Below are 288,358 nucleotides of genomic sequence, written 5' to 3'. Positions count from 1 at the left end.
TCTTAGAAGAAAGATATGCTTATTTCTTTGTGCTAAGATTCAAGGTCAAGATTCAGGTTGAAGGCATATAAATTCTGTTTAGTGTTCAAAGTCTAATCTTTTCACTGATGAGTCTGAATATGGAGTTGGACACAATAAAGAGGAAAAGTGAAGTCAAAGGCTATTGAATCATAATAACAGCCACCAATACCAAGTCCTTACTATGTGTCAGGCATGGTATTAAAAACTCTCTGCATATTTTCACAGGATCTTTACAATATATCCTTATTATTCCCATTTTCTTCACCCAGGGACTCTAGAAGGGTTTGAAATGCTGTTCTGTTTTAAAAGCATGTAGTCATTGTTGGTGGAGAAGGAAAGGGCACTCCATTCCAGTATTCTTGCCTGGAGAATCCCAGGGATGGAGGAGCCTGGTGGGCTGCCGTCTACGGGGTCACGCAGGGTTGGACACAACTGAAGCGACTTAGCAGCAGCAGCAGTCTTTGTTGGGAATCCTGGCCCAGAGATCAAGAGAAAGATATTCAGGAAGAAAGTGCAAGTTGGAGATACATTCATGTACTAGATTGTTCAGTAGCAAGTTACTTTCTCTAGTATTTCCATTTAGTTAAGTCTTAGGCAAATATTTCAGGTCAGGTGAGCCTCACTAATTTACATGTTGTCTTTGTGCAATTTAGGACTTCCCTGATGGCTCAGCAGTAAAGAATCTGTCTACAATGCAGGAGACACAGAAGACGTGGGTTTGATCACTGGAAAAGAAATGGCAACCCGCTCCAGTACCTGAAAAATCCCATAGACAGAGGAGCCTGACCATAGCCCAGAAGGCTACCATCCATGGGGTCACAAAGAGTTGGACATGACTGCCAGAGCACAAGTCATTATTCGTGTAAATTAGAAAAAAGGACTCCTCTCTGGGTAGGCAAAGCTGGCCAGGAGAATGTGAACTGTATTTTCACCAACACTAGCCCAGTTTGTCAGAAGCCCTTGCACAGAACACAGCCTACAGGACAATTTCCTGTGTCTCTGGCTGAAAAAAATCCCACAAAGCTGAAGCAGTGGCCCCTGAGGTCATAACAGTAGGGGAAATGATGATGTGTCCTGACATTCAAGAGGACACTGAATCTCAGGGTCAGTCGATAGCTCGGTAACTCCTGTTCACGCAGAGGTTGTTTTCTTTCGAGAGACCTAGCAAGCCTGAACTTACTTGTTATCAAGGAAGTTAAAGCAGTCCTTTAGTTAGGCAGACTGCCATTTAGAAGATAAGGACCTCAAACAGATTTGGAGAAAAAAACTACCTTTAAAAAGCAATACTCAGGTGGCACTAGTGGTAAAGAACCTGCAAATGCAAGAGATGCAAGAGACATGGGTTCAATCCCTGGCTGGGATCCCTGAAGGGGGGCAAGGCAACTCAATCCAGTATTCTTGCCTGGAGAATTCAGAGCCTGGTGGCCTACAGTCCATAAGGTTGCAAAGGGTTGGCATGACTAAAGCACCTTAGCATGCATATATAAACTACATTAATATGGAAAAGCAAAGGCATTGTTAGCTTGTTAACTACAAGTAGTGGAAGATTACTCTGTGATCCACCTGGGATGCTTCCTAGAGAACAGGTGATTGGAAGAGTCAAAGAAGCAAAAATAGTAGATCAGTGTGAGGAAATTTTGAACTGGAACACTGAAGATATCTGGAAGTGGAAAACTGGGCAAGGATATTGAAACAAAAGAGATTAAGTAATATGGGATAAAGTGAAGAAGAACTAAAGAGCCTCTTGATGAAAATGAAAGAGGAGAGTGAAAAAGTTGGCTTAAAGCTTAACATTCAGAAAACTAAGATCATGGCATCTGGTCCCATCACTTCATGGCAAATAGATGGGAAAACAGTGGAAATAGTGGCTGATTTTGTTTTTCTGGGCTCCAAAATCACTGCAGATGGTGATTACAGTCATGAAATTAAAAGACGCTTACTCCTTGGAAGGAAAGTGATGACCAACCTAGACAGCATATTAAAAAGCAGAGACATTACTTTGCCAACAAATGTCTGTCTAGTCAAGGCTATGGTTTTCCCAGTGGTCATGTATGGATGTGAGAGTTGGACTGTAAAGAAAGATGAGCACCGAAGACTTGATGCATTTGAACTGTGGTGTTGGAGAAGACTCTTGAGAGTCCCTTGGACTGCAGGGAGATCCAACCAGTCCATCCTAAAGGAGATCAGTCCTGGTGTTCATTGGAAGGACTGACGTTGAAGCTGAAACTCCAATACTTTGGCCACCTGATGCAAAGAGCTGACTCATTGAAAAAGACCTTGATGCTGGAAAAGATTGAGGGCAGGAAGAGAAGGGGACAACAAAGGATGAGATGGTTGGATGGCATCATCGACTTGATGACATGGGTTTGAGTGAACTCTGGGAGATGGTGATGGACAGAGAGGCCTGGCGTGCTGTGGCTCATGGGGTCACAAAGAGTCGGACACGACTGAGTGACTGAACTGAACTGAATATGAGAGCCTTGATCACAACTTGAAAAAAATTATGCTTAATGCCATCTATCTAGCAAGCTCCATCTTGATTACTTACTATTTGATCTTTACCAAAGCATTTGGTCTCTCTCTCTGCATGTCTGTTTAGTGACCTATAGAAGAAAGTTAAGGATTAAGGGAAGTGCAATAACAATATCTACCTTAAGTAGCTCTTTGATGTTTAAGTCAAATGATGTAGGTTGAAATGCTTTGTAACCCTTGATTCACTATGTCAAGTGGTGTATCTATTTATAACTTCTCATTCATTTAAGCAGACCCTGCCCATAAGGTAGAATGTCAGATCCTAAAGGATGTCAACTGCCAACTCTCTCAAAAGACCTAGATACCACCAGAATAACTGGCTGATCAAACAAATCTGGACAATTACCTACTTTTCTTAAAATATTTTTCCCTACTGTTAGAATATCACATTGCATGCATGCATGCTCAGTCATGTCTGACTCTTTGTAACCCCATGGACTATAGCCCGCTAGGCTTCTCTGTCTCTGGCATTTTCCAGGCAAGAATACTGGAGTGCATTGCCATTTCCTTCTCCAGGGGATCTTCCCCTCCCAGGGATCGCATCCACATCTCCTGGCATTGCAGGCAGATTCCTTACCACTGAGCCATGGGTGAAGCCCTAAAGTTTTAATAAAGTCTCTGAAAGAAGAGGTCAGAGGTAGGTATTTACAGGGGCTTAAGGTCTGGGCTCCTGTGGTTTAATCTTAGTCTTTCAAGGCAGGGATCTGTTTGGGATTAGAAAAAGTTCATGATGTAAATCTAATGGTTTAAGACAGGTAGTCACAGACAGGTGAGGATCTTAAAGTGATTCTTGAGGAGTAAACAATTACTTCATTAGCAAGCAGATTGAGCAGCTATTGTCCTAAGAAGGTGACTGGTCGAATAGCTTATTTTGCTGAGTGAATTTTCTTGACGCTCCTGAAGTAAGCTGAGAAGTAGCAGAATGTGCCACCTCAAAATAATCTTTGGCATAAAGATTATTTTGAGCTGATTATTTTTAAGAAACTGCAGGCCCTGGAGGAGCTCTGAAAACACAGAAGCTACCCTTTCATAATAAAAATCTATATTTATAAAGAGAATTTACATTAGAACAGGGGTCTGTACCAGGAAGAGACAGATTATTGGAGACACTTTTTACCTGAGAGTTACCTGCTTGGCAGGATAACCTTTGTCCACTAAATATTTGGCCCTCTCACCTTCCCAGGAGTGGCTTCCCCTCTTTAAAGCCTGAGCCCCCTCTTTCCTTCATTCAGGATGACGTATAAGCCTCAATCGCCTAGCTGCCTTTACAGTCTCATATCTTTGTGAAGCTCCCCTATGTGCATACGCAATTAAAAAGATTTTTTTCCTGTTAATCTGTCTTTTATTACACGGGTTCTCAGCCAAGAACTCAGAAGGGTAGAAGGAAAATTAATTTTCCTCCTCCACAAAGCACTGAAGTAATTTACTGGTTTATAGCCTTATCTTCCTGGTAAAAGGTAGTAACGTCATACTGATGGAGGGAACCTTAGTTCTGTTGCAATCCAGGGCCAGAATGGAGCCGCTCCTTCCAGAGTGCCATGTCAGCAAGCTAAAATTTGGATAACGTTTGTGTCCTTATAAATACTCCGCTTGACGAGGAACACACTATAGCCAGCCAACCTGAAACCGAGTCCCCCTAAAACTGAGTTCCCCTGCTGAATATATGACTAATCTCTCTAGAGAAAACTTTATTTCCTTTCTTGTCCTGTCCCTGCACCCCTCAGGACTGAGGAGTAGCAAAGAAAAGGGGGTACTGGGACCAAGCAGGACTCTGTGGGGCCTTCCCAGGTACAAAAGCACCTGTGTCCCCCATTTCTTGTTTTTTTCCCCCAAAGCTTCAGTCTCCGAGGCCCTCATTGAATTCCAAAGAGCAGATTCAAGCAGTTAGTGATTAGAATAATAATAGTCATAGGACTCCTGGTTCCTCCTGAAAGGATATAGATAGAAATCTGATGCATATCTTTACATTGTTCATCAGAAGTTAAGACTGCCCCCGTCCCCTGATCCCCACCCCCACTAGGAAGAGGATGATGACTATATGCTGGCCATGAGCATACAGATTTCAGACTGGTTGGAATCAGAAGGCTGGTGATAGAGATTCCTGAAACATCACCCTGTTAACTCTCACCATCAGGCAGTCCGAAAGCCACTCAGAAGCCGATCACATATCCTATGACCCTCTCCCCTAACGCTGTTCTTAAAAACCCTAGCCTGAAAGCTACCAGGGATTTGGGGTCTTTTGAACATGAGCTGCCCCTTCTCCTCGCTTGGTGCTCTGTGTGAACTAAAAATGCCACCTGCTACATCAGTAAACAAAGAATGTTGCAGCCATGAAGCCATCACATTACAGCCACCCTGAGTGAGCCCTGAGGGACTCAGCATGAGAAGCACAGAAATATGCCACAGAGAGCTGACGTGCACATCACAGGAATGACTTCAGGGAGCCTAGGCTCTTATCCTCCCATACATAGAAAAGCATTGCATTTCTTAACTGGAGATATCTGGTCTTCTTTGATTAACAGTAATCTTCTGGTGTTCCAACTACCTGGTCTTCATTGTAAAAACTCCTATACATACTGGCTCCCTCCCTTGCCCCTTCAGAGCAGTCTCTGAGAGTTACCTGAGGTGCTGAGTCCCAGGCTTAAGTCCTCAGTTTTGTTCACAAAGTCAAACATAGCTCTTAACTTTAAGACTGTGCATTTTTTTGTCGACAACTGTAGTATACGCTTTCCTTCAGAACAACCTGGCATCAGTAGACTGGCTTTGATGCGCCCATGCAAGCAGAGTTTGGCTCAATAATGAGCCAATCCTCAATTATCAAGCCAATTCTGGGCTTTTTACTTATTTCCTTGTTCCTTATTCATTTTAAAAATTTTCTCTTCCTTGTTCCTTATTTTTTCCTCTTTAAAAGCTTGCCACATAGTCCCCTTCTTCAATGTTCTCCACATGGAGACTATTCACTTCATGAAGTATTAAAATTTGTTCGTATCACCTAGATTGTCTTCTTTGATCATTTTTAATAGCTCTTAGTCTCGGTGGTGATGCGGCTACATGTAGTCTTATTTTCAGTTCAGTTCAGTCGCTCAGTTGAGTCCAACTCATTGGGACCCCATGAATCGCAGCACACCAGGACTCCCTGTCCATCACCAACTCCTGGAGTCCACCCAAACCCATGTCCATCGAGTCAGTGATGCCATCCAACCATCTCATCCTCTGTCATCCCCTTCTCCTCCTGCCCTTAATCTTTCCCAGAATCAGGGTCTTTTCCAATGAGTCAGCTCTTCGCATCAGGTGGCCAAAGTATTGGAGTTTCAGCTTCAGCATCAGTCCTTCCAATGAACACCCAGGACTGATCTCCTTTAGGATGGACTGGTTGGATCTCCTTGCAGTCCAAGGGACTCTCAAGAGTCTTCTCCAACACCACAGTTCAAATGCATCAATTCTTTGGTGCTCAGCTTTCTTCATAGTCCAACTCTCACATCCATACATGACCACTGGGAAAACCATAACCTTGACTAGACAGACATTTGTTGGCAAAGTAATGTCTCTGCTTTTTAATATGCTGTCTAGGTTGGTCATCACTTTCCTTCCAAGAAGTAAGCATCTTTTAATTTCATGGCTGAAATCACCATCTGCAGTGATTTTGGAGCCCAGAAAAACAAAATCAGCCAAACTGTTTCCACTGTTTCCCCATCTATCTGCCATGAAGTGATGGGACCAGATGCCATGATTTTAGTTTTCTGAATGTTGAGCTTTAAGCCAACTTTTCCACTCTCCTCTTTCACTTTCATCAAGAAGCTCTTCAGTTCTTCTTCATTTTCTGCCATAAGTGTGGTGTCATCTGCCTATCTGAGGTTATTGATATTTCTCCTGGCAATCTTGATTCTGGCTTGTGCTTCCTCCAGCCCAGAATTTCTCATGATATATTTTGCATATAAGTTAAATAAGCAGGGAGACAATATACAGCCTTATCATACTCCTTTTCCTATTTGGAGCCAGTCTGTTGTTCCATGTCTTATTTTCAGGGATATATAAATATATCTGGAAGGAGCATCTTATGCTGTCAAATAAACTGGGACTTTGGACTTATTGAGTTCTAGGTGTAATTCTTGAAAATTATTAAATTTCCTCATTTTTGAAACTTAAGATTAACTCTATCAACATGATTTAAATATTAATTTCAGGTAATTCATGTCTAGAAAGATAAGAATGCAAACTAATGCATTATTTCACTTTTTGCTTTAAGAAACTTTTGCAAATTAATTTTCCTGGGCAAAGAGTTTTCTCATTCTGGAAAACAGTTCTTCTGTCAGACAACACATTACTCATCTGAGCTAACAACTCACTTATTAGAAAATTTCACTATCAAGACTCCTTTAAAACCTTCATCTGGTTGCGTCCTCTAATTTTGAACTATTATATCATGAATTTTGCCCAATTCCAATAAATTTCTTGCAAGGAAAGGCCATGCTTAACCACTTAATCACAGACTCCAAACCTTGCAAATACTGTTTCCCACCCTTTTAAGGAGAAGAGAGTGACAGAAGATAAGATGGTTGGAAGGCATCATCGACTCAATGGACATGATCTTGAGCAAACTCTGGGAAATAGTGAAGGACAGGGAAGCCCAGCGTGCTGCAGTCCATGGAGTCACAGAGTTGGACAGGACTAAGCAGCTGAACCACAACAACTCTTTTAAGATGGTATGAAGACTATGCCAAGGGCTTCCCTGGTGGCTCAGATGGTAAAGAATCTGCCTGCAATGCACGAGACACAGATTCAGTCCCTGGGTTGGGAAGATCCCCTGGAGAAGGGAATGGCCACCAGCTCCAGTATTCTTACCTGAAGAATTCTATGGACAGAGGAGCCTGGCAGGCTACAATCCATGAGATCTCAAAGAGTTGGACACGACTGAGCAACTATCACCTTCAATTTCAAAACTATGCCAAAGTGGTGTTCTCCCTTACTGCAGTAAGTATATTAAAATTAAACTTAACTTTGCTTGACTGACAAGTTTTTATAAAGGTCTCGGGTTCAATAATTGACATCTTTAAAAAGAAAATAATAAATAACTTCCAGGTTGGTTACATACATATAAAATACCGAGCATGATGTCTGGCATATGACAAGGACTCCTTAAATGGTGTTAATTATTAATATAAGTAAGTTTCTGAAAGATTCTATTCTGCTCAGCAGCCTAAGATCAGTAAAGATATTTCTTTCCAAATATAAGGGTTATATTTCCAAAAATCCCTTCTGTAGAATTGACAGATATAAGAATGTAAGATATTAACAAAAGGAGGATAAGGGCTTGAGAGATTAATATGAACATCTGAAGGTCCTTAAAAATACTATTTTTTACATTAGCCAAAATAAAGCAATGATAATATTTAATACAGACTCTTAACTGCAAGAGTAGTTCTTGTATTTGCATATTTTAAATGTAATTAATTTCCATTAATAATTAATTTCCTAGAAGAAAAACCAGGTTTTCTTTCTTAGCTTCAAGGAGGTAATATTAATTTTTCTTGATTGAAAACAATATGTTATTCAGAATTACCCAAACTTGAGGTTAAGGACATAGTCTTCCAGACTGCCAAGTCAGTCCAAGACTTGACACCAATTACAAGAGTGAGCATTTCTCAAAACTATCATCAGTTTCAACAATTCACTAGAATGACATAGAATTCAGGAAAATTCTACACCTGTGATTATAGTTTTATTATAGCTAAAGGATACAACTCAAAACCAGCCAAAAGAAGAGATGCACAGAGTTGAAGCTGGGATTAGGCAGGCTTCAAATTCGAAGCTTCTGTTTTCTCAGAGACACCTTGGCCTTATCAGCATTGAGTTGTGGTAATTAATCCTTGCATGAAGTACTGTCAACCCATAAAGCTCATCTGTGCCTCAGTTTCCAGTTTTTACTGACATTTTATTACCTAAGTGTGATAAAGTACTTGCTCATGTGGTTGTACCCAAAGTCTACTCCTTTCCCCTCCCCAGAGTTCAGGCTGATAACCCTGGCGAAAGCCTCAATCCTCTCTTATCACGTGGTGTTCGAATGTGTCCAACCCCCATCTCGAGTCATCTTGGCAACATAAAGCATCCAGGGGCCCATGGAGTCACCTCATTACTATAAAATATCAGGTGTGGTCTGGGGAACCCACCATGAATAACAAAACTGCTCCTATTACATGGGAAATTCCATGGGTTTAGAGTTTAACTCCTAGAAGCAGGGACAAAGGCCAGACTGCTCTTCAGGTAAAGTTAATTCTTCACTATGTATATGCTTAATACTAATATTTATAAATTATTGAGCACCTGCAGTGTGGCAAACACTTTATATATTATCTCTAACTCTCACTAGGATTACTATGATAAAGTTTTATAAGTCACATTTTGACAGTTAAGAAACTAAATGTTTTACCTTACCCAAGACTGTAGTCTAGTATGTAGCTAACCTATAATTAGAATACTGATATGTCTGGTTTCTATCTACTATCTCTAGCTTCATTTTACCATCAACAAATATAAATAGAAACTACATTTTCCACCACGGTTTCTCATTCATCTAAATATTTAATATCTTTCTGCCTTTTTTTAAGGTAAAAATATCTAAGTCATACTCCTTAGATAAGAACTTGGAGTGACAGCGATACACTGTAAATTTTTGCAGGGAAGGAAAAGTGCATAGGTAGTAAAATTTAAGGGATACATGTCCCAATGTTCTCTAACTATAAGGAATAAAAAACACTTCTGGATAACTTGCAAGAGGAAATTTCTTGGAAAGCTATGACATAATTCATAAAATTAAAGGAGATGCCAAGGCACCAAGTATTAAAATTCCCTGGGCAGAGGGGCCATTGGCCTAAGTTGAGTTATGTTCCTATATCTTGACAGCCATGAAAGGCCTTCACAAAATGGAAGAGGGGGTATTCCCCATAGAAATAAAAAAATGCTGCTATTATAGGAGGAGGAATATATGCTTAAGGGAAGGAAAAAAAAAAAAAAAAAGAAGAAAGAGAGATTTTAGCACCAAGGGGAATTAGTAATAGCAGAAGTACACACACACAAGTACGTATAAGAGAGATATTAATCACACTCTCCCTGGAAATGTTAAAGAAAAAAAAAGTCCAAACTTTTACGTACAAAAAAAAATCAAAGACTCATAAGGTTTGTGGATATTGGAAAAAATTTGCTTGGATAAATGAAGTTCTGAATTACTAAAATATACCAAAACCTTGAACTGGTTTGTCTGATATTTCCACAGGGTTTTAAAATATAAAATACTGCCCATAGTGACAGCCACAGAGTAGATAGCATCACACCTCCCTTAAGACAGAATCTACATAAAAGTAGGGTGCTTGCTTAGAAAATACAGCCTTGAGTTACACCCTCCCTCCCCAATTTCCATTTCTACCAGGGTTGTCCTATGTAGAGGATTCACTGCAAAAATGTCTCAGTTTCTACCCCTCTCTCTGCCCACCCTGTTGGAGATAGGACTTTCCAGTTCCTTCCACGAAGACCTAGAGTCTGTCTCCTGGCCTTGGCTTTGCTTTGATCATAACAGTGTTCTGTGATTTCAGTTCTGAGCTTCGGCCTCTAGAGGCCCTGTGCACATCCACCCGCTCTCTTGGGTTCCTGCCACCATGGTGAGAACAAGTCCCAGCCGCCTACTAAAGGGAAGTGAGAAAACCTTGGAGGTGAGCAGAGTGGCTCCTGCAGAGGCCAGCCTGGAACAGCCAGCACTTAGCTGGCCTTCCAGTTGCTGCAGAAGCAGAAGCAAGAGCAATTCAGATTGACTAGGCCTAGCTGCATTTTTTCATTTGTAAAATGCAAAAGTGGAGAGTCAAGAGACACCTGGAGTCACAGGCAATTTGGCCTTGGGGTACAAAACAAAGCAGGTCAAAGACTAACAGAGTTCTGCCAAGAGAACGCACTGGTCATAGCAAACACCCTCTTCCAACAACACAGGAGAAGACTCTACACATGGACATCACCAGATGGTCAGCGCCAAAATCAGACTGATTATATTCTTTGCAGCCAAAGATGGAGAAACTCTATACAGTCAGAAAAAACAAGACGGGGCACTGACTGTGGCTCAGATCATGAACTCCTTATTGCCAAATTCAGACTTAAATTGGAGAAAGTAGGTGAGAGGGTAACAGGCAGGAAGGCCAGGGATCACCATATGAAGGAAATAGGCTGCAAGTGTCAGACATTTTTTCTCTCTCTTAAGCAGCAGGAGGAAACAAACTACAAGTGTCAGATTTTTTTCCCCCTTCTCTGTACACAATTAAAAGGAGATTTCTCTTAAAATTCTGTGTTGTCACGAGGACACCTGGCTCCACCTGAACTTAACTTTTCCCAAACCAGGACCTAAAAGATGTGTTTTTTTTCTTATGGAACTGCTTTTCTTAAGCTATTTTAATGAACTATGTATTTACCTCAGACTCTGTCTTTCTTCAAGTCTCAGCAAACCTGCATATTTTACTGATACATTGTTCTCCTCCTCTATGTTAAAGAAGCTATATATTTACTTGGAAATCTGCCTTTCTTCAAGATTCATGTCAATCATTTTATGGCCCAGGATGACTCACCTGGTGCCAATGTTATCTCAAAATGCATGTTGTAGGTGATGGGCCTGGTGCCCCTCTGAGTTTTGAGACATCTTCTTTCTTGAGTTAACAGCTTGCTGACAGGTATATAACATACTGCTAAAGGCTAGCACTTCTGTCCCTTTCTGATGCCTAGGTCAGAAGTTTTCTCTATCTCTTTTATATTTAATAAAACTTTATTACACAAAAACTCTGAGTGATCAAGCCTTGGTCACTGGCACCGGATTGAATTCTTCTCCTCTGGAAGTCAGCATCTTTCACACCTCAGCAGCAACCTTTCAGTAAAGAAAACCACTAGGCCATTCAGAAATGACCTAAATCAATCCCTTATGATTATACAGGAGAAGTGAGAAATAGATTCAAGGGATTAGATCTGATAGACAGAGTGCCTGAAGAACTATGGACAGAGGTTGGTGCCATTGTACAGGAGACAGGGATCAAGACCATCCCCAAGAAAAAGAAATGCAAAAAGCAAAATGGTTCTCTGAGGAGGCCTTACAAATAGCTGAGAAAAGAAGAGAAGATAAAGGCAAAGGAGAAAAGCAATGATATACCCATTTGAATGCAGAGTTCCAAAGAATAGCAATGAGGGACAAGAAAGCCTTCATCAGTAATGAATGCAAAGAAATAGAGAAAAACAATAGAATGGGAAAGACTTCAGAGATCTCTTAAAGAAAATGAGAGATACCAAGAGAATATTTCATGCAAAGATGGGCACAATAAAGGACAGAAATGGTATGGACCTAACAGAAGCAGAAGATATTAAGAAAAGGCAGCAATAATACACAAAAGAACTACATAAAAAAGATCTTCATGACCCAGATAAAGATGATGGTGTGATCACTCCCCTAGAGCCAGACATCTTGGAATGTGAAGTCAAGTGGGCCTTAGGAAGCATCACTATGAACAAAGCTAGTGGAGGTGATGGAATTCCAGTTGAGCTATTTCAAATACTAAAAGATGATGCTTTAAAGTGCTGCACTCAATATGCCAGCAAATTTGGAAAATTCAGCAGTGGCCACAGGACTGGAAAAGGTCAGTTTTCATTCCAATCCCAAAGAAAGGAAATGCCAAAGAATGTTCAAACTATCTCACAATTGCACTCATCTCACATGCTAGCAAAGGAATGCTCAAAATTCTCCACACCAGGTTTCAACAGTATGTGAACAGTGAACTTCCAGATGTTCAAGTTGGTTTTAGAAAAGGCAGAGGAACCAAAGATCAAACTGCGAACATCCGCTGGATCATCAAAAAAGCAAGAGAGCTCCAGAAAAACATCTATTTCTGCTTTATTGACTATGCCAAAGCCTTTGCCTGTGTGGATCACAACAAACTGTGGAAAATTCTTCAAGCGATGGGAATGCCAGACCACCTCACCTGCATCCTGAGAAATCTGTATGCAGGTTAAGAAGCAACACCTAGAACTGGACATGGAACAACCGACTGGTTCCAAATGGGAAAGTAGTACATCAAGGCTGTATATTATCACCCTGCTTATTTAACTTATATGCAGAGTACATGCAAAAAGCTGGGCTGGATGAAGCAAAAACTGGAATCAAGATTGCTGGGAGAAATATCAATAACCTCAGATATGCAGATGACACCACCCTTATGGCAGAAAGTGAAGAAGAACTTCAAAGAGCCTCTTGATGAAAGTGAAAGAGGAGAGTGAAAAAGTTGTCCTAAAACTCAACATTCAGAAAACTAAGATCTGGTCCCATCTGGTCCCATCACATCACTTCATGGCAAATAGATGGGGAAACAATGGAAGCAGCAACAGACTTTATTTTCTTTGGCTTCAAAATCACTGTGGATGGTGATTGCAGCCATGAAATTAAAAGACACTTGTTCTTTGGAGGAAAAGCTATGACCAATCCAGACAGCATATTAAAAAGGAGAAAGATTACTCTGCCAACAAAGGTCTGAATAGTCAAAGCTATGGTTTTTCCGGTAGTCATGTATGGATGTGAGAGTTGGACCCTAAAGAAAGCTGAACACTGAAGAATTGATGCTTTTGAACTGTGGTGTTGGAGAAGACTCTTGAGAGTCCCTTGAACTGCCAGGAGATCAAATCAGTCCATCCTAAAGGAAATCAGTCCTGAATATTCATTGGAAGGACTGATGCTGAAGTGGAAGCTCCAATGCTTTGGCCACCTGATGTGAAGAGTTGACCCATTAGAAGAGACCCTGATGCTGGGAAAGACTGAAGCCATGAGGAGAGGGGGACAACAGAAGATGAGATAGTTGGATGGCATCACCGACTCAATGGACATGCGTTTGAGCAAGCTCCAGAAGTTGGTGATGGACAGGGAAGTCTGGCATGCTGCAGTCCATGGGGTTGCAAAGAGTCAGACATGACTGAGCGACTGAACTGAATTGAACTAGGTCTAGCTGAGACCCACACTACACCAGTCAAACCCTGTATTCACCAGAAAAAAAATCAGTATTTATTGTTGTATGCATCTCCGAAGTGTCCTGTTTGGTGTTTACACAGCAGTGTTGTGGCCAAAAAGTCCCTGATTTGGTCTCTGCTGCCTAGCAGCCACTTCGAGTGAAGAATCAGAGCCCTTGGTCTGGATGTTCCATGTTTCCTCTTGCCAAGACTCACAAATAAAAAAATGAGAAATTATACTATTTGACCATCATGTTTCCATGAAGCATTAAGAGGAATACAGGCAAACTAACTAAATTTTACAGAACCAACTTTCATGTACAAACACATAACCACAGCCTAAATTTACTTGATTACAGTCAACTTTTCTCTACACTTTGAGGCTTCCTAGACCCACATACAGTGTCTATTTAAAATAAAATTCTCAAAAAAATAAAATAAAGTTCTCATTAGTAGGTATTTTAAAAATAAATAGCTGTAAGTACATTTTTAAACATGTTTTCATTAAAAATAATTTGTTTACGTGATAAGTATAAAAACTGTTCCTTTCTAACTCAAACAAGCCAAAAGCATCTCCTCAAGCTTGGAAATTACTTTTCCTGGAATTAAAAAAAAAAAAAAAAAGAGGCATATAACTTGAAATCAGAGCTGAGAATTAAAATGTTAAATTTGCCATTTCCTTCTCCAGGGGATCTTTCTCACCCAGGGATCGAACCCAGGTCTCCCACATTGCAGGCTTTACCCTCTGAGCCACCAGGGAAGCCCCTTTCAATATATATGTTAACATATATTGCATGCTAATGGGACAGTCAGAACTACATATATCCATATACGTCCACCTTATTTTTATAGATCTTGGGCTCAGCTTCTTTTTTTGATTCCTCCTGGAAGTTGCTCAGGACCTATATCTATGCCAGAATCAAATTGCATCCTCACTTCTAAATCTTTTCTGTTTTTAGTTACCCCAACTATAATCTCAACAGAGGTTTTTAAGTTTCTTCCATTCCCAAATTTCTCCCTACCTTCATCTGTTTCTTAAATAAGCCAAGATAATTTGAAAAGAAAATGAATAACCAGTCCTAAAGGAGATGATAAGAGCTGACAATGTCCAACAGCTTTTTACCCCAGTGCTCTCTGGGACTGGGTTTTTTCCTCTTTGATCCACACTGCAGCATCTTCTTAACTGGTTAATACATAACTATTTGAAACCAGATTATATTCTGGATAAACTGGAATGAAAGGAGCCAATTTCTTGAACACAAATAGCTGACACTTTTCTCTTTGAATAGTATGATACCGAGCTTTTTAATTATGGACTTTTCATTGTAGTTTATCACCCTTATCAAATAATTGTTTTCTACCCGTTTCATAGAGCAGCATTCTCAAAGGATTGAATTTGTTAATCCATGTCTGATAGGCAGCTTATTTTGTTTTGCTCACTTATATATTTCAAACAAGGGACTGGGATGCAAAATATACCCCGTGCCCCAAAGCAATGATAAAAAAGAGGGGCTACTATGTAGGGAGTGAGGGGGAAAGGGTAGTGTGCTGAAACAGTACATACAGGTGTCTCAAAGAGAGAGCAATGGGGAAGTCCAAGGACAAATAGATAATTTGTCTTTTAAGGTGAAAATATGCCTTTTGAATACCTCGTTGAGAATTTGGATGGGTGATGGAAATGAAACAGATATATGCAGATTTTGTGTTGAAAAGGCACTGTTGCCTGGAGGAGACCCTGCCTTGAGACAGTTGGTACCCAGGGGTCTAGAATTGTGGAATGGCAAAGGACATTTCCTAAGGCCTAAAAGAGGAAAAGGAGAAGAAGAAGATAATATCTAGGGTGATCAAAGAGATCACCATTTTGGGAACAGCTGGAGAGTTGGAAATAAAAATAACAGATTGAAGAGAAGAGACAAAAAAAATGTCACTTGGGTGTGGCCTAGGGAAAAATGGCAAATATGGTCAAGTGTGTGGGTGAATTATAGAGGCAGAGAAGAGAAGTCCTACCTGTGGCCTTATTTGGGTAGGATCAAGCTCCTATAGAAACCCAAAGGAAGGCTAATAAGTCATAATAAATAATCATTACCTGGACCCAGAATAGGAATTAGAAGTGGAAAGGGCTATTTGAAATTCCATGACTTCACTTGCTGAGCAGTGGTGAGCACATATACCGTATATGAACTTATTTATGTCAAAAGACGTGGTGTTAACCAGGCTTGTGGCCTTGCATTATAACCCTTGGGTGTAGTTACTTCCCTTATAAAATGAAAAGGTTGCATAAACTCATGCCTTAGATGTCAGCTCTCATGTTCAAGGAATCTGATGCTCTTGTAAAATCCTAACTGTATTTAATCTGTAGACTCATGTTTCTCAATGAGGGAGGAGGCTATTTGGCAATATCTGGAGACATTTTTGATCATCATAACTTCGGGAATGCTACTGGCAGATACTAGATACAGGGCAGGGACTCTGCTAAATATCCTACACTGAACAGGGTAACTGCTCTCTCTCCCCCAACAGGAAACTGTCTAACTCGCAACACCCATAGTGCTGAGGCTGAAAAACTCTGCTGTAGGCCAAAATCTCTTTGCATCCAATTCTTGTTTACTGATCAGTTAGTTCTTCAGCTCCCCTAAACGATACAGAAAATATTGGTGTTAGCACCCCATTAGAGAGAATAGGCTTAAGCTGAGATCATAACTTTTTGAAGGAACAAAGCTGTCCCTTGAACATATCCACTGATGAGGTGAGACTATCACAAACATATGCATATTAGAATAGCAATGGAAAAATTATTTTGTCCTTAATTCTCTACGGAGGCCTATTCAGCAGTGGGAGCAGATTTTAAGAGCCAGGAGATATGGATTCCAGTGTGTTTTAGTCTTGTTCTCTCACTATCCAATTGTCACTGAAGCAAGTCACTGAGTCATGGAGATCGGATAGGAATATAGAATAAATACCTCTTTTTACCTGACATCTGGAGGAGGAAATGGCAACCCACTCCAGTATTCTTGCCTGGAGAATCCCATGGACAGAGAAGCTTGGCAGGCTACCCATAGGGTTGCAAAAAGTTGGACACGACTGAGCAACTGAGCATACACCTGGCATCAGGATTGCTTGAAAATCAAATGAAAGGAGATCTGAAAGTTATTTGAAAAGTCAAAGTGAAAGAACTATATAAAAAGTGATTTACACTTATGTTTGACATCATTTCAAGCATATTCTCTAGCTAAATCTTGTGATATATGAAACTGAGCTCAACAAAAATTTGAATTCCAATTAGGAAAGGCCTAGTAATAGCTATTATCCACACTACAGACAGGAAAACAAGTTTCTATTCACCAAGTGCTGAAAGTCTAGGTGGGAAAGGCATCAGTTATCTATTACCACAATATGGCTGCACATAAACTATTACCTAACCCTAAGTGTCACTCAGCATTAAACCTTTATTGCTCATGTGTCTAGGATCAGCTGAGATTTAGCTGGGTGGATCTGTCTTGACTTAGCGTACTTATATTTCTAAAGCTCAGCTTGCTGTCAACTGACCTAGGACATCTTGACTGGGCCAACTGGCTCTGCCTCATTCATGTGTCTCTCTCATCTCTCTGTAAGTCAGCCTTGAGCATATTCTCATGTTAGTAGCAGAGGGCAAACTTCTGCTTACAACTTGTCTTCTACCAACCCACTGGTCAAAGCAAATCATGTGGCTGAGCTCAGAGTCAAAGGGTGGGTGCAAATTTCCATCCACCATGAGTCAGGCGCTGTAAAGTGTCCAAGGATACAGATGCAAGGAGTGGTTAAGATTTGAGCCAATGTTGCAATCTATTTTAGGAAACAAACATAGACATTGGATGATGAAGAGTTACATCCATACCTGATGTAACTGATGGAGGGGACTCAGAAATTTTTCTGAACTTTCAGTTGGATGAAGAAGTTACTGAATGTAAGGTTGAGTACTTTTTTGTTTCATGGGTAAGAAGGGTATTCACAAATATTTAGTGGTCAGAGGATTGGATGGTGGAAAAGACAGCTAACTGTGCATCAAAGTTTGTGCCTCTCTTTCTCCCTAAATTTATGTAGAATTGTATGCAGAAGTCCCTGTGTCATTTCCAGGATAAGATAGTTAAGAAGTAGGTGTACATTCCCTGTTCTCTCTCTCTCCTTCCCATGGTTGGAAGCGGAGTACTTCAACACCCAGGGAGATGATGAGCCATAAGACCTACAGAAGCTGTCTCTGAATCTCCATATAAAGGAAAATCAACTTCTAACCATCAATAAACAACATTGGACCAGTGCCTGAGTTTAAAAGAAGTGGTCATATCAAGCCACTAACTGTTTTAGACTCATCTGTCACATCACTCGGGATTTTCCTACTATCTCACAATTTTAATATAACACTATCACCAATTAAAATTTTTTTAAAGAATTAAAACTGTTCTTAGAACTTTAGCGTCTCATCCAAATTTAAGAAGTTAAATCTCTAACACATTCTCATCAAGTGAATATCTAATCCAATTGAATAGTTTCAGTGATGGTAAACTTATTAACTTCTGAAGTAATCACTTCTGTGTGAGAAAATTTTGTTTATAGGAAAAAATTTCCCTAGTTTGAGTTGCATATATCTCTATATCTACCCATTTATCCATTCTGGAATTACCAAGCTTAATCCTATTCTCTCTTCTAAAGGGTTGTTTTTTTTTTTGTTTTTTTTTGTTTTGTTTTTGCGGGAGGAGGGGGCTGTGTTGCAAGTCTTGCAGGATCTCCATTTCCCCACCAGGAATCGAACCTGGGCCCTGACAATGAAAGTGCTGAATCCTAACCATTGGACTGCCAGGGAATTCCTAAGGGCTGATTTTTTATTATTTCAAGATATCTATAGATTCTACCTCCCAACTATAATGTCTTTTCTTCACAAGTCAATCATGCCTTAAAAGAAAATAAACTATCTTTGGAAAACTCAGCAGCAATAATCACTTATCAGGCTTCAATATTCTATGTAAACTGTGATAGGCACTAGTTACAGTAACTCTATGACACGGTAACTTGTGTTGTTAGTTGAGAAAACATACATTAACAAATCTAATATACAGAATGAAAGTCACAGGATATTTTGGGGCAAAAAAAAAAAAAAGTATTTGAGACTTTTAAGAGTTCCAAACAGAGTGACAGAAAGAGACCACAGCCATTTTACAAATATACAGATTTTACCATGTTGAGATTTGATAACTTTTTGAGGTTTTTGTCCCCATATTTTAACATAAAGAAGAATCTGTATTAGCTAAATCAACTAGAAGAATTTTTAATGTAATTTCTAAGAAATTATATTTTTTTGAAGTTTTATAACACCAACATCTTGTATCTATTATTTTTATTTATACTTTTTTCTCTGACTTGAATATTGAGTCAATTATGCAAAGCTTCCAAGAGGAAAGCCTCATATTGAAAACTTCTCACCCTGTTGTGCATTTTTAACTAACGAAACTGATTTTTTTCCTCTCCGTAAAGTGCTAGAATGTGGTTGATGGCGACCTCTACTGGTTCTCAGATAATGTAGCCAAACTTCAACAACTTCAGCAAATGGCAGCTGCTCTTTGGGAGTTACTAGCATGAATTGAAAAATAACTGTTTAGAAAAAATAACAGATCTCTTCTGACTTTGATGCAGTTCCAAATTCTATATTCAATCATTCTTTAGTTCAAGAAATGTGTTCTAGGTTTTTACCTCCACCTCCCACCTGTTTTACTTATTCCTGAGAATAAAAGAATAGTTCTTATAAGAAAAACATAGATTTCAAAAACAATTCTTGATAGATTTTTACTCATTACAAAAGGAAGACAAGCTTATTGTAAAATAAAAATTCAAACACTCATGAACTGATGACCAGTAAAAAAGTGAGAGTCTCTTCATTAGCATTCCCCTTACTTTCAAGGATTCAGATTAATTTACTATGGGATTTTTTTGGGGGTGGGAGGTGTGGATTACCTGGTTTGGGATTTTAGACTTAGTTTGTGTGAATGGATGATTCACACAAATTTAAGTGTACATTGTCTTTAGAGTAACAGGGTAGGGAGGGAATACTATACTCTCCTTCCTTGGCCTTTAAGAATTTAATACTCAAGAAGACTGCTCAAGGGCCTTGCTAGAGGGAAAATTTAACCAGTTCCTTCTTAAAGTGTCAAGGTGCTAATATTAATTTTCAAACAGGTAGGAAAAAGAACTACGTGTTCTTGAATATAAGGATCTCAAATCAAGTTTTTCAAAAGTAGGTACAGAATAAGACTTGATTTTTAGAGTTTTCATTTTCAGTGGAAAGCTACTCCACTAGAATTAAAAAAATTGAATTCTTTTAAAATAATTCCAAATCCCATTTAGAAATATCGCAACATCAAAAATCACTAAATAATACAATTTCTTAAAATTCTCTGCTTATAGGAGAATTTAATATTAAACATCCAACACAAATATAAGACAATGCCAATAAGCAAGCAATCTAAGATTCTTGGAGTTCATGGTTTGGCTTGACCTGTTAAAAAAAGAGTATTAAAACAAAAGTTCTATTCAGAATAAGAATACGTATTCTGTGCATGTAAGTTAGAAGTTTACTAGCATTCAAGTTAAAATAATAGTCTTATATATTTAAAGATGGTTAAAATTCTAGCTATATCAGCTCATTGAAAACGGAAATTTAAAAAATAAATAGTATTCCAAGAAATTTATTGCATGGGTACAGAATAAAATATCAATCACCAATAAATGTAAACATTTACTAGAAGATTTAATCACTTTGTGCTAAATTACAGGAGTTTGCTGGATGTTGAAAGCTTTTGAATTAGATTTTAATGGTTGCTTAGGGTAGAGAACCAGCTCATTCTAATGAAGTAAATCAAGCTAGTGGTTTTCAACTGTGGGTTCGCAGACCAGCTCTGGTCTGCCACAATATTTTCCCTGGTCCACAATGAAATCAGAACATGAAGATAAACCAGGATGATTTTTCGTGAAGCTAAGTGCATTAATTTAAAGAACTGCACTTTAAATTCTGCATCTGAGCTATCACTTATATCTACTATCTTTTTCATAAAAAATAAAATTAAAACTGATCTTATTTGGCAAAAGAAAAAGTTTCCAATACTCTGGTTCCCTCCTGCCCGAACTTTTAAAATTTATCTTTAAAACACCAAAGACTGTAGTCACTGCCTTGTCAGTCCTTTTTTAAAGTTTTTCAAAACAGTCATTTTACCCTAACATCTCAGCATGAAATTTCTGAACCAAGTTTCCTCAGGTCAGAATTGGCACAGCACTTTCAAAATTCTCTATTTAACAGTCAGAGCCAACATAACATGTGACTTATCATAATTTCAAAATATCATAGAGCTTCTGCATTTTGTGGAAAGATTCTTTTGCCTTGTGTTTTTTGAGAAACATGTGTGAAATCCACATATATATCAGTGGGATTTATCTTTCAGAATTGGGAAGATATGTTTTGCCAGTCATAAATGAACTGTAATCCCTGTAGACTCAAGTTTAATTCAGAAACACTCTCTCCAGAGCTGCTGAATTTGGCAATCCACAGTTTCTCCTCCATATGCTATCCTTGGGGGATTTTACATACATTGTCCATAATGGTTTCTACTCAGGATGTCTGGAAAAGTAGATATTATGGTCACAGAAGGGCCATTAAAGGGAATTTGAAAACAGATCCATTAAGTTGAAGTATTCAATTGTAAGAGTCTTCAAGTTGGATGGACTACGTTAATTAATATTCAAGGAATAACTCCATCCACCCGCTGCTTATATCATAGCATCTAACTTCTTGTGCTTGTATCGCTAACCAACCTAGTTTGGTAGTCTCCCTGGAGAGGGGAATATTAGCAGAACCCAGTGTGCATTAAAAGAACAGCAGATAAATAACGAATTGTCCTTAAATGTGGGCCTCATTTCCATTCCATTCTGTTGTTCAGTGCCTTCACTGTTTTAAATAGCCATCTTTTTTTCATTAATTACATCAGCTCTGCTTTTGTTGTGTCTTGTTGGAAAAGAGAAAAGAAAGTTTCCATTATTCCCCTTCTAGACTGTGGAATGCAGCAGCTGTTGTGTTTGCAAACATCCAGCCATAGCTTAGAATCTCTGGTCAGTTTTTGAGAGGATTTAAAAATACTTTTCTGTATTTCTATGCTCACTTTCCCCAAATTTGTGAGTTTCTGCTTTTCTCTTCCTGCTCATCTTTTGTGAACTTACTCCCTTTTCCTCCACCTGGCTGATTTTCAAGCCTTAGAATCATTCTCAAGAGCAAAGAAAGTATCCCAAAGTTCTCTCAGCTTGGCTCTGTCTCAGCCCTACAACACCATTTCTGAAGGTTTTGTTTTAACTATGTCTCCTTACCTTCTATTTAAATGATTTTCAGGACACAGTCTCTCTTCTGCCACGCCTGTTGGACAGCATCACTGTGGTCCCTGTCATGGGACACTTGGCAGAGGATGGACTTGCAGTTTTACCTACAGCAGCTGCCTTTTCGGGATGGGAATAACACAGTCATAATGATTCCCTGAATGTGGACAGTACTTTGTGAGTTTTAAAAGTTCTTTCCCATCCAGTGACTCATCTGACCCCACAAGGATCCCATGAAGCAAATAGTAGTAGTGTTCGTCGCTCAGTTGTGTCCGACTCTTTGCGATCCCACGGGCTATAGCCTGCGGGCTCCTCTGTCCATGGGATTCTCCAAGCAAGAATACTGGAGTGGACTGCCATTCCCTTCTCCAGAGGATCTTCCTGACCCAGGGATCGAACCTGGGTCTCCTGCATTGCAGGCAGATTCTTTACCTTTTGAGCTACAGGGGATACCCTACAAAGGATTTATGTTATTCCTCCCATTTGATAGATGAGAAGAAATATGGCCCTAAGGACTTGTGGAATTGGACCAGCTAACTCTGAGCACTAGAAAAAGCTCCAACGGGAACAAGAAGGTTGGCTTCTGTCTTTTCCTTGTGCTTTTCCTCAAGTCTTTTCTCATATGTAAAATGAAAGACATACTATATGTTATGAGGAAAGAATGAAAGAATACAGGTAAGTGCCCTTAGTAAGTCCTCAATGAATGTTTATTGTGGTCCTTTGTCTTTAACTTGGAGAAGGAAATGGCAACCCACTCCCGTATTCTTGCTTGGAAAATACCATGGACGGAGGAGCCTGGTAGGCTATACAGTCCATGGGGTCGCAAAGAGTCAGACATGACGGAGTGACTTCACTTCACTTTGACTGAAAAAGGATGATTGGAAATTGATGTTTGGTTCTAACTGCACAGCAGCAAACAATCCTCCTCCTCCTGCTCCCAGAAGGAAAACAAGACACATAGGCTGACTCTTATCTATGGTGAAACAGACCACCAGCCCAGGTGGGATGCATGAGTCAAGTGCTCGGGCCTGGTGGGCTGGGAAGACCCAGAGGAATCGGGTGGAGAGGGAGGTGGGAGGGGGGATTGGGATGGGGAATACGTGTAACTCTATGGCTGATTCATATCAATGTATGACAAAACCCACTGGGAAAAAAACAAAAAGAACAAATGATATTAAAAAAAAAAAAAAGACACGTAGGCTGACTCTTCTGCACAACACAGCCTGCTTACAAATCACAGTATGATGCAGATGTGGGTAACAGATTCTGGATGTATTAGCCATCTCACAATTGGTGGCACCAGGGGTAAAGAATCTGCCTGCCAATACACGAGACATGTAACCCTGGATCAGGAAGATCCCCTGGAGAAGGAAATGGCAACCCACTCCAATATTCTTGCCTGGAGAATCCCACGGACAGAGGAGCCTGGCGGGCTATGGTCCATAGGGTCACAGAGTCAGACAGGACTGAAATGACTTAGCATGCATGCACAATTTACAAGTTGTATTACCATGGACTGGACAAAATTATTTTATCTCTCTGTGCCTCAGTTTTTTCTATTGATAAAACAGGGATATTGAGGCTTATCAAATAGGCACGTGAGGGGAATAAATGAGTATAACAGGGATATTTCATTGAACGTTTTGACCAGGGCACCAAGGTATACTAGCTACAGATCTTCAAAATGCAAAATTATAACAAAAATGATCGACTCCTTTGAAGTTATGAGCTCTTTACCTGGGTCCTTGTCTCAGAGCAGTGACATAAAAAAACAAAAAAGATTGGGATTTGGCGGTCTGTTAGGAGACTTTCTGAGGTGAGAACAGCATTCTCACCTCCCCGCCGCCCCCAACTCCCCGTGCAGAGGAGCGTGCTGGCAGAGCCAGCCTGGTAAGAGGGGCTTCCCCGGAACCACTCAGACTAATAGGTGTTCCTCAGCCCCAGGGACTGTGGTCCATCTCAAGCCTGAGGAAGTGAGAGCAGCTGATGACAACAGAGGCGAGAGCCGCCTCTGGGCAGTAACAGCACTCGCCTGTATCAAGTTAAATTACATGACCCCTGGGGATTAGCTGTGGAAACTATGGCTGCGATTGTCTTTAAAGGGATCCCACCGGAGGGCATGGTCTGCATGGTAGGCACACGTGACTATCCTGGCTGGGGCAGGGACTCGGGCTCGGGTGGAGAGGCTCAGCCAGAGATGGGGCCCAGGCCATGATAAAGGAGTTCAGTGGAGGGGTCTGTCAGGGAGTCCCCAGAGATGGAAGGGCTCCCGTGAGAGAAAGTGTCAGCATCAACCCCATCTCACCACCAGCCCCCCAACAGCCTCCTGAAGACAGGCGTGCGTGCTGCATGCTAAGTCGATTCAGTCGTGTCCGACTCTGTGCAACCCCATGGACTGTAGCCCGCCAGGCTCCTCTACTCATGGGATTCTCCAGGCAAGAATACTGGAGTGGGTTGCCATTTTCTCCACAGGCAGAGGTCTTATAAAAGTGTCTGTCAGTTCTCCAAAGAAGACATACAGATGGCTAACAAACACATGAAAAGATGCTCAACATCACTCATTATCAGAGAAATGCAAATCAAAACCACAATGAGGTACCATTACACGCCAGTCAGGATGGCTGCTATCCAAAAGTCTACAAGCAATAAATGCTGGAGAGGGTGTGGAGAAAAGGGAACCCTCTTACACTGTTGGTGGGAATGCAAACTAGTACAGCCGCTATGGAGAACAGTGTGGAGATTCCTTAAAGACCTGGAAATAGAACTACCATATGACCCAGCAATATCACTCCTGGGCATACACACCAAGGAAACCAGATCTGAAAGAGACACATGCACCCCAATGTTCATCGCAGCACTGTTTATAATAGCCAGGACATGGAAGCAACCTAGATGCCCATCAGCAGACGAATGGATAAGAAAGCTGTGGTACATATATACAATGAAATATTACTCAGCCATTAAAGAGAATACATTTGAATCAGTTCTAATGAGGTGGATGAAACTGGAGCCTATTATACAGAGTGAAGTAAGCCAGAAAGAAAAACACCAATACAGTATAGTAACGTATATATGTGGAATTTAGAAAGATGGTAATGATGACCCTATATGCGAGACAGCAAAAGAGACACAGATGTATAGAACAGTCTTTTGGACTCTGTGGGAGAAGGTGATGGTGGGATGATCTGAGATAATAGCATTGAAACATGTATATTATCATATATGAAACAGATCGCGAGTCCAGGTTGGATGCATGAGACAGGATGCTCAGGGCTGGTGCACTGGGATGACCCAAAGGGATGGGATGGGGAGGGAGGTGGGAGGGGGGTTCAGGATGGGGAACACATGTACACTCATGGCTGATTCATGTCAAGGTATGGCAAAACCCACTACAATATTGTAAAGTAATTAGCCTCCAACTAAAATAAATAAATTTAAAAATAAATAACATAAATAAAAGTGTCTGTTAGGGCCTCTTCTGCCCCCTGTTCCTCCTTCCATGAGCCTTCTTGTGTTTCAGGTACCAACCAAAGGCAGGCAGGCCAGGCAGACGTGGAGACTGGAGAGTTTTCACTTTAAATCAAGTTTAAACTCTGAGGAGAGATAAGAAAGCCTTCCTCAGAGATCAGTGCAAAGAAACAGAGGAAAACAATAGAATGGGAAAGACTAGAGATCTCGTCAAGAAAATTAGAGATACCTAATGCAAAGAGAGATCTATTAGAGATAGCCCATGCAAAGATGGGCTCAATAAAAGACAGAAACGGTAGGGACCTAACAGAAGCAGAAGATATTAAGAAGAGGTAGCAAGAATACACAGAAGAACTGTACAAAAAAGATCTTCACGACCCAGATAATCACGATGGTGTGATCACTCATCTAGAGCCAGACATCCTGGAATGTGAAGTCAAGTGGGCCTTAGAAAGCATCACTACGAACAAAGCTAGTGGAGGTGATGGAATTCCAGTTGAGCTATTTCAAATCCTGAAAGATGATGCTGTGAAAGTGCTGCACTCAATATGACAGCAAATTTGGAAAACTCAGCAGTGGTCACAGGACTGGAAAAGGTCAGTTTTCATTCCAGTCCCAAAGAAAGGAAATGCCAAAGAATGCTCAAACTACCACACAATTGCACTCATCTCACATGCTAGTAAGGTAATTCTCAAAATTCCCCATGCCAGGCTTCAACAGTACATGAACTGTGAACTTTCAGATGTTCAAGCTGGTTTTAGAAAAGGCAGAGGAACCAGAGATCAAATTGCCAACATCCGCTGGATCATCAAAAAAGCAAGAGAGTTCCAGAAAAACATCTATTTCTGCTTTATTGACTATGCCAAAGCCTTTGACTGTGTGGATCACAAGAAACTGTGGAAAATTCTGAAAGAAATGGGAATACCAGATCATCTGACCTGCCTCTTGAGAAAGCTGTATGCAGGTCAGGAAGTAACAGTTAGAACCGGACATGGAAGAGCAGACTGGTTCCAGATAGGAAAAGGAGTACGTCAAGGCTGTATATTGTCACCCTGCTTATTTAACTTATATGCAGAGTACATCATGAGAAACGCTGGGCTGGAGGAAGCACAAGCTGGAATCACGATTGCCAGGAGAAATATCAATAACCTCAGATATGCAGATGACACCACACTTATGGCAGAAACTGAAGAAGAACAAAAGAGCCTCTTGATGAAAGTGAAAGAGGAGACTGAAAAAGTTGGCTTAAAGCTCAACATTCAGAAAACTAAGATCATGGCATCTGGTCCCATCACTTCATGGCAAATAGATGGGGAAACAGTGGAAACAATGGCTGACTTTATTTTTCTGGGCTCCAAAATCACTGCAGATGGTGATTGCAGACATGAAATTAAAAGATGTTTACTCTTAAAAGGAAAGTTATTACCAACCTAGACAGCATATATAAAAGCAGAGACATTACTTTGTCAACAAAGGTCCATCTAGTCAAGGCTATGGTTTTTCCAGTGGTCATGTATAGATGTGAGAGCTGGACTATAAAAAGAGCTGAGGGCCGAATAATTGATGCTTTTGAACTGTGGTGTTGGAGAAGACTCTTGAGAGTCCCCTGGACTGTAAGGAGATCCAACCAGTCCATCCTAAAGATCAGTGCTGGGTGTTCATTGGAAGGACTGATGTTAAAGCTGAAACTCCAATACTTTGGCCACTTGATGTGAAGAGCTGACTCATTTGAAAAGACTCTGATGCTGGAAAAGATTGAGGGCAGGAGAAGAAGGGGATGACAGAGGATGGGATGGTTAGATGGCATCACCGACTCGATGGACATGGGTTTGGGTGGACTCCGGGAGTTGGGATGGACAGGGAGGCCTGGCGTGCTGCAGTTCATGGGATCCCAAAGAGTTGGACACGACTGAGTGACTGAACTGGAACTGGACTGGAAACTCTGAGGATAACACAATAATGGATGTCTTAAGTCACAAATTTGGCTGTGCTTATGATTTGAAGTCAATGTACTACTATTAATGACATTTAACCTGTAAAGTCACAGGCTGGCCCAAGATGCTCTCCAAACAGGGAAAGGAACAGCCCTGCTGAGCAGGACTAAATGGAGAGAGAGACAAAAACTACGTTATTTTGTAATTAAGCCCAAAGGCATCTGATTAAGGTCAGTTAAGTATAAAACATAGTACTTTCACCAAGCTATTAGCATTCTTTTTTCTTTGCTCTGAAAGTGTGTTTTCTTATCTGAAAAGTAAACAATTTGAATGCAAAAGAATATTAAGTAGAAAAGTTTAAACATTTAAAATCTTTCACCCAACAGAATTCAAAGAGAGCCATCACTACTTCCAGTGGTGAGCAGCTCACTAACTTAGTAAACTACTAGAAACCTACAGATGTTAGTAAGTTTGTTCTTATATAAAACAAAATCCATATTCATGTAATTTCTATACACTTGCTTACATTTTATGCCTTAGAGGAATACAGATCATGTTTAGCTGAAATTCTGTGGTTTTAAGGGTTTTTTCTGCCTTCCACATAATATTAGGAGAGAGTTACAGCTTCCCTTTTTATTTTCAGCCTAAATATTAATGTTTCCCTCAATTCTTTTTCATATAATGTAGCTCACTTCTCATCTTCATCTCACTTCTTTGAGGGGTTCCCGGGTTGGTCAATTTCCCTTCTGAATGGAACAGGAGGCTGGGTGTAACCTAAGGGCAGCTACTTTATAGCTGTCATATAACATGCACTTAGGTTTGTGGTCAGCTCAAACTTCTCAAGTTATTTTCTCAGGAAATATCTCCACAAGTCAAGCCCTCTTTATTCTGTATTCAATGTAGCTGGTTATTAAAAAGTGAAGCCAAAAAAAAAAAAAAAAAGTACCTTTGTTATACTCCATTTTGTGGGGTTTATCTTAGTGTTCCAGGCTTCTGAAAATATTTAGAATCCCTTCTGATTCAGACTGGTTTTTCAGAAATTATTTTTTCTCTATCCCAGCTTTGGCCATCTGGTAGTTTCTAAGCATTTTTTAAAATCCGCACTTATGGCATCAATTAAAAAAAAATTGAGGATGACTATTTCCCAAAGAGCATTCTTGGGTGTGGAGATCCTTGTGTATACTCAGTGCATTTTGCCAGAACACATGCTCCAAAGTGGAATTACTGGGTGTTAAAATGCAAGCATTTACATTTGTATTAGATGTTGGTAAATTGTACACTTTTAAGATAAATTAAATACAGTTTGGTTGCAATTAACTTTCTTTATAAGTGGGAGCTGCTGTTCATGAGGTCACTGTTTACCCTGACTATGTGTAACACTGGCCTGTGGCAATGACGCTGAGTTTGCAGGGCTGGGCGAGCCAAAGGCACGGTGCAGATTCCCATGAAGGCAGCAGCAATGATCTCATCTCACTGGCTTGTAGCACGACTTTGGTCTGGTCCGACCTTGTTTCTGTCCACATTCTAAGCTTGGCTGTCTGGTTTTATGGTGCTTCTATGAGTTAACTTTGTTCATTTAACCAAACTCCATTTCTGCTTAAAAGTAGGCCAGAATTATTTTCTGCTGCTAAGAGGGTTTTGCAACTCTCTTCCTAATGTAACTTGAATGCTCACTTCCATTTCTTTCCCCAGCAGCTTCAGAGTAAAATCTCACTCCTCTGCTAATATACATATTCATATATATACGGGCACTTCCACAAACTGAATAACCGCTATCCCCAATGAGATGCATTCTGTTTTTTCTTTGACTATCCAGGCTGCTTCTTCAGCTAGGAAATTCAGTAGAATGAGGTTTTCCAGTCTTCCCAAGCTCTGTATTTTTTCTTCTCTGCTTTTTCACTCTGCTGTTTGTTTCATTTAGATTTTGTTCCATGTTTATTTCTCACAGTCAACAAAATAAAATCCAGAAACAAAGAAATGATATCTATCAGTAACAGTTAAAATTAGCAAATTGAACAGTGATCAATATTTGGAGGAGAAAGGTGCACGCAGATGAAAAACACAGTGTAGTTTTTTTCCTGTTGGAAGTGAGTATTTTCAGCACCACGTATAAATGACAAGTTACAAAAGTCAAATACGTTTTACAAAAGTCAAATAAGAGTATGCGTTGCATGTCTGTTGTCCTGCCTGCCTCAAGCTCCATTCTGCTCCTTTAGTTTGCTCTGCAAATTTATACTGTAATCCATTGATTGTGTATCTTACAATTTGCTTCTCACAGGACAATTTTATTTCCTTTACTTGCTAATTTATAGGAAAAGGAATATCATTTTTGGCACACACTGACATTTTAGTAGGAGTATTTTACACAAACATTAAAAAGTGGTTGAATTGGAAGTCTCTCCAAAAATTCTGGTCACCAATTCTAATGTGCATGTGTGTGGTGGGGGGGCAGTTCTAACAAGGAATTCTCTGACATCAGCTTTGGGGCCTACAATTCCACTCAATTCTGACCTTCCCTGGAGAACAGCCTGAGCTCCTACAGATTAGGGGCTCAGTCCCACAAAACCACCTTCTCCCACATCAGATGCTCGTCACAAGCCCAGGTGTTAACTGTGCTTCTGGCCAACAAGCTAGAGATTGGAGATTCTAACTAGCATCTCACAGAACTAAGAAAAACAGTTCACCCACTAGACTGTGCGTGTGTGTTTAGTCACCCAGTCATGTCCGACTCTTTGTGACCCCATTGACTGTAGCCCTCCAGGCTTGCCTGTCCATGGGATTCTCCAGGCAGGAATACTAGAATGGGCTGCCATTCCCTTCTCCAGGGGATCTTCCCAACCCAGGGATCAAACCTGTGTCTCCTATAATGCAGGCAGATTCTTTACTGCCTGAGGCACCAGGGAAGCCCTTCACTAGATTATTGGTTTATAATAAAAAGGTATAGCTAAGGATCAGCCAGGTAGATGACAGCATTGGGAAAGGTGCGGGGAGATGGTGCGGGGCTTCCATGCCCTCTCTCAGTACCTCACTCTCTCCAAACCTCCAAGTGTTCCCCAACCCAGAAGCTCTCCAAACCGTGTCTTCACTGTTTTTAAGAAGGCTTCAGATTGATCAAATCATTGGCCATTGGTGATTGATTGACCCTCCAGTCCCTCTCCTCTCCTCTCCCGAGAGGTGGGGTGGGATTGAAATCTCCAACCCTCTAATCACTTCGTTGGTTCCCCAGGCAGCCAACAGCATCCTTAAGTGCTTACAGAAGGGACTTGGGACCGTATTAACATAAACTCATGTGTGGTTGAAACGGGGTTATCAGGGATATTAAGACACCTGGAGAAGACCCTGGTGGTCCGGTGGTTGAGATTTTGCTTTACAATTCAGGGGACTTAGGTTCCACCCCTGGTCAGGGAGGGAACTGGGATCGCATATGCCACAGAGCAACTAGGCCTGCGAAGAGCAACTACTGAGCCTCTGAGTCTGGAGCTGCATGCCGCAACTACCGAAGACTGCATGCAGCAGCAAAAGATTCCGCAGGGCCCAATGAACATCTCACATGCCTCAGCTAAGACTTGATGCAGCCAAACAAATAAAAAGTAAATAAATATGCATCTAAAAAGTATAGCTTCTCCCAAAAAAAGGGGGGGGGGGAATATTAAGACACCTTTATCACTCTTATCACTTAAGACAGTCAAGGGTTTTTGGAGCTCTGTGCCAGAAATAGGGATGAAGATCAAACATGTATTTAATCACAATACCACATTCTTGTTAGGTTCCAATCACTTGTATCTAAAAACACTGAATCTCAGCATTAAGCTACAAAATGAAAAAAGAACGGTGTCTCAGACTAGAGCCCTGGTGTCTGCACTCTCCAAAGGCTTCTGAACAAAGCCGTCTAGTCAGAATGGCTGAGGGTGAGCCTCTGGCATCTAGCTTTTTACAAACCCTCAAGTCATTTCAATGCGTCGCCTCTGAGTGACCAAGGAGGTTAATAACAAACCCGGTGGTGGACTTCTGGCATTGCTGGTCTGCGTTCCTCCTCCCACCGGCTGCAGCCTTCTTGATTTTCTCCTGGGTCCTCAGGCTCCTCCAGGTATAGCCGGGCAGAGTTCAAAGGGGGCGGACCCCAGGCTGCACGACCGGGGGAAGATAGGTAACTCAGGTTTAGCCAGTTCATAGTGACGGTGGCGGGGGCAGTATCTGACCCCAGAAAGCCCAGCATGACTTGATTGCAACCCTTTCGTTACAGCTGTGCGTGAAGAGAGACACATTCTTCTCATTGGGATTTCATTGGGGTCGTGCGCCCAAATCACTAGGGCTGGCTAGTGCCCGAGAGCTGCTAGGTCGGCCTGAGGTCTGGGAGCACACAGAGGGTGCTGAGTTGAGAATAAAGTCCATTCAGGGGAAAGCCGGACAAGAGTGGGCAGGAAGGGACAGCGGGAGTGCGAGAGAGTGAGAGCAAGAGCCACAGCATTGTGTTAGTATGTGAGCCCCCGAGTCCATGGGTCTGAACTAGGTTAGTCCTAGGAGCTTTCATAGCCATAATACGTCTTAGTCTGCTGAGGCTGCCATAACAAAATACATACCATATACTAGGTGACCTAAACAATAAAAGCTTATTTCTTACAGTTATGGAGGCTGGGAAATAGGTGCGGTGCCAGCAAAGGTGTCACTCAAAGGCTTTTTCTCTTGTTTTACAGGCAGCCTCTATGCTGGGGTGTGAGGTGTGTGTGTGTCTGTGTAGAAGGAGGAGAAGTGGGGAAGGAGAGAGAGAGAAAAAGAAAGGTCTCTGTTGTCTCTTATTATAAGGACACTAATTGTATCATACCAGAAACCCACTTATGATCTTATTTAACCTTAATCATCTCTTTAAGGACCCCATCTCCAAATATAGTCACACTGGGCTTCCACATATGAGCTTTGTGGATATAAAATTCAGTCCAAAGCATGATATAATAAATTCCCTCTCCTTTTTTCTGAAGGCATTGGGTTGGATTTTCAGTCAATATGACAGAGTTCCAAATGCTACATAGCCACTGCTGTTGACGTCAGCACTTAACTCATTCCATTTCTGTTCTTATGAGTCTGTCTGCCTTCCTAAGCAGCCCAGTGCTGGGGGTAACAAAACCTTTAGGACAGAAGGGACATCTAGTGTGGTGGTTCAAAGCATGGACTTGGAGTCTGATGGCCTGGGTTTGAATTCCAGCTCCATTATTCATTTAATTTCCCTCTGAGTGAGTGAACTCACCTGTAAATGGTTCAGACGATCTGGAATGATTGAGGATTTGATGTGTTACTCTTCATGAAGCCCCTAGAACAGTGCCTGGCACTGTGCTGCAATGACGTTTGCTAAATACATACGTAGACTCCGAGTTCAGGGCTGGGCAGCCCCTCCATGCTCTCCCAAGCCATGGCCGAGACTGACCAGGGCCAGTGCCCCTGGGCGGTGGGATCAGACTGACATGGCCCAGACGCAGCTGCGGCCGGTGGGCAGCCCGCTGAGGCGGTGAGCCACTGTGGCCAGAGAGGAGTCTGGCGGTGGGGGCATCGCATGCCTTTCTCACTGCCCCCTTGCTTGCCGACCCCACCCAAAAGACTGAGAGGAAACACAGCCACCCCGCTGTGCCGATGTTCCTGACCCTTGCAGCAACAGCGGCTGCTGCCTAACCCGGGAAACGGCAGAGTAGAAGGATGTGCGCTCATCCTCTCCTGTGAGAACTCCAAAACGACAATGCGCTGCTGAACAACCATCGACCGGAGGATGTTGGATCCCACCAAAAAGAGACACCCCAAGTCCAAGGGCAAAGGAGAAGCCCCAGGAAGATGGTATGAGGGGCAAAGTCACGTTTAGAATCAAACCCCTTACCCGCCAGAGATGCTCAGAGGGTTCAAACAAACCTTGTGCGCGCCAGGACCCAGAGACCCCACAGAGACTGAGCCAGAACTGTGTCTGGGTGTCTCCTGCGGAGGTGTGGGTCAGCAGTGGACTGCCGCAGGGGCAGGGGCTCTGGGTGCAGCAGATCTGGGCATGGCATAAGCCCTCTTGGAGGAGGTCGCCATTAACCCCATCATAGCGCCACCAGAGCTTACACAGGACTGGGAAACAGACTCTTGGAGGGCACAAACAGAACCTTGTGCACCAGGACCCAGGAGAAAGGAGCAGTGACCCCCACAATAGACTGACCCAGGCCTGCCCAGGAGTGACCAGGAGTCTCTGGTGGAGGCATGGGTCAACAATGGCCTGCTGCAGGGTCAGGGGCACTGAGTGTAGCAGTACATGCATGGGACCTTTTGAAGGAGGTCACCATTATCTTCATTACCTCCACCATGGTTTGGTAATGCTGTTCCCTCCCTGTTTTTTGCTGCACCCATCACCAGAAAATTGGATTAAAGATGTACTGAGCATGGCCCCGCCCATCAGAACAAGACCCAGTTTCCCCCTCAGTCAGTCTCTCCCATCAGGAAGCTTCCATAAGCCTCTTATTCTCCATCAGAGGGCAGACAGAATGAAAACCACAGTCACAGAAAACTAAACAATCTGATCACATGGACCACAGCCTTGTCTAACTCAATGAAACTATGAGCCATACTGTGTAAGGCCAACCAAGAAGGATGGGTCATGGTGGAGAGTTCTGATAAAACATGGCTCACTGGAGAAGGGAATGGCAAACTACTGCAGTTTTCTTGCCTTGAGAACCCCCTGAACAGCATGAAAAGGCAAAAAGATAGGATACTGAAAGAGGAACTCCCCAGGTTGGAAGGTGCCCAATATGCTACTGGAGATCAGTGGAGAAATAACTCCAGAAAGAATGAACAGATGGAGCCAAAGCAAAAACAACTCCCAGTTGTGGATGTGACTGGTGATAGAAGCAAGGTCTGATGCTGTAAAGAGCAATATTGCATAGGAACCTGGGATGTTAGGTCCATGAATCAAGGCAAATTGGAAGTATTCAAACAGGAGATGGCAAGAGTGAACATCGACATTTTAGGAATCAGTGAACTAAAATGGACAGGAATGGGTGGATTTAACTCAGATGACCATTATATCTACTACTGTGGGCAGGAATCCCTTAGAAGAAATGGAGTAGCCATCATAGTCAACAAGAGAGTCCAAAATGCAGTACTTGGATGCAATCTCAAAAATGACAGAATGAACTCTATTCGTTTCCAAGGCAAAGCATTCAATATCACAGTAATCCAAGTCTCTGCCCTGATCAGTAATGCTGAAGAAGCTGAAGTTGACAGTTCTATGAAGACCTACAAGACCTTCTAGAACTAACACCCAAAAAAGATTTCCTTTTCATTACAGGGAACTGGGATGCAAAAGTAGGAAGTCAAGAGTTACCTGGAGTAACAGTCAAACTTGGCCTTGGAGTACAAAATGAAGCAGGTCAACGGCTAACAGAATTTTGCCAAGTGAATGCACTGGTCATAGCAAACACCCTCTTCCAACAACACAAGAGAAAACTCTACATATGGACATCACCAGACGATCAATACCGAAATCAGATTGATTATACTCTTTGCAGCCAAAGATAGAGAAGCTCTATACAGTCAGCAAAAGCAAGATGGGGAGCTAACTGTGGCTCAGATCAGTTCAGTTCAGTTCAGTTGCTCAGTCCTGTCCGACTCTTTGTGACCCCAAGAACCGCAGCATGCCAGGCCTCCCTATCCATCACCAACTCCTGGAGTTCACCCAAACTCATGTCCATTGAGTCAGTGATGCCATCCAACCATCTCATCCTCTGTCATTCCCTTCTCCTTCAGCCCTCAGTCTTTCCCAGGGTCTTTTCAAATGAGTCACCTCTTCACATCACGTGACTAAAGGACTGGAGTTTCAGCTTAAACATCAGTCCTTCCAATAAACACCCTGGACTGATCTCCTTTAGGATGGACTGGTTGGATCGCCTTACAGTCCAAGGGACCCTCAAGAGTCTTCTCCAACACCACAGTTCATCAATTCTTCGGTGTTCAGCTTTCTTTTTAGTCCAACTCTCACATCCATACATGACTACTGGAAAAACCATAGCATTGACTAGACAGACCTTTGTTGACAATGTAATGTCTTTTCTTTTTAATATGCTGTCTAGGTTGGTCATAACTTTCCTTCCAAGGAGTAAGCATCTTTTAATTTAATGGCTGCAATCACCATCTGCAGTGATTTTGGAGCCCAAGAAAATGAAGTCAGCCACTGTCTCCCCATCTATTTGACATGAAGTGATGGGACCCGATGCCATGTGTTTTCTGAATGTTGAGCTTTAAGCCAACTTTTTCACTCTCCTCTTTCACTTTCATTAAGAGGCTTTTTAGTTCCTCTTCACTTTCTGCCACAAGGGTGGTGTCATCTGCATATCTGAGGTTATTGATGTTTCTCCCAGCAATCCTGATTCCAGCTTGTGCTTCTTCCAGCACAATGTTTCTCATGATGTTTCTGCATATAAGTTCATGTTGTTGCCAAATTCAGACTTAAATTGAAGAAAGTAGGGAAAACCACTAGATCATTCAGGTATGAACTAAATCAAATCCCTTATGGTAATACTGTGGAAGTGACAAACAGATTCAAGGGATTAGATCTGATAGACAAGTGCCTGAAGAACTATGGACAGAGGTTTGTAACACTGTACAGGAGGTAGTGATCAAGACCATCCCCAAGAAAAAGAAATGCAAAAAAGCAAAATGTTTGTCTGAGGATGCCTTACAAATAGTCATGAATAGAAGAGAAGTGAAAGGCAAAGAAGAAAAGGAAAGATATTCTGATTTGAATGCAGAGTTGCAAAGAATAGCAAGGAGAGATAAGAAAGACTTCCTCACTGTTCAGTGGAAAGAAATAGAGGAAAACAATAGAATGGGAAAGATTAGAGATCTCGTCAAGAAAATTAAGAGATATTAAGGGAACATTTCATGCAAAGATGGGCACAATAAAGGACAGAAATGGTACGGACCTAACAGAAGCAGAAGATATTAAGAAGACGTGGCAAGAATACACAGAAAAGTTATACAAAAAAGATCTTCATGACCCACATAACCACGATGGTGTGATCACTCACCTAAAGCCAGACATCCTGGAATGCAAAGTCAAGTGGGCCTTAGGAAGCATCACTTACAAATGAAGCTAGTGGAGGTGATTGAATTTAAGTTGCACTATTTCAAATCCTAAAAGATGATGCTTTAAAGTGCTGCACTCAAAGTGCCAGCAAATTTGGAAACTCTGCAGTGGCCACAGGACTGGAAAAGATCAATTTTCATTCCAATCCCAAAGAAAGGCAACACCAAAGAATGTTCAAACTACCGCACAACTGCACTCATCGCACACGCTATTAAAGTGATGCTCAAAATTCCCCATGCCAGGCTTTAAAAGTATGTGATCTGTGAACTTCCAGATGTTCAAGCTGGGTTTAGAAAAGGCAGAGGAACCAGAGACCAAATTGCCAACATCTGTCGGGTCATTGAAAAAGCAAGAGAGTTCCAGAAAAACACCTACTTCTGCTTTATTGACTACGCCAAAGCCTTTGACTGTGTGGATCACAATAAATGGTGGAAATTCTGAAAGAGATGGGAATAACAGACCACCTGTCCTGTCTCCTGAGAAATCTGTATGCAGGTCAAGAACCAGCAGTTAGAACTGGACATGGAAGGACAGATTGATTCCAAACAGTGAAAGGAGTATGTCAAGGCTGCATATTGTCACCCTGCTTATTTAACTTCTATGCAGAGTACATCATGAGAAATGCTGGGCTGAAGGAAGCACAAGCTAGAATCAAGATTGCTGGGAGAAATATCAATAACCTCAGATATGCAGATGATACCACCCTTATGGCAGAAATCAAAGAACTAAAGAGCCTCTTGATGAAAATGAAAGAGTAGAGTGAAAAAGTTGGCTTAAAACTCAACATTCAGAAAACTAAGATCCTGGCATCCAGTCCCACTTTATGGCAAATAGATGGGGAAACAATGGAAACAGTGGCTGACTTTATTTTCTTGGGCTCCAAAATCACTGCGGTTGATGACTTCAGCTATGAAATTAAAAGATGCTTGCTCCTTGGAAGAAAAACCAACCGAGACAGCATATTAAAAAGCAGAGAAATTACTTTGCCAACAATGGTCCATCTAGTCAAAGGTATGGTTTTTCCAGTAGTCATGTATGTATGTGAGAGTTGGACTATAAGGAAAGCTGAGTGCTGAAGAATTGATACTTTTCAATTGTGGTGTTGGAAGACTCTTGAGAATCCCTTGGACTGCAAGGAGATCCAACCAGTCCATCGTAAAAGAAATCAGTCCTGAAGATTCATTGGAAGAACAGATGCTAAAGCTGAAACTCCAAATCTTTGGCCACCTATGTGAAGAATTAAGTCATTGGAAAAGACCCTGATGCTGGGAAAGATTGAAGGCAGGAGGAGAAAGGGACAACAGAAGATGAGATGATTGGATGGTATCACTGACCTGATGGACATGAGTTTGAGCAAGCTCCGCGAGTTGATGATCAGGCAAGCCTGGTGTGCTGTGGTTCATGGGGTCACAAAGAGCTGGACACGACTGAGCGACTATCTGAAGACCTGAATTAAATCTCTGTGCATTTATTTTTGTGTGACTACATGTCTTCTCACTTTTCTGAGCTGATCCCTTTGTGTGATAACACATATACATTTTCTAGTACAGGTTCGGACATAGTAAACATTCAATAAGTGGTATGAGAACAAATAGATAAATTGCAATTAGAGAAAGAAGTTCACCTTTCTATGTTGAAATTTTCACTCTGAGCTGAGTATATTTAATTTGGAACTTCTCCATATATTAGATTCATCTAGTTTTCTCTCTTAACTTCAGAAAGCATGATATCTAATGCTCCATGTAATTATATGAAAATGACATTTGTGTCCAAATGAGACAGGATAATTTAGGCGAGCATTTGGTAGTGGTGTTTTCCACAGTTCTTAAGAAATCTGTTGTTGAAAAAATAACAGGGCAAAGTGGAAGTCTAATAGGAGCTGTGTAATCAGCAGTTATTAAGATGGATTACTTTTTGAAGAAACTTACTGTAATGGAACAAACAGCTGCCTATTAAAAATAAAGACCACAGAAACAGAATGGTTTGCCTCTTCTGACTTATTTAGCCAAAGCAGGAGTTTGTTCAAAGTCAGGGTTCTACTTGACTGTAGATGAGATTTATATCATGGAATTCCACATCAAATGTTCTCCTGAACTGTTGACTTCAGTTGGCAAAGGAAGATGATAATTGTGCAATTTTGCAGCCAGATTCACATTATTAAATTTTTCCACTTTCTCCAAGTTGGTGAGTCTCAGAAGCAGATGTCTCTTTCTTATCAGGGAAACTGGATTCCTATCCTAAACAAATAGGCTATGAAGGTTTATTCAAGTTTTTTGTTTCCATTTTTTCACTTAATTTTTTTTCTATTTTAAAAATCACTCCTACAAAAAGTCAAACAAAGATATGTTTAAAGGAGAAGTTAAATGTCTTTCATCCTACACTTCCCTCTCTAGTATTATTTGCCTGAGATTAACCAGCGTCCTCAGTGTATTTCCCTTTTTTAATGAAAGTGGAATCATGTTGTATACACTACTGTTTCGCTATTTTTTTTTGCTTGTTAGTACGTGCTTAACATTCCTTCTCCAGGGCAGTACATGTAGCTGTAACACATTCTTTACATAGTGGCATAAAATTTCAAGTAACCATCACCAGATTTAAATTTTTTTCAGATTTTTTTTTTTGTCATCACAAGAATGTGTCAGTAAGTATGCACATGTTCTGATGTTGACAAAAAACACCAAGTGAGATTTCTCTAATGTGCAGTGATATTAGGGTAATTTCAAGATGATACCATATCCCTCCAACACACTAAAAGGAAATAATGACCTTTGTGGACGGGGTACTTTGAAAAAAAAAAAAAAAAGAGTGCAATTTAAATAATCGAGGTTCACAAGTGACCCCATTTTCTTCTGCAATATGGTGCCTGTTGCATTCAGTCTCTGTAAATCATTTCTAGCTCTATGAAGAGGGTTGTGAGTTCCCCATACTCATTGGAAGGCCTTGGGTAGTTTCCCAAAGCATGATTCCTAGAGGCACACTGGTGGGGATCACACACATGTTCAATGTAAAGATTCCAGAGCCCACGACTCGGAGTTTTACTTACTGGGTTTGGAAAGGGGCCCCAGAAGCATCACATTTCAACCAAAAATTCCCAGATGGAATTTCCGGCTGAAAGTACTGGAGTTTGTGAGCTTCGGACTAGATCAGCGGTCAGCCAAACCTGACCTTCCACCTGTTTTTATGGTCCATAAGCTAAGATTGGGTTTTACATTATAAATGGTTGAAAAACAACAGAAGAAGAATATTTCATGATATGTGAAAATTAAATGCTATTCAAATTTCAGTGTCCATAAATAAAGATATTGGGACGCAGCCACACCCATTCATCTGGATCTATGGCAGCTTTCGTGCTACAACAGCAGAGTTAAGTAGTTGCCACAGAAACCGTATGGCCACAGAGCCAAAATATTTACAATCTGGTCCTCCGCAGAAAAAGTCTGCCAGCCAGATGATCTCTAAGGCTCCTATCTTTTCTGAATGCATGCTATTCGTTGTCTTATTTACCTTCTTCAATACACAACTACATGGCCAAACCCTAAAGCTGATATGGACCCCAGGAGGTACAGAGTACGCAGCATGAAGACCAGACTCCAGGATGAGTTATAAATTAGGAGACAACGTGAGTCATATATGATAAATTATACAGCAGTACAATGGGAAAGTGAGTAAAAACTATACCAGCTAATCCTTCCGGGCCACATTATTTGTTCTGGACTCTGTTTCCAGTGATTCCCACACACTGGTTCATAGAGTCCTTGCAACAACTCTGTGATGTAAGAGCTCTTTTTATCTTCTTTTTACAATGGAAGAAACTGAGGCCTAGAGAGGTTAGGTAACTGGCCTAAGCAGACATTATTATAAGTAACAGAGTGGGAGTTTGCACTGAGGCAGTCGAGCTGTAGTATTTAGGCATAAACCTACAAAGCTATCTTGTTGTTGTTTAGTTGCTCAGTCATGTTCAATTCTTTGCAACCCCATGGACTGTAGCCCACCAGGTTTCTCTGTCCATGGGATTTTCCAGGCAAGAATACCGGAGCAGATTGCCATTCCCTCCTCCACGGTGTCTTCTCGACCCAGGAATTGAACCCGTGTCTCCTGCTTTGCAGGCAGACTCTACCACCGAACCGCCTGGGAAGCCCACCGAGCCATTACTGCAAGTGATAAGGTAGAAGTCATCACTGTTTGGACTTGTATCTCAATTCCAATTTGAGAGTTGGGATAGTGGGTGGCTACGCTCTGGTGAACATGACCTCACCTTTTTACCCAAGGTCACAAGCTCAAATATCCTCAGGGCCAGTTGCGAGGAACTGTTCCTCACTGAGTTCCTCACTGAGCAAGGAACACTGCCTTCTCAAGCACAGCTCCTTTTGCTACTTTGAAGAGCACGATGGAAAGAGAGTCTTTTCATCATGGGAAAACAGCTGAGTAAGGAGTGATGGTAGCTGGTAGTTGCAGGGCAGGGAAACAGTCGTGTGGGGTGGGCCCTGTGTGTGGCTGGAGACGATATGCCCCATTGAAAAAGCGCCCTCTAGCTTTTCACTGACTTGTAGAAATGAGGGCAATTCAGAATTCAGGAGTGTGATCTCCCAAAATTTAAGTTAAGCAGTTAATTCCAATATTAAAAACCAACAAACAAAACATTCTCTCTGGGCCAAACAAAATAAGACTTCAAGCCACCAGTGTGGGACCCATGCTTTAATAATTTTCTCTTTGGGCTAAATCATCTCAATGCCAAACTTTACAAATGGATCTGCAGGCTTGGACCTTTAATCAGAGCATGGCCGCCCACTTGAACAGTGCCAAGTTTTGCAGTCATCTGTAGTTGATGAGAGCTACAAAGTTACCTCCAGAAGTCAGAGTCCTACCTGGCAGATAGTTATGGTGTGATCAAGCCTAATGCCCTCCTTCATGTACAAGAAATGTCTGCTTTATATTAAAGTAGAGAATCTTTACTGGGACTGGCAGCATTGATAAGTGCTTTTCCTTAATGGAAAAGCATATTTTCATAGCTTTTCCAGGAATATCTTGCTGCTTTTAATAGAACCATGATCCATTCCCTTAGTTAATCTTCAATCACACAATACTTATTTCATTGAACATAATGGCTCATGCCCATTCACTAATGGGCCCCAAACAAAAGACCTTTTTTGAAATTTGAAAGTGCTCCAGAGTAGAGTACACAACAAGGAAAAGAACAAAACAGAAAAATGCTATTCAGCTGAAGCAAAAAAATAATGCTCAGAGTACTGTAAACTTGGGTGAAAAATCACTATAATAAAATAATTTAAAAACATTCATCATTCTGACAATATGAAATAGTATTTAAATTGTTCAGACATTTTACTAAAAATCTACCTAAAGAACTTCCAGATCCCATAAGAAATCATTTTTTATAAAACAACATTTTAAAAGATTTTCCATGAGATTCTATACAGAAAAAAATAGTGCCTTAAATGGAATGCAAAAATCAATCAAAATTTATTGCTCAAATTTGACGTTTATGTGTTTTATGTGTTCCGGTTGGAGTTCATGGACTCTGCACAAAGTAAGCATTATTTTTAATATTTTCATTTATTTTAACATTGATATATACTGTCATAAATAAAGGACAAGTTGTCTTCAGAGGCCTGCCTAGGAGTTTGGAGTATGAAAAATACGGCACTTCGACACTCAAAAACAATCGTCAAATAAAAGCTAAAGGATTACACAGAAGCACAAGCAGGACCCTGAATTAAGAAATGTGAAACTTAACATCAATTAAAAAAAATAACAAAACACTTAATACAAAGTGGTATCCTGGATGAGATCATGAAACAAAAAGGCATTAGTGGAAAACTACTGATATGTGAATCAAGTCTGGAGTTAATATAATGTGTCAACGTTGGCTTCCTAGTTTTGACAAATGCATGGTTTGAATGTACGATATTAACATTCAAAGAAACTGGGTGAGAGGCAAATGGGGACTTCATTTCTGTAAACCTAGAACTAGTCCAAAATAAAAAGCTTATTTGAAAAAGCACACACACAAAACAATCGGTAAGAGTGTTAATCTGTGCCGTTAAAGCACACAGCAGAGGAGGGTCGGCCGATAAAACCGACACGGCGGCGGTGCCATCTGTCACGTGTGGTCGCGTGGCTGCTGTGTGTGTACCAGGGCAAAGGTGGGGATGCGCGAACACAGGTGACATACTTCCATCTCTCCCTCGGCTGACGGCCTGCTACTCAATGTGTGAAAGGACAGAAGCGAAAGTGAGAAGTGAGTTCCTAAACATTCTATTAACAAAAATATTAATTATATTTACATAAACATTAGGAATTCCTATGTTAAAAAGATAGGTCGTGGGAACTAGATAATTTTCAACTTTGGCTCTTTTAGTATTTTTTATATTTTTAAACTTTTATGTCTCTTGGTTGTCTCTTTAAATATATACCAATGAACAGGGTTACAGTTTGTTTCCAGACCCTATAAAACACACTGTTATATTCATTTCTATCCCTTCACCAAAAAAGCGACATTGTCACAGGTTTCCCTTTAGCTGTACTGAACAGAGGCATTAATGAGGTGGAGCAGACATGTATCAGAATAGGTCTGCTTTTGGGCAGGATGTAGTAGGTCATGGCAAGCCAACACTTTTATTGCAACCACCAAAGAAAAAAAGGGCAAGTAAACTACCGGAAAAGCACATATTTAAAATATATTAGAAAGTAAGAGAATGGAATAAACAAAAATTCCAGAAAAAGGAAAATCACTTTCTGAACTAAGCAGGCTGTTATTGGCCATCATTTTCTTTAACGTTTGAGGACTAGTCTTGGGTGAGGCAGAGAGCCTCTACTGGGGAAAAGAGATCCCAGCAAATCTTTTAGCTTCTGCTGGGGCAAGAGGAGTCAAAGGGAAACATGAAGTGTTTCAGATGATAGCAGTGGAACATTTGAAAGGCAAGTAGAGAAACTGGATTGTGCCAAAACACGTTTTGATGTGGCTGAGACCTCAAGAGTGAGGATTAAGACACAGGGATCCAATGGACAGACTATAAACAGAAATGAAGGGTGGGGCAGATCCGAGATGGTTGCAGATCCGAGATCTACTCTGACTCCAGCAGCCGACTGTGACCTCCGTCCAACTCTGCACCAGCAGCAGTTCCTGTGTCAAAGGTTCTAGCAAACGGAAACCAACAGAAGGGCACTGGGTCCGGCGCTGATGCTGTTGTGTGGGTGAAGCAGAGCGAAGCTCCTTCCTGGAGACTGAAGGAACGTCATATGGAAGACAGGGTGGTCTATCTACAGCTATACCACTGGTGCTGAGAGGTTCCATGGTCCACGAGGACAATGTGTGCCAGTGTCAATATGCTCCGTCCCTGACGACATTAAGACAGGGTTACTGTGCTAGGCCTTCAAGCCTCTGTGTTAAATAGGCATGACTTTTTTCCTCTCTCAGTGAAGATGAGTTGAGGACATTGACACTGAGGGAGCCAGAGTCCTTCATTTTTACATAAAGTGAATTACAGAATAACAGAGCATCTCTGGCTGAAATGGTACAAAGGTTGAGAGGAACAGTGCTGCAGCTAGTGAGTCATATATGGAATCTCCATACATGCAGTCGTTTCTTGATAGATTCAGCCACAGTTTTTAAATTTGTTTTTAAACCCCCACTATTCTTGGCATTATGCAAACGTGCATTGTTCTAAGATGTGCTGGGATGTCAGATTTTAGTTTCTTGGCACACATCATTTGTCACCATAAAAGAACAGCTTAAACCTGAGTCGTGACATTGTACAGGAGGCAGTGATCAAGACCATCCCCAAGAAAAGGAAATGCAAAAAGGCAAAATGGTTGTCTGAGTAGGCCTAATAAATAGCTGAGAAAAAAAAAAAGGATGCAAAAGGCAAAGGAGAAAAAGAAAGATATACCCATTTGAATGCAGAATGCCAAAGAATAGCAAGGAGAGCTAAGAAAGCCTTACGGAGTGATCAATGCAAAGAAATAGAGGAACATAATAGAATGGGAAAGACTAGAGATTTCTTCAGAAAATTAGAGATATTAAGGGAATATTTCATGCAAAGATGGGCACAATAAAGGACAGAAATGGTATGGACCTAACAGAAGCAGAAGATATTTAGAGGTGGAAAGAATACATAGAAGAACCATACAAAAAAGATCTTCATGACCCACATAACCATGAGATGGTGTGATCACTCACCTAGAGCCAAACATCTTGGAATGCAGTCAAGTGGGCCTTGGGAAGCATCACTATGAACAAAACTAGTGCAGGTGATGGAATTTCAGTTACTCTATTTCAAATCCTAAAAGATGATGGTTTAAAGTGCTGCACTCAATATGCCAGCAAATTTGGAAAACTCTACAGTGGCCACAGGACTGGAAAAGGTCAGTTTTCATTCCAATCCCAAAGAAAGGCAACACCAAAGAATGTTCAAACTACCACACAATTGCACTCATCTCACATGCTAGCAAAGGAATGCTCAAAATTCTCCATGCAAGGCTTCAATAGTACATGAACCATGAAATCCAGATGTTCAAGCTGGGTTTAGAAAAGGCAGAGGAACCAGAGATCAAGTTGCCAACATCCATCGGATCACTGAAAAAGCAGGAGAGTTCCAGAACATCTACTTCTGCTTTATTGACTACTCCAAAGCCTTTGACTGTGTGAATCACAACAAACTGTGGAAAATTCTTCAAGAGATGAGAATACCAGACCACCTGTCCTGTCTCCTGAGAAATCTGTATGCAGGTCAAGAAGCAACAGTTAGAAATGGACATGGAACAGATTGGTTCCAAGCAGGTAAAGGAGTATGTCAAGGCTGCATATTGTCACCCCGCTTATTTAACTTCTATGCAGAGTACATCATGTGAAATGCCAGGCTGGATGAAGTACCAGCTGGAATCAAGATTGCTGGGAGAAATATCAATAACCTGAGATATGCAGATGACACCCTTATGGCAGAAAATAAAGAAGAACTAAAGAGCCTCTTGATGAAAGTGGAAGAGCAGAATGAAACAGCATCCGGTCCCATCACTTCATGACAAACGGATGGAGAAACAGTGGAAACAGTGACAGACTTTATTTTTGGGGCTCCAAAATGACTGCAGATGCTGACTGCAGCCGTGAAACTAAGACACTTGCTCCCTGCAGAAAAGTTATGACCAACCTAGACATCATATTAAATAGCAGAGATATTACTTTTCCAACAAAGGTCCATCTAGTCAAAGCTATGGTTTTTCCAGTAGTCATGTATGGATGTGAGAGTTGTACTATAAAGAAAGCTGAGCACTGAAGAATTGATGCTTTTGAACTGTGGTGTTGGAGAAGACTCTTGAGAGTCCCTTGGACTGCAAGGAGATCCAACCAATCCATCCTATAGGAAATCAGTCCTGGGTGTTCATTGATGCTGAAGCTGAAACTCCAATACTTTGGCCACCTGATGCAAAGAGTTAACTCATTGGAAAAGACCCTGACGCTGGGAAAGATTGAAGGCAGGAGGAGAAGGGGATGACAGAGGATGAGATGATTGGATCACCCACTTGATGGACATGAGCTTGAGTAAGCTCCAGGAGTTGGTGATGGACAGGGAAGCCTGGAGTGCTGTAGTCCATGGGGTCGCAAAGTCGGACACGACTAAGCTGAACTGAACTGAAACCTGAGTCAGCAGGATTTGTTCCTGGGCCTGTTAATTTTAGTGAAACTGAAGAATTAAAACTCCATGTCATGACCTTAGGAAATATTTCATCCCCTTTATTTCATCCTTATCTAGTGTATAATCAGCTGCATTTAACAGTTTGGGGTTTATTTATTGAGACAAAGCAGATATATAGCACATGATTTAATCTCAAAATAATTTCAGTTTGGCCTATTTGTCATTCAAGGTGTGTATTCAATTTAGAATGGTTTCTGCTCACTCAATTCCCTCTCACACATGCTCAGTGATTAAATATTTAGATTCACAGCAAGTTCTTGACACCACCATAAAAAAGCCCACATTTAAAAGAACTGCAAAGTGCAATAAGGGGCTCCGAAAATCAAATATAATCGACAGACACTGCCAACACATAGGAAGACAATATAGTACATATTTTAATTTTGTTGTTGTTGTGCGGGTTATGTATACTGAGCTCTCATAAATGAAAAGAAGACATACGTTCTAAAAAAGATACCTGTCAAAGTACCCTAGGTTTATACGCATCACATTATTTCATTTAATAATGGCCTCAATTTGAATTTTGATAAAAAGAATTAATAGAAAACGTGGGCCATTTGAGGAGTTTATCTGTGGCAAGTTTTTCTGGGTTACAAGGAAACATTTAATTTATACACTTTAATTCTTATAAAAGATGCTACGCAAGGAAGACAAAAGACCAAACATCAATAAGTATTACATTTATAACAAATGTAATTATATTTATACAGATATAATTCTGTCATTGGGTGTACAATTTCACATACATAAAACAGATGGTATGTAAGAATATATTTGAACATCAGCCTATTTAGAAATATTATGTCGATTTATTAATTTTTACAATGCCTTTTTCAAATGGGTCAGCTGGAAAGCCTAAATAGTTTCTGTATCTAAAAAAAATATTAGTTACAGATAATTTTTAGAATCAACTCAATGTTTTATCCAGTTTAGGTTCCCCTATTTGTTTAGCTTCATTTCAGTTGTTAAAATAATAAATTGTGCAATTTTTGTTAGGGTGCCTTTCTTGTTAAGTTCTGGACTACATGAGAGCTGAGACTACGTTTCTTGTTTACTATGCTATACTTAATACTTAGTCCAGTGCTAAAAACATAGACCTGTTCAAAAAAGATGCTCTTACTGAATAAAGGATTGAATGACCGGCACCAGCAGTGGGCAAACTATGGCTGAGCTCCAGTCTCCTGCCTGCTCCTCACTGCCTGCAGGAATGTCTTTTCCATTTTTAAATAGACGTACTTTTCAAATGCCTAAGTAGTGTCTATGTAGTAACCTCAGTTTTACCTGTTGGCCATAAATGCTACAGGATTTACTACAAAAAGACAGTTTTCTGACGCTGATCTAGATCCGCGCTGCTCCATCATGTGATGACGGGAAAGTCATGTCTTAGAGGGTAGCCACAGACCACAGATGGCCGCTGAGCACTTGAAATCTGTCTGGTATGAGTGAGGAACTGAATTTTTTTATTTCATTTTAACTAATTTAAATACTTCCATATAGCCAGCAGCTAGTGTGTTAGATGGCAGCAGACCTAGAGATACAAAAGAATAGACTTCATGTAAATACAGCAAATCAGCAAATAATTACTTGAAGATCAAGTATATCCATGGAAAAACATAAAAATATGCACTGATTTAGCAGTTTAGTTGGGCTTTCTGGCAAAAAAAAATGTAAAAGTAAACTAAATTATCTACCACCAGTTCATTAAAACAACCAATGTTATGACAATACAAAAGCACAAAGGTAAAAATTAATTCATTTGATAGTTACACAGAAACTCATTTAAAATAAGTGGTGGTTCTTTCATTCTACGAACTGTGGACTGGGGGAAAAAAAAAAAAACTCTTATAGATAAGGTAGGTAACATTAATGTTCTATTAACAAATAAATGAAGAACATTGCTTTTATGAAGATTTTAAAGCTTTTCTTTGCTTTATTTGCAAAGACATTCTTGAAATACATAGAATTCTATTAAAGCAAACCGTTCTACAGGACACTGGAAAGACATTACACAAGTGAAAACCATGATATAGTCAGATGGCATCCTCACATAGTCAGCATTAAAGCAGGCATCGAGAAGTAAAGATTCAAACTGCAATGTGAAGTCTACAATGCCCACATTAACCAATGATTTCAAGTCTTTAGGTTGAGAAACTCTTAAAAGAAAATCTGAATTATGTGCTACTTAGGATTGAAATTGTTTGTTGCTGTTGAAATAAGCTAAAACATGTTAAAAATTGGAGTAATCTTCTTTTCTTGCTTATGCTGTTTCTGATGTGTCTATGTATGAAATAATATCTCCCTGAGTAAAATTACTTTGGCTGCCCTGTTGTATTTCAAATGATTTTATCATTAGGGAAAAATCTGAAAACACAGTGGACAAATAATCCCTTAATGCTTTTCCTGGCTAGCAAGTAATCTGTCAAAACAATCCAATTTCCAAATAGCATACAAACCCAATAAGATACTGAGCCAATACATCTGTTCTTCTCTGTATTTAGAGTACAGACAAATGCCTATTTTCATTTTGGGTGGAAAATCCTGATTTTGAATTCTCTAACATGACACTTTAGCTCTGGTAACAAAATATTTACAAGTTCTCTTTGATAAAACTTAAAAATTTTTGTAAGTCAGGCTTTGAGGTACATATCATATATACAATAACATTTGCCTTTTTAAAGGGCAGTTTTAAAATCAGACACACATGCAATTGTGTGTTCACACCCAAACTAACATATGGAACATTTGCATCACCCTAGGAAGTTCCCTTATGACCCTGTAGGCAATTCCTCCCATCACCCACAGCCCAATGGCAACCAATCCAATCTGCTTTGTTTCCACAGCTTTGCCTATTCTAGAATGTTGTGTTAATGTCACAGATACAGGATGTACAGCATGTGTCCAGCCTATTTTGCTTGTCCACTTACAGCAATGCTTTTGAAATTCACATATATTGTTGCTGGTATCAGTAGTTCATTGCTAGCTGTTGCTGAGAAGCATTCTATTGTATATTGTAATACCACAATATTTTTATTTATTCTGCTGCTGACAGGCTTTTGGCTACTAGGAATAAGGCTACAATTAACATTTGCTGTATGGACCTCTGTTTTCATTTCTCTTAGGTAAACATCTATGGAATTGTTGCTAAGTATGGTAAGTATGTTCCATTTTATAAAAATCTGCTAATTGTTCTCCAAGATAATCATGTCATTTGCATTTCCACCAGGAATCTTTAGAGCTCAGTTGGTTGTCTCCAAGTGAGTAGTATTAATCCATTTAATTTTAGCCATTTGAATGGGCATGTAGTGGTTATCTCCTTTAGTTCATCTTTTCCTGATGATTAGTGACATTGAATAGTTTTACATGTGTTCACTGCTGTTTGTATGTATTTTCTGGTGAAATATTGTGCAAATCTTTTGCCTCTCTTTTTTGCTGAGTTTTTATTTCACTATTTATGTAATCGGTCTACAAACTCTTCATTAGAAATGTGCTTTGCAAATATTTCTTACCAATCTGGGTCCTGCTTTTCATTTTCTTCTGAAGAGCAGTCATTTTAAATTTTATGAAGACTAATTGTCAAATTTTTCACTTATGGCTTACGGTTTTTGTTTTTCTAAGAAACCTTTCCTTAACCAAAGTTAACAAGTATTTCCTCCCACATTTTATCCTAGAAGGCTTCCAGTTTCCCAGTACATTTAGCTCTAGAATTCATTTCAAATAAAGTTTTGTATGTGATATGTGGTAAGGGTTGAGATTTTCTTTTTTCATTTTGATACCTAATTGTTGGTTAGCACTTCTTGTTGAAAAGAGTATTTTTTTTTAATCCCTTGAAAAGCTTTGACACCTTTATCAGAAATCCACTGACTATATACGTGTAGATCTATTTCTGAATTCATCAGTTGGTTCCATTCACCTATATAACTGCTTTTAAACAAACATCACATTCTTGATTACTATAATTTTATAGTAAGTCTTGTAAAATTTAACATTTTAAATAAATAAAGGAACAGTTATATCCTTCAAAAACCTAAGTACTCCTGAAATCGTTGTTTATCACACAGTGTAGGCAGAAGTTTGTGCTGATTTGGGAAGATATCATTCCTCCAAATATGGAAGAATTGCTATTCATAATCATTATTTTAGGTGGTCTGTTTCCCTGTGTTCCACAGATTGAAGGGTTACCCAATGTAGGGGATCCACAGAGAGAATTTAGGTCATCCGTAATCTTGGATCTTGAACAAAACTTACTTCTTTATTTTCACTAACCTCTGACGGAAGTTCAGTGTCTCCTTCAATTATAAATGTGGACAACAAACTTCAGCAGGACTGGCAGTACTTGAAACTACAAGAGAAGGTGCAGATGTTTTCATGTCCTACTGCAGTTGTGGCTGATGTCTCCAGGTATTTCTTATACTGGCTGTTACTTCAAAATCACAGTGGTTTTTAGAACTGCTACTTAATATTATTTAATGAGTAATTAAAAAACACACATATTACTGAATTATAATTTTAAAAAACTTTGTTGTTAACTATCTCAATATGATTAGTTTCCCTTGTCACATTGTGTATTCTGTTGTTCAGTTGCTAAGTCGTGTCCAAGTCTTTGCAACCCCAGGAACTGCAGCATGCCAGGCTCCTCTGTCCTCCACTATCCGAGTTTTCTCAGATTCATGTCCATTAAGTTGGTGATGCTATTTAACTAGTTCATCCTTGATGTCCCCTTCTCCTTCTGCCTTCAAGCTTTCCCAGCATCAGGGTCTTTTCCAGTGAGTTGGTTCTTTGCACCAAATGGCCAAAGCATTGTATTTCACTATATATTTGTAAAAATTGCTTGAGAAGGGGCCCAAGGGGTCTTTGGCACAGAAGTGGTTTAGTTCTGCCCTCTGTATTCCCATTCACAAACCTACTGCTTAGGCTGTCCTCCAGCCTGCGAGGTCCATTCAGAGTGTCTTTAATGTTTCAGTTTAGAATACTGCAGTATTGCCAGCTTTGGGTTATTTCATCTTATATCATACATAATTACGATGTATAACATATTATATATTGATAATTAAAGTTCAAAGCCTTTATTAAACATGTGAGACTGGACAATGCTCTAAGTCAGAATCTGAGAGTCGATGGTTTTCTTGTGGTTCTTGCCTTTGAGTCGATTCGGCCAGGAACTGAGGGCAGATAAGGAAGGAGGCCTGGCAACACTGCTCACGTGCTCTCACGACCACGTGGCCGGGACCTGGACGGTGTTCTGCCCCGTTTCTGGGGTGGCGGTGGAAATGTGGGCAGAATGTGAGCGCGCAGTAACTGGCACAGGAGGACACCTGGGGAGTAAGAAAGTGTTAGCCAGAAGGGAAGAGACACACCTGGGAAGCCTGTGCAAGCCTGGGCCTTCCATCCGCCTGCAGCGCTGGGGCAGCAGGAAGGCTAAGGCAGAAACGCGCGTGTTGCCGGCCTTCCAACTCCCCTGGCATGAGTCCAGCACAACGATCGTCCTCACAATGCAGAGATCAGGTGGCTTCCCACTCTTGAGGAGAATGTATTCATTCAGCTTGCATTCACCATTTTATTCCGGCAGGCGAATACTCCTTCTCTCAGGCCCTTCCCTCCCCCAGGAGCTATTAGTGCAAAGCCCGTGGCTGACGCAGCCCTTCTGGAAGGGCCCCTGCCCATTCCCTGTGCCTTCTTCGGCTCTGCCCTCCACCCAAGAGCTCTCTCAGCATGCCTCCTGCACTAGGACATGACGCATGAGCGGGAGCTTAGACACCACAGCGCACACGGGAGGGATGCCGGGGACAGACGCACAGGCCCAGTCTCTCCTTCGCACTTCAGCCCAGGGATCCAGGCTGGAGGGGCGGCAGTCTTCTCCCACCTGGGTTAAATGAACCATTTATTACATCCTGAGCAGAAATTATTGAACTGTTCTCCAGCGTTTCTTCAAGCTGGCCAGCAGCAGGGGCCGCTCAGCTACTTAGGGCCTACTGGACGCTCGGGCAGTGTTAGCAGCGGGGACAGAGCCTTGCCAGTCCTTTGGGAGGGGCTGTATTTTCACCTTGCTTACCAGGACCTCAATGGATCAAATCCCACCCAGGCATCTCAATAAGACGGATGCAGATGAAAAAAATCTTTGTGTTTTTGCCGGTCTCTATGTAGTTCAGGAAATTGTTTCATCTTGCTCAGTTGTCATTATGAGAAGCAGGCTGCCTATCTTTGAGGGGTTTCCACTTCCAGCTGCCGAAGAGATACTATACTTTCTGAGGAAAAGGATGGTGCCCTTTTCTGCCCTCTGTAGGAGAGATTTTTTTTTTTTTCTTTTTGGAGGACATTTTAAATTATGACCATAAAATTTCATGACCTCACTTACTGGGTATTATTCTTTTTTTTTTAGAGGGTAAGCTGGTCCCCACCACCCCACCACCACCCCCAGAGGTTCAGGGTATTCATTTCCTTCCCTTCCTCTACGGCATGTTCTGGATGCCTTCACTGCTAGGCACAGGACAAACAGTAAAAATGATAGATTTCCTGCCCTTCTAGGTCGAACGGAGGAATACAAACATTTTAAAATTAAGTGCTATGATATTGATGCTGTCAGAGTCATCTGTGCAGAGTATAGCTGGGGCGTAATAAAAGGCTAGGGATTTAAATGTGGGGGCAGGCTCGTAAATACTGAAGAACAACACGGGAAAGTGTTGACAGGAAGAGAAAGGGATGTTAGCCTTCCTGGAAGAAGGATCAGGGAGAGCAAAGTCCAGATGGAGGCAACACTTGATATGCCATGGGAGTTGCAGAAAGTCTGAATCATTTGCAACTGGGGTTAGAGGGAGTGCAAAGAAGGACTGTGCAGATGAAGTAGGCAGGGAAGCATCATGGAAGAACTGGACACCACAGCTTAAGAGTTTGGATTTTCCTGTAAGAAAATGGGAAAGCCACAGAAGAGTTATAAGCCAGGGTAGAAGATTGATGCCAAGGAAACCAATAGGGCAGTTATGAGGCTCTGAGCTTAAGACAGCAGCAGCGGGACTGGAGAAGAGGAGCAGCGACTAGAAATGTTGGAGGCTGAATGACTGTGACTTAATGTTCATTTTCCTGGGCTCCAAAATCACTGCAGATGGTGACTGCAGCCATGAAATTAAAAGACGCTTACTGCTTGGAAGGAAAGTTATGACCGACCTAGACAGCCTATTAAAAAGCAGAGACATCACTTTGTCAACAAAGGTCTGTCTAGTCAAGGCTATGGTTTTTCCAGTGGTCATGTATGGATGTGAGAGTCCCTTGGACTGCAAGGAGATCCAACCAGTCCATCCTAAAGGAGATCATTCCTGGGTGTTCATTGGAAGGATTCATGTTGAAGCTAAAACTCCATTACTTTAGCCACCTGATGCGAAGAGTTAACTCATTGGAAAAGACCCTGATGCTGGGAAAGATTGAGGGCAGGAGGAGAAGGGGATGACAGAGGATGAGATGGTTGGATGGCATCACTGACTCAATGGACATGGGTTTGGGTGGACTCTGGGAGTTGGTGATGGACAGGGAGGCCTGGCGTGCTGCAGTTTAAGGTGTCGCAGAGTCAGACACGACTGAGTGACTGAACTGAATATTCCAATGGATCCAAGGAGGCAGAAGTCCAAGGTTATTTTAGTTTTCCACTGAAAGTTTCTTTCACTGAAAAGGAGTTTTAGAGGAAGAGTAGGTTTGACCGGAAGTTTGACTTTAGACATGTGGATTTTGAAGTGCTGGTGGAATGCTCATGGGGAATGGCAGTGTCCATCAGGCAGATGAATAAACAGGTCTAGAGCTCAGTGGAGAGATTACAGAGAGAGAGCACTAGCATAGAGATTCAGACCTGAGCACCATCAGATATAGGCTTTTGGAAGCCAAGACCATGTCCCATGGAAAGTGTGTGTGTATGTGCTAAGTCACTTCAGTTGTGTCTGACTCTCTGTGACCCAAAGGACTGCAGACCGCCAGGCTCCTCTGTCCAATGGACTACAGCCTGCCAGGCTCCTCTGCCCAGATTCTCCAAGCAAGAATTCTGCAGTGGGTTGCCATTTCCTACTTCAGGGGATCTTCCCAATCCAGGGGTTGAACTCGAGTTGCTTATGTCTCCTGCACTAGCAGGCAGAGTCTTTACCACTAGTGCCACCTGCATGGCCTGAAAAAGGCCGAAGGACAGAGCCTTCAATGGAAAAGGCTAATAGTTAAAGGGGGCTTCCCTGGTGGTTCAGCAGTAAAGAATCTGCCTGCCAATTCAGGAGATGTGGAGTCAATCCCTGGAGGAGGAAATGGCAACCCATTCCAGTATTCTTGCCTGGGAACTCCCAAGGACAGGGGAGCCTGGCAGGATACAGTCCATAGGGTTGCAAAGAGTCGGACGCAACTTAGCAACTACACAAAACAACAACAGTTAAAGGACAAATAGGGAAGAGTTCGCAGAGGGCAGAGAGAGAAGACAGTGGGAGGTGCAAGTGTCTCTTTTGGCTTCTGGGAAGCAACTCTTGGAGGTCATACGTTCTCTCCATCTCCCTGAATCTTTTGGCTTTTTGGTTCTCTCTTTGTATTGGCTTTATCTGTTTCTCTCTAAGGACACCTTTCTCTGCTCATTCATAATTTCTGACCCTCAAAACTTTGGGCTCACATGATCAAACAACTGCCTCTAGAATCTCTTCATATACCATGACCTTTCAACTCTTATTCCATACTGTTGTCTATTTCAAATTCCTGAGAAAGGAGAATCTGATAGGTTTAACTCTTCTTGTAGAGCCAGGTCACATCAAGGATCCAGGCTACAATGACCAGGTGTGTGCCCACATTCCAATCACCTACGGTCCCAAGAGTCTCGGGCATAAAACATGGCTGTCTGTGTTCATCCCTCTGAGAGGAGATACGGGCGAGGAGAGAAGAATGTGGTTAGTTGGGCTGAATGACATCTGTAGTTTACGAAAGTTTATGGAAGGGATTCTTCAACAATGGCAGACCCTGTATCACAGTCAAGAAAGTATCCTAGTGATGTGGATGCCAGCTGCTGGGATGGTGGGAAGGGATCTGGTTGCTGTGAGTGGGCAGTGAAGGAGGGATGGAATTGGAGAGGTAGAACTGTGGTTTCCCCTTCATCAGGATCTTTACCTCAAACTTTATAATATAAAGGAAAAGAAGGAAGCTGATGTTGATCCAGGACACAGAGTCTAGCGATCATTGCCCTTTTCCTCACTTCTAAACATATACTTTATTATTTTAGGTATTTACCCCTGTTCAGTACTAGAGCAGTGGGTTTGGACCTATGAGCACAGATAACAGAACTATCCTTAGAATATGGAGAAGGGATCCCTTTGAATGATACTGTGGGAGGGAAATAAGAAGTGATGTGGGTAAATATCAGGAAAGGGAAGAGGCTGACAAAGGATATTAAGTCCACTCTGCAAGGTTCTTCCCCCTTCACTCCCTTCACTTCTTTACTTCTCCTCACCTCCCTAAGAGTTAACAGGTAATCAAACGATCTTGCAGATTCTGAGATATTCTAAATGGATCCCCCAGAAAGTCCAAGGTAAGGGAACCATCCTGGTCCTGTAAGACCAAACAGGTTCTGCTGTTGAGGGCACTCACTAGGGAAAGCTAGGCTGCCTGTAGGCTTGTTTTATGATTTTTTTGGGATGCTCCGTGATGCAGATTCATTGGCAGGGGTTTCTGCCAGTCCTGACAGCATGCTAGGGCAGCCCACCCAGGTGTCACAGGCTACTCATAAAGTATCACAGAGCTCATTGGCTTTTATTATATGAATTCTCTCATTATTCTCATAACAGAATGTCTCTCACTGACTCTCATTATATAAACTCTCTCATCGTATGAATAAGAGAACTGAGGCCTGAAGAGGTGAAGTCACTTGCCCAGGGTCACATAGTTGGTGGCAAAATCAGGAACAGAACACAGGCTCCCCAGTACAGTCATTTTCCACTACTTTAAAAATAGCCTTCCACTATCTGGTATATGCTCCGCCAGAGTCCTGAATTTTCCTGAAAAGATGACATTTCAGGTGGGTTGTGAAATGTGAGCAGGGCTCACCAGGCAAAAAGGTAAGGCAAAGGGTGTGACTGGGGCTAAGTGTGCAGTATCTACTGCCTGGGATGAGGTGATGATCATGCCTGGACACAGAGGCCTCTCATGGCCTCTGTTTGAGTTACCAAAACCTTGGAACTACCTGCCTTCACCTTGTCATCCTCCCCAAGTAGACACAGTAGCTGCAGTGCCCACCATCTTGCCTGTCCGTGCTCTGACATCTAACCTACTGGCTTCTTCCCTCTTCTCACTCATTCTCCCATTGCTGCTGTCCTTTCCACCAAGAGCACCTGGAAATCCTTCTTCAGAGAAAACCAACGACCCTATGCCATCACGTTTTTCATTTAACATATACCTCCTGAAGCCTGGCTACCTTTCAGGGAACCACTTGTCAACCTCTCCCCTGCAGGATGCTTATTTTCTGACATCACGTGGACCACAAGGAGACCCTGGGAGGCTGAATGGAGGAGAGAGGGGTTAGCCTCCTCCCTGGTCCCCACTCTTCGTCTCATCGTTGCTTCTCTGCGGTTGAACTAAAGCAGCCCACTTGAGGATGTTAACTGGCTCTGGCAGCTGCCATCACTGGTCTTCCACCAAATTTTCAAGATTGAACACTTGCCTGTTGTCAACTAATATTTTCCTAGATAAATCTCTGCATAACATTTTTTTCAACACTCCTCTCTCGAGATATTCCTCCTCAGTAACTACTTGAACACTCATGACTTAAACAACCACTTCTGGATCTTGAGCTGAAACTTTCCTAAGGGTTCTAGCTTGCATATGGGATATCTCCAATATCTGGGTATTCTTCAGGCCCAGCAAATCCAACTGGACAATAAGCAACCCCTAATTTCCAAGCAGCCCTTAGACCTCTGTTTCCTCCTAGGCTCCTCCTCCTCAGTAAATTACTGTACTACTCAGCTAGTCACCTACATCAGGAACGTGCTGGGAGGTGAAGGGTGAGTATCCCAGACTTCATTCTGTCTCTCACTTACAATATATAACCAGAATCAAGTCATAATAATTTTACCTCAAGTCTTTTTTTCATTTCTAATTCCTCTGCCTTAATCAAGGCATTACCTCTTTTCATTTAGGTTTTTGAAATGGACTCCTAACTGCTGCCCTGGCCTTCAATGAATTCTACTCTAATCTATCCTGTAGGCTATATAGTCATAGTGATTTTTCTAAAATAGACCTATAGTCACATCTCTCTCCCTAAATTCCCTCAATAAACCTTTATGTCTTGAGAGGAAATGTATAGCACTCAAGGCTTTCATGTTTGGGACCCCTTCAACCTGGCTATTCTTATCTCCACACTCACTATTTGCATTCATCGAATGTCAAGTCCCTAAGGAAGTCATGCTCTCTCACGTTTTTGCAATACTTGTTGCTAGTCCTTATTGAGACATTACTATATTAAAGCATCTCTGTTACTTGATCTCTTCCTGCTCACAACTGCATGTGGTCAGTTACCGTTTTCCCCCAGTTGACAGATGGAGAAAGTGAAGCAGAAAGAAGTAACCTCACTAAGCTCACACAGCTAGCGATGGAAACAATTTCAACTCCATCAATCTCTCTCTAGCACCAATTCTTTTCATCACTATTTACAGCGCTGTGATACTGAAAGATCCTTCTTTCTTCATGTAGCTTACCTTGTACTCCGCATTCTGACTGCAACCATCAAAGTTCTGAGAAACCTCTCACAAAAGTATCAACGATGGACTCCAAGAGAAAATTTTCCATTCTCTTGTTACTTGATCTTTCAAATGCTTTCAACCATTGGTTACTCCATAGGCCTTGAAATAGCGTCTTCCTTGACTCATGTGATGATCTGCCCCTGGTTTTCTGCTTTATCTTTGGATGAGCTTTCTCAGCCACCTTTGTTGTTCAGCCTTCTCTACAGAAGCTTAACACTGGAGTTTCAGTTTCTTCATCCTCTTCTCCTTATGCTTTTTGTACTCAGTGATCTTATCCACGTTCCAGCTTTAATGTCCATCTATCTATTGATAACTTCAAAATTTGCATCCAGGCTCCCCCTTTGTTCTACAAACCCTTTTGAACCAGGGCTTCTTTCATATTACTTGAATTTCTCAGAACCATCCTACACTCAACCTATCTGGAACAGAATTTGTTTTCTCCCTGATACTGCTCTTCCGTGTACCTTAGCATCACCTTCCACCAAGACAATCTAGAAACTTTTATAGCCCATCAACCAAGAGGACTAAGAACAAAACTGCCATCCAAGTTAGATTTATTTCACTTACTAAATCCTGCAGAGAAGCACTCCAGGAGAATCGTGGGTTGTCTCAGTAAGAGAAGAGTTTTTAGGAGCTTCTTACAGGATTTGGCTTATAGTGCAAGGTTGTAGTGAGCATTTAAAAACACAAGGTATAAAATCTAGAAGTCAGGAGAGTTTAAGTAGGCTGAAAGTAGTCTCTGCTACAAAGTAGCAATTACATGTTAGTCAGAAGAGAGATGTTGAGAATGTTCTTGTCTGTCTTGTTCCAGACATGTCATGGAGTAGCTTTCTCGAAATATTGTCCGTAATTGTCATTTGAGTTTTAGCACTTCCCAGTTTTAGTTATTTTTGGAAAAAGTGACTTGAACTTTCAGCTTTAATTTTCCAATATAAAAAAATAAAGAAAATATCTATTATTATTTTGGGCATAAAGTTCAAGATCACTTTACTTATGATTTTGAAAGTGTTAGTTGCTCAGTCATGTCTGACTCTTTGCAACCCTATGGACTGAAACTCATCCAAACTCATTTCTCTGTCCAGGCAAGAATACTAGAGTGGGTTGCTATTCCCTTCTCCAGGGGATCTTCCTGACCCAGGGATTGAACCTGGTTCTCCTACACCACAGGCAGATTCTTTACCATATGAGCCATTTCCTTTTAATAATGAAACTTTTTTAGGTGTCTAAGACAAAAAACAAAACAAATATTTTTCTGGCCATTTGCAAAAACAGTTCTGTCTGACTGGTAGATGATGAGACCTACCCTTTAGAGGTAGGACAACTAAGAAAGAATCAATTACTTGAGGTTTTTAGGGTTATGCACCCACCAATATCCTGATTTTCTCAAGAGGAAGCTGAAAAAATTAAGAAGACCAACACAGAAGACCCTTAAACAATGAAGAGGTGAGACATTACCTGTAGTGGTTAAATAGTTAAGACCCTGAAGCCAGATGCCTGGATCTGAACCTTGACTTTACCATTCTCATACTTCCTCTTACTTGGAGCAAGCTGCTTGACCTCTCTCTATTTCAATTTTGCCTTCAGTAAAGTAACAGAAATAATATAGCCCCTTCCTCTTAGGATTGTTATAAGGATTAACTAAGTTAATAAATATAAAATGCTTAGAACAGCACCAAGCAGAGAGTAGGCACTCAATAAATATTTAGTTGGCATTATTATTATAATCCATCATGTCATTTGGAGTTTAAAAAACCTTTTAAAATTTGAGTGGTTGCCAAGGACACTCTGGTTAATGGTATGTATGTGTATAAGAGAAACTTAAAGTTGGAGTCACCTCTACAATTTTTAAAACAGATCTGGCCATTCAAGAAGACTCCTTCAGAGAGAGCTCTCAGATGCCAGCACATTTGAGAATCGTGAATCTGGAATTATGTTAACATATTGGAAGCTTCCATGGAGACTGCGATGGTGAAAGAGCAATTTGAATAGTAGACTTTCAGAACTGTCAAAGAAATTGATGATGTATCCCTGCTTGCCAGGAAGGGGCTTATGCAACACCTTTGGACTGCATATAAGAGGAACTATTGTGGGGGGGGCATATTTCATGAAATCTGTAACTGAAGTGGCTCCTTCTTCTCTTCCTGTCAAATTGGCCATTTTGACATCTATTAACTAATACATGTAAGTGGGGTAAATTTTTTTTTTATTATGACATCTGTTTAAATTGGCCTTCTCTGTCTGTTCATAATTCCAGTTAAACTATATGCTTCTAGCATTTACTAGACAAGGTGGATACTTTGGGTGGAGAAAAACAGGATTTGCAGGAAAGAATAAATTGTAGGTTATTTTTTAAAAATAATCAAATACGGGACACAGAAAAGCTCTTTGTATTTGGTGACTGGTCATTTGTGCATTTTTGGAGGGTATATTTGAGTTTAATTTATTGTCCTACTTATGCAGACTTCAGTTATCTGAATTGGTTTCTGTCGAGTCACTAGTATATTGCTTGCCTATGCTTCCTTGTGTTTTATGTATAAATATCGAGGCAGGATCCTATTCAGGGTTTGCAGTTCATTGTTATGAAACTGTCTGTGGATTCTATGTTTAACCATCAATGATTTCCCAAGCTGGCAACTTTTATGAAAAGAACTAAATCCAAATGTCCTGTATATTTGTTTAAAAAAGGGAAATTCGTCCTTGGCTCAAGAAAAAGCAGAGTTCTTAAATAGTTAATGTATACAATGCATTTAATAGTATTATTAATAGTATTATTAACCTTAAATTAGCAATTTTCCTTCTGAGAAGATATTCATAGAAAGTAAATGACTGAAGAAAAGAATAATGTCATGTATTCAAAGGCATCTGCAGTCGTCTTAGGCACCATAGCAAGAGGTTGGCTGGAAGTCTAATAATAAAATAAAGAGTAAACAGAGTAAGTTTCATTAGGATGGGCTGAGGTCATTTAAAATAATCATGATGAAGGCCGTGTACAATCAGGGCATTTCTTACATAATGTTAAGTAAAAGAGGCAGAATATAAATGGCATGTTGACTGTTAAGGCAAATGTAAACAATAAATACATTTGAACTGAATAAAAATACCTACTTGGTGGTGGGAATATAAGTAATTTAACTATATTTTCATTTTTTTAAACAAAAAGAAAGTAAAAAGTTCTAAATGGCATGACTATATTATTTGAGAGCCAAATTCTTCATTCATTTCTCATGGATTTGTACAAATGATAGCTTGTATGTTAGAGCAATTTGAGGTTTAGCCCAGGAACCTGATTTGTTTGCCTCAAAAGACTCACTGTATCTTGACTTTTTTTACATAAATTCTGTGCAAATTCCAATGTCTTGACTTGCTAATTTTATTTCTATGAAAATATCACATGGCTGAAAGATACCATAGTCAGAGATAAACAGGAAAAGCACAGTATACAATGTGGAGAGTCTATCAAAAGACATGAAGGCCTTCTGAAGAGTTGTTCCTAACCTATATGTATATAAGTTAGAGTTTTATGGTAGATATACAGATAACACAGAATATTTTCACATTCTTAAATTTTACTTTCAAATTAAATCTTTGACATTATATTAAAAAGACAGCCATAGTCAGTAGAAAAATGTGGCTGCAAAAAACTCCACAATTCAGTCCCCAAATTTATTAACAAGTCTTGTTGGGGTAATGTCTGCTAAAAGTAAGCTGCACTCAGGAGGGATCTGTGAAATTCTGGTCTCCTTTGTATTTATTGTTTGGGAGGGAGCTCTGATCTTCTTAGATACAGAACTCTTGTGCATGAGTCAAGATGTGGTCCACTTAGGGCAGACCTGTGAGTGAGCCTCCTGGGGCTCTGCATGCTCCCTAAGCTTGAAATGCAGCAGACACTACGGGGCCTGGCAATGTCTGTGTGTTCTTGGACATAAAAGTATCTCAGAGGAGCCTTAAAGTGTCTTCTCAAATGTTAAGCACTTCAGGATCTCCTTAAAAATACCAATTCTGATTGAGTAGGTTTGGGGTACGGACTCAGATTCTGCATTTTTAACAAGTTCCCAAGTGACGCTGATGCTGGTGGTCTGCAGAGTCCATTTCTGAGTAATACGACTCTTAAGCTCAGCTTACTTGAAGGTAAAAAAAAAGTGTGATGCAGGGAATTTCCGGCTTAGTCTTTGCTTCCCATATTATTTCTATGGCTGGAAGCTAATCTTTGGACATGTAAGCATGCCATTCATGTGGACTTCAATGTAAGAAGAAGTGTTATATATTGGAATATCTTCTTACAATTTTAACATCACTCTGGTGTCCATAAAGATCAGTATTGGTAACCAAAAAATACACTCTTTGACACACATGTTGAAGTTTTAAGCATTGCTATATGCCCACAAGCTGTTTGGAATGTTACTGCTCTAACATTATGCTGTGCAGTCAGTCATCTATTTGGTTAGCTGTTTTTGAAATTTTCTTTGGAATTTTCAAATTTCACGTACAGGCCTCTTTATAAAACCCCCACTCTGATTCTTTTGGGGTGGCCCTTGTATACACAATATGTAAAATGCCAAAGTAGTTGGTATTAAATAATTAGCAATACTTTAGGTCTATTTTTAGTAAATATCTTGAGATTTATTTTTAAATTAAAAATAATACCATGGGCAGGAAGTTTCTCGGTATTCATTGATCTTCCTAGGCAAGTTAAAACTAAGCACTATCATTGGTGTTTAGTTCTTTCAAAAGTGGCCTTTGCTATAAGTTTTAACTTTAAATTGCAAAGTTCTGATTTTAATTTCATATACTTATGAGATAATAAAAGTTAAGTATGACTCCATTATACACAGTAAAAATAAAATACATTATTTGGAATGTCAATGGGATTGTTATCATTGAATCTTTTTTTCTTAAACCAACTAACAGCTGAAAGATCTCTTAAATGTGTTAAGAATATATTTCTTAGGAAATTTACACGGTGATTTCTTTACTTTTGAATATATAGTAGTATATATCTTAATTCTTTGGCTCACCAAATTCTGGAAATCAGAGCTAGACAAAAGGAAAGAACAAAAAGGAAGTTTGTAAATAGATATAAAGCACTGAAATCATTATGCTTTTAAGATAACAATTAAGTCCCTAGAGTGAAAGAAGAATGGCTGAACTATCCTAAAGTATTACTGCTTGCACCTTGGGTGTAGACTACTGTTTTGATTCTAACAATCTATATCATCCCCAATGCACGCTGAATTAGCTTATTGATCTGAGAATTGAGGTTAAGTGTCAAAACATCCAGTTATAAATGTTCAGTAAAGTTTTGCTTCCCAGATGGCTCAGTGGTAAAGAATCTGTCTGTAAATGTAGGAGATGCAGCTTTGATCCCTGGGTCAGAAAGATCCCCTGAAGAAGGAATTGGCAACCTGCTCCAGTATTCTTGACTGGAAAATCTCATGGCCAAAGGAGCCTGGTGGGCGACAGTCCATGGGGTCACAAGAGAGTTATTATTTTTTTTTACGACTTATTGACTAAACAACAACAAAGTTTTGTTGAACTTATATATTTATCTTACTTGATCAGAGACAAACATACACTGATTTTGGGTAAATTAGATTTGATTGTCTGTTTATTTTTCCAAGATGGCATTTCTATTTTATCCCCCACAAACTGCTATTCTTTCCTTCTCATGCATTTGCATCGTGTAGACAGTTTAGAATCTAAAAATCAGGACATAAATGTATACTTGCTCTAACTCCACTAGGCTACTATGACCTTCAGAAGCTCTGTAACATTGCTTTATTTCCTTAACTAAACAAAACTCCAAGAGATATAAAGTTTTAATTTTCATAATAGACCAGTAAGGAGATTCTGGTTGAATTTACTATTGTTTCATTAATCTTAAAGGGAGGAGGTATGCTATTAACAGCTGCAATTTTAATGAAATCCTTTCTTCTCTGAGCATCTGCAACCAATTTATCAGAATGAAAACACATTACCAGTAATATCATTAACAAAACTGGATATTAAAACAGTGCTAGAGATCTAAAATATGAAGCATATTTAAAAAATTCAAATTTGTTTATTTTCAAGAGCAATAACTATTTGCTATTAATAAGAGAAAAGTTATCCAAGAAAACCATTTACCTTGCAAAAGTTTTCAGTTCTTACACTGTAAATGTCGACCCTCAAAACTACTAAATATCATTCCTCAGTACAGGACAACCTGCTGTGAAGGAATGACTCCCCAAATGTTGTATAAGCTGGTAACACGAATGTAAATGTGGAGCCTTGAAAGACATTGTTTATACACTAGAAAGATGGCCAACATCCTCTGCATTAAAAATGAACCCTCTTTGGCCTTCAATTTTAGTTTCTGTCTTTTTGAATTAAAGTGGAAATACAGCACTAACATTTTTTTTCTTTATGATTTAAAAATCTGTCCCTTATGCATTTATTCACAGAGGTTTACCTGCACAGTTATACTGTCTACTAAAATTGGAAATGGTCTGAAGTCACCAGAGCACCAGAGATGTCTGTTGTTATAATCAAATGGATCTGGAACTGTTTTATCTTTCCCTTGAAACACATTATTGGAGTATATTTTGTTCAATGCAAAACCACCATCAACTCTTTTTCTTGAAAGAGTTGTAGCAGGATTAGAAGACTGGATTCTTTCCTGAGAAGGCAGCTCACTCAGAATATGTGTGCTTTTAGTTCAACCTGATTACCTGATGCACACCAAATCCCATGCTGACTGAATGGAAAGCAATGTGTTGAATTTTAGGTTGGAGTTTGCACACTTTCTCTATTTTTCTAAAATCCAACATGTTCAATCATAACTGTCTGAGTACAAGTTAAAAGCTTTTCCTCCCATAAAGTTTCAATACACACTACTTTCTTCTGTGCTGAAATGTGTTAACTCTCTTATTCTGGATTGTGCATTGGAAAATTCTAATAAAAACAGTACAATTAAAAAAAAAAGTCTTTCATTGACAGAACACCTGCAAACTTAATGAGGCAATCCACCGAGATAAATACATCAACTAATAAATTCCCATACATGTAGCCAGTAGTATCACTGGCCAAGCACAAATCATCAGGGAGGGTTGAGATTTTCAGTTCCTTTGGTCACAGGGTGACCAGAGCACATATTTCACACAACAGATTATTTCTTAAACAGTCCTTTCCTCCACAAAAACAAACCATTCTACTGACCACATTTAGAAACAACCTGAAGGAAACTATAGCTAAGGGGAAGAATGGGACAGAAGTCAAAGTCTAGGACACAGTTCATGGTAAAGCACTGTGTGTTTATGTGGACACTTTCTTTGTCTCCTCCGGTATGTCATTATCTAACTCTTCACTCTTCCATATGTCTCACATATGTGTTTCAATGACTACATTATGAAATCCTGAATTTAGGAACTATTAATAGCTTTGAAACCTTCCTCCTCAACCTCTACTTGTAAACCAACAAGACAGTGGGTAACAATTATATTTAATATTCACAAAGTACTTTTGTTGAGATGTAGGGAATTAATAAGAGGATTAACTGCAGATTCAATATAACAGTTATATGATTATTTGTGTTTTATTTTTCTTCTTGAGGCAATTTTGGCATACTGCATTTCTTTGAGAAAAATTTCCATTTTATATAAATGTTCAAAGGTATTGCCATAAAGCAGTTCATGCTATTCTTACTACCTTTCTAATTTCTGTAGGATCTATAGTGATGTCCCCTTTTCTATTTCTATGTTTTATTTTTTCAGTGATTACTCTTGCCAGAGTTGTGTCAGTTTTTTTAATCTTAAAACCAACTTTGGAGGTATTAATTATCTGTGTATTTTCCTTCCACTAATTACTAATCTTTTGAGTTTTGGTCTTTTATTTTCTAATATGTATTCACAACTAATGTTTCCTTATATCATGGTTTAACTTATCCCATAAATTTTGATGTGCAATTTGCAATAACAATTACAATTATGTGTAATCAAAAATTGAAATTCTTCATTATAATTCAATTATTTTTATTATTATTCAAGATATTTTCTCATTTCCACTTTCGTCTTTGACTCCAAAGTTATTTAAATGTATACTTTTTAAATTTAAAGCATATGGGAGGACTTCCCTTGTAGCACAGCATTTAAGAATCTGCCTGCCAATGGAGGGGACATGGGTTTGATCCCTCTTCCTGGCAGATTTCACATGCTGTGGAGCAACTAAGCCCGTGAGCCACAGCTACTGAAGCCAGTGAGCTCCAGGGCCCACGAGCTGCAACTACTGAGCCTGCTTGCTACAACCACTGAAGCCTGCGCATCTAAAGCCTTTGCTTCACAACAGGAGAAGCCCCCGCAATGAGAGCCCCATGCCCTGCAACTGGAGAGCAGCTCCCACATGCCACAACTAGAGAAAGCCCACACAAAGCAATGAAGACCAGATGCAGCCAAAAAGGAAAATGAATGAATCAATTAAAAAATAAAGCACATGGAACCTTACCAAAATATCAGTGGCATTTTTCACAGAACTAGAAAATATAATTGTAAAATTTGTATGAAAAAATCAAAATCCCTGAGTAGCCAAAAGAGTCCTGAGATAGAACAACAAAGTTGGAGGCAGCATCCTTCCTAATTCCAAATATTACAAAGGTACGGTAATCAAAACAGTATGGTACTGGCACAAAAACAGACACATAGCTCAAGGGAATAGAATAGAATCCAGAAATGAACCCACACTTAAATGGATAATTAATCTCCAACAAAGGAGGCAAGAATATACACTGAGGAAAAGACAGACTTCAATAAATGGTGTTGCGAAAATTGAACAGTTACGTGCAAAAGAATTCAAGTGGACTACTCTCTCAAATCATGTACAAAAATTAATTCAAAATAGATCAAAAACTTAAATGTAAGACCTGTAGCCATAAAAATTCTAGAAGAAACAAAGGAAGAAGGCTCTTTAACACTGACCTTAGTAGCAGTTCTTAGATATGTTTCCTTAGGTAAAGGAAACAAAAATAAATGAATGGCACTACATCAAATGGAAAGGCTTTTTCAGAGCAAAGGAAACTATCAACAAAATGAAATGGTCACCTACTGAATGGGAGAAGATATCTGCACTGATGTATCCAGTAAGGGGTTAATATTGAAAAATACACAAAGAACTCATATAACAACATCAAAACCCTTCCCAAACAACCCAATCAAAAGTGGGCAGAGCATCTGAATAGACATTTTTCCAGAGAAGATATATAGATAGTCAAAAGGGACATGAAAAGATGATGATCAATATCACCAACCATCAGAGAAATGCAAAGAAAACCACAATGAGGTATTACCTCACACCTGTCAGAAATGACTATCATCAAAAAGAACACAAATAACAAATGTTGGTGAGGATGTGGTGGAAGGGGAACTCCTGTGCACTTTGGTGGGATATAAACTGGTGCAGCCACTATGGAAAACAGATGAATGTTCCTTAAAAAATTAAAAATGTAACTTCCATATGATACAGCAATTCCACTCTTGGGTATTTATCTGAAGAAAACAAAAACACTAACTTGAAAAGATATAAACACCCCTGCATTCACTGCAGCATTATTGACAATAGCCAAGATATGAAAGCAACCTAAGTGTTTGTCAACAGATGAATGGAAACAGAAGATGTCTCACACACACACACACAGGAATATTACTTAGCTAAAAAAAGAATGAAATTTTGCCATTTGCAACAACATAGATTGCAAGGTATTATACTAGGTGAAATAAGTCAGACAGAGTAAGACAAATGCTGAATGATTCACTTATATTTGGAGTCTAAACATCAAAACAAATGAGCAAACAGAACTATATAGAAATAGACTCATAGCTACAGACAACAAACAGGTTGTCGCCAGAGGGCAGTGGGTTAGGGAAGGGGAGGTAGGTGAGGGAGATTAAGAAGTAGAAAATTCCAATTGCAAAACAAATGAGTCATGGTTACGAAATGTACAGTGTGGAGTGGGGAGGTGGGATGAACTGGGAATTTGGGGTTAGTAGATGAAAACGATTGTATGTAGAATGGATAAACCATAAGGCCCTAGTGTATAGCACAGGGAACTATATTCAATATCCTGTGATAAACCACAATGGAAAAGAATATAAAAAAGAATATATGTCTGTATGGGCTTCCCAGATGGTGCTAGTGGTAAAGAACCCACCTGCCAATCCAGGAGATGTGGGTTTGATCCCTGGGTTGTGAAGATCCTCTGGAGCAGGAAATGGCAACCTGCTCCAGTATTCTGCCTGGAAAATAACATGGACAGAAGAGCCTGGTGGGCTCCGGTCCATGCAGCTGCAAAGACTGGGACATGACCGAGCACATACACCACCATCATCCATATTATATATACATATATACACACACATACATATAATATATATACGAAGTGAAGTGAAGTGAAAGTTGCTCAGTTGTGTTCAACTCTTTGCAACGCCATGGACTATACAGTCCATGGAATTCTCTAGGCCAGAATACTGGAGTGGGTAGCCTTTCCCTTCTCCAAGGGATCCTCCTAACCCAGGGATCGAACCCAGGTCTCCTGCATTGCAGGCAGATTCTTTACCAGCTGAGCCACAAGGGAAGCCCATATATGTGTGTGTATGTATATACATATACATATATGATATATAACATATATATGACAATCACTTTGCTGTACAGTAGAAATACAACATTGTAAATCAACTATACTTCAAATTAAATTAAAAAAATAACTATGTAATATCTGAATGGTGACAGATCGTAACTGGAGTTATTGTGGTGATCATCTTGACCGGTATAGAAATATCAAATCACTATGTTGTGTAATGGGTACTAACATAGTGTTAACTGCAGATAAATTACACTTTAAAAGCAAACAACTCATAGAAAAAAGAGAGCAGCTTTGTGATTACAAGGGAAGGCAGGGGGGACTAGATGAAGGCAGTCAAAAGGTACAAATTCTCAGGTATAAGATAAGTAAGTATTGTACTAGGGAATATAGTATACAACTTAAATACAATTAACATTGCTGCATGTTATATATTAAATCTTTTAAGAGAGTAAATCCAGAAAGATTTTATCACAAGGAAAACATTTTTTTCTATTTCCTTAATTTTGTGTCTATGTGAAATGATAGATGTTCACTAAATAATGTGATAAACATTTCATGAATTTAAGGAAAATCATTATGCTGTATACCTTAAACAGTACTGGGTATCAACTATATCTCAATAAAACTGGAAGGAAAAAATGAGGCATATAGAAATATATATAAACCTAAGTATGTACATATATACACACACCACACATGTATGTTGGTGATGCTATCTAACCGTCTCCTCCTCTCCTGTCACCTTCTTCTTTTGCCTTCAATCTTTCCCAGCATCAGGGTCTTTTCCAATGAGTTGGCTCTGTGCGTCAGGTGGCCAAAGTATTGGAGCTGCAGCTTCAGCACCAGTCCAAGGGACTCTCAAGTCTTCTCCAGCACCACAATGCAAAAGCATCAATTCTTCAGTGCTCAGCTTTCTTTTTGGTCCAACTCTCACATCCAGACTGGAAAACAATAGCTTGGACCTTTGTTGGCAAAGTGATGTCACTACTTTTTAATATGCTGTCTAGGTTTGTCATAGCTTTCCTACCAACCAGCAAGCATCATTTAATTTGTGGCTGCAGTTGTCTGCAGAGATTTTGGAGCCCAAGAAAATAAAATGTGTCACTGATACCACTTTTTCCTCTTCTATTTGCCATGAAGTGATGAGATTGGATTGGCACAGCACAAAAATAGACAATACTTTATAAAAACTAGAAATGGAGTATAACATCTAAAAATTATTAACTGCTATGTTGCATACCTGTAGCATATAATATATAAATCAACTATACCTCAATTAAAAAAAATAAAAACATGCATTTAAAAATACATTCAATTTAGCTCTTAGCCACCTTGGGAAAAATGAAACCACATGACTCATGCAAAGACTTTGGAATAACTATGCATGCTAAAGAGGGCAATAATAATAATAATAATAATGTACAGTAGCTAGAAACACAAATTAAAGAACAATCAGATTTATGTGGTATAGAAAGCCTTTTGTATAACTCTAGGCATTTATACCTATAGATACAATCACTGTTTTTACCCTACAAAACACTTTTTTCCCCCTACAAAATCACTGTTATAAAGATGGTTAAGCTTCCATTTGTCTCCCTCTAGGACATTTAAAAACCACAACTATTGCTTTTATATTATGCATTATGTGCCAGGAATTAAGTACTTTACAAGGAGAACTGCAACCATCTGCACTAATCTGACAGAGCTATGGAAGCTAAGAACTGAGACCACCTGTGTCAACAGGATTTAATTGTGACAAGAAAACTTTGCCCAAGGAAGATAAGACCTTAAACCAATAAAAAACTTCATTGTTTGTTTAAGGAAATTCCCATATGTTAATTTATCTCAGATAAACAATCTGTTCACCTTGGCAAAGAGTTAACTTATCAAGCAACAGTTTACTTATCATCAAGACATGCTTTGAGAACCTCACCCTGCTATAGATACTAACCATAAAACTTCTATCAGGTCAGGAACTTTCCCAAATCCCTGTCTGTTCTCCACCTTAAAAAAGCTACCTTAAACTCCTTGAGCCCAGACTTTCAAATTCTACAAATATCCTTCCCCCGACTTCCCCTTCAGAGACTGTCCAGGAGGAGCTTCCTCTTACTGCAGAGAATTCTAATAAACTTAGTTTTGCTTGATAAACAGGGTGCCTGGAGATGTTTTGGGGGAGTTCAGTGACACATGCTTATTCCTTTAACCCTCATAACATACTTGGAGCAAATTCTATTCCTACATTATTTCTGCAGATGAGAGAATTGAAGTACACCAAATAGTTAAGTGACTTAAGCAAGGACACAACTTAATTTACATGAATCCAAACTATGGTACTGATATTACAGATTCCCTCTTGCCCCCATATGTATTGATCTAAAGATGCACTAAAGAATCCTATGCCCTGATCCTCTCAGCTGTGTCCAGTAATTACAGTATTAATTACTGTAATCAGTAATTTTATTGTCTTCCTCACTGAACTCTTTGAGGACAGAGACATTTCTTGTTTATCTCCATACTGCCAGTGCCTATATATATCTGACACATGGTAGGCATTCAATTATGCACGCATGCACGCTCAGTCATGCCCAACTCTTTGTGATACCATGGACTGTAGCCCGCCAGACTCCTCTGTCCATGGGATTTCCCAGGCAAGAATGCGGGAGTGGGGTCATCGTTTCCTCCTTCAGGGAATCTTCCTGACCCAGGGATTGAACCCATGTCTCCTGCATTGGCACGTGGATTCTTTACCACTGAGACATCTGGGAAGACAGGCATTCAATAAATGCTAATAAAGTGAATGTTAAATAAAGCCCTACTTTACAAATGAGGCTCTGAGATATTAAAAGTCTTGCTTTAACTCTCCCAGAAAGTGACTGTCAGAACTGGTGCTCTTGCCAATGCACCATTCTTTAGTTCAACTTGTAAATGAGCTCTCAAGTGGCAGCTTTTGAGATGAGGGTCTACATACAGTTCAGTGGGGATTCATGTGTATAAAGTCCTACTGAAATATTATATTTCTTTTCTTTTTGCTGACATCTTATCTCAGTGTGATCGTACAATTATCTCATGCTGATTTGATGCTGATATCTCTCTGATTACTAAAAAACGGGAGGTATTCATTGGTTAATGCAATTTATGACAATGTTTTAAAACACTGGGAAGTGAATACAGCTTCTTTAGTATTAAAATATTTGTAATACTAAACAGAGATTTACCCATATAAGGTTCTTTTTTCTTTATTATAGGAGGAATGAATGTTATATAAATATTTGGACTTTAGAAAAAAGTTTAACATTTTACATAGAAGTAAAATTATGAAAGGAAAGAAAATAGCCTGGAAAGGTTATCTGCTCCTGAGAAAGCTACTCATACAAGAAGCAACATGGGGAAAGAGAATAAAAAAGCAGCCTACAGACACACATCAGTCAGATGCAAATGTGCGAACCCTATTTAGATTCTGAATGAACCAACTCATGTATTAATATATAAAGACATTGTGAGCCAATCACAGAAATATGAGTGAGGACAAGTAATAGATTACTATGGAAAAAAAGTCCTTAACTTAGAAATATACACTAAAGTATTTCGGTAAAATAACAAGTTGCCTGAGATCTGCTTTAAAATTCTCCATGGAAGGTGGGTACGCGTGACAAGTGTGTATGTGTGCATGCTTATGTGTGTCCTGATGAAACAAGATTAGTAAATGCTTGCGATTATTGAAGTTCGTGATGAGTACATGGGGATTTATTAGAATCTATTCTCCACTTTTGTACACGTTCAAAACTCTCACCATAAAGAGCTTAAAAAATGGCTAATTTTTCCCAGTATCTTACTTAGTATACAAATCACCTAATCATTCACATATATTGTTGTTGCTGTTCAGTCACTCAGTCTTGTCTGACCCTTTGCGATCCCATGGGCTGCAGCGCACCAGGCTTTCCTGTCCTTCACCATCTCCCAGAGCTTGCTCAAACTCATGTCCATCAAGTCGGTGATGCCATCCAATCATCTTGTCCTCTGTCATCTCCTTTTCCTCCTGCCTTCAATCTTTCTCAGCATCAGGGTCTTTTCTAATATATACTGGTTACATCTGGGTCTTTTCACATATATACATATATATGTATATGTAATATGTATATGCATATATGTATATATACATATACACAAGTACATATGTATACACATATATACATATATAGATAGATAGATAGTATATATACACACATATATACTACACCAGGGTCTTTTCACATTTATTTCCCAGCATCAGGATCTTTTCACATATATACTAGCTACAAACTCAGTATCACAACCCAAAGCAAAAAATTATTCTCACCTGTGGATAGACTCTAAAATTTAAGAAAGCAGTTACTCCTTCTCCTGGAAAAATTTTATGCAGTCTCTCGCTGAGAATCATGGAAACTTTTTTCTCCCCCTACCTGTCCACCTCTTCTGTGCAAATCAGAAACCTCAAGTTTTCTGCTAATGAAAGCACTCTGCACCACTCTGGGCAGAGTACTGGTCTTCTCTTATTCACTCCTGCTTTTCCTAGTCTGACTTTTTACACATCACCAGATGATTCATTAAGTGCCAACTCATCCTTTATTTTGGTAAGATGCAAAGCCCCAAGAATCCTTAAAGTGAGTAAAGAACAGACTGTTGTACTCTGTGGGAGAAGGCAAGGGTGGGATGATTTGACAGAATAGCATAGAAACATTTATATTACCATTTGTAAAACAGATAACCAGTGCAAGTTCGATGCATGAAGCAGGGCATCCAAAGCCGATGCTCTAGGACAGCCCAGAAGGATGGGGTGGGGAGGAAGGGGGGAGGTGGGGTTCAGGATGGGGGGAAACATATATACATGTGGCTGATTTCATGTCAGTGTATGGCAAGAGTCATCACAATGATGTTCAGTAATTAGCCTCCAATTAAAGTAAATTAATTAGTTAAAAAAAAGAATCCGTAAGGTGAATATATCAATTATAAGACACATATTCCTTTAAGGACACAGAGTATTTCCTCATGTAATTTAGATTAAAACAGTAATAAAATATTCTTTATATTAAGGACTTTTTATATCTGGCCTGTTTCCTAGGTAATTATTTAAGCATGACTTTTTCCATCCTGATAGCATGAAAAATCCTTCCAAAATGTGAAAGAAAATGCTAATAATCTTCAGGACCAACTAGTTTTACTGTAAGTATAACTATACCTTTCATATGTTAAGTCAGTAAAACATCAAAATGTGATATGCAGCAAATAGCAAAAGTTTAATATTGAACAGGAAACAAGGCCCAGATTACAATGTCCTAGGGATGTACTAATTCAGAAATGCAGGTCAATCCTTTTCTAATATTTTCATGAGTTTTAATTTTTTTAAATTAATGTATGCTTGGCAATGGAAAATGGATTAAGGCATTCTCCTGTTAGCTATTATTTTATTGCCTATTTAAGATATATAACAATGTTTTTCAAATATTTACATAACATTGTACTAATGTTTAGAAAAACAAAATTAGCAAAAAATGCCACAAACAAATATAGCTAATACCTTGCTTCAATTGAAATCATTACTGCTTCTTCAGGGCAATAATGGCATAACATCTGGGAGATTTCACAGGATCAAACAACCTCACAAGCGCAGACCACATGATATCATCCTGTAAATTGATAAGTGATTTAAATAGACAACTGTTTGTTGAAGATACAAACGAGAGATGTTAGACTATATACCAGAAGATGAGAGCTACATAAAAAACAAACTATAGAAAAGAAAATTATTCTTTGTTGAAGAAAATTAACACTTAGAATTTCACCTCAGGAATTTACACTGAGGAAATAATTAAAGATGTACGTAGAGAGTAAAACACCAGCCTACTCCTTGTTACAACTGTGAAAAACTGAAAGAGGCTAGAAACAATTGGGTATTACTCAAATAAATCATATGATGAAACATCATTCAGTTTCTGTAGTGCATTTAATGAGAGAAAAAAATCTAAATAAAACAAATGAAACAAATCAGATGAGAAGCTGTATTTATGATTTGATTCAATTTTTAACTACGGTAGAAATAATGTGCTCATACATACACATGCAACATACATATATCAAAAGCTCTAGAAAACATAATAATTTAAGAGCTAATGCTGAAAGGTGAGATTACAGTTACTTTCAACTTTCTTTTAACATTTTCTAACATTAAGTGTGTATTACTTTTATAACAGTAATATTACTGAAAATATTATCAAATGAACAACTGTAGGATTTCTATCACTTCATTACCAGTTAAACTTGGTACATACTGTTATGCCTACCTATTTTATTTAGGTCACTGGAAATTGTTTTGAAAAGGAAAATGATGAGTACCTAGTAAAATAAGCCTGATTCTGTGAACTACCAAGGTGAAAAGCAAAAGTTTTCAGTGATTTTTGAATTAGTAGCTTAGCAAAGTCTCTAATTATCCAAATATTTAAAAACTGCCTTTCTCCATAAAAATATCATTTATTAAAACCCACTTGTTCCAAGTAGCTTGCTGGAAAGAAGTAAAGCTCTTCATATGATAAAAGAAATATTAAATTAAAGAGCTTATAGTGAAAACATAAGGCTGAATCTACAATTGGGATTAAACAGCTCAAAAACATAATTTGATTACAGCTTAGACTAGAAGCTGAAAAACACACTTTCCCCAAAGATAAACCAAAAAATCATTTTTCTAGTCATTCAACATGGATAAAACAAGTAAGACTGAGAAAACAGAAGCAATGATTAGAAAGAAATTTCTGTACTGTGGAGTACATATGTCCCCAGATTCAAAAATGAATTAAAAGCTGATTCTTAAAAGTGAAACATATAAATGATATCCTTTAGGCTGTATTCCTAGCTATATATACAGTATGTCACATATGGTCTGTGTGCATTATCTACTGTATAGTAACTGCCATACAATTAAAAGAATGTACACTTTATTACAGCACCTTTTTGGGAAACATCTGTTATACATCTACCTGCTTTTGTTTCAAAAGAGATGGAAAGAATATTTAAATTTGGAAAATAAAACGAGAAAAATTATCTTACCAGTTATGTGAAAGAAAGTTATTGTACTTATAAGCAGATCAATATGACTGGATTTAATAAAGATATTTGTATGCATTGAAAATTAACATAATTTACCTGCTCTTTCAGGTAGCAAAGTCGATCCAGAAGAATCAAGGTCTCTATGCAAGGAGCTAGAACAACTTTCAACTAAAAGAAAGAATAAGATAGCACAGTGGTTCTTTAAAACAAACAAAAACACTAACTTCACACTTACATTTAAGAAAATATATCTACAGAAACTTGCATAAGGCCAAATCTCCAATATCCATTGTACATCTTCAGAAAATAAATACTTCAGAGATCAAAAGTTTTTCTTTTAACAGTTAAAGGAAAATAATATCCTTTGAGTGACTTTGGGATGGAATCCAAAAGCAATCATACACATGTGATAGAAAGCTTTTAAAGGGGTACTAAGAATGAAATTCATTAAAAGGAATGCTTGTGAAATAATTGCATTGAGACCAATATGTGTTCAAAGAACTCTAAAACTTCTTTCCATGCATTTCTAATACACTTTAAGAGAAATCTGCCATGTGTTCTCTTTATTACAGTCCTGACACCTAATATAGTTCTAAAATAGGAAATGATCCAAAACAGTTTTTCTACATTAAGAGAAAAACAACGTAGATTGGTTGGCCCCATAAAAAAAATTTAATAGGATCCCACTCAAGTCTAGCAACATATTCAATTTAATATGTTTAATTCTGAAACTTACCATATTAAAAGCCTCCAGTTCATTCATTCTAGGTTTATACTTCTCATAGTAGTCCATTATAATTTTTTCTGGCAGCTTCAAGATAAAACAACAACAATAGTAAATTTAGTAACAGTTAAAAAATTTTTTTTTCCTAATTAGATGTACCCTAAAGTAAAACAAACATACTAATTCAAAGCAATCTTGGGTGTCTGAAGAGCTCTAAGGATGTTCATGAAGCAAGTCAATTTAACTAAATTCTTTCATTTAAATCTTCTGCATCAATATAGGTTATCAAGTATATCATAAGTAAAATCAACAATAAGATCCTATTAACTTTGATTTCAACAAGTAGTAATGAAATATTTACCTTCACTTGTTTCTATGTTTGGGGTACACAGTAGGTAGGAGCTCAATAAACAGTTTTCAAATAAAATTAAATTTAAACAACATATCTAAAAATATATATATCATAGAGAATAACGAAAAGGCAAAAGGAATACAGTAAAGACATATTCAGATTAAACCATAATTTCTTCTAACAACACTTAACCAATCCACCAACAAGCTCTGCTTTCTGTTTTTTCTCTAAAACACGACACCCACAGTACACTGAATCCTTGTGGTTAGTAGGCCACTTTGTAGATAATTAATACATGCTCTGTTCTCACCAGTTGAGCTTTATGCCTACTGCATTAAGTGTATTTGGTCCTAAACTTTTTTATTAGTTATTTTATAATGACAAGATATAAATATTAAAAATCAAGAAAATATAGATGCAAAAGGAAAAATTTCTTTATATGTTGAAAGCCTTTGTGAAAGGCTTGATAAAGGAAAGTCACCAGAAGAAACTGCTGTCAAATTATATATGATCAAGGGTGTCACTAGTGGTAAAGAACCTGCCTGCCAATGCAGGGGTCATAAGACAAGCAGGTTTGATCCCTGGGTTGGGAACATCACCGGGAGGAGGGCATCACAACCCACTCCAGTATTCTTGCTTGGAGAATACCATGGGCAGAGGAGCCTGGTGGGTTAGGTCCGTACAGTTGCAAAGAGTCAGACATGACTGAAGAGGCTTAGCATGTATGCATGCATATGTGGTCAAGACAAATGACAGACTGAATAAAAAGAGTCTAAAATCTGAAAGGATTTGTATTCAGATCTCCTTGCAAATGTATAAATATTTTTTCAAAGACCCTATTCTTTCTCTATTACATGAAATTTCTTTTGAAAAAAAAAAAGGGGGGGGGTAACTAACAGTGAAAAGTAAGGCTTTGTTTTATCTCATCCAATTTCCAGTGTAGCCTTCCAGAAAATATTAATATCTCCCCTTTGGTACAGAACCCAAGAAGATTATGGTTTTCTCTCCAGGCCCTTTTTTGCTGATCTTTCAATTGAATGAGTATCTCCTGAATCAAATTTTTACAGTAGAGTGTATTGGACTAAGTCTAGGCCTGAACTTCAAGCCAGCAAAACTCACCTCAAAAAATTGTGAATGTGTCTGAATTATAGCCTTTAGTCTTTACTTCTGTCCTGCCCTGTGAGATTAGCAGTTACAGAACAACTCAGAACTCACAACCTTTTTTTCAGTCCTGCCTCAGCAGCATACTGCTTCCTATAAACACGTGTTTATACACAAATACACTTAATGCAGTAGGCATAAAACTCAACTGGTGAGAACAGAACATGTATTAATAAATTATCTACAAAGTGGCCTACTAACCACAAGGATTCAGTGTTTTCAATGTGACTCCTTGAGCTCTACAATATTCTCTGTGTCTCCTTCATGTCAAATTGAGAAGTATCACCCTGGTCATAAACTGGTTTTGTTTCAAACTAGGAATTGTTGATTTTGCCCCTCAGGATATGCTGCTTTAAAGTACTGTATTGTTGGTTGTGCTGGTGATTTGCACGCCTAGACAATTCCTCTTGACATCACTCTGTATCCCTCTTTACTTTCACTGAACTTCATAATAGACATGGCTGGAGATTTAACAGGCTTTTGGATTTTGTCAAAAAGAACTCTGTATTTCTGTTTCTCTTTCCATTTGCTGCTTTTGTGTGATTTTGAAGAGAAAAGATGAGACTATTATCTTTACTTTCCTATTAAAAAAAAAAATGGATGTCTTTTGCCTTACTTTGAATAATCCAAAGCTGGATACTATAAACTATGCATTATAGATATCTGATGGACAGAACTTAAGGTAGAAATCCAACTAGAGAAAACTATATGCAAAGCTGTGTGCAAAAAACAACATAAATGGCCTTATTCTTATACCAAATGTTTGGTGGATACAATTATATTATTGTTTCTATGTGAAAAATTCAGTGTTTAAGATTTGATTTCATGCTTTAATCAACTTTTCCAACTATAAGTCTCAAAAGATTAGATCAGAGAATCTACAGAAATTTTATGAAGACACTATTTAGTTCTAGGATGAATCTGTAACATACACATAGGCATGGTCTCATTTTACTGATGACATTACTGTAGTTAAACCCAGTAAGAGCCAAGATAGGGCAAACATCCTAGAGATAAAGAAGGCATCATAATTGAGGAGGTGCTTGGTGTAGGCAAGAACATCCATGGAAACTTACAAGTTGAAGTGTGCATTGAATGCAAGCTGGGGGCTTTGGTCATAAATTCCGTTGCTCCTTGCGGCCCGTCTCTAGGACTCCAGAAGAGGGATTAATATTAGCTAAGGTGTATAATGGGGCCCAAGCTCAGTGGTCTGTGGTTTAGTTTTAGGAAGATACCCAGTCCTAAAGAGAAACTAGGTGAGAGACAGCAAATGAGAGGTCACATCGAGGGGCTTTACGTTTTTTCCCTTACTTTTCTTACAATGTTTTTTTTTTGTTTGTTTGTTTTTGATTTGGCATTTTAAACTGCAATAGTCCTGTTGGTTTTGACAGACTTGCCTAGTTTTTGATGATGTTGACATTACTCAGGAGCCCTAGTCAAGCATTGTGTATGATGCTCCATCACTGGGAACAGTTTTCCTCATAATTAGACTGGGGCTATAGATTTTGAGAGGGAGACTACAGATGTAAAGTATCATATTCCTCATATCATATCCAGGGTATTTACTATCAGTATGATCTGTCACTGTTGATATGGATCTTGAGTACTTGGCTGATGTTGTTGTTATTCAGTTGCTATGTCACGTCTGACTCTTTGTGACCCCATGACCTGCAGCCCGCCAGGCTTCCCTGTCCTTCACCATCTCCCAGAGTTTGCTCGAACTCGTGTCCACTGAGTCGGTGATGCCATCCAACCATCTCATCCTCTGTCGTCCCCTTCTCCCCTTGCCTTGGCTGATTTGTCTCTTTTCCTACATTATTTATTAAAATTGTCTTTTTATAGATCTATATATATGAGGGCCCAGATAAGCAAAGGTGGTCCATATTTCAACTCCATGGGGAATGGGCCAGATGAATGGATAAGACGTACACAATTGTTCAGAGATCCTCCCCACACACTACCTGATCAGAAGACAGGTTAGCAACTGACCTTTTCATCAGTAGATGGTAGGACTGAGGCTGCTGATACACCCTTGGCTAGAAATCAAGGTGGGTGGATGTGGTACCACGTTGAGAATGCAAAGGAAAACTTCAGTTAAAAGTGCTACTCCATGGAACACATGAATGATATGAAAATGAAAGTCTTACTGACTTTCTGACTTACTTACTGACTGAGAAAGTTGTGATCTGGATAGAAGATAAAACCAACCACAATATTCCCTTAAGCCAAAGTCTAATCCAGAGCAAGACCATAACTTTCTTCAATTCTATGAAGGTTGAGGAAGCTGCAGAAGAAAGTCTGAAGCTAGCAGAGGCAGATTCATGAGGTTTAAGGAGAGAAGCCATCTCTATAACGTAAAAGAGCAACATGAAGCAACAAGTACTGATGTAGAAACTACAGTAAGTTATCCAGAAGATCTAATTAAGATAATTACACCAAACAACATATTTTCAGTGTAAATCAAACATCCTTCTACTAGAAGAAGATGCCATCTAGCAAGTTTGTAGCTGAAGAGGAGAATTCAATGCCTGGCTTTAAAGCTTCAAAGGGTAGGCTGAAATCTCTTGTCAGACAGGGGCTAATATAGCTGGGGACTTTGAAGCCAACTTCATTTACCATTTCCAAAATTCTAGGGTCCTCAAGAGTTATGCTAAGTCTACTCCGCTTGTGCTCTCTAAGTGGAACAACAGAGTCTAGATGTTAGCACATCTGTTGACAATATGGTTCACTGAATATTTTAACACTATTGTTGAGATCTACTGCTCAGGAAAAAAAAAGACTCTTTTCAAAATATTACTACTCACTGGCAAAGCACCTGGTCATTCAAGAGCTCTCATGGAGATGCACAACAAGACTAAAATGTTACTTTCATGGCTGCTAATACAACATCCAGTCTGTACCCCAAAGATCAAGCAGTAATTTTGACTTTCAAGGTTTATTATTCAAGAAATACATTTTGTAAGGGTATAGCTGCCATAAATAATGATTCATCTGATGGATCTGGGCAAAGTAAATTGAAAACATTCTGGAAAGTATTCACTATTCTAGATGTAAGAACATTGATGACTCATGGAAGCATGCCAAAATAACAACAGTAACAAGAGCCTGGAGGAAGCTGATTCCAACTCTCATAGATGGTTTTGAGGCGTTCAAACTTGAGCGGAGGAAGTAATTGCAGATGTGGTAGAAACAGCAAGAGAACAAGAATTAGAAGTGGAGTCTAAAGATGTGACTGAATCGCTGTACCCTTATGATAAAGCTTTCACAAATGAGGAGTTGTTTCTTATGCATGAGCAAAGAAGTGCTTTCCTGAGATGGGATTTACTCCTGGTGAAGATGCTGTGATGATTGTTGAAATGACCACAAAGGATTTATAATATTACACAAATTTAGTTGATAAAGCAAAATTTGAGACATTTGACTCCAATTTTGAAAGCTGTTCTGTGGGTAAAATGCTAGCAAAAAGCACTGCATGCTTAGAGAAATCGTTCATGAAAGGAAGAGTCAGCCAACTTTACTGTTGTCTCATTTTAAGAAACTGCCACAGCCACCCCAACCTTCAGCAACCATCACCGCCATCAGTCAGCAGCCATCAACTCTGAGACAAGACTCCACCAGGAGAAAGATTATGACTGGCTGAAGCCTCAGATGATGATTAGTAGTTTTCAGCAATAAAATATTTTTGAGTAAGGCATGTACGTTGCTTTTTAAACACAATGCTATTGCATACATAACAGCCTACAGTATGGTGTAAACGTAAATTCTCTATGCACTTGGAAACCAAACGCTTCATGTGACGTGGTTTACTGAAATACTCACTCTATTGCAGTGCTCTGGAACACAGCCCACAATCTGAGGTATCCCTGTGTTGTTATGTGTGCGTGCTCAGACGCTCACTGTGTCTGACTCTTTTTGACCCCAAGGACTGTAGCCTGCCAGGCTCCTCTGCCGATGGAATCCTCCAGGAAAGAATACTAGAGTGGGTCGTCATTCCCTTCTCCAGGGGATCTTCCAGACCCAGGGACAGAACCCAGGCCTCCTGCATTGTAGGCAGATTCTTTACTGTCTGAGCCAGCAGAGAAGCCCTGTGTTATTATAGTGGTTGCAAAAAGCAGCAGGAAATATTTATGGGAATAATGAACATGTCATCACCAAAGATGACAGGCTACCTATATATTTAAATTGTATCAGAAATTCACTGTTTCTTTAGGGTCAGAGGACTTCATTTACTGTAGATCATTTATAAGTAGTCAGTCCTCAGTATCCATAGATGTAGAACCCACAGATACCCCACCATTTTATATAAGGGACTTGAGCACCCTTGGTATTTTGTTATCTGTGGGGGGTTCTGGAACCAATTCCCCAAGGATACCGAGGGACCACTGAATATCGCTACATGAAAGTTTATGAGCATCTTGTACCTGTGGTTGTCTTCCCACTTGTAGTTAAACTACTTAGTCATTATGATTACTACTGATTCATCTCTGATCTAATGTCCACAGCTAAGTTTATTTGGTCTCTCCACATCACCTGGTCCTTTGGCCTCATCTCTCACCACTGCCTCCTCCACTTGCTTAATGCTTCAACTGTGCTGAGTCCAGAATCATGTTTCTTATATCTCTGTGGTTTTGCACAAGCTATGCTCCCCACCACACACATCTGAAATGAGTTCCTTGCTCACTACCTGCCCATCTTGTTTGCTTAATGCATTCTTACACATCCTTCAAGACAAAGCTAATGCATCAATGTCCTCAGTAAAATCTCCACAGACAGTATGAGTCACCCCAGGCATACATACTTTATATATCTATCTATTACTGTAAGTTCATGCTATAATTACTTGTTTTCTTTTCTCATAGGTCAGGTCTTAATTATCTTTGTAGCTCTACAGTTTCCATGGTTCTTGGCACATTGGAGATTCTTCAAAGTAAATATTTGCTGATGAATAACTAAATGATTGTAGTCTCAAAAGTTTTGCTTTTGCCCTCCTGTTCTGGAGAAATATTTAAGGACAATTTTCTGAATTATCCTCTGCCAACTTCCACTAAGGTTCTAAACGTTTAGTGATTTTCAACTTAGTCCATTCAAGAGCACCCATCGACTCCATTAAATCACCACTTTTATTGTCTATTTCATTCTCAATATCTGAGAGTAACATTATTTGAATATTCATTATATGTATATGGGCTTCCTTGGTGGCTCAGACAGTAAAGAGTCTGCCTGCAATGCAGGAGACCTGGGTTCGATCCCCAGGTTGGGAAGAACCCTTGGAGAAGGAAATGGCAACCCACTTCAGTGTTCTTGCCTGGAGAATTCAATAGACAGAGGACCCTGGTGGGCTACAGTCCATGGGACTGCAAAGAGGTGGACAGGACTCAGTGACTTTGACTTTTGCCTTTCTACTTGTACACAGAAAGTGAAAGTGAAAGAAAGTGCAGTCGCTCAGTCGTGTCTGACTCTTGTGACCCCATGGGATTGTAGCCCGCCAGGCTCCTCTGTCCATGGGATTTCCCAGGCGAGAATACTGGAGTGGGTTGCCATTTTCTTAACACATACACAAAAGCTCTAGAACATAAGTTCCTTTTATTTTCTTTTCTTATGGACAAATGATCCAGCTCATTCTTTCCCTAGCAAACAGCAGTTTCGTTGCTTTTAAAATCGGATACTTTAAAAATTTACGGATGTGTGTGTGCTCTCATGCACGTGTGTGTGTGCATTACATGTATGTGGAAGCAGAAAGAGAGAAAAGCAATACAAAACAAGAAAAAAAAAATGCTGTGGACCATGAAGATAATATGAAACCTTAAAGACAGTTTTGGAGGTTTGCTAAAATGTGGAGAGATACTAAAGTTTGGGACAGAACACAAAATTTGAAAATACCAAACTTTTTTTAAGGTCAAGGTAAAGTTAATCACTAGGATTTTGTTATTTTAGGCTTTTATAAAGTTCTATAAAAATAATTTACAAAGAAATAATTGTGCTTTACTAAATTATAAAGAATTTTACTATAAATTTCATTCTAAGAAGCCCATCTATTATAAACAGGATTCTTGCTGATGTGAAGTAGCTCATGCTCCACACCATTTATTGTAGGCTTGGCTTTACGGTGAAATCAAAATATTCTTCTTAAACAGAACTACATCTTATACAGGATTGAAACAATATCACCATTAAGCGGTTAAAGCTATATAAAATTAAAGATCAAGGAGGAGATCATTTTGATAAAAAGTCTTCGAAAGATAAAAACAGAATCATTGCTTTTCCCCTCTTCCACACTCTATGTTTCTTTGTATAAAGTGGCATTTTAAGATAATAGGGGGTTTACAATGAGAATGTTAATGGAATCATTAAAATGACAAATGCTTGAAGACAGCAGATCTCAACCAAGGGTGATTCTGCCCCTCAAGATATTTGTGCTGATGTCTGGAGATTTTTTTTTAAAAATTATTTTTGATTGCTACCATTAGGGTGCTATTGCTGACACCTAGTGGGTAGAGGCCAAGGATGTAAAACATCCTACAACATACAAGCTAGCTCTCACAACAGAGAGTTACCCGAATGTGGCGAGTCTGAGAAATCCTGCTTTCAGAGAAGACGTCCAGCGCTGAGTGTCACAACTGACTACAGGACTCACGGATTAATATCTACTGCAATATATGGGCCACTTACATATCCCACACATGCTGTTCTCGTCTCCTTTGGAACCATGTTTTTGTCTGGGAATATTCTTTGTCTTTCCACAGGTTTACATGGTTTCTTGTGACTAAGAAAGTATCAGAGCATGCTAGGAAATTTTCTAGGCACTTTATCTAATTATACAATTTTGACTATGAAGACATGTGCTTTGAGAGATCAGAGACACATCAACAGCAATCACCACATTTGCAATTATATGTAAAATTTGTTAATAAATGATTAAAAATTTGGTTAAAGATCTTCTAAATAATTTGATATATCTAACATTTAAAATTTAAGTGACTTTGATAATTTTTAGAATTAGAATCTCACATGAAAATTAATGTCATTTTAAAAATAAAACAATTCATCAATCTCTCTTTATCACGCATGTGGTCAAGACTTTCATTTTAGCACTGATACTTTATGATGTGAGAGAAAAACAATAGGATTTTGTATAGATCACAAATGTAAGTTCAGCTTTAATAAGTTACCCTATTTCCAACTACTCTGGCCTGATAGACACAATTCTCTTAATTTCGCTCCCTTCACAATTAAAACAAAAAAATCCTCAAAACACATACTCATTTATTTGCTTCCTATCACCCCACTACCTTTTAAATACCTTATTATATTCTATATGTTCTTCCCCTTCCAGCCTGGGTTTCTTATCCCTTTTCTTTTCCTCACATATTTTATTCAACACATTTGTCTGTAAATGAGTTTAAACAGTTTTAAGAGAAAAATCAGCAAGTCCTATTATTACCTTTTACTAACTAAGAAAGACAGTCATTTAAGACTGATCTTTTTATGGTGATACTTATCTACATTAGTCTTTTTTCTTTTGTTTTTAATTGCACTTCTTAGCACAGCGGTCAGAGAAGGCAATGGCACCCCACTCCAGTACTCTTGCCTGGAAAATCCCATGGACGGAGGAGCCTGGTAGGCTGCAGTCCATGGGGACACGACTGAGTGACTTGACTTTCGCTTTTCACTTTCATGCATTGGAGAAGGAAATGGCAACCCGCTCCAGTGTCCTTGCCTGGAGAATCCCAGGGATGGGGGAGCCTGGTGGGCTTCCGCCTATGGGGTCGCACAGAGTCAGACACGACTGAAGTGACTTAGCAGCAGCAGCAGCAGCAGAGTGGTGGCTGACAGTGGAGATTCTGATGGAAGCTGAATCTGTGTCCAAGTTCCAGCTCTGCCCCTTCGACCAAAAGAAAATGACTTGCCTTTCTTTGAGGCTCTCTTTCTAGATCATTACATTGGGAATAAGAAGTATCTTTCATAAGAGTTTTAGTGAAGAGTAAATGAGATGATGTTTATGGCATAATAACTAACACATAGTAAGTCCTCAGTAAATGTGTGTTAGTCACTCAGTCGTGTCTGACTCTTTGTGACTCCATGGACTCAAGCCTGCTAGGCTCCTCTGTCCATGGAATTCTCCAGGCAAGAATACTGGAGTGGGTGGCCATTGCCTTCTCCAGAGGATCTTCCCGACCCGGGGATCAAACCCAGGTCTCCTGCATTGCAGGCAGATTCTTTACTGCTTGAACCACAAGGGAAGCTTAGTAAATATTATCTAGTAATAATATTTTAATCAGTAATATAATAAGCATACTAAGAGACATTTACTATGGTTATTATTAAAGACAAACCTGGGGAGAGAAAGCCATCAGAAAAAATAAGTGACATTCTATCTGGATTTCTGGCAAAGGATAAAGCATTTTTAAGTAAAATAATATTTGTAAAAATTATGCTTAAGTTTATGTTTTTAATATTACTGTAAGAAGTGGAATTGAAGTATGAAATAAATATATGCACTAATTAAGACTAGTGGAAGAAAGACTAGTTTGGTTAAAAATATATTTAAAAAAACAGAAATAAAAACAGAAATAAAATAACTAGGATAACAGTGTTTATTCATATTTATGCAAAACTAGAAGGGTCTTCATTTTGGTGACAATAAAAATACTTATAGAAGTCACACCAATTGCATTATTATAAGCAGTACATACACAAAAAGTAGAATAAAAACTAGTATTATTTAGTTAAGTACTTGCTACGTAGAAACACTGTATTCAGTGTTTTACGTATATTAATTCATTTAATTTTTCTTGAATCCTAGAAATAAATGCTTTTTAATAGCTATTTTATAGATGACAAAAGGGACTAGTACCAGTCTAATCATTTTAAGTAATAAACAACTGCAGAGTAAATGTATAATCGGTGCCAAAAATAATAATATCCTTTAGCTTTGATATAACTTATATCTGTACAATTTTTTTCCTTTAAGAAATCCATTTCATTCCTTAACCACCTATTTCATTCTTGATTTCAATTTATAATCAACTCAAAATACCAAAGTGATCCAGGTTCAACTTAATAATTTATTTAATAACTCATCTGAACCATGTTACTTTCTTCTCAGTGTTAGAGTATTTATTATCACCAGTCCATCAGCTTACCTTTTTGTCTTCAACAATATGTTCTTAATTATTACCTTGGGCCTCCTATGATGTTACAACTTTCCAGGATTCTCTCATTCAAAGACTTTTTGAATTTAAGATTTTTAATTTCAATGAGTTATACACCCTTTAAATGGTACAATCCTTGGGTTGGAAGGATGCCTGGAGGAGGACATGGCAACCCACTCTAGTGTTCTTGCCTGGAGAATCCTCATGGACAGAGAAACCTGGCAGGCTACTGTCCATGGGGTCACAAAGAGCTGGACATGACTGAGTGACGAAGCATAGCACAGCCTTTAAAGGCATGCAGTTTAAAATTAAAATCATCATCTTCTGCTTTACTTACAATTCTCATTTGTTCTGTTTTCTTGCTTTATATATCTATTTTGATTTGAGAACTGGCAGATTTTGCCTGAATAAATCTAAAAGGGGAATTACTCTATAGAGGTGTACAACAGCAACTACCCACACTGAGGGGAAAGGTGATTTGGAACTAAGATAACTGAAGTTTGGTTTCAATAATTTAGATGTTTTCCACAAATGAGAGAAAAGTAGAAGGCAAACAATTTTGTATTATCTCAATCCATAACCCCATAGAAGTTCCTGTGTTTCTTATGAAACAGTGGGCAATAATATACTGACCTTGGACTCATCTAACCCAAGCTTCTTTAGAGACTTTCTAACATAATCCGGAAAGGAAGAGGATTTGGAATAAATTTTACCAACATGCCGGTCACTGCAAAACAAAATCAAATCACTCTTTAGTTTTTCTGATTTAAATTACAGATGATTTTAAATTCAATCATGAAATATTTTTAAATACCTTCTGTACTTATGGCATAAGTGATAAAAATGTAACAATATTTTTTTTATTGCAATTAATAAAATGAACTCTTTATTCATTTGACTTTATGCATATGTCCAACCCATCCTCTCATATGTGCCTTTTTTTTTTTTTTAATTTTATTTTATTAGTTGGAGGCCAATTACTTCACAACATTTCAGTGGGTTTTGTCATACATTGACACGAATCAGCCATTGAGTTACACGTATTCCCCATCCCGATCCCCCCTCCCACCTCCCTCTCCACCCGACGACTCTGGGTCCTCCCAGTGCACCAGGCCCGAGCACTCGTCTCAAGTTTACATATTATAAAAAATATTCAGGATCTGCTTTTGAGAATTCCTCCAACATACAACAGTAGAAGATAATATTATGAGAAAAAAGTTGCAAACCTAGTACAGATATTTTATAAAGCCTCACTTTTAAAGGGTACCATAGGTCTTTCCAAAGGCTCCACTGTGGTACAAGGCACATTTTCACTTTACTGGCTCAACATCACAGTGCACATTTCATGGCAACACCTGCTAATCGTGGTGATATCCACAGCCATGCAAGGAGGACTTCCTAAATGCCAGCCATTGAGCAAGCATCATATACTGCTGAGATGGGTCTGACTTCATTCTTGTGCCCTGAAGATTTTCATTATAGTTTAAACGCAAAATACAAGATGGTTGGAAATTCAAATAATGCAACGGTGGACTATCACATCTCACAATTTTGGTTGCAATTTAGGTATAATGTAAAAATCAAGAGAAGACAAAACTTACCACCTATAAGTTTCAAAAACAACGAATAAAAGCTCTTTTACTCATTTGTGTGTGCTAAGTCGCATTCAACTCCTTGTGACCCTATGGACTATAGCTTGCCAGGTTCCTCTGTCCATGGGATTTTTCAGGCCAGAATACTGGAGTGGGTTGCCATTTCCTCCTCCAGGGAATCTTCCCAACCCAGGGATTGAACCCGTCTCTCCTGTATTGCAGGCAGATTCTTTATAGAGTCACTGACTCTTGGCAGTATAAATATTAATCACTATGTTCTAGTTGGACATGGAGCTCCATCATTTCTTTCAGTGAAATATATCTCAAATATATAACTTCAGCTCTATTTCTAGATGGCCACTTCAATTACACTTATTATTACCTTGGGCTCTAGTTATTACAGCTACTTCCTAAATAAAGCTGATGTTGGTCCCTTCATTCCTGTCTACATTGTTACGCTATTTTCTTAGAAGAGCATTTCTACTTACCACTTCCCTGCTCAAAAACTGCTTTGAAATACTAGTTATTTGAATAGGTATAGGTTCCAGGAAGCAGAAATTATATTTGTTACTTTTTGTGTAATACTCAGATCTTATACATATTAACATATAACAGACATCAGATAATAGATATGAGTATGTATTATAGTATATTGAATTGATTAACTGCGTAGCCAGAAAAATAAGTCAATATTAACTTCCTGCTTCTCATCTTAAACAGGTTTTCAAACTTTGGTTATTTTTAATTCAAAAGGGCAAACAATTCTTTCCCATGAGATAGTGATTTTGGTTCTTATTTTACAGGACCCATTACTGCCTAATAGAGGCGCTTAAAAGAGAAAGCAGAGCATAGTACCAAGATTATGGCTTAGTCTGACTAAGCCATATAAACACTTCCATGTTTATAAAAATGTGGTATTAACAGTACCTGTTTTGTAAAATCACTGTGAACATTAAATTATGGAATACAAGTAAGATCCTCAGAACTGTGCCACAATGTGAGCTGTTTTTGTTGCTGTCATGAATGTTGTTTTTGTCATAACTGGAAGCATTGCTTGGGCTCTTGATTTCAAATGATAAAGAGCAAGGGTAAGATGCTCATAGGTAAGTGTTAACCATTGTAAGCTGAAGAGAGAATGTATTATAGTGTAAGTGTAGGTACTGATTTGTTGCCTGGGTTTTATGTTCCAGATTGCTTTCAAAATAAGAGAAACATTTAAAATTTTAATTTGTCCTCATCAAGTGTAGGTATTGATTTGTTTCCTGGGTTTTATATTTCAGATTGCTTTCAAAATAAGAGAAATACTGAAAATTTTAATTTGCTCTCATCTTACTTTCTTCTTCCAGAATACACTACCCTTTTACTGTTACAAAATCTCACAACATGATTACAAGACTACTTTTAGTGTATTAAGCAATAATTTGCTGCGTAAGACTTTCCCCTTAATTCCTTGTTGATCTGTACTATTTCAGACCTGTTTTTAGCAGTAACCAGTAAGGGAGGGGGCTTCCTGGGTGGCTCAGTTGGTACATAATCTGCCTACAACGCAGGAGACCCGGGTTCAATCCCTGGACTGGGAAAATCCCCTGAAGAAGGCAGTGGCAACTCACTCCAGTATTCTTGCCTGGGAAATCGCATGGATTTCTGTATCCTGGTGGGCTAAGGTCCATGGGGTCACAAGAGTCAGACATGACTTAACGACTAAGTCACCACTACCACCACCATACCTCCACAGTAAGGAAGAAAAATATCAACCAAACAGAACCAGGAAGGTGATTATTTCATCATGTTACTTCTCTTTAAATTCCTCCAGAGTTCCCCATGACCGTTAGAATTAAGATCTAAATGCTTATAGTGAAAGCAAAAGTCACTCAGTTGTGTCCGACCCTTTGCGACCCCATGGACTATACAATCCATGGAATTTTCCAGGCCAGAATACTGGAGTGGGTAGCCTTTCCCTTCTCCAGGGGATTTTCCCGATGGAACCCAGGTGTCCCGTATTGCAGGCCGTTTCTTCACCAGCTGAGTCACAGTATATAGTAAGCCTTGTACCATCTGTTCCTCTCTGACAACCTTTCCACCACTTAGGACACTGCCTCTCCATCCACAATGAGAGCCTTTCTAGTTTCTTGAACACATCATGCTTTTGGCTAAAAACACTATTTGTGTTACACTTCGCCCTTTATTTTTTTGCCTAGGGAATCCCAAACTCATCCTTTTCAGATTCTATTTTAAATGTTGCTTTCTTAGGAAAATCTTCTCTGACCTTCCAGATGAAGTCAGGCTCCTGACACAGAACTTTTCCATCACATGATTACTCTTTTAGAGTTAGTGGACTCCAAAGAGTTCACTCCAAAGAGGGGTGAACATATCCCAGGGAAAAGAGAATATTAGAACTGTAATTTCTACTAAATTTTTATTGTTTTAATTTCAACTTTCCAGTTTATTTTAAAAATCTATACAACAGACCAGCAGAAAGACACAAGAATCACTTATTAAACAATTAAGTATTCATTTTAGGGGTGTCTACTCAGAAATGTTTATTGATAGAGGCATGACATTTAAAAATATATTTGAGTTCACTGCTCTGAGCAGCTGGAGAGCAGAGTAACCACCTGTTTTGCTCATGACTATCTCCTCTGTGCTTTTAGTAGTATCGCACATCTAGCAGGATCTCACTACATGGATTAAATAAGTATCTCTTGCAGCTTGCAGAAACAAAAACATCTAGTTAGACTACAACATGAGATGTGTTAATACAGTAAATAGATCTATTTGCTAGTCAGGTAAACAACATATAGGAAGGCAGGCTTATCCATACAAATAAGCAAGTGTGATTTAAAATATATATTTATATATAGAGAACTACTGAGAAAAATATATAAGGAAAATGCAGTGTAAACAAAACAAATAATAACAGCTAATATTTATTTCATTTTATGATGTGCCAGAGACTCTTTATTTATTTATTTTGCTGTGCTGGGTCTTCACTACCATGCACAAGCTTTCTCCAGTTGTGGCAAGTGGGAGCTCCTCTCTTATTGGGGTGCAGGCTTAGCTGCCTTGCAACATGTGGAATCTTACCAGACCAGAGATTGAACCCATGTTTCCTGCACTGGCAGGCGGATTCTTCACCACTGGACCATCAGGGAGTCCATGCCAGAGACTCTTAAGCCCTTTGCTGCATTTACTTATTTAATCAGAACTATTCCGTGTGGTAGGTCCCATTATTATCCTCATGTTAAAGATGGAGAAACTAATGAATGGAGAGGTTAAGTAAACTGCTCACAGTTTGAATTCAGGAAGTCTGGCTTCAGAATCTAGGATATTAGCTACTATTAAACATTAGCTCTGGCAGAGCACTTCAAGGGCTTCCCCGGTGGCTCAGCAGTAAGCAATCTGCCGGCAATGCAGGAGCCACGGGAGACGCCAGTTCAATCCCCGGGTTAGGAAGAGTCCCTGGAGGAGGGCACAGCAAGCCACTGCAGTATTCTCGCCTGGAGAATCCCATGGACAGAGGAGCCTGGCGGGCTACGGCCCACAGGGTCACAAAGGTCAGACATGACTGAAGCAACTTGGCATGCACCCACATGCACTGCAATAAGATTTACATTTGATATCGCTAAATTCCAGATGAATAATGTCTACCTCTGTATTATAGGCAAACAGAAGTAGGCAGATTCCATGTGAACTCGAGACTGAAATGAGTCTGAATCCTTGCTCTACCACTTATTTACTACTTAAAAGCCTCTCTTGTCCGTCCTTGTTCAGCAGTAGAAGGCTGAAGATTCAACAACAGAATCTATATAGCGTGCCTGGCTCAGTATCTGACAAATACTCAATGAATAATGGTCATTTTCCTGTTACTGTGCTGCATTCTAGGGGTAGAATCATCCACAATTTATGAGGGAAGACAGGTGAAGAAATGTTAGAATTCAATGTGATAAGCGCAAGATGGTGAGCAGAATACAGCACAGTGTAGGGAGTGCTTCAGCCACTGCATTTGACAAGGGGAACTTTCCTAAAGGAAGAATTGAGTTTCAAAAGGTCTCAATTTCCAATTGTGAAGAGCAAAATTGATAAAAGAGATGAATATATAGTAAATTAAAATTAGGCCAGCACTTAAAATTTAGAAATAGGTTAAACAATTTTTAAAAACTGTTTTCCTTAAGGACTTCAAAGGGGTACTCTAAGGATTACAATTTTCCATGAAATATGAAAGGATAACTGTGTAAGAAAAAAGTTCTTTTCTAAAATTTATTAAATTTATTTAGTTCTATGTAAGATTGTACTTGAAAATAGAGTGCTGTTGTTAAAAACATTCTGAAAAATGGTTTTATTACTTTTATGGGTATGGGAAGAGAGGAAAGTACCAATAATTCCATTTTGGTTTAAGAAATAAGAATATATTATAGAAAACAGAACATCAATTTAAATATTATTACCAAAGCAACATAAGATTAGGTAGAATGAATCAAGCTTTTAGAACTTTTGGAGGTAAAAAAAGTTACTTCTGCCAGACATGGTACTAATATCTAAAGTCTGGGTACCTTACAAAACAATGTTCTTAAAAATAATAGCTGCAAAGAGAGTTTATAATGAAGAGTGCAACCTGCTCCTTTGCAGCTACAAGAAAAAGACTACTTCCCTCATCAGCCTTTAGAAGAGTCTATAGTTTTAAAGATAAATATTGCAATTCTAATAATTAAGAAACAAGAGTAAAAAAGGGCAGGTACAAGAAAAATCTCAATACTACTCAGAAAGTAAAAGGGCAGAATAGGATTGTAAGTAAATGGAATATGGGGCAATCGCACTTTTAATTTTAATTTTTAGTAAGTACCAATTGTATTTTTCTCATTATTTAACACTAAAGTTTGGAGTCTGCCTTTTATAATTACATATTATGACATCACAGAATCACTGTAATCTTAATTTTTGCTGACACTTGTGAAAATAAATCCTTCTCTCTGTTAATTACTTAATATAATTACTATGTGGAGGTTTAGTCACTAAGTCGTGTCCAACTCTTTGTGACCCCATGGACTGTAGTCCACGAGGTTCCTCTGTCCGTGGGATTCTCTAGGCAAGAATACAGGAGTGGATTGCTATGCCCTTCTCCAGGGGACTTACCCCACCAGGGATTAAATCTGGGTCTGCTGCATTGCAGGTGCATTCTTTAGCAACAGAGCCACCAGAGAAGCCCACATATATAATTATATATAATTAATCTAGTTAATATAATTGTTTTCTGTAAGAAAATGCCTAAGATCAAGGATCTGGAGGCCATCTCTTTCTGTCTCCTCTGACGTATTAAGTATCTTTGACTTCTCTTTACTGAGTCTTAACCCTTATCACAGGAAAACGTTCAAGTTTTTCTGTCTGAAAAAAGCAAGCAAGCACACCAAAATCCCCCACCTCACACAAAACCTCTCTCTGATCCTGTATCTTAAAACTACCTACCAAGGGTGGTTGTCATATGATCAAATGACGAGTTGAGTCCCAGAAGCATTTAACGTATGTGAATTCAAGTATGTACACTTGGCATGTCATGAAAAATACTGTGAAACATTTTATGTATGTATTTTATATGTATACAGGCAAACAATATACACTTAAACATTTTACACATTTAATTACGATACTGGGTTATAACACTCAATCTATGTACTTTCCTACAGTACTTTGTCGGAAATGCAAGGAATTTTCAGGTAGATTTTACTGTACATGACTCCTATGTTTCCACTGTATAGAATGGCTTTCCTATATACATTTTCTTATTAGACCACGTGCCCTTGGTTACTTGGTCCAGAAAGCATGGGAACCATGTCACATAATGGGTGGCAGTTGCTGTGATAAGGCTGCTGGACTAGTCTGCGGTACTGCTTACCATCCTCCTGAGAAAGAGTACCGCTAGAGTCCTTCGGATAATGCAGGGAAGCACAGCTGCCTGTTTAGCATACCTGTCTCTGTTACTCTGCTGTGAACGAGCTCCCTGAGGGCCGGGTCCACAGAGAACTCCTCAGGTTACCTTCAAGGCCTCAGACGGAGCCTCAGATCAGAGGGGAGTGTTTAACACAAGGCAGACCGTCTGATTAACAGGTCAAAGACGGCAGAGGAAGAGAAAAACTGAGGCCACGATCCAAATTTTGGCCTCTCTGGCAATAGCATTCTTTCTCATACAGACTTCAAGAAGACTCTAATTCTCATCAAGAATACTCTCTAAAATTGCATTGTACTAGGAACAAAACACTTGGACAAGGAAACAACAGATCTAAATTCCAGCAGCAGTAAACAAATCAGCTCTCAGAACTTCAACTTTCTCACTGAGAAAACTGAGATGAAACGGAGGTAACATCTACTTAACAGCTCAACAGAAAGATGTAAATGAGATGGTGCACAATAGCAGTAAGGTGTTACAGAAATGTTCGGTAAGGTAGTAGTTATATTACTTTATAAAACTATAATTTTGATAATATAACTGTATTGGCATTTTATTTTTTAAATAAGTACCTTGACTTGTTATTAATAAAAGTTTTGGTTTTCTTATTGCTTACATAAGTGGCTTGACCACTTACCATGGAATGCAGTAAGGTTAAATACAGTGATTTGCAACAGTAGTCTTCACTGGCTGTGAGGAATCTGCAAAGACTTTGAAAGGGGTACACCGTTGGGGCTGATTTAAAAAAAATAAGTTTCCAAATCCTCTACTTCCTTATACCCACTTTCCTTAAACTCATCTGTCTGGGAAAATGCCTGTTTTCTACATCTCCTTTCACAGATGGCCCTTCTGCTCTAACTTGGCAAAGAAAAGGCATACCTCTAACCCATATTACTATGCTGCATTGCTATGAGGTGTAAAATCCTCTGGAGAATCGTTGACAAATAATTTCCTTACTAAAGGCATTATAAAGGCCACACCTATGTCTAAATAGGAGATGCATTCCAATAAAGTTTAACTGTTCATATTGAATAATTAAAAATAAAAACTTTAAATTTATGCTGTCTACATGTATAAGTATTCATGTAACAATAACTTGATCCTAAATATCTTTTTTGTAACATTTAGAGCTTTGACAGGTAGAGGAAATTTTGTCATCAGGTGGACATGACATAAAAGTGTCAGGAGAGCAAGGACTAGTGACCGAAAGGAAAGGATGTTGCACTATGCTCCTATTTTGGATTTAAACAGGACTAGACTTACTGTATATAACAGAAAATACTCCACAGGATTCTATAGTGAACTATCAACAATATATGTGATATTAAACAAAATAATCAAAACAATCTTACTTTGCTACTGTCATTTCCTTTGGAATTGAAAGACAAATAATCAAATAATCATATTAATCACACATGAGATTCTAGGATGAGTTATAATAATTATTTTCAAGATTTTTCTGTGCTTCTTAAAGTATGCCCTGTAAAACACTTAATGTTACAAATTTTAATTACATGTGTGTACAGTTTTGAGAGAAAAAAATATGTGAACAGTAAACACGTTTCAACAAAGTTCAATAGATTAATTTGAATAATAATAGCAATCACTCACTATGTTCCCAGTGCTATTTTAAGCACTTTACATATACTAGCTACTTTCCACAACATCTCTCTGAGGTAGGTACCATTTTCATTCCAATTCAGAGATGGGAAAACTGAAGCAGAAAGACATTAGGTAATGTGCCCAAGATCACAGTGTTGTTACCCAGTGATTGTTGTGACCCATCACACCCTGCTGTCTCTCACCAAACTACTGAGAGTCTTCAAGATAAAAATGTGCATTCGAATCTTAAACAGGATGATAGTACATGAAGCATTTACTTGATGAAGAAATTCTTTTCTCTCAAAGCATTTTTATAGAATCACTGCTCTACAGACAACAACCTGAGGAATACTGTCATAGACTAATCAGGATCCGATTTATCTTTCTTCAAAGGCATTTGAAGAAATGAAACTTGTGAATGAAAGTAGCCAAACAAAAATCATTTGAATAGGGAAATGATCAGAGACAAGTAAGTAAAACATGCCATATATTATGTGTAGCATAAGAGCTAACGAGAAGCTGATGATAGAGGAGAGAAAGTGGATATAAAATGTTAGGAAGGAGAGATGATGGGTGTCACAGAGGGAATAATTTTGAGTGAAGAACTGAAGGAGAGTGAGCTAGCCATGAGGCTATCTGGTGATGATATTCCAAGCAGAGAATGTGTTGTATGGAAAGGCCTTAGAGTAGAGAGTGTTCCTGTTATTTTTAAGTAATAGCAAGGAAGGCAGTGCAGACACAAATAAATGGGAAACTAGTAGAAATGAGATCAGAGAGATAATGATAGCACCATCATATAAGGCTTTGTAGGTCACAGTGAAAATAATCAGCTTTACTTCCACATGAATAAGAAGCCATGGGAAGATTGTGAGGAAGGCCTCACTTAAAAGTACTAACAGGATCACTCTGGTTATTGTGTAGAGAACAGACTCATAGGGCAAAATCAGAAGCGGGACGGGCACTAGGAGGTTATTATAACCATCTAAATGAGAGGTGATGGTGGCCCAGGCCAGGGAGCTGGCCCTGAGGATGGTAACAAGTGGTAGGATTCTAGATATATTTAATTAGAGAGATTACGAAATTGCTGGACTAGATCGAGGCAGTGTGAGAGAGAGGGGTCAAAACTGTCTCTGGAATTCCTGACCAGAACAACTAGAAGAACTGGAATATGGTGAGCTACAGTCCACAGAGTCGCAGAGTCAGACACAGCTTGAAGGAACATTAACGATTAGACTGCAGATTTGAGATTCATCAGCATAAGACGGTATTGAAAGCCATGTGACGTTATGAGATCACTGGGCTAGTGGGGATAGAAAAAAGCACTTTAACAATGAGAGGTCTCAAAGAGGAAGAGGAGTCAGCAAAATAAACTGGGTGGGGGGGGGAGAAAAGGAATGAAACGAAAGAATGAAATGAAAAAAGTGACTATCTTAACAGGGACTTTCTCTAGCATGTAAGAGAAAAAGTGCTTCCATAGAAAGTAGTAAACTGTGTGAAGTACTGAGGGCAGGCTAAGTAAGATGAGGACTGAGAACTGACCACAGGATTTAGCCATAGGGGGTCACTGTTGTTGTTGTTCGGTCACTAAGTCAGGTCCGACTCTTGCTGTCCCATGAACTGCAGCATGCCAGGCTTCCCTGTCCTTCTCTGTCTCCCGGAGTCTGCCTAAATTCATGCCCACTGAGTCAACGATGCCATCCAACCATCTCATCTTCTGTCAACCCATTCTCCTCCTGCCTTCAATTTTTCCCAGCATGAGATTCTTTTCCAATGAGTCAGCTCTTCACATCAGGTGGCCAAAGCACTGGAGTTTCAGCTTCAGCATCAGTCCTTCCAAAGAGTATTAAGGGTTGACTGCCTTTAGGATTGACTGGTTTGGTCTCCTTGCAGTCCAAAGGACTCTCGAGAGTCTTCTCCAGAACCACAGTTTGAAAGTGTCAGTTCTTAGGCGCTCAGCCTTCTTCCTGGTCTGATTCTAACATCTGTACATGACTACTGTGGGGTCACAAGTGACCCTAAAAAGGGGAGTTTGATGGAGTGATGGAAGTAAAGTCTGATTGGTGTTCAAGCAAAAATGGGAAAGAAATTGGCAGCTCTCTCAAGGGTTTTCCCAGGAAAGGAAAGAAGAGATATGAGATAGTAGTTGGAGGGGAAAATGGGTCCAAAGAGGATTTTCAGACTCTGTGTTCTTAACCATTATGATATACGACTTCATTAAATAAAGCTAAAAACGGGCCACCAGGGCTCACTGGTGGCAGAGGAGCAGACACAATAACTAATTGTACATTTAGATTGGACAAGAGCAATGAATCAAACAGATTAAGTACTATGGCAGAAGAGAGTGAGAGGGAGAAGAGAAAGATACTAGAGATGCTTTCTAAACTGGGTTTTAAGGAAACCCTAGGATTTTACCTGCCAGAGGTCAGGGGAGGAAAGGATGACAGGAATGGGGAGGTGAAGATTTCAAGTAGGCAGAGGAGCGCCAAGAACACACATCAGGTGCAAAATTAATTCATGGGAAATGAATAATCTAGTGTACAAACAGTGTGCATGAGCAGCTGCTTGGGGTGCAGAGAAGGAAGAAAGGGGTGACTTAGGCTGGAAAGGACATCAGTGACACCTGAGAAATGGCCCTGAATGCCATAATAAGGATATTTTAGTTTCTGAGTATGAAGAAGAGGAATTATCAAACATATTGAAGAAAAGTGACATGACTGTTTCTGAAAGATAAATGATGGGATTTGAAGAACAGACTGACAGGGGGCCCTCTGTCAGAATAAGGCATGGTTAGCATGTTAAAAAGGAGTGAGCATTCTTTCTTTTAATAAAAGTGAATGCAGTAGATCTAATTAAAATTCTACTCAAGTGAACCCAACACCATCCACATGCTGTCCACAAAATGAAGAACATGGCTTACTTGTAGCAATTTCCAAAGAAGCAACATCACTGTAGGAAATTTTAGGAAAAGGTAAAGTAGAGATACACTAAATAAAAATAAGCAGAAAGTATCAAAATTCAGTTTCTCTATCATCACAAAACATTTATGAAATTATTTATCTTGTGCCTTTTATATGCTAATATACACTGAAAGACAAGGAACCTTTAAGTATTTCTTAAGACTTATAAAATTTTGCTGAAAATGGAAATCCCTTAAGGAAGTACCAAAAATCTTCAAACTACTCTTCAATTTAAAAGATACTAACTTGCTAATTTGGCCACACATTAGGGACTAAATAATTACCTTTAATTTTGTGAGCCAGTGTTGATGATCTGGCTTTTCAAATATTTACCTGATTATTGCAAAATCATAATGAAAATTAAACTGACTCATAATTACAGGCATCAGAAATGATGTATGTCTTATACAGCTGTTTACGGTACTCAGTATGAAAGAGAATTGTAAAGTATATACATCTATTTCTCTGTCCTCTTTTGAAGTGTTCTGAAGGATTTTTAATTCCATGAAATGCTTTCTTTGGCATTTTATTCCCTTAGAAAGTTTCCAGATAAGGACTAATTATAACATCTTAAAAATTATACAAATTATTGAGTTTTAACATAAATGTTAAATGCTAAGTCACAATTACAATCAACAGAGTAAAGATACACTGTTAATTTAAGTTCATGAAAAAAGTTTACTTCTAAGATTATATAAACAATTATACTTGACTTTCAAACAATGTTTCAAGTATTCTGAAGTGGGATATCACTTGAAGACAATATATTTTCGTTAGCAAGGAAAATTAAACAAAGTGCAAAAGAAATTATTAAGTGATCTTATTTCTATCTTTAGTACTCTTGCTGGCTAGAGATTCCAATCAGGGTAACCTTGTTACATTGCTAATACAAGGAGACCTATAACTCAACTCATATTAAAAATATCCCAAAGAATTTACAAGGAGACCTGTAACTCAACTCATATTAAACATATTCCAAAGAGAAGCATGGGATAGTGAAAATATTTGTGGACTACAAATTTGGTCCTAGTCCTGGTTATTTTAAGCTGTATGACTTAAGACAAACTTTTAACCACTTTTTCTTAATTTTCCTTATTACTATAAAGAGGTGATTGCAATAGATACTAGCGATATAATATGTAGCTCAACTAACCCTGAGGTGTGGTCTGAAACGAGATTATAATTTTATTGCTACTGAATAAAAACAAGGATTTTTAAAAAATAGAGTGTATATGTCAATAAAATGCACTCCTGTAAGCAATACCAAACCGGAGAAACAGAAATTACCAGTGTTTAGAAACTCCTACATACCCCTTGCCTTCCCCACCTCATCACTCTGCGTCCTCAACTGCCCTCCCTCCCACAGGAGGCTACACCACTGAATAATGCTTGTGCTTATCATTGCTATGTTAGTCTTGATTGCTCACCACATATTTATACTCCTGTGTAATTATACAGCTGTGCTTGATTCCAAATTATAAGAATGGATCCATCCTACAGGAATTTTTCTATAACGTTTACATTTACAACATTCATTCACATTGAAGCATGTAGTTGTAATTCATACATTTTCACCAAGGCATAGTATTCTACTACAGCTTATCCATTCTCCTATTAATGACATTTTTGTTCATTTTATTCATTCTGTTTAGACAACTGCTCTTATAAACACTGCTGCTATTGATCATTCTTCTGTTGTTGCTGTTATTGTTGTTTTATTCTATTTATTTTCTTAAATTTGGTCACACTGGACAGCTTGTGAGATCTTAAATCCCTGACTGAATCAAGGATTGAACCCAGGCCCCGGCAATGAAAGCACAAAGTCCTAACTGCTGGACTGCCAGGGAGCTTGCCTTTTGTGTATCTAAGAAGTGGCATCTGGGGAAAAATGAAAACCTAAAGCTGAGCTCATTTCTCTTGGTTTCCATCTTCTCCTAAATATCTGATAATTTTTAATTACCTTGCTAGTATCTGATGTTCACCAGCCAATTAAAAATTTAAATACACACAAACACACATATTTGTATACACTCACCACACACATGTATATGTACACATCTCAGCATTTTCAGCTTTTCTCAGACGGAGAGTTAGCTCTAATTACTTAGTCTGCTGTTCTTGAATGTGGGTTTCTCTTATTTTCTTTGTTTTTTGCATATGCCATCCTGACTAGATTATGAAGGACTCCTGTGTGGATACTAGATCCATAGTATGCATTCAGAACTTGATAGACTGCCTGCCACACAATAAACAATCCCTATGTTAAAAAATGTAATAAGTACAAGTCTTGGCAACTTATTGGAAAGTGTGGCTTCATACTGGGAAAAGAAAATAAGCAAATATCATTTTAAGATTCCTAAAGATTGATAATGGCCATGCCATTCCCCAGAAAGGACAAAAGAAGTCAAAGGACAGAAGAAATAGCAATAGAATTGGGGTGAAGCTGACTTTGTTTTTTGGCTATGGCTGAATCTGATGTATTTTTAAGGTACTTAAGTGAAGCTATTCAGATTAAATTGAGAAATGTAGATTTGAACTTCAGAAAAGAGGTATGAGCCGAATACATGACGTAAGTTATCTCTTGTTACAGTAACTGCTAAGAGGAAGAAGAAATATAAAGAGACAGCAGCTGAGTATAAAACACTAGAGAATTTCTAGAAACACCAAGGGGCTACGAAAGAAGAACACTTAAAGAAGACAGATGAGTGTTGAGAGTAGGAAGAGGAAATTTAGAGGAATGTAGCTTAAAGGAAGATAATGAGGAAGGCAGTCTGGCAAAAGCAATTATTGCATGATCAAATGTGGCTGAAAGGTTACTAAAGGTCTGGAATGAAAAAAAGTCTTATAATAAATAACATCTATTGAGTAATCAAGGCAGGCAAGAATGTGGAGGGTTGGAGAGATTTGAATTTTTAAGTCAGAAGAAAGGTTTAGGAAAGAGTTTAGATGATTTTAAGCAGGCATTAAGAGAACAACAGAACAACAAACACACTAATGAATAGATTTGAGGGCTTAAAGGAAGGCAGGCAGTCAATACGTGAGTGAACATGAATTTGCACAATTTTGTGACTTTTGCCAACAAGGTTAACATCTTGGGGTGAGAAAGAAATCAGTTTTCTAGAAAGAGAAAGGAATTAGTTTACAGGAAACCATGAGAAATTCATCTCTAGACATTTTGAAGATTAGTATTTGGAAAAGAGATGGACAGTGGGATACAGATTTGGGAGTTAACTTAATGGCATATGTAGATACTTACATGTCATAATTTTTTTAGTTAAAAAAAAGACTATTTTTCTTAGAGAAATTATACCTAATCTGAAAATATTAATAGCTTCTATTCCTATTAATGAGTTTGGATTTGTTTTTGTTTTTGAGAACTTGAAAGCTATCCTATTTTAATTTTAAGAATAATTCCGTTATAACCAAATGGCAATAAGAATCATAAAATTATAACTAGTAGGAAGAAACTCATGAAAACCGAAGGGACTGCAGATATATGCCTGAGTATAGCAGTTGTTAAACCACTATTTTGAAAAACTCTGCTAACCCTTGCCTTTGTGTATAGGCAGTTATTATCTGGGGAAAACAGAAGCAAAACAAAACATATGCAGGGCTACTATTTCACCAGTAGAGACATGAATGGCCACAATGGCTGTTTAAAATTGATATCTTTCTAATTACTTAAGCTTCAGTGGTTGTGAAACATTTATGATATAACCTCTGCTCATATTTGGGCTTCCCAGGTGGCGCAGTGCTAAAGAATCCGCCTGCCAATGCAGTAGACACAAGAGACGCAGATTCAATCCCGGGGTGCGGAAGATCCCCTGGAATAGGAAATGGCAACCCAATCGAGTGTTCTTGCCTGGAAAAATCACATGCGGGAGCCTGGTGGCCTATTAGTCCATGGGGTCACAGAGAGTCGCACATGACTGAGCACTTACACACATATACACACACACCTGCTCATGCTATATTCACCGAATTACTAATACATAACATTCAATACTTCTCACACTCTAAAGCGCATTTTACATATACAACCATATACAACTTTATCATCATAACAACCTTTCAGTACAAAAGGCAATCAGTAGAACTCTTATTTCATGCTCAAATTCAAAGCTGCTTCTACTAATAACAGTGATCCTGAATAAATTCACCTGAAAATGAACAGTCACTTCACTTACAACACAGGATAGGCACTATTATTGAAACGAAATCATCATACCATTTGGTGATGCCATAATACTCTTTAATAATATCCTGAAGTATGGCACGATAGAAGAGGGACTCAGTAGGCAGCTGAAAAAAAAGCAGATAAACATGAGCACAAGAAACAAGTAAAAAACTGAAATCAAATCAGTACTTGAGAGTCAGGACCATAAGTGAATGTTAGAAACCTGAGTTTGTTGTTAACATAGAAGATAATATTATAACTTTTCTATTCTAAATAAAATGTACCTGGAGGCTAATTCTCACTGAGAAAATAGAAGAAACTATAAAAGAAGTAGTAGTGAATGAAGTAGAAAAGGAATAATCAAAGAAAAATGAGCTAATGTCCCAAATGGAGTGCTTATCATTTAAAAACGTAGGAATAAACTTTCATAACCAACTGCGTCAGCACTGTATAAGAGAGAAGTAGGATGTGTGCAAAAGAGCAGAGAGGTGGGTCTTTCCTCACAGTGGTGGATTAGAGATTTAACCTAGGATGCAGAGACAGAGAGAAAAGGCACTACACTACATAAGGACATCCCCAAAATATGTTCATTTCCTAGGGAAAGAGAAGTGGGAAGTGTCCATGAAGGTCCAAAGGTCTGGAAGAAGGCCTTAGTGATGCATAATAGTTTCAAAGAGGTAGAAGGTAATAAAGTACTATACACAAAAGAAAAATGCTTCACTGTGGCAATGTAACAGGTCCTCTTACACTAAGAAACCACAAACAGTGGCCCAAACTCCATCCATATCCTGAGACCTTTTAATACTGATAGTACAGGAAAATCCAACACAAATATCAGGAACAATAACCCTGCTTCCATGTCAAGGTACTGTTGGGGAAAAAAAAATGAGCAAGCATGGTAGGAGGTCAACAATAATTGAATACCTCTGAGTAGTCAAATAAGATAAGAACTAAAAACTGTTTTAAAGAAAGAGTTCAATAAAATGTGCACATCTAATGAGTTATCCTTTTGTTATCCTTTTTCAATTCTCCTCCTAAGCTGTACATTGTTACTATCATTTGTTTTCAACTAGAACACACTTGGATTCCAGTGGAGTTTAGCAGAAAATAAACATTTGGCCTCTGTGCTCAGGCAGGAAACCTATTCTACGGCTCCACTTCCCCATTTAACATCAAGTTCCCACACTGTGTGCCCCAGGAGCTGAGACTAAAAAAAAAATCACAAGGTGGCAGTTGAGGGTCAACCATTATTTCTTGGGTCTTTACCGGATGGCATTGCCTTCTTAAGTCACGGGAGAACATCTGACTTGTAGGATCTTGAGAGAGTACTTGGAACACAAGTTATATCTTCACTGGATGGTGGAACCAGTGAGAAGGGTGATTCCAGTAGGAAATGGTATTAGTAATACCGCAGTTTCCAATCCAGCTCCTAAATGACTGACTGAAAAGCAGACATATGTATACTGAGTGCCCACACTAAAATTTATAACCTTCAAAAGGCACACTCCTTATACAAAATTTCTTTCCAAATACAACTCCTTGACTTAAGACAAAATCTCTGATTTATAAACTTTCCTTTTCTGAAGAGTTTTCCAAAAATTTTATTAAGAATTTCCCATCCCTGGATATATTTTCTATTTGATATTTTTTGATCTTGAGTAATTCTTTTTCGTAGTACCTACAATCTCTATTATCTATCCCCCATTTCCTCCAAATCCTTTCAGTTCTCTCACAGAAATGTTGAAATCCCTTTTCATATATTAATACCTACTCATATTGTTCTACTGCAATTCAAGGCATTCTGGGAAGTATTTAATGAAGTGAAATATTAGAATTATAAATGGCTTACAAAATTAATTTTTATTTGATTAGTTATAATAGATAGGAACTTCAATTTTATGTAAATTTTATATAAAACTCCTAAAAATATTGAAGCTGTTGTTTGAGCCGAGGAAGCCTGGCTCTGATGTCCCACTACCAAGCCACGATGCTATTGTGCTTCTTCCACATTTTGGCAAAGATGGGTTGTCATCAATTTTTTTATTATACACTTTCATGTAGGAAAGCTGAGAAGAAGCTCTTAAAAAATAAAGCTCTCCTTTATCATGCCTTTTAGAAAAATTATATAAAATGATATTCAGATAATTTAGAAATACATGTACATTTATTTGTTATTAAAAACTGATTATAGAAAGGCCACAAAAAAGACCAAGAAACATCCTTTAAGCAAGAGAACATAAAAAAATGGAATGCACAGAGGAATACAAACAGGACAGAATAAATCATCATTCCCAAGTAACCCTGAGTAAATAAGAACTTTACAGCTGTTTCCTAAGAGAAAGGAAAGAGAGTTATGAAGTGCCTTCGAAAGCGCACTCCTGGAATAACCAGGACTATCCATCCTGGTAAATACAGATGGGGGTAAGTGGGAAGGAAGTCAACCTCTTCCGAGCAGCCTGTGCCTGACCACTCCAGGAATAAGCTGGATGTGCCTCAGAGTTTACTTTTTTTCCTTCCAAATGATAAGTCAACGTAACACGTTAATGAATTTTAAAATGCGAGGGAGCAGACAGAGTTCACCCTTAAAGGATGTATATGTCTATGAAGACATGCATTCTATAGGTCTAGTGGAGAGGGCACTAAGCTGGAAAACTCTACAGTTAACTGAGCTGGAATGTACTATTACCCTTGTGCTGTGTGTCATGTTCCCACGTAAGCCTGGGGAATACTTAACTCACGAGACTGACTGTACACGAGCAAGCACGGGGGCAGCTGAGAGCAGCGCACAGACGCAGGGCGCAGTGTTATGATTGACGCTCTGTCCTCTTCCAGGCCCCTAAGGAGCCACTGCTTTGATCTGTACTATAGTCAAGAGCTTGGGCTCCAGAGTCAGAGATTCAAAGCTCACTGTTCACCACTTAACAGTGATCTTGTGTGTACTGTGAGGTAACAGTCGCCACCTCAGAGGCCATGTATGTGGCACTTTAACTGATAAAGCAAACTTTGAACTGAACTTTGGTAAGCACTGTATGAAACCCAGCTTTCATTTTCATGATCATAATTAATCACCTAAAACAGTAACAAGAGTTGACATGTATCGAACACTTACTATGTGACATTGTTTTAAGCATTTTACATCTTTCACTCATTTAATCCTCACAAAAACTCTGTGAGAAAGGTATTATTATTACTCTTAGTTTTATGATTGTTATTATTTGTATTTTACAGAGAAAGAAATTAAGCTGTGGAGAAATCATGAGGTGTCCCCAGCTCACTAAGCCAGTAACTGATGTAAGACAGGACGCAAACCAGCCGTCAGAGACTACAGCCTGCATGCTTATAGTATGCTCGAGGGTCTTAAAAAGTCAGTTTTGTCAGTTTTTAGGGAGCTACAATCAATATTTTTTAAACTGTGCTCAGTCACATCCAACTCTTTGCAGCCCCATGGACTATAGCCCGCCAGGTTCCTCTGTCCAGAGAATTTTCCAGTCAAGAACACTGGATTGGGTTGTCAATTCCTCCTCCAGGGGATCTTCCCAACTCAGGGATCGAACCTACATCTCTTGTGCCTCCTGCGTTGGCAGGCGGATTCTTTACTACTAGTGCCACCTGGGAAGACCCTAACTTTTTAAAGAAAAATCCACACAAAGTTCTTAGCATTGTGTCTGACCCAAAGGAAGCACTCAGTAAACGATACTTGTTACTACCATTATATTTAAAAATTAAAATTGACATATTAATACTCTCTGAAAAGAAGCTAAAAAGAAATCTCTAAAATTTAGGTCCAGTAAGAAAATTTTGTGATAAATTAAAAGGAACTCTTTAAAAAAACATTAAAAATATTCAAATATTTCATAAATCATAAGGTAGAGGATAAAGCAATTACATAGAATACATTAACATCTGTTTATATATAAAAACTCATTTGGTTGTTGCAACTAATGACTAATGAAGTCAATAAAAAAAAAAGTTAAAAAACAACCAAATACAATGTGTGCTTTGAACTATAGTTAAAGAGTAAATTGAATGCTATACTTTGTTTATCTTTGCTTGAACTAAGCCCATTAAAAACTTGAAAGTCAGCAACAACATTCTTCAGAAATATTTATAGACTGTTTAATATAATATGAAGAAATGAGACCCTAGTATAAGAATATAATGTAGAAGTTTCCCTAAAAGCTTAATTTTCTTTTCCTGAGAGTTCAATTCTGTTTTATAATAAAGTAAACTTACAGAAAATGTGTAAGTTTGAATATGAAGAGGAGACAAGAAGAGGGGTATTTATTAAAATCCATCAGGTTTTAGGTTCACCAGCAGGTCAAGTATGAAGAGCACTTTGAGAAAATGTATCACTTTCAACAGCTGGATTAAACACTCTCACTTACCCCTTGGCCAACTGCAACCCGCTCCAGAGCCTTTAAGGAGAAAAAAATAAGACAAAGATAGTTGATATGTTTAGTCTTATCTTATAAGACTTATAAACACATTATATGAGGGCTTGTAAAAGTGACATTTAAAGAGATTAATTAACCAATAACATAACAGTTTATACACTTAGAAGTGTTAATATCATGAAGGAATGTTAACTGGTACACTTGTATAATTTAGGGCTGTATATGCATCTGTGTCATGTACACAAACACATACACACTGCCACTGTATACACCCTTTGAATTTAGAAGGAATTAGAAAACAGGAAAGATATAAAAAGACATATTCTTGGCTCTCTTTTATTGTAGCTAAAACAAATAAATCCAAAGCTATTATAATACATATATAATAAGCAATTTATATGTTACTTTTTAATTTGTTGTCTTCTAAATCTTAAAAAACATATAATTTTATCTTTTATTAAATAAAAGCATATTGATAAGTTATGGTTGAAATCTTAGCTTACAAAAGTACATGTTTTTGGTCTGCATGGTCTGCAAATTCAAATCAAATTCACATATGATCAAGTCACTTTAAGAGAAAGTAATACACATTTTTACAATTTTCTATGTAGTTGGTTTTACACTTATATTTAAATATAAAATGTTTTTATAAAACATATCCTAATACTTCCAATAAATACTCATAATACAATATACATGAAAGATTTGTGATAATTTAAATATGGAATAGAGCCTTCTGAAACTTTCAGTTTTTTTAGAAACATACATTTCCACACTTACATTGTTTTATAACTGAATCGCATAATATTTTAACTAAAATTTTATTTTTAAAGCTTTAATTAGAAAATATTTCAAACATAAAGTAGTAAAATGTAACAGATTTGCATACACTTCCTAATTAAAAATACTCATATTTGCTTCAGATGCCTAAGTCTTCTTAAATATTACTTTTTAGATATAGCTGAATCATGTCCTTTTAAAGTTGAAAGAAAATTTACAGATTATCCAAAGTGCAATTTTTGCAGATGCACATGGTCACTGACAGTGAAAGGAACTTGCCACAAGTTGCACAGTTAGTTAGCAGGTGAGTAGGAACTAAAAACTTGTTTTCCAAATCCCAATTTACTTTTCATGATCTCATGTCATGAAGATTTAGTGGGAAAATGAGCTCATGTTATGAAAGTTTGCTTCACAGAAATTGTTTGAAGAAAAAATTGGAACTTTTCCATTGACTTCAAGGATACCTTCCCTGAACATCAAGAGCAAGAGTGTTATGAATACAGAAGATAATTATTAAATAATAAACTTTTTATTTTATATTGAAGTATAGACAATTCCCTGGTAGCTAAGATGGTAAAGAATCTGCCTGCATTGCAGGAGACCTGGGTTTGATCCCTGGATCAGGAACATTCCCTGGAGAAGGGAATGGCAACCCATTCCAGTATTCTTCCCTGGAGAATTTCACGGACAGTGTGAGCCTGTTGGGCTACAGTCCTTGGGATCGAAAAGAGTCAGTCAGACATGACTGAGCGACTAATATTATAAACCATTAACAATGTTGTGATAGACAAGTTTTTAATAATATATTATTTGGTGTCAATACAAATATCATATAACACAGGGCTACTTTTGGTATGTGTTGTCGATGAGTTTACTTTAGAAAACCAAATGTTAACTTTTGATTACATGATAAAGGATGAGCAGGTAGGTGATAAATAGTTTCTTACAAATATTAATAATTTTTCTTGGCCAATAAATAGAGATGGTGAAGAGAATATACTAAGTGTTCATTTCATACTAATAAAATATTTTGAAATTTTATCAGGTTAAAAGTATGCTGATAAGATTGCACTAATATAATTCATTTTCCCCCCCAGTTAGTACCCTTAACAGTCTATCTGAAAGTGTTACCAGAAAGATATCTCTCTCTTTGTCTCACTCTCTCAATCCCTTAAGCTCTGAATATTTGTAAAAAAGGTCAGTTATGAAGAAAAATGCAATGAAACAAGAACACCAAAAAAATGTTCCTTACACTTTCTAAGATTAGTCAATAAAAGAAATCCATGTGAGCAAAGACAAGGATAGAGCTAGAAGGAGAGGGGCATTCTATAAGAAGCTGATATTAGTCAGGCAAAGTGGTTGATAAATTCTTTAGTTTGGAATTTACTTTTCAAAAACCCTTCTTTATGGTTTCTTGAATATTTATTTTATAGCAAACAGTTTTTGTTTTGTGAATATACTATATTCTTTTATCTTTCTAAGGGATATTAATTGCTATTATATATTATTTTGGATAGTATCTCTTTTTATTTTGAATCGTTTTCTCCCAGTTGCTTCTTTCCTATTTGTTTATCTGATCTCTATTCTTTCCTGTTAGACTTTTTTAGACAGCTAATGATTCTTGGCTGTCTGCTGATAATTAAAATGTGGGTATCATAAACTTGAGGGCTATTAATTGCAGACCTCACCACAAAGGTCCTATTTTATTGTGAATTTTCTTTTTTTTTTTAATTGTGAAATTTCTAATGCCAGTATCTTCAGACTTTTCTCTTAGGCTCGTCAGATTCCCTACAAAAAGACTATTTCAATTTCTTCTTGCTTAGAGGAATCAGCAAACTAAAATGGACAGGAATCAACAAACTAAAATTGACAGGAATCAGCAAATTTAATTCAGATGACCATTATATCTACTACTGTGGGCAAGAATCCCATAGAAGAAATGGAGTAGCCATCATTATCAACAAAAGAGTCTGAAATACAGTACTTGGTTACAACCTCAAAAATGACAGAATGATCTTGGTTCGTCTCCAAGGCAAGCCATTCAATACCACAGTAATCTAAGTCTATGTCCCGACCACAGATTCCAAAAAAGCTGATCCATTCTATGAAGACCTAGAAGACCTCCTAAAACTAACACCTAAAAAAGATGTTCTAATTCATCATCGGGGATTAGAATGCAAAAGTAGGAAGCCAAGCTATACCTTGAATAATAGGCAAGTTTGGCCTTGGAGAACAAAATGAATTAGGGCAAAGGTTAACTGAATTCTGCCAAGAGAATGCACTAGTCATAGCAAATACCTTCAACAACACAAGAGATTACACAAGGACATCACCAAATGGTCAATACTGAAATCAAACCGATCACATTCTTCATAGCTGAAGATGGAGAAGCTGTATACAGTCAGCAAAAACAAGACCTGCAGCTGACTGTGGCTCAGATCATCAACTTCTCATAGCAAAATTCAGGCTTAAATGAAATAAAACCAGGAAAAACACTAGGCCAGCCAGGTATGACTAAAATCAAATACCATGTGAATTTGCAGTAGAGGTAATGAATAGATTCAAGAGACCAGATCTAGTTAACACTGTGCTTGAAGAACTATGGACAGAGGTCCGTAATATTGTACAGGAGGCAGCAGACAAAATCATTCCAAAGCAAAAGAAAAGCAAGAAGGCAAAGTGGCTATCTGAGGAGGCTTTACAAATAGCTGAAGAACGAAGAGAAGCGGAAAGCAAGGGAGAGAGGGAAAGGCACATCCAATTAAACAGAGAGTTCCAAAAAATAGCCAGAAGAAACAAGAAGGTCTTTTCCAATAAACGATGCTTAATAATAGAAGAACACAACAAACGGGGAAAGACTAGAGATCTCTTCAGGAAAACTGGAAACATCATGGGAGTATTCAACCCAAAGATGGACACAATAAGGGATAAAAATGGTAGAGACCTAGTAGATGGTGAGAAGATCAAGAAGAGACGTAAAGAATATATGGAAGAACTGTATAAAAAAGATCTTAATGAACCGGATTACTACAATGGTGTGATTAATCATCCAGAGTCAGACATTCTGGAGAGTGAAGTCAAGTGGGCCTTAAGAAGCACTGCTTTAATAAAGCTAGTGAATGCAATGAAATTCCAGCAGAACTATTTAAATCCCAAAAGGATGATTCCATCAAGGTTTTGCATTTATTATGTCAGCAACTCTGGAAGACCCAGCAGTGGCCACAGGATTGGAAAACAGTCAATCCTAATTCCAATCACTGCAGATGGTGACTGCAGCCATGAAGTTACAAGACACTTGTTCCTTGGAAGAAAAACTATGACAAACCTAGACAGCATATTAAAAAGCAGAGACATTATTTTGCTAACAAAGGTCGGATACTGAAAGCTATGGTTTTTCCAGTAGCCACATATGGATGTGAGAGCTGGACTATAAAGAAAACTGAGTGCCAAAGAATTGATGTTTTTGAACTGTGGTGTTGGAGAAGACTCTTGAAAGTCTCTTGGACTGTAAGGACATCAAACCAGTCAATCCTAAAAGAAATCAGTCCTGAATATTCATTGGAAGGACTGATGTTGAAGCTGAAGCTCCAATACTTTGGTCACCTGATGTGAAGAATTGACTCACTGGAAAAGACCCTGATGCTGAGAAAGACTGAAGACAGGGGAAGAGGGGGATGACAGAGGATGAGATGGTTGGATGGCATCAACAACTTGATGGACATGAGTTTGAGCAAGTTCCGGGAATTGGTGATGGACAGGGAAGTCTGGCATGCTGCAATCCACAGGGTTCCAGAATCAGACACAACTGAGTGACTGAACTGAACTGAACTGAATCCTAATCCCCAAGAAGGGTAGTACTAAAGAATGTGCTAACCACTGGACAATTGCACTCATCTCCCATGCTAGTAAGGTCATGCTTAAAATCTTGCATGCTAGGCTTCAGAATTATGCGAACCAAGAACTTCCAGATGTTCAAGCTGGGTTTAGAAAAGGAAGAGAAACTAGAAATCAAATTGCCAACATTTGCTGGATTATAGAAAAAGCAAGGGAATTTCAGAAAAACGCCTATTTTTGTTTCATGGACTACACTATAGCCTTTGACTGTATAGATCATGACAAACTGTGGAAAGCTCTTAGAGAGATGGGAATACCAGAGCACTTTACCTGAATCCTGAGAAACCTGCATGCAGGTCAAGAGGCAAGAGTTAGAATCCTGTATGGAAAAACTGACGGATTCAAGATAGAGAAAGGAGTATGATGGGGCTGTCTGCTGTCACCCTGTTTGTTTAACCAATGTGCTGAGCAATCATGAGCAATGCCGAGCTGGATGAGTTACAAGCCAGATGTCAAGATAGGAGAGAGAAACATCAACAACCTCAGATATGTGGATGATACCACTTTAATGGCAGAAAATGAAGAGGAACTAACAAGCCTCCTGATGAGGGTGAAGGATGAGAGTGAAAGAGCTGGCTTAAGACTAAATATTAAAAAAACTAAGATCATGGCATCTGGCCTCATTACTACATGGCAAATAGAAGGGGAAAAGGTGGAAGTAATGACAGATTTCCTCTTCTTGGGCTCCAAAATCACTGCAGATGGAGACTGCAGTTATGAAATCAGAAGACAATTGCTTCTTGACAGGAAAGCAATGACAAATCTAGACAGTGTGTTGAAAAGCAGAGACGTTACTCTGCTGGCAAAGGTCCATATAGTCAAGGCTATGATCTTCCCAGTGGTCACATACGGTTGTGAGAGCTGGACTGTAAAGAAGGCAGAATGCCAAAGAATTGAAGCCTTCAAACTGTGATGCTGGAGAAGACTCTTAAGAGTCCCTTGGATAGCAAAGAGATCAAACTAGTCAATCTTAAGGGAGATCAACCCTGAATATATCCTGGAAGGATTGATGCTGAAGCTCCAGTATTTCGGTCATCTGATGTGAACAGACAACCCATTGGAAAAGTCCCTGATGCTGGGAAAGATTGAGAGCAGGAGAAGAGGGTGTCAGAGGATGAGATGGCTGGATGGCATCACCGATGTAATGAACATGAATTTGGGCAAACTCCGGGAGATGGTGAGGGATGGGAAGACTGGGCGTGCTGCAGTCCATGGTGTCACAAAGAGTTGGACACGACTGCACAACTGAAAAACAACAAGAAGTCAGATTCCCTACAAAGGGCTATTTCAATTTCTTCTTGCTTAGAAGGTATAAGCTGCCAACCTTCTGGGAATCAAGTCATTCCAAAAATGAGCTGCCATTCTGACAAGACCCTAAATGAGTATTATTTACAAATATAATGAAAGAACAAGACAAATTCCCAGAAAAATGTTTTAAGAGGACTTATCAAAGGAAATCACTATTTTAGCAAAAATAGATTTCTAAGTGAACTCTCAGATACATGACCTAGAACACTGCAGCACTATTTCTTTACATTGCTGTGTTACTGGCAATATAAAATTATCAAAATAATGACCGCATAATAGTTCATTTACCTTGGGGTTGCACATTAGAAACGTTATTGTAGAAACTATATTTTACATTTGTGATGGCAAAATCCATTTACACCATTTAACTGGCATTTGGTCCTTTTTAGATCAATGTAACACCAACAAACAGAGAAGACTATGGGCCAAAGTGCTCTAGATCTAAGGATAAGAGCCAACTCAGACATTTTAAACAAACATTTCACTTAACTAGATAGGTACTTCCTATCCCAGATAGTTTAATAATATTTTTCCCATTTTATGAAATCTTAGGAGTCCAAATGATCTGCTACAAACACACACACACACACACACACACACACACACACACACCCCCCAGAGCTGTGGATAAAGCACTAAAGTAATTCTGTGTTTAAGAACTGGTTGCAGGTACATTTTATATGATAATTAAAGTAATTACATGTAAGAAATTAAGTACCATAATGCAAAATTAAAGTATAACTATAAATTGTGACCACACTGCATGCAGAGTGAATAATGTTGTAAGGGCAAGCCATTTCTTCCCCCTCATAATTTGTAGCGCATACAAGTTTTAATAAAGATGCTCTGCAAAATTTGGCATTTAACAGAGCCAAAGAAATAAATTCAGCAACATCTGGATAAAGCTCTTAGTTGAGAAAGAAAAAATCCTACCAAACAGGCTGACATTCTGGCATTACGGCCACAGCACCATCTCTCTTCCTTCAAATAGTGGCACATTGGAAATCCCCACCTTTCTTGGGTATATTCTGCAGATGGGAGAAAAATATGAATTATTTAAATAAAATTCTTCCTCTTTTAGTTAAAGTAAATAATCTGTTGAGTGCACAAATCAGTCATTTGAAAGTCAAACAGTAGTTAAACATGGAAGTGGTAATGTTTAACAGCTCATTCCAGTATGTTAATTGAAAACATATTAATGTTATGAAAATGGCATTTTCTCAACAACAGCTGTTCTGTAGTCAAGCTCCAGGTCTGATACCAACCAATTTACCAAAATGATTTCTCAAAGATTTAGCAAAAGCAATTTAAAATGGAAGCACTCCTCATGTTCAGTGTAACTACAGAAGATAAGCAATGAAATACTGGGCATTTCCTGCTGACCCAACTTTCTAATAAAATGATGTATTAAATGTGACATTTGGCAACTTATCCTGGAACAATATTAATTTATTCCCAACAATGTTGAAGCATCAATATTTTTTCCCCAGCCACAATGTTCACTTTCCAGAACAGCTGTATGCACTCTTCTTTTTTCCATTATATTAATAGGATGTTACATTTTCAACTATGATTCAGTTTGGCTCAACTGCATTTATGGTTTAAGTAACAACAACAAAAAAGTCAACATTCACTACTTAATCACACATATCGGCTGTTGACTCACTTATAGAGTTATATATGTAACTTGCTGATGTTAAAACCCCTTAGAACAACTATTAATTACACAGCATTTCTGACAAGGAAAAAAAAAATCTATTTTAAATTAAAGCCTGGAAAATAAGAACTCAAGTTTATCAAAACAGTGGTAATGAAAAGAAAATTGAGATACATATGAATTTTCTCTTAGGTTAAAAAGTAAAATAAAACTAGAAAATAAGAAAATGGTTTAAAACGAAGTATTACTGAGGCTGTTGCTGCTGTTTACTCACTAAGTGTGTCTGACTCTTCTGCAAGCCTGGTGACTCCGCAGGCTCCTCTGTCCCTGGGATTTCCCAGGCAAGAAGACTGGAGTGGGCTGTCATTTCCTCCTCAGGGGATCTTCCCAAACCAGGGACTGAACCCATGTCTCCTGCATTGGCAAATGGACTCTTTACCTCTGAGCTACCAGTGAAGCAATACTGTTGATGTAGATTCCACCAAATAAACTTCTGTGTTATGAAATATCAGATGGTTTTCGATTAAAATAGAGAAAATTTAAGTTTCATATAGACATGAGCCTGTGACAGTGATTTCCTTCTTTCTTTTCATTAAGATTTACAATTGACCTTATTTGATAATCAGATGGAAGATGGAAGATATATTCCTTGTCCCAGGAATATAAATAAAAACAATGCTAGTATTTATACAACACAATATCATTAAGCACTGCTATAAGTACTTTAAATGTATTCATTACCTTTAAACGCTAGGAGCTTTCAGGGTATTAACCAGTCCCCACAGCAATTCTACGAAACAGGTATACCATGATTCTCATGTTTTAGATAGAGAAACGAGGCACAGGGACTTTAAGAGAATTGCCTAAGTGCAAATCTAGCACAGGACAGACCTGGAATTTAAACCAGCAGTCTGACTCCAGAGGCCATACTCTTAACCATCAGGCTATATAAACAACTTCACATACAACTGTCCAGGACTCAGGGAGCCCTTGACGCCTATCCAAGTCCAAGGGACCCTACTTTACTTCTTCTGTCAATTGCCAAGATGGCTTGAAAGAGAGGTTTGAGTTTTACTGAAGGCTTTACGATTTAATCAAAACATGATTATTGCTAAACGAAATGGTTACTGTAAGTAGTTTAATTTTGTTTCTGACAGCTGAAGAAAGAAATAGCTAAACTTTAAAGAGTAAGGGGCTGAAGAAATGGGGTTTTGCTCTTTTATTGAGAGTGTTTAGGAAAGTCCTAACCAATAAAACTGTTTTTTCCCTTCCCGCATCTGCTCTCTCCTTCTTCCTTATAAAGTAACCAAGCATTCAATCTTTAGCTGGCTATTCAGCTGTTCAGAGTAAAGACTATAATTCCCAGACTCCCATACAGCCACTAGGATAGCTAGAGATTAAGTTTTGGCCAACAGGATGTGGGCAGAAGAGATGTGTGCAAATGCTCAAAAAGGGGAGGGGTACGCTCTCCCCTCCCCTCCCCTCCCCACTTTATGCTCATGTTGGCAAGCAGATGATGGAGCAACAAGACAAGGATTCTGGGTTCTTGGAAGGCTTTTTGGTACACAGCTCCTTTGTGTGTGTCCGTGTGTTAGTCCGACTCTGCAACCCCACAGACTGTGGCCTGACAGTCTCCTCTGTCCACGGAGTTCTCCAGGCAGGAATACTGCAGCGGGTAGCCATTCTCTTCTCCAGGGGATCTTTTCAAACCAGGGATCAAACCCGAGTCTCCTGCATCACAGACAGATTCTTTACCATCTGAGGGCATCTGTGTGAATGCCCACAGAGCTCCTTAATTGTCCACCTTGGGACTGAAATAGAAACATCCATCTGTTTTGTTGAAGTGACTGCTACTTTGGGTTTGAACTTATCTAGCATCTAAATCCCACGGACGGAGGAGCCTGGTAGGCTGCAGTTCATGGGGTCGCACAGAGTCGGACAAGACTGAGCGACTTCACTTTCACTTTTCACTTTCATGCATTGGAGAAGGAAATGGCAACCCACTCCAGTGTTCTTGCCTGGAGAATCCCAGGGATGGGGGAGCCTGGTAGGCTGCTGTCTACGGGGTCACACAGAGTCAGACACGACTGAAGCGATTTAGCAGCAGCAGCAGCATCTAAATCTTTATCTTAATTCAGTGTTTCCCAAACTTTTTTTTGTAGCTCAGCACTCAGAGAACATGGTGGATTTTGTAAGTCACAGTGGAATAAACAGATGATGACAACTGTGTTGAGCCAAAACCCATGGGATGAAGGAAGCAATATCACAGGAACTCCCATGTAGCATCCATGACACATTAGTTGAATCCGTCTGTTCTAATTAATACAGGAATCTTCTTTGAGAATGTGTATTTGAGCAGAGATTTACATGAGGAGACAAGTCATGAAAATATTTGTTGGGAAGACTTAATGAAAAGCAAACAAACAGAGCTCCAACAAGACATAGTTAATTTCCAAAAATGTAATACCAGAATATTATACAATTTAAAAATTATTAGCTAGTAATTTTTCAATTTCTAACACTCCAACCAAATACCTACAAAACAAACTTGTAAGAATGGAAAAGAGGAGATGAAAGTCAGCTTGCTACAAAACAGGAGAAGAATTCCACTTAAGAAACAAGCAATGGATTTGTAAAGAAAAGTAATAATTAGTGTACCATCTCTGCCCTGCAATTTGCCTTATGCTGCCAGGAAAAAAGCATGTCTACTTGCCTGAAAATAGGTAGAAATTTTCTCCACCAATAATAAGCTAAAATTACTACTTAACATCAGACTGAAATGAGAAGAGTATTTCTAGAAAATGTATTACAATGGAAGGGATATATTATTTTCAGGAAAAAAACTCTAATATAAGAAATTCATGCCCAAGTTAGTCTCCAAGTCTTAACCCACAGAAACTGTAATAAGATATAATAAAATTTATTCTGTCTCTGAGTCATTCAGTTTTGTGGTGATCTCTCAAATAGCATTAGATGATGAATACAGTCTTGAAGTAGCAACAAAGCAGCCCATTACCTCATACCAGGGAACTGAGAGAGAAAATGCACTGCTTGATGAGTACGGCAAGGGTGCTTCCTCAGGGAAGAGCTCCGTTCTGATTAGACAGTGAAGGGATCTTCAGAGAAAAGGCTGCGCATAAAGGCAATTTTGGCAATGAATGACCTAATTCAAGAACATTTTGGAATTGAGGAGAGGTAGAAGGCAAGGCAGAACAAAGGACATATATACATTTGATGAGAATCCTGGAAATCAGGAATGAATAGTGAGGCCGGGTTTCTGGTGAGGACTGACACGAATGGGGATCAAAGGCACTATGGGGTTAGTTAGGCCTGACCATCCCGAGAGATAGTGGTGAGGCTGGGAGTGTGGTGGGGGCGCAGGGAAGGGAATTCTCCAGGGAAACACAGAGCTCTGGGCTTGCCAAGGTGCACGGTGGTGAGGGGGAGACGCAGAGAGGGTTACAGAGGATTGGGGCTCCTCTGGATTTCAGATGATGCGGTGTGGCAGCCAGCAGGGGAGCAGTCACACTCGGAGCATGCGGGGCAGTCACTGGAGAAACAGGGGCTGAAAGATGGCAAGCATGTTCCTCACTCGTGCCTGGTGAATGTGATGAGGGCGGAAGAGGGTCCCTGTCTTCTTTAGGGCTCATGAAACTTTTCTTTGCTCCCACGATGGAGGCCTACAGAAGGTCGCCCTTACCGTACGCTTAAGTAAGTTCCCCCTCCAAACCTATCTGACAGTGTGAAGGACAGCAGACGGGCAGTCTCATTCCAAGCACGTGGCTCCCCAAACCTCCAGCCAAAACACCTCTGAACTTTTCATGCAGTTTACAGGAATGGCCAGCCTTGGTTCAGGGTTATATGACATCACAGAAGAGACTCACTCCTCTGGACACCCAGCGGTTGTGTAATCACCTTGAGGTTTTCTGAATCTGTATCACAGTTTGTTCTGTGATTAAGGTCAGAGTAGCCTCACAGCTTTGTTCATTTCCTAACAGAGCAAGAGCAAAAAGCTGACATGGAGGAGGGATACCCTCAAAGTCAAACAAAGCCTTCCATATACAGATTCACTATTATCTTTGGAATCTGTTTCATCAGCTTCATCCTGACCGCAGTGAAGAATGAGGCTCCCTTCTATGTCTTGAATCAAAGTCACAGTGTTCACCATTTCTATTGTTATGTCGTGGTTTCCTATTTAACTGTGTTCATATACTTATAATCCAATCTAGTCAAACTCGGCATTAAACTTCCTTATCAGTGAACAGCCGACTCATTGGAAAAGTCCCTGATGCTGGGAAAGATTGAGGGCAGAAAGAGAAGAGAGTGTCAGAGAATGAGATGGCTGGATGGCATCACTGATGCAATGAACATGAGCTTGGGTAAACTTACAGGACAGAGGCCTGTATGCTGCAGTTCACGGGGTGGCAAGGAGTTGGACATGACTGGGCAACAGAACAAACAAACAAATCAGTGAAATCAAGCTGCTTTCCTTGAGGATCACTTTCATGCTATCTTTAATTTTGGAGGGGATGAAGTTTCTTGTTTTTTCCTTCTATTCCATTTCTTAGTCTTTTCTAGCTTTAGAAATGCATTAATCTTATCATCTAGATATTCTACTAGTTCTTCCTTTTTGTGTTAATAATATTATCATCCAGATAGTGACACAAGTTTGAATTATAGAATCATTTTTTTATTATTATTCTCTCTTTTAATCCCCAAGTTCTTATATACTTATTCTCTTAATTATATCTCCTTTTCATTTTCAATCTTCATTAGCTCTTAACTGGATAACTGCAACACCTACTAGCAAATTCTCTTTCCCTTTCTTTCTGTCCTTCCCCTACATTAAGAGTAATAGTATCTTTCTGAAATCTATACATCAACACATGCCACTCAAACGGCCCTTGTTTCCACCACCACCAGCATCTATGAAACCAAACCCAATGCGTATTTTTCTTACTGCAGATTTTCCGATTTTCCTGATGTTCCTTCCTTAAAACATTCTCTTCACTTGGCTTCTATGATCTCTTTCTCTCTTATCTGTGGCCTCATACTCTTCATAGCCCCTTTGCAGCTTATTATTTTCTATTAAATGTTCCTAATGGTTAATCCTCCTACTCTCCATGCCCCTTTTATGCTTTCTTTGACTAAAGGCTCAAAAACTCACATGCCTTCAGCTGGTAAACAAATGAATGAAATGGCTAGGTATAATACAACAGGTACTAAAATTTTTGTATGGTATGATAAAAAGTATCACATTTACCTGGTCTTAACTGCTTTTTAAAGTAAAATTTGGTCTGTCAAAATTGTCTAAAATTAGTCTGAATCTATCTATACTCTTTCCCGAGACAATTTTGTCCATATCTCTCTCAATACATGCTGATCATTCCTGTTATTACTTTCCCAGGGCTGCCGTAACAAATGACAACACACTGGGTGGCTGACAAAAGAAATGTGTTCTCTCACAGTTCTGGAAATTAGAGGTCTGAAATCAAGGTATCACTTGGGGCATGCTCACTGTGAATGCTCTTGCAAAGAATCTCTCCTTGCCTCTTCCTAGCTTCTGGTGGTTGCTGGCAACCCTTGCCTCACTCATTTCTGGGCAATTACATGTACTCCTTTAAATTTAATTCCCACGTTATTTCCAGGAGATAAGACATTTTAAAGTTATCTGCTGAATATTTCTAAGACAAAAAATATGCAAAAATAAACTCACTTCCTAAGCCTACAAATCTGTTCTTCCCCAATAATAATATGTCATTATGTAATCATGCTATCATCAACTCAACGGACATGAGTTTGAGCAAACTCTGGGAGATAGTGAAAGACAAGGAAGCCTGGCGTGCCATAGTCCATGGGGCGTAAAGAGTCAGACATGATTGAGCGACTGAACAACCATCACGATATAACCTAAAACCTTGCCATCATCTTTAGCCTTCACAGCCACCCTCACCACCACCCCACCCTGTTTCCCTACCATTGGTAACCATGTCAGTTGGTTTTATCTCTGAAAAGTCCTAGTGACTTGTTGTTACCTCCTATTTTTCAGAAATGTAAATGAATGAATGCAATTATTTGGCAACAAACACTCAAAAATAGTTTTATGGAACTAAGTATACTTTGCCTTCCACTGAATAACATTCTGAGGCTTCAGTGTATCGTTCATGGCTCTCATAATCTGGCTCGGATTTGTTTTTTCGTTTTTCTAAATGAAAACTGAATGTCACCTTTTTTAGAAAGCTTTCCTTTATCCCGGGGTTATGAAAAATTACTCTCTCTTCTAGTCTTAATAGCATTTGGTTTATACATCCATCACTCATTACTTCTTTTATTCATTTTATCAATAATTCATATCTGTAGTTGATTAAGATATATAGGTCATGAATACATCACTCTCAGATATGCATGAAAGTTTTATGTAATTGTTTCTGAATTCCCCACTGTATCATGAGCTCCCAAAGGGGAAAGACAGACTTTCACTTATCTTATACCCTCTAGTGCCTATTACAGAACTTTGTTGCACTAAATCAACAGAATTACATAGATGAATCAAGATTATCTGCATGCCTTCACTGAAAATACATGCTCTTAAGATTTCTTTAGACTTAAATGAAATTTGACATATAATTTTATCCAGAAAAAAATAAACAGGCATTATGCTATTAGAGACATAAATTTTTGTCCCCTAAATTAATAATCTCAACCTACATTAGAAACTGATTTTTGAAAGATTTTGCTTTGCTCTTCACATATCTTGTTCTCTTCTCCCTGTTTAGTTGTTCTCCTGTTTATAACCTGACATTATGTATCCACTTACTTATTTTTCTATTGCCTGATACCTTATTTCAAAAAACTAATTTATTTTTGCTGTGCTGGGTCTTTATTGTCTTTGGGTGGGATTCCTCCAGTTGCGGGGGGGGGGGGGTGCTCCTCTTCCTTGGGGTGCACAGGCTTCTCACTGCAGCAGCCCCTCGTTGCATAGCACAGGCTCCTGGGCGCGTGGGCTTCAGTAGCTGAGACACACGCTCAGCGTGGCGGTCTGTGTGCCCTGGACATGCGGGCTTCAGTGGTTGTGGTGCACAGCTTTTCCTGCCCCATGCACGTGGAATCTTCCTGGACCAAGGAAGGAACCCATGTCTCCTGCACTGGCAGGCAGATTCCTATCCACTGCTCTATGAGGGAAGACTTCCTATGCCTTCCTATCAGAATATTAACTTAATGAGGGCAGGGGCTTTGTTTTGTTTAATCTTATATCATTGGTCCCTAAAACAGTAACTAGCATGTATCAGGCCACCCAATAAATGTTTCTTATATCAAAGGAAAAAACCCAACAAAATCTTTATGAATAAACTAATTAAAATGGGCAAGATTAACAAAAATATCTGAAACAACCACCAAATAAATGAAAAGATATTTGTTACAACAGGAAAAACATATCAAAGACATAATTTATCCCCACAATAATCTATAAATTCACTGTATGTCAATAAAAATACCAACAGCTTTTTTTAAATGGATTTTAAAAATCTGATTCAAAAACTCATTTGACACACAAATCATCAAAATCAGCTTTTACTTTGAACCTGGCCAACAATGTATATTATGATCTAAACATTAGGAAGGAAATGAGATAATTTAAAAATCATTCTTTTTAAACACAAAACATTTTACAACTTTTCTATGAATTTGCACTATAAATCACATAAACTTTAATCCCAAATGACAGACTCAAGCAAACCTTTCTACCTAAGCCTTATTAAATCGTTGATGTGATCAGCATTGCAATTTTCCTCTTGCCAGGATCTCTGGATAAGTAAAATATTCCATTATCAAATTTTAAAATAGTTCCACTGTTAGATAAGCATTTTAATATTAATCATGTTCTTCTCTGAAAGATGGTATATCCTTTCCCCAGCCACACAGGAAATATTAGAAAGAACTCCAGCAAAACATGAAACAAAGCCTAATTGCTTGACTTTTGTATCCAGTACTGTTCACCCAAATATGCACGGAATATCCTGGCTTCCATTACTGAATTCAGACAACAAATGAGATGCAGTCAGCAAGCCTTTCCTGACAGAAATCTCTTTGAGGAAACTCACTCAATAACCCTGTATCTGGTTTTTAAAAAATATAAGACTGTATTTGTATGTCTTACACAGACCAATGAAATAAAATGGTCACTCTTTTAAAAGCAAATAAATAAAACTCATTTGAAAGAGAAAAATGCATGAGTTAAGAAAATTTTGAAAACTAAGAACTTTGAAGGACTTGCTCTACCAGATTTCAAAGGTTCAAATAAACTACAGAAATTAAAACAGTATAGTTTTATTATAGGAACCAACAGACTAAAAGAAAAGATAACCTAACAATGCACTATCTGAGAAAGGTGTCATTTCATATCAACGCGCAAAAGCAAGGATTATTCAATAAATAGAATTTAGAAAAAAATAGAACCATTTTGCAAATCATAAACAAAAATAAACCCAGATAGACTGTGAAAGTGAAAGAAAGTGAAAGTTAAGTCACTCAGTTGTGTCCAACTCTTTGTGACCGTATGGACTGTAGCCCACCAGGCTCCTTTGTCCATGGAATTCTCCAGGCAAGACTACTGGAGGGTTGCCATTTCCTTCTCCAGGGCACTTTCCCGACCCAGGGATTGAACCCAGGTCTCCCGCATTACAGGCAGACTCTTTACTGACTGAGCCACCAGGGAAGATAGATTATGGAACTGGATAAATCAAAAATTATAGTTAGAGGAGAAAATTATAAAACACATGTCACCAATACAGGAAAAGTGAAATAGAATGCGGTACATTCGTTACAAGGAATATTTTGTCCTTATTAAACAAATTTAGTAAATCTATATAAGTTAACAATGAAAGTGAAAGTCATTCAGTCGTGTCTGACTATCTGCAACCCCATGGACTATACAGTCCATAGAATTCTCCAGGCCAGAATACTGGAGTGGGTAACCTTTCCCTTCTCCATGGGGATCTTCCCAACAAGAGATCAAACCCAGGTCACCCACATTGCAGGTGGATTCTTTAACAGCTGAGCCACAAGGGAAGCCCAAAATACACTGCTAAGTAAAAGAACAATACTGTACTGTTCTTCCTTATTAGATCACTTCACAGGTCCTCCTAGTTTTCCCAAATTCCTTTTGGAAAGTACTTTGAACTTTAAAGAATGTTTCTAGGTTTAATCCCTGTATTTTTTATTTTTTTTTTTTTTGAGATCTCTACTCCCTAAGTGATATCACTCAAACTTACTATCTGTATGTTAGTAATTCAGAGATTTATCTTAAACCCAAATATGCCCACAGAAACCCAGAATTATCTATCCAACTGATAATATAACCTCCACACTTGTATTTTTAAAATGAACGTCAAACTCAATTGTTCAAAACTGAACAACTTTCTTCTCAATTCTACTCTTTCAGCAGTCTTTTTCAGGTCACTAAATAACTCCATTTTCCCATTGTTTCAGATCAAAAACCTCTGAGTTACACTTGACTTTTTTCTTATGACATTCAAAACATTATCTAAGGGTAAAAGGTATATTAAAACTATACTGAACTGCTAAGACTTCTGAGGTATTCATATCTTACCAGTTGATTGAATAGAAAACAGAAAGAGAAATTAAGGAAACAATACCATTCACCATTGCAACAAAAAGAATAAAATACTTAGGAGTATATCTACATAAAGAAACAAAAGACCTATACATAGAAAACTATAAAACACTGATGAAAGAAATCAAAGAGGATACAAACAGATGGAGAAATATACCGTGTTCATGGATTGGAAGAATTAATATTGTCAAAATGACTATATTACCCAAAGCAATCTATAGATTCAACGTAATCCCTATCAAGCTACCAATGGTATTTTTCACAGAACTAGAACAAATAATTTCACAATTTGTATGGAAATACAAAAAATCTCGAACAGTCAAAGCAATCTTGAGAAAGAAGAATGGAACTGGAGGAATCAACCTGCCTGACTTCAGACTATACTACAAAGCCACAGTCATTAAGACAGTATAGTACTGGCACAAAGACAGAAATATAGATCAATGGAACAGAATAGAAAGCCCAGAGATAAATCCACGAACCTATGGACACCTTATCTTTGACAAAGGAGGCAAGGATATACAACGAAAAAAAGACAACCTCTTTAATAAGTGGTACTGGGAAAACTGGTCAACCACTTGTAAAAGAATGAAACTAGAACACTTTCTAACACCATACACAAAAATAAACTCAAAATGGATTAAAGATCTAAATGTAAGACCAGAAACTACAAAACTTCTAGAGAACATAGGCAAAACACTCTCCGACATGAATCACAGCAGGATCCTCTATGACCCACCTCCCAGAATATTGGAAATAAAAGCAAAAATAAACAAATGGGACCTAATGAAACTTAAAAGCTTTTGCACAACAAAAGAAGCTATAAGCAAGGGGAAAAGACAGCCCTCAGATTGGGAGAAAATAATAGCAAACGAAGCAACAGACAAAGAATTAATCTCAAAATACAAGCAACTCCTGAAGCTCAATTCCAGAAAAATAAATGACCCAATCAAAACATGGGCCAAAGAACTAAACAGACAGTTCTCCAAAGAAGACATACAGATGGCTAACAAACACATGAAAAGATGCTCAACATCACTCATTATCAGAAAAATACAAATCAAAACCACAATGAGGTACCATTACACGCCAGTCAGGATGGCTGCTATCCAAAAGTCTACAAGCAATAAATGCTGGAGAGGGTGTGGAGAAAAGGGAACCCTCTTACACTGTTGGTGGGAATGCAAACTAGTACAGCCACTATGGAGAACAGTGTGGAGATTTCTTAAAAAACTGGAAATAGAACTGCCATATGACCCAGCAATCCCATTTCTGGGCATACACACTGAGGAAACCAGATCTGAAAGAAACACATGCACCCCAATGTTCATCGCAGCACTGTCTATAATAGCCAGGACATGGAAGCAACCTAGATGCCCATCAGCAGACGAATGGATAAGGAAGCTGTGGTACATATACACCATGGAATATTACTCAGCCGTTAAAAAGAATTCATTTGAATCAGTTCTAATGAGATGCATGAAACTGGAGCCCATTATGCAGAGTGAAGTAAGCCGGAAAGATAAAGACCAATACAGTATACTAACACATATATATGGAATTTAGAAAGATGGTAACGATAGCCCTATATGCAAAACAGAAAAAGACACAGAAGTACAGAACAGACTTTTGGACTCTGTGGGAGAAGGCAAGGGTGGGATGTTTAGAGAGAACAGCATCGAAACATGTATATTATCAAGGGTGAAATAGATCACCAGCCCAGGTTAGATGCAAGAGACAAGTGCTCGGGGCTGGTGCACTGGGAAGACCCAGAGGGATTGGGTGGAGAGGGAGGTGGGAGGGGGTATCGGGATGGGGAATACATGTAAATCCATGGCTCATTCATGTCAATGTATGGCAAAAACCACTACAATATTGTAAAGTAATTAGCGTACAACTAATAAAAATAAACGGAAAAAACAAAACTAAAAGAATAAATACCATTAAACTATATAAATCAGACCTATACTGTTGTGAAATAAAATTCACATTTGATGACAAAGCAAGACAAATTTAAACATAAAAAGTTCTTCTCTGCCCTTTGGCCAGATCTCTCCCCACACTGTGCATTGCGTATGTACACTACGCATCAACCAAACCTTCCCCATCAGCAGGAATACCTGCTCAATCATAAAGAACAACATTCTCCTAGCACTGAAAACACAACTCCTTAAATGATTACATTTCTTCTTGATCTTGAAAGGGGCCAAAATGATGCTTAGATCTGGACTGTGTAAACTGTCAATAATATGCCATTTAATGTATAGCCTTGTGTTCCAAAAAACTTATGTAACTGTGCCTTGACTTCTAATGGGTGGAGCAGTTCTCAGAGCTTTCTAAGATGCTGTTCCCTGGTTATAATCTTTAGTTTGGCTCAAATAAAATTTTCCATCTCTTAGATGGACTAATTTTCATCAACACTTTGCAGTTAAAGGATAAATTCAAAACAGTACAATCAGATGAGGCATAACTAGATAACTTAAAAGTGGATAAATTCTAAAAATTGATCTACTCTCTAAAAATGCTTAGAATAAATATGGGTAGAAAAATTTGGTAACTTAAAATATAAATCTTATGTGTAGCTCTTAGTAAGTTTCAAATTGTAAAGGAAGTACAGAAAAAGATCCTATTAGGTTGGTACAAATGTAAATGCAGGTTCAGACTGTGAATTTTAAATCATTATAACTAGGCTTAAACACATCTTTATTAATCAAAATAGGAACCACTACAATCAATATTTTTGCCAATGAAAAATAAATTTGTTTATTCCTGTAGCATAAAAATCTGTGCTTCAGGATTTGATGGACTCTTGGAAAGCATCTTCTCCTTCTTGCTGGTTGTGGAAGCATTTTCCCTGTAAAAAGTCACTGAGATGCTTGAAGAAGTGGTAGTCAGTTGGCAAGAGGACAGGTGAATATGGCGGATGAGGCAAAACTTCATAGCCCAATTTGTTCAACTTTTGAAGCACTGGTTGTACAATGCAGTGGTCAGGCATTGTTGTGAAGAATTGAGCCCATTCTGCTGACCAATACTAACTGCAGGCATTGCAATTTTCAGTGCATCGCACTGATTTGCTAAGTACACTTCTCAGATGTAATTGTTTTTCTAAGATTCAGCTGCAATGGATCAGATGGGCAGCAGGCCATCCAACAGTGACCATGACCTTTTTTTCCCCCCAGTGTACTTTTAATACCAAATTAATAGGTATTAATTAATGTATTAAGTAACATATTAATGACATTTTACACTATGTGTCCATTAAGATATTCTATACATAGGTTGAATCATATGAAACTGCTATTATTGCTGGTTTTTATAGGTGAAAAATGGTTGAACACAAGCAATTTCATTGAGTTCAACCTGATCACTCCTTAACTTAAATATTGTTGTTAGTGTTGAGTTGCCAAGTTGTGTCTGACTCTTTTGTGACCCCATGAACTATAGTCCATCAGGCTCCTCTGTACATGGGATTTCCCAGGCAAGAATACCGGAGTAGGCTGCCATTTCCTTCTCCAACCATGGCCTTTTTTTGGTGCAAGTCTGGCTTGGGGAAGTGCTCTGGAGCATCTTCTCAGTCCAACCACGGAGCTGGTTGTCGCCAGTTGTTGTATAAAATCCACGTTTCATCACACATTGCAATCCGATTGAGAAATGGTTTGTTGTTGTGTAGAATTAAGAGACACAGCACTTCACAACCATGAATGCTTCTGATTTTCTGTCAGTTCGTGAGGTACCCACTTACCAAGCTTTTTCACCTTTCCAATTTGCTCCAGATGCTGAATGACCCTAGAATGGTCAACATTGAGTTCTTCAGCAACTTCTCACGCAGTTATAAGAGGATCAGCTTTGACGAGGGCTCTCGAATGGTCACTGTCAGCTTCAGATGGCTGGCCACTATGTTCCTCATCGTCAAGGCTCTCGTCTCCTTTGGAAAATTTCTTGAACCATCACTGCACTGTATGTTCATTAGCAGTTTCTGGGCCCAAATGTGTTGATGTTATGAGTTGTCTCTGCTGCTTTATGATCCATTTTGAACTTGGATTAAAAAATCACTTGAATTTGCTTTTTGTCTAATATAATTTCTATAGTCTAAAATAAATATAAAATAAACAGCAAATAATGTTATTAGCAAAAAAAATAAAGAAATGCATATTAAAATGATGAATAACATAGCCACATTTATTTAAAAGTGTATTCCAATATCAAAAGGAAAAGTTCAACAATGCAAAACCGCAACTAGTTTTGCACCAACCTATTAGAATTCAAGACATTTAGGCTGTTTCCATGTCCTAGCTATTATAAACAGTGCTGCGATGAACATTGGGGTGCACGTGTCTCTTTCAGATTTGGTTTCCTCAGTGTGTATGCCCAGAAGTGGTATTGCTGGGTCATATGGCATTTCTATTTCCAGTTTTTTAAGAAATCGCCACACTGTTCTCCATAGTGGCTGTACTAGTTTGCATTCCCACCAACAGTGTAAGAGGGTTCCCTTTTCTCCACACCCTCTCCAGCATTTATTGCTTGTAGACTTTTGGATAGCAGCCATCCTGACTGGCGTGTAATGGTACCTCATTGTGGTTTTGATTTGCATTTCTCTAATAATGAGTGATGTTGAGCATCTTTTCATGTGTTTGTTAGCCATCTGTATGTCTTCTTTGGAGAACTGTCTGTTTAGTTCTTTGGCCCATTTTTTGATTGGGTCATTTATTTTTCTGGAATTGAGCTTCAGGAGTTGCTTGTATATTTTTGAGATTAATTCTTTGTCTGTTGCTTCGTTTGCTATTATTTTCTCCCAATCTGAGGGCTGTCTTTTCACCTTACTTATAGTTTCCTTTGTAGTGCAGAAGCTTTTAAGTTTCATTAGGTCCCATTTGTTTAGTTTTGGTTTTATTTCCAATATTCTGGGAGGTGGGTCATAGAGGACCCCGCTGAGATTTATGTCGGAGAGTGTTTTGCCTATGTTCTCCTCTAGGAGTTTTGTAGTTTCTGGTCTTACATTTAGATCTTTAATCCATTTTGAGTTTATTTTTGTGTATGGTGTTAGAAAGTGTTCTAGTTTCATTCTTTTACAAGTGGTTGACCAGTTTTCCCAGCACCACTTGTTAAAGAGGTTGTCTTTTTTTCGTTGTATATCCTTGCCTCCTTTGTCAAAGATAAGGTGTCCATAGGTTCGTGGATTTATCTCTGGGCTTTCTATTCTGTTCCATTGATCTATATTTCTGTCTTTGTGCCAGTACCATACTGTCTTGATGACTGTTTATAATAGTCAGGACATGGAAGCAGCCTAGATGCCCATCAGCAGATGAATGGATAAGGAAGCTGTGGTACATATACACCATGGAATATTACTCAGCCGTTAAAAAGAATTCATTTGAATCAGTTCTAATGAGATGGATGAAACTGGAGCCCATTATACAGAGTGAAGTAAGCCAGAAAGATAAAGAACATTACAACATACTAACACATATATATGGAATTTAGAAAGATGGTAATGATAACCCTATATGCAAAACAGTAAAAGAGACACAGAAGTACAGAACAGACTTTTGAACTCTGTGGGAAAAGGTGAGGGTGGGATGTTTCAAAAGAACAGCATGTATATTATCTATGGTGAAACAGATCACTAGCCCAGGTGAGATGCATGAGACAAGTGCTCGGGCCTGGTGCACTGGGAGGACCCAGAGGAGTCGGGTGGAGAGGGAGGTGGGAGGGGGGATCGGGATGGGGAATACGTGTAACTCTATGGCTGATTCGTGTCAATGTATGACAAAACCCACTGAAATGTTGTGAAGTAATTGGCCTCCAACTAATAAAATAAAAAAAAAAAAAAAAAAAAAAAGAATTCAAGACATTTGAAGAAAGTCACAGCAGAACAGATATTCACATTAATTAATTATCAAATCTATACTATGAATTGAGGACCTACTGTATCTTCTACTTCTGCCTTCACCAATTGAATCTCCAATTTAAGTCACTGAGATATATATTCCATGTATGGTCTTTTGCTTCACAAAATACTCTAATGAGAGTGGCTGATTAGTCAATGGTAAAAGGGTAATTTATCATTTCTCATTTGTTTTTCTCTAGACTACACCAGGTTAGCCCTATTTACATCATCTTTTTTTCTGTTTCTCATCTCCACTTGTCGGAGAAGGCAATGGCACCCCACTCCAGTACTCTTGCCTGGAAAATCCCATGGATGGAGGAGCCTGGTGGGCTGCAGTCCATGGGGTAGCTAGAGTCAGACACGACTGAGCGACTTCACTTCCACTTTTCACTTTCATGCATTGGAGAAGGAAACGGCAAGCCACTCCAGTGTTCTTGCCTGGAGAATCCCAGGGGCGGGGGAGCCTGGTAGGCTGCCGTCCCCGGGGCTGCACAGAGTCGGACACGACTGAAGTGACTTAGCAGCAGCAGCAGCATCTCCACTTGTAGCCCTATTGTATAATCAGTATATTAATATTTCACCTATCCTTTGGTTAAAAGTGTAGCTGGAAACATAATCTCATAGGAATATGTAAATTACAGTCCTAGTTTAAAATATATTGCTTTAACAGAGTCACATCTACATTCAAACACTGTTTCTTAATGAATCAGCCTAAATACTACTGCCTTGGTAGTTTTTTTTTTAATTGGCCATGCCACGTGGCATGTTGGATCTTAGTTCCCTGGGCAGGGATTGAACCTGCCTCCTCTCTCCTGGAAGTGCAGAGTCTTAATCACTGGACTGCCAGAGAAGTCCTGCTTTGCTATTTTTATGCATGACTATAAGAACAGCAATGTCTGAGTACTGATAGAAAACACTGCACTGGTCTGGCAAACACTGTGATAGCAGCTTCTCAGTGGTGCATCTTACTGTGCATGATAGATTTCCTCTGTTCCTCTTCATATATTCTATATTCAAGACTCCAGAATTGATAAAATAGTTTATATTGAGCACATACGGAATATCTGAAACATTAAGACAATCTTTATATGAATATCATGAATCACATTATAAACTTCATTCCTAGGAAAATTTTGCTCATTGTGCCAGACTGATGATGAAAGAAATTTAGACAATGTGTTTAAAATTTATTTATCACATGAAAAAAAGAAATGTGCAAATGCAATATTTATAGCAAAATATTTTTCAACATCATTTACTATATAGACTACACATCCAAATTTGTATATAAAACTGGTAGAATGTAAACTAGCTTTTTTTTAAAGCCTGTTTTGTATTAGTTTATTGTAAACTTTCTGATAAGAGTTTCTCTTAACTTTGATTTCATCTTACCTTATGGTTTGAAGCATATATTTCTCTTTAGTACTTCTTTTAAGTAAATATATACTAATTTTTAATTTTAGATTTAATGAAATTCTTTTACTTATCATGAGCACAGCGAAAACTTGTTTTTTTGCTAAATAAATACAATCCGCATGAGCTTCTAAAACCACTTTCTATTAGTCAAGAAAAACAACGAAGTGCAAATTAAAGAAAGGTGAATATATATTAAAACTCCATGTCTAACTACTTGTAGGCAGCAAGAAGATTCCCTATGGCAAAAGTAATCAGAGCCAATACTCTAGAAAATGTACAACTGACTGAAGATCAGATACAGCTGTCTGTGTGAGGTAATTATGCACAGACTGCCAAGTACATCTAGAAATCTCTGCATTCACTCCATGTTAATTGGCAAGAATTTCCCTTAGACTTAAGCCCAGCTGAACAATGAGAAGTAATGTGATGTTGTAAGTAAAGGTTATAAACACCTGAATCTACAGAGTTGATAGTGGGGTCTACTTATCCACTCTTAAGATTACAAGATCAATACCTTCTTTCAAGCCAAGCTATCTCTTGATGGCTACCGATTCTAAACAAATTCAATAAACTGTTAATATTGATAGCTAAGAAAATGAAAACTTTTTAACTAGGAATTTATTGTTAGATAGCTTTTACTTAACATAAAGCTTTTGGAAAATTTAAGGCTATTATTACAATGACATAGATTTAATTTAAGAGTATGATTTGCAAAAACTCTACATTACCCTTCAAATGCAGAATCATAGTAGGAAACTAGAGTATTTGTTTAAGAAGACCCTATATAATTAAGAAGAAAAGAAACCAGGGCTAAATCTAAATATTGTGGTAAACACAGGTGAGGTTCACTTTAAATAAAAGACATATTTTGGAAAGCATATATTCAAGTCATAAGATCATATTATCAGAGTCATAAGTGAGACCTTCATGATCATCTAATTTTTCTTTTTACTAATTTACAAATGATCCACAAAAGTAAACTTATTTATACAAGGCCACAGCTCTGCAGAGAATAGTAAAACTCTAGTCAAAGACTCTTCTCCCTATGGGATATTTTTGGACTTCCTTGGGAATTTACATATTACTATCTCAGAGCATTCAAATCTAATACAGCACCTATTACATTGTCTTTTGTTATATGTGTGTCTTTTGTTATATGTCTTCCCATTGGGTTGTCAATTTCTGGATACTGTCCTACCTAGGTATCTAGGAAAATAGGCAGTTGGTGGATACAGAGTTTCCTGAGTATCTCCTGTATCTTAGCATATCCTATGCTGAATAAATTTTCTCTGATATTCTCAATGCTCAAGGTTGTTACTAAATCAGTTCTTATGCTCTAATAATTTCAGAGAGTCTTCATTTTAATTTCAGATTGATTATAAAGTTAGTCAGACTTGCTAAAAGAATTCCATGCCCCGATATCCAGATTCTGGATCAAACAGTAATGATGTATAAGAAAGGCTAAAAGAAAGTTAATTGAAACAAATTAATTTGAAATATTACCAATCATTTATAAATTACTTGTTTTTAAAACTTCATTTTTGGATGGTGAGAGAAGGGAAGGATTGGGATTTTGGAATTAGAAGATGCAAACTATTATACATAGGATAGATAAACAACAAGATCCTATTATGTAACACAAAGAACTATATTCAATATCCTATGATAAACCATAATGGAAAAAACATGAAAAAAATTTGTATATATGCATTGGAGTAGGAAATGACAACCTACTCCAGTATTCTTGCCTGGGAAATTCCATAGACAGAGGAGCCTGGTGGGCTACAGTCTAAGGGGTAGCAAAGAGTCGGAAACCACTTAGTGACTAAACAAACAATATGTAAGTGAATCACTTTGCTGCACAGCAGAAATAATTACATTATAAATAAACTATACTTCAATAAAATTATTTCTGAAAATCTCTTTTCTTCAAAGAATCATTTTGAAATATAATCAATTGCTTATAATTTTTTTAAAATAATAACTTGTTTTTATTTTCTCAAATTTTATGCTAAAATTCTTTTAAAATTTTAAGAAATGAACATGTGATATAGTAGGAAGTTTAGAAATCTGAAAAATCTCTGTGAGATTCAGTTGAGAAACTGAAGTCTTTATATGAAAAGTTGGCCAGTGAAAAAGAAATAAACTAAGGAAGGCATAAATATTCCTTTATATTTGTCTAAATAAAGGAACTTATTCTTTTGACAAATATATATTCAGCATTTGCTGCATACCAGATACTCTTTGGGAGGCTTTACAGATAGGTTGATTTGCTGCTTAAGTAAGCAGATAGATTGACTTGCTGCTTAAGTGAATAAATTCACTTACTTAAAACAAACAAACATATATTTACATTTATTTCAAACTGTGGGTCAAAGTCAGTGGTGCAGTGAGGTTGACTCCAGAGAGAGCTGACTGTGTCATCTCTTCCCAGGTAAGCATTGAGTGACAACAGTGATAGCTTGAAACTGGCCAATCTGGGTATATTTATACCATGGATACCAGGAAATGTGGCATATTAGAGCTTTTATCCAGGGTCGGAGCAAATCATTTAAACATTTACTGTCACACCACTGGCTACAACCCACTAATGGGTCATGAAATTTAGTGGTCGTGATCAGTATTTCTAAAAAATTTAATAGAAATAGAATAAAAATATGAGCACACATTTGTGTGTTGTGAGATCCAGTACCTTTCAAAGAACAAATATATTAAAACCTGATCAGAAACTCCTGCTGCATGTGCTCCAATTTTCCACTAAGCCCCTTTGATGACAGATGTCAGCTCACATCTGACTGGTGTTTGCCTTTTGAATAGGAATGTAAGCAGCTAGTTATCTCCTTTGGGGTGAATGCTTCTACTGCACTAGTTGTCCTAGCCTTGATCGCACGATTTCTGGTTTCCCCACTGTTTCACTGGTAGGGTACTAGAGAATCTCACAGTTGAAAATTCACAGGTCCTGACAGCTTCTGCTTTTGGTCATGTTACTGTTCTGCTCAAAATTTTCATTTCTGAAATGAACTTTCCATATGAGGCCCTCTTGGACTGACCTCTTCCTTTCTTTCCCACCTTATATCACTCTTCTATACTTCACAAGAATCAAGCTACCACCTAGAATATTTATTCATCTCCAATGAGTGACCTGCCATGCCTTAACTCACCTTGTTCCTAACGCTTACAATGCCTCTCTCAACATTTTTGTCTATCTAAATCCTACCCTACAAAGCTCAATTTAAAAGTTACTATTAATATCTTTGCAAAGCTCTTCCTGATTTCCTAACAGGAAATCCTTTCCACCTTCTAGCTGGAATAGCTCTTTTAATACTTATCATATTCTCTTTTTTTCCCTTACCTCTAAGAAATCATTTATAAATTGTATATATTCACATATAATCTGTCACATAAAATTTGTTATCCTTTGTTGTTGCTATTATTGTTGACTTGCTATATATTTATAGTGCGTAACAATTAGTCTTAAGGTAAAAGTTTCACCAAAGAAGAAGCATTCAGAACAAGACCTTAGATCCACCTGTACTGGATAGGATCTCAGAACACAGGTCTTTAAATAAGACAGAAATCTTTTCTCTCCTGTCATGGTACAGAAAAAGGTATTAGGTATAGAGTGTGTTATCCAGAGCCCAGAGGTCAGGCTACTCTGCTATGCTCAAAGAATTAGCTACAAACGTTAGTATCAAGGTCATTGTTATTCCTTAGCCAGTAAGAAGACTGAAAAAAACAGAGAAGCAAGCAGCTTCCCTTTAAATAAATTGCACACATTATCTGACTACATTCTACTGGCTTGAATTTGTCACATGGGAGTCAGGCACTCTAGCTGGGTGACATCTGCTTTACTAAAACTAAGAGGAGTTCTACTATTAAAAGAAAGAAGAGGACAACGGATATGATTACACTCTGGTACATGCACATACTGTTCCATTATCCACACTCATCACTTTCACCTGCTGTGCCCTTATGCATCCTTATTCATGCAGTAATACTCACACATGATTGTCCACACACACACACACACACACACACACACACACACACACTCTCACACACAGTGGCAAAGAATGCTAAATGCCTACAAATATCTAGTTGCTCCTTCTTTGTTACTCACAGAATCTTGATTTCGTTTGGAGCTGTAAGATGCCCATCTAGAAGGTTACATTTCCCAGACTACCTAGACTTCTAGAGATGAACAATGGAGGAGCAGAACTTGTTGGATAGAATTACCAAGGAATTTCTTTAAAGGATGCTATCTCAGATGGGAAAAGTTCTTCCATCTTCATATTTCTTTCCATCTGAACTATAATGGCTGGAGCAGCAGCAACCATTGTGTGGCCACAGTGAAAGGTCAACAAAACTAAAAGGACCTTGGCCCTCACACCCTTGAACTATGTGAACCAATGTGAGCTACTACCTTACAGATTTTCTGGAAAGTAAGACAAAAATAAATCCTATGTGATTATACTACAATAGTTCCATTCCCATGTATTTATAAAACCTGTCCAAATATGATCACTCCTATATAAAGCAATCTTAAGTTATTAAACATGTGCAAAACTCTGTCCTGAAACTTGGCCTTCCTTAATTTTTTCCGTAATGTAAACTGTACCATCACCTACCGAGTGGCTCTGAACAGAAACCTGATAAGAGTCCTTGAAAATCCCTTCTCCATTATTGCCACCCCCAAAGTAATCTTAAATGTTTCAATCCACTATATTTCTGCTACAGCCGCTCTAAATTTATTCCTTATCCTTATGGTCTCAACTTCTGAGAGTACATCCTATGTGTGTGCCTCTGTGTGTACCTAAGTACAAGTTTTATCATTTGCACCCCATTCCTTGTAGAGCTTTGAAACCAAAGTTCAACTTTGCCACAGTACACAAATACCCGTAGTAGCTTCAGCATTTCTGTTATCTTTGTAGACTCCTACTGTCTCCTGTATACTAACCTGATAAATACTATGCATCTTTCCAGTATTTCAACGCTTTAAGAAACAAAGTTTAATTATATTCAGTATTTTTAGTTGAATGTGGTGGGGGGCGGGGCAGGCAGGATACCTAGCCAGACAGATTTTGTGATAGTTTTTTGTTTGTTTGTTTGTTAAAGTTCTGAGCTTACATTCGGTAGATTTTAATCCGTAGAAATTCCAGGGGCCAGAATTTGGGAAGTATTCCACCACAAAGATTTGAATTTACCTCTGCATGGACTGACTGAAGACCGCTTTGCCTCATTCAAGGTCATGGCTTAGTAAGAGCTCTTCAGGTCCAGCTCTTCCACCGAGTAGGTGGGCCCAATGTCAGTCTCTGTTTCCCAACGTGACCAGCATCTGCCTGAGGACAGCACTGTCTGCTATCTTATAACTCACAGTTCCCTGCTCTAGTTTGAACTCCTCTTCCTCTCTCTTTTGGTTTTGATTTTTCTTCATCCATGGAGATTTCCCTTATTTTTGTAGACTCAGCAATGCTTAAAGAAATACATGTTTTAATTTAGGCAGGATTAGCTGAACTACAGAAGGAAAGTTCCTCAGAAAAATCACACATGGCTGGAAATGGAAGTCAAACAAATGCTCTTTCGATAAAAGAAACCAAACTTTATTCCTTTACGTCCTCCAAAATTCTAGCATTAAATGCTCAAAGCAAACAAACAGATTTAATAAAATGCACAATTTATGAAACAGAAAATCTTTACTAAAAAGATAGCAATTTTTATGCATTGCTGGAATGATGAGATTAATTCACTGTTATTTGCTGGACTAAAATTAGACACAAAACAGGGTGTAAAGCTAATCTTAACTAGCTAATATTGCCTTAGAAGTTTTTAATATTAATACTATATATTGAATATCCAAAAGGTTTCAAGATACAAGACATGCTTATTTTTAAACTGTGTGTTACATTTTCAAATAATAAGCTCAACACTTTTCCTTCATCCTCCAGATACATTTCCAGGTGAAGTACTTCTAAATTTAAACCAATGAAAACCAGTTGTTAATTCTAAAAGACAGAGAGGTTGACTATATAAGAATCTAGCCTCCTCCCTTAAAAGTCCTACTGGTGTCTTAAATTGAGAAATAGTTTTATAGTAGGATGGGTATCATATGCCCTTGACAAATTTCTATTTGATACAGAAATGGCAGGACCAGGTTGAAAGATGCAGCTAAAAGATGATCTATAGTCCTCCTTTGTTAAAAAAAAAAAAGAAAAGAAGTAAATGGAGGGCTCTAGGGAGGATCACCTTAATGCCCTGAAACACATTCAGCCCAAGGGTAAACACAAAAGTGAGCCATAGGCTTTCAAGGGTTTCACCATTTGTGTTTAACTCTGCAGATCTGCAGTATTAGGAGGGCACTGAAGATACGAGCAGACTTCCGGGTATTGGGTTGAGAGGACAAGGAGAGACCAAGCAAAAACCTGTTCCCCGACAAAGGCTGCTCCCAGAAAGCGCTCCTATCAAGGTCACTGAAGAAGCTCGATGAAACCACCTGCCATGACTCTCGGGGGTCCCAGCTCTTTCCCTACTCGTCCTGCACTCCAAGTTCTCTGATATGATCATATCAACTTACAGGAAAAGTAAATTACCTTTCATTCCTCAGACCAGGCCTGAATGACTCAGTTACAGAACTGAGATCAAATTCTGACAGAATGCATAGCAGGTAGAATTACTAGACTGAACAAACAGATACAGATGACGGAGACCAGAGGCGAAAAAGAAAAGCAATGTTTCTGTCTTGTATTCAATTTTAAGAGAAAAAAAATATTTCCCAGGAAACCCCTTTGGAGATACGCTACTCATGCTTCACTGGTAACAACTGTCTCATATCCATTCTTAAATAGACGGAGGCAGCGTAGCTAATTTAGACTGAGAGTCGCGTATTTCTGAGGTGATGGCAGCACTCAGTCTTCCTAATAACTGATGCTCGAACAAAGTCATAGTTCAGTTAACACAGGAGAGAGATGTGGATCTGAAGAGGTAACCAGTAGTGTTTCTTCAGCATATCTCTACCTTGACAGGAAAAACAACCAAAAGATGTTCTCTCTCCAGCTTCCATGGAAAGAAATAGTATCAGTATTTTAAATTAATTATGATAATGATAGTCAATATTAAGACAAAACACTGAAACAAGTCAAACTTGGGAAAACATATACATATATATATATATTCTATAAAGCACTGCAATAAAACTGTTTCTGTTATTTCATGTTCTCCTAGGAACTACTGGCTCATAATGTATAAATGTTTAAAAGCAGCTTTTAAAGCATATGGTAGAACTTTGGCATTCATAATTGCTCAGAGAGTTTTGAGGTATTTTTGAAAATTAACATTCATGACAGACCACCTCTATGGTCTACCACAGAGTACTGGCTAAACATATTCATGTAAAATACATATTGTTTACATAGTACAATATCATCACAAAAAGTTGCAGTGTACTTAGCAGACTTTTCTACTATACTATGTTGGACTATTAATAACTCAGATTTACATCCCAAAGGCAATACTGCCTCAATTCAAACTTGAAAACAGCTGTGCAAACAGAGGGTTAGGGGCAGGTATGTAAGATATGAGGGGAGCAACACATGATGTACTTGATTATTCGAAGACATCACTCCATGGAAAAGTGAGTGAAGTCGCTCAGTCATGTCTGACTCTTTGAGACCCCATGGACTGTAGCCTACCAGGCTCCTCCGTCCATGGGATTCTCCAGGCAAGAGTACTGGAGTGGGTTGCCATTTCCTTCTCCAGGGGATTTTCCCGACCCAGGGATTGAACCCGGGTCTCCCACATTGTAGGCAGATGCTTTACCATCTGAGTCATCAGGGAAGCCTATCACTCCATGGAACCTAGTCCTAAATATGTGACAGGAAACATGCCAACCTTGCCCATGCAAACATCTTGCCCTATAAGTTAGTTTATCTTAACATCATGATCAAACTGTACAGTGGTAGATTTCTATTTTAGGAATACTATGAATGTTGTACATACAAAATAAGACCACATCCGTATTCCATCTTTCCAAACAGTCACTGCTAAATAGTCAAGAACAAAAAGTCTGCTATTCACACATACACACCCACTCATCAGTAAAGTTAAGCTATCAAAATTCTAGTGGTGCTCATATAATTATCTTGGACTCTTTTTCCTTGTTCCAGATTGTCTTCCTTGATTTTGTCTCTAGTTTCTAACCCTTAACTTTATTGTGCATTTTTGCCTGTATGTTTGATTTCTCTGGGTTTTCATTCTGAGCTCGATGCTTCAAGGGCTTCTGGGGGATTAATTCTCTGTAGTTTAGACTTTGATATACCTTTTTTAGATCTTCTTGGGTTCAGTCTTTTGTTTGGATCTTCAAACTAGCACATGAGTAGAGTCCACCTAAGTCCCTGCATGGGATAGGTTAAAATAACTACAAACAACCTTGCATATATTTCTACAGAACATCTTCTAAAATTCTGCAGGTCTACTTAAGAACCATAATAAATATTTGTTTTCAATGATACTGTTCATAAGAATTCCTACAGTGCTTCTTAAAAATACTTATATTAAAACCCCATTCTTAGTGATACTTCAGAAGGTCAGAAGCAGGTCCCAAGCATCTAGACACTGAAACTGTCATAAAGGATCCAGCTAGACAACCAGAGTTGAGAAATACTGTTAAAAATCACAGGAGATGGTTCATATCTTCTCTCCTTTCACTATAGGCAATGGCAAGAAAAATAAAGATGGGGTGTGGGAAAGAAAGAAAGGAGTGACTTTTTGCCATCCAGTTTTTGAGAAGAGAAGGTACAACAGTTCAAAGCTAGGCAAAGCTCAACATAAGCCTAGGTTGCTTTTGTTTTTCCTATCACTTATTTTTCTACATTTTCCTCCTACCTTTTGGCTTTCAAACTCTGCTTTAAAGTATTTGAAGGTAATCACCTTGCATACATCTCCACCAGCTTCAAAATATCACTCAATCCGGTTCCCTCCTGATTATTCTTTGCTTTCCTAACAAGCAAGACTCCCAAGCCTCCGTGCTTTTCAGGTATTTATGAGGGAATCAAGTAACATTAAGATAATACTAACAGCTTTTGCCACTAAAGTCTAGTTCATAGATCTTAAGCCATTGAGATCACAATCTCAATGATTTCCAATGGTTAAGATATTTTTGACAGGAAGGTCTTTGCATGAATTAACTCTGCCTACAAGCAGGGAAAATGAGAGTTTGTAGCTGCCAGTCAGTCATTAACAAACCTTTCTAACACTTTTTCTTGTCTGAGTTCTGGGACCAAACTCCTCCTATCAATGCGGTGAACAAGGGCAACTGCCACTCAAGTATCTCTTCAGCACACATTGTACAAACACTGATCAGCATGAATCATGTCTGAGGCAATGTGCTGAGTTCTGAAGATAAAAAAGTAAACAAAAACCAGTGTCTACATTCTGAATACTCATTCTATCAAATCTTTCCACAGCAGAAATGAAGCGGCAAAGCTGAAGATGTAGCGCACCGATCTTCCTTCAGATTCTGCGAAAACCTCTCTAGTGAACATGCCTTATTCAAAGATATTTTTTCATCTCAATTTGCATACATGGCCAATAAATACTTCTAAACAATTTATAAGAGTGTATCAGAAAAGGTACCTAAGTGGTCTCATAACACAAAAGACTTTCCCCAATCATTTCATTTAGCTCTAAAAATATTTATCTTCTCTTATGCTTGTTTATACACATTATAAATAAATGTAACTAAGAATATTAAATTACTATTTGCCTAGAGAAGAGTGACATAAAATGAACTGACAAAGAAGCAACTAGTGAGCAACTAGTCAATCTCTTAAACTGCTTCCTACCCTAGCAAGTGGTTTCTGCCAACCCCCTTAAGAATAAAATGGAAGAACCAGACAAAGGATGTAAATTGTACCAATACCATTTCCTAGTTGTCATGCAATAATGATAGCCACTTAAATCTGAATTTTCTTTGCATAGTCAACAAAAGTCAGAGAATAAGTAAAGTTACTCATAAAGCATACTTATACTAGACATGTTGATTTAAATGTACATTAAGGAATAAACATCTCAAATCAGTGGAACCAGCTCTGGGGATCATCTCAGAGGGAGAATCAGAGGTGGAAAAATGTGTGTGACAGGGAACAGAGCACGCTGCCAGGGGAGAGGACCCCATCGTGTGAAGGCAGAGATAAAGTCTGAGGCCTGACGATACACAGCAAGGTCTGCAAGGGTCCAGCAGGCCCAGAGATGGCAGTCTTAAGATGGACCACCTACAGCGGAGAGGGGAGCCCTTTGCGGGGGGGGGGGGGGGGGGAGGGCCTTTTGGTGGCGGGTGGTGGGGGGATGAGGTGGAGGGGGATGATGTTAAAGTGAAAGAAGGAAGCAGGGAGCTGAAATTAAAGCTCTTACACTATAAGACAGTATTTCTGAACTGAAAGAGTGGCTCCATCTACTCCCAACTGGGCCAATTGTTAAAAAAAAAACCTGTTTCACTGTACCTGTAGAACAGGAAGCCCTTGAAGAACAAGAGCTTCCCTACATAGAATTTTAAGCTTGCTGAGCCAGGAGAACATTTTCCATTTAATATTTTGAAAGCTGTAAAACTGTGATTGCATTAAATGTTTTGTTTTTTTTCCCCCCCCATTTCTTTTAGGAAAGAGGTACAAAAAGGGTTATACACTAATGTAAATATTTGGTTATATACTATAGAGTAAACAAAAAATTTTAGGTGCACTTTTCCCCAAGTTTTATCTTGAAAATCTGTGTACTCAGAGCAAAGTTGGAAATAACAATATGACAAGCATATTTTCCATTTAAATTAAACCATTGTTAACTTTTTGCCAATTTGCTTTCTTTCTCTCACTCCATGTATCTCTACATATTCACAATTTTACATCTGCATATCTTTTCTAAAAGATAGTTTTTAAAACACTGACATAAAAATATTCAAACTCCACTCTTCTTCACAAAAACTTTTGCCAGTTTTAAGGAAGACCTCTGTTTCACCCAGCCAAATTTCAGTACACAATAATAATTTTTACCTCCTGGACATGACTAAATAAAAAATAATCAAAATTTCATACCCATCTGGGTTTTATAACTGAAAAAAAGAGCAAAGAATGCCATCCATATTGATACAACTTCCTGGCCTAAAAATTCCTGGCAAGGGACACTGGATATTGATAAATAACTCATTAAACTAATAGAAAAGAGAACTGTTAATATTAATAAACTAAATAATGACCTAATGTGATACCATGTCTAATAGAGAGATCTAACATATAAAGTGGGTCAAAAGGAGGAATTTCTGGAGCTGCTCTAAGTGAAGGACTGGAGGAGCTTTCAGTCTTGCCAACATACTCTGACTTCACTCCTCAGGTACCTTCTCAGCCCAAGGAGCAAATAGTATGAATACTATTATTTTAAAGCAACTGCAGTCTCCACCTTTTTGAAGCATAGTGTTTTATCATTTCAAAATAGAGTAAGAAACTTTTCGTGAGGGAGAAATACCAGTATGCCTTACAAGATGGAGAAGGGTTTGGAAATGAAAGCAAATCTTGTCAACTCTATATTTATGAAAAAATAACTCAGCTTCACTACATTAGTAAATGTGTATCTGACAAATATTTTTAAATAGAAGTTCTCTAAAACATGTATCACACAAAATTTTCACATATTTGCAGTTTTTGGCACTCTTTAAGACCATACTATGATTAAAAAAAAAAAAAAAAACTATCACAAAATATACCACAAGTGACAATGCATCAATTTTCATTTGATTAACATTTCTAAAATTTCAAGAATATCAGATCTGCGAGGGTGGGATGTTTCGAGAGAACAGCATGTATATTATCTATAGTGAAACAGATCACCAGCCCAGGTTGGATGCATGAGACAAGTGCTCGGGCCTGGTGCACTGGGAAGACCCAGAGGGATTGGGTGGGGAGGGAGGCGGGAGGGGGGATCGGGATGGGGAATACGTGTAACTCCATGGCTGATTCATGTCAGTGTAAGACAAAACCCACTGCAATGTTGTGAAGTAATTAGCCTCCAACTAATAAAAATAAATGGAAAAAAAAAAGAATATCAGATCTTATTTCAAATGGTAACTCAAATTGACAATACTATCAACAACAAAAAAGAGGGAGAGAGATAAAGCAATCATTTTGCTCGAATAAATAAAATCATGAGACATGAAGAACTCTGTAACTCTGTACCTTTATGTGGGTTTTCAAACTCTTCAGATAAGAGGTGATAGCAGCAACCCACACTGCAAACCCCTCTGACTTCAGACTTGGAAGTGAATATTCGCAGAGTGTTTGGAGCAAGGTCACCACAAGTATGGAGACCTACCATCAAACAATCCTTAAAAGATAAGAAGAAAAAAAATGTTAGAAATTAAAAACAGGGGTAAAACACATTTCAGGTGAAAACTGTATATGTTTATCAGAACGCAGAGCTTTAAAAAAATTATAAAGTTCTAACTAGAAAGTATCATATGTCCCATTTTCATAACATAATTATTTCCTTTATAGGTAAAATGATTGTGATCTTTCACCAAAACTGATATACTTCTGAGCTGATTTTCTAATGCTTTTGGTTACTTGTCCATTTTACTTTTCTCTGGTCTCTTCTACAATTAATATTTGCTTAATAACTAGTCAAAATAAAGGCTAATTTGACCAATCAAATGTAGGTGGTGTTACTAGGACAAACTTGTGATTTGAGATACATTAATATCTTAATAGTCAATTTTTAAATTGCACTTCACCATTCAAAACTTATAAAACCTGCCATACAAGAGAAATTCAAAAGAAATTAAGCCTTGCTAAGTTGGCATTTCGATTCCAACATCAAAAAAATTTACTTAGTTCACTCATTACACCAAATATGACAATACCAATTCCAAATAAAAAATGTTGCTCTTAATTTTACAACATGAATTATGTAAAATTCCTTTGGGATGTTTCTCTTAATTACTCAAAGCCTAATTTAAATGCATACACCGAGTGGTCACACTGGCACGCACTCAAAAGAATTTCGATCAATATGCTGTTTAACTCTTCAGTTCCATAATTTCCTCATCTGTAAAATGAGGCCAATAATAGTATCTCATCTCAATGGGTTGTTGCAAGACTTTACTAAGTTAATACTTGTAAGTGACTTAGTATAATTTCTGGCACATAATAAAATTCAGTAAATGTTTTATATTCTTATTATATCAGGTTATTATAAATATGATGGATATTATAAATATTATAAATATTTAAAATAACAGACATTAAGTTGGGACTCAAATATATCATTATAACTATTTTAAGAACAAATATAACTACTCCATTTGAGTTATTTTACAAAAAATAATACTTTAGCTCATATAATCTAGATATGTGTGTGCCTAGTTGCTTCAGTCGTGTCCAACTCGTTGGGACTCATGGACCATGGCCCTCCAAGGCTCCGCTGTCCATGGGATTCTCCAGGCAAGAATACTGGAGTAGGGAGCCATTCCCTTCTCCAGGAGATCTTCCTGACCCAGGGATTGAACCCAGGTTTCTTGCATTGCAGGCAGGGCTGAAGTCTAACCTTTCTAAAGAAAAGAATTGTACCTGTACACTGCTTCAACCTTATAAAATATTCAGTTGCTTCAATCATTATTCTCTTCAAAGCACATTTTATGAAATGCTGTGCAATTATTTTGCTTTTCTCAGTGATTACACTGCGTGGGTAGGTTTTACTTAGATGTTTTGTTATAAATAATAAGGAATTCAGAGAGAAAGGGTTTGTTGCTAATTAAGGGTAGATCATAGAGGTACAAATCTCTCTTTTTAAGCTTAGCTCTCCCTAAAGACAACACAAAAAACATTTAACCTCATTCTTTACTGTACTCATTACACAGGGTTGGTTAATAACATCAGTAGGTGGCAAACAAAAACCTGCAATTAGCATAGCAGCCTAACAGCAAAATATTTAAGAACTGCATGTGTGTTGTACAGGGGGAGGAGAAAGGATAAGAGGCATTGGTCAATTTTGGTTATTAAATTACTGATTCACTAAGAAGCCAAGAAAAAATCTTCCATCATATATTTTATCAGCAAATTATTATAAAAGCTTGCATACAGTTTTGATCGTATACTTTTCAGACGACTCTTAAAAGCAAAAATAAATGATAATAAGCACTAAAAGTGTATATATTTTGAAGTCAAATTAAAGTAACTGGGGTTGTTTAACCCCAACAGAAGGTTAAGCTGTAACTTAATTACTGATTTCATACATAGGAAAAACAATTAATGAGGATTAACCAGTTTTCCACAATTAATGAAATACAAAAATACCTGGAACAAAGAAAAACTCCCCACTCTAAAATGACAAAGTACTAAAACACTGGTCAGCAATCAAACAAGGATTTAAACTTATGAAGAATTCTAGGATCTTTTGCTCATTCATTCTTTAGGGAAGACTTTTCAAAAAATTTAACAAGAGTAGAATATCATAACTTCAAAGGCTACCTTGATTTCTAAACACTGAGTTAAGCCAAATGATTCTAGAAACTCCTCTAATATTGCTTTAACATACAATGCTGCCTTTGTTTAAGATACATTGTCTCTTAAACATTATAGGACTCAACATACTTGTAGTTTAGAAAAAGTTGAAAATTTTTAAAAAAAATTCAGAAGCTACTCTTACTCAATACAATAGAAATTTTGGTTACCAAGGCTACCATTAAACATAATGTTGCCCTCGTGCTCACGGTTGAGCTCGCGCTTAGTCGTGTCAGACTCTCTGCGACTCCACAGACTGTAGCCCTGCAGGCCCCTCTGTCCATGGGGATTCTCCAGGCAAGAACACGGGAGTGGGTTGCCATGCCCTCCTCCAGGGTTCTTCCAGACCCAGGGATCAAACCCAGGTCTCCATCTGAGCCACCAAAGAAACCCAAGAATACTCGAGTGGGTAGCCTATTCCTTCTCCAGGGAACCTCCCAACCCAGGAAACGAACCAGGTCTCCTGTGTTGCAAGCAGATTCTTTACCAGCTGAGCTACCAGGGAAGCCCAATATTGCCCTAGATACCTCTTTATTCCAAATATAAATTAAATGTAAGAATTTTCTTGGAGTGGAATTTGAAAAATCCATCAATTGCATAATGAGAACTTAGCTAACTAGCTTCTGTATTTGTACTTATGTTTAATTCAGGATTAAAAATGAGGGGAGGGTAAGGGCACCCCATTCTGGAAAACTATGATTGTCAGATTGGTACTCTTATCAGATTTTGGTATCTATAGAAATCATGAAAGCATGAATATAATTTTATTTTCTTGGTTCTTTCAATTAATGCAATCAAATAAGATATGCAGCTTAAGTAAACTAATATTAAAATTTAATTCTATGTTTTATGGCCTTTACATAAATCAAATCACAGAATTCAAAACTGAAATCACCTCCAGATCTTTAATAATATCATGTAGTTCCGAATCAGCAGTGATAATAGATGTTAAAGGTGAATATATATTTGATTCATTTGACTTTGAAGTAATTTTTCTTCTCTCTTTACTTGCTTCAGACATTCTTCTCTTAGGTATTTGGGATGAGGAAGTAGGGTCTATGGCATTAACAGGCAAAAGGTCTCTAAGAGAAAAGGCATTTTCAAAACACAAATTTTCCTCTTGGTGTGAATAAACCTTTAGGTTTTCCATTTGTCTTCTGATGTCAGAAATCACAGAACCTGAAAACTCCAATACAAAGTCTGAGGTGGATGGCCTCCCTTGACCTGCAGCACTGCTGGCACCTACGCCCTCGGTGTCTGCTTCACATTTAGCTTCATCTTGCGCTTTCCTTTCTTTTGCTGTTTGTAATGCCAGTCCACTGACGTCTGGTTTCGACCGCCTACGGTAGACTTTCCAGTGCTTCTTCAGTTTCCTGTTTCTCTCCTCGGCTCCACGGGTATTTGAGGAGTCGATTCCATAAACTTTTAAGCCGTACTTTAAGGATAAAAAGGAGCTTAGGTAGCCTTTTCCAGAACCCAGGTCAATTATCTAAAGGAAATCAGAATGAATTAAAGGGATTTCAGTTAGATGGTAACAGCAATCTAAATTTTTTAAAAAAGCAAGTAAATGGATGGTTGTAAAATTTATACAACCTGTTACGCTTTACTCTATTTTAATTTTTGATCCCATTAAAAACAAATAACTCAGCATTTTTATTCAATATTTTAAGAGAAGTTCTAAGCAGTATAATAAGTCAAGAAAAGATGTAAAAGATAAATATTGAAAATAAAATTGTCTTTCTTCACTAGAACATTTAGGTGTGACCTAAATCAAATCCCTTAAGATTATTCAGTGGAAGTGACAAATAGATTCAAGGAATTAGATCTGGTAGACAGAATGTCTAAAGAACTATGGACAGATGCTCCTAACATTGTACAGGAGGTGGTGACCAAAACCATCCTCAAGAAAAAAAAAATGCAAAAAGGCAAAGTGGTTGTCTGGGGAGGCCTTAGAAATAGCTAAGAAAAGGAGAGAAGTGAAAGGCAAAGGAGAAAAGGAAAGATATACCCAGCTGAACGTACAGTTCCAGAGAATAGCAAGGAGAGACAGCCTTCTTAAGTGAAAAAAGGAATGAATTAGAAGAAAACAACAGAATGGGAAAGACCAGAGATCTTTCAAGAAAACTGGAGATACAGGGCAACACTTCAAGCAAAGATGGGCAAGTGAAGGACAGAAATGACAAAGACTTAACAGAAGCAGAAGAGATGAAGCAGATGTGGTAAGAACACAACAGAAACTATACAAAAAAAGGTCTAAATACCCAGATAACCACGAGGGTGTGGTCACTCACCTAGAGCCAGACATCCTGAGTGTGAATTCAAATTGGCCTTAGGAAGCATTATTATGAACAAAATTAGTGGAGATGATGGAATTCCAGTTGAGCTATTTCAAATCTGAAAAGATGATGCTGTTCAAGTGCTGCACTCAACGGCGTGCTGTGGTTCATGGGGTCGCAAAGAGTCGGACATGACTGAGCGACTGAACTGAACTGAACAATATGTCAGCAAATTTTGAAAACTCAGCAGTGGCCATAGGACTAGAAAAAGTTTGTTTTCATCCCAATCTTAAAGAAGGGCAATGCCAAAGAATGTTCAAACTACCATACGATTGTACTCATTTCACATGCTAGCAAGGTAATGGTTAAAATCCTTCAAGCTAGGCTTCAACAGTATGTGAACTGAGAACTTCCAGATGTACAAGCTGGATTTAGAAAAGGCAGAGGAATCAGAGACCAAATAGACAACATCCATCAGATCAGAGGAAAAGCAAGGGAGTTCCAGAAAACAACTACTTCTGCTTCTTTGACTACACTAAAGCCTTTGACTGTGTGGATCACAACAAACTGCAGAAAATTTTCAAAGAGACGGGAATACCAGACCACCTTACATGCATCCTGAGAAACCTGTATGCAGGACAAGAAGCAACAGTTAGACCCTGATATCGAACAGTGAATTGGTTCAAAACTGGGAAAGGAATACATCAAGACTGTATATTTTCACCCTGCATTTAACTTATTATGCAGAGTAAATCATGCAAAATGCCGGGACGGGGAATGACTAAGAAGCTGGAATCAAGATTGCCAGAAGAAATATCAACAATTTCAGATATGCTGATGATACCAGTCTAATGGCAGATAGCAAAGAGTAATTAGAGCCTCTTGATGAGGGTGAAAGAGCAGAGTGAAAAAGCTGGCTTAAAATTCAACATTCAAAAAACTCAGATCATGGCAGCTGGTCTCATCACTTCATGGCAAATAGAGGGGGAACAATGGAAAAGTGACAGACTTTATTTTCTTGGACTCCAAAATCACTGCAGACAGTGACTATAGCCATGAAATAAAAAATGCTTGCTCCTTGGAAGAAAAGTTATGACAAACCTAGAGAGTGTATTAAAAAGCAGAGACATCATTTTGCCCACAAAGATCTGTATAGTCAAAACGATAGTTTTTCCAGTAGTCATGTATGGATTTGAGAGATGGACCATAAAGAAAGCTGAGTGCTTAAGAATTAATGCTTTTGAACTGTGGTGCTAGAGAAGACTCTTGAGAGTCCCTTGGACAGTAAGAAGATCAAATCAGTCCATCCTAAAGGAAATCAACCCTGAATATTCATTCGAAGGACTGACACTGAAGTTGAAGCTCCAGTACTCTGGCCACCTGATGCAAAAAGCCGACTCACTGGAAAAGACCCTGATGCTGGGGAAGACTGAAGGCAGGAGGAGAAAGGAGCAACAGAGGATGAGATGGTTGGATGGCATCACTGACTCAATGAACGAGTTTCAGCAAACTCTGGGAGATGGTGAAGGACAAAGAGGCCTGGCGTGCTGCAGATCATGGGGTCACAATGAGACACAACTGAGTGACTGAACAACAACATGAACCATGCTATTTCAAATTTTTTCTCTGAACTTTAGAAATTAATCTGTTATCAATTGAAAATTATTATATATTTCATATAAATAAGTATACTCAAAATGAAAAGTTATAAAGGACAACAACAAATACCCATCAAAGATTTAAGTATAAGTGATTTATTTGGGAGATGAAGAAAACACTGATAGGGGAATAGAGTAGGAAAAAAAGAGAAAGGAAGGCAGCTCAACAACAGGTGTGTTTGTGGGCAAAACACGACTTTACAACAACCTGGGTTTAATCCCACTGGAAAACTCGGAGAGTCAGTGTAGAACACAAACCTCAGACTCAAGTCACCTGGAAAGTCCGGGAGTTGATGTATTTGTTTATTAACTTGTATTAGTCACTAATTTAAGGATGCACACAGAGAGGAATTAATCCCCAGAATGTGTATGCAGGCAGTGCCATGCTTCAGCACACAGAGAAAATCCACAGGGAAAGAAATACAGCAACTGCCAGGTAGAAAGCAGCCGGACCACCATGACGTGGTAAGGCCCAGTAGTACCTGAGGAAGGCTTCCAGCAGCATCTGCTGTACCCATGAAGCCACCAGCCAACCTAGGGATGGGTGTATCAGTAATCGCATTCCATATAACCGTGTTCCTTCCATAGCCTATCCCCCTGCTTCCCCTACCAGAGCTAACAACTATTATCAGACTATTGTCTATGATTCCCTTGCTTCTTTAATGGTTTTTTTGCATATATTTTTTTGCATTAAGAATAGAGGGATTGGGTGGAGAGGGAGGTGGGAGGGGGGATCAGGATGGGGAACACATGTAAATCCATGGCTGATTCATGTCAATGTATGGCAAAGCCCACTACAATACTGTAAAGTAATTAGCCTCCAACTAATAAAAATAAATGAAAAAAAAAGAACATACCATTATTTTCTTTAAGAGCTTTTTAAAAATGATACCATAAAATATGCAATCATCAGTAAATTGCTTATTTTCCCCATTCACTTGTATGCTTCTAACATTCCTTCATACGTTAGGCACAGCAGCAGCTGGTTACGTTTTACTGTGTACTTGCCCCCTTTACTCTGGCTGGGTATCTCCATCATGGTGAGCCTGTTACTGATCCCGACAAGCACTGCTTGGGCATGACACATGGAGAAAAGGTTGACAGCTCCTGCCTCAGCTCTTGCCATACTTCCTACCCTCAAGATCTGTGTTGCCGTAAGTGGTTCTGCAAGCCTGGCTCAAGCAGCGATCATTTTCCAACCATCCTCAAACTCCCAGAAGTCTGGAAGAATACACGGAAAAGATTCTAACACCTCTTAAAAACTGAAGAAGGCAGAGTCCTCCATGACCCCCATAGATGTTCTCGTAGGGTAAGAAAAATGACTATTTTTATAGGCCAACATAGGCAACTACTGATTTTATTTTCGCATCTGTTTTCAGACATCACTACCTTTCACAAGGCTATTTTTGACAATAGGAATGCATTATGATTCTGACACTATGAAAGAATCCAGGTTTCTCTGTGTTACAATAATAAGGCAGATGCCCCCGACCACAGGTTGGTACCTCACGTCCTTGGGAACACCTAGCAGTAAACAATTCTGCAGGAAGTCATCTCCATAATGCTGCTTCAATGTAGAATTACAACATAAGATAATTACCATAGCTTCTATCCACTCTGAAAAGAGTGAAATTTGTAGCAAAATATTAATAGCCATATCTTTTTAGTATAAATTGGTTATAATTGCAGTGTATTAGGTAGTGAGAGTATATTTAAAGGGTCAGAAATGATGTGACGTATCTCACATTAGCTATCACTTAATGACGTTTTAAAGACTAGAGGAGGGCAGTAGAAAAGGAAATTTGAATGATACCCCCCAAAACGGTAATAATTTTAACACGAGAATATATAGGGAAATACTCTTATTACCTGCTTTATTCCACAGTATTCAGCAATACTGCTGATGAGTTCTGACATTGCCTGAACTTCGTGAGATTTTTTCAAATTCATAAACTCATCAAGTTTCACATTTTCATCTGAACAAAAATAGAACAGAATTAACACACTGCTACTAAAGAAATAAAAGTGGTAAGAAACATCTGTTGATGATCATGTTTTCTATAATTAAATATGAAAATAATACAGAGATCCTATTGTGGTTTCTATATGATAGTTATCGACTAGTTTAGCTATTATGAATTGTTTGAATTAATAAAATGAAAAAGACTCATATAACATTATTAAAAATGTTCCTTGAAATATAAAATGATTAATTACAAAGGAAAAGACTGATAACTAGTCTACAATGCAGGAAAAAAAATGTGGAGATTTATAACTAAGTTGTTTGTTTAATATGGCGCATGAGAAAATCAATTCATTTAGAACAGGTAAGTCTACCAGGTCTAACAAATTAAGAACATGTTGGAAATATAGACATATATGAATAGCATATTAATTCTAAATGCCTAAAAAACATACATACACACACAAACACACCTACCAGTTCTCTGTTTTTGATTTCCATGAAGGGCCACAAGCAGTTGATCAAAAGGAGTACATACTCCCAAGTTTTGTACAGAATAATACTTTGCAGCCAGAGCAAATGCTTCCACATTCACCAGCTTCTGGGAAGTTTCACAAAATATTTTTGGAAAATCAGTAACATCTAAAAAATCGAGATAAAAAGGGAAACGTTGGCAACAAAATAAGCAATTACTAGCTAATCGGTTGGAGATTTAAAAAAACAATCAATGAAAAACAAATACTGTGTATTAGTGTATATACATGGAATATAGAATGGTGATTCTGATGAACTCCTTGCGGGCAGCAATGGAGCCGCAGACAGAAAACAGAATTGGGGACACGGGGCGGGGGAAGGAGAGGGCGGGGCGGATGGCGGGAGTGGCGTGAAACACATACTCTGCCATACGTAAAACAGAGAGCCAGTGAGAATCTGCTGGATGACTCAGGAAACTCAAACTGGGGCTCTTCAAAACCTAGGGGGCGGGAAGGGGTCACAGGCGGGAGGAAGGGGACATATGCACATTGATATTGTTTAGTGACTCAGTTGTGTCTGACTCTTTGCGACCCCATGGACTGCAGCACACCAGGTTTCCCAGTCCTTCGCCATCTTCCAGAGCTTGCTCAAAGTCATGTCCATTGAGTCGGTGATGCCATCCAGACATCTTGTTCTGTGTTGTCTCCTTCTCCTCCTGCCTTCAATCTTCTTCAGCATCAGGGTCTTTTCTAATGAGTCAGCTCTTCATATCAGGTGGCCAAAGTATTGGTGCTTTAGCTTCAGCATCAGCATCATTCCTTCCAATGAATATTCAGGGTTGACTCCTTTAGGATGGACTGGTTGGATCTCCTTGCAGTCCAAGGGATTCTCAACAGTCTTCTCCAACACCACATTTCAAAAACATCAATTCTTCAGCTCAGCCTTCCTTATGGTCCAACTCGCACACCTGTACATGACTACTGAAAAAACCATAGCTTTGACTAGATGGACCTTTGCTAGCAAAGTAATGTCTCTGCTTTATAATAGGCTGTCTAGGTTTGTCATAGCTTTTCTCCAAGGAGTAAGCTTCTATTAATTTCATGACTGTAGTCACTGTCCACAGTGATTTTGGAGCCTAGAAAAGTCTCTTGCTATTTCCATTGTTTCCCCATCTATTTGCCATAAGGTCATGGGACTGGATGCCATGATCTTCGTTTTTTGAATGTTGAGTTTTAAGCCAGCCTTTTTACTCTCTTCTTTCACCTTCATCAAGAGGCTCTGTAGTTTCTCTTTGCTTTCTGCCATAAACGTGGTGTCAACAAATATGTGAGATTATTTATATTTCTTCTGCCAATCTTGATCCCAGCATTTTGCATGACATACTCTGCATATAAGTTAAATAAGCAGGGTGACAATATACAGCCTTGATGTACTCCTTTCCCAGTTTTGAACCAGGCTGTTGTTCAAAATCAGGTTCTAACTGTTGCTTCTTGTCCTGCATACAGGTTTCTTAGAGGAGGTTTCTTAGGTAAGGCAGGTGGTCTTGTATTTCAATCTATTTAAGAATTTTCCACAGTTTGTTGAGATCCACACATTGAGTAGGCTTTAGCGTAGTCAATGAAGCAGAGGTAGATGTTTTTTCTGGAATTATCTTGCTTTATCTCTGATACAATGGATGTTGGTAATTTGATCTCTGGTTCCTCTGCCTTTTCTAAATCCAGCTTGAACATCTGGAAGTTCTGAGTTCACATACTTTTGAAGCCTAGTTTGAAGGATTTTGAGCATTACTTTGCTAGCATGTGATATGAGTGCAATTGTGCAGTAGTTTGAACATTCCTTGGTGTTGCTTTTTTTTGGGACTGGAATGAAAACTGACCTTTTCCAGTCCTGTAGCCATTGCTGAGCCTTCCAAATTTGTTGGCATATTGAGTGTAGCACTTTAAAGCATCATCTTTTAGGATCTGAAATAGCTCAACTGGAATTCCATTACCTCCACTAGCTTTGTTCGTAGTGATGCTCTCTAAGGCCCACTTGACTTTGCACTCCTGGATGTCAGGCTCTAGGTGAGTGATCACACCATTATGGTTACCCTGGTATTAAGATATTTTTCATATAGCTCTTCTGTGTATTGTTGTCATCTCTTCTTAATACCTTCCGCTTCTGTAGGTACATACTCTTTCTGTCTTTAATTGTGCCCATCTTTGCGTGAAATGTTCCCTTGGTATCTCTAATTTTCTTAGAGAGACCCCTAGTCTTTCCCATTCTATTGTTTTCCTCTACTTCTTTGCATTGATCACTGAGGAAGGCTTTCTTATCTCTCCTTGCTATTCTTTGGAACTTTGCATTCAGATGGGTATATCTTTCCTTTTCTCCTTTGCCTTTTGCTTCTTGTCTCTTCTCAGATATTTGTAAGTCCTCCTCAGACAACCATTTTGCCTTTTTGCATTTCTTTTTCCTGAGGATTGTTTTGTTCACCACCTCCTGCACAATGTTACAAACCTCTGTCCATAGTTCTTCAGGTACTCTGTCTACCAGATCTAATTCCTTGAATCTATTTGTCACTTTCACTGTATAATCATAAGGGATCTGATTTGGTCATACCTGAATGGTCCAGTGGTTTTCCCTACTTTCTTCAATCTAAGCCTGAATTTGGCAATAAGGGGTTCATGATCTGAGCCTCAGTCAGCCCCTGGTCTTGTATTTGCTGCCTGTATAGAACTTCTCTGTTTATACTTGTGGCCGATTCATGTTGATGTATGACAGAAACCAACACAATACTGTAAAGCAGTGGTCCTTTCATTAAAAATAAATACATTTTTAAAAACTAAAAAAAAAATGAAAAACATTTATCTTAGAACAAATTACATTTTCATTTTGGTGTGAATTTTGGAAATATCACTAACGGTTCCATTATATTTATTATTTAAACTATTAGCTATTTATTTGTAGCAGCTAGTTTTCTCATAATACACTATACAAGTATATACTTATATTCCACATTAAAATTTGGTATTTTTGTTGTTGATGTTTCAAAAACCAAGAAAAGAAAGAAAGAAAAACATTTAAAACCATGCTAAACTGAAATATGGTCATTAAATTCATGAATGATCCTGGCTGACATACAACCGTACCGTATATTTAAAGAAGGTCAGTCCATCCAATGCTATCACATCCTGTCCACATTGCAGGTGGAACGATGGCAACGTTTTCAATGGTGAAAGAGAAAGTCGCTCAGTCATGTCCGACTTTTTGTGACCCGATGGACTATACCGTCCATGGAGTTCTCCAGACCAGAATACTGGAGTGGGTAGCCTTTCCCTTCTCCAGGGTTTCATCCCAACCCAGGGATTGAACCCAGGTCTCCCACATTGCAGGCGGATTCTTTACCAGCTGAGCCACAAGGGAAGCCCAAGGATACTGGAGTGGGTAACCTATCCCTTTCCAGCGGAACTTTCCTACCCAGGAATTGAACCAGGGTCTCCTGCATTGCAGGCAGATTCTTTACCAACTGAACTATCAGGGAAGCCCTTCAATGCTATGTTATTATAAAAAAGTCCCTGCACCCTGATTCACCGGACCATGTAGACCTATGAGTGGTGTGTTTGTATGTGTGTGTATATGTGTTTGTTCAACACCCTCTCAATATGAGTTCTAAAGTTAATCAGGTTATGATTATGTGAAAACTGTTCATTTCCTTCCAATGTCAGTTTAAAGCATGTGTCTAAGCTTCACATAGAAACTACTGATAGCTGCCCAACGCTCACTGATTTAGCAGAGCAAATGACCACTCTTTAAACACCCTGCATCCCTCTCTGTGTGAGGATCATACACCCTGTTGAACTCAGATGTGGCTGTATCTCACCAAGGTGGATGAACTAGGCCATTTTCATGCAGAAGTTTTAAAAGTATCAAAAGATTCACTACACTTTCTTTGCCTAGAACTGTAATTGTTAAGATGTGTCGAAATAGAACCTCCCTCAACCTGAACCCCCAAGAGATGACAACAAAGTCATCGCTGCTGTCAAACTACAAGGAACAGGCAGTCAGTATACATGAAAAATAACATCATTGTTTTCAGTCGCTGAGTTTTTAGGTTTATTACTGCAGCATAAAATTGCCTATTCCAATGTATACACATAGTATAGATTTGCTCTTTATTTGTTCATTTCATTTTTCTATAGCCACTTTTAATGCATGTTAATTTATTTATCAAGGTTTTTTCAAAAAAGGCATTCTGATTTGTAGGCAATAGCTCAAGGAAACTCTGGATGGAGTAGTTTATTTTCAAGTCCATTTACCAAAAAAAATATTTTTAATAATCAAAAAAATACATCTAGTGGTTAAATAAAATATTTAAAATGTTCACTTTACAAAAGCATGGTGCAATTCAGGGAACAACTTAGGTTCTACCAGAAAAACCACAATATATGCTATGAAATTTTTCTAGCATTGATGATCCTCCAAAGTTACCTATGAAATTATAAAAACCTATTTAAACATGAAAAGCAATGATGCTTCCTGGCAAAAATTAAAAGCAAGAAAACTGATGAGGGTTTATAGAACACTAACTAAAAACTACATGTTTAAGACAGTACTGTTTGAAAGGTAATATCTACTAAGTTGATAGTATTACTAGCAATATTTACTAAATTAATTAATAAGAAAATTAGCGGAGAATGTATAGCCTCCATTTCTGAATCAATTAAATAGAAATTTAAACTATAAGATTACTACAAATTTACTTTAAATACATTTTGTGTATTACATAAAGTTCTTTGGACATTTTACAAACTGAATTTACTAATGCAGCCAAAAGTAATAAAATCCACATCAAAATATTTAGGCCTGATACAGTGGGGAAACTCAGTCAACCATTAAGTGAGTCTCAGTTTTAAGGGCAGTCTCAACATCCCCACGTACCAGGGCTACAAATTCTTAGAGTGTGATAGAAATAAGAGCATTAAATCTCAAAGTGCAGAGGGACTATTAAAGTAGTCAGTTATTGGACAAGGTTGCCAACAGAAAGAAATGTGATGTTTCTGTTGGAAAAGTAAAGGTTCAAAGCAATTAAACTACTGAATCAATCCTACTGAAAATATGTGAAAAAATCCCCATCCAAGTCAAATTAATGTTGTTAATTTGTTTTTAATTATTAGCCTCCTAGTAATTTCAGAAATTTGGAGATCTAAATTGCAAAGATACTAAATTTTTATTAATTTGCTTACATAAAAAAGATAGTATTCCGATTCAGTCCTGTTGTTTGAGGCTATACCAGTTTATTCAGATCATCTAGAAATCTGTGAAAAAATTTTTTTGAATTATGAAAATAAAGCTTTTGTAACTTTGTTTTCAAATGATCCAACCTGTAACTTCCATTACTTAAGATGTTCAGAGATTCAGAGAAAGAGAGGTGTCAGTGGTTGTCTTCATTGCTATTTCTGAAACAGTAAGTTCCATTGGGATGGAAATGGTGGCCGGGGTTCTGCATAGCGCATTCCCAGATACCTGTATACTGAGCTTGAGTTTGGCAACTAGCAAAACAGAAACCACAGTGTTACTCAACTTATTATTTAATTAATTCTCGATTAGTTAAACTTTTTACCCAGGAAAAGCTTCATTTTAAAATTTGATGCCTGTTGCACCTGCATATTATGTGGCTTGATTACTTTGCCAATATCTCCCTCTACTGGAATTATGGGCTCTGCTTTACTACATACTTTGCCTTTATTTACTCTTATTTTTCTATCCACCCACAGAAGTTTCTTACAAGATGGATTAGACAGAAGTTTCTTACAAGACTTGGACATGAGGGAGCAAAAACAGCAAAGAGGCAAGGGAGAAGTTAATTCTATTAAATATAAGATCACGATATCTCTAAGTACTTTTTTTTTTACAGCAGAGATCAATGTACAAGGAAAGATAGAAAGGTTATACATACACATGTTGGATTATGAAAATCTCAAAGTAAAGAAATAAATAATAATGTTTCAAAGCTAGAAATAAAATAGAAACAATCAATGAATATATAATATTAACATTTAATATAAATAAAATTTCAAAACTAAATGTCTGATATTTTCTTGAATATTACCTAGCACTTTAAGGAGGACAGAGTTAGGATTCACATTATCTCATCACTATTACTGCTAACATTTATTGTACATATACTACCTGCTAGGCACTCTGTCAAACAATTGATATTTAATGGAAAAGACTTATAAGCTAGTTATATTGTGCTCCCATCCACAATTACAGAGGAGGAAATAAATACTCAGAGAGGCTGCAATTTAGCCAGGTTCCCACAAACACTAAGGAGCAAGGCATGTGGACCAAGGCTATGTCCCCACATTCAATCAACATGCGACAGCGGTGAGTTCGGTGGACAAGAAACAAAATCAGGAAAGACAGCATTTTAAAAAGTTCCAGGCAGATCTGTCAGAATAAGTTAACAAGAATTCTCTCTGGCAGAGATCAATAATGGTAATAACTTAACATAGGTTCAAACTCAATTTATCTTAATCATTTCACTGTCTTCACTCCCCTCAACAGCTTCCTCTTTACCACAAGCGATCTCAAGATTTTAAGAAATGAAAGAGTAATTTCTCCATATAAAAGAGCTGATAAATCCCTGAAGAGTAAAAGTTTTTATGAAGCTGTTGTGGGTTTCTGCTTGTGGAAACTAACACCCCCACTGTTTCACACCTAGGCGGAAGGCTGTAACACCTTGCACACAGCAGGAACTCAGTAAGTGGGGAATGAACGGCTGGATGGATGCAAGCGATTCCTCAATGCATTTACTACTGTGGCATCAGCAGGCACACTGGGAGAACCAATTCTAAGATTCTGCGGTGGCAGTCATCACTGAGGCCACCGTGAAGACTTCAAGAGTGCTGCCGAGCCTGTCGGAAGGGCAGAAGTCCTCATCTCAGTCTTCACGATCGCAATTTAGAACATTTAGAAAGTGAGGTAAGATAAAAGACAGCTATGTGCTAAATTCTGACACTTACCTGCATTATAGGGGTTAGGGTAAAGGTCACAATTGTTACAATCACTCAACCTGAAAATTTCCTCTGGTCCAGAGGTTCACGAAGAAATCAACAGTGCCCTCTTCATAACAATAGAAATGTTATGGACTCACTTCTATATAATGTCCTACAGATGTCTCCAATTCAAAAGGCCCCAAACTGAAATGAACGTTCTTATGCTCACCAAAACTTTCCCTCCTCCTATTTCCTCTGCTGCTTAACACTGGCATCAGTCACCCACTGCTGAAGTTAAAAATCTTTACATCATCTTCAGTGCTCCTTGCTCCCTCAATCCACATTTCCAGTCACCCATTAATCCTAATGGAACAATGTCTTGCATTTGGAACCGCTCCCCCTTAACTTGCCCATCACTGCCAGGGTTCAGACTCTATTAACATCATGACTGTCACTGAAATAGTAATTTTTTTCCCTTAGCAATAAAACTTCCAAAGCACAGTGCTCAATAAGTGTTGGTTGAGATGAATTTTACATGTTTCCTAAAATGTAAATTTAAAGTTGATGCAAGTTTAATTACACATTTGAAAGCATTTCCACAAGAGTTGACTTTAGGCTTCAATCTTTTATACTTGTTTACTAGACTTCAATCAAAAGTTAGAGCTGTCTTGCTGAAGTATGAAAATTAAAGATGGGGTACATTAAATTTTATGAATGCTTCATTATGCCCATAACCCTATAATCTATGTAAGGCAGAAACAGAATATATACTGTGACCTTTTAAAATAAATCAATATATGTTACTCAATTATGTGCTAGGAAACTTTTTACAAAAACTCCAGCATAATTTATGGTTGCATATTAAATGAAAAAAATGTTATCTCAAGACTAAACCATGCTCTTAGAAAGAACGATTTAATTAATAAGAAATTGATATACATATCCTTATTGTGCCAACATTACATCACAACGAATGTATAAAGTACATGGAACAATTTCAAAATCATTTTCACATTTATTTATACAACTAGGAAAATCAGTTTTTACTCTAATATTTCTTAGAGTAAATACACAGTATTTAATAGACCCTTTTCATAGTTTAATTTGAAGGAAAATAAAAATAGCATACAAAACAACAGCAGTTTAGAAAACGGATTTGGTATATAAAAAATAAATCCGCTAAAAAATAAACAATTCTGGGATACCTACTACGTGCAAAGTAATAACTGAACCAGATAAAGCCAATTTGTTAACGATTGGTGATTCATCTATGGCATATAGCATCTTATTTACAAAGCATGTGGAGAACAAATGTGCAGTGTGGATTCCAGAGAGCTCAGTAATTCCCAGTTACAATTCTTTCAGGATGTCACATGGGATGTGCTTACCCAGGTCTTCCCCTTGTTTTTCCCTCTGATACCATCTTCCCTCAGATATTTTCATGGTTCTCTCTCTTACTTCCTTCAAGTCTTTGTTCAAACGTCACCACTTCAGTGAAAACTTTCCTGACAACCCTATTTAAAGCTGCAACTTCACTCAGCTCTCATTCCTCACTGATCTTCACCAGTGTTTTATAGCACTTATCATCATTTGACACAGCGATATGCCAGAGGACACAGATTTTTGTTCACTGCTGTGTCCTGAGGAAACCTAGAATGATTTCCTCCCATAGCAGGCACTCAATGACTAGAGCGGGTACATGATTAAGCAAGAACTAGGTCTGAATTCTGGTTCTCAGACTGTCTCTCCCTCTATGGCCATGAGTAATCTATTTATCTGTTATAAGACTTGATACCTCCATCTATAAAATGGGGGCAAACATCTATTTTACGGAACACACACATACATAAGCACGTATGTGTGTGTGTGTGTGTGTGTGTGCGTGCACGCACACACTCTGTGACTCAGTCCCTTTGTGACCCCATGAACTGTAGCCTGCCAGGCTCTCCTGTCCATGAGATTTTCCCAGCAAGAAAATGGAGGCTGCCATTTCCTCCTCCAGGTTATCTTCCCAACCCAGGGATCAAACCCATGTCTCCTGCATTAGCAGGCAGATTCTGTACCACTGAGCCATCTGGGAATCATAAGCATGTGTACAAATATGAAAATATTCACAAATACACGTACACTTGGAGAAGGAAATGGCAACCCACTCCAGTATTCTCACCTAGAGAATCCCATGGACAGAGGAGCCTGGCAGGTTACAGTCCATGGTTTTGCAAGAGTCGGACACGACTTAGTGACTAAACCACCAAACCAGACATACACTTCCATGTATCTATGTATTTGTGTACATATACACTCATCTAAAAACAGCCTAGAACACAGCGGGCAACTCCCAAACCACTACATCCAAACGAAGTAACTGAGCGTCCTAACATGACACTTGGGACTTTGTTAGAAAAATATGGGATTAAAAAAAAAAAGAAAAATATGGGAGAGAAAATACTCAAACATTAGGCCCAGAGTACCATATAGGCTACCAGAGAAGAACTTGAAACAATGACCAATACGGTTTCTAAACACAAGGACTGCTGGGAAAAAGGAACTTTGGATTCTAGAAGCTGGACGCAAGTCCTCAATCATTAGAATGAAAGCATAGCTAGAGACAGGTAAGCTGCAATTTGAACACAAGTCTAAGAGCTGGCACTGGGTTTTGTAGTGTAAGTAGGATAAAAGCAAGAACTTCTCAGTACTTGGCAGCCCATGGTCAGCAGTTGGCACCGTGTCCTAGAATCAGCTTGAAAGCTCAAGAGAGAATATTATTACCAATGACACTTTTTACTGAATTTGATATGAAATTTGGTAGTTAGGTTATAATCCTGACCATGCCTCAGAGACCTGATATAGAGCTCAAGTCTGTTTTACTATAATGCTTTAATTTCCTTTATCAGAAGTCTCTCTTTTCAGAAAATAACCAAAATCAAGAGACAGATTATGAGAAATTCTACAACTTCACACTCCATTTATAATTAGAAGCACTGAGGGATAAATTAAATGTTTGTAAATATTTTCTGAAAAATAAATTCAATGTAAAAAATCAAATATGATTGTTAGTAAAATACAAAATAAATTCTAGATTCTAAAACCTTAAAAACTGCTTGATAGTTGTAAAGAATGCTTTGAAAGTGAACCCTTACTGCAGTGAGTGCTAAAATCAGCCTCTTGGATCTTCTCTTGTTTCTACCACAGCCATCTCATTTCCTATTTCAGCTGTCGTTTTCTGAGCACCACTGTAAGCTCCAACGCCCCACAATACCTTGAGGATGGCAAGATCTTAGTAACTAGCACTGCTATTGATCTCTTACGGAGAAGACCAGCATTTCCTTTCTATACACACATTGACTTGGGCCTAGACTTCCAGGCTTTCAAGAATAAAAAAAACAGACTTTCCAGCTTGTTTATTATTGAGGCAGGAAAAATAAAAGACTTTTTGTTCCGAGTAAACAGTAATTGTAAGTATAATTAAATTGCTACTAAGAAATTTTGAGAGGGTAAAAAGGCACACCTCTCCCTTAAAATTGTACTTTCCTCTATTGTGTATTTCATTAACTTGAGTTTAATTTTATCTGCTATTCTTATTCTAAATTCCATTACCTCCATTTCAACATTAGCACAAAATAAATGAGTGTCTATTCTACTATTTCTTAATGAAGACATTTATAATCACTTGCGCAGCAAAAAAAAACCTGCAAAAGGAATTTGCATTGAATATATACTTTATCTAGTTCCTACCATAACTCCAGCAGATCATGCTCTTTACTTAATTCTTATAAATGATGTGTATAATTCATTAAAAAAATAGATCAATTTTATTCTTTAGGGGCCATTATTCAAGGCGGCTGCTGAATAGAGAATAAGCAAAAAAATGCCCACCTAACTTTACATTTACATTCACCATTCTGATTTTAATCATCAAATAAAAGGAAGAATTCAGTTTCAGTAATTGTCATTGGCGTTGCCTGAAGATACTGGTCAGATATTCTGCAGTTACATCTGAAATATAGTTTCCCTCACATGGGAAGTTTCAGAACTTCACAAAGGTTAGTTAAAGAAAATTTTGAAAATATACATCATAATAAGGAACAAAAAGTGACAAGGAAAAAAAGAATGAGTATAAGCACTGGTCTAAATCAAGATGAAGTAAAAAAGTTTTATAATACTAAAAATGCTTTCAACCAATGGTTCCTATCCTGAGGTCTAAGAACTACAGAAGCTTATGAATCACCTAAAGCCGTCTGTAAAGTTTTACGCTTATTTGTGAGCATATATGCCTTTTTCCTAAGGAAGAGGTACTAGGGCATTCATGTGAATTAGCCTTTCAATGGGATTTGTGACCTAAGAGATTAAGAATCACTATCTTTTACTGTTTCCTCATCTTTTACTTTGCCCAGTGTTAATACTATAACAGACAATTCAATTTAGTACTTTTCCTCTGGCTTCTCGAGATCATTTTAAATATTTAAAACAACCTAAAATTATCCTTTTAGTCACTGATAGAGCTATTAATTCTTAATATAAATTTCACAGTTTTAAAATTAATCCAACTCTGAAAAGATAATCCCTTTCTTTCCAGTATTTCTAGTATTAAACCGATCTTCTCTTATTCTTGATGGTCTAAGTTACTAGTTTGAGTTTTTTAGATAACAACCATCTAACAAAAAAACATAAATAATATGAGCTACCAAAACATACAGGTCAGTCTGTTTCATTTGACAAAAATATGTTAATCACACTAAATACTTTTAATTTGCACAATCTAAATTTCAATTTCTAATGAAGGCAAGTTAGATATCTTTTTGCATAATTCCAGAATAGCCTAAATGACACATATGACCACCTAATCCAGAAGAATGAAGCACATATTTTCTTTTTGACTGAAAATATAAATTAAAAAAAAATTCACACACTAGGTGAACAAGAAGGAAAAAAGCAAGATTGGAAAAAAAAGCAGAAATAGAAATAAATTACACTGTTAAAGTTTGTGAGGTTAAAAACAACCCTTCTGATCCAAAAAAAAAAAATTTTTTTTAAGATAACAACAAAATTATACTTCCAAATCTTTTTTGCATATATTGGAGTACAAATTGGAGTATTAAATCTGTCTTTGGTAGAAAATATTATAAAGTATTAAGGAGTGTGAAAAGTTTATAAATGGAGCTTTGTAGACAAAAGGATAGATTCACTGCATTTAGATAACACCTTCATCATCAACAGAGTAGTCACTTAAGAATAATAATTTTTCAGAAATACCTGTTGACAAAGATAGAGCCATGGTTGGTGAAATTCTGAACAAACTGTAAAAATATTGCCATTTTAAAATTAAAAAACAGCTGTCATGGAAGATTACTTCAACTGTCATTAAAATAACATAAAAATTCCTAAGAAATACACAGAAAAGAATAAAACAACAAATGAGAAACAGCTTGACATGTGAGGGGCATAGAGGGGAAGGGAAGAATTAGAATTTTATTGTGGAGAATTATAAAATTAACCTGTGAAACAATACAAAAACACAAATACTTACAGCTGGACACTTAACATTTCAAATATAAGCAATGTTGAAAATTTTATTTAGAAAATGAAATCAACTACTTTTGGATAAAAGCAATTTCACACAGCTGGAAATTAAGTAAATTTTAAAAAAAACCTTAAAGATTGCAAAGCATTTTCTTGGGCAGTGCTCAGACTGCAGATTTTCATGTATCACTTAACCTAGAAAGAACATAATTTAATTCTCTGACCACATCAAATAGGAAGAAACTAGATTAAAATTCTGCAAAAGAAAGGAATATTTCATTCATCTTCCCAATCTGTTTTGTACTACAAGTACTATGTCTTTTACCTTCCTTATTGGAATGTGAATTTTTGAAGACAGATTATACCTCCTACATCTTCGTATTCACCCATAACACCTAGCACAGTGTTAAGTCTAAGAAGATGCTTAGACTAACACTTAGAAGTAGAGGGAAGCCTGGCATGCTGCAGCCCATGGAGTCGCAAAGAGTCAGATGTGACTGAGTGACAGAACAACAAGCAAGAAGGTGCTAAGTAATTTTTGCAAAAATAAATTAGGTTACAAAAATAGTCAGGCACCCAGAGGTCATGAAGTTTAGAGACAGACCTTAAGAACTATTCTTAAGTCTATCAATGACCACAGCAAGTTCTGAAGAATACTGATCTCGCAGAAGTCATAGAAGAGATGCTCAAGGACTGCCCATCCCTTCCTCTCAAATATCAATAGAATTAAATTAGCTTTAGTCACTTCTGGTCTTTGTAGCCCAGAGCAGTGATAATTTATACTACTCAAATAAAACATGGGAGCTAATTCTAAAAATCTAAGGTGGTATGTGAATGGTTGAGGTCAATGAATGTGAATCCTTAAATATCTCTATTTGGGTGATCTCAAACACAATATATCTAGAACTGAATGCATTATTTCCCCAACCAGCTCCCTCAGCTGATTTTACTAATTTTGCTAATGGTAACATTCATTATTATTCTTCAAGATATTCCCACAATCAATCTCTTGAAATTATCTTTGATTTCCCCATTTCTTTGAACCATATATAAATAACAGTCACCAAGAACTACCGATTTTCTGTATAACATATTTTAAAACTACCAGTTCCTTTGTATTCTCATTGCCATCATCTTAAACCAGGCACATCTTTCATCTCTAGACTACCACTAAGGGATCCTAACCAGTGTCCCCATGGATGGATGATTCCAAACATCTCCATGAGAGATGTTTGGAATACTGGCTGCAATAGTTTATTCTGACTTTAGCTATGTAAAAATTTGTGAATACTTGGTTTTATGTTCCTACTGTCCATGTTTCACAGTTTTCCACCTTCACTGTTTGCTTGCACTGTTCTATCTACCTGGAATGCCCATATACTCTTTATCTAACTGTACTAAATTCAACAAACATTTAATGAGAGCCTACTGCATGGCATTTATGATACCAGAACGCACAGAATAGGAGGGCTGAAGGAAACACGTCATTACAACACAACACGCTAAGTGCTCTAATAAAGGAAGGAATAAAACAATATACAGATGACTAGTTCTGTTATAGATTCAGCATAAGTTAAATAGATAATGCTCCAGGAGAGAGTTCCAGGCAAAGAGAGTTACATGAAAAAAATTAGGGAGGGGTACAATGCATGCCACATTCAGGCAACAAGACAGCAGAAGTATTAAATAAATGGGAGAGAGGGAATGACTGAGAGAAGTGTTGGTAATAGTGTCCCCTTATACTCTGTCCCTTCCTCTTTGGTTGAAGACGTATCTTAGAAATCCAGAATTGACATTGTATTATTTCAGTCATCTTCATAATCAAAGGTGACCTGGGAAGTTCATGTGGCAACTCATACTCATGTGGGAAGTTCAATCATTTATTGGCATGACCCAATGATGACTGGTTATAGGCTCTTTTATCTCAAGATTCAACTTGGGTTCTTCAGTGGTTAAGACTTTACCTTCCAACACAAGGGTTGCGAGTTTGATCCCTGTTAAGAGCTAAGATCTCACATGCCTCATGGCCAAAAAATCAAAACATAAGACAAAAGCAATATTGTAACAAATTCAATAAAGACTTTTAAAAAAATTCAGCTTGACTCAGGCCTTCATTGTGATCATGGCTTTAATAAGAGGAACTAATAAAATCTGGAGGTAAAAAAAATTGTCATTAAATTTTGTGCACTAGAAGCAACACTAGATGTCTTTTACCCAGATGATCCATAGCTATTTTTGGCTCTTGGTCTCCTTTGAGAATGTGAAGCAAATTCCTGAATACATTTTCAGGGGTACATGGAAAGTGCCTGAAGTCCACAAACCAAGAGCCATAATCTTTAGAACTTTGGGGAGCCACATCTTCTATTTTTCTTTTAAGAGAAGCTTCAATTCTAGACTTGTGTGAGTTAGCTAAATATATATATATATAAACATTTATTGGTCATTCAAGAGATGTTTATAAGCCATGAGACAGGCTGGCTCTTCTTCTGCCTCAGTTATTGATGCACACCCTAGGTATCTCCTTAGATAAGGAAGTTGATGCTTCCTCATTGCACAACAATGCCCTGTGCAAGTTCAGCTCAGTCCAGTCGCTCAGTCATGTCCGACTCTTTGTGACCCCATGAACCACAGCACGCCAGGCCTCCCTGTCCATCACCAACTCCTGGAGTTTACCCAAACTCATGTCCACTGAGTCGATGACGCCATCCAATCATCTCATCCTCTGTCGTCCCCTTCTCCTCCTGCCTGCAATCTTTCCCAGCATCAGGGTCTTTTCAAATGAGTCAGCTCTTCGCATCAGGTGGCCAAAGTATTGGAGTTTCAGCTTCAACATCAGTCCTTCCAATGAACACCTTAGGTAGGAAGCATCACTACAAGCAAAGATAGTGGAGGTGATGGAATTCCAGTTGAGCTATTTCAAATCCTGAAAGATGATGCTGTGAAAGTGCTGCACTCAATATGCCAGCAAATTTGGAAAACTCAGCAGTGGCCACAGGACTGGAAAAGGTCAGTTTTCATTGCAATCCCAAAGAAGGGCAATGCCAAAGAATGCTCAAACTACCACACACTTGTACTCATCTCACACGCTAGTAAAGTAATGCTCAAAATTCTCCAAGCCAGGCTTCAGCAATACGTGAACTGTGAACTTCCAGATGTTCAAGCTGGTTTTAGAAAAGGCAGAGGAACCAGAGATCAAATTGCCCTGTGCAAGACACATAGCTAATCAGAGTCAGATATGAACTAGAACCCAGTCTTCTGACTCTCAGCCTATCCACCTCTATGTGAGGAAAGCAAAATATGGAAATGATATTTTTATGTTTATTAAATGTTAATGTTTATTAAATGCCCACTCAGTTATGTGCTAGGTTTTAACAGGTATCTCATTAACTTCTACACAACACTTTCAGACAGTAATTATGATTTCCATTTTTCAAATGAAGAAACTGAGGCTCAAAAGCTTTACTAATTCACACAAGATTCTACTCCATCCACGGAATTTTTCAGGCAAGGATACTGGAGTGGGTTGCCATTTCCTTCTCCAGGGGCTCTTCCCAACCCAGGGATCGAACCCCAGTCTCCCACACTGCTGGCAGACTCTTTACCGTCTGCGCCACCAGGGAAGCCCACACAAGATTACACAGCACTAGAGTAACAGAGAAAGGATTCAAAGCTGTATGTGACAATCACAAAACCGATATTCTGTACATGCTTCTCCTATTTGCTTACACTCTCAGCTGAGGTTCCAGCTGGAAAAAAGATAGTAGATAACATCGAAGGTGAAGAGCTTTGTTTTGCAGGAAATGAAGACCCACTAGATGACTTTTGAGTAAAGAATAACAAGATGAGAACTATGATTCTGGAAGATCATTGGAAAGCAGTTTGAATGGAGAAGCAATTGAAACGGTCTGAAAGCAAGAACAATTTGGAAGTTATTGCTAAAATTTTGTCACAAGATTGAAAAAGGAGAGAGCTGAACTATTTGCTGTGGGAAGCAGCAGATGCATGAGAAACGGAGGAAGAAGAGCTGGCAAATTATGAGCCTACGTAACAAGAAGATTGCTAATGTCATTTATAGAGAAATTTTTTAATCACTGAAGTGAAGAGGTGAAAAAACAAAAAATACATGTAGACCCCATTAGATAGGAAGGCTTCTAGGCAAGTTTTTTTTTTTTTTAATTCAACTTCAGAATTTAAATCATGATAAAACCATGAAGACAGGTTACCACAACAGCAAATTTCTAGTGAAAGGTTAATTCAAACAAATTTGTTAATTCAAGCAAATAATGTGAGTATCTAGATAAACGGAAGACACTTAAATTTATTCAGATTGGCTAAATATAATTTGAGTAGGCTGACGGAGAAAACTGCCATAGGTAAGAGGACTCTCCATAAACTTTGTTTTACTCAGTTTCTTAATACCTGAATGATATGAGGGAAAACAGAAGCTGTGGAAAAACTAGAAAATAAATTCAAGTTCTTTTTTTTTTTTAAAATTCAAGCTCTAAATGGCCCCATCTAAAAGGAACAATCAGAAGTACTTTCTATACATCGATTAAGTTAAAAATGATGACCAATATCCAAACACATTCCCACAGATGTGTTTGCATTTTTGTTCACTCTTAACACATAAATATAGTAGCAACCCAAGAAACTGGGCTAACACTTGCCACTATCGTTTTTTTCCTGTGAAATTATGTCCACACTTGAAGTCTCCAAAAAAGATCCAAGAAACATGAAAAGGGAGAACAGATTTCAGGAAAATACATATGGAGAATGAAAAGATAAAAGTTAAACACAACAGAGTAAAACAGATGACACTAATTATTTCTCTGCTGTTCTCACTTTCTATTTCCAACATTCTTTTGTTTCATGTGTTTCAAATTAAATGTGAGTGTAATTTTAATGCACCATAATCACCACCATCACCACCCCAACAAAAAATACTTAGAATGGCCAAGAAGCAATTTAATCTATTGAGATGCAATAAAAATAATTTACGGGAAACTTCAATGAAATAATCCATCATAGGCAAAAACTTCCTGTGTCGTTCAGTTCAAATGATAGTAAATTAATTATGCAGATGCTCACCAAAAGGAACCAATTCTAAACATTTATTCAGCACCCATGCCTGGTAAGGATCATGTGAGTGATGACAACAAGAAACAGGAGATGTTGCATATGGCCTCAAGCAGCCGAAGGAAGAGTCAAGAGAGGCCCTGGAGGCTCAGGCAGAGTCTCGGAGCAGCCCTGGGTTTTGGCAAAGTCACGGAGGCTGGCTTTACAGGCACAGGAACTGTATTTCCTTAAAGCTGAATGGGTTTTCCACAACTGATTCTAAGCAAACTTACAAGAAACTGACTTTATAATTTATTAATTTACAGTAAGAAATACATTTACAACAATAGCCCATATCATTCATTTCAGAGGACACTCTTTCCTAATTTTAGAATTGCAACTAGAGCAGATAAAGCCAGATATTCTTAAAAAATTCTTAATCAAACTGGGTAGCTGGTTGAGCTGCCTGTGTAGTCTTGATCTATTTCTGTTTCATAAACTATTTTGGCTATCCTAAATCAGAATACCTCTTCTGTTTTGCTTTTGAGAGATTTCTCTATGTTTAGGAAGATCAATTAATTCCTGAAGACCAAAAGATAATTCACTTGAGAATGTTACAGATTTACATATATAATCATTACTTCCAAAAAAGTTTGGTTCCCTTAAAGTGTGTAAAACAAAATCTTAATCCCCAAGATGAAATGTAGAACACTTGTTTATTGGTAAAGTACTTATAAGGTATCACTACTGATTCTTTTTTTTCCGGCAGATGGTTAATCTCACCTATATATGTAATAAACTTTAAAAAAAATTTAGCCTGAAATGATTCCTGCCTTGATTTTATCCCCAGATTCCCAGGGTATCTTTCTGTAATCTTCAGTGTATTGAATCAAGTACTGCATTTTCACAGAGGGAAAGAATAGTTACTGTTTTCTATTTTCTCAAGTTAAGTTATAAAGCCTATTAGTTGGGATAAGCCATATAAAAACAATGATGATAAATATAATATCAGAAATAACAGCTATCTAGTTCAGTACCATATTTCCAGAACTGCCTTCGATAACATTCTTTATAGATCTATGCTTCACTTCATTCTTTAAGAATGCCAGAAACTGTTCATCTATATGCCAGAAACTGTTCAATGTGCTAAGAACACAAAAACAAAAAAGGCAAATGCTGTACTTTTGTTTTTTAATCTAACTGAGACAGAGAAGTCAGTGGACAATGAAAACCACATGACATGTTAATATATGAAAAATACAGGTTGCTATAGGAGCATATACATTTCCAGAGGTTCTTGACAATCTATTTTTTTTCCTAAGGAAAGAAAGACCTAATTATATCATCACCATCACAATCATCATTACCACAACCCTCATCATTTATTAGCCACAATTTGTTGAATCCATGCTATATTCCCAGTTCTGTATCAGGAGCCAGATCACATCATCTTTCATCTTTACTACACCTTTGTAAGATAGGTAATTTTCCTTTGAAAAAGGAAAAAAAATGACAATAGCAATCAGCTTGACAGAGAGCAACTCATAGCTGGGCTGGCAGTGGCACAGACCACACGCTTCCCTATTAAACGTGAAAACATGTACAGTACCCCAAGAGCAGACCAAGTCTGCGACCAGGCCAAGTCCACGATCCTGAGCACGGACAGGAATGAAAACATCTGCAAACACAGCAGCTCCCACGGAAGCAGCCCCAGGGAGAGGCTCGCGTGCCGAGCAGCAGAGGCCATGTGCCGACAGGCAGCACCAGCCAGTCACCTCTGAGTGAGACCCTGTGGCGGCAAGCTCTTCAACTCCCATCAAGCCTTCAGCAACTGCAACGTCCTGACTGTGAAACCATGAGACCCTAAGCTCCATCCGCCAGTCCATCTGCTCCTGAATTGCTGACCCACAGAAACGGTGTGTGAGCGTGTTATCAGCAACAGATAACCTGTAACACTGTGTAATATTAATATAATTATGGGTCAATGAGTGTGCACTCTTCCAACTAAAAGAATTATAAGAGAGGTCTTACAATTATTGTGTTTCCCTTTAATTATTAGGCTACTTTGTTCTGCTTCTTTGAACATATTGATAATAGCCACCTAAATCCAACATCTGACCCCAATCAGGGTCAGCTCCCATTAACTTATTTTCCCCGCCTGGGGTCACACTTTTACTTCTCTGAACACAGCTACTTAGAGTGAGCACCAGGGCTCACGTGCAATCAGTGTTTTGAGCAGGACTCACATTTTCTCTGCACAGAGCAGTTTTTGGTTGAAAAGCAGCACTGTGGGTAACTTACTGCAGGGGATCTGTTTTATTTCCCTAAGGATTCGGACTGTACTAGGAGAAGTGAACTTGCCTGGCCCCACGCTGAAGTCTGTCTGCCCTTCCCCACGCAGCGGCCCGCGTCTCTGCGCAGCTGCCGATCGCAGCACCCTCTCCCCAGCATATCCCGGGCCTGCCCAGTTCAGCAGGCAGATGAAGACCTGGGTACACGTGACGGCCAGACTGGGGGTGGCGGGGGAGGGGGGAGGGAGTTTCAATCTCTCTGTGGTTAAGTTTGCTCCCAAGGCGACGCAGCCCAAGTTTCCAGTCATCCCACCAGCCCCGAATTCTGCCCTTTGATACAGGAATTCAAACAGGCTTTCGATTTTTGCTACCCAAGCTGTGTACACTTTGGGGAACACACTCTGTCAAAGTTGCAGCAAGCCTACACATCTCCCCGGGAGCTCTATCTTTCCAGGGGTCACCATCCCCCTAGCTTTGGCAGCGTTTTTGTGGGACTCTCTGGGTCGGTGTGTGGGTGGGCGTGTGCAGTCTGGTGATTCAGGTTTCCATTCATATCATAGATCTCAGTCCTTTGGTGGCCCTCCTTCCAGAAGGTGCTTCTTCAGTTCCCATCTGCTCTGATCTGAACTCTGTCATGACCATCTTGGGCTGGGAAGGATGTCATTTTCCATTGACACCCCGCAAGAAAGTCATGAATTCAACAGTTCTTCCCAATCAGTAGCAATCTCTCAAGACAAACTCTTCTCATATTTCTGTCCCTGTTTGGTCATCTTCTAGAGACTTCCAATAGTTGTCTTTAATAATCTAGTCAGTGTTTGTCATTGCTTTCTGCTGGAGAAACTGCCTGATCTCTTCAACTGGCCATTACCCGAAGTCCATCCTGGACTATTTTAATAGCCTTCCGGCTTGTCTTCCTGCTTCCACCCGCACCTCCTCCACACCGAAACTAGCTCCTAGAAAAGTACTGGCTCAGAGCAGGCACTAAGTAAATGTTCCCTGAATGAATGAATGAACAAACTTCCCTGAGATAACAGAGCTGGTAGAACTGGAATCTGTACCCTGTCTGACTAAATAGTCTAAAAATTTAACAGCTAAATTACACCCTACAGGGAGAGAATGTCCATCTTTTCACAATCTTTACACAAAAATTAATATTATTTTACAAACATACATTATAAAAATCATTTTTAATACTATAGGCAGCTGACCATTTGTAGAATTGACTATCTTACATAAAAAATTTAACATGGTAAGATACATTTCAAAAGTGAATATCCTGATCTAGAGTCTATATTGTTGAATAGACTTAAAACTCAACATTCAAAACATGAAGCTCACGACATCCAGTCCCATCAAATACATGGGCGAAAATGGAAACAGTGACAGACTTTATTTTTTGGGGCTCCAAAATCACAGCGGATGGTGACGGCAGCCATGAAATTAAAAGACGCTTGCTCCTTGGAAGGAAAACTATGACAAACCTAGATAATATATTAAAAAGCAGAGACATCACTTTGCCCACAAAGGTCCCTGAACAGTCAAGGCTATGGTCTTCCCAGTGATCATACACAGTTGTTAGAGCTGGACCCCAAAGAAGGCAGAGCACCAAAGAATTGATGCCTTCCAACTGTGGTGCTAGATAAGGCTCTTCAGGGTCCCTTGGAGCTCCTTGCAGTCCAAGGGACTCTCAAGAGTCTTCTCCAACACCACAGTTCATCAAAAGCATCAATTCTTTGGCGCTCAGCTTTCTTTATAGTCCAACTCTCACATCCATACATGACCACTGGAAAAACCAGAGCCTTGACTAGACGGACCTTTATTGGCAAAGTCATGTCTCTGTTCATCACGTTAGGTGATGACATCTCCTGCTGTGTTTTCACATGGAATCTGTAAGCACTGTTCCGCGTTTCCCTCCAATCAAAAGAAATACTGTTGAATTACTAAAGAAAGGTCCTAGCACTGTTTCTTGTTCTTTTTAAATTGTGGAAATACAAAAGCACCCGGGGAAGACTGGAGGTCCGACAGGCGAGTCCAGGCGCCACGGTACCACGAGGCGGGAAAGCGGCTGCGCTCCTCCCCACGCAGCGATCCGCCAGGGCCCGCTCCCCGCCCGCACAGGCGTCTACTCGACTTCCGCGACCCGGCACGCCACCGAGGGCCCGGGGTCTCTCCCCGCCTTCGGGCCCGCCCCGCCCACCCGCCATTCACCTGACATTCTCCCGGCTTCCTCTAGGGGGCACGCCTCTGACGCCGCCGCGGACGTCCTGAGCGCCGACAGCACCGTCTCTGGGGGCAAGTCAACCAGTTTCTCCCACACAGACTCCGTGTAGAAGTCCACCGTATGTGCATTAGAAATTGGCAGGGCTTCCCTCAAGAACCGCAGCAGCTTCTGCAACTTGGCACGTAACGAGGACAGGTCCTGGGTCACCGGGAGCTGGCCAGAAGCAGCCATGACGCCCCACCCTCCCGGACTGTAGGTGGCGCAAACGTGGCCGTGAGGCAAGGGCTCGGTGGGAATCAGGAAAGGCCGGATAAGTAGAACTCAGATGTGGATTTTTTTTGGTAGGCGGATGGATTGCTTCTGCCTGATGACGTATTTTGACTGAGTCCGTTGTGTCTTTCCTGCGCCTTGGTTGGTGTGCTATGGCGCCTGTGTGGCCGGCACGAAGGGGGCGGACAGGGAGTTTGGGGACGCGTGGAGGAGTTTCACCGGTTGAATTCAGAAATAAGAATGTGAAACGGAAAACGTGGCGACCTAATCATCTGCAAGCCTTCTCGGGGAGCGTTCGAGAAGGTATGTATGTAAGAAGGCAGCCTTTTACAAGTTCTCGGCCCTACGAAAACTTCGGATACGCCATCCTCCCAAGCTGGGAAGGATTTAGGAACCAGACCCAGCCCTACTTGCAGCCAGGAAATCTGTTCGCTGAAGCCGTGGGGTTTTCAGAGCTCTGGATGAGAAAGCGAGGAAGTGTTTGTTGCTCACTCTAAATCTTTAAACATTTTTCTCGGCTTAACGCTCATTTTTTAAATATCAGAACTCTTTCCTTTACATTTTCCCCATGAAACCTGCGTGTATTACAGTAAAGACTAGAAGGCAAGCCAGAAATTTACCGATTCGCACCCTTACTAATTAAAAATATCACAGAACCGTTTATTTTTCTCTTGCTATCTTTATTACTTTGCTTTAGTTTGTATTTTTCGTCTCATCTTGCCGTCATTAAGTACCCTTAAATCCCATATGGAATACATAAATATTAAGTACAGTTTTCTGATAATCGCTGTTGAGAAAGTCATACAGTACCATCTAACCTGGTTAATGTTGAATTACTTTTAAAAAAATCAATCATAGGGTAGTTTTCTAATGTAAAATAATAGATGTGAAGTGAAATGAAAGTCTCTCAGTCATCTCTGACTCTGCGACCCCATGGACTGTAGCCTGCCAGGCTCTTCTGTCCATGGAATTCTCCAGTTCAGAATACTGGAGTGGGTAGTTAACTCAATTGTGTCTGACTTTTTTCGACCTCATGGACTGCAGCACGCCAGGCTTCTAGGTCCTTCTCCCCGAGCTTGCTCAAACTTGGTGATGCCATCCTGCCATCTTGTTCTCTGTCGTCCCCTTTTTAATGGTTCCCAGCATCAGGGTCTTTTCTATGAGTCAACTCTTCACAGCAGATGGCCAGAGTATTGGAGCTTCAGCTTCAGTGTCAGTCCTTCCAATGAATATTCAGGGTTCTGTTCCTTTAGAGTTGACTGGTTTGATATCCTTGCCATCCAGAGGATGCTGAAGAGTCTTCTCCAACACCATAGGTGTTCAAAAGCATCAGTTCTTCAACCGCAGCCTTCTTTATGGTCCAACTCTCACATCCGTACATGACTACTGGAAAAACGATAGCTTTCACTAAATGGACCTTTGTCCGCAAAGTAATGTCTCTGCTTTTTAATATGTCATGGCTTTTCTTGTCATAGCTTTGCTTCCAAGGAGTAAGCGTCTTTTAATTCCCTTTCAGGTTCATGGCTGCAGTCACTATCTGCAGTGATTTTGGAGCCCAAGAAAATAAAGTCTGTCACTGTTTTCCATTGTTCCCCATCTATTTGCCATGAAGTGATGGGGCCAGATGCCATGATCTTAGTTTTTTGAATGTTACCTCTTCAGCCAGGCTTTTCACTCTCCTCTTTTCCCTTCATCAAGAGGTTCTGTAGTTCCTCTTTGCTTTTTGCCCTAAGGGTGATGTCATCTGCATATCTGAGATTATTGATATTTCTCCTGGCAATCTGATTCCAGCTTGTGCTTCCTCCAGCCCAGCATTTCATGTGATGTATTCTGCATATAAGTTAAATAAGCAGGGTGACGATGTACATAATTGACATACTTCTTTCCCAATTTGGAAACAGTCCATTGTTCCATGTCCAGTTCTAACTTGCTTCTTGACCTGCGTACAGGTTTGTCAGGAGGCAGGTAAGGTGGTCTGGTATTCCCATCTTTTGAAGAATTTTCCAGTTGTGATCCACACAGTCAAAGGCTTTAGCGTTGTCAATGAAGCAGAAGTAGATGTTTTTCTGGAATTATCTTCTTCTCTGATCCAGTTGATGTTGGCAGTTTGATCTGTGGTTCCTCTGCCTTTTCTGAGTCCAACTTGAACATCTAGGAGTTCTCAATTCAGATACTGTCGAATAGAAGTGAGGGTTCCCCTCCCCCACTTCGGTATTTATTGAAGACCTAGATTAAGTGTTTAGATGAACTAATGCATCTGTTTAATTTATGAGTACAATAAATTGGAGTTGTGCAACACTCTAGTTATTTTTCCTTCTTTGAGAGTCTCATTTGAGTTATTCTCAACTTCTGTTCGTCTTTTTGTAAAGGACCAAGATACTATTTATTCCAGTAGCTTCAACTTCTTTTCTTGAAATAACATTTTAAAGCAAAACATAATGAAATCTAGCATCTGAACATGATGGTGTAAAAAGTTTTCTGTTTTAAATTAGCAACTACATTTTTCATGCAATGTTTTCTTAGAAAGTAATTCAAGACTGATGTATTCTTCAACAGGGCAAGGCTTCGCATTTCGAAGAAAACTCAAGATTCAGCAAACTTATAAGAAATTACTCCGGAGGGAAAAGAAGTCTCAAACACCAAGTGACTCCCCCTTCACAGATTGGTATCCTGATCATCTGAAACATCTTTATTTAGCTGAAGAGGAAAGACTCAGGAAGCAGCTTAGAAAAGCTGAGCAGCCTCTGTCAGAAGAACAAGTTGATCAGCCTTTGCCAGAAGACCAAGGTAGCAATGACCAGGCTTTGTCTGAAGAACACTGTAGCATTGAGCAGCCTCAGCCAGAAGAACAGTGTAGCGTAAGAATAAAGTAGGTATTACAATCTTTTGAAATTCTTTATTGTGGATGTAAGTAGCATTTTATGAAAGAGATTAGAGAACAGTTTCTATAGTAATGGGAATTTGCCTTAGGGCATTTCAGAAGTCACAGGTGATTATGTGAAAGTATTTTCATGGAGGCTTTTTTGTTAATTTAAATGATTGAGTTATGTTGGGTAAGCTTAATAAACAAAGTAATGGAATGAAATTAAGAGATCTGGGTTTTAGATTTAAGCCTCTCAAGTACATTTATTTGGACCATGGTTAACACTTGCTATTTTGAGAGGCATTATAGTGTAGTGCATCATAGACTCTGGAGTTGGCTTTAATATGTTGGTGTCCAGTGTCCTCTTCTTTAAAATGGGAATAATAAGAGTAAGTATGTGATTTACAGCTACCATGTTGCACACCCTAGGATGGATTATTTATAGACTATGATATCCCTGACCTATCTCATGATGTTGTGATGATTAAATGACTTCATTTATATATGGTCCTTAAAAAGGCATTTGGTACATGGGAAGTGGTATATGACTGTTAATTGCTCCTAATACTACTACTACAATTGTTAATTTGGATTTTTTTCCCCCAGAGAATATAGACTTGATTGCAATTAAACAAATGAAATGGAACAGAGACAAGTTGGTCAGAAAACTTTGGGATTAAAGTTCATGTACACCCATAAAGTCCTTCATAACATCCTTCAATTTAATGCCTTTGCAGTCAGTCATTTCCACCATTCATATGCTGGTTTACTCTTTTAAACATTTTAGGACCTTTCAGAACTTTCTGTATTTTCCCTGGTTGAACTATTTCTCCAAGACTCTATATTTATCACCTTCTATATCTTGAAAAGGGCTTCCCTGGTAGCTCAGACGGTAAAGCGTCTGCCTACAATGCGGGAGACCCGGGTTCAATCCCTGGGTCGGGAAGATCCCCTGGAGAAGGAAATGGCAACCCACTCCAGTACTCTTGCCTGGACTGAGGATCCTGGTAGGCTACAGTCCATGGGGTCCCAAAGAGTTGGACACGACTGAGCAACTTCACTCACTCACTCATATCTTGAAAGGTATAACACAAATTGTAATGTTATCTGGACGTCTTAGTAGCAAGATTTAATGTCTTTCTTTCAATGTCTCTCCCCCTGCTTTAAGTTGAATTAGTGAAATTTGACTAATAAGTACTGTATTTGATGTAATTTTGTCATAATTTTGGTTATATTATTTTTAATACTTATTATTTGTTTTCATTTATCTTGCGAAGCTCCATTAATATTCCAAAGAAAAATAAAAAGAAAACATCAAATCAAAAAGCGCAGGAAGAATATGAGCAGATACAAGCCAAGCGAGCTGCTAAGAAACAAGTAAGATCCATTTTAAAATATTTAGATTCATTTTTCTTTATCCTAAGTGTGTATGTAAGCTTAGCTTCTAAATATGGGGCCCATAGTATGCCCATCTGTAAATATTCACTGGGTAAATGAATAATCTGAGAGGAGCTAGAGAATTTCAACATTCTGATTCCTCCATTGTTTATATTACCCTTGAGAGGTGATAGTAATAGTCATTTTTTAACAATTGCCTCAAGAGATTATACATAATAAAATTTGAGAACTACTAAAATATATAGATTTTTATAAATTTACATGAAAGCAAGTAGAAGTCAGAGGGAGGGATTAGAATAAAATAATATTTTAAAGAGTTTTTCTTGCTCATTAAAAACCCTACTAGATTAACATAGCAGTAAGTTACCATGCTTTGTTTTCATTCATAAACCCACAATTATAATAGCTTTTTTAAAATGAGTAGAACAAAGCCATGTGCAGCTTCAGCAAAATTGTTTATCTGTGGTTAATTCATATTTCTTACATTAAAGCTCTATTAATCTGTCACATTAAAAAGGTTAGCACGTCAGTCAAAAAGACCCCAAAGTTGGTGCTGACATATAATTTCTTGTATGTGTTAGTTTTACAGATTGTGTAATTAAGAAGTCTGGAAGTTTATGTAAAATTTATTTGATTATTTTTAAACTGATGGCAGGCTAGAGTGAAGTAGGAATATTCCTCCATGGGAAAACTAAATCTCTGTTTCATAGACTGTTACAGTATACTTTGCTTTTTAAACCAACCTTCTGATACTGCCATCTTTATAAATAGTATATCAGATGAAATAAGAGCCATTATACTGTAAAACATACAACATTAAAAAAATTGTTATATATTAAAATATAGTATATTGATATATATAATTATGTAATGTATGTGAAAGCACTTTGTTAATTATGTCATCATACAAATGTAAGGCTGTCATGTGGAAGCTATATGTATTACAGGGGAAGTTGAAAAACAGTGCACATATTGTATTATTTCAAGAACTTATATATAAGAATGTAGTATTAAGTAGTACTTTTCAGATCTATATAACTTTGAGTTTTTTTTCTTTAAGTGCAAATGAATTTAAGTCTTGATCTTAGCAAATCAGATGAACATGGTAATTCTTAAATAATCAAACTCATAATATCTAGCACAATATTTTACATATATACAGTGTACAGTCAGTAAGTACTTCTTGAATTGAAATACTTCTTGAATTATATCTGTCAGATGGCAAATTTAAAAGAATACCAGATATTCTAGAAATGATTTCAGTAAAGTCACTTCTGACTCTTTAGTGGATCTAATTAAATGATGAAATTATTAAATCTGCCTTCTCTCTTTGTGCTTTGATTTTATTCATATGCAAAATTAAAACTGTTAAATAATTTTGCATTATGCTATGGTGTAGTACATATGATCGTGTAAAGGTAGAGAGTACACTCCTGTGATTACTAGTGGCATTTCACATTTTGAAAAATTAGGACAGACCTTGAAGTGTTTGTATGGTGATAGCTATCTCAACAGAATTGTGAACAATATCTACTGTTTGTCACTAATGAAAATTACATACATTAATAATTTCAGGAATTTGAGAGGAGAAAACAAGAGAGAGAAGAAGCTCAAAGGCTCTACAAGAAGAAGAAAATGGAAGTGTTCAAAATACTGAGCAAAAAGACTAAAAAGGGCCAACCAAACTTGAATTTACAAATGGAGTATCTTCTAAAAAAAATACAAGAAAAAAATTAAGTCAGTTGTTGCCTGACTAATCAACTGTTAAATTATATGCTTGCTATTGAGTTCTTTTGTATATGGAGTGTCCCTCCTAACATGTAACTAAATTTGTCAACATAAACTAAATGGCTAAGCTATACTAAATATAAGATGTCCAAATATTTTTGTTTTTATAAAAGAAAATTTTCTATATATGCTCTACATTATATATGATTTGATTTGATTTTTATTTATTTGCCACTGTAGGAAGGTTGTCCTTAAGAACTGAAAGAACCTGCTATTTGTACGACTAGTTCAAGCATGTAATAATTTTGTACCGTATGAAATTCAGATGAAATAAAGTTTTGAAAGTAAGGGAGAAAAGCTTGCAACAGATCATTTCAATAAATGTTTAAGTTTAGCAGTGAACTGGTACGGTTTTAAAATTCTATAATTATGGAATCCTGAAGGAGGCAGAGACCCCCCCTTGAACTTTGTTTTATCTTCAGTACATTTTATAGGGCTTTGATCCTATACACCATATTTTATATATATATATATATATATATATATATGTATATTCTATACACCATATTATATTCTATGCACCATATTATAGTGTGGTCTTCATAAAGCACAGTTTGATATTTATAATCATTCCCTTAAGTGGAAGTAATGAATTGGCCCAAAAAGTTTCTTTGGGCTTTCCTATAACTTACAGAAAAACCAGAATGAACTTTTTTGCCAACTCACTGCATAGTATAGTATTTTTTGAAGGGTGATGGCAACCTAGCAGTGTCAGAGCAGGTCTTAAGTTTTCCAGATCCTATGGGACCATATCATGTAAGAACACGTTACAGGACCTACCAGTGCTGTGTCTGTTGGTACCTTTGTGAACCAAGGGAAAGTACTTCAGTGCTGCGTCTCCTGTTTCCTTGAAATCACTGCAAAATCAGATAGGCTTCGTTATCAACATTATAAACAAAAGAACTGCAATAATCGTAAAACATTGTGTAGTAAATGTTATCCTTTATAAGTGGTAACAAGTGCACCTCAATGTTGCTTTAAGGTTTTGGTAACTCTACTGATGATTCTGCATTTAAAAGTGCAATAGGAGATGCTGAGGAAACATGGCTTACTAAAGAGGAATTCTTTATTACAGAGAAGAACAGTGCTTAGTAATTTGCAGCACATTATATTATATGGGCTTTCCTGGTGGCTCAGATGGTAAATTGCAGGAGACCTGGGTTTGAGGAGACTGCAATGCAGGAGACTGGGATTCGATCCCTGGGTCGGAAGGATCCCCTGGAGAAGGGAATGGGCTATCCACTCCAGTATTCTTGCCTGGAGAGTTCCATGGACAGAGGAGCCTGGCAAGTCCATGGGGTTGCAAAGAGACAGACACGACTGAGCGACTAACATTTTCATATATATATTGCATTTAAAATGAACAACTCAGCCTAAATTTGACATCAGTAAAGACAATAGACTGTGAAGCAGTGTAAAATAGGTAATTGCTTAATACTGATTTCACATGTGTTTTACTTCTAGACGTCAGGACAAAACGTTAGAGATCTGGTCTTTTTGCAAGATGAGTAAAAATTAGTTAAGTTCATTTTAACTTTTTGTTCACTAGCTGCTATATATTCAAGTTCCTCCAAGGAACCCAATGGCAGTAAGTGTCAAATAACATCAGAGAACGAGAAGCAATCAGTGGCTATGGGGTTCAAGACAAAAGATGCAGACGTGACTGCACCGGAGAAGTACCTGCAGAGCTGCTTAAGATGCACATTCAAGAGCCCTATCCCGAGACGGGTCGCCTTGAAGGGCTCAATAATAGATGCTCTAACAAGCAACCTGGTGATTCTGCTGTGGTTTGTCCTCTGAGCCCTGGACCAGGGTCTTGGTCTTCGAGAGATGGTTCATCTGGTTGAAGAGATCAGAAGTTTCACGAATAAGATGGCCTGTGAGAAAAGCCTTCGGGATTGAGAAGAGATTTAAGGGTGATGACAGCATGAGGAAAATTATAAAGGGAAGAAAACAGGATATATTTAAAAGCTAAATAAAGTCTTAAAAATAGTTATGATGTATATTATTACTGATGGGGTTAACACTTCTATCCAAGACTGATGTGTCCTTGCTCATGATGGGGGCACCCATAGCCTAACACGCCTTACTGTGGCCGCCTTACTGTCCTTACTGTACTTCCCGGGGAGGAAGGTAATGACATGTATATGGTCAGTTTGGGAGAGGACCTGGCCTGCCTGCATTTCCCTGGTGGTTCAGGCAGTAAAGAAGCTGCCTGCAGTGCAGGGGATGCGGGCTCAATCCCTGGATTGGAAAGATCTGGAGAAGGGAATGGCTACCCACACCAGCATGCTTGCCTGCAGAATTTTCATGGACTGAGAAGCCTGGTGGGCTACAGTCCATGAGGTCGCAAATAGTTGGACAAGACTGAGTGAAGAACACTTTCACTGGCCTGCCTACAGGGAGCTGGTACCCTTAATTACTATTTTTATACTGAAAACGGTAAAGAACAGGCCATGTTGATAAAGGAGAGAATGAGGTTGGAGGCAGAGCAGGGAAGAGGCCTGTGTTTGGGGGAATGTAATATCTGAAGCTCCATTTGGTGCGGCACGGGTCAGTACCGTAAGAAATAGAGCAGGAATGAAATGTGAGGGAACGTGATACATAAGTGGAGATGCTTTGGGTGGCCGGACCATCTGCGTTCAGACCTCAATATGTGTGTAAGGAGTTTTGATCTTGGTAGTTTATAGAGGCTTGTATGGAACCATTAATTTGATTTTTATAAATGTATAGTAGGCTTCTTACTGCTATGGCTTTAGCAAGGGGCTTTAAGCCCTGAGGCTTGTGGGATTTTTTGAGCTCAAGTTTAGGGTAACTCTGTCCACTTAAAACTGGTGGTTTCTAGAGGCAGGGTGTGATAACCGGGCCTTAAGCAGCAAAGTGCAGGCCTCAGCAAAGGAGCAGGGAGGGGAGGGGAATGAAGGAGACACAGGCTTCACTGAAGGCGCAAGATGTGGCCGTGGGGCTCGCCCAAATGCTGGCCTGGATGGCCCGGCTGATGCCGGCGAAGACGGGATCTATTGAGCTACTCTGACTGCACTGTCATTAACAAGGGCACTGGCGTGTGCAGGCAGCCTCGGGGTGCAAACTGCAGCAGTCTGACCTTGAACTATATTTAAATTCATGGGTAAGCATCAGGGGCCTCATCAGAGGCTGAAGAGCTACCAGAATGCAACTTTCATCTGAGGCAAGAATGTGATGGCAGAAAAAATCCAGATGTGCTAAACATGGCTGACTGTATCAGCATCCGCCGCTTTTAAACTTTCGCTGAGGCAGAGAACTTGCATACTGCACAGAGGTCTTGGGAGGTTCCTGGTTTAAATTGTTCATGCCAGTCATAAAATTCAGTGTGAAAGAGCAAAATTTGAATATAAAGATATTTGATTATACGAGATGGGAGAGATCAGGACTGCAAAAGAGACCTGGTGATTGGGACTGCTCCACAGCGAATCTCTACTCTGGAAGACAGCATCAGTGTTTGAAATGCCAGAATGAAGATAAAGTGTGCCATGCTAAATGCATGGTGATGAATCTAGCTTCTTGATGCAAAATTTCTTCCAGTTTAGTTGACGTGTGCAGGGCATGGGCCCCTGACAGTTGGCATAAACTGGCCAGCATTCTGATGAGACTAAAGCCATCCCAGTTACCCTCCTTCCTACATACCAATGATTTTTCCAATGGAGTCTCTGCTATAAATTGACAGTAACAACTACTGGGTTCTAGGAACATAATTTTTGTCCATGATAACCACTGTATGAATTTGATGAGCGTGAAGCAAGTGTTACAAATACTTTGGATGTTCTGTTAAATCTTTGGACCTTCTGAAAATTGAGAAACACCGCAGACTTGATGCTGAACTAATTTAACCTTTGAGGTGCCAAATGGGCTACATCCATTTCCAAGGAAAACACACAGGCTGCCATTGATGTAGGAATCTGTCTAGGCATTAACTTTTCTGGCTGTGAATGAACAAAATAAGAAACTGGGAGGAATTTTAATTTTGTTGGATTTTTACCTTATAAGGGCAAGAGAAATGGATTTGGGGGTTTGAATTTTTTTGCCTTTGGATGTTTAACTTGTAAGGTAATTTAATATATAGACTTTATTTTCTCCCTAGGAGTTTGAAAGGGAAAATATTTATACTAAAACATGGGAAACATCAGTATTTTACTGGCAGTTTAATATTGGGCTGTCTTTAAGTGTGTGGATAATTGCCATTGAGAACACTCAATTGAGTCACCCATGGAGCTGAGAACTTTACATCAGAAATGCATACTTCATGGGCTTAGTGACCCTGGGTTTACAAACAGATATATTGAGGTATAATCGATTGAATACATTTAAAATGTATTATTTGGTGAGTTTGGCACATGTATACACTCAAGAAACCATCAGCATAATCACAAATCCGTCACTGCTATCTCCAAATTTTCCTCATGGCCCTTTTTCATCAGTTCTACCAGGGGCTCCCCAGACAGGTCCCTGGCAGCCACTGATCTGTTCTGTGTTAGTCCAACTGTTTGTGACCCCATGGACTGTAGCCCGTCAGGCTCCTCTTGTCCACGGGATTCTCCAGGCAAGAATACTAGAGTGGGTTGCCATTTTCTTCTCCAGTGGATCTCCCTGACCCAGGGATCAAACCTGGGTCTCCTGCATTGGGAGACAGATTTCTAAACAGTCTGAGCCACCAGGGTTACTATATATAATTAGCAGTTTCAAAAATGTTATAAAATTGGAATTATATACTGTATACTCTTTTCTGTGTGGCTTCTTTTAGACAAATTTTAGATTCATCCATGTTGTTGCATTTATCAATATTTCCTTTTTTATTGCTGAATACCCTATGGGATGGATGTGTCAGCATTTGTTTATCCATTTAGCTGTTGATTGACATTTGGGTTGTTCCTAGTTCGGGGCTCCCAAGAATAAAGTTACTATGAATGTTTCTGTATAGGTGTTTGTGTGGACATACACTTTCAGTTCTCTGAATGGGTAAATGCCTAGGAGGGAAATGGTTCAGTCACATGGTAAGTATATAACGTTTTAGGAAATGTGACATCTCTAAAGAGATTAGGTACTAGAAAAGGGGCTACCTGCTGAAAGTGAGAAAGAAGCTTGTGAAGTCAAATTAGGGCTCCAACAATGATACTCAAGATATCATAGCATCCTCCACTTTATATCTATTTGTACTCAACGCAGATGCTACATTTTCTATTTTAAATCTCACTACTTTGTCTCAACCTGTTCCTTTCTGTACTAATAAAATAATGGGAGGTTGTCTCTAAAAGACACTGACATCTATGACTTTACTAGTCTTGTAACTTTTACTAATTTCCATTGTGTGCCTCTGCTCCAGCGAGCTTACTGAGACTTGCTCTGTGACAGCATCATGAAATTCCATGTTCGCCAGATGGCACCACATCAGAGCCGCCCAAACTATAGCAGTTTCCTCGCAGGTACTGTCCTCGCCTGGTGCAGTGTTAGATCAGATTCCTTCTACTCTTCAGTTTAAAGACAATGATGTGAGTAGAATTTTGGAAACTGACCTACTAAGAGTCAAATGAACCCTTATAACTCCCCTCTGAGGTCATCCCAATATTCATTCAAACTTGAAGAAAGTTCAGGAATAAAACTCATTATTGAGTCTTTATTAGAGTAAGGATGACCACGTCTCAGTCCTTGCAATACTCCCACACAGGCAGGTAAGAAGCTGATCAAGAGAGAATACCCCTACTTGTTCATGATCTCAAGGTGGGTGACGGAATGTTGATGCCCAGATTCCCAGCAGTTCCGAACACAAATATGCCCTGTCCTCCAACCCCTGAAAAAGTAAATATTTCACAGTAGTCAGTTTATATGCAGCTTTCCTTCCTAGACACATAAAGCCAGTTAATATTTGCTATTTTGTGGGAAAATCAATAGTATATCTAGATGCTTATACCTCAGGATTTACAGAATCCTCATGGTTCCCTCCATCTAAACAAGTCAATCTAAACAAAAGGATCCATTTTTCTTTGAGAGTTCATCCTTGTACAATATATAGATTACTGTGCCTTCCTAACCTAAGCACTTCACAGAAAGACTTCCTATAACTCTTCTTAAGATTAATGAAAAGCTTTACAAACCACGTAGGAAAAAGCTATAATTTTGCTAAGAAATGACAAATTATTTGGATCATAATCTGTCAGTCATGGATGCTTTCTGTTCACCAGAACACATAAAATTTCCATGTTACCAAAGTTCTAAACTAAGAAAAACAATGAAAACATTTTTTTGAGGATTGACTGGTTATTACAAACAATAAATGCCAAATTAAAAAAAAGAGCTCAGTCCCTTCATGAGCTTATTAAAGCAACAGTTCCTGAGTCCCTTCCATGGGAAGCAGAAATGAAGAAGTTTTCTTCTCTTTCACTGCTTCTCTTCAACTATCTTCCACTTTGGGTATCCCAACCATGTCAACCCCTTTTCTCTTCTGTTAGCCAAAGAAAAGCTGCTATATTGGGAGTATTAGCTCATGAGAGCCAGTAGGTTGCCTCTTTCAGCCTATTCCATGGTTTAGTAACCAAGGCATACTTTTTAGGCTTGCAAAACATGAAAGCATCTGTCAAACAGGTTGAAGCTTCTGCCAATATATTGTTTGTGTCTCACTAACTATGATTGGCACCTGCTGAACAATCGTTGTTATAATACTTTTAGACAACACTCAAGATTTCTCTATCAGCAGCTTTTCCATTTATGAAGCTTTTTTTTATTATCTCTTTTATATATCCTAATTTAACATAATTCAAACCTTACTCTTGCAACTTGATTCCTTTTCAGGATGAAGGGGAAACATGTGACTATAGCAGTGACTAAGGAAAGCATGTCCAGGATTGATCTTACAGAACCCTTTGAGTTCATCTTGACTTAATACGACTTAAGGATGGATTTTATTTTAGAAATTACAAAGGCATCCTTTTTTGCTGTGTCTACCAAAAACGTCGCCATCAAAGGGCTCCATTAAATAACATTCAATCTTCCAGATTCCAGAATTAATAGTTCTGACTAAGGCCTTTATTGTGGCAAAAGACAAAAGATAACCGTTTAGAATTGTCCATGTCTCCCTAGACAGACAATGGGGAAGATCTGCTCCAGACTTGTCTTCTATCTCTGGCTCCTTGGCATATGGCAGCAGAACTCAAGTCTTCATGTGGTGTCCTCCGTGGGTGCATGTTTTGTTTCCAAATTTCCCTTATGATAAATACTCCAGTTATACGGTATTAGGACTCACCCCAAATTACCTTATTTTCTCATGGTTACCCATGTAAAGCCCTTACCTCTAAATAAGGTCACATTCTTAGGTCCTAATGGTGAGGACTCCAGTATATCTTTTTTGAAGCAAAGTGAAAGGCACTCAATCATGTCCGACTCTTTGCAACCCCATGAACTATAGAGTCCATGGAATTCTCCAGGCCAGAATACTGGAGTGGGTAGCCTTTCCCTTCTCCAGAGGATCTTCCCAACCCAGCGATCGAACCCAGTATCTTTTTTAGGGAATACAATTCAACCAATAACGCATATCAACATGACAATGCTTTTCAGTATTACTGGGCACCATTTCTATTCTTACTATAGGCTCATGTGTCACAGTGCAAGCGAAATACCAACCAAGCTACAAACTATCAAATCAGTGGATTTCTACTCACATGAGATTTAAATTGAGACCGAGTCAAAAAAGTCTCCAGAAGCAGATAATTTCAAGAAGCAGTCATTTTGTCCAAGGACTCTGCACCAAGGAGATGACAGTGGGTCCATGCCTGAGACTGACAAAATAAGACACAGCTGAAAGAATTTCTTTGAAACAATCATTCCTCTTCTTGTAATTATTATTCTTGTATTCTTGGTCATTTAACCCAAATATCACATGATCGTTGTTTTCTCTCAGCATAATTGAGTTTAACCCTGCTCAGTTCTTGGTATATTCAAAATAAACAAGTTATTAGTCTGTACATTTGTAACAGCAGAAATGCTTGGGTATATGGGAACTTTTTTGTTCATAAACAGAATATTCACATTCTACCATATCTTATGGGCTTCCCCGGTGGCGCTAGTGTAAAGAACCCATCTGCCAATGCAGAGACATAAGAGACGCCAGTTCAATCCCTAGGTCAGGAAGATCCCTTGGAGGAGGGCTTGGCAACCCACTCCAGTATTCTTGCCTGGAGAATCCCATAGACAGAGGAGCCTGGTGGGCTATAGTCCATGGGGTCACCAAGAATCAGACACAACTTAAGCAACTTAGCATGCACACAGATACCATATCTTGTAATTCTATTTATTATGCAAGGCATTTGCAATTGCTCTAGTCCCCATGATCTACATGAGGTTTGGGAAACCTTTCCTGTACTTTTCTGCAAAGGCCTGGTTTACCTGACCAAAAACCACACAGGCCGTGGGGTCTAAGTGGGGACAACTTTTGTTACAACTCAATTCAGAGGCTAAAAACAATAATAGATAACGGTTGGCACAAATATGTGTCTCTTTCGGCAATGTTCAACAGATTAAATATCATAATAAAATGATTGGGAGGACATATACCCTGAGAAAAACATAATTGAAAGAGACACATGTACCCCAATGTTCATTGCAGCACTATTTACAATAGCTAGGATATGGAAGCAACCTAGATGTCCATTGATAGATGAATGAATAAAGAAATTGTGATAGATATTTACAATGGAATATTCAGTTCAGTTCAGTTATGTCTGACTCTTTGGGACCCCATGAATCGCAACAGGCCAGGCTTCCCTATCCATCACCAACTCCCGGAGCTTATGCAAACTCATGCCCATTGAGTCAGTGATGCCATCCAGCCATCTCATCCTCTGTCATCACCTTCTCCTCCTTCCCCCAATCCCTCCCAACATCAGGGTCTTTTCCAATGAATCAACTCTTCACATGAGGTGGCCGAAATACTGGTGTTTCAGCTTCAGCACCAGTCCTTCCAGTAAACACCCAGACTGATCTCCTTGAGGATGGACTGGTTGGATCTCCTTGCAGTCCAAGGGACTCTCAAGAGTCTTCTCCAACACCATAGTTCAGAAACATCAATTCTTTGGCGCTCAGCATTCTTCACAGTCCAACTCTCACATCCATACATGACCACTGGAAAAACCATAGCCTTGACTAGAGGAATCTTTGTTGGCAAAGTACTGTCTCTGCTTTTTAACATGCTGTCTGGGTTGGTCATAACGTTCCTTCCAAGAGTAAGTGTCTTTTAATTTCATGGCTGCAGTCACCATCTGCAGTGATTTTGGAGCCCAGAAAAATAAAGTCTGACACTGTTTCCAGTGTCTCCCCATCTATTTCCCAAGGTGATGGGACCAGATGCCATGATCTTAGTTTTCTGAATGTTAAGCTTTAAGTCAACTTTTTCACTCTCCTCTTTCACTTTCATCAAGAGGCTTTTCAGTTCCTCTTCACTTTCTGCCATAAGGGTGGTGTCATCTGCATATCTCAGGTTATTGATATTTCTCCCGGCAACCTTGATTCCAGTTTGTGCTTCTTCCAGCCCAGCGTTTCTCATGATGTACTCTGCATATAAGTTAAATAAGCAGGGTGACAATATACAGCCTTGACGTACTCCTTTTCCTATCTGGAACCAGTCTGTTGTTCCATGTCCAGTTCTAATTGTTGCTTCCTGACCTGCATACAGGTTTCTCAAGAGGCAGGCAGGTGGTCTGATATTCCCATCTCTTTCAGAATTTTCCACAGTTTATTGTGATCTACACAGTTGAAGGCTTTGGTGTAGTAGTCAATAAACCAGAAATAGATGTTTTTCTGGAACTCTCTAGCTTTTTGATGATCCAGCGGATATTGGCAATTTGATCTCTGGCTCCTCTGCCTTTTCTAAAACCAGCTTGAACATCTGGAAGTTCACGATTCACGCTTTGCCGAACCCTGGCTTGGAGAATTTTGAGCATTACTTTACTAGCGTGTAAGATGAGTGCAATTGTGCAGTAGTTTAAGCACTCCTTGGGATTGGAATGAAAACTGACTTTTTCCAGTCCTGTGGCCACTGCTGAGTTTTCTAAATTTGCTGGCATATTGAGTGCAGCACTTTCACAGCATCATCTTTCAGGATTTGAAATAGCTCAACTGGAATTCCATCACCTCCACTAGCTTTGTTCGTAGTGATGCTTTCTAAGGCCCACTTGACTTCACATTCCAAGATGTCTGGCTCTAGGTGAGTGATCACACCATTGTGATTATCTGGGTCATGAAGATCTTTTCTGTACAGTTATTCTGTGTATTCTTGCCACCTCTTCTTAATATCTTCTGCTTCTGTTAGGTCCATACCATTTCTGTCCTTTATCAAGGCCACCTTTGCATGAAATGTTCCCTTGGTATCTGTAATTTTCTTGAAGAGATCTCTAGTCTTTCCCAATATGTTGTTTTCCTCTATTTCTTTGCATTGATCGCTGATGAAGGCTTTCTTATCTCTCCTGGCTATTCTTTGGAGCTCTGCATTCAAATGGGAATATCTTTCCTTTTCTCCTTTGCTTTTCACTTCTCTTCATTTCACAGCTATTTGTAAGGCCTCCTCAGGCAACCATTTTGCCTTTTTGCATTTCTTTTCCATGGTGATGGTCTTGATCCCTGTCTCCTGTACAATGTCACGAACCTCTGTCCATAGTTCATCAGGAGCTCTGTCTATCAGATCTAGTCCCCTAAATCTATTTCTTACTTCCACTGTATAGTCATAAGGGATTTGATTTAGGTCATACCTGAATGGTCTAGTGGTTTTCCCTACTTTCTTCAGTTTAAGTCTGAATTTGGCAATAAGGAGTTCATGATCTGAGACACAGTCAGCTCCCGGTCTTGTTTTTGCTGACTGTATAGCGCTTCTCCAGCTTTGGCTGCAAAGAATATAATCAGTCTGATTTTGGTGTTGACCATCTAGTAATGTCCATGTGTAGAGTCTTCTCTTGTGTTGTTGGAAGAGGGTATTTGCTATGACCAGTGCGTTCTCTTGGCAAAACTCTATTAACCTTTGCCCTGCTTCATTCTGTGCTCCAAGGCCAAATTTGCCTGTTACTCCAGGTGTATCTTGACTTCCTACTTTTGCATTCCAATCCCCTATAAGGAAAAGGACATCTTTTTTGGGTATTAGTTCTAGAAGGTCTTGTAGGTCTTCATAGAAGCATTGAACTTCAGCTTATTCAGCAATACCGGTTGGGGCATAGGCTTGGATTACCTTGATATTTAATGGTTTGCCTTGGAAATGAACAGAGATCATTTTGTCGTTTTTGAGGTTGCATCCAAGTACAGCATTTTGGACTCTTTTGTTGACTATGATGGTTGTTCCATTTCTTCTAAGTGATTCCTGCCCACAGTAGTAGATATAAAGGTCATCTGAGTTAAATTCACCCATTCCAGTCCATTTTAGTTTGCTGATTCCTAGAATGTCGACATTCTCTCTTGCCATCTCCTGTTTGACCCCTTCCAACTCGCCTTGATACATGGACCTAACATTCCAGGTTCCTATGCAATATCGCTCTTTATAGCATCGGACCTTGCTTCTATCACCAGTCCCATCCACAACTGGGTATTGTTTTTGCTTTGGCTCCATCCCTTCATTCTTTCTGGAGTTATTTCTCCACTGATCTCCAGTAGCATACTGGGCACCTACCGACCTGGGGAGTTCCTCTTTCAGTATCCTATCATTCTGGCTTTTCATACTGTTCATGGGGTTCTCAAGGCAAGAATACTGAAGTGGTTTGCCATTCCCTTCTCCAGTGGACCACATTCTGTCAGACCTCTCCACCATGACCCGTCCGTCTTGGGTGGCCCCACACAGCATGGCTTAGTTTCATTGAGTTAGACACGACTGAGGTCCTGTGATCAGATTGGCTAGTTTTCTATGATTATGGTTTTAGTGTGTCTGCCCTCTGATGCCCTCTTGCAACACCTACCATCTTACTTGGGTTTCTCTTACCTGGGACGTGGGGTATCTCTTCACGGCTGCTCCAGCAAAGCGCAGCTGCTGCTTCTTACTTTGGACGAGGGGTATCTCTCACGGCTGCCTCCCTGATCCATTACTCAACCATAAAAGAACACATTGAGTCAGTCCTAACGAGGTGGATGAACCTAGAGCCTGTTACATGGAGTGAAGGAAATCAGAAAGAGAAAAACAAAAATCATATACTAACATATATACATGGAATCTAGAAAGATTCTATGGGTGAACCTATTTGCAGGGCAGCAATGAAGACAAAGACATAGAGAACAGACTTGGGGACAGTGTGGGAAGAAGAGAGTGGGACCAATTGAGAGAGTAGCATGGAAACATATAGGTTCCCACATGTAAAACAGATAGCTAGTGGGAATTTGCTCTGTGACAACCTAGAGGGATGTGAGAGTGGGGCATGGGAGGGAGGTATAAGAAGGAGGGGATACGCGTATACCTATGGCTGACTCATCCCGATGTATAGCAGATGCCAACACAATATTATAAAGCAATTATTCTCCAATTAAAAATAAAAAGAAAACCATAGTACAATATAATAACCAAGACTTTGACATTTGTTTATGTTTAGAATTTTGTCTTTTCACTAGAAATTAAAGGCTTTGTCTCATTTGACATAAAATTCCCAACATATTTTAGGTGCTTAATATCTGTAGGCTAAGTGTATGAATAAAAATTGTAGTCAAAAAAAAAAAAAAAAAAAGGAAGAAGAAGAAGATGGGGGGATACAATACCACCAGAATTTAGTGCAAGTTTCCTAAGGATTCATTGTCAGTAATTCCTTCTTCCTTATATTGAGTTGGTGAAATTAGGGCTTATAGAATGTTACCTGTTAACTGATTAGGTTTGGAAGTTTATTCTATCTCTTGTCAGCCTTACAGGTTGTCCAGCACTCATTAGTGAAGGCCCTATTCCACACACCAAAAATAGCTCATCACTGTCTGGAAAGGTTGCTTGGTTCAAGGAAAATTTCTACTTGTGGTTACATCTATGGGGATGCAGTGCAGTTGTGTAGGTTTCAGAGAATTGTTATCGTAATGAACTAGCTTTGTTGTTGAACCTCTGATGTATAGTGACACTCAAGTGATGATTCTGTGCTAGAGTAAACTGAATTCCTTATGGTCAGACTTCCTCCTCTGGGATAGAGAAAAAACCACAGGAAGGGACTGAGGAACTTTGGCCCCTTTTTTCCCACTATATACGAAGCAGGGGCAGCCAAATGCCATAATCCCAAGCTGGGGAAATCAGATATAAATCAGAGGTGCTTCAATGGTGGAATCCTAAAATGGGCACCAGACAAACATTCTAACCAGCCCAGGGCTTACTCAACCCACAAATCCAGATACAGCCATCCAATGGATGTCACCGAGAGACCTTGTTTTCCTAATATAGAACAGAGATAGTTCACCATCTCATGGTTATAGAAGACCTAACTCCATTTCTTATCCTTCATACTGTATTATGAGATCCTCATATATTTGTTCTTTTATATTATGTATATTCATACTAAAATAATTTTATTATAATGTACTATTTTATTATTATAATATATGTAATATTAATACAAGAGAAATAGAGAAACTAGTAGAAGGAGTTTGCTTCACAGAAGTGGCAAAAAAAAATCAAGTGAATTTTTAATCCCACCCACTCTCTTGTGCCATCCTTAGGAGAAAGTCTTTTAGAAATTCTGCTTAAGTTAATTACTATGGCAGTAGGTTCAAAGGTGACTTTTCGTGCTTTTGTTTGTGTATGTGCTCAGTAAATCAGTAAATCTGAATTTGTTTAAAAAACATTAGCATATTTGTGTGACCTGCATTTTATGCTTGCTTTTTGAGTAGTTCAGATTTCTTTTTTCCTAATCTATATATGATTTGGTAATGTAGTATTAATGTATCATTTTATTTACCTATTTTAACTTTTTATTTTATATTGGAGTATAGCTGGTACTGGGCTCTGAAATAACTGAGGACGGCAACTGCAGCCATGAAATTAAAAGATTCTTGCTCCTTGGAAGGAAAGCTATGACAAACCTAGATGGTGTATTAAAAAGCAGAGACACCACTTTACTGTCCATATAGTCAAACAAATGTCCATATAGTCAAAGCTATGGTGTTTCCAGTAGTCATGTATGGATGTGAGAATTGGACCATCAAGAAGGCTGAAACTGAAGAATTTATACTTTCAAATTGTGGTGCTAAAGAAGATTCTTGAGAGTCCCTTGGACTGCAAGGAGATCAAACCAGTCAAGTTAAAGGAAACTAACCATGAATATTCATTGGAAGAACTGCTGCTAAAGCTGAAACTCCAATACTTTGATCACTTGATAAGAAGAGCCAACTCATTGGAAAAGACCCTGGTGCTGGGAAAGATTGAAGGCAAAAGGAGAAGGGGGTGCCAGAGGATGAGATGGTAAGGTAGCATCACCAACTCAACGGACATGTGTTTGAGCAAACCAGGAGATCAGGATGGCTCCCCACTCCAGTACTCCTGCCTGGAGAATTCCATGGACAGAGAAGCCAGGTGTGCTGCAGTCCATGGGATCGTAAAGAACCAGAGAAGGACACGACCGAGTGACTGTCCCTTGCACTTTCCTGGAGACAGTAAGGACAGGGGCGCCTGGTGTGCAGCAACCCATGGGGTCACAAAGAGTCGGTCCTGACTCAGAGGCTGAAAAGCTGCAAAATAGCCTGTTTACAGTGTTGTTTAAAGTTTTGATAGCTTACAGTGAATGGTGTTGGATTCTTGATCTCCAGAAGAAGAAGATTTAGTCTTGGGACCAGGGACCAGGCTTGATCAGCTTTTGTGTAGCAGAGTTCTATTAAAATATATAAAGGGACAGAGAAAGTTTCTGACACAGAATCAGAAGGGGGGATGGAGAGTCCCCCCCCCCCCACCGCCCCACCTCACTAGTCTTAGCAAGGGGGCTATATACTTTTTCTTCTTCTTTCTTTTTTTTTTTTTCTTCAGATAGTGGAGTGCAGTTTATTACACCAGCGGGCCCAAGGCAGAGTCTCCTGTTAGCCAAGGGCCCCGACCAGCATTATGTGAAAATCTTTTATACCCCATGTGTAGGTGTCCAAACCCACCAGCCCAAATCCCTTTAGGCTTACAAAGGAAGGGTAAATACAATCACAATAACCCCATCATTCACGTTATATACTTTTTCAATTGGTTATTAACAATAAATCAAAAGAATGTCTCAAGGGTGTAAAGATCTTACTAGACCCACTCCCACAATTTACATTTTAAGATGACAGGATTAGAACTAACAATAGAAAGATCTTACCAGACCCACTCCCATAATACACATTTTAGGAAAACAGGATTAGTCAGGAGGTTCTCAAGAAAGAGAAGCTGTCCTCAAGCAGGACATATTTTGGTTATATAATCCTTACTAAGGATGGTAGAAAAAAAGTTTGTCCTTTCCTCCTCCTTGAGAGCCCCAGACTCTTTCTCCTCCGCAGGGACCCGGACTTCTTATCAACCTGCCTCAGAGTTTACCCTCTCAGTTTGAGGTTGGACGTATTATTTTAAATTGTTAACACTCACAATAACTGATAACTGTTCCTTTTATTAAAAAGTGATACACTACAGCTAATTCACTTATTACATTTTATCCTCAAACTGCTTTTCCAAGCAAATTCATTTTTATATACCTTATTAACAAATTAATTTGAAAAGCAAATCTAAGTTTTGAATCAGAGAAGAAAGGCCTAAAATTTACAGCAATCCAGGCCCAGCTCTTTAAAATTACTTTTTGAGATGTATTCTGCAACATGAATGAACACAATTTATACATCTACACATTTCTATCTGTTTCATAGGGTGTGTATTCAGCTATAAATTAATTAATGTAAGAAAATTAGAGATACCAAGGGAACATTTCATGCAAATGTGGCCTCGATAAAGGACAGATATGGTATGGACCTAATGGAAGCAGAAGATATTAAGAAGAGGTGGCAAGAATACACAGAAGAACTGTACAAAAAAGATCTTCATGACCCAGATAATCACAATGGTGTGATCACTCACCTAGAGCCAGGCAACCTGGAATGTGAAGTCAAGTGGGCTTTAGAAAGCATCATTATGAACAAAGCTAGTGGAGGTGATGGAATTCCAGTTGAGCTATTTCAAATCCTGAAAGATGATGCTGTGAAAGTGCTGCACTCAATATGCCAGCAAATTTGGAAAACTCAGCAGTGGTCACAGGACTGGAATAGGTCAATTTTCATTCCAATCCCTAAGAAAGGCAATGCCAAAGAGTGCTTGAACTACCACACAATTGCACTGATCTTACACGCTAGTAAAGTAATGCTTAAAATTCTCCAAACCAGGCTTCAGCAATATGTGAACCACAAACTTCCAGATTGTCAAGCTGGTTTTAGAAAAGGCAGAGGAACCAGAGATCAAATTGCCAACATCCACTGGATCATTACAAAAGCAAGAGAGCTCCAGAAAAACATCTATTTCTGGTTTATTGACTATGCCAAAGCCTTCGACTGTGTGGATCACAATAAACTGTGGAAAATTCTGAAAGAGATGGGAATATCAGACCACCTGACCTGCCTCTTGAGAAACCTGTATGCAGGTCAGGAAGCAACAGTTAGAACTGGACATGGAACAACAGACTGGTTCCAGATAGGAAAAGGAGTACGTCAAGGCTGTATATTGTCACCCTGCTTATTTAACTTATATGCAGAGTACATCATGAGAAATGCTGGGTTGGAAGAAGCACAAACTGGAATCAAGGTTGCCAGGAGAAATATCAATAACCTGAGATATGCAGATGACACCACCCTTATGGCAGAAAGTGAAGAGGAACTAAAAAGTCTCTTGATGAAAGTGAATGAGGAGAGTGAAAAGGTTGACTTAAAGCTCAACATTCAGAAAACTAAGATCATAGCATCCAGTCCCACTACTTCATGGCAAATAGATGGGGAAACAGTGGCTTACTTTATTTTTCTGGGCTCCAAAATCACTGCAGATGGTGATTGCAGCCATGAAATTAAAAGATGGTTACTCCTTGGAAGGAAAATTATGACCAACCTAGACAGCATATTAAAAAGCAAAGACATTACTTTGCCAACAAAGATCTGTCTAGTCAAGGCTATGGTTTTTCCAGTAGTCAAGTATGGATGTGAGAGTTGGACGGTGAAGAAAGCTGAGAACCAAAAAATTGATGCTTTTGAACTGTGGTGTTGGAGAAGACTCTTGAGAGTCCCTTGGGCTACAAGGAGATCCAACCAGTCCATCCTAAAGGAGGTCAGTCCTGGGTTTTCATTGTAAGGACTGATGTTGAAGCTGAAACTCCAATACTTTGGCCACCTCATGTGAAGAGTTGTTTCATTGGAAAATGAGTCCCTATCTTATGTTAGTAGGGATTGGGGGCAGGAGGAGAATGGGACGACAGAGGAAGAGATGGCTGGATGGCATCACCGACTCGATGGACATGAGTTTGAGTAAATTCCGGGAGTTGGTGATGGACAGGGAGGCCTAGCATGCTGCGATTCATGGGTTTGTAAAGAATTGGACATGACTAAGTGAGTGAACTGAACTGATACTCAGCCATCATCAACTCTAAAAGCTTATCTACATTCTTAGATTTAATAGGAATGTTTTCACATTAGCAGCCTATAAGTAGGGCTTCCCTGGTGGATCAGATAATAAAGAATCTGCCCACGATGCAGGAGATCCAGGTTCAATCCCTGGGTTTGGAAGATCCCCTGCAGAAGGGAACTGACAACCCTCTCCAGTATTCTTGCCTGGAGAATCCCCATGGACAGAGGAGCCCAAGGAGCCCATCAGGGTCCTCTGTCCATGGGGTTGCAAAAAGTCGGACATGACTGAGCGACTACACTTTCAGTTTCCACTTTGCTGACAAGTGAGCCATCTGCAGGAGTCATGATGACTTCTTTATGCACCACAGGCTTTAGCAAAGTAGAATATTGTTCTTGAAATCAGAAGTCACTTATCTAGTGGGAAAGGAGAGAATAGCTCCCTGCTCTTGATTGAAGTGGTTTAAGAATTTTCAGTAATCTGCTGTCCCCAGAGTGCTTCCCAGGTGGCACTGTGGCAACTCACTCCAGGATTCTTGCCTGGAGAATCCTGATGGACAGAGGAGCTTGGCAGGCTGCAGTACCTGTGGTTGCAGAAAGTTGGACAGGACTGAAACGACTTGACCCACAGTCCCAATAACGGCTCAAGCTGGAAGATAGTAGTAATTTATGGAAAGTATGACAGGAACAAATACACTTGAATGATCAGCTTACATATTTATAATTTGACAAAGGGTGAAATCTATGTTTAGAGTTATGACTACAAAATTATAATTGCTGGGAATTTCCTGGCAGTCCAACGTTTAGGACTCTGTGCTACCGCCGTGTGAGGAACAGCTTCCATCCCTGTCAGGGAACCAAGATCCCGCAAGACTCCTGGTGAGCCCACTCCCACCAAATTTTTTTTTTTTTTTTTTCTGTTTTGCCACTTTAAAAAAAGCTGTTAAAGAACTGGAGAACTAAAAAAAAAAAGAAAAGAAAAAAAGAATTGGAGAACTAGCTTGAATGCTCAGTCTTGTGACATTCTGCAGATGACAATTTCAAGTTGATTTCTGATACTGTGAAAGTGGGATAAACTGCTTCAGGATTACACATTGAAAGAGTAATAAATACTACTTTTAGGCCTTACCAAAAATGGCCCAATTAACTGTACTCAAGTATATTTCATTTATATTTCATAGCAAAGAATTCCAAAAATAATTTAGAAGTGGGAATATATAAAGTAAAATACTGCTTAATTACTTATTCAAGGTCATACAACAGTTTGGTTTCTAAACTAGTAACAGAAACTCAATTTTCTAACATCTACCACAGACTGCTATACAGATAACTCTAGAAATTCTGTGAAATTTCAATCAAGATATTTAAGCCCTTTGAAAACTTTGCTTGCTCTGTAGTTCTACATTTCAGACTGATTATTATACAGTAATCCGTGGTGGATTTTTTTTTTTTTTTCGGCAGTACATGCTGGCACAGCGTTTCCCACCCCTTTGGGGTAACCATGACACAGGCACATTCAAATAAATTAATGTCCAGTCTCAACTAACTCTTCTGAGTTGACCAGTAAAATATCTGCTGTTTAACACAAAATACAAAAAAGTATCCCTTTTTATGCTTTTAAAAAACTCTTTTAGACTACACAAATATCCAATTTTAGTGGAAAGAAAATGTGGAAAAATAGTATTGAATATTTTTCACATCTGAAAGAGAGTAAAAATGTATGATTATTTTCCCCAATCTTTTCTTCCATAGGTTTATTGAAAGATGCAAGCTCCTAATTATATTATCATAAAGCTGTAATAATTGCCACCATTTTAAAACAAAAGCTACTTTATTTTAATTAATTTGAAGTGATAGTTTGCACACATGGGAGGTAGAAAAAAGTCGCGTCCTGCAACTGGCTCCAAAAAACATGAAAAAATAGCAAAGCTCCAATACTTATATTCAGATGACATACTACTATATGTAGAAAATCCTAAAACTATTAGAGCTTATCAATGAATATGGTAAAGTTGCAGGATAAAAAACTAACACACAGAAATCTGTTGCATTTCTGCATATTAACTGTGAAATATCAGAAAGAGAAAATAAGGATATTCCTCTTACCATTGCATCAAAAAGGATAAAATACCTAGGAATTTATTCCCAGAAGGCAAAAAATCTATACTCCAAAAACTATAAGACCCTGATGAAAGAAATTAAAGACAGCAAACCATCAAACAAACGGAGAGATAAACCATGTTCTCAAATTGGAAGACTCAATATTGTTAAAATAGTCATACTACTTAAGGTAATCTACAGGTTCAGTACAATGCCCATCAAATTGCCAATGGCATTTTTCATAGAACTAGAATAAACAATTTAAAAATTTGTATGGAAACACAAAAGGCTCTATATAGCCAAAACAATCTTGAGAAAGAAGAATGAAGCTGGAAGAATCATACTCCCTGACTTCAGACTATACTACAAAGCTATGGCAATCAAAATGGTATGGTATGGACACAAAAGCAGACATATAGATCAATGGAACAGGATACAAAGCCCAGAAATAAATCCACACACTTATGATCAATTAATGACAAAAGAGGCAAAAATATGCAATGGAAAAAGGACAGTCTCTTCAATAAATGATGCTGGGAAAACTGGACAGCTACAGGTAAAAGAATGAAACTAGAAGATCCTCTAACATTACCTATGAAAATAAATTTGAAATGGTTTAAAAGATCTAAATGTAAGACCAGATACTATAAAATTCCTAGAGGAAAACACAAGCATTCTTTGATATAAATATTGACATAGCAATATTTTTTTGATCCTCTAAGATAATGGAAATAAAAGCAAAAAATAAATGGAACCTAATTAAATGTAAAAGATTTTACAGACCAAAGGAAACCATAAATAAAATAAAAAGACAACCTATGGAATGTAAGTATTTGCAAATGATGAAACCAGCAAGGGATTAATTTCTGGGTTTCCCTGGAGGCTCAGATGGTAAAGAATCTGCCTGTAATGAGGGAGACCCAGGTTCTACCCCTGGGTTGGGAAGATACCCTGCAGAAGGGAATGACAACCCACTCTGGTATTCTTGCTGGAGAATACAAACAGACCATACAGATTAACATCAAGAAAATAAACAATTCAATAAAAAATGGACAGAAGAACCAAACAGACATTTTCCCAAAGACATACAATAGGCACATTAAAAATTTCTCAACATTGCTAATTATTAGACAAATGCAAATCAAATCTACCCTGAGGTATTACTTCACACCAGTCAGAATGGCCATCATCAGAATGTCTACAAATAATAAAAGCTGGAGAGGATGCAGAGAACAAGGGAACCCCCCAACACTGTTGGTGGCGATGTAAATTGGTGTAGTCACTATGGAGAACAATATGGATAGTCCTTAAAAAACTAAAAATGGAGTTATCATATGATCCAGCAATCCCACTCCAGGGCATATACCTAGAGAAAACTCTATTTGAAAAGGTACATGCACCCCAATGTTTATATCAGCACTATTTACAATACCAACCTAACTGTCCATCAAAGATGTATAGACAAAGATGTGGCATATATGCACAATAGAATATTACTCAGCCATGAAAAAGGATGAAATAACACCATTTGCAGCTACACAAATGGACCTAGAGATTATCATACTAAGCGAGGTAAGTTAGACAGAGAAAGACAAATAACATGATCTCACTTACATGTGGATTCTAAAGAAATAATATAAATGAATTTATTTAGAAGACAGAAATAAACTCACAGACATTGAAAACAACCTACAGTTTCCAAAGGGAAAGTTGGGGAGGGATAAATTAGTACTTTGGGATTAACAGATGCAAAGAACTATACACAAAATAGATGGACAACAAGGACCACCTACTGTAAAGCACAGGAAACTACCTTCAGTATAATAACCTAGAATGGAAAAGAATCGGAAAAAGTATATATATATATATATATACATATATACATATTCATGTGCTCAGTCTCTCAGTCACATCTGACTCTTTGTGACCCCTTGGACTATAGCCCACCAGGCTCCTCTGTCTGTGGAATTGTCCAGGCAAGAATTCTGGACCAGGTTGCCATTTCCTACTCCAGGGAATCTTCCGGACTCAGGGATCAAACCCACAACTCCTGCGTCTCCTGCATTGGCAGATGTATCTTTTACCATTGTGCCACCTGAGAACTCATATGTATATATCTGTGTATATATGTATATAAACACATATATACACATTATAAATCAAATATATTTCAGTAAAAACAAAAAAAATGAAGCAAAACAATCATCACATTCCTTTTCAATAATATCCTAATATATTGTAGTATGCTTCTAGAAACTTTGAGTTCTCTAGAAGATTTATCTGGATATTTCAGAAAGGAAATGTGCTTTTCATAATCCATAAATGCTTTCTTTCTTTTTCTTTCTGTCTTTTTTTTTTTTTTTTTTTTTGGTTTAAAGCAATTAACATTACATCTCAAAATGATCTTCTGGAATTTTAAATGCCTCAAATCTTAAAAAAAAAAAAAAAAAAAAAAGAATGTAAATCCAAATTAGGGAACTCAAGAATGTGGGTTTGATGGGAAGAGGTTCTAGGAAAAATGGGGATCTGAACTATATATTTCTTAAGTCTGATTTATTTCCCTCCTGTGCATATAAAGAATCATTAACAATGTAAAGATTAATTTTAGAATAACAGAAACGCCTACCTATCATCCTGAGATTTAATGAGCCCTTTTCTTGGTACACATGACATTTGCTCTTTCTTTCTAGTAGATATGTTCTATTTGAACCCAAGCTAGATGACTGTAAAAGGCTGTCTAGCCTGAAAAATCCCTTATGGACTAAGTAAAATATATGAATTCAGCTTACATTTTAATCTGCAAGTAATGTAGCAATGCACACTTTATATTAACAAATCTGCTAAAACACAGGTAGATGACCAATGGTTATCCTTACCCTCGCATTTTGTAGTTAACATAGTTCCATATTATATTGTAGTTAATATAAAAGAAATAGGCGAGCTTCAACCACAGAGCAAGGTCTGAGCAAACAGGGGAGGGGTCAGGAAGTCATCACCTCAAACCCGGGGAAGAAAAAAATAACAGTTTAAACTTAGACCAATCTTCTCCAAAACCATCCTTGCATTTTAGCTAACCTGGTAAAACAAGAGTATTTTGGATCCAGGAAACAAACTATTTTTGTCACCTAAGCAGTCCTAAATTACTTTATAACCAAGTCCATCCAATTCACTTTAGTTTTAAACCTAAATTTGCTCCACTGTAAGCAGTCAAGTTCCTAATCAAACAGCGGCTTTTGGATTACACACTGCTCATCTTCAGTTTTCCTTTTAAAGAACACACACACACACTCTTTAAAAAAAAAAAAGTATATCTCTGCCCTAAACAAGTTTCTTAATTGGTTTATTTAACTGGGATTTCTAGAGTTTTGACAATTTAAAAAACAAAACAAACTAGTGAGCCCAACAGAACTGCCATGGGACACAACCAATACCTATTCCTGATTCCTGGAAAGCCACCGCCATTCCCGGTAATGCCCGAGCTGTTCTCCTCTCGGGGGTCATCACACACTGGGGTAATCCAGAGACTACCGTCCACCCACCTCGATAGCCCCTGTGCCCGCAGCTGTCCAACTTCCTGGCCCAAGACCCGCGTTCCCCTAGCAGCCAGAGGCGCCGGCCACTTGCCTGCGGGGGGTCGCAGCCGCCGCTGAGCTCTCGGGCCTCCACTCCTCTCCTCCTCCTCGTCCTCCGGTGCAGAGCCCCCTCGCAAACTCAGGCCGGCGGGCACCGGCGGGATGGGCAGGTGCTCAGGGCGTGAAAAAAAAAAAAAAAGAAATAGGCAATACAGTATAGGTAGGGAGAATTGTGGACATGTTTCATCTGGATACTTCGCAATTAATAAATAGTACCATATTTGAAAATAGATAGACCTCTGGATATGTTGGCTCTCTTCATCTCATGTAACACAATTGAACATTTCTCCAGTAATACTGATCAAAGTAAAGAACCAAAACTGTAAGTTCTCTGAATTGTGTTAAGGTTTATAATTCCCAGGTAGATTAGTCTTTGATAGAATATAATGCATTTTGTTTCCTAAAATGAGACGTGAACATGAAATTTGCATTATCTAAAATCACAGCATGAGACTGCTTAAAATCTGCGGTTGGATGTTTATAGCTGCTTTTCTCCTCATTCTCTTTATAGTGCTGTAATTGGATGAGCTACATATTAAAATTCACATCTTTTGTGCTGATGTTGTATTAATGGATTTTCTAAAGTTGAGTATTCAACTGCAATAACACAAATAATATGAGTATAAAGGGTTCTAATATCACCATTTTGTTTCTTTTGCTGTGAATTAAAGAAAATGAACTTCTCATTATGACAATGGATTTCTCCAGGACCTAGTTCCTTCTTATTTCTGTAACATCCTCTCCTGCTGCTCCAGTATATGCAATTTATGTTGTACAAAAATGCTCATGATTCAGTAAGAACTGAACCATGACGCCACAGTAGGTAGGAACGAAGTTGTAGAGAAGATATTTTAGCTGTATATTTAGGAGGACTTGGTATTTAGTTCATTGAAAGTAGTATAGAATAGAAAAGGGATAATCTTGGATGGTTTCCAAATGTGTATTTTGTGTGACAGTGAAATGAAGTCCTAAGGGTGGAGTTGGGCGGGGTAAGAATTTGGAAGTGATATAGTATTATATACTGTTGTTCCCCTATACCTTGCCTATACCTGTGTAAATAGTTTCCTTATGAACTTCTCCAGTTTATATCATCTGTTTCCTGCTAGGATCTTGACTGGTACAATAATTAGTATGCAAAGTGGCCTTGGGAAGCAGCACTTCAAATTTTAGGAATGGATTACTCACATTCTTGCAGAGTGCTGGGGAGAAATGGACATGGGTAATCCATGACATGCAGAGACATTGTGTGTGTATGCGTGCGCACGTGTGTGCGCGCACGTGCACTCAGTCGTGTCCAACTCTCAGTGACCTCATGGACTGTAGCATGCCGGGCTCCTCTATCCATGAAATTTTCCAGGCAAGCATACATGATGTGCAGAGACATTACGATTACTCAAATGATCACTGATGCTCTAATGTGATGAAGCATATAGACGGAATATGGCATTGGGAATTCAAGTGAATGTAAAACTCAGTCACTATAGAAAAAACAGTGATTATAAAATTCCTGGAGTCACCTGGCTCCTTCTGATAGCTCTACAGTATGTATATGTGGAAAATGAGTGATTGAAACTGATAATTATCTGGCATGGACATTTAGTAAGCTTAAAAGAAATCTTGAAGGAGTCCCTCATTTCTTATGCCCAGAGGGTAAGAACCAAGTCCAGGGTCCAATTCTGAGGGTTTCACAATTCAAATAAATTCTCAAGTCAACTAGGTCTCTTGTGCTTATAGAAAAGTATTGGTGGCAGGAAGGGTATAATTTTAAACCAGGAGAAAGGGTTGTTTAAGTGGCAAGGATGAAGCTGGGAACTCTGAGGTTCTCCCCACTCCCACCAATATGTCTTTCACTCAAAGACATATAGAAAAACAAACAACACCTCTTTGGTATGAAAGCCTTTTGATGACTGCACTTGCCTCACAATCTAATTCCCCTCACAACACATCCATTGCTGCTAGCAGAGATGGAAAGGACAAGGACTGCTCTACGTAGAGAAGGCCTACACAGTCGAAGGGGTTCAGGGCCTCTCCCATCTGTATTGGCAAGAAATGAGAGAACATGTGCGAAGGTAGATTTTAAGGGATTAGATCAAGGGGGATAAAGTATAAGGCATAATTGGACTGAATTATTATCATGGATGCATTGTCAGAAAATGAAATTTAACATATTGACTTAAGCATGTGAATATAACCTGATGAGGTAGTTCTTTGAAGCCTGGACTCATCAATAATCCACATTTTACAGTGTGGAAATGTTGGAACGTTGCTGGCATAGCTAAAGGAATAAGTCCAAAAGCTCAGCAATGCTGAATGAATTGTCAGCCCCTTACTACCATACCCCACAGAGAGACAGTTGGGAATATGTCCTTCAGCTAAGCTCTAAGAAATGTTTTATTGAGGAGGCTGCAAGACTGGTAGAAGTGGAATTTTGTTAATGGGTTGTTAAACACAATCATCATTAAAAATTAAGTTAATAACCCCAAAAGACTATTAACTCTAGTATTTCTTTCCCCAACTTCATATCTATGTGAAGCAGGAATTCCTTCAATAAATGGTGCTGGACCAATTGGATAATCATATATGCAAAAAAAGAAAAAGAAAACAGACCCTTGACCTATATAAAACTTTAAACGGCTCATAGGTCTAAAGGTAAAAGCTAAAACTATAAAACTTCTAGAAGGAAACACAGGAGAATCTTTGTGACCTTGACTTAGGCAAAGGTTACTCGAACGTGATAACAAAAGCCTGATTCAAAAAAGAAAGCACTGATAAATTCAGCTTCATTAAATTAAAAATTTTGTTCTTTGGAAGAGATCATTAAGAAAATGAAAACACTAGCCACCACACTGCAGAAAGTCTCATATCTGGTAAGGGACTTGTGCCCAGAATACATATAAAATGTGCATGAGTGCTCAGCTGTGTCCGACTCTGCGGTCAACAATTGTTCAGCAGCAGTTATAATTTTGGAGTTCTTGTAGGAGAAGATGAGTGCACGTCCTTCTACTCCACCATCTCCCTCCTTTTTACGTCTACAAGAGGATAAACATGATTATTTTACTTGGATTTTTATTATGATTGAGTCTTTACATAACATTTAAAGTGTTTCTGTTCTGTCTATGCTTGGTTACTATACAAATATAAGAATGTTTAAATTACTCCTGAAAGCCAGCAGAGGGTGTACAAGGTACTGTTTTACTAGTGAGGAATTAAAAAGCATTTAAACATATGTTCTTTTACTGGTTTAGGGAATGAATTTGAGAAATCAAAATATTTATTCCATCAAATATCAGTATTATTAGAAACTTACACCTATATAATAAAAATTTGCCTAAATATTTGTTGGCCCTCCATAAGTCATATAATTTAGGGAAGAACCAAAATTTTCTTTTGAACAAGGATAATTTTTGGCATGAAGTTATACATACAATACATATAACACAAAACTGAAATTACATGTGGAGTTTATAGTAAATGTAATTTCAACTATTTTTGAAAATGAAACTCAGGAAAATTTCAGAGACAATGGCTGTAGAATAGTTCATAAACTTACTATTTTGTCACTTATTTTTTTATCACATGAAAATACTTTTCTCATGCTAAAATGGGCAAATAAACACATGAAAGTCTTGAATCAATAATACTTCTAAATATTTTTGATGTGTTTATTTCTTTAAAGTACAAGGAATTAGAAAACACCACAAACATGTAAGATAAAAGGGAGTTGATGATTTTACTGTTTGTTGTTGTTTAGTCACTAAGGTGTCTGACGGTTTGCAACCCCATGGACTGTAGCCCGCCAGGCTCTTCTCTCCCTGGGATTTCCCAGCAAGAATACTGGAGTGGGTTGCCATTTCCTTCTCCAGGGGAGCTTCACGACCCAAGAATGGGATCCAGTAGGGATTTATAAATGGGTTCGTTTATAATGGATATTTTGAAAAAGCTGTGTTATTCCAATGGAAGTTTTTGTCTGCAGGCTGCTGCTCTTTGATATTTATAAATATCAGAATGATGGAGACTGCTATGAAGTAGAAAACGCTTCACTGAATCTCTCAGTAGCAGTAATTCAATCAAGCAAAGGTTACAAAAGCCCTGTGGGCCATTTGTTATGTAATAGCAGAAGCAGACCTGATTTTGTTGTATCAAAAATTTTTTAAGCAAGGAAGCTTAGTGTTAAATTTAATGCTCTATTATGGTAACTCTCTCACTCTGAGCTTGATAAATCCATTTCATTCTTGCTCCACCTTTTTTCCTGTTTGTTGTCAGTATATCTTATGTGCTACATAAATGATGTAGTGTTAATTAAAAATGATGATGCAACACTGTTTAAATATATGTTACATATTTGTGTATAGACATATAGCTATAGACAAAATACACTAAGTAAATAATCCTAATTTTTCTCACATTTGTTAAATTTAACAGTCCAGGAGGAAATATACCAAAAATTGGAGAATTCAATAAGGAGAATTGAATGCTGGAGTGCTTACTGACAGGAATACAAGTGATTTATTTTTCTCTTCATAATTTCCAGTTTTCCAAAATTTCTAGAAATAAATTCTAATTTTTATATTTATAATTCTGTTATCAGAAAAATAAATAAAATTAAATAGAAAGAGCCCTTTTAAAGGCATTAATGGGTAAGTAAGAAAAATTAAGTTTCAAGATGACACAGTGATTAATCACTGATTTTATATCTGACAACATTAGGTTTATTCTCATGAAATCTTTATGTCAATCTGCTCAGGAGGATGTGCAGTCATTTGTCTCTAGAAATTTTCTAGAAAAGATGAGACAGTCATTCTGTAGGAAAGTTGGGAAATTTATCTTTCTGAGAACAAAGGAGTAGGGCTTATGTTTCATAGATTCTTTCTTTAGTCAGTCTAAACTGACATGATTTTGTCAGTTTTAGCCTATTGCACATTTTATGATTCATGGTAATTAAATAAAAGGCACAGTAATTAACTGAAAGTCTCACCATCTTTGCTTGACTCTTCTTGCTTTGCTTTTTTAAAATTTGACAATATTATTTTTAAAAATTGGACACACTTTTTTATCCTGCCACTTTCCTTTATCATTAGTTAATTAATTAAACAGGTGTCCATTGAGTGTTCCTGCATAGCCCAGCTCTGTTACCCATCAGTTTGAAGTTAGGAGGTTATCTGTGCTGCTTGGGTCCTCACACCGGGAACCAACGTCCTTTAGGTTCCAGCCTCGCAGCGTATATATGGCCTTGTCCCGTGAGCACAACACTCTCTACACTAGGGTCTGGCTGTGTCAAGACTGTCTGGGAGCCTTGGAGGATACTGTTGAAAATACAGTTGCTTTAGAGATTCCTGGGGTCTTGTCCTCATTTAACTACACCTAATGACATATGTTGGTCTGTAAACTCGGAAGCTTCCCAGGTGAAATCTGAATGCTCCCTGCCCCCACACACAGGCAAGGAGGCAGCTTTTTTCCTCCCTCTTTGTTGAAAAGTCTGTTTTTGTTTTGAGGTAACACTGGTTTATTATGCTATGCATCATACATGTGTACAACATTGCATTTCCACTTCTGTATGCACTACCACATACTCATCACCAAACATTTAGTTTCTGTCTGTCACCACAAAGTTGACCCCCTCACCTATTTTTGCCTTCCACCCTCTTCCCCTCTGGTAACCACTACTCTGTTTTTTGTATCTATGTGTTTGTTTTTGTTTGGTTTATTCATTTTTGTTTTTGTTTTTTTTTTACATTCTACATGTGAGTAAAATCATATGGTATTTGTCTTTCTCCATGTAACTTATTTCACTTAGCAGAGTACCCTTGAGGTCCATCCATATTGTTGCAATTGACAAGATTTCACCTGTTTATGGCTGAATAATATTCCATTGTATATGTATATATTTACCACATCATTACCCATTCATCCACTGATGAGTACTTAGGTTGATAGGCAGCAGTTTTAATAAGAAAGGGAAGTTACATATAAGGTTTGCCTTGGGTGTCTGCAAGATGAGTAGATCTCCAAACCCACACACCAGACTCAAAAGATTTTATGGAAGCCTTGCCTGGATTCAGTCAGGTACACAGTGGAGATGGTCACAACAACACATTACTCTCAAGGCTTCACACTTCAAAACTGCTCCCACTCTGGGAATGGTGTGTGGAATATACATTTTAACAGCAGAGAAGAGGGCGAGGAGACTGTGATTGCCTAGGGCCAACTTGGGGTCAAGCACTGATCACATACTCAAAGACCTTCTCCAACAACCAAGGTCTAGTGTGAAAAAAAAGTAAAAAACCAAAAAACTATATAGAAGCATATTCTTCAAGGTAATTGACCGTATCCATTAGGTAATTCTAAGAGGAGGATAAAGATAGTTAAATTTAAAAATAGTGAATTATTCCCCTTTTACTATTTTAATTCTAATGTTTAAATACTGTTTTATGTAACTTGTAATGTTTTGAGAAGTGATATATTAATATATGGAAGATATTTCCCTGGGATATAGAGTACAATAAAGTCAATATACTTTAAAAAGATAATTTCATGTTTATTAACAGTGTGAATTCATTGAGGCAAGGAAGGCTTGATTTGCAAACTTCACCTATATGATTTGAGGCACAAATGAAAGCATTTTTTAAAAATTTGCTAATTTTTCTGTCCTGTAGACATTGGCCAATATTAGGCCATTCAGTACCAACATGAATACTTCCATCTCATTCAAAGGATGATACCTCTAGGAATTTAGCAACTTGTTTTGTCGCTTTGGAAATTTACTAGTGTACCTCTGAGGAAATCTCGGATTGCCTCTCAATTAGCTTTCTAAGTCCATTTCTCCAAAGATCATTTAGGACGTCAATGATCCTGAGAAGCTGTTTTTGTCAAATCACATTGAAGGTGATGAGAAGGGCCACTTCCCTTACCCTGCACAGGATGCCGAGCACAACTCTGCTGCTGACCACTGGGCTGTGGGAACCCACGCCCCAGTCCTGCGGGGCAAGTGTGTCAGCCACAGGTAGGGAAAACAAGGAAGTCTGTGCTCATTTCTCTCTCCAGCTTGCTCCCTGGTTCTTCCATTTCTCTGTGATGATATTTACACATTTAAAGGGGAAAGGTTAAATGTTAAGATTGAAAACCTGAATATTTTGCATGCAATCTCTGATGGCTTTTGGAGTCGAGACACTCATCTACCAGAAGGAAGCATGACTGACAGTAAGCCTTTAACTTATTTTAGAGGAACGTGTGTTTTCCATGGGTTAGGCGTTTTTCAAAGTTAATTTTAGAAGGAATATGATTGCTTCTGCCCAGGGATTGAGAACAGGGAAACTTATCCTGGATAATATGATCAAGTCAGGGATATGTCATATTCGTGGTTATAATATCCATCACGTGCCTGATATAGCAAAGAACTGCAAAAGAATTTTCTTCAGTGCACTTCAGTTCAAGGCCCAGCTGTGTCACAGAGATCTGGGCCAGACATTTAAGGTCCCTGAGGCTCACTTTCTCCACTTTAAAATGCATATTAAAAAGTTGCTGTTGCTCCATTTTGAGGAAGAGGTGAGTTGATGTTAATAAATATATTTTTAAGCTAAGGTTTTGCATGGAAGAACAGCTATTACTGTGTACACATGCTATAGATAAACACATACTGTAATGTTGAGGTTATGAAGTGAAGTTAAAAGAGGCTATTATAATATCCAATTTGAGTCCCTATTTAACTTTTATTCACATATTTTGCTTGTTTTAAAATATCTTTCTAGCTAGTTGTTAACACTTACTAGAGGTCTTGTCTGTCATCTTCCTAGCTGAATTCAAAGCATTTAAAACAATATCTGGAACTGATCAGACACTCAATTATTTTTAAAATAAATCAATACCACCATGTCCCAGAGAGCCACTGGCCATGAGGTCTCTCTCTGCTGATGTTTATGGACTGGTCAGGATTGTTTAACCTACTTGAAACTAGAGATTATGAATGATAAGAAAACCATAATTTTTATAACCTATGCTAATAGAAAAGAAATACATGGTAAAATAGTATTTGCGGACAAGTTTGACTTGCTGCTGAAAATTAGGGGGATTATGCAGACATTGATTAAATCACACTCTTATTACAGGCAATATGTGTTTTACTTCAGATCATCGAACTTAACCTTTGTGTTGTTGATATCATACTCTTATTTATCATACATTTTTCGAAGAGATAGATTCCAGTATTTTATATTTAAAAGAACTGTTGACTATCCTACTAAGAGAAAATATTTCTGAATGAAATTTTATGAATATATAACAAAATCTTATCTTTCATCAGTATATCCAAATATTGTTTCATGCTTATTCATGCATGTGCTCAAGCAGTTGGCATATTTTTGGCAGTTCTGGTCAAATTACTTCATCTTTTCAGAAATGTTTAAATTAAACTGACAGTTTGGATTATCTGACAGCCTTATTCACAATTGTCTAATTTTTTCACAATATGAAGCAGATGATTTTCTTGCCTCTAAGATTAACAAGAATAGGGTTGTGTCTCACAATTGTTACTTTGTAACTTGAGAATATATGGAAAATCACAGCTGCATACAGGAATATGTGTAGCTGATATAAAATGTTCCTGGAAGAATCATATTAAGAACTTCAGGAACTTTCTCTTTTATATTCTACTTTCTCGGCTAAGAGTAATTTATGTTTCATTCTGAATTCGAACATTTTGTTTGCTTGATCTGAACAGTTTTTAAAGCTTTCTCTTCCATTTCTCTGAGTATCATTATACAGTCTAATAATTTGTTCTTTGGCTTATATGAATTTTAATATTTTAAATTTTAGAGGAGAGTTGATTATCATTTGGCACTTTATCAGTCATTTAAAAATCTTTTACCATTGTTTCTGTTTTGACAAAAAATCTTTAATAAACTTACAACTTATTTGCATCGGCATCCACTTAGATTCAGTTCAGTTCAGTCGCTCAGTCGTGTCCAACTCTTTGCGACCCCATGAATCGCAGCATGCCAGGACTCCCTGTCTACCACCAACTCCCAGAATTTACTCAAACTCATGTCCATCGAGTCGGTGATGCCATCCAGCCATCTCTTCCTCTGTCGTCCCCTTCTCCTCCTGCCCGCAATCCTCCCAGCATCAGGGTCTTTTCCAATGAGTCAACTCTTCGCACGAGGTGGCCAAAATATTGGAGTTTCAGCTTCAGCATCAATCCTTCCAATGAACACCCAGGACTTATCTCCTTTAGGATGGACTGGTTGGATCTCCTTGCAGTCCAAGGGACTCTCAAGAGTCTTCTCCAACACCACAGTTCAAAGCATCAATTTTTCGGTGCTCAGCTTTCCTCACAGTCCAACTCTCACATCCATACATGACCACTGGAAAAACCATAGCCTTGACCAGTCGGACCTTTGTTGGCAAAATAATGTCTCTGCTTTGTAATATCTATCTAGGTTGGTCATAACTTTCCTTCTAAGGAGTAAGTGTCTTTTAATTAGATTAATTAAATCCCACTTAGATTAATCCCACTTAGAATACCACTTAGATTAATGGGATTCAATTTTTCAACTCTGTGAAACTATCCAGATTCCTTAATACCATTGTCTTTCTTTCTTTAATATTGTGATACAGTTTCCAAATCAAAATAATTTTCTGTATCAGTATGTTGTCTGCAGGGAAAATAAAGTAAGGTCCACCAATGTGAAAAACTGGTATATTATGTTAGACTCTACATTGCATTTTACTTGATAAAGCAATATTATAGAATTAATTAGTGTTATTGCCTTAATTAATATCTATTATTGCAAACAGAAACCAACTTGCATGAATTTTGGAAAAACAGGAACTTTAATGATAGATAATGAGTTATACAGTGGGACTCAAGAGCAGCTACGGCTCTCAACTCCCTATAGTCAAGATCAAGAAAGCCATCAAGTCTCTGATCTATAATTTGTTATTTTTCACTGTTTTGCTCTAACATCTGCCTCACCTACTTTCTTCATTCATAGACTGGCTTCTCCTACCTCTCCATGACCAAAATGGAGAAAGTGGTTGCTTACAGATACCAAGTTAATATCAACATTGCTTCATCTACCTCAATTGGGTGTCTCTGACCTTCAGTTCCAAGTTCTTGATAAAAATCTCCCTTTATTAATTTGCCTTTGACATTGTGGTAGACTTTCATGCCATTTCCCAAGTATTTATGGCTCCTTTTCTGCTTTGTAAGCATGTTAGTTAGTTCTGCTGTTGTGTCTGGCTCCACGCTCCAGCTTCTGGTACCGAGAGGTGTATAGATGGCAGTGCTAACAATGGCTTCCGAATTTTCAGTATCCTGATACCCCCTGAAGTTACAGTATATGCTCTTGAGATCAGTTGTTCCACAACTAGACCCAGAGGTGGTAATTCCCCAATGAGTCGATTCTATTTTGTTCTTTATTTCTGGAGACCCTGTTCAGAGCTTGCTCTTGTAGTCTTCTCAATGATTCTGTAAGCATCTAACCATTTACTCTCACATAAAATACCTTGATCAGTGGTTCTTAAGCTTCAGTGTGACTCAGAGTGACCTGGTGGACTTGTTAAAACATAGATTATCTGGCTGCACTCCCAGAATTTCTGATTTATTAGGCATGGGAGTAGGATCCAAGAATATCAACATATAAGAATTCCTGAACCAGAGACTGTGCTTTGAGATCTAGAGTCTTTTCTGTGATGAAACAGGTCTTGTCCCTGAGTGTATCAAATAATCCAGATCAGTTATAATCGTTTCTCAAAAGGTCAATAATTGGACTAAGTGCTGCATTGCAAATGGAGATTAATTGGATTTATAACAAAATGTATATTAAGCAGTTTTAATACAGATCTGACAATTAGTAATATATACTAGAATGGCTATGCTATATTTACTATGTATTTTTACTTTCATGCTCTGGAATAAAGCCTGTCTGGGTGATATTATATAGTAACATATCATATAGTAAGTTATGTTTGTTTTCCTACTGTCTGAATGTAAGTTCAGCACAGACAGATCATTTGAAGTTTTTCTATAAATTCTGATTTTAAAATAGAACCTTAAACAGAACTACTATTTATAATACATTTAATTATTATCCTTTCATACTGCATATGTTAGAGAATCTTCTTATTTTTAATTTTAGCTTAATCATCTATTTAACTTAGACCAGATTAATACTTTTTATCTAAACTATTTTGAGGTACAAATATATAATAATTTAAAGAAAGAGTTAAAGCCAGATTCTAAATCTTTTGATATCTAGTTCAGTTTTTTTTTTTTTTACAACTGTTATCAACTCTCTGGAGTATGGGCTTCACTGTTACCTATTTTATATGTGTTCAAATCAGCAATGGAAACTTTTTTGCCATACTTTAAACAAAAGTTTAATAATATATTAGTGTGAATTACATTGCCAAGCCACGCTAATATTTAAGTATTAAGTAGAGGTTACTAGCTGCTATCAGTTTTCAAGTTGTTACCTTAATGCTGTTTAAAAGATCATTTTATGTTATTTCAAGTTGTTTTTTAATTCTTAGAAATAAGTAATATATTTGGATGTCATCCAATATCTCCTTATGATTAAGTTCCTTCATTCTATAATCATGTTATTTAATCAAAAATTAACTTCCTGCCAGAGTGGCTTGTTAAGGATTTGCTAATTCTGACTTTCTTCTCTGAAATTTAATTGAACACAGCAGTCAATAGCTCCTCTCCCCAGGTCTCAGATAAAATATATTTTGTGTTTTCTTTTTTTTCCTCAAGATTTTCATTTTTCAATTTTTTTTCTTTAAAAATTATTATTTTTTAACCAACGAGCAATTGAAAAAGATGAACAAGTCACAATTAATTGATGATTCTTGAGGCTTTGCTACTTTTCAATTTGAGGTGACTTTCAATTTCTTCTACTATAATTTTGCATCTACCAATATATACATAACAGCCTGGAATTGTTTAATACAGTCCAGCCTTTTGGGCAACTCAAAGACTCAAAGTATGGTTCATTCTTGTCTCTGTTGTTGTCATTTCAGTTCATGGAAAGTATCTTTTCAAGGTGATGTAGGCTACTTCGTATGTACCAGTAAAATATTGAAAGTCTCTCGTGGAGTTGAGAGACATCTTAAAAACTTAAACTTCAGGTTGACTATCTAATTTAATCAAGTGAGGTTTGAACAGTTTCTAATTTCGATTGATTAGGCAATTGTTAATGGTCATCTCTGGGTTATGGTACAAAGGGTTTAACTATCAGCACCTATACATTTGCATACGATTGAAATTTTCTGAAATAAAAGGCATTTAAAAATAAGATAGAAATGATACCTACAATAATTGTGTAGCAGCAGCGCATATAGAGAGGTTTAGTGAATAATATGTAGATAAATATTTAGAATATAAGTGAAAAACAAAACAAGTATATCTTTGCTGGGATTTAATGTGTGTAACTAGACCATGAGTAGGAGGAAGACATTTATCAACTGACAAAAAAATAATCTACAAAATATACAAGCAGCTTATACAGCTCAATACCAGAAAAACAAACAACGCAATCAGAAAATGGGCGGAAAACCAAACGGACGTTTCTCCAAAGAAGACATACAGATGGCCAACAAACACATGAAAAGATGCTCAATATATCTCATTAGTAGAGAAATGCAAATCAAAACTACAATGAGGTATCACCTCACACCAGTCAGAATGGCCATCATTAAAAAATCTACAAACAATAAATGCTGGAGAGGATGTGGAGAAAAGGGAACCCTCTTGCACTGTAGGTGGGAATGTAAATTGATAGTCATATGGAAGACAGTATGGCGCTTCCTTAAAAAACTAGGAATAGAGCAACCATATGACCAAGCATATACCCACCAGTGGGCATATACCCTGAGAAAACCATAATTAAAAGAGACAAATGTACCACAATGTTTGTTGCAGCACTTTTTACAATAGCTAGGACATGGAAGCAGCTCAGATGTCCATCGACAGATGAATAGATACAGAGATTGTGATGCATGTAGACAATGGAATGTTACTCAGCTTTAAAACAAAGAATATATCTGAGTCAGTCCTAATGAGGTGGATAAACCTAGAGCCTGTTGGACCGAGTGAAGTAAGTCAGAAAGAGAAAGACAAATATTGCATATTAGCACATGTGTGTGTCATCTAGAGAGATAGTGTGACGAGCCTGTTCATGGGGCAGGCGTGGAGATGCAGATAGAGAACAGACTTGGGGACACAGTGCGGGAGGAAGAGGGTGAGACGAACGGAGAGAGTGGCGATGAAACAATACATTACCACGTGTAAAACAGACAGCCAGTGGGGATTTGCTCTGTGACAACCTAGAGGCGTGGGATGGGGTTGGAGATGGGAGAGAGGTCCGAGAAGGGAGGGACAATATATACCTGTGACTGACTCATGTTGATGTATGGCAGAAGCCTGCGCAATATCATAAAGTAAACATCTTGCAATAAAAAATTTAAAAAAATGATGTTTATATGTAAAAGTAGGGATAGAATATTTCTTTTCTTGTTGTTGCTACTTTATACTATTATTTTACATTATACATTTTTTATGTTGATCCCTTTTCCTTAAAGTTCAATGAAATAAAATTACATTCAAAAAATGAAATGTAGTTCTCGTTCTTATTGCTGAACTGCAATTAGACATGAAGGTCACATTCTTGCATTTTAAAATGATGACAGGTTTGTGGGATAAACAAGAGCAGACACTGCAAAGTCTGAAAAAAATGATGCTGTAATTTGTAATGGAGATGGCATAAATATAACTCAAATATCACAATATTAGAGTGTTTATGGAGAAAGCCCATGGGACTTCAGGTTAAGACCACTTTTCACAAAGCATTTCTATTCTAGTCCTCTAAGACATGTTACAGAACGATGACTATTGGAAGCATCTAATGTTAGAGGCAAAATGCACCACTAAAATCTATGACAAGAATGCAGGTAGGCTTAATATCTTTAAAAATTAAAGAGTCGCAAAATTTAAGATAAATACTCCAGATCCCTGGTGGTTCAGATGATAGAGTCTGCCCCAAGTGCAGGAGACCCAGGTTTGAACCCTGGGTCGGGAAGATCCCCTGGAGAAGGGAGTGGCTACCCACTCCAGTATCCTTGCCTAGGAAATCATATGGACAGAGGAACTTGGTGGGCTAGAGTCCATGGGGTCACAGAGTCGAGCACAACTGAGAGCCTAACATTTCACTTTGACTTCCTAGGTGGGGTGGTGGTAAAGAATCTGAGTGCCAGTGCAGGAGAACCAGGTTGGATCCCTGAGTCAGGAAGACCCCCCCGGAGAAGGGAGTGGGAACACCCTCCAGTATTCTTGCCTGGGAAATTCCATGGACAGAACAGTCCATGGGGTCGTAAAGAGTTTGACACGACTGAGCAACTGAGCACACACTCACAGATAAATGAAGGATAACTCTGATCTCGTAATCACTGGAGGAGGTCATGGAGAGGAGGACCTGTGAGCTGAACAAGGCCAACCGGAAGCTCCTCCCCCCTCCTCTCACCTGGACTGTACACCCTGCCCACCACTCCCCCCATGGGAGCTGGTTTCAAGAACACAGCCTTAAGAGAGCAATGTGTGGTGGAGACCACATGACTAGGTAGCTACTGTATCTGACTGAACCATCTTAGAACTTCTGTATAAACTTTAAGATTCTGGCAGGCAGAGCGGAGATCTACTCATTCTGCAGTTCCCAAGTCAAGCCTCAGTTTCTCTTGCTTATTAAACCCACCACCTACCAATCTGGAGGGACTATCTCTTTCTCCCATCTCTCTATGCCCTCCCTGGACGAGGGCCCATTTTGGATTTTACCTGGGAAACCCCTGCAGGTGCAAACCAACAGTTATAAATGATTGGAAAAGTAGTATTAATAAATTAAAGGCTGGTACAAAGGTGAAGCAAGCAAGAGGCCTAGGGAGCAAAACATACAGAAGTACTCCTTCTCTGGGTCATAGTGCAGGGCAGACCTCTGAGAAAGATGCCTCCTTAAATTGTACCCCACAGATGCCTCACTTGCCTTGTATTTGTAGCAGCTCTGCTTTGCATTAATCAAAAGAATTCAAATTACAGCTATCATTGGCAGTTTCCCAGATAGTTTCCTGATACTTATATTGTTGTGTATGACTTTCATAAATGCGTAGTACTCTGTGTGATTAATAGACTATCTCTGAAGTGATGGTACTTGTCCACTTGGCTACTGCTTTGCTCTCTCGTCTGAGGGAAACTCTCACTCTGGGAGAAGTTAGCTGCCATTTGGTAAGGCTAACCAAACTGCCAGATGCAGAAGTCCAAGTGGTAAGGAACTTAAACCTCCTACCAACAGCCATGAGAATGAGACATTTTGGAAACAGGTATTTTTATTCCTAACCAAGTCTTCAGGTGGTTGTAGCTTCATTAAGATTTTACAAAAAGGCAACTCTCAGAATGGGAGAAAATATTTGCAAAAGAAGCAACTGATAAAGGATTAATCTCCAAAATATACAAGCAGCTCATGAAACTCAGGGCTTCCCTGGTGGCTTAAATGGTAAAGAGTCTGCCTGCAATGCAGGAGACCCGGGTTCACTCCCTGGGTCGGGAAGATCCACTGGAGAAGGAAATGGAAATCCAGTGCAATTCTCTCGTTGGAGAATTCTATGGACAGAGGAGCCTGGCGGGCTACAGTCAATAGGGTTGCAAAGAGTCAGACATGACTGGACGACTTTCACTTTCTTTTCATGCAACTCAATATCAAAATAAACAAACAAACAATAAACAAACAACCAATGGGGGGAAAAATGGGTGGAAGATCTAAAAACATATTTCTTCAAAGAAGACATACAGATGGCCAACAAACACGTGAAAAGATGCTCAATATATCTCATTATTAGAGAAATGCAAATAAAATTACAATGAGGTATCACCTCACACTGGTCAGAATAATCATCATCAAAAAATATACAAACAATAAATGCTGGAGAGGATATGGAGAAAAGGGAATTCTTGCACTGTTGGTGGGAATATAAATTGATACAACCACTATGGAGAAGAGCATGGAGATTCCTTAAGAAACTAGGAATAAAACTGCCACATGACCCAGCATTCCACTACTGTGCATTTACCCTGAGAATACCATAACTCAAAAACACACATATACCTGAATATTCATTGCAGTGCTATTTACAATAGCCAGGACATGGAAGCAAGTGAGACGTTCATCAACAGATGAATGGATGAAGATGTGATATGTCTATAGGGCTTCCTTGGTAGTTCAGCTGACACAATTCCAGGGTCAGAAAGAACCCTCCCTGGAGAAGGGATAGGCTACCCACTCTAGTATTCACGGGCTTTCCTGGTGGCTCAGACAGTAAAGAATCCGCCTGCAATGTGGGAGACCTGGGTTCGATACCTGGGTTGGGAAGATCCCCTGGAAGAGGACATGGCAACCCACTCCAGTATTCTTGCCTGGAGAATCCCAAGGACAGAGGAGCCTGTTGGACCTATGGACCATGGGGTCACAAACAGTCAGACATGGCTGATGGAATATTACTCAGCCATTAAAAAGAATGAAATTGGGTCATTTGCAGTGATGTGGATGAACCTAGAGTCTGTCATATAGATTGAAGTAAGTCATAAAGAGAGAAACAAATATTGTATATTAATGCATATATATGGAATCTAGAAAAATGGCACTGATGAACCTACTTGCAGGGCAGGAACAGAAACTCAAACATAGAGAGTAGACTTGTGAACATGGAGTGGGGGAAGGTGAAAGTGGGATAAATGGAAAGCATAACATTGACATATATACTACCATTTGTTAAATAGGCAGCTAGTGAGAAGGTGCTGTATAGCACAGGTCTCACCTCAGTGCCCTGTGATGACCTAGAGGGGTAGAATGGGGGTGAGCGAGAGGGAGGCTCAAGAGGGAGGGGGTTTATGTGCACACAGATCTGATTGGTGTTCTTGTACATCAGAAACTAACACAACATTGTAAAGCAATTATACTTCAATTAAACAAAGTTTTTAATTGTGATCTCATAAGAAACCTCAGTCAGAACCATTCAGCCCAACTACTCCCAAATTCTTGATTCACAGAAACTTTGAGATAACAAATATTTATTGTTTTAAACTATCTTTAATGCAATAATAGGTAACTAAGACAACAGCAGAGCAAACCTGAGGCATTTTATCATTTGTACCTAAAGAAAAAAAAAAGAAAAACAATTCTGTGTGGTAATACAGGCTCATCATAGTGATTAAGAATAGAGTCTGGAGTCAAATTGACTCTGGTGAGTTCTGGATCAGTCATTTATTAGCTGTGTGACTTTAAGAACATATTTAACTTTTTGTGTGTTTTTAGTTCTTCATCTCTAAAGAGGAAAAATAATAGCACCTTTGCTACAGGGTTGATGGAAGAATTAAGAAAGTAAATATATGTAAAGTGAAAGTGAAAGTGAAGTCGCTCAGTCGTATCCAACTCTTTGCGACCCTGCGGACTGTAGCCTACCAGGCTTCTCTGTCCATGGGATTCTCCAGGCAAGAACACTGGAGTGGGTTGCCATTTTGTAAAGTGTCTATTAAATAATAAGCAATATAAAAGTATCTGATATTATTTCTAACTATTTTTGTCTGTTTATCACATAGATAAATGTATTAACAGTGAATGGAGTGCAACTTATCTTATGTGCAAATATGTTTCACTAATGGGGGCTGCAGAGAAGAGATGATTAGTTGAATCACTGACTCAAGGGACATGAATTTGAGCAAACTCCAGGAGATAGTCAAGGACAGGGAAACCTGGCGTGTTGTAGTCCATGGGGTTGCAAAGAGTTAGACACGACTTAGCAACTGAATGCACAATGCCTTACAAAGTAATGCCTGGAAACAGAGATATCTGGCTTCCAAAAAAGGTATCTCCAGAGGAGAAATGAGATTTCTCTCACCTTGATTTTCAGTGGGGAAAACAATTTTCTGGATTCTGTAGCTAGGAAAAATATCTCCCAATTTCTCACATTTTATTTTATAGGTGTCTCCTTTTTGCCATATGAGAAGTCTCCCAACGTTAAATCTTTGCATGCCTCATACAGTAAAAGATTCATAAAAGTTTTATTGTTGCATGCCTAAGAGATGAAGCTTGCACTTTCCTATAAATGAATCTTTTATTCTCTTACATTGTATTTGTGTGTGTGTGTGTGACCTACATGCATTCTTCTCTTTTTAAAAGAATGTTCTCATGCTCTGCAGACATCATCCAGACTGAGCTGGAGGTTACCATGGTGATATGGCCACACAGGATGACTTCAAGACTACATTTCTGCTGATTGTTTCATGGAGAATTGAAGACTATTGTTTTTTGCTCATAGGTTATACTTAAACTTGATTCTCCTTGCCATTTCTTCTAAGAATAATTAAAAAAAAAAAGAAAAAACAACTTTGCTATCAGTGTAGGACTATTATCAAAAGTGTAAAGTAGGTAACCTTTATTTTTACATTTCCCTTTTCTGTGACCTTTTCCCCAGTAACAGAATCTATCTTTTTCTCTAGGCATTTGATAACCTTATGTTACCTCAGACCTTCCTAGCAAATAACAAGCTAATCTGATAAGCTTACCCACATTAAGATTTTTAAATCATATCATTTTTTTTATTTGCATTATTTAGAATAATCTCAAAAGTCATGATTTAGAGACAACTACTCTTAAGGGAAAACACTTTTTTTTAAAAGGAAACATATGTGGTAGAAATCGCTGCTGTTAGAAATATGCAATTAACCATTTTAAAATTGCAACTATGAAATGCATAGTTATCTTTCAAATAATTCCTCAAATATATACATGAGGCAGAACAACCAAGTATGTCAATTTCTGCCCAAAACAGCACAGGTTTCTTTTCCCTCCCAACTAATTCTTTTTCAAAATGACTATTTTTCTTAGTGAGCATCATTAATAATTTTGTTTTTATTTTTCCCAAATTGTCTGAAATAGTTTTCTAAGAGTTTCACAAAATTTTGTTACCAGCCTACATATTCAGCTGGACATCAAAATCTTTTAAAAAATTCAATTATGTTTCACCAATGAAGAAAACAAAAAATAACTAATTATTAGCCTGTGAAGCAAATGCATTTGGATCTTAAAACTGTTGAAGATTTAAACTGTTTCTTTAATCTATACTCCTTATTCATATTTGTGTCATTCTTTAGCACTTAATATTTGCTGCCTAGCATTTAACTTTTTACGTATACAGTTGTTCTCATCTAAATTTAAAATGTGTTGATATTAGGGATCATGCCTAATATTTTGTTGTTTATTTCTAGACAACACATAATTAGCTATTGAATAAACATTAACTGATTGACAAATTTACTTAGAGGCAATTAAAGAATGTATGCAAAGTTTCAAGGAAAGAGATTACTCACCTATTTCTTCCCCCCAGAAATATTTTGCACTGGTTCCTCTTCAAGTTTTAGTTTTTCAGTCATGAAAAGAGGTGATAAGTTTGCATACGCATTTAGCAAATTCTTATTGAATACCAGCCTCTGCTCTTTGAGATGTAAACAGAGATAAGATCTCTGTTTTTATAGAGCTTACAATAGTGGGGGGAAATAAACAAAAAGCAATTAAGAAAACAATGTATAATTCCAATGACTAAAATGAGGCTCATACTACAAAGACTGTGCGACTATTTTAGAGTCAATCTCTCTGAGCAGGTGACAATCTAAGAAAATTTAGGAGTATGTTGGATTTGAAGTTACAAAGAAGGTCAATGTAGCTAAAGTGTAAAGGATCAGAGAAGGGCATTATTAAATAATTTCAAAGAGAGAAAAGGGCCAGACCACACTGTGTCCTTTGCAAACCAGGGTAACAGATCTGAATTTCTTTTTTTTTAAGTACAAGAGGAATCCAATGGAAGATATTATGAAAGGATCAGTCAAGAATTGATTCTTATTTTAAAAAGTTGTAGTACAAGGTTATGAAATGGACAGGATTTGGACAGGATTGGGGGTGGAATCAGGAAGCTAGTCAGGAGTTCTGATTTTTCCTGGCTAGGTCTGAAATATTTGTTTGATATCCATCAAGAGTTATTAGGTAAAAAGTTGATGACTAGGGTGCCAGGGAGAAGACAGAGTTTTTGGAGTCGTGGGTATTTAGTTGGTATTTAAAGCCACCAAATGTATGAGATCTGTTCGAAATATCACTTCAGGAGCATAATGAGAAGGTGACTTGAAAAGAGCCTTGAAACATTCTAACACTTAGAGGTCCAATAGAGGAGAAAGGGTCATAAAGAGACAGAGTCACAAGCGTGACTCTTCATTGGAAGGACTGATGCTGAAGCTGAAACTGCAATAATTTTGCCACCTGATGTGAAGAACTGGCTCATTTGAAAAGACCCTGATGCTGGGAAAGATTGATGGTGGGAGGAGAAGGGGATGACAGAGGATGAGATGGTTGGATGGCATCACTGACTCAATGGACATGAGTTTGGGTAAGCTCTGGGAGTTGGTGATGGGCAGGGAGGCCTGACGTGCTGCAGTCCATGGGGTCGCAAAGTCAGACATGACAGAGTGACTGAACTGAACTGAATTGAACATGTGTCCCATAATATATACATAGTGGGGCTTTTTCAGTGGCTCAGCAGTAAAGAATCTGCCTGCAATGTGGGAGCCGCGGGAGGTGCAGTTTTGATCCCTGTGTCAGAAAGGTGCCTTGGAGTTGGGCATGGGAACCCACTTTCAGTATTCTTGCCTGGAGAATCTCATGGGCAGAGGAGCCTGGCGGGCTACAGTCCATAGGGTCACAAAGAGTTGGACATGACTGAAGTGATTTAGGATGCATGCATGCATAATATATAGAGTAGAAGATAACAATAATGGAATGAGAACACCTATATTTAATGGATGTTGTCTTTATGTATGGCATTTTGCTATGCACTTTTCATATATTATTTCACTGAATGCTGTAACAACACTTTAAAGTCTGTATTATTACCATTATTTTAGAGACAAGGAATTTGAGACAGGGAATTTAAGTGACTTGCTAAGGTCATGTGGCTTTACTGCAAGCAATGATTTGTAGCACTAGTCTTAACCTAAAGCAGTAAAGGAACAAAATGATTATTGTGTATATTTATCTTCCTATACATCTTTGTAGACTGAAACAATGTTTAAGTGGTTGTCTCTACTTAGTTTAACATAAGGCAGCAATAATAAATGCTAATAATATCTAATGTTGGCAGGGTGTGAAGAAATAGACACTTTCAAACATTGTAGGTAGGAGTAACAATCATTTGTTATAGGGAATTTTCAGGAGAATCTCTAATTAATGTCAGTTGTGTGCATTTTTTCTTTTAATGAGTCTGGAGAAAAACAATACTATAGAAATTGTTTATAAGTGAAGTTTTCCAACTGTTACCAAACTCTCTAAGGTAGAGGTTTTCACTCAGGCTACATGTAAGACAACCCTGGGTAACTTTAAGAAAATACCCCCAACCAATCAAGTAAAATTCTCTGGGAGTGGAGCAGAGATACTGCTAATTAATTTTTTCCCCCAGTGGAATCTAGTATATACTAGGCTGAGATATCTTTGATAAGTATATACCTTCATGTTTCCTAATAGGGAGAGTGAATAACGAATCTATATCCCATTTTTGAGTCTCTGTTGTTCAGGAAAACTGCTGACCTACCTTACTTAATGGAGAGAAAAGGATTTATCTCTTAGCTAAGCTTGTCTTGTAAGATATTACTTGAGCAGAAACCTAAGGGGAATAAGGCTAGAAATGGTAACTAGATTTCATCAGCATCACCAGTTCTGTTCAGGGAAAATAATAATGAATCAGAACAAATTTTCCCTCATTTGTTGTTGTTCAGTTGCTCAGTTGTATCTGACTCTTTGTGACCCCATGGACTGCAGCACGCCAGTCTTCCCTGTCTTTCACCATCTCCTGGAGTTTGCTTAAACTCACGTCCATTGAGTCAGTGACACCATTCAGCCATCTCACCCTCTGTCATCCCCTTCTCCTCCTGCCTTCCATGTTTCCCAGCATCAGGGTCTTTTATAATAAGTTAGCTCTTTGCATCAGGTGGCCAAAGTATTGGAGTTTCAGTTTCAACATCAGTCCTTCCGATGAACATGCAGGACTTATTCCTTAGGATGGACTGGCTGGATCTTCTTGCTGTCCAGGGGGTGCTGAAGAATCTTCTCCAACACCACAGTTCAAAAGCATCAATTCTTAGGCACTCAGCCTTCTTTATGGTCCAATTCTCACATTCATACATGACTACTGGAAAAAAGATAGCTTTCACTAGACAGAACTTTGTTGGCAAAGTATTGTCTCTGCTTTTTAATATGCTGTCTAGGTTGGTCATAGTTTTAATTTCATGGCTGAAGTTGCCATCTGCAGCAGTTTTGGAGCTCAAGAAAATTAAGTCTCTCACTGTTTCCATTGTTTCCCCATCCATTTTCCATGATGTGATGGGATCATACGCCATGATCTTAGCTTTTTGAATGTTGAGCTTTAAGCCAGCTTTTTCACTGTCCTCTTTCACTTTTATCAAGAGTCTCTTTAGTTTTTCTTTGATTTCTGCCATAAGGGTGGTGTTATCTGCATATCTGAGGTTATTGATATTTCTCCTGGCAATCTTGATTCCAGCTTGTGCTTCATCTAGCCTGGCATTTCTCCTGATGTACTCTGCGTATAAGTAAAATAAGCAGGGTGACAACATACAGCCTCGATGTACTGCTTTCCCAATTTTGAACCAGTCTGTTGTTCCATGTGCAGTTCTAATTGTTGCTTCTTGACCTGCATATAGGTTTTGCAGAAGGCAGATAAGGTGGTCTGGTAGTCCCATCTCTTTAAGAATTTTCCACTGTTTGTTGTGATTTACCTTCTAATATCTCTGGAACTCAAGAATTTTCAGAGGGGTGGACTGCCACCTTCAGTCAGAAATCCAAAATCATGGTGGTCGTGATGAGATATGTATTGAAGATACTATCCTAGATTAATGCTGAATGAAGTCTTCTCTAAGAAGAGTGGAGTTTTGAAGAAAGAAAAGCCTCCAGTCCTGAAAAAGTTGGAAGGTTCCAGACAGAGAAATTGCAGATATAAATAGGAAGGTTCTAAGTATAGAAGAAAGGAGTATGTGGCTGGTGTGCAGTGATGGATGGGAAGAGGAAGCCAAGAAGTTGTCTGTTTAGAAGCTTGCTAGCCATATTAAGAAATTTAAATTTTATCCTAAAGTTGAAAAGTGTCAGGCACACTATGAACTGATTTAAAAATATATTTAAACAAATGAATTCAGTAAGTTGGAATATGTAACAACTCTTTACAGTGGTTATCTCTGAGGATAGTCTTAAGGAGAATTTTAAGTATATATGATAGTGTTTTAATTTTATATAAGTGTTTCAAAATCATTCTCTCCTTTTATGTCAGTAAGACTGTAGTAATGAACACATTTAGACTGCATTAGTTCCCTTGTGACTAAAGTGTTATTATGTTGCTAAATATATGAAATTATAAATATGTGAAATGATATGTATCATCCTGTTTGAGACTTTTGCAACAGGAGGTTGGTCTCTTCTATATTTCTTTCCTCTTGTTTTGACTATTTTCAGAAGCTTATGAGAATGACAAAGCCTTAGGATAGAGAAAACTTTGGTCTTGGATGATTGCATGAAGGAGAGCCACACTGATACATGAGCTAATAAAACCTCTGGTGTGTTAAGCCTCTGAAATTTTGGAATTTGTTACCATAGCTTAGTCTAACTTGATACAATGAATTACATGTATGGCTCTCATAATGGGATTACATCAAATATAATCATTTCATTTGTACTTCAGGTTAAGCCTAAAGTCCTTATGAAGCCTTGTTGCAAGTAGGTCAAGGAATTAATTTAAGCACTAGAACAAGAGAATATTTAAGAGATTTTGTGAAATAGTATTTAATAATTTCAGCAACTGATCTTATAATGTATGGCAGATACTTCAGGATCCTCAATGATCTTACTTGATTGTCTCATATTTCAAGAAGTTTCTTTTTGTCTACATCAAGAACTAAGTTCTTGTTGGGTTATACATTTCCAAATAATACTTTACTCAGTGTATTGCCAAAATGTGATAAAACATGATAAGATTATCATGAAACTCAGAGAAGTAGAGTGGAGATTAAATTTAGGAGTCATTTGAGTATAAATGAAATTTATAGCAATGAGATTGGATAAAATCACCTTTGGAAATGAATGTAATTAGAGAAGTATACCTTTGGTTAAATCCCAAGGCACTCCACAATTCAAAAGTAGAGATAAAGAAGAAAAGGTAGCAAACGAGACAGAGAAGGAGCATTCAGACTCTAAGGAAGACCACCAGGACATGAAGTGTCCTAGAAAGCCAAGAAATTTTTTTTAAAGGAAGAGATCATCAACTATGTCAAATGTTGTGGAGAGGTCAGGTAAGATGACTGGGAGTTGGCTTTGGAAATGGTAAAATGAAAATCAATGGTTACCTTGACAGGAGCAGTTTCATTGTATCCATAGCAGAGAGGAAAGACTTTTTGAAAGCATGGTTAAGAAAAAGGGAATTGTAGTGGGTTTTGTCATACATTGACATGAATCAGCCATGGAGTTACATGTATTCCCCATCCTGATCCTCCCTCCCACCTCCCTCTCCACCCGATATTGTAAAGTAATTAGCCTCCAACTAATAAAAATAAATGAAAAAAAAAATAACAAGTTAAACAGAATACAACAGGAAAAAAAATAAAGTTTGCAGAAAAAAAAAAAGAAAAAGGGAATTGGAACTTGAGAAAAGAGAAGCAATGCAAAGAAGTGTGTGTGTGTGTTTACGTTTTATCCTTAGAAGAGATTAATTTTTAAAAGGCACAATACACTGTGTTCTTTGGACTATAGAACTCTTACAGTTGAGATATCTGAAATAGTTGAGTGAGTTGATAACGCCAGTCAAGTTCCACTGTTACAGTTTTAGAATACAGTGCTAAATTCTTTATAAATACCATTTCATAAAAAGAGTTGGATGATTTTTGTTAATGCAAAAGTTTCCACTGTAGGTGCCAAGAGATAAATGTATCAATATAAATTAAGTAAACTTGTTTTTGCTTGGGACAACATCCAATATATACTTCTGCATCTATAATTAACCAAGTAGATGATAAATTGGTAGTATAGTAATTTCTATGGGATTATTATTAGATTGTTTGCACATATATTATCTCATTTAATACTGAAACTGATCCTGCACAAGTCTTTTATGGATGAGAAAAGTGAGGCTCTGAATTTCAGGTAATTTTATCAAAATTACATCACTAGTTCTAGATAAGGAATTTGATTGCAAGTCTGATATTGGGCTCTTACTTATTCTGGTATTCAGTACTACTTCTTGATTTTAAAATTACTAAACATCTTAAAAGAGGTAATCTCTTATGCCTGGTATGATATAAATCAAAATTTTTAAGTACTTCAGAATGAATTACAATCCAATAATTAAAGATCCAGGAATTACACATGAAAATTAGGATTAATTTTTTAATTTTTCCTAGATAGATAGTAACTATGACAGTTGATCTAATTAGTAGAAATGAATTTCATATTAAAAATATTCAGAGGGTTTACATGTTCTATATTACAATATAATCTTAGAATAGAAATGCATTTCTTTTTTAAAAGCATTCAGTTGTATAACTGTTAGCATCTTTAAGACTGGTACACATCCAGATGCACAATTATGAAATTTTACAAAATTCTGATTTTGAGGGGAATAGGCAGGGAAGAATAGATTGCAAACTGGCACTTGAAATATTGACCCTGATAGAATAAGTAGGCATATTTGGTACTGAGAGATAACATAAAGATTAACACATTTGATTATGACTGTATTTAAAATAGTGATCTGAAGCTATAGTGTAGTATCAATTATGAATAAAATGTTAAACTTATCATGCATTCCAGAGCTATGGCAACTATTACCTAGGTAACCACAAAACATATAATCTTGAACTGCATTTATTACATGAAAAGTTTTCTTTTGTATTCCTGCTATTACAATATGTAAAATGAGAACAGGATTTAAAGTTGTTTGGAATTGCATAAAAGAGTCTGAATTACATTTGTATGTGATAAGAAAAGATAAAATAATTACAAAATTTGCTTCAATTAAATATCTCAAACAACATGTGGTGATGATTTACACTTTATTACACATTTTCCCCTAAAGAATTTGAATATGTTTCATAATGGGGAAGGAAATAGCCACCCAAGTCCAAGAAACACAGAGTGGCAAAGAGGATAAAGCCAAGGTGAAACACCCCCAAGACACATATTAATCAAATTAATGAAGATCCAACACAATGAGCAAATATTAAAAGCAGCAAGGGAAAAGCAACAAATAACACAAGGGGATCCCCATAAAAATAACAGCTGATCTTTCATCAGAAACTCTTCAGGCCAGAAGGGAATGGCAGGATATACTTAAAGTGATGAAAGAGCAAAACCTACAACCTAGATTACTATACCCAGCAAGGATCTCATTCAAATATGGAGAAATCAAAAGTTTTACAGACAAGCAAAAATGAGAGAATTCATCACCACCAAACCAGCTCTTCAACAAATGCTAAAGGATTTTCTCTAGACAGGAAACACAGAAAAGGTTTATAAACATGAACCCAAAACAACAAAGTAAATGGCAATGGGATCATACTTATCAATAATTACCTTAAATGTAAATGGGTTGGATTCCCCAATCAAAAGGCAAAGACTGGCTGAATGGATACAAAAACAAGACCCCTATATTACTGTCTACAAGAGACCCACCTCAAAACAGGGACACATACAGACTGAAAGTGAAGGGCTGGAAAAAGCTATTTCATGCAAATGGAGACCAAAAGAAAGCAGGAGTAACAATACTCATATCAGACAAAATAGACTTTGAAATAAAGGGCGTGAAAAGAAACAAAGAAGGACACTACATAATGATCAAAGGATCAACCCAAGAAGAAGATATAACAATTATAAATGTATATGCACCCAACATAGGAACACCTCAATACGTAAGACAAGTATGGTAAGACAAGTATGAAAGGGGAAATGCAAGAAAGCAAAGTCATTGTCTGAGGAGGCTTTACAAATAGCTGAGGAATGAAGAGAAGCAATAGGCACGGGTGAAAGGGAAAGATACATCCACCTGGATGCAGAGTTCCAGAGAAAACAAAGGAGAGATGAGAAAGCCTTCTTAATGAACAATGCAAAGAAATAGAGGAAAACAATAGGATGAGACAGACTAGAGATCTCTTAAAACAAACAAACAAACCTTTTTTCCTCCCAAGATATCAAGGGAATATTTCATGCAACAAAGGATCAATAAAGGACAGAAATGGTAAAGACCTAACAGAAGCAGAAGAGATTAAGGAGAAGTGGCAAAAATACATGGAAGAAAGCACTTAATGACCTGAATAACCATGAAGGTGTGGTCACTCACCTAGAGCTGAATATCTTGGAATGTGAAATCAAGAGGACCTTAGGAAGCATTACTACAAACACAGCTAGCGGAGATGATGGAATTCCAGCTGAGCTATGTTAAGTCCTAAAATATGAAACTGTTAGAGTGCTGTATTCAATATGTTAGCGAATTTGGAAAACTCAGCAGTGGCCACAGGGCTGGAAAATGTCAGTTTTCATTACAATTTCAAAGAAGGGCAATGCCAAAGAATGTTCAAACTAACCATACAATTGCACTCACTTCAAATGCTGGCAAAATTCTTCAAGGTAGGCTTCAGCAGTATGTGAACTGAGAACTCCCAGATGTACAAACTGCCTTTCAAAAAGGCAGAGAAACCAGAGATCAAATTGGCAACATTCACTGGATCATGGAGAAAGCAAGGAAACTCCAGAAACACATCTTTTTACTTCATTGACTACATGAAAGCCTTTGACTCTATGTACCACAAAAAGCTGGAAAATTCTTAAAGAGATGGGAATACCAAACCTGAAAACTTATATGTGAGTCAAGAATCACCAGTTAGAACTAGACATGGAACAATGACTGGTTGAGAATTGGGAAAGGAATACAAGGTTATATGTTGTCACCCTGTTTCTTTAACTTATATGGAGAGTACAGTATGCAAAATGCCAGGCTGATGAATCAGAAGCTGGAATCAAGATTACCAAGAGAAATATCAGCAACCTCAGATATGCAGATGATATCATGCTAATGGTAGAACGTGAAGAGGAATGTTAAGAGTCTCTTGATGAGGGTGAAAGAGGTGAGTGAAAAAGTTGGCTTGAAACTCAACATTCAAAAAACTAACATCATGGCATCTGGTGCCATCACTGGCAAATAGAAGGGGGAAAAGTAGAAGCAATGACAAATCTTATTTTCTTGGGCTCCAAAATCACTGTGGACAGTGACTGCAGCCATAAAATTAAAATATGCTTGCTTCTTGGAAGGAAAGCTATGACAAACCTAGGCAGCATAATAAAAAGCAGCAACATTACTTTGCTGACAAATATCCATATAATCAAAGCTATGGTTTTTCTAGTAGTCATGTACCGATGTGAGAGTTAGACCACAGAGAAGGCTGAGCCCCAGAGAATTGGTGCTTTCAAATTGTGGTGTTTCTGTCAATGGGGAGCCACTAACTGTACATCCCAGGCCAATACCAAATAACTATGAAGCCTAGAACAGTGTCACATAGTTCCCTAATGCCAACAGCTACTTTTTTCTTTCTCAGCTATAATTGCTGTTGGTATAGTAAATCTCTTATTTATTGTGAAATTAGAATGTATACATAAACAAGGTTTGAGATCTTTGGATACCATGTTGGATTACTACATGAAGCAAAAGAGTTACCACAACATATCATATGATCTTCTTTCATTCACATTATCATGGATCTTTTCTCTCTGGAAATTAGCACAATCCTCTCTATTCAGTAACTAGGCTACCCATAAATATAAGTGGCAAGCATACCCCTACTGATTAAATTACTGCAACTGCCATTATTTATGTAATCATTTTTTGTAGAATAGCTTTACATCATCTTCTCCATTACTCCTCACAAAATGAAAGATATAGAAGACATAAAGGGGGTGCATGGCTTTCCAAAAGGCACAGTGAGTGGGGCTAAAGCATGAAGTCATCTTCTGAACTGAGAATCCATTCTAGTGTGTTCATCCTTACAGCGTGGTGACTGAGAGAGCAGCTCTTGCTTTATTTGTGAGGCCTCCTCAGACAAACATTTTGCCTTTTTGCATTTCTTGGGGATGTTCTTGATCACTGCCTCCTCTACAGTGTCTCCATCCATAGTTCTTCATGCACTCTGTCTAACAAATCTAATCCCTTGAATCTGTTTTTCACTTCTACTGTATAATTGTAAGGGATTTGATTTAGGTCATATCTGAATGGTTTAGTGGTTTTCCCTACTTTCTTCAATTTCAGTCTGAATTTGGTAATAAGGAGTTCATGATCTGAGCCACGGTCAGCTCCTAGTCTTGTTTTTGCTGGTAGTATAGAGCGTCTCCATCTTTGGCTGCAAAGAATATAATCAATCTGATTTTGGTATTGACCATCTGGTGATGTCCATTTGTAGAATTGTCCCTTGTATTGTTGGAAGAGTTTAGGAAAACAATTTCATTTATACTATTATTTTCTCAAATGAGAAAACCTGTAAAACTTATTTTTTTAGTACCTAAAGCTTTGGGGTGTTCTTGGGAGACTATTTCGGTAGGAGAGGAAAACTTCCACCTGAACAACTCCATTTTGCTTTTGCCTTTGCAGATCACGTAGGCTCTGTTCACACATATTTCTAAATGTATCCTTAAATTTTGCTTGCCTAAAAGTGTGGGGTTCTGAATATCATGAATTCTATCTTGTTACAATGACTGTCAGACACAGTTTAGCACAAGTTCTGGTTCTATATATTCTTATACTCTTCCTACCCACAACAGAAGAAGAAAAAAAGAGAGTTATACTGGTGTATGCTGCTTGCCTAATTTAGTTGCTAACTGTCCACCCACTGTTCTTTTCTTTTCGCCTTATGCCTATGCTGCAGTTTGACTGATCAAATTAAAAGATAGGCTTAATTAACTGTAAGAACTTTATAAGCTTTCTAACTAGAAAACATGCTTCTTCTGGCTCAATTTTTTTCCTCGTAGAAAAAAACTGCTTTATACTTTCAGCTTATTCCTTTTTGATAATTTACACAGTATTTGCCTGCCCACACATACACACATTCAACTAATTTTATTCTAATACCTCAATTCCTGTGCCTATATTCTATGGCCTGAAATCCTTTTTTCCCTCGATATGGTTGCATAGCAACCTTTGCAAGTTGTGAACAGAAAAATACCTTATTATTGGGTTCCAGGAGAGAGATTTCTAAGTACCATCAAGCCAGGAGTTCCATGAGTAAATATGTTTTTCTTATATTTAAAGATGGAGGATTGGAATCTATGATCAATCAGAGAAATATAAAATTTGTAGACACCAAAGAGAAAGGTTGAGACAAACTGATAACCAGCTGGCTTGATGGGTTCAAACATTTTTATCCTTTGTTTACCATGAGTTTCAGTGTTTGAGTTGTGTTTCAACAGTTTGATTATAGATGTTTACTTTTAACATAATATGAACAAACTCATTAATTTATCAAAGCAACAACCCTACTACATAAGATGCCAGATGCCGTCAGTAACGATGTGTCAGATGCAAACACTAGTACAAAGATATTTCATAGCATAGTTTAAGTTCTACTTTTTGTAACAGTTGATAATCTTCCTCAATTTGGTTTACTCCTTGAATCTGACTGAAGGTAAAGAGGTCAGAAGCCTCAGGGCCTCAGGCTCCTTCTATTTCATTACAAGGGTAGTTTATTCTTTCAGAATAAAAATCTGTAGATCTGTGGTCTTCCTGTGGGAGGTCCAATCTAAAGAAATCTAGTTTGAAAATATGCACATTTTTTTCTTATTATTCCAACAGATTGCTATTTGGCAAATCTGTAATGTGGGTAACCCAACTTTATATCCACCCTCTGTCTAAACATATATAATTAAAATATGCTGCCACAGAAAAATAAACTTTCTTTGCCTGACCGCAGCACCCTAAGAAGAACTTTCTGGTGCTGGACTGTTCATCTGGCGGCATTATCACTATATACTCTACCTTTTACTCTCTGGTATCTCATCCCTTTAATGTTTCTGAAGCACTTCTTTTCTGGGTGAGGGGCTAATTTTTGTCTGAATAAGTAGCTTCGGTTTGCTAAAAATGTAGGGGTGACAATAACTATCTTTATCCTTTCTGAATTTAGATTCTGCCCATTAAACCTGTGTTTCAAAAAATCACTTTGGTGTTAATGGACTACTACTGATGTTCCAAGGCTGCTTTGATGTTGAGATCTGTGTTTCACGCTTCATACTCGGAAGACATGAGAGCAATTCTTCTGTTGACTCTGGATCTAATGTCTGTAATAAAAGTGTGATGATTAATTTTACATGTCAACATGACTGGGCCATGGACTGTCCAGAGAGCTGATTAAATCTTATCCCTGGGAGTGTCTGTGAGGATGTTTCTGGAAGAGGTTAGCATTTGAATCTGTGAGCTGTGTAAAGCAAATGGCTCTTCTCAGAGAGTGAGGGCTTCCTCCAATCCACCGATGGCTTGGATTGAAGAGGCAGAGGAAGGCTGAATTCAGTCTTTATCTTCCTGGAACATCAATCTTCTCCTGACCTGAGTGGTCAGGATTCTCAGCCCTTCAGACCTGGAATCTATACAATCAGCTCTCCTGCTCTCAGGCCCCTCAACTACACCACTGGGCTCAGCTCTTCGCATGGGGTAGATTGTGGGACTTCTCACAGCCTCTATTGGTGTTTATATTAGAGAACCCTAATATAAAACTCCAGGATCAAGGCCATATAAAATAAGTTATCTAATGGAAGAAAAGCATAAGTAATATTTATTGAGCTCCTACTATGTATCAGTATCTATTTGCACACAATTCTCTTTAATGCATATAGCAATAAGGTGGATATTACTGTGTAAGTTGACTGATGAGATAACCATGTTGGGAAGATCCCCTGGAGTAGGAAATGGCAACCCACTCCAGTATTCTTGCCTGGAGAATCCCATGGACGGAGGAGCCTGACAGGCTACACTACATGGGGTCGCAAAGAGTCGGACACGGCTGAGTGACTTCACTTCACTTCACTGAGAAAACTGGCTTATGTCACAGAGCTAAGAAGCAGCAGAAGTAGTATTCAAACCTCTTTACCTGACTTTCGAAACTCATTGCAGTGACCGCATTCTGAGGTTCAAAGAGTTAACATGTATTGACTACCTACTATTTATCAGACACTAGATGGAAGATGTATATATAGTTTATGTATGATATATTCTATAAGTGCTCTGGATGCAACAAAGAATTCAAACCATGGCTTCTAAACTCAAAGACCTTGTAATATATTTTAGGATTAATCATATGAGGCAACATTAAGGTGACAGAGGAATAGAGATAGTGCTATAGGAGCTGAAAGAAGGACTTCATAAATCCTCAAAGACTGATATCAAGCTGCAAAAATATGTTCATTCTCTACTTTTCATCTAAAATATCAATGAAGACTATGTCACTTTTGTAGTAAACTGTGGGAGTTGCTTTCCATTTTTTCTTTTTAATGACCTTTTGTATGTTGAAAGACTGGTGCGAATGGGATGTCCCAACTCTATCACGTACTAGATATGTGGATCTGGGCGAATTACTTACCTTCTTGCATCAAAGTTTCTCCATTTGCAAAATTTACATAATAACAATACCCTGTTTAAAAGTTTGCTGTGCCAGTTAATGGGAACTTAAAGTGCTTTGAAGTTATATAAGTTATTAGGTACATACATATATCAATAGTTTAGTTTATAGCTGTAACATTTTCCTGTCAAATCTTTCTTTTTATCATTCAATTACTCCTTTTGCCTGAAAACACTTTTACATGTTTTTTTTTTTTTGTCTGTAAATGCTGCTTTGTCTTACTCCAGTTTTCTTTTGAATAGTATTTTCTGTCTTTATTTGATAGTATTTGCTGTCTTTCCCCTTTTCTATTCTTTTACTTGCAACCTTTGGGGGCCCATATGTTAAAGGGATTTAAAATTTGCATTTATATTTGCTATAATTATTATTTTCATTAATTTTGACCATACATTTTCATTTATTTTATACTGTTTTCCTATGCTTACATTTTCCTTCTTATGTGTTCTATTGAATTGATAGAAGTTATTTTATGTCTTTTAATATCTATTCATTTGAAAGTCATGCACTGCCACTGAAATGAGATTATTTCTTTTAAGTGTTACCCTTAAGATTTTATTTTATTTTTTTATCTTTAAGATTTTGAATAGATATTTAAGCAAGTTTAAAGAAATCCAAATTTCTGATTTTCTCCCAAATAATATAACTGATTTAGAATGTTTAATCTTTATTAGCTCCCATCATGTTTTCCATGTTATTGTAATCAGATGTTTTTAGTTCCACCTTGACTTTATATTCCCCCAAATAACATTATTCTTGTTTATAGTTATTACTTTCTTTGTAATTTCCTCAGCAGTGTCAAACAATTCACTAATCATGTTTTCAGCTTCATTTATTTCTGCTTTTACTCTCAGTTAAAATTTTAACTTCTAAAACTTATATTTGCCTCTTTTCCAAATCTGCTTGCATTTTTTCTGACTGTTTTCATTATTTTTATCGAGATTTTGTATTCCTTTCTTTATACACCAAATATTTAAATGCACAGTAATTTGCGTTAAGCTTGCTCTATTATCTGAAGTCTTGGGGGTCCTACCTGCTGTTTACAGTGTCTGCTGACTCTTGGTCTCAGCGGACAGTTTCCTTCTGTGCTTTCTAATTTTAGATTGCTCGTCTTTGGCAGGCAATCCTCTGTTGCCTGGACTTGGGTTGTAGCCTTTAAGAATGACTTTTGCATTTAACTCTACCGAGAGTCTTAAAAACTTTTCAGTCATTGGGCAAAATTTTGTATTAATTTCAAGCTTTGGAGATTTGGATTCAGCAACTGATGGGAATTTAAACACCCAACATGACTGAGGTCAAGCCTGCGATTACAAGTTCTTAGCAGAGATTTCTTTTCCTCTCTCAGAACCAGATTATAATAGATAAGCTACCTTTTCATTTCCTTCTCATGGGTGCAGTTTTATACTTACTATTTGAATGACTCATTTTTTTCAAACTTCCTTGAAATGTTGATTTTTCTTCTGACTTATTATGCATTTAATATCATTTTTATATCTATTCAATGTAATTATGGGTTTTGTATTTTGAAGGCTTTTAGACTTTCTACTTTACCAGATTGCAAGAAACGCAGCTACAATAATGGGCAGTTAGAAAGTGGATTCAAAAAGCAATAGAATTTGTTATGGTAGTGATAAGGAGAGGCCTGTGTTTTCACAGGAAGTTTTCCATATTACATCCATGCCACTCTTTCTAAATCATAAATATTATTATGTGTTCATGTAAAAACCCTTCGGTGATTTCCCATTGCTCTTGGGCTAAATTCTAATTCTCTTGATGTATCTTTTACTGAATGAATTTCATTACTTGCCCCCTACTTGCCCATCCAGTTTTTCCCTTCTTGTGCTTTTCTATATACCTAGAATGAATGTCTTTAAGTTCTCCAAGTCCGTGATTTTATTTCACCTTCTAGCCTTTTTACTATACTGATCTCTGTGCTTGGAACACAGATTCTTTCTCATCTCTCCCCTATACTCCAACTCCTCACATGATTGTGTAACTTTTCAGGATTAAATTTAAGCCTCACTTCCTTCAAGGAGTTTCTCCTGACTTTCTGTCCCCACAATGCATTTCTATTACAAGCTCCTATCACATCCTGTACTTCTTATTTCCTCTGTTACCAAAATAAAATTTATTTATACTTGATTGTTCATTGGGCATTTTTGGTAGTCTCTAAATTCCAATAGACACCCAAATTATATCCTCATTATTGATTCTCAATATTTTAGCATGATAAATATTTGCTGAGTATTTAAAATTATAACTGCCATGGTTATTATCATTTTCATTAGTTTTTATTCATGTTCCTAGAACTGGGCAGAAACTATAGGATTATGGTGTTATAGGGAAGCTTTAATTTGGGATTATTTATGAGAGTCTTTCACAAATAGAAAATGACCATATCCTATAATCCCAATCATCTACTTTGTGAGGCTGTGTATTCAGATATCATACCAACTAGAGAATATTTTGACTATGGTGACTATTTTAAAGCAGGATACCAAAAGGGTCATCCTGTTGAAAGAGTCCTTGATGGTGATACTGACACAAGAGCAAGTTAGTTCACTAATATATTCTCCTATGGTTGTGCTATGCATGTTGGCATGAAGAGCAGAAAAACCTTTGGAATTTTTCAGGGTAGTTATTTCCCCTAGGTATGGACATCACATTTAGTACTTATTGAATTGCCGGATGTCAAATATGGGTGAAGAAAAGTCCAGATAGATATTTAGAATGTGTTATGGTGCCAGGTGTAGCATCACCAGAATTGGTGTCCATGGGTCTCCCTGGAAAGGATCTATAGACAGAAATGCACATACTGAAGAATACCAGGAATGGAATATGTTTATGGGTGCAAATAAGAGTTCATGTGCCTATCAGTCAATCAGCTAGGCAACTAGATCAGTTTGTGTTGCTCGCATGTGAGGAAGATGAGGTTCAAGGTAGGCAGAGTGATGGTGAAATCCTCATTCAAAAATAGGGTAGAGATTTTCTAGGAATTGACAATTTCAGCATAATCAGATATTCTTGCTTTCAGGTTAGATATCTAGCTTAAGTTAGATTTCTAGGCTTATCAATAGTCTTAGAGTTGAGATACTCAAAGAACAGCAATTATCATCTTTGTCGCCACTTCAGTTCAGTCACTCAGTCATGTCCGACTCCTTGCGACCCTATGAATTGCAGCATGCCAGGCCTCCCTGTCCATCACCAACTCCCGGAGTTTAGCCAAACTCATGCCCATCGAGTCGGTGATGCCATCCAGCCATCTCATCCTCTGTCATCCCCTTCTCCTCCTGCCTGCAATCCCTCCCAGCATCAGGGTCTTTTCCAATGAGTCAACTCTTCACATGAGGTGGCCAAAGTATTGGAGTTTCAGCTTCAGCATCAGTCCTTCCAATGAACACCCAGGACTGATCTCCTTTAGGATGGACTGGTTGCATCTCCTTGCAGTCCAAGGGACTCTCAAGAGTCTTCTCCAACACCACAGTTCAAAAACATAAATTTTTCAGCGCTCAGCTTTCCTCACAGTCCAACTCTCATTCATACATGAACACTGGAAAAGCAATAATCTTGACCAGATGGACCTTTGTTGGCAAAGTAATGTCTCTGCTTTTTAATATGCTATCTAGGTTGGTCATAACGTTCCTTCCAAGGAGTAAGCGTCTTTTAATTTCATGGCTGCAACCACCATCTGCAGTGATTTTGGAGCCCAAAAAAATAAAGTCTGACACTGTTTCCACTGTCTCTCCATCCATTTTCCATGAAGTGATGGTTGCCAGTTAACTACGTAATTTATGAAGTGTTAAGTGTGGCAAGTGGTTGCATTTGTTATACTGTGACATACCTGCCCTCATAGTAAAGACATCTCACCTTAAATGTGGTTCTTGAGGTTTTATCATCCACATGGAGGGGACAGTCATATTCCATAGGACTGACCTCTTTTTAAGAATCACATGCATAGGAATAAGAGCCAAAATTTATAGCTCTGGGCTTCCATAGCAGCCATGGACATTTAGGTCCATCAATCTAAATCACAAGCAACTGAGAAAGTTTTCAAAGTGAAATTTGAATTACAGACACTGGAGGATATATTATGCTATCAGGAATCACTGAAATGATGAATTCTTCTCCACGGTATGTGTAAAAAGGACTGGGTGATGTCAAAGAAGGGAAATAAGAACCAATATTAAAAACCAAAGATATTTGGAATCATTGAATGCTCTCATCAGTAAGTGCATTACTATAACACTAATTTTTAAGAAATGTTTGGACTCCCTTAAGGAAGTAGGTATGACAATCAACACTGGGAGAATCAAGTATATTTTTCTCAGATCTTATAAGCAAATGATATTGACACAAGTGGCCCAGAATTAACTGTATGTGAGTATATTAAGTAGATTATGTTGTCATTCAGAGAGCAGGTTATTTCTTGACTAGAAGCATGTGTGTCTGTGTGTCTGTGTGTGTGTATAATGAGGACACCAACTCCTGAAAAACTGTGGGTACATTTCACAGGATAAAGGCTGGACATTCAAATATTCCAATGATTTTTGTAAGGTGCATTATTTTGGTTACATATAACGAATCCCAGCTTATAACAGCTTTCAGGAAAAAAAAATACTGAAAGGATTCTGGGAGAGTTTGTAGAGTCTGTGGTGGCGCCAAATATCAGCTACAGGAAAGCAGGAACATTGCAATTCTGAGGGTCACAGGTACTGATTCAGGGACTTGAACATTTTGTGTAATGTCCTGTATCTTTTATCTAGCCTTTCTCTGAGTTTTGGCATGAAGGTGAGCTTCCTGTGTCCAGGAGCAAAGGAGGGGAGTACATGATATCTAGTAGCATTTAGAACTTCTTGCAACTTAATCATTAGGCATTAAACCCCCTTGCCCCACATTTTGCTCCAGTTATTCAAAAACCCAGGGAAGGGCTTGGACTGGTCAGTGTGAGTCCTGTGACTGCCCTAAAGAGATGGAGGTTGGATTGCATTGGAAACATATGTTTCTTTTTATTGTGGATTTACTTTTACTGGGTGACTTTCTCCCTTTCCTTTAACCCAGACTGGTAAACATGATTCATCCATCATATGGGGGTAAGGGGGTAGGCTGTCCTAGAACAGAGAAAAAGTACAAATTTTTACTTCTAAACTTAGACAAAAACCCATGATCCAGACATCAGACTACATGTGTGGGAGGATTTTTGCTAAATCAATTTTTAAAGTTGCAGTTCTGAGGTCTCAGGAGAGAAGAGTTGGAAAACAAATTACTGAAAATAAATGGTTTCACTGGGCAGGATCCTTGTACTTTGCCTCTCATTATGGGGTTAGCTCCAAACTGGGTGGTAAAAATCCCACCCTCCTGAGTTTGGATATATGAGATTAAATCAGACTTTCTCCTTGGTTGCTTGGGTGGCAGAATAGCTGAGCCCTCTGATATCCATGGTGTGGGAAAACAGACCTGGAACATTTGTATCAGATGCTTGGACAGAAGACGGTGTGGTAGACTCAACAAATTGATGGAAGTCCTTCTCAAGTGAGGGTCTCCAGAAGCAGATTCTAAGACAGAGTTTGGGGCGCAATATGTTTATCAGGGGTTTAACAGCTTTGAAAGGAAGGAGGGAAGAAACAGGCTTGGACAGGAGAAGTCTAACTGTGATACAGCCTTGACCAACCTCATGGGAAGCTTTGGAACAAGAATTGCCAGTCAATTTTGCAGACTGGGTGAAGTGGCTGGGCCTCTATCTCCCTACCTTGCTCTCTCACTGGGTACCGACCACCTAGCAATGTGAGGTCAATGTGTGTGACCTCAGCAAGGCAGCTCATTGAGTCTGAGACCAAGAAGAAGTTGACAGCTAGAGACTCTGCTGATCATAGTCCCTACATCTGGGCCTCAAACTCTCCTCTGAAATCTTTGAGGATGCATCTTTTATCTACATATGCTTTCAAAATTTAGAGGAAGCAGTCACTGTTTTCTTTTGCATCTGAGAATGACAAGGATGTAAAGGATCTTTAAGGTGATAATAATAACTATATCAGGGGCTTCCCTGATAGCTCAGTTGGCAAAGAATCCACCTGCAATGAGGGAGACCTGAGTTCGATTCCTGGGTTGGGAAGATCCCCTGAAGAAGAGAAGGGCTACCCATTCCAGTATTCTGGCCTGGAAAATCCCATAGACTGTATAGTCCACGGGGTTGCAAAAAGGGTCGGACGTGACTGAGAGACTTTCACTTTCACTTTCAACAATGATAAAGAGCAGAAAGCAACCATGGGTTATGCAGGTGTTGAGTGGGCAGAATTCCTCAGCAGTCACCAGTGTAATAAAAGGAACTCATCAAAAGGCCAACTAGTATTTTCAACTTCAATAAATGGGAAAATAAAACATTCCTACTTCCGACTTTTCCTCCAACCTCCTACCTCTATGTCATGGTATTCTGTAAACCTTTTTGAATTTGTCATTCACGGAGAAAGTCTGAAATAACTAACTTGAAATTGAATAAGATTATATTTTTCCATTAGGAAAAGTGGAGATGAAGATTAGTTATAGAAAACCAGAAAGCTGAATTTGTATATCCAGGGAAAGGGCCTTGAAAATTTGTAACCACTTCAAATTAACTTAAATAAAACTAAACTCCTGAAGGAGGGGTCCCATCCCCACAGCAGGGCAACTGTCTGCGTCAGAGGAGAAACATTTAAGGCTGAGAGTAGAGCTGATCTGTGGTCACCTAAAGGGAATGCTGTGACGGACCGCGCAGAAGCGCGGCTGAGAGGAGCTACACCTCGCCCAAGGTCAGGGGCGGCGGCCGAGGGGAGCAACCCCACGTCCAAGGTAAGGGGCAGCGGCTGTGCTTTGCTGGAGCAGCTGTGAAGAGATACCCCACGTCCAAGGTAAGAGAAACCCAAGTAAGATGGTAGGTGTGGTGAGAGGGCATGAGAGGGCAGACACACTAAAACCATAATCACAGAAAACTAGCCAATCTGATCAGATGGAACACAGCTTGTCTAACTCAGTGAAATTAAGCCATGCCATATGGGGACCCCCAAGACGGTCGGGTCATGGTGGAGAGGTCTGACAGAATGTGGTCCACTGGAGAAGGGAATGGCAAACCACTTCAGAATTCTTGCCTTGAGAACCCCATGAACAGTATGAGAAGGCAAAATGATAGGCTACTGAAAAAGGAACTCCCCAGGTTGGTAGATGCCCAATATGCTACTGGAGATCAGTGGAGAAATAACTCCAGAAAGAATGAAGGGATGGAGCCAAAGCAAAAACAATACTCAGTTGTAGATGGTGATTGAAGCAAGGTCCAATGCTGTAAAGAGCAACATTGCATAGGAACCAGGAATGTTAGGTCCATGAATCAAGGTAAATTGGAAGTGGTCAAACAGGAGATGGCAAGAGTGAACATCGACATTCTAGGAATCAGCAAACTAAAATGGACTGGAGTGGGTGAATTTAACTCAGATGACCATTATATCTACTACTGTGGGCAGGAATCCCTTAGAAGAAATGGAGTATCCATCATAGACAAAAAAGGAGTCCAAAATGCAGTACTTGGATGCAATTTCAAAAATGACAGAATGATCTCTGTTCATTTCCAAGGCAAACCATTCAATATCACGGTAATCCAAGCCTATGCTCCAACTAGTAACACTGAAAAAGCTGAAGCTGAATGGTTCTATGAACACGATCTTTTAGAGTAACACCCCAAAAATGTCATTTTCATTATAGAGGACTGCGATGCAAAAGTAAGAAGTCAAGAAACACCTGGAGTAACAGGCAAATTTGGCCTTGGAGTATGGAATGAAGCAAGGCAAAGGCTAATATAGTTTTGCCAAGAGAATGCATTGGTCATAGCAAACACCCTCATCCAACAACACAAGAGAAGACTCTACACATGTATATTACTAGATGGTCAACACTGAAATCAGATTGATTATATTCTTTGCAGCTAAAGATGGAGAAGCTCTATACAGTCAGCAAAAACAAGACAGGGAGCTGACTGGCTCAGATCATGAACCCCTTATTGCCAAATCCAGACTTGAATTGAAGAAAGTAGGGAAAACCACTAGACCATTCAGGTATGACCTAAATCAAACCCCTTATGATTATACAGTGGAAGTGAGAAATAGATATAAGGGAGTAGATCTGATAGACAGAGAGACTGATGAATTATGGATGGAGGTTCATGACATTGTACAGGAGAGAGGGATCAAGATCATCCCCATGGAAAAGAAATGCAAAAAGGCAAAATGGTTGTCTGAGGAGGCCTCACAAATAGCTGTGAAAAGAAAAGAAGTGAAAAGCAAAGGAGAAAAGGAAAGATATTCCCATTTGAATGCAGAGTTCCAAAGAATAGCAAGGAGAGATAAGAAAGCCTTTCTCAGTGATCAATGCAAAGAAATAGAGGAAAACAACAGAATGGGAAAGACTAGAGATCTCTTAAAGAAAATTAGAGATACCAAGGGAACATTTCATGAAAAGACGGGCTCAATAAAGGACAGAAATGGTATGGACCTAACAGAAGTAGAAGATATTAAGAAGAGGTGGCAAGAATACACAGAAGAACTCTTCAAGAAAGATCTTCACAACCCAGATAATCACGATGGTGCGATCACTCACCTAGAGCCAGACATCCTGGAATGTGAAGTCAAGTAGGCCTTAGAAAGCATCACTATGAACAAAGCTAGTGGAGGTGATGGAATTCCAGTTGAGCTATTTCAAATCCTGAAAGATGATGCTGTGAAAGTGCTGCACTCAATATGCCAACAAATTTGGAAAACTCAGCAGTGGCCACAGGACTGGGAAAGGTCAGTTTTCATTCCAATCCCAAAGAAGGGCAATCCCAAAGAATGCTCAAACTACCACACAATTGTACTCATCTCACATGCTAGTAAAGTAATGCTCAAAATTCTCCAAGCCAGGCTTCAGCAATATGTGAACTGTGAACTTCCAGATATTCAAGCTGGTTTTAGAAAAGGCAGAGGAACCAGAGATCAAATTGCCAACATCCACTGGATCATCAAGAAAGCAAGAGAGTTCCAGAAAAACATCTATTTCTGCTTTATTGACTATGTCAAAGCCTTTGACTGTGTGGATCACAATGAACTGTGGAAAATTCTTCGAGTTGGGCATACCAGACCACCTGCCCTGCCTCTTGAGAAAGCTATATGCAGGTCAGGAAGCAACAGTTAGAACTGGACGTGGAACAACAGACTGGTTCCAAATAGGAAAAGGAGTAGGTCAAGGCTGTATAATGTCACTTTAGTTATTTAACTTAGATGCAGAGTACATCATGAGAAATACTGGGCTGGAAGAAGCACAAGCTGGAATCAAGATTGCCAGGAGAAATATCAATAACCTCAGAAATGCAGATGATACCACTCATGGCAGAAAGTGAAGAGGAGCCACAAAGCCTCTTGATGAAAGTGAAAGAGGAGAGTGAAAAAGTTGGCTTAAAGCTCAACATCCAGAAAACTAAGATCATGGCATCTCATGCCATCACTTCATGGCAAATAGATGGGGAAACAGTGGAAACAGTGTCAGACTTTATTTTTGGGGGTGCTGCAAAATCATTGCAGATGGTGATTGCAGCCATGAAATTAAAAGATGCTTTCTCCTTGGAAGGAACATTATGACCAACCTAGATAACATATTAAAAAGCAGAGACATTACTCTGCCAACAAAGGTCTGTCTTCAAGGCTATGGTTTTCCCAGTGGTCATGTATGGATGGAGAGTTGGATTGTGAATATACTTGAGCGCCAAAAGTTGATGCTTTTGAACTGTGGTGTTGGAGAAGACTCTTGATAGTCCCTTGGACTGCAAGGAGATCCAACCAGTCCATCCTAAAGGAGATCAGTCCTGGGTGTTCATTGGAAGGACTGATGCTGAAGCTGAAACTCCAATACTTTGGTCACCTGATGCAAAGAGTTAAATTCATTGGAAAAGACCCTGATGCTGGGAGGGATTGGGGGCAGGAGGAGAAGGGGACAACAGAAGATGAGATGGCTGGATGGCATCACTGACTCGATAGACATGAGTTTGCGTAAACTCTGGGAGTTGGTGATGGACAGGGAGGCCTGGCGTGCTGTGATTCATTGGGTCGCAAAGAGTCAGACGTGACTGAGCAACTGAAGTGAACTGACCTGAAAGCAAATGAGAATCAGACAGTGTTTGCTGCAGCCATACATACTCCTACAGGAATTCTGGTCTCCTGGAAGGTGCAGCGGCTGGGAGCTGGAGTTTAGGGCTTGTGGGGCAATCCCAGGGCGAGGGCTGGTGTTCACTGTAGAGAGACGAATTGAGGGGATGTGAGGGAGGAGAGACAGATGGAGGGGATGTGAGGGAGGAGACTGTGGTGGGAAATGCTGGTGGAGGAAAGCCAGGCATCCATGGAAGCAAGGCGATACTGCTGAGTCACTGCATAGTGGGTGGAGCCATCACCATGGACTCTCTTCTCACATGCCAGCTTCAGGCAGCTGAGCAAGAGGCTGGCCCATCAAATGCTGACACACTGATCTACAGAGTGGGACCCCACCCAGGGTGCCCCTTTAAGTGCCTGATGGGCTGATCTACAGAGTGGGACCCCACCCAGGGGGCCCCTTTAAGTGCCTGATGGGCTGATCTACAGAGTGGGACCCCACCCAGGGGGTCCCTTTAAGTGCCTGATGGGCTGATCTACAGAGTGGGACCCCACCCAGGGGGCCCCTTTAAGTGCCTGATGTGCTGATCTACAGTGTAGGACCCCAGCCAGGGGGGCCCCTCTATGTGCCTGACACACCGGACAGTAGAGAAGGACCCCAGGTAAGGGAGCCCTCTAAGTGCCTGAACAGGCAGAGCTATGGAGAAAGACTGACCAAAAAGGCCTTCTGATCACCAGCTACAAGAGGCTCAAAAAAAGATGCTGACAGGGCCATAACTCCTGCCACAGAGGGGTCCATGTCCCTGCACCCTTAGTGCTGCCAGGGCCCCTGCAAGCCAAGCAGCTGCAGCTCCTTCATGCTCAGCTTTCACTGGGGCAGAGCTGCCACAGGTGAAAAAAGTCTTGCCTCTTTTGCTTCGGTCATGTCCGACTCTCTGCGACCCTATAGACTGTGGCCTGCCAGGCTCCTCTGTCAGAAAGGGGGTTCTCCAGGCAAGAATACTGGAGTGTATTGGCCAATTTTGGTTGCCATACCATATTTCTTGCTGCCCTAGCTGCCAACTCCCCTGAGTACCTGGTGCTGCCAGAACCCTTGCGACCCAAGCAGCTGCATCTCCTCCACCCCTGGCCCTCACAGGGGTAAACCCAAGTCTTCCAGGGCAGCCTCAGGAGCTAAACCCCAGTAGATGACCCACATGTAGGGGTGGAAATAAAGCCACAATTGAAACCCAGGGGCAGTGTGGCTAAGGAAGAAGACCCAAAACCTTCCCACGAGCTGTATAAGCTGCAGATTAAATCCACACGATCAACTAAGCAGACTCTGTGTCTATGGTCACTGAGAACTCCCACAAAGAAAACACTCTAGCTCTGATAGCTGTGGACATTGGAGGTAAGAACACACAGGAGTAGGACCAGATTAGAATCTGAGCTGCCCCCACAACAGGTCTGGAGACCAGCACAGCATTGGAGGGCATCCTAGGGAGGTGAGGTGGACTGCGACTCCCAGCGAGGGAAAGGACTCTGGCAGCAGAGACTCAAGAAAAACATTTATTATTCTTATGTTTTGACTTGTTCTATAGATTCTTTTGGAATTTTTTTCTTTTCTTTTTCTCTCCTTTTCCCCTCTCTGTCATAGTTGTCACTAAGAAATCTAATTGAGCTACCCCCCAGTCACATTTTTTATTGTTGTCATAAACCTCTGCCTCTACATTGTGCTTTTGCAGTTCTGTGGAGTTTTTTCTTTTCTATTTTTTAATTTTAATTTTTTAAACCTATTACTAGTTTTTCTACATTTATTCCTTTATTTGCTTTTCCTAGTCTTCTTTCACCTTGCAGTTAATCTTTAACATATGTAAATCTTCTTTCTCTACCTCTATTTAACTTTGCATATCTATTCTTCCTTTTATTTATCTCCTTTCCTCTCAACATATTTGTTAGTTTTGTTTTCATTGCTGTATTCCCCACTTGGCATCTTGCTTTAGTTTTGTTTTCCAGTTTGTGCTTAAGTTAGTTCTGTTCTTAACAGGTAAATATAATTTTTGATTTTTTTTGTTTGCTTAGCCAACCTATTGCACTTTATTTTTGTTGGACTGTTTTCACTTTGCACGTGGGTGTATATGCATATGTGTATATTCCATTATTTTATTTATTATTTGCCTGATTTTTGTAACTGTCATTTGTCTGGGGTTCATATTTGGTTTCTCATTTTTGGATATTTGTCTTACTCTCACTTAATGCCATAACAAACTACCTGTGGAATCTTCTTCCTTCCTGACAAGAGAGCAATCCCTGAGCCTTTGGAGTGGGAGCACTGATTCCAAGACTCTAGACTACCAGAGAACTAACGCTAGGGAGTATCAAATAGTGAGAACTCACACGAAAGAAATCACTTGAATGCAAGACCAGGCATCACCCAACCACCAGTAGCACCCTGTGCAAGATGCCTCATCTAAACAAGCAAACAAAACAAAATACAAACCCAATCATCAGCAGACAGGATTACCACCTCCCTCAACCTTGCCCAGCAGAAGAAAAACAAACAAACAAACAAACAAAAACTCAGCACAGATCTCACCCTATATGAAGCTCACACAAACCACTGAACCAACCTTAGGAAGGCAGAAATCAAAAGGAAGAAAGACTTCAACCTTCATTAAGGAAAGAATTCAACTTTCCTTGAAGCCTGGGAAAAGGAGACCTCAAACACAATAACTTAAAAAAAAAAAAAAGGAAACAAAAGGCAGAGAAATACTACACAAATGAAGGAACAAACTAGAAACACAGACGCCTAAGTAAATGAAGAGAAAATAGGCAAACTACCTGAAAAGAATTCAGAATAATGATATTAAAGATGATCAAAACCCCTGAAAACAAAATGGAGAAAATGCAAGAATCAATTAACAAAGACCTAGAAGAATTAAAGAATAAACATACAGAGACAACACAATTACTGAAATTAAAAATACTCTAGAAGGAATCAATAACAGAATATCTGAAGCAGAAGAACAAATCAGTAAGCTGGAAGATAAAATGATGGAAATAACTTCTGAAGAGCAGAATAAAGTAAAAAGAATGAAAAGAACTGAGGACGGTCTCAGAGACCTCTGGGACCATATCAAATGGACCAACATTTGAATTACAGGGGTCCCAGAAGAAGAAGAGAAAAAGAAAGGGTATGGGAAAATTTTTGAAGAGATTATAGTTGAAAATTTCCCCAACATGGAAAAGGAAATAGTCAATCAAGTCCAAGAGGCAGAAAGAGTCCCACATAGGATAAACCAAAGGAGAAACATGTCAAGACACATACTAATCAAACTAACAAAAATTAAATACAAAGAAAGAATATTAACAGCAGCAAGGAATAAAGGAACAAGCAGCATACAAGGGAAATCCCATGGGCTTAACAGCTGGTCTTTCAGCAGAGACTCTGCAGGCCAGAAGGAAATGGCAGGATATATTTAGAGTACTGAAAGGGAAAAATCTACAACCAAGATTACAGAACCTGGCAAGGATCTCATTCAAAGTTGATGGAGAAATAAAAGCTTTTCAGACAAGCAAAAGTTAAGAGAATTCAGTAACACCAAACCAACTGTACAACAAATGTTAAAGGAACTTATATAGTCAAGAAATATAAGAGAAGAAAAAAGATCTACAAAATCAACCACAAACAATTAAGAAAATGGCAATAGGAACATATATATCAATAATTACTTTAAATGTAAACAGATTAAATGCTCCAACCAAAAGACACGGACTGGCTGAATGGATACAAAAACAAGGCCCACATATATGCTGTCTACAAGAAACTCACTTCAGACCTCAAGACACATACATACTGAAAGTGAGAGGATGGAAAAATATATTCCATGCAAATGAGAAGCAAAAGAAAGCTGGAGTAGTAATCCTCATATCAGACAAAATAGACCTTAAAATGAAGATGACACGAGATAAGGAATGATACTATATAATGATCAAGGGATCAGTCCAAGAGGAAGACATAACAATTGCAAATATCTATGCAGCCAACATAGGAGCACCTCAATGCATAAGACAAACACTAACAGACATAAAATGAGAAATAGACAGTAACATGATAATAGTAGGAGACTTTCACACCCCACTCACACCAAAGGACAGATCATCAAAACAGAAAATTACTAAGGAAACTCAAGTCTTAAAGGAAACATTAGATGAGACGGATCTCATTGAAATCTTCTGGACATTCCATCCAAATGCAGAAGAATACACCTTCTTCTCAAGTGGATATGGAACATTCTCCAGATAGACCACATCTTGGGTTACAAATCAAACCTCAATAAATTTAAGAAAATTGAAATCATATCAAACATCTTCTCCAACCACAATGCTATGAGACTAGATATCAATTACAAGAAAAAAAAGTGTAAGAAACAGAAACACATGAAGACTAAACAACACATTTCTAAATAACCAACAGGTTACTGAAGAAATCAAAAGGGAAACCAACAAATTTCTAGAAACAAATGACAGTGAAAACACAACTCAAAATCTAGGGGGTGCAGCAAAAGCAGTTCTAAGAGGGAAATTTATAGCAATACAATCCTACCTCAAGAAACAAGAAAAACATTGAATAGACAACTAACTTTATACCTAAAACAACTGGAAAAAGAAAAACAACCCCCCCAAAAAAAATTAGAAGAAAAGAAATCATAAAGATTTGAGCAGAAATAAAAGAAATGAAAAAGGAATGGAACAATGGTAAAGATTAATAAAACTAAAAGCTGTTTTTTTGAGAAGATAAAATTGACAAACCTTTAGCCAGACTCATCAAGAAAAAAAGAGAGAAGAATCAAATCAACAAAATTAGAAATGATAAAGGAGAGATTACAACAGATAATGTAGAAATACAAAAGATTATAAGGTACTATTACGAACAACTATATGGCAATAAAATAGATAACCTGGAAGAAATGGGCAAATTGTTAGAAAAGTTCAATCTTCCAAGACTGAGTCAGGAAGAAATAGAAATTATGAACAACCCAATTATAAGCACTGAAATTGAAGCCATGATAAAAAAAAAATCTCCCAAAAAACAAAAGCCCAGGGCCAGATGGCTTCACAGGAGAATTCTATCAAACATTTAGAGAAAAGCTAATGCCTATCCTTCTAAAACTCTTTCAAAAAATTGCAGAGGAAGGAACATTTCCAATCTCATTTTACAGGGCCACCATCACCCTGATATCAAAACCAGACAAAGACAACACAACAAGAGAAAACTACAGGCCAATATCACTGATGAACATAGATGCATAAATTCTCAACAAAATTTTAGCAAACAGAACTCAGCAACACATCAAAAAGTTCATACACCATGATCAAGTTGGGTTTATTCCAGGGATGCAAGACTTCTTCAATATATGCAAATCAGTCAGTGTGATACACCATATTAACAAACTGAAAGATAAACCATATGATAATCTCAATAGAAGCAGAAAAAGCCTTTGACAAAATTCAGCACCCATTTATGATTATAACTCTTCAAAAAATGTGCATAGAAGGAACCAACCTTAACATATTAAAGGCCCTATATGATAAACCTACTGCAACATTATTCTCAATGGTGAAAAATTGAAAGCATTCCCACTAAGATCAGGAACAAGACAATGGTGTCCATTTTCACCACTATTACTCAACATAGTTCTGGAAGTCCTAGTTAAAACAATCAGAGAAGAAAAAGAAATAAAAGGAATCCAGATCAAAAAAGAAGAAGCAAAGCTCTTGTTGTTTGGAGATGACATGATACTGTACATAGAAAACCCTAGAGATAACATCAGAAAATTACTAGAGCTAATCTGTGAATTTAGGAAAGTTGCAGGATACAAGATCAATACACAGAAATCACTTGCATTTCTATATACTAACAATGAAAAATCAGAAAGAGAAATTAAGGAATCAATCCCATTCACCATTGCAACAAAAAGAATTAAATATCTAGGAATAAACTTAGCTAAGGAGACAAAAGAACTGTACACAGAAAATTATAAGAAATGAAATAATGAAAGAAATCAAAGATGACATAAACAGATGGAGAGACATTCCATGTTCCTGGGCAGGAAGAATCAATATTGTGAAAATGACTATACTATCAAATGCAATCTACAGATTCAATGTGATCCCTATCAAATTACCAATGGCATTTTCCACAGAACTAGAACAAAAAAATTTCACAATTCATATGGAAACACAAAAGACCCCAAATAATCAAAGCAGTCTTGAGAAAGAAGAGTGGAGCTGGAGGAATCAACCTTCCTGACTTCAGATTATACTACAAAGCTACAGTCATCAAGGCAGTATGGTACTGGCACAAAAACAGAAACATAGCCCAACTGAACAAGATAGAAAGCCCAGAAATAAACCCTTGCACCTATGGGTACCTTATTTTTGACAAATGGGGCAAGAATATACAATGGGGCAAAGACAGTCTCTTCAATAAATGGTGCTGGGAAAACTGGACAGCTACATGTAAAAGAATGAAGTTAGAACACCCCCTAACACCATATACAAAGATAAACTCAAAATGGATTAAAGACTTAAATGAAAGACCAGAATCTATAAAACTGTTAGAGGAAAACATAGGCAGAACACTCGATGACATAAATCAAATCATGATCCTCTATGACCCACCCCTAGAGTAATGGAAATAAAAATAAAAGTAAACAAATGGGACCTGATTAAACTTAAAAGTTTTGCACAGCAAAGGAAACTCTATGCAAGGTGAAAAGATGACCCTCAGACTGGGAGAAAATAATAGCAAATGAAACAATTGACAAAGGATTAATTTCCAAAATATACAAGCAGCTCATATAACTCAATGCCAGAAAAACAAACAACCCAATCAAAAAGTGGGAAAAAGACCTAAACAGACATTTCTCCAAAGAAGACATAGATATGGTTAACAAACACATGAAAAGATGCTCAACATCACTCATTATTAGAGAAATGCAAATCAAAACTACAAGGAGATATCACCTCAAACCAGTCAGAATGTCCCTCATCAAAAAGTCTACTAATAATAAGTGCTGGAGAGGGTGTGGAGAAAAGGGAATGCTCTTGCACTGTTGGTGGAAGTGTAAATTGATACAGCCACTATGGAAGATGGTGTGGAGATTCCTTAAAAAACTAGGAATAAAACCACCATGACCCAGCAATCCCACTCTTAGGCATATACTCTAAGGAAACCAAAATTGAAAGAGACGACATGTATCCCATTGTTCACTGCAGCACTATTTACAATAGCTAGAACATGGAAGCAACCTAGATGTCCATCGACAGATGAATGGATAAATAAGTGTGGTACATATACACAACGAAATATTACTCAGCCATAAAAAGGAATGCAGTTGAATCAGTTCTGATGAGGTGGATGAACTTAGAACCTATTATACAGAGTGAAGTGAGTCAGGAAGAGAAAGATAAATACCGTATTCTAACTCATATATATGGAATGTAGAAAAATAGTACTAAAGAACTTATTTATAGGGCAACAATGGAGAAACAGGCATAGAGAATAGACTTATGGACCTGAGGAGAGGGGAGGGGAGGGTGAGATACATGGAATGAGTAACATGGAAACTTACATTACCATGTGTAAAACAGAGAGCCAGCGGGCATTTGCTGTGTGGCTCAGGAAACTCAAACAGGGGTCTGAATCAACCTAGGGGGTGGGGAGGGGAGGGAGATGGGAGGGAGGTTCAGAAGGGAGGTGATATATGTATACCTGTGGCTGATTCATGTTGAGGTTTGACAGAAAGCAACAAAATTCTGTAAAGCAATTATCCTTCAATAAAAAATAAATTAATTAAAAAATAAATAAAGAGGGAGAATTAAAATATAAATGTTATAAATGTTATGCTAATATACTAAATAAAGCTTGTTTAAAAAACAAACAAACAAACAAAACCCAACTCCTGCTATTTAAATATAAGAATATGGGTGGTTCTCAAAGCATTTGGTTAAATTGGAACTATGTTTTATAAGAAATCTGTGATGGATTCAAAATGTAATTTTCAGTCTTACATGCTTACTTGGTAAAAGCAATTTACTGTTGTGATATGTGAATACATGCCCACCTCACAGCCCTTTCTCACTGCACCCTCTCATTCTGGAACAGCCTTCAACAACACCTTATTCCTCTATGTCACTGTGTTCCTTGCTCAAATGTCACTTCCTCAGACAGACATTCCTGGCTAACTAATCTATAACATTCCTTTAATGTGCTTCAATTTTCTTTAACTCTTTATCAGCCTGACACTGTATTTTGTGTTTGTTTGTATGGTGTCTCCTCACGATGAAGGAAACTCTGTGAAGGCAGCACGTCCTTTTCATCATCTTTATATCCCCAGGTCCTGCCACCTGGTAGATGCTCAATAAATATTTATTGAATAAATGAATCAATGGTATTTACAGATTTGCCAATTCTGGAAGCTCACTTAAGTTTTATTCATTGGCAGAAATTATACAAATTATTTTTCTTGAGTTATCTTCCTTTATTAAAAAAACAAATAAACTTCTGGATCCATTTAAAATAAAGCCACTGAAAGAAAATTTCAAATATGAAGGTACAAAAATGGTCTCATTCTGAACATATTTTCAAGCCTTATTAAGTCAGCACTTAAAACATGTCTTTCTAGATTGCTGAATTAGAACGAAATATTGTCAAAGGCAATACTGGATTAGCATTGTTAATCAGGCATTTGTATTGCTAGGTTTCCTGACCATAGCAAGATCAGAGATTTTTAAATAGAGGTGAGAGGTGAGACACTTCTGAGTATAGCTCAGCAGTGGACATGCCTGGGAAAATGGCATTGGGGTCAAAGATAAAGTTAAATACTCAAGTTTTCCAACCATGAGATTAGAAAGAAAAAAGTGCCTTTACTTTTTCTTCCTCTCATCTTCCTCCTCCTCCTCCTCTTGCTGTTCTCCATTCTCCTCTTCTTTATCCCCTTCCTTCTCTTTCCCACTTTCTTTCTTGAATCCTTTTGTGAAGAAACCCCACTGGGGGGAAGCATGGAGCTAGTTTTATCAGAAAAGAGCATCAGAAAACAAAACTTAAAAATAGTGTGGCTGTTTCAAGATATGAATGCCACTATTCTTAGAAAGTCTTTTTGTATTTTTAGAACTACAAATTGAGCGGAGAGATGACAAATGGTGTCAGGGGATGTAGATGCATGACAGACTGGCAAGACTTGTCCAGACAGGGCAGTTGGTGTTTATTTCACTTTAAATGTGTTCAGCTCATAAGAAGAGGACCAGTAAAGATAGTGTCCTAGCATGAACTGTGCTTTGATGATGTATTTCCTTATCTTATTTATTAATTTCCTAGTCACATAAATTATGCAATTTCACCTTTTATTTCATTTAGGTTTAGTAAAAAGTGATAATGGATTACTGAAATAAAATCTCAGGAGTTAGAAACTGAGTAATGCTAAAGTTAAAAGTGTGACATATTGTCTTGAATTGATGCCTTAAGGAGAGAATCATGTTTATCTCAGAAAAAATCTTAAGTGTCTTGCTGAGTATGGGATAATATTTAGTGATTTTCTATTTCTATGTATTAAAATATATCTCAAAAAACTGCAATGTCTTAGCATTACAATTTAAAATTATTATATGTATATAAATGCCTGTTTATAGACTGAGACTCTTACATATAATTAAATGCAATAATCAGATAGGTGTCAGAATAAATACATGAGTTTGCATTTTTCTTAGAAAGAAATATGTAGATTTCATTTAATAAATTCCAGAGGGAGAGACCACCCAGAGAAACTTGCCATTGAAGATTAGTTGCTATGATGGTATGACTGTAGACAAACCATCTCCACGGTAATTTAAATAGCTTTAGGCATGAGATGTGAGAATAAGTACCTCAAATTCAAGATAGATGTGAAAAACAAGTGACTATATACTCTGATGTATTCAGGTTTGTGGAAGAGTAATTTGCTTTAATCCTCTGCAGCAACTCTGAGCTCCAGAAAAGGCAGACAGTTGAGAAGTAGCAGAACAGAGCTCCAAACTGTAGGCAGAGAGATCTTTGAAAACACAAATCTGTTACAGTCATGGCTTTTTATCTTTATAGAGATACAAACCTTCATCTCTTTGTACTGATTTAAGGTTCAAAACCAAAATCTTTATCCTGGGTCCAATAAAGCTCTTTCAGGCCTCATTTCACCTTCTTTTCCTGCTTCTATTTCGATCACACTCTCTTTTTCCTCTGTTCCAGGAACAGTGAACTTCTTTCATTTGCTCAAATGAGCCATGTCTCCTCCGATTACAAGCTCTTCCTGCTGCTTGGTAGCTGCAGAAGGCCAGAGTTCCCTTGCCCACTGAACTCCCATTCATTTATCAGATTTCATATATCACTTTCTCATGGAAGCCTTTTGGCCTTTTGGGCTAGTTCAGCCCCCCAGTTGCAAACTCTCAAGGCGTCATGTACATTTCCTTTGCAGTATGATATTTGATTAACGCTTTTTACCAAACCTGACTGTAAGCTTCATGTGGGCAGGGACTGGGTCACATTTAGGTCTTTATTGTACTCACAGCTCTAGTATTTTGTCTGTGAACCCACTCTCTCTCCCTCCATCAATATATGCTGCTGATTTTTGAATACTGACTCTGAGATTCTCATAAAACTCTACACCCTACCAGTTCCTCCTCTTCAACTTACAGCCAGAGATTGGACCTATGCATCAAGCTCTGAGAGATAGTCTACCACCAAGAAAAGTAAGATGGCATTTGAAAGGAACTTGGTAGTTATGCATGCAAAACGCTACAGCTTTCTCAAAACTCATCAGAGGACAAGAAAAATAAAATGTAAAAGAAAATCTCATTCCAAACCAAGAAAACTGGAGAAGTTGAACACTTGCAAGCCACATTTTAGACTATGCATGTGACATAGACTTCTATGCTGAATTTGCTGTAGTTGTCTATTTTAAAATAAATGCAAATAAAATAAAGTGTTGAGATTGGTATCCAAAGAGTGAAAAAAAATTCTCCATAATTAATGTTTAGCGTGTTCACTGTTGGCTAATAATAAGACCACCTTCTGAGATCAAAATGACACCTAACAGAGGGTCATTGTGCCTAAATCAGCAGGAAACAGTGGGAAAAGGAAAATAAAGTGTCATGGTTTAATTACCAGTGGCACCAATTGTTACCTCATATGTAAATGCTTTCTTCATCAATTTCCTCAAAGAGGAAATTTCCTGATAAAAGAGAGATGATTGCAATGCTTCCAAGTGTGGGAGATTTCTGTAATGAGAAGTTGTTTCTCTTTTCTTTTCATAGCTTGTCAAACTAGAGGTCATCTAATCTACATTCTTTATTAGCTGGTGAGAAAATATGCTTGAATTGTGAATCACAATATCCAAATAAGTAGGTGCTTTGTTGCATTTAGATTGCCTTGTGTCTCTCTATGTGTATGTACATGCATACATATGGCCTTTAATTTTAGTGAGATGGTACACAGTTTACTAATTTCCAAAAGATGTCTAGACATTAAGCCACCATTGTAAGAATAAGACATCGCCTTATCTAAACAGTCAGGGTAAGAAATACAAAGAGGGGAAAGATAAAGAGAAAGGACAACTGGAAAGAAAAAATTTGAGAGTGCCGTGCATGTTACTCATCCCCTTTTAAAGGTTATTTACTTTATTGCCCATGAAATCTGAGGCTCAGTCTGGATTTGCTAATATTGCTTTGTATGGATATTGATACAGTATACACAGATATTTTATTATGATGAACCAAGAAGCAGCTATATATGCTGAGAAAACTGGGAGGAACTACAACTGTGTACCAACATCTGGGTAGGAACAGAAAAAGGTTCTTGACTTAAAAGCTACAGACAGATATCTACAAATGATGCCTTGGACATGTGATGTAGCTTACTGACTGCCATTTTATGATGAAAACACAGCTGTAAAAATAAGGGGCTGCATTGATACAATACATTATACATGGAAAATGTTTTACATTTTAGAAAAAATGATAGAATAGGATCATTTCAATAAATTGTCTAGAGCTATATTTTTAATTCCTATAAAAATATTCTAAGTTCACAAAATATGTGTGAATTTAATAGAAAATTTTATCTGTTGGTATTAATCGCCCCCCCCCCCCACCCTTAAAGCCAGTTAGCAATCTGACATTACTCAGGGTGAGGTAATCAAATATTTCCTGTTTCACATAAAGACATGTTCTAAAAATAAGGTTGAAAATGTTCACTCTGGTTACTCCATCATTCTGGTTATTTATGGTATAGTTAATTGCAAGACCTCAGACATATTTTTTGGCCTTCGTTAGTTTTTCTTGATGTGAAGATTGTAAGAAATTTTTGAAAATAAGATCCAATACGCTGGTTTAGCAGTGGGAGTAGAATAAATTACAGCTCTAAGGGGAATCTCAAACATGAAATTATGGCATCATTAGAAGCAAATTATATTAATAAGATAATAACTAAGAATTGTCCTTCCCAGGTGGTGCTAGTGGTAAAGAACCCACCTGCCAATGCAGGAGACATAAGAGATGCAGGTTCAATCCCTGGGTCAGGAAGATTCCTTGGGGAGGTCATGGCAACCCACTTCAGTATTTACCTGAAGAATTCCATGGACAGAGAAGCCTCACAGATAACTGTCCACAGGGTCGCAAAGAGTCAGACACGATTGAAGTGACTGAGCTCACACTCAACTAAAAATTTACTTACCAATCCATTTAAGACTGAGATTCTAGGAGGATACAGAAACTGATCAAATTTAGGACGGTAGAAACCTGATGTGATCTTGATAAGAAGTAAGATCAAAGTAACCATATTTTGAATTATTTCTTCTAGGACTAAGGTATAACTGAAGGGAGTGCCTGCTATATTCTTACACAGTAGCCCAGAGTGTGGGCTCCAGATTCAAGGTGCTTTCATTTGGCAAGTCACTTTTCTGTATAACCGATACCAAACTTACAGGGTTGCTCTGAGGATTAGATGATGTTAACATATTTAAAGATCCTAGCACAAGCCTAGCACATAGCAAGTTGCTCTAAAATGTTTTTTACGCTCTTATAAACTGCCACCACTATTAGTGTTAACAGTCTGTGAGGAATTGTGGAGAGGATATAGAAAACAGAAGAAAGTCATAACAATATTCAAAGAGAAGAAAATAGAGTGTATAACTATAGCCTTGAGAACTTGATATTGATTCTTGACCAAAGAAAAAGAAAGAAAGAAAAAAAAGTAGCCATCAGAAGCAAGACAGAGTCATTTGAAATGAATCATATCAGTTTAAGTAAAAATTTTTTGACAGAAATGTGACAGAAATATAGACAGATAATCAACCTCACACTTCAGCACCGAATATCATTGGGTATAGGGTTTCTGAACTTTAGTCAATAGAAAAGCTCTCTTTTTTTTCTTATACTTGTGACATAAGAAACAGATGCTTGAACAGCTAATTAGAAAAATAATCAGTTGGGGAGCACTATTCAAAGGGTCCAGATCAATGAATTGGTGTAAATATATAAGGGCTTCCCTGGTAGCTCAGAAGGTAAAGAATCTGCCTGTAATGCAAGAGACACAGATGTGACCCCTGGGTAAACATATAAGAGAATTTCTAACATGTTTCAGAATTCAGCTTTGATTGTCCCCTATGGAATATTGTTGTCGTTCAGTCACCAAGTCACGTCCAACTCCTTGCGACCCCTTGGACTGCAGAATGCCAGACTTCCCTGGTTCCGCACCATCTCCTGGAATTTACTCAAGTTCATGTCCATTACATTGGTGACGCCATCCAGCCATCTCACCCTCTGCCACCCTCTTATCCTTATTCAATATATTAATTCATAAAATGTGCCCCCTATAGAATATGCTTTATAAATGAACATATTGAATGATTATTACTACAACGATAATGAAAAGTAAGAAAAATTTAAGATTACTTATTTTCTACCCACAGACCAGTCTCTCCGTTTATTTTTAATAAGACCCCTGTTTTCTTCAGCTGTGAACTCTATAGCAGTCATATGCTCAAGGGTAAAAACATCACCCCAAACCCTAGAATCATGACTGATTTAAGACAATCATTGTGCCACCACATCAGTTACCAATGATTGATTTGGAGATGGGTGTAAGAGAACATTTTGATCTTTCAGGAGAGTTGACTGGGAAAGTTTCTGAGAGATATGACAAAGACGATGTTTCTTAAGGTCTTTGGGCCTTACCATGAAGAAAAGACGGCTGAACACGCCAAGGTCATCTAGAGACCATGGTGGGAAGAAGCCAACACGCTGAAGTATAGCAGGGAAGAAAGATAAAAGGGGCCCGGTCATTGATAATGTCCTTGAACCCCTGAATAAACTAACCTCTGGACATATGTGGGAAGTAGAATTTCCCTACTACGACAATTGAAACTGAGTTTCTCTCTGATGTCCTTGACTTTAGCATTTGCATTCTTAGTTATTACAATATACAGTCTTTCCAATTAAGATACAGAAAGAGAAATCATAAACTTTTTACAAGGATAGCAAATATGTTGAGTGGCAAATTAAAATCCCAAGAACTTTGAAAGACAGGTGGTGTTCGTTGAAGGTGCTTTTTCCTTGAGGGCTTTTGTTGGTCTAGGCTATCTTGAGTTCCACATCTGATGACCTTGTAAGAAATTGTGTGTGGAGTCAAAGATGAGAATCCAATAAAACACTGTGTGTGGGTGGGGTGGATTAATGCAGAAACTCTGAGGCCCCAAAGACTATTACTTCAGGGTGTGAACAAGGTGTTAAATCTGCCTCTACCCACACTCTTACCTCTAGGCTCTTATAAGAAAAGTTTCTCTGCCACTTCACAGAGCAGGGCTTCCCAGTAGGTGCGAGTGGTAAAGAACCCTCCCGCCAACACAGGAGACTTAGGAGACATGGGTTCAATTCCTGGGTTCAGAAGATCCCTGGAAGGAGGGCACGGCAACCCCATTCCAGTATTCTTGTCTGGAGAATCTCATGGAAAGATGAGTTTGGAGGGTTAGAGTCCATGGGGTCACAAAGAGTGAGACACAACTGGAGAGACTTAGCATGTGGCAGAGCAGGAGGAAAGAAAAAAAGCCCTTTAGAAATTATTGTCATATATAGAATTTTGAACTGAGTTGTAGCAAAAATTTTTATCACCTGGGAAGTAATAATCAACACTCCCCAACAGCAACAAAATAATCCTCCAACTATGAATGGTTTACCATACAAATACTGTGTGCTGTGTTTAGTTGTTCAGTTGTGTCTGACTCTTTGTGACCCTTTTGGGTTGTAGCCACCAGGCTCCTCTGTCCATGGGATTTTTTCCAGGAAGAATACTGGAGTGGGTTACATATCTTCCTCCAGGGGATCTTCCTGACCCAGGGATCAAACTGTGTCTCCTGTTTCTCCTTCATTGCAGGTGGATTCTTTACCTGCTGAGCCATTGGAGAAGCCCATGCCAATTCTAGCCAAAAGTAACAGGTGCATCTCAGTTGCATGCATGCGTGCTCACAGCTCTCTTATTATCAGACATAATTGTATAGAAGGATTGCTGGTGACAGAGCCATCCATTTCATAGAGATAAAAAATTCAATTCTCAGAGGAGCTATAAAAATTATAGGCATGTGGATATCATATATCCATAGTCCTTATATAGATATCAAGTATTCATATAGGGATAAATACAAAATATATGAAGGAATAATTTTTAGAACTACCACAATAAGTGGGCTTCCCAGGTGGCACAAGTGGTGAAGAATCTGCCTGCCAAAATAGGAGACATAAGAGACATGGGTTCTATCCCTGGGTTGGGAAGATCTCCTGGAGGAGGGGATGGCAACCCACTCCAGCAGTCTTGTCTGGAGACTCCCGTGGACAGGAGAGCCTGGTGGGCTACAGTCCACAGGGTTGCATAGAGTTGGACAGGACTGAAGTGACGTCACACACATACCCACCACAATAAATACATAAGTCATAGATTTTAGAAGCCATCTCTCAATAGTTGATAGAACAAGCATATCAAACAATAAGTATGATATGAACAATATGACTAGCATATTGTTGACCTAGTAGATTCTAAAACTCAAGAATATACATACTTTTAAAAAATATATGAGACATTTTTTTAAAGTTGTCTTTTCCCTAAGTAAAATTTCAAAAATTTTAAAAGGACTGAAATGATGTGTAACATGTTATCTCACCAAAGTGCAAAAGTAGTTTTTAAAAGTTTAATAATATCTTCTTAAAGTGGTAAATAGGAAACACAGTTTTATATAATTATAAGGTAAAGAAAAATCATAAGTGGAAATTATGATTAAAAATGAGAGGAAATTAGAGGCTATTTTAAACAATAATAATCAATAGTAAGTAGAAAATCTAAAACTATACCCAAGGAAAAGAAATGCAAAAAAGCAAAATGGCTGTCTGAGGAGGCCCTACAAATAGCTGAGAAAGAGAGAAGTAAAAGGCAAGAAAAAATCAAAAGATATATCCATCTGAATGTAGAGTTCCAAAGAATAGCAAGGAGAGATAAGAAAGCCTTTCTCAGTGATCAATGCAAAGAAATAGAAGAAAACAACAGAGTGGGAAAGACAAGAGATCTTTTCAAGAAAATTAGAGATACCAAGGGAACATTTCATGCAAAGGTGGGCACAATATAGGACAAAAACTGTATGGACCTAACAGAAGCGAAAGAGATTAAGAGATGGTAAGAATACACAGAAGAACTATACAAAAAAGGTCTTAATGACCCAGATAACCATGATGGTGTGATCACTCACATAGAACCAGACATATTGGAGTGCAAAGTCAAGTGGGCCTTAGGAAACATCACAAGGAACAAAGCTAGTGGAGGTGATGGAATTCCAGTTGAGACAGTTCAAATCCGAAAAGATGATGCTGTAAAAGTGCTGCACTCAATATGCCAGCAAATTAGGAAAACTCAGCAGTGGCCACAGAACTGGAAAAGATCAGTTTTCATTCTAATTTCAAAGAAGCACAAAACCAAAAAGTATTCAAACTACAGCACAATTGCACTCATTTCACATGCTAGCAAATTAATGCTCAAAATTCTGCAAGCTAGGCTTCAACAGTAGGTGAACTGAGAACTTGAGATGTTCAGTTGCCAACATTTGTTGGATCATAGAAAAAGCAAGAGAATCCCAGAAAAACATCTACTTCTGCTTCACTGACTATATTAAAGCCTTTGACTGTGTGGATCACAACAAACTGGAAAATTCTTAAAGAGATGGGAATATCAGACCACCTGACCTTTTCCTGAGAACTATCTATGCAGGTCAAAAGCAACAGTTAGAACCAGACACGGAACAGCAGATTGGTTCAAAATTGGAAAAGGAGTACGTCAAGGCAGTATATTGTCGCCCTGCTTATTTAACTTATATGCAGAGTACATCATGCGAAACACTGGTCTGGAAGAAGCACAAGTTGGAATCTTGGGCTCCAAAATGACTGCAGATGGTAACTGCAGTCATGAAATTAAAAGATGCTTCCTCCAAAGAATTGATGCTTTTGAACCAAATAACACTAATTCTGTTTGATATTATATACACGAATTATGCAAGCAATGAAAAAACTCAGGACAGTTTCTGGATACAAAATTAGTACCTAACAATACATCCATTTACAATGCTGCATCAGCTACAAACAGAATATACAACTCTAGACTATAACACTCACAATAGCAATGAAAATATCAAGTATTTAGGAACAAGTCTAACAAAAGGGTGCAAGCTCTCTAGATAAAAATATGACAATTTTTTGAAAGGCACTCAGTTCAGTTCTCTCACTCAGTCGTGTCTGACTCTTTGCGACCCCGTGGACTGTAGCCCACCAGACTCCTCCATCCATGGGAGTTTCCAGGCAAGAGTACTGGAGTGGGTTGCCATTTCCTTCTCCAAAAGCACGACAGTGACTCAAGATGTAAAATGTAGAGTTAATATATGATCTGGAAATTCTACTCCTAGGCATATACCCAAGAGAAATGAGAACATATGCCCACAAAAAGACTTACACACAAATATTTATAGTAGCATTATTCAAAATAGCCCAAAAGTAGAAAAAACTCAAATATGGATCAACTGATTAAATGATAAATGTGGTATATTCATACAATAGAATATCATTCAGTAATAGAAATAAATGATATGCTATAAATACATAAATATATTAAATAAATAAATATATAAATAAATATATGCTATAATTTATATACATCTTGAAAAATTATGCTAAGGAAAGGAAGCCAGTCCAAAAAAATAAAAAAGACCACAGATTGTACGATTCCATATTTATTAAATGTTCAGACTAGATCATCTACAGGGACAGAAAATCAATTTTTGTTGTCTAGGCTCAAGAGACTGGAACAGAGAGATGAGGAGTGATTGCTGAAGGCTACGAAGTTTGCTTTTTGTGATGATTAAAGTATTCTTAGATTGTAAGGATGGCAGCATAGATCCGTGATATACTTAAAAGGACTGAATTGTACATTTTAAATGGGTGAATCATATGGTATGTGACTCTCAATATAGCTGCTAGAAAAAATGGCCCCCAAATTAGAATAAAGAAGTAGAAGGTACTGGAAAACAGATTTTGGCTCAACATATTTAAAAAAGCTATGTAAAAAAATTCCTAGCTGAGAGAATGATCTGCCTCTTTATATGCTGAGTTCTTCCTCACTCCAGATGTTTAAACCTAGATATGATACAATGTAATTGGATTTTATAATTAATATTGTCAGAACAAATCAATTCCTTTGTGGGATGAGATAGGACTGAAATATATGAATAGAATAGTTAATAAAATATGGAAAGACTATATAGTCTTTATTAAATTGCATTTGAATCAATTGTCTTTTTAAAAATTTAAGGTATAATGGACATATTAATATAACATATTCTTATATTACGTCCTCATGACATCTATTTTATAAGTTTGTATCTTTTGGCCCTATTCACTCTTTCCACCCACCCCACCCCTTTCCCTCTGGCAACTACCAATCTGTTCTCTATATACGAGCCTGGTTTTTGCTTTTTGTTTTTCTTGTTTTTTAGATTCCAGACATAAGTGAGACCATACAATATTTGTCTTTTTCAGACTTTTTTCACTTATCATAGTGATCTCAAAGTCCATCCATGTTGTTACAAATGTCATTCTTTTTTTTTATGTCTAAATAATACTCCAGTGTGTGTGTGTGTTTATCACATTGTCTTTATTCACTCACTTATTGATGAACACTTAGGTTATCTCCATATTTTGACTACTGTAAATAATGCGACAATGAACACGTGGGTGCATATATCTTTTTGAATTAGTGTGAAATAAGCCATTTAAACCATTTGGCTCAGTATTTAACATATGGTAAGGGCTTTATAAACATTTATTTAAAAAGCCCAAACAAAAACATATGGCTCTGTCATCAAAATGGGTAGCTTTTAAGCAAAGTTTTAGAAATGCAGTGGAAAGTTAGGAAAGAAAACTGGATTTTACCAGAAGAACGCTTGTGGGATTTATTTATATTTACTTTGATCACAGCACAGTTTCCCTCCTTCCAGCTATCCAACTTGTCCACAGCTTAGGAGGTGTAGAGGTTGGACTGGCAAACAGGGATTTCTAGGCATGCATAAACATGTCACTTCACATATGCCCCTTGAGGCCAAGGATGTATCTGTTTCGTGAACTGGCAGAAGACAAAAGAATACTCTGCTTTGTATATTTATCAGATCACATTGCTGTCTTTCTATGGACATATGTAGAAACTCATAGGGCATTATACAGATTAAAGTCTTGAAATAACTGATGGAATCTGTCATTTTATTCTTGATGCTTAAAGTACATCCTGGCAAGATAAATTCAACAAAACAGTGAGCATTTCAGCTTCAGTGCTCATACTAAAACTATAAAAGCATGAAGAAGTCCTATCTTGGATGCCTGTATACCTTAAATTTTATTCTCAGATTCCTACAACAGATTTTGTCTTTGGGCTGATAGAGCAGTCATAATCTGACTTCTGAATTTGTAGCTGGGGTGAATGTACAACTCTCATATTCAGATGCTAGTTCAATAATGTTTTCATTGATCTTCAAGTTGAAATAAATCTGAGCTTTAGAGACTAAAATAATGGTTAAGTTAATAAATAGTTGTGATGTCTAGTGATATTTTTCCAATTTTTGAAATTTTTGGTACATTCTAAAAATGTGCACAGGGAACAAAATATTTTTAGACTAGCAATAGGCCTCTATCTTTTAAATTGTTTTATTCTGACACTGAAATATATAATTTTATACTAAAGAAAGCCACCAAGGTTTACAAATATCTTAAAGGATTTCTTTATTATTATATCTTGCTATAAAAGCATTTATCTCCACTCATTATTAAAACTGAGCTGTTCAAAAGAGGTAAATACCTATCTACAGAATTTCGATCTTCTTTTCAGCCTCCATACTCAATACCTGAGTTCAGATCTCAGAATTGCTTACCTTCTTCCCAAACAGCTATCTAGTTTAATTTTTTTTTCTTCTCTCTAGTCTTTGCATTAATATTACTTTCCCTTAAATCTTCTCAACCATCACATATAAGGCCATTATCAGAGTGTTTCTGATATAATTCTACCAATGCTGTAAGAAAAAGATGAGAAGTTTTTCTTTTTTTTTTTTTATGGTTGCTTTCTCTTACTACCAAAACCAAAATTAATTTATTTCTTATATGAGTTCCTTAGTACTAAAGTCCTTTCCTTAAATTTAGCATGTACTGTATGATCTTTCACAGTTTAAAAAAAAATGCATGTGTTGTTCCATGTTGTTAAATTGAGAGCTCTTTGAAAAATGAGATTGTGTCTATTTTTAAAAAAATATAGCATCCAAACTTACCATGATCCTGGTTCCTTGGATATGAAATGAAATAGATGTATTAGAGTGAAGAGAGGTAAACAATTTTTAACATATATTAAAGGTAAAGCTGTTGGAAATTGCTGATGGGTTAGATGTAACATGAGAGAAAAATTCAAGATAAATGGTTTAGAAAATGGTTTCTGCCTTAGAAAATCAGAACTATTTAGTGAGATGTGGAAACATAAGGAATATTGCATTTGTGTGTGTATGTGTGTGTGTGAGAAGCAAAAACTCTGTTTTGTAGACGTTAAGGGAGCAGTTAATCGTGGATGAAATGTACATTTGAAAGTCATTAAGTTACAGTTAATATTTAAATGTCATTGGAATGGGGATGGGGAAACAGTGGAAACAGTGACAGACTTTATTTTTTTGGGCTCCAAAATCACTGCAGATGGTGACTGCAGCCATGAAATTAAAAGATGCTTGCTCCTTGGAAGAAAAGTTATGACCAACCCAGACAGTATATTAAAAAGCAGAGACATTACTTTGCCAACAAAGATCCATCTAGTTAAAGCTATGGTTTTTCCACTAGTCATGAACGGATGTGAGAGCTGGACTATAAAGAAAACTGAGCACCGAAGAATTGATGCTTTTGAACTGTGGTGTTGGAGAAGACTCTTGAGAGTCTCTTGGACTGCAAGGAGATCCAACAAGTCCATCCTAAAGGAAATCAGTCCTGAATAGTCACTGGAAGGATTGATGCTGAAGCTGAAACTCCAAAACTTTGACTACCTGATGGGAAGAACTGACTCATTGGAAAAGACCCTGATGCTGGGAAAGATTGAGGGCAGGAGGAGAAGGGTTGGCAGAGGATGAAATGGTTGGATGGCATCACCGACTCAATGGACATGAGTTTGAGTAAGCTCCAGGAATCGGTGATGGACAGGGAGGCCTGGTATGCTGCAGCCCACGGGGTTGCAAAGAGTTGGACACGACTGGGCGACTGAACTGAACTGAACTGAACTGGAATGGTAGAGATAAAGCAAGGAGATATTATACATACAGAAGAAAAGTTTGCCCAGAAATAATCTTAGGGATTCTTCCACATTGAAAAAGAAGAAGATGAGCAACTGAAAAAAACAGACTAAGAAAAAGGAGTTGATAAAATGGGAGTTGGTATGAAGAGCATGATATCTCAGAAACTGGTAGGTAGTATCATGGTGCTTTGTTGTGACCTTATAATTTAAAGTTTGATTGAAAGGGGGTTAAAAGTGAGCAAAAAGCAAGGAAGAGAAATGGTGAATGTAAACATTTTCAGACAGTTTGTATGGCAATGGATCTAATAAGAGAGGTGGTAACTGTATATGGATATATGTCAAGGAATGCTTTTTTGAAGACAGGCAATAGTACAGCATGTATGTTGAAGGCAATGGTTAGTGTAGAAAACAGCTGGCAATAAGGAGAAGGAGAGAAGATAGAGGAGGAGAGAAGATAACCTCAGAAGTGAAATCATGAGAACATTAGCGGTCATACAATTAAAAGCGTGGGGGAAGAAGTGGCCTTTAATAAAAGGATGAGCTTTTGGAATGAAGGAAAAAAGTCAGTGTAAGCAGCTGCTTATGTTGTAAGTATTGCTGTGGAAGGCTGATGGATTGGAGTGGGAACGTAGGGGAGTTCTTGCTTGAAGACTATGAAAGATGTGAGTTTGTTGGTTGAAAGAGGGGCAGTAAAGAAATGTATGAGCAGAGAGGGTAAAGGACACAATTGCCATCTCCAGAGTGGGGAAGCAAATTTACTAGGAATAAAGAGTAGTAGGATGACTAGGCAAAGTTGAATGTCTATTTGAGGTTTAGGATCATGAATTTAAAGTGAAACTAGTTAGCCCAGGTATGTGCCTTTCTCAGCAACATTGAGCTTATGATTTGGCAGTTTGGAGAAGGCAGATACCTGGGCTCAATCAAAAATCTGGAGTTTTGCCAGATGTGTATGCCCGTGGAAGGGAAGGATGTCTTCAAGAAGAGATTTTAATTATGATCAAGGAATATAAGCTTAGTAAGGAGTGAAAGGGAGAATGAAGCAACAGATAATGGAATTGAAGAGAAGTGAATGGACTGCAGGTCTCAATGAATAATTAGTGCCTGTGGAGTCGCTATGATGTTGGACATTAAATGATTAATCGGTAATGAAAATGAACTACTGTTGGAGGTTAATGATGTTATATAGGAAGTATCACAGTATTGTCTAAACATTTTAGACAATGTTTTCTTGGACACCAATTAGGATGTGACTCACTGTGGTAAAAACATTAAAAAACACACAAATAATAAAAGTAAATAAATAACCTTTCTTCTATTCCTAAATTGTGCAGAATGCTGGTAATGGGCAGAGAAATTCAGCTACAGAGTATTTTAGATTAAAGAATAAGTGGGCTGCAGCTTTACAAAAGAGGCCAGATGTGGTTTTGGAGACTGTAATCAAACAGAGAAAGGCCTTTCTGTGAAATCAACTGAAAAAAGATTTAATACAAGTTTGGATATTGAGCATGTGTGTAATCATAATCAAAGGATAAACCTACAGAAGAGACATTTATTTTGCTACAACTTTATGAAGAGGATCAACAGACCTTTAGAAAAGGTACCTAGTTCAAATTTTATGTTTTCTCAAAAAAAAAAAAAAGAAAGAAAAAGAAAGCAATATGAGTGAAGACATGGAATGTAGGGATATATTTTCTGAATAACTTGAACCACTATATATTAATTTAAGAAAAGTCAATAGTTAGAAGCTTACTAAAACCACAAACACAAAAATTGACTTTGGAAATTTAACTTATGTAATTCTTGTCCCTTATAACTATATAATAGCTATATAACTATATAATAGCATCTGATCTCTTTCTCTCATAAAAATCTCAAGAACAGACATGAATAGAAATGAACTTTCTAATACGTAATGTTAAAAGTTAAGATACTTAACATCCTATTGCTATTTTCTTAGTTTTTTTAAAAAATATATTTTTGTACTTTTAAAAATATATTTTTGGATTTTTGTGCAATATTTTTCCATTTAACAATATTTTTCTACCAAGGTTTTGGGTTCCTCAATCCTGACATCTCCTATTATGGTTTTAAAAAAATTAATGCTAATGTATTTTCAAAAGCCTCATTTGGAATTTGAGCTATAGTTACTATTCACAGCTGTGTGTGGGATAGATGGGAAAGGCTGCCAGGTCAAACACAGGATACCCAGTTTAATTTGAATTTCAGATAAAATTTGAATTTCAAATATTGCCTGGAACATACTTAGACTCAAGAAGTATTTATTGTTTATCTGAAATGCAAATGTAACTAGGTGTCCTGTATTCTTCCTTGCTAAATCTGACAGGCCTAGATGGGAGGGAATGCCAACAAGCTTTCCCCTTCCTGCCCCTTTCCCGGTGCTATCTCACCAAGAGATATGTCCAGCGTATCTTAGGACAAACCAGCGTGCTATATATCAAGCTCTGAGTATAGAAGCCATTCACGACTAGGCTGAGACACAGTTGCCAACCGAAGACAAACGCAGAGAGGAAAGTAGAGCAATGGGTTATAATGTGTGGCTCAGAGTCCAGGCCCTCGGGGTCAGTCAGGGCTGGGTCACATCACTGCTCAGAATTCCACTCTCATGCCCTGGCTCTCTGAGAGATTCAGTTTCATCACCAAGTAAAATGGAGATGATAATACAAAACTTTTAGAGTTTTTGCAAGGATTAAGTATGGTTATATCTACAAAATACCTACTACAGGCACACAGTGTATCATCAACTGTTAACCAACGATTACTTTCTAGTAACAGCTTTTACAAATTCTACTGTGAGACAGAAACTTATAACAACAGTGCGTTCTGCTCAGAGTCAAAAGATTAGCTTCAATGTGGCTTGCACACTGTATATTTCTGTTTAACCATCAGATTTTAAATTAAATCTGTGTGTAACAGTCACTGATTTAACTATTAATACTTATCTACCTATATGAAGTCTCATATTATATTTATAAACAAATGAAATTCAGTAAATCAGTAGCATTGTCGATATTAATTCCTTATTCATATTCTAAAGACTTATCCATTAATTAGACGGATAGCTATTAAAGTGATAAGAGGCTGCCAATGTGTCTAATTACATGTGGAAAGGTAGTAAATTGGGCTCAACATAATTTTTCCCACTAGGGTTCATTACTGTTAATGTTTTAAACTATATTTGATATATATATTCTCAAAAAGGCTTATGAAGGCAGTCAGTTCTAAAAATCTTGGGCATAGAACAACTGTGCTCAGAAAAATGATGTAGAAGCTGGTGTATATAACCAGATAAATGAAAGTTACACAAATGTCCAAACTTTTTTTCTTGATATTGCCTTCTAATAGTCATGATTGAATGACTTTCACATTCTCTTTTGTTGGGAGTGCAAATGAGTAGGCTAAAATACATTATAAACTTTTTAGATGCAATTTTTAGCACTGTGGGATTTTAGAATGATGGCATCCTTGAAACGATATTGGTGGGGAAATGCTCTGAAAACCAGTACCTGCATTAACATTTTTAATAAAAATAATTATTAAAATTTCTAAAATAGTGAGCAGTACTACAACTACCTCATTAATAAGGAAAGAATGTCTTTTCTCTACCCTGTGATCTTTTGGCTAAATCCCAACTAATGTTGAACTTTTTTATTGTCATTCAAAATGCCAATTCATGGCTAATTATTGCTATTTCACCCTCAGTTCTATTTGGCATTGTCAGAGAAATTATTTAAAAGTATTGAAATTCAAGATGCCTGGGGATTAAGTAGAAGAACAAATAATTTCAGTACTCTGTAGGATTTTGAAATTTCTGGCAGATGTTATTTCTAAAAGATGCATTGTTCTAATTGGATATTTTCATTTTAACTGATTTTTACAGCTGATTTTGCCCAGTATATTAAATTCTTGAAGGAGAACAAAATATTCTGTTCTCTTGGAAAAAAATAAACCTAATGGAAATAATGAGCTACTGGACCCATCAGGTTACTTTGTTGTTACGGTAACTTCAGTTTTCAAAAATAAAAAATAAGATGTGCTGTAAGTTTTGAGCAAACTTTTATTATGAAAATTTTATCTCCTATTGTGCTTAGAATACAATGTACCTGTCTTTAATGTAACACACTTAATTCCATAGGGTGGACACACTCACGAGATTTCTATTTGCAGGCAAGAAATCAGAAAAAAGAATATTTGCCTAGATTTAACTAAAAATATCAAAGCATATGAGACAACATTTTTTTTTATTATTCCCAGAAAATATAAGACTGCCCTAGAGTGTTGTTTTCAAAACAGATAATTCTTTAATTTGAAAATAATCATAAAATTTTGCCTAGTGTTGAAAGGTACAAGATCTCAAAATCTGCATCTGCTTGTCAAAGATTCCCATCTGAACTAATGGAACATTATGACAGACTATTAAAAAACATTTTCTTACGCTAATCTGAATTAATTTTAAAGGCATCAAGTTTCTTTATGTTTTTAAATCAGGTTTATTTAATTCTCTGCAATTGAAAATTTACCTTTTGTTATTCCTCCTGAATTAACTAGAATGTCACCTCTTCATGAAGATGCACCTCAGAAGCAGTCTGCACAATGCCTAATGTTTACTAAAGAGTTCAAAAATTCTGTATTTTATGAAAATCTCAACTACCGTAAACTCTCAAGATGATATATTTAGTAAGTATTAACAACCGGTCAAATTCTCTTTTAAGTTTCTAAGAGCATATTAATGAATAAATCACAGTTTTTATTCTCAAGAAGTTTATGGCTTAACGGGGTAAAAAACAATTCAACAGTTCATGAGCCATTTTAATATAGAATGACGTGTGATATAGAAATTAGGAGAGTTGCAGAATTTTGTGGGAGCAAAGGGCAACTGTTTTAACCTCAAGGGACCATAGGACGTTCCCCAGAGGAGGCAATTTATAATCTGATTCCTAAAGTATAATTAGGAGAAAGGAAAATGGTGTCAAAAGAGGGGTATTAGAAGAGGGAAGTACTTCAGCGACGAGCTGTCAAGGTGCCTTAACAACTTTACTGCCATGTTGGAGTTAACGCTAAATTGTGCCTGTAGAGAGACCATGGGTTCTTTACATTTCAGTACCTCTTGTGAGCAGACACACCGCTGTGTTCCTAGACTATCTTTTGAGGAATGTATGTAAAGTGAACAGCTTTGCAAGATGGACATAGCATTTTCTTCTTGGAGCAAAAGCAGGTTTGTTTATTATTCACTATATTAGTATCTCCTTTTGAACAAAAGTCAGACTCATTTGCTGCCCATGATCAAAGTTTCAAGGTTCCTAAACTTAGGGTTTCTCTTCTGTGCAATCTACTTGATGGATAGGCATCACGAGGCCCCCTTCATATTCCTCTTTGGGATTCTAGGCTCAGAGAACTAGCTCAAATGCTGTTACTTTCATCTCTGCCATTTTTGTAGTTATAAAATTATTTGTCTGTGAATAGAAATCTTGTGTCTTATGTTCAGCATTTATGAAACTGGCAGGCAAACTCATTAGTTAGCAAGTAGGGTACATTTCAGCTCAATAAAAGTCACAATCTTAAACTCTTTAAAATAATTAGAAAATAGTTTCTCTCTATTTTCCTCCTCAGACACAGACGGAGAAAAAGAAGATTCTGTAACTCTGTTAGTAAGTGAGTGGTTGCTAATTCATTATATGATGATTATTGTGGCTAGAACATAATGATTTTGTTTAGGTAAACAAGTGTTGGTGATTTATTCGCTAAGTTGTGTCCGACTCTTGTGATCCCATAGACAGTAGCCTGCCAGGTTCCTCTGTCCATGGGATTCCCCAGGCAAGAATGCTGGAGTAGTTTGCCATTTCCTTCTCCAGGGGATCTTCCTGACCCAGAGATTGAACTCAGGTCTCCTGCACTGCATGCAGTCAGATTCTTTTCCAACTGAGCTACAAGGGAAGCCCATGTTATTAAATGAAAAACACACCTAATTGTTCAAAGTTTAATAAACATATTCTTTGCTATAACATGTTTTTTTAAAAAGATGGACTGCTTATGGAAAAAGTGATGGGAATTATTATGAAATAAGTGGGAACAATGATTATTATTACTAACAACTTTCTTTCTGCTCTGATACTCTTGTCAGAAATATTGTCTATAAAATACTTAATGGAAATGAGGATTATTGTAGAAAATATGGCTTAACAGCATATTCATCTACTCATGTCTATTGTTATATGTTATGTACTAAGCACTATTCTAGATATGAGGGACACAGAAATGACTAGGAGAAAAATCATTGCTCTCATGGAGCCATAGTCTCACTGAGGGAGAAAGATAATAAGGAAATAGACAGTTGTATACATAATATACCCAGCAGTAGTTAATGCTTTGAGTTAAGATAAAACATGTTTAATATATAAAGAGTGATAGTAAGAAAGGGTCATTTTTTAAATAGAATAGTCAGAGAGGACCTCTATGATGAGGTAACATTTGAGCAGAGAACTTTATTAGTGTTTCATAATTCTCAGAATACAGGCCTTTCACCTCTTTTGTCAGATTTATCCCTAATTATTTTTCTGATGCAATTTTAAAAGAGATTGGTTTTTACTTTTCCTTTCTGATATTTCATTGTTAGTGTAAAGAAATAGAATAGACTCCAGACATAAATCTTGTATCCTGCTATCTTGCAGAATTCATTTATCAGTTCTAGTAATTTTTGTGTGGAGTCCTGAGAGTTTTCCATATGGTGTGTCTCTGTGTATAATGACAACTTTACCTCTCCCCTTCTAATTTAGATAGCTTTTATTTATTTTTATTGAATGACGAAGGACTTTAAGCATGTGATTACACTGTAATCAATAAAGAAACTTGGTTACAATAACTAGAATTATGACTGATTATAATCTTAACCCTTAAAATCCTTAATTTGTGGCAAAAATCAAGAAGCAAGGAATTGTGAACTGTTTGTCATACCCACATTTCCTGATTGGAAAACTTATGTTTTCACCTTCCTCTCCTAAGAAGACAAAGGTATGTAAATTTAGACCTGCCCAGCAATTAATGTTCCAATATTGAATCCTGTTTGAACTGACCCAGTTAGTCAATGAGTTCTCTTCATTTAACTTGGTTTGGTTTCAAGTTAAAATCTGAGGAGACTATTTTAAATAGACTTTCCAAAAACACAATTATTCCTATAGAGTTTACCCAAAAACTCTTATTTATATTTACTTACAATAAATAAAACTTCCTATAGAGTTTACCTCAAATAATGCTCAAAATTCTTCAAGCCAGGCTTCAACAACACATGAATCACGAACTTCCAGATGTTCAAGCTGGATTTAGAAAAGCCAGAAGAACCAGAGATCAAATTGCCAACATCCACTGGACCATTATAAAGCAAGAGAGTTCCAGAAAAACATCTATTTCTGCTTTACTGACTATGCCAAAGCCTTTGACTGTGTGGATCACAATAAACACAGTGGAAAATTCTGAAAGAGATGGGAATACCAGGCCGCCTGACCTGCCTCGAGAGATATCTGTATGCAGGTCAGGAAGCAACAGTTAGAACTGGACATGGAGCAACAGACTGGTTCCAAATAGGAAAAGGAGATGTCAAGGCTGTATATTGTCACCCTGCTTATTTAACTTATATGCAGAGTACATCCTGAGAAATGCTGGGCCGGAAGAAGCACAAGCTGGAATCAAGATTGCCGAGAGAAATATCAATAACCTCAGATATGCAGATGACACCACCCTTATGGCAGAAAGTGAAGAACTAAAGAGACTCTTGATGAAGGTGAAAGAGGAGAGTGAAAAAGTTGGCTTAAGGCTCAACATTCAGAAAACTAAGATCATGGCATCTGGTCCCATCACTTCATGGGAAATAGATGGGGAAACAGTGGAAACAGTGGCTGGCTTTGTTTTTCTGGGCTCCAGAATCACTGCAGATGGTGATTGCAGCCATGAAATTAAAAGACACTTACTCCTTGGAAGGAGAGTTATGACTAACCTAGACAGCATATTAAAAAGCAGAGACATTACTTTGCAATCAAAGGTCCATGTAGTCAAGGCTATGGTTTTTCCAGTAGTCATGTATGGATGTGATAATTGGACTATAAAGAAAGCTGAGCGCCAAAGAATTGATGCTTTTGAACTGTGGTGTTGCAGAAGACTCTTGAGCGTCCCTTGGACTGCAAGGAGATCCAACCAGTCCATTCTAAAGGAAATCAGTCCTGGGTGTTCATTGGAAGGACTGATGTTGAAGCTGAAACTCCAATACTTTGGCCACCTGATGTGAAGAGCTGACTTATTTGAAAAGACCCTGATGCTGGGAAAGATTGAGGGCAGGAGGAGAAGGGGACGACAGAGGATGAGATGGTTTGAAGGCATCACTGTCTTGATGGACAAGAGTTTGAGTAAACTCCGGGAATTGGTGATGGACAAGGAGGCCTGGCGTGCTGTGGTTCATGGGGTCGCAAAGAGTCAGACATGACTGAGCGAGTGAACTGAACTGAACTGATAGAGTTTACCTAAAAACTCTTATTTATATTTACATATATTACTTGTTTATATTTACTTTCTTCTTATCAGGTCATTTTCCTTGCTGAAAAATTTCAACAGATATAATAAAGTCTTATTAACCTTAGTAAACTGAGATACAATATAATTATTATATTTAACACTGATGACTCTAAAGAGCTCACCATGAACCAATTTTGGCAATGCTGTCTGGAGGCTGACACACTTCATATTCATAAACTCCACACCCCCCCCACACACACATATCCATATAGACACAGGGATCTCACAGTTTTTCTGCTAGAGTTCATAAAGGTTGCTTTCTCTTTTTTGTTTTTCCTTCACTCTCAGGGATTAGATGAAAGTTCCTGAGATTCCTAGGAAGACCATTTATATCTCAAAAGGCACAGAAAGAGGAATACCAATTAATTCTAGAAAGCTGACTTCTAATAGCAAAAGCCCATTTTAAAGAATGTCAAGAGTCCCATCTTGAACATCTTCAGGTTTTTTTTTTTTTTCCCAAGTTTCTAAATAGCTGATTCAGGTTAAACAAATAACAGTATTGGGCAATAATGCATATCATCACTTATATTCACTTGCCTCACCTTCAGGGAAACATAAATCAGCATTCAAATTACTAGGACCCCCTAATGAGGGTCAAAACCAAGGAGAGAGAACAGGATTTTAACTCAAGGCACTCTTGAACACACCCAAGATAAAATCCAAATCAATTCCAAAAGGCTCAGTTTGATACAATAGCAGAGCCATTAGCGGCATTGTTCTTGAAATCTCAAGGTGTACTTAGGTCAAATACCATTAAAATAAAAGGATCATTCTCTTTCAATTATGGGAGGGACACAGTTAGTTGTAGATCTCACAGTTTTGCAAAATATACCCTCAGTTCAGTTTAGCTGCTCAGTCATGTCCGCTCTTTGTGACCCCATGGCCTGCAGGACGCCCGGCTTCCCTGTTCATCACCAACTCCTGGAGCTTACTCAAATTCATGTCCATTGAGTTGGTGATGCCATTCGGCCATCTCATCCTCTGTCATCCCCTTCTCCTCCCTTCAATCTTTCCCAGCATCAGTCCTCTTTCCAATGAGTCAGTTCTTCAAATTAGGTGGCCAAAATACTGGAGTTTCAGCTTTAGCGTCAGTCCTTCCAATGAACACCCAGTACTGATTTCCTTTAGGATGGACTAGTTGGATCTCCTTGCTGTCCAAGGGACTCTCAAGAGTCTTCTCCAACACCACACAGTTCAAAAGCATCTATTCTTTGACACTCGGCTTTCTTCATAGTCCAACTCTCACATCCATACATGACTACTGGAAAAACCACAGCTTTGACTAGACGGACCTTTGTTGGCAAAGTAATGTCTCTGCTTTTTAATATGCTGTCTAGGTTGGTCATAACTTTTCTTCCAAGGAGCAAGTGTCTTTTAATTTCATGGCTACCATCACCATCTGGAGTGATTTTGGAGCCCCCAAAAGAGTCTGTCACTGTTTCCATTGTTTCCCCATCTAGTTGCCATGTAATGATGGGACCAGATGCCATGATTTTCGTTTTTTGAATGTTGAGCTTTAAGCCAACTTTTTTTTCACTTTCCTCTTTCACTTTCATAAGGAGGCTCTTTAGTTCTTCTATGCTTTCTGTCTTAAGGGTGGTGTCATCTGCATATCCGAGGTTATTGATATTTCTCCCAGCAATCTTGATTCCAGCTTGTGTTTCATTCAGCCAGGCATTTTGCATGATGTACTCTGCATATGAGTTTAATAGCAGGGTGACAGTATACAGCCTTGACGTACTCCTTTCCTGATTTGGTAACAGTGCATTGTTCCATGTCCACTTCTAGCTGTTGCCTCTTGACCTGCATACAGATTTCTCAGGAGGCAGGGCAGGTGGTCTGATATTCTCATCTCTCTCAGAATCTTCCACATTTTGTTGTGATCCACATGAGGGTTTGGCATAGTCAATAAAGCAGAAGTAAATGTTTTTCTGGAACTCTTTTGTTTTTTTGATGATCCAGCAGATGTTGGCAATTTGATCTCTGATTCTTCTGCCTTTTCTAAATCCAGTTTGATCATCTGGAAGTTCATGGTTCATGTACTGTTGAAGCCTGGCTTGAAGAATTTTGAGCATTACATTGCTAGCGTGTGAGATGAGTGCAATTGTGCGGTAGTTTGAACATTTTTTGCATTGTCTTTCTTTGGGATTGGAATGAAAACTGACCTTTTCCAGTCCTGTGGCCACTGCTGAGTTTTCCAAATTTGCTGGCATACTGAGTGCAGCACTTTGAAACTTTATCTTTTAGGATTTGAAATAGCTCAGCTGGAATTCCATCACCTCCACTAGCTTTGTTCATAGTGATGCTTCCTATGGCTCACTTGACTTTGCTTGCATGCCAGGATGTCTGGCTCTAAGTGAGTGATCACACCTTTGTGGTTATCTGGGTCATGAAGATTTTTTGTATAATTCTTCTGTGTATTCTTGCCACCTTTTCTTAATATCTTCTGCTTCTGCTAGGTCCCCATCATTTCTGTCCTTTATTGTGCCCACCTTTGCAGGAAGTGTTCCCTTGGTATCTCTAGTTTTCTTGAAGAGAAAATATACCCTAGGGGAACTACAAGGTAGAACAAAGTTTTGACCACTCCAGCAAGGTGTCTCTTCTGTTCCCCTAAGTATGCTCTAGCTTTCATGGGCTGGGCAACTGTGAAACAGGAAGGAAGGGGACAGGGCACAGGTTTTGAAAGAATGACAAGCCTGAGGACAAAATAAATGCATTAGAATCAATTGGGTCCAAGATGGCAGACAAATCAACTTCAACTAGACCATTATCCTCAATCACCAAGCTAAACAACACAGCAAAGAGTGGACGGTGATCCAGTTCCTGGAAATCTCCACCCTTTCCTGAAAACAGTTGGAATAACCCTCCCACTCATTAGCCTATGAAATTACCCAGTCTATAAAAACTAACTGCCACATTTTGCTGCTGCTTTTGCCTTCTGTGATGGCCCACACTCTGTCAGTCTCTCTGAATAAATTCACTTATTACCTATCACTGATTTTTTTTTCCTGTGATGGGACATCAAGAACCTGAACTTCATTAGGTCCTGAAACCAGGTCTGTGATCTCTGTTAGAAGATTATGGGTTTTGGCCAGGTTTGAGTCCCAGCCATGTGGGCTCAAGCCCCAAACAGGGTTTTGGCCGCGTTCAAGTTGTGACCATGTGGGTTTGATTCCCGAACTAGGTTTTGGTTGGATTCAAGTCCAAGCACATGGGTTGAAGTCCCAATCTGAGGTAAACATTTTCAACTGGATGTCCTACTAAGGAACTCAAAAATGAAACTAAAGTCCCACACCATCCTCTAGGAGTGGACCGTAGTATCTCGTCCTTCTTTCCTGATGAAAATAACTCACTGTCTGGGCCTTAATAGGACTTGGCATATACAGCATATTTCATGCCTAGCTCTCCTCATACATTCTACAATAGCCAAGGGACAAGAGTAGTAGGTACAACCCCTTAATTTGGCCAAGTGATGGGACAGGAAACTATTACACAAAAGAACAGGGAAAACACTTCATCCTCATTGATGGCCCCATGTAAGCACTTCCACAGAGCTAGGTGGAAATGGCCAGTCACAGAGGCCATTTTCAACACTTCCTGGCCAATTAACATAATGTTACCTTGAGTTAGAAGTTGCTAGGCAGTCAGTGTAGGACTCTGAGATCTTGGCCTTGTTTTCAATAAAAAGCTCACTCCATTAGCCTAAAGTTATACCTTTTGTCCCCAATTCTTGGAATGTGTCCTTGGTCTGATAAGTTATTAGCACTTAGATCCAGTTCAGTTCAGTTTAATCACTCAGTTGTCACTGACTCCTTGTGAACCCATGGCCTGCAGCACGCCAGGCCTCCCTGTCCATCACTAATTCCCGGAGCTTACTCAAACTCATTTCCATTGAGTTGGTGATGCCATCCAACAATCTCATCCTCTGTTGTCTCCTTCTCCTGCCTTCAATGCTTCCCAGCATCAGGGTCTTTTCCAATGAGTCAGTTCTTCATATCAGGTGGCCAAAGTACTGGAGTTTCAGCTTCAGCACCAGTCCTTCCAATGAATATTCAGGACTGTTTTCCTTGAGGATGGACTGGTTGGATCTCCATGCTGTCCAAGGGACTCTCAAGAGTCTTCTCCAACACCACAGTTCAAAAGCATCAATTCTTCGGTGCTCAGCTTTCTTTATAGTCCAACTCTCACATCCATACATGACGACTGGGAAAACCATAGCTTCTCCATCGTTGGCTGCAAAGAATATTATTGATCTGATTTTGGTATTGTTCATCTGGTTCCTCTGCCTTGATCTCTGGTTCCTCTGCCTTTTCTAAATCCAGCTTGAACATCTGGAAATTCACGGTTCATGTACTTGCTTCATGTTCATGTACCTCATGTTCATGAAGCTTGACTTGAAGAATTTTGAGCATTACTTTGCTAGTGTGTGAGGTGAGTGCAATTATGCGGTAGTGTCCAGGTGCAGCAGTGACCTTCTGGTGATGTCCATGTGTAGAGTCTTCTCTTGTGTTGTTGGAAGAGGGTGTTTGCTATGACCAGTGCATTCTCTTGGCAAAACTCTATTCGCCTTTGCCCTGCTTCATTCTGTACTCGAAGCCCAAATTTGCCTGTTACTCCGGGTATTTCTTGACTTCCTACTTTTGCATTCCAGTCCCCTATAATGAAAAGGACATCTTTTTGCGGTATTAGTTCTAGAATGTCTTGTACGTCTTCATAGAACCGCTCAACATCAGCCTCTTCGGCATTACTTGTCTGGGCATAGGCTTGGATTACTGTGATATTGAAAGGTTTGCCTTGGAAATGAACAGAGATCATTCTGTTGTTTTTGAGACTGCATCCAAGTACTGCATTTTGGACTCTGCATTTCTGCCTATTTTATGGACTAGAGCCAACCAAAGATGTGCAGTTTAAGGATTAAAAAACTGCTCTAAGTCCTGCCTTTGAGGGACTCTTTATATCCTCTCAGTGTCTATGCTGAGAGCTTTGTACTTTCCTCCTCTCTAATAAATCTATTTTCTTGCTACCATGAGTGTTTTTGTGTTGTAGATATTATTGTTAGGCTCTGTGAACAAGATCTTGGATTCCCATTTCAACCTGACTTCTGAGGCCCCAAACCTTCACCTCAGCTGTTAGCTCAGTATCTGTGCCCTTAACATAGAACACAATAGCCAGCTCATAGCTTCAGCCATTGCCTTATTGTCTAACTTATTTTTTCCCCACTGTAATTCTGGCTAATGTGGAGCCCTAAACCAAGGTCCAGGCATGCAGCCCTGTATCAAGGTCACAGGACAAAAATCTCTGGAACTGACCAAGCCCCATAGCAACTGTTGCCATGAGCCTCCCAATCTAAACTGGCCAGTTCCCTGACTTCATGCTAGGTAAAATACCCACCTCTGTCTTGAGGCTATAAAAATTGACTACTAGCCTACAAAATGATTCAGCTCCCCTTCGAGCCAGGCTACTCTTCGAACAGTATCTCCCACTCTAATACCTTTTATTCTCTTCTCATTCTGCCTCAAGCCTTGAAATTCTTCTCCAATCCATGCATGGACCATGACTGCCAGTATCTCTGCAACAGTCTTAGGGGTGTCTGTGAGTTTCCCATACTCTCTTGGCAGCCCCTGTTCATCAAGGACAGCCACCACAGGGCACCACATATAACTTGACAGCCACGCTAGGATTAGTTCTACAACTTTTGGTAAGCAAGGCAACAGTTCAATTACAACCACAACTTTCAAGTCCCACATGCTAGTGGCTGGCCCCAGCAGCTTTCCATTCCCTATCCTTAGGAGACAGGAGGGAAGGGGCAGGGCACGATCATTAGGAGAATGACACGGCCGTTAAGAATAACAAGATACAACAAAAATGGACTAGAACTGATTAGGCCCAAGATGACAGGAAAGTTGATTTCCAGAAGACCTTGAGCCTCACTATCCAGTCTTTGTAATACATTCAGTTCAGTTCAGTTCAGTCGCTCGGTCATGTCCGACTCTTAGCAACTCCATGAAATGCAGCACGTCAGGCCTCCCTGTCTATCACCAACTTCCGGAGTTTACTCAAACTGAGATGTCCATCGAGTCGATGATGCCATCCAGACATTTCATCCTCTGTCGTCCCCTTCTCCTCCTGCCCCTAATCCCTCCCAGCATCAGGGTCTTTTCCAATGAGTCAACTCTTCGCATATTAAATGGCATATGACAATTTCAAAACAGCATAAAAGGTCAAAATGTAGGCAGCATCCCAATTTCTGGAAATTCCTGCTCCTCCTCCATAATAGATATTTATCCTATTCATTAGCATATGAAGTTACCCAGCCTATAAAAACTAACCCCCACAGCCCAGGGCCACTCTCACCTTCTGAGACAGACTTAGTTCAGTTCATTTCAGTCTCTCAGTCGTGTCCGACTCTTTGCGACCTCATGAATTGCAGCACGCCAGGCCTCCCTGTCCATCACCAGCTCCCAGAGTTTACTCAAACTCATGTCCATCGAGTCGGTGATGATATCCAGCCATCTCATCCTCTGTCAGCCCCTTCTCCTCCTGCCCCCAATTCCTCCGTGCATCAGGGTCTTTTCCAATGAGTCAACTCTTCGCACGAGGTGGCCAAAGTACTGGAGTTTCAGCTTCAGCATCAGTCCTTCCAATAAACACCCAGGACTGATCTCCTTCAGGATGGACTGGTTGGATCTCCTTGCAGTCCAAGGGACTCTCAAGAGTCTTCTCTAACACCACACTTCAAAAGCATCAATTTTCGGCACTCAGCTTTCTTCAGAGTCCAACTCTCACATCCATACATGACCACTGGAAAAACCATAGCCTTGACCAGACAGACCTCTGTTGGCAAAGTAATATCTCTGCTTTTTAATATGCTCTCTAGGTTGGTCATAACTTTCCTTCCAAGGAGTAAGCGTCTTTTAATTTCATGGCTGCAGTCACCATCTGCAGTGATTTTGGAGCCCCCAAAAATAAAGTCTGACACTGTTTCCACTGTCTCCCCATCTATTTCCCATGAGGCGATGAGACAGACTACATTCTGCCTAATGTACCTCCTCAAATATAAGTTACTTACTTACATTAAACATCAGTTGCTGTCACTTTACTATGGCTCTCTCAAGGACTCTCACTTGGCAGCCTGTCCCAGGGACTTGTCCAAGACCTGAGACATGCCTGTTCCCTTTGTGTCCCATTTTTCTGCAGCACTTACTTCCTGACAACTCGGCGCTCACAGAAGTTTCCTCAGTCTCCTAGCTGACTCGACCAACTGTTGGGCTGCACACTGCGGGCCTGCAAGCCCTGTACTTGTACTTCAGTCTAGAAAGAAGTCCAATTTCTAGACTGAGGAAAGAGCCCAGAGTCAGTAACATCATTGGTTTAATGGATGGGGGCAGGGAGGGGGCTTACTTGTTCGAAGAAAGGTCTGGAGTAACATCCCACCATGTGGCAAGACAGAGGCGGCCTCAGTCTTCAGTGCCAAGGGAGGGGAGATCACCTGTTATAGCAGAAATTGACATCAGGAGAAGGAAATGGCAATTCACTCCAGTATTTTTGCTTGGCAAATCCCATGGATAGAGGAGCCTGGTAGGCTACAGTCCATGGGGTTGCAAAGAGTCAGACACAACTGAATGACTTTCACTTCACTTCACTTACCTCATTCGTTACCAGAGAAACCAGCAGAGCAGCATGCCCCTCGCTGCCCTTATGATAAGCTATAATAGTGGAGAGACTCTGATCTAAAGCTAGAATGATCGTTAGCTGGAGACAGGGCAAGTGTGTAGGAAGTAAACAGTGAAGTTATTTACTGGTTTACAGTTTTATTTTTTTCTTGGCAAAATTTTTGGAACTAACAACTAAGTCAGGTTGACATAGTGATCTACAGTCTCTTCTAAGTCATAGTGACACAGATGCCTTCAATTCTTAGTTCTTAATTGCTGTCATTCATCATCCCAGGCTGGAGGATAGATCATTATTTTCTGGGGAAACAATTGGTCCAGTTCTATACCGCCTTTTTGTAAAGTCACGGCAAGTAGCTAGTAGTAGTTATTTCAACTACTTACACATATTAGGTTTTCTTGTTCTTTTTGTAAGATGATCAGTTTTGCGGATCACTTAATGGATGGTGACTATAAAATAGGGTGCAAGATGTTGGAGTGAACTGTGCCACTCAGAAAAATATTAGAGGCACGATTATTAGAGTTTGTAGACTTTTAACCCTAAATCTGAGAGTGTTTAAACTAAACCAAGAAAACAAATCCCAGTTTCATTCTGAAGAACCTACACAACTAGATATGAAAATATTAGCCAAGTCAATTAATTTCATGATTTCTTCATTGGTTTTTCAGATCTTCTTGGTAATTTTAAAGGCCTCATAAAGTCTGCAGAGGTGAAAATACAACAATTTCTTTTTTTCCCCTCAAATGGCATTTTAACAACCTCAAGAGGCCAATATTCTGTCTAGGGCTCTTCTGTTCCAAATCATCATATTTCCAATCTCATGTACTTCCTAGTGAGATTGTCTAGATCCATGGCAGGTAGGAGCTTCTTCACATTCTGTGTCTCCTTTAAAGCATGAAATGAAAGCTCCTGGTGACAGAACAAAGCTCTCTGGAATTTCTACTGAATGATTAAGATTTTGAACTTCAAACTGAGGTCCAGTTTTTGTTTTTTTTTTCTTCTTCTTCTTGTCCCACGTTAAGAAGTGAGCTCTTTTTCAAAGAAGGAGAAATAGGGTGTCAAAATGGATCCTGCATTATCTCAGAGATCACTTTACTGAGATAACTAGACCATGTCTAGTTTTTTGAAAGTAGCCAGTAGGTTGTTGGTGTTTTTATTATTATCACTGTATATTTAATATCAGGTTTGGAGTCTATCCAATGATGTGGTCTTTGGTAAAATATCCCTATGGGATATCTCAATGTCATTGCATGGTCTCAGCCCCATTTATAAGTAGCTGAATGCTAGGCAGAAGATTATGGGCTTCCCAAGAACCCACCTGCCAATGCAAGAGACATGATACTTGGGTTCAGTCCCTGGGTTGGGAAGATCCCCTGGAGAAGGGAACAGCTGCTCATTCCAGTATTCTTGCCTGGAAAACCTCATGGACAGAGGAGTCTGGCAGTTTACAGTCCATGGGGTTGCAGAGTCGAATATGACTGAAGCAACATAGCATACACAGATTATAAAGTGGAGACAGGATTGAATAGGTAAATGGTTAGATCTGAAAGAGAAACAGACTTATATAATAAGCCTTTTTTGTAAGGTCTGTAAATGTGATAAAGGTAAAACACAAGCTATCTATTTCCTGTTTTTTTTCTGAGGCAAATTGTGAAAGCTGGTTACAGAGTTCTTTTATTACAAATGAATCTTGGCTGTTGTTTCAGCGGAAGCAGAAAGCAGAACTATCTTCCTTTATAGATATTTTATGATGGGGGTTTTACAATTTTTTATTTCCTGGATTATTATGTTATCTACTAGGTTAAAAAGTCATGTCATAGTTGAGTCCAATTACTGATGAAAACAAGTGTGTTTTTACAAGGGATTTATACTTAAGGGAGCTGGTTGGCACTCAGATGTACAACAATCCAACAGTCAGTTTAATTGTACCTTTTGTTTGAATCATGAAAAGATTACAACCAGGGATTGGACTCACACCAAGGAGTATATGAGGATTCAAAAAGAAAGGTAAAGTGTAGAATCTATAAATATTATGCTTAAGGAAAAAGAAAACAGGTTTTTGTAAAAATCCAAAACCTTATTCCAGCAGAGGATTGAAATCATTAAGGAAGATAAAGAACAGAGACAAGAAGATTAAATTAAGACAATCTGAAGCCTTGGTGAACTAGATCTTGTCCTGCAGTTTGGGTACATGTTGTCTTCATCCTGCAGTTTGTTCCTTGGTATGAGATCTTGATTAATGAAATCTCCTTATGACTGTCTGCTTCTGAAGTATTCTCAAATCACTCAGTGGAATTCCAGGTATTGAAATATGATGGAGCTAAAGCAAAAACAATACCCAGTTGTGGATGTGACTGGTGATAGAAGCAAGGTCTGATGCTGTAAAGAGCGATATTGCATAGGAACCTGGAATGTTAGGTCCATGAATCAAGGCGAGTTGGAAGTGGTCAAACAGGAGATGGCAAGAGTGAATGTCGACATTCTAGGAATCAGTGAACTAAAATGG

At 38.3% G+C, this 288,358-nt stretch overlaps 2 protein-coding genes across 4 annotated transcripts; one reads left to right on the top strand and one right to left on the bottom strand.

Moving 5' to 3' along the window:
* Positions 1–46,891: 46,891 nt before the first annotated feature.
* On the bottom strand, positions 46,892–175,452 carry METTL25 (methyltransferase like 25). 3 transcript variants are annotated; one of them, XM_065934161.1, is made up of 13 exons: positions 175,166–175,452; positions 153,115–153,279; positions 152,544–152,650; positions 147,636–148,229; positions 144,419–144,566; positions 114,546–114,640; positions 107,622–107,651; positions 103,288–103,361; positions 87,604–87,697; positions 76,318–76,392; positions 75,678–75,749; positions 74,059–74,167; positions 46,892–47,688 (listed from the first exon to the last, which is right to left on the bottom strand). In XM_065934161.1, exons 1-12 carry the CDS (start codon positions 175,407–175,409, stop codon positions 74,078–74,080), a joined length of 1,788 nt encoding a protein of 595 aa, XP_065790233.1. In that variant the 5' UTR covers positions 175,410–175,452; the 3' UTR covers positions 46,892–47,688; positions 74,059–74,077. The 3 variants fall into 3 exon arrangements, 2 of the variants coding, with proteins under 2 accessions (XP_065790233.1, XP_065790232.1); XM_065934160.1 differs by lacking the exon at positions 46,892–47,688 and having other exon boundaries at positions 73,814–74,167; XR_010663043.1 differs by lacking the exons at positions 46,892–47,688; positions 74,059–74,167; positions 87,604–87,697 and having other exon boundaries at positions 75,677–75,749.
* On the top strand, positions 175,331–181,794 carry CCDC59 (coiled-coil domain containing 59). Its single transcript, XM_065934162.1, has 4 exons — positions 175,331–175,751; positions 178,005–178,317; positions 179,589–179,688; positions 181,285–181,794. The coding sequence occupies exons 1-4, from the start codon at positions 175,601–175,603 to the stop codon at positions 181,444–181,446; spliced, it is 726 nt and encodes a 241-aa protein (XP_065790234.1). The 5' UTR covers positions 175,331–175,600; the 3' UTR covers positions 181,447–181,794.
* Positions 181,795–288,358: the final 106,564 nt, after the last annotated feature.

Source organism: Muntiacus reevesi, chromosome 4 (genome assembly GCF_963930625.1).
Source record: "Muntiacus reevesi chromosome 4, mMunRee1.1, whole genome shotgun sequence".
Classification (NCBI taxonomy): domain Eukaryota; kingdom Metazoa; phylum Chordata; class Mammalia; order Artiodactyla; family Cervidae; genus Muntiacus; species Muntiacus reevesi.
The sequence above is the reverse complement of the archived record's forward strand: the minus strand, read 5'-3'. Positions and strand labels throughout refer to the sequence as shown.

Bases quoted from the DNA above. Each gene is read 5' to 3' on its own strand.
- METTL25 (XM_065934161.1), bottom strand. From the start codon at position 175,409: ATGGCTGCTTCTGGCCAGCTCCCGGTGACCCAGGACCTGTCCTCGTTA. The intron at 152,651-153,114 runs GTAGGTGTGTTT...ATTTTTGTTCAG, and splicing joins AAATCAAAAACAGAGAACTG to ATGAAAATGTGAAACTTGAT. The intron at 144,567-147,635 runs GTGATTTCAGTT...TTATCTTTTAAG, and splicing joins ATATTATTAAAGATCTGGAG to GATTGTTTGATGGTAGGTCT.
- CCDC59 (XM_065934162.1), top strand. From the start codon at position 175,601: ATGGCGCCTGTGTGGCCGGCACGAAGGGGGCGGACAGGGAGTTTGGGG. The intron at 178,318-179,588 runs GTAGGTATTACA...TATCTTGCGAAG, and splicing joins CAGTGTAGCGTAAGAATAAA to CTCCATTAATATTCCAAAGA. The intron at 179,689-181,284 runs GTAAGATCCATT...TAATAATTTCAG, and splicing joins AGCGAGCTGCTAAGAAACAA to GAATTTGAGAGGAGAAAACA.